The 230,878-nt window shown below is 42.3% G+C and overlaps 2 protein-coding genes across 4 annotated transcripts; both read right to left on the bottom strand.

The window, feature by feature from the left end:
- Window positions 1-13,589: 13,589 nt before the first annotated feature.
- Window positions 13,590-26,210, bottom strand: PARP11 (poly(ADP-ribose) polymerase family member 11). The gene is made up of 8 exons (XM_055808869.1): window positions 26,090-26,210; window positions 21,884-22,012; window positions 21,675-21,795; window positions 20,373-20,448; window positions 18,758-18,830; window positions 18,540-18,670; window positions 14,802-14,953; window positions 13,590-14,357 (listed from the first exon to the last, which is right to left on the bottom strand). The coding sequence occupies exons 1-8, from the start codon at window positions 26,123-26,125 to the stop codon at window positions 14,044-14,046; spliced, it is 1,032 nt and encodes a 343-aa protein (XP_055664844.1). The 5' UTR covers window positions 26,126-26,210; the 3' UTR covers window positions 13,590-14,043.
- A 10,282-nt stretch (window positions 26,211-36,492) lies between these two features.
- On the bottom strand, window positions 36,493-221,577 carry TSPAN9 (tetraspanin 9). 3 transcript variants are annotated; one of them, XM_055807604.1, is made up of 9 exons: window positions 221,429-221,548; window positions 220,424-220,507; window positions 138,239-138,318; window positions 45,661-45,852; window positions 43,949-44,023; window positions 42,292-42,393; window positions 41,569-41,700; window positions 41,365-41,448; window positions 36,493-40,564 (listed from the first exon to the last, which is right to left on the bottom strand). In XM_055807604.1, exons 3-9 carry the CDS (start codon window positions 138,299-138,301, stop codon window positions 40,493-40,495), a joined length of 720 nt encoding a protein of 239 aa, XP_055663579.1. In that variant the 5' UTR covers window positions 138,302-138,318; window positions 220,424-220,507; window positions 221,429-221,548; the 3' UTR covers window positions 36,493-40,492. The 3 variants fall into 3 exon arrangements, with proteins under 3 accessions (XP_055663579.1, XP_055663578.1, XP_005234456.4); XM_055807603.1 differs by lacking the exon at window positions 220,424-220,507 and having other exon boundaries at window positions 221,429-221,577; XM_005234399.4 differs by lacking the exons at window positions 220,424-220,507; window positions 221,429-221,548 and having other exon boundaries at window positions 138,239-138,690.
- Window positions 221,578-230,878: the final 9,301 nt, after the last annotated feature.

Below are 230,878 nucleotides of genomic sequence, written 5' to 3'. Positions count from 1 at the left end.
AAGACAGCAAATAGTTAATTTCTCAGCATGTTAAAAACTGCTGTAAAGGGTTTACAGCGGCATTACATACTATAACAATTCAGGGAAGACAGGATGAGAAACAACATCAAAGTATTTCCAAGAAACAGCCTGTATTCAGGATTTGCTAAGACTGAAGAACATTGTAGAACAGCCAAAAGAATTTATTGCATGCATGGAAAAAACCCCCTCACTGAAGTAGCATTTGCAGACTTAGAGGTAACATTTAACATATTAAAGCCCCAGAGAACGTATCTTAAATTTGTGGACTGCTTAAACACCTTGTTGCAATAAATCATTCTATTTTCTTCCTTATCCTTTACTATGATGCAGTTTAGACTTTTCAGTTTCTGTAAGAAAGTTTGGGGGTCTACTAAGATAGTAGAAGAGCTGGTCACTGAGGTTGTCTAGGTCTTGTCTAGTCAGCTAATGCTGCTTTTACACGTATCTGTGAATGCTTTGGAGTAAAGCCTTGCAGAGCCAGCTAGAAATGGGCTGTTGCTCTCTGTTTTCATTCTCTCTTACAGCAAAAAGTTATTAATTCTAGCTCTTCATTAGGAATAACAAACGGTAGAGTAAGAAGCAAGACATAAAATACTTGCCAATACTATATGGCAGTACCCATGCAGATACATGCCAACTAGAAGATAGGGCTTAGCAGTAACTATTCTAATTCACAATTTAAATTATTTAGTCTGGTATTGTTTGAAAATTTGGGTCAAATCTGCAGTTTGAATTAAACTGCCTTGTCTAGGTCTCCCAAAAAAATAAAGAAATCTTCACTTTTGCTTCTTGTGAGTAGTAGTCATAGGAGCTGCTGGATTTAATCAAATTAGCCAAAAGAAGAAAGTGAGTATTTGTTATTTCCAAACTACCTAAGTCAATATCCTGACTAAGTGAACATCACCTGATGGGTGAAACTGCACCGTAACACCTACCCATTTTATGCCCTCTGCTTTAAAATTAATCTTTTTTTCTTTTCTTTTTAGCAAAATTCAGAAGCGTGTTGGACTTGGATCAAAGTTCTGCAGACTGTAGGAGTAGCAAGAATATGTCTTTCAGAGGACTATCAACCACTCGCTGTAATCATCAAACACCAGAAAACCCACACAAGGAATGGACCGCTTTGACATGTAGCTAAAGGGTAAATTTATCACATTAGAATTTGGTGGGATTGGAACATCAGATTCCTATATACTACCACGGAAATTCAGCCTCCAAGGCCTTGAAGAAATATATTTCAGAACAGAATTATGCTTTCAAAATTGCACTTGCACTGCTGTGATTTCTTTCAGCAATTTCTGATCATATGCCTTCATATGCAGTCAGTTCCCTAGCTGATGATGACAGAGACAAAGACCCTGACAGGTTTTAGCAGCCACAAGTTTGTTCTTCATGAGAAGCCAGGATCACATCCATTTCTGTATCTCCCTCCTAGAGTAAGTGGAGTGAAAAGCAGTAAAATTCATATACTGTGATGTCAGAGACTATGATGCAACACTGCAAAGAGGAAAAAGCCCAAGAATAAAGATGCATACGCATGAATCTACTTTGTAGCACAGGCTCAATTTACAGTGGTAAATGGAATACTTTAAAGAATTCCACTCTTTTATATGGGTCAAAAATTGTCCTCTTTGAAGTCTAGGTACAAATTCACTTTATGTTCTTCAAGGACTAAAACCAAGAGATTCTGAAAAACAACAGGGTGCAAAAAATATTGTCCAGATCTGGGATCCTTCTGACTGCTATGTTTAACATAAAATGAGTTAGAAACTGGATGACAGTCTCTACCGCTGGGTTATACAAATGCCAGAACTACAAACAGAAACAGGTGGTAGGCAGAAGACAGCTTGCAGCTCTGAAATCAGGAAATGCCAAGTGCAATACAAAAATAAGAACCCAACCCTTTAAATAAAACAGGCTGTATTTCACAGCTTATTTATGGTGATGTGTGTTTATTTCAGTATGGAGAGCCATCATGCTGCTTGGATGCAAGGGGTCATTTTCCTCTACATTTAGGCTATTAGTAACAGACCTGTTTTGGCTTTCCACACTAATGCAGCTTTTAGTTGCCCGTGAAATTGCATCGCCCTGAGGGAACTTCATAGTAACATTCAAAATCATGTTTTCCTTTTTTATGCTCAGGGATCAGACAAAAAGTTACAGAAACTGGAATCATAAACATAGTGCAAGAAATTTACAGATTGGCTCTAAAATGGAAATTGCGTTAACTGACAACTTGGAAACTGGAGGTCTTCCAGCCTGACCTGCTCTGGGGTCCTCTCACTTGCCAGAGTAAAGGAAATCCGTTCGACTTCATGCTCAAGTCACCTGTAGCGGTATAAATTTGATCCTGCTACACGGCAAAAAAATATGTAAGACTTCTCTAAAAATCAAGTTCTAATCATGGAATTAATCTGGCTGTCATTGTTCCAACCCCTTGCCCACAGCAGGGTAGCTACAGCAGGTTGCCCAGGGCCTTGTCCAACTGGATTTTGAAAATCTTCAAAGATGGAGACTCCACAACCTCTCCGGGCAACCTGTTCGAGTGTTTGACTATGTGCACAGTAAAAAATTGTTTTTCTTCTCTTTCCTGTATTTCAATTTGTGTCTATTGCCGCTTGTCCCTTTCACTTTGCAGTACTGAATCTAGCTTTTTCTTCTTTATTCCTTCCAACCAAGTATTTATATACATTGATAAAATTACCCCCCAAGTCTTCTCTTCTTGAGGGTAAACAGTTCCAGCTCTCAGTCTCTCCCCAGGTGTTTCAATCCCTTAATCATTTTAGTGGCTGTTTGCTGGATTCGCTCCAGTATGTCCACACCTCATACTGGGAAACCCAGAACTGCGCACAACACTCCAGATGTGGTCCAAGTAGAGGGGAAGGATCACCTTCCTCAAACCTGCCAAACACACTGCTGCTTGTGAGTCCCCTTGCAATGACACTGGCCAGCTCCTTCACTTCTCAGGGATGCATCCCATCAGGTTCTGTAGACTTAGAAACATAGGATAATATCTCAAGTTGGAAGGAACCCATAAGGATCATCGAGTCCCACTCCCTGCTTCTCACAGGACTATGTAAAACTAAACCATACAAGTAAGAGCATCATCCAGATGCTCCTTGAACTCTGCCAGGCTTGGTGCCATGACTGCCTCCCTGGGGAGCCTGTTCCAGTGACTGACCACACTCCCGGTGAAGAACCTTTCCCCAACGTCCAAGCTGAACTTCCCCTGATGCAGCTTCACGCCGTTTCCTCGTGTCCTGTGGCTGGTCACCGGAGAGAGGAGATCAGCACCCCCTCTCCGCCGCCTGCCTTGAGGAAGCTGCAGACTGTCAGGAGGTCACCCTCAGCCTTCTCTTCTCCAAGATGAAGAAAACAAGTGGCCTCAGCCACTCCTTGTAACTCTTGCCCTCATGGCTTTTCACTGACTTGGTCACCCTCCTCTGGCCACACTCTAACGCTCTCATGTCCCTCTGGTACTGAGGCACCCAAATCTGCACACAGTACCCACGGTGGAGTGGGACAGTCACCTCCCTGGACTGGCTGCCTACGCTGTGCTTGATGCACCCCAGGACACGGTTGGCCCTTTTGGCTGCCAGGGCACACCGTTGGCTCATATTCAACTTGCCATCAGCCCAACCCCCCAGATTTCTTTCCATGAGGCTGCTTTCCAGCCTCTCATCCCCCACTTTGTATGTGAAGAATCCGGCGCTTGCTCTTGTTAAATTTCATACAGCTGGTGGCTGCCCAGCTCTCCAGTCTATCCAGATCCCTCTGTAAGGCCTCTCTTGCCTCCAGGGAGTTTACAGCTTCTCCTAGTTTAGTATTGTTGGCAAACTTACTTAAAGTACATTCAATTCCTGCATCCAGATCATTCATAAAAATATTAAAGAGCACTGGCCTGAAAACTGAGCCCTGGGAATCTCCACCGGTGACTGGTCACCAGCCTGGTGTAACAGTTCTGCCCCACTTGCTTGATTGCCCACTTTGGAGTTGCCTGGTCCTGCACTCTTAAGTGATGGCTCTTAAAAAGTGACCAGCATTCATGGACCCTGATACCTTCAAAAGCAGATTCCCAGGGAACCTTACTGACTCACTCCTTCAGCAACATGAAGTCCAGTCTCCCATATCCAGGGCCAAAGTTTTTCTGTCATTTGTTCTCCTGTCACCAATGATTTGAAACTCAACTATTTCATGGTCACTGTGACCAAGACAGCCACCAATCACCGCTTCACCCACCAGACAAACTCTCTGTTTACAAATAACAAATCTAGGAGGTCACCTATCATAGTCGGCTCCCTTAGTACCTGCACCAAGAAGCTATCTTCAACGTGCTTCAGCAATTTTCTGGACCTGTTTGTGTCCTCTGTGTGATATTCCCAGTTGACTCCTGGGAAGCTAAAATCACCCATAAGGACAAGGGTGGTGTATCTAAAGATATCCCTTAATTCCTTTTAGAAGAATTCATCGGTGTCATCTTCCTGGGGGGTGGTTGATAGTAGACTCCCACAACAACATCTGCTTTAATTGCTTTCCCCTTCATCCTTACCTAGACGCTCTCAACTGTGTCACTGCCAACCGCAAGCGCCGTACAATCCAACCCTTCCCTTACACAGAGCACCACTCGCCTGCTCCGCCTGCCCTGCCTGTCCCTCCTGCAGAGCCGGTAACTGTCCATCAGTAACTGTCCCTCACGGCACCCCAGCCACAGGACCCTACGCCAGCCACTGATCTGACTCTACGGAGGGGAAGTCTTTCTTCACTGTGCCAGGCTTTACCACTTGTCTCAGGGCCCTGGGGATCCTGATGGCACATCTTTCCATTGCAAGCATTGAGTATCTCAGCCTTTTCCCTGTCCTTTTGTCAGCAGGTCCCTTGTCCCATTCAGCAACAGGCTCATCATGTCCCTAATTGTTTTGGTATTGGTTTGGTTTTGTGTTGGTTTGGTTTTTCGGTTTTTTGTTTTGTTTTGTTTTTTTAAAATTTTTTGGTTTGTTGCTGATATACCTCTGGAAGTTCTTTTTGTTGACTTTGAAAACCCTCACCACGTTCAACTCCAAGTTAGTTTTGGCTTTCCTAACACTGTGGAGCACGCTCAAGACAGCGTTGCTGTATTTCTCCCAGGTCACCTCTGCGTGGTGCCACCTCTTGTGTACTTCCTTTTGACGTCTGAGTTCAGTCAGGAGCTCTTTGTTCATCCATGCAGGCATCTTGTCGCTTTTGCCTGACTTTCTGGATGCTGGGATGGACCGTTCTGGGGCATAATAAATAATAAACAAACAAACGAGAAAACCTAACAAGAAAAGTATCTCCTCCCGTACAACCTGCGTTAGAAATGTTTTCCTTAAACCATGGGTAGCTCAGCATTGCACATGATTAATTAGAGCTGTTGCATAAACTGGCACTTTTCCCAGTAAGGCAACATCAGCTCACAGTAATAAAGCATGAATTAACAGGTGTTATTTCTGTAAATCAAGAGTTTACAAAGCAAGAAGGCTTAAGATCTGCATTGCTTATTTGCCCTGTCCCTCAGAAGACAGTATCCATTCTTCCTCATTGGAGCTCAGCACTTCCTACCTCTTGTGGCTTTAAAGGAAACCAAATTAGTTACTTAATTTATAGTGACCTATTTCTTCCCCATTAATACTAACAGTAGTCTTTGTGCATGCTCATGTCTATCATGGTCTTCCAGTCCCTTTCCCTCAGGGCTAAGCAAACCCATTTCTGAAATATTAAAACTCACAACGTTCCCAGGGGAACATTCAAATCAGTTCATTATGTTGACTCCTTTTTCCTATCACATTTTACAGCCACACTCTTCTTATTTCTCAAACTGAAAAGTATTAGCATTTGATTTTTATTTTTAAAAAGTCCCCACCATTTTGGAAACTTTTGATGCGAGGATGTGGAGCCAGATGTACAGCAGATGGACTTCTCCCCTCTCAGCCTGTGCCATGATACAGTTCTAATCTTCTTCGGTACTCCACAGTTTGCTGAACCATACGCCAGTCTTAAAACATACTGCCATTAAAAATCTTGATCCGCTCTCCTAACGGAAAGGTGACCTGGATCAAATCCATCATTAATTATATACAAACTTACCAATTCCCCCTGCAGTTATGCTGAGGGGTCAAGCTGTGTATTTCTGTCCACAACCCAGCAATCTGTGATGAAGCGTTACACAGATTCCAGCCCAGAAACAGCTGAAGTGCGCCGATAGCTAAAAGCCCTGTTAGTCACATCTCTTCCACTCACGGCTTTTCAGTTCAAATAAACAGTCATTATAAAGAGAACTATATTGTCCTCCCTAATGCAATTCTCATAAAGAGCATGCTGAATACTGGGCAGTGAAGGATGCATCAAGGGAAAACTTTTAGAAATCCACCACCTTTATAAGCATGCTCGATATAAACCTGTTTTTAGAAAAAGTTCACATTGTGAAATTGGAAATCTGTCGTACTTACCACCATAGCAGGAAAAATTAAGATCTATTGTAATAACTAGTGTATGCATAAAACAGAAGACAGTTCCTGTCCAGAAATCAATTGCTTTGTAAAGCAGAAAGATTTAGAGCAGTAACAGTTTCCTCTGATTCATTAACATAAACCAGAAGATTTTTGCTGCTTTTGTCACAACAGAGTGATCAATTAAGTACAGTAAAATTGATATCCCACACTTGCCATGGAAGAGATGCAAAGACGAGATGTATGCAACATCACTGGTGTGGGGATATTCCAGGAAGCACGTTGGCCCCTCGAGAAGCCAGTTATGCTCACAGCAGACAGCAATACTTTGCTATCCCCACGCTCCCCACAACAGTGCTTAGAAGAGGTGCTGCAGGCTCTCTTCATCAGTTCTGTATCATTTATGTACCACTTCCCTAAGTGTGCCCTTATCACAAAGCGCCAAAAGAGATGAAATTTTGACTCTCCTGACTCTCCATCGGATTAGAGTCCCCTGACTCCCATCAGGAATACACAAGATTGCTGAACATTCAGGAAGATCATCAGCATGAAAAATTTTTTAAAATTTTAAAGGACAGATTTAAAGCAGTAACTTTTTTATGTTCTCTTCCCTTCTTACTTACACTCCCAAGCCTCAGTATACATGCATACACATGAACTATTACACTTACGTAGCCATTTTTCTTCCTTTTGTCTTTTTTTCCCAGGTTTTCCATCTCTTGTCCTTGTCTTATCCCATTGCTTTGGGTCATATTTCTTATACCAAAAAAAAAAAAAAAAAAAATCAACAAGGTCCAAAAAAAAAAATCAATCTGGAGCTGCTAGTCATTCTCATACATCCAGTAATTAGTTGAGAGTGCTTTGTCAGGCATACGGTTTTCTCAACAGCTGTGTTAACACAAAATCTACAATGAAAGTATTTGTGTCAGCCAGCCCTTTTATAGAAAAAAGTATTTTAAAAGTATCCCCCCAGTTAACACATTGATAATAACACAGTGAATCCAATATCCAATTACCCTTTGAAAGCCTAATTTGCACCAACTGTTCTCAGTCGTGATCACTTTCTTGGACCATCTTCACCGGCTCAAAGGTAAATATTGACTGGAAAAAAAATTTACATGTACTAGCTACTTGGTCATCACCAGTTCTGTAACCTGAACACATCACTTAATACAATAAACTGCCTTAGAGTATTACAAAGGGCACCTGGGGTGCTAGTCAAGCTCATCTGCAAGCTGCACACCATATGTGTTGTAAACGTAAAAGAAGAACAGAAATGAAATGGGAATTAAGTCATAAAAAGGTGAGTAAGTAGGCTGAAGGACAAGCACACTGTGTAACTGCTGCTCCAATTCCTGTGCCTCACGCCCTATACAAGGCTATTGCAGCTGATGGCATCTTTCTCTGTGTGTGTTTTAGGCAGTCAGGTGATCCTTCTCTTAAGGACTCCTTTAAGTTAAAAAACCCCACTGTGACTGCCAGAGTAGCCGTGGGCTCACAGATGAGCGAGTACCGCTGCTGCCCTTCAGGTCCCTTCTGCCTGCTTTCGCCTGATGGCCTTCTGACAAAGTTGGAGGTGGCAGATTTTCATTACAGCTGACGCTGTTTCATGCACAACACACTGTAAATTCGAGCTACTACCAAAGACACAGGTCTGTCATTCCTGTTACATCCTGTGACATTCCTCTCCCATTTTCCTTTGTGTCTTGTCAATGGTTGACGGCTATACTGAAGCCGTATGTTATTTATGCAGTAATGTTACAGACCAGAAAAGACAACTGAATGGCACTGTAACTGAGCTGAACCATCTTTCACATTCCAAATTACTTTTTAACAAAGATCCAGATCATTGCTCTGGTTCGCTTTATGACAACATGAATGGAAGCAGGAGTATGGGAACAGAAAGAGGCAGGTGAGCAGGCCAATGCCTTGTGTTGCCTTATATTGCTCATGAAACCAGGACACGAGTCAGATACCACCTGTTAATGGTTTACATATTACTTTGCCTTATTAGACGAAGGGAAGAAAACCATACCAGTGGAGAACCTGAGTGAAGAGAAGAAACATTTAGGGGTGTTCCTTTTGGTGTCAATATGATTGCACTCTCCGTCAGTAAAATTTGGCATTTATTGGCTAGCAAACTGAAACAGGAAATTGCTCTAACTGTTCTTGGGTTTAGATAGGAAACATAACATCATTTCCACTATCTGCCTTCCTGATAGGCACACAGCACATGAACCAAGCGGCTTCCCCAAACGCTGATACATTTATCCTTTCCTCTTACTCTTTCAGCCCTCGCTAATTGCAAAATACATTTTTCTAAGCCAGAAAATACTGAAAAAAAACCCCAACAACCTCAAAGGCATTCGAAGGCAATAGGAAGGTTAAATCTAAGTACAGAAATTAATGACATTTCTAGCTAACAAAGCAAATAGCTGAGGAGTGCATAGCTTAAAACTGTTGTTTCTAGCAGTGGAGTCACACTCTCTTTTGCAAAAAGCCTTTAAAAGTAGCAGCCGTAAATTAATCTTTAAAGGTCTGCAAATAAGTGTGCAAACAGCCAGGACCAGCTGGTTTGCCATGCTTAACATGACAGCAGTATCAAACTTGTGACAGTTCAAAGCACACAAGGAGAGACTTGTTTTATGGTATTCCGTGGAACTGATTCATGTCTGAATGGGCAGAGTCTATTTTCTGGTTCCTTTTCCCATACCGTACACCCCCTCATCATTACACTGCAATTTTTGTCTTGCTTATTCCATTATGCACCAAATACTCTGCTACTTCTGTAGATCCAAATGGGCCCTTTAAAATTAAAAGATCCACTCCAAAGAACTTGCAAGCTTCCAGTCTTTGTATTCACCTTGGGTGTCTTGTCTGCCCAGGTATCGGGATGAAAACTCAGTGCAAACGATCCTGCTCTGCGTTCATTCCCAGAGGAATGAAGTGTGACCTCTCCAACTAAACCCTCAGATTAGGACACATGTGGGACCAGAAGGGCAGGACATAATATGTGCACAGTTATCAGTAAAGGTATGTGGGATGAGCGTCACTCCTTTGAGGGTACCTGGTCACGGACCCTTTCCAGTGCAACAGGGACAGGAAAAGGAGGAAGCCGTGAACAAGACCACGCAGGGACACAACCTGCCTGGCACGGTGAGGGAGGCAGTGACGAGAACCAAACCTGGTCAGTCGCATCAGTTGATAAGAGCACGAGAAAGTTTACTCCAGGGAGGTTATCTGACTGGGGACCTGTCAGTTGGGAAACGAGGGGGAAAAAGGGGAAACCAGAAATAAAATACACCGAGACGCAGACCTGACAAAACAAACACGGAGGCAATGGCACAAAACAAACCTCGCCACCTCCACGGACTGATGGGCTGTCAGGAAACCCCAGGTGCCGCTTCCAGGAAGATCAGCCTGGACTTTGCAAGGGACAATCCTGCACGCTGGAGGGCTCCGGGCTGCCGGGGGGGGCAGGAGCCGGCCGAGCTGTACAGACCCCTGGGGTGGGGGATGCGCAGGGGGGAACAAAGGGGGCAGACAGAAAGGGGTGTAAGCGGGTCCAGTCAGCTGTAAAGCGGGGCTGAGCCCTGTGCCTGCTCACTGCAGGTGTCACCGCAGCTTCTTCTGCCTTCTCACAAACCTTTCCCTAAGCACCTCTGCGTACGCTCGCTCCGTCCCCTGGCACGTGGGCTCGGTGCCAGCTGCCGGCGAGACCCGCGTGTGTGTGTGAGGGGAACCTGGTGCAGCTCCTGGGGTCACACTGGGGGGTGGGAGCCCCTGGCCTGTCACACCAGCGACTGGAGCCAGTGGGGGTCTCCAACCCCCCGCCACTGGGGCGGGACCAGCGTCTGTTCCCAAAAGCAGCTGTCAGGGGGCCGCGTGCGCCAGGTGGGCACGGAGCTCAGCGCCACTGGAGCGGGACCCCGGGTCACGGCCCGGGTGCCTGGTGCCGGCTGCGGGGCAGTTTGCATCTTCCCCAGCTCTGGTGAGCCTGAGCTGTGTGTGCGCCTCCACCAGTGAACTCTAAGCTGGACTAGCCGGTGGCTGGGGGGGCCAGGGACCCCCAGTCCATTTGCTATGGAACTTATGGGGGTTTTTTTGCAAAATAAATTTGACCTCAAGCGTGGCTTGCTGATACAGGCTTTTCTACTCTGCAAATGACAGAAATTGAATCAGTGAATTCACCAGCAACGTGAGTGCATTTTGTCTCTGTTAAACAAAACAAAAAAAAAATTACTTATTTTGGCTGCTCTGATATTATGCCACTGAACTCCCTCACCAACTGCAGGGTTGAATCAGCAAAGAAAATAAAGAGAAACACAGGAGAAGCAAACACAAATTATTCTGTCAGACCCCACAATTTTTTGGTGACTGCTGAAGAGCAGATGGCTATTGGAGCAGACCCATGCTGTTCTGGGAGCCTGCTCTTTTGCACAGTGCCTAATAATAGTCATAGTTACAACACTGATGGACATGAAGGAATTTTAAAACTGACACGCACTCATCAGAGGTACAGTCTGTATAGGCCACTGAGAAACACACCAATTACTGATGAATCTTCTTCCTGAATATCCACCTATGTAGATTGTACAAACTCGCTTTAGTTTTCCTGCTATGATTTGTGCTGACAGATGTTTAAAAAGGATCAGAGTTGTCCTCAAACCACCAGCTGAACTGGCACCCAGTGTATTCCTGGAATTTAAGTCACTAACTCCAGCTGGTACATTATGTATCTCACATGGAGCTTGGATGTGAGAGTACTAGGACAAAGCTGTATCCTTGTGTTTCTGCAGATTTCAACTTTAAAAACAGAAGTTTGTGGAAACCGCACCTGTAAATGAACTGGAATGAAGACAGCCACTCTCCCAAACTGCTTTGGATGAAATGAGATCTGTTCAGCAATAATTGAGTACGCACCCATTCGAAAAAGCAAAGCTGGCACAGAAGACCATTACAATACAGAAATAGGATCAGCTCATACCGAAGCGTTGTGCCCATGAAAACGTTCTCTACAAGAATAATTTAGCAAGACAGCTTTACCTCAGTCAAGACACGTAAGAGAATGCCATGCTCCCTTGCACAGGTGAAAAAGAGCATAAAGTTTTGCTACATGAAATAGTAACAGAAAATAGGTTTCCTTCTCCAGAATCAGACCAAATCCTTCTCATTTCTGTAATGCTCTGTTATTATCTAGAAATTATTTTCCTCTCTCCCTCTCGCACTGTTCCTTCAAGTCCAACTGTTTCTTGTATTGGCTACTTGTAGAGCTCTGGACTTCGCCTGCAATACTACTCTCTCTCCCCTTGCCAGCAAAAGGATGACTACTTCACAGATAACCTTCAGTATCAAGACCCATCAGCACAAAAACAGACAGCAGGAAGCAGAACAGTACATTAAAAGAGCAGCTGAAACTACAATTGTGCACTGATTTGGCAAGATTAAGATTGTACCAGTCAATTTAAGTGAGATAAGTAATAAACAGGACACCACCACATCAACAGTTGGAAAAGGCACTAACATCAGTACAGATGATGGTATTTTGTGTCCATGAGACACACAAAAAAAAGGGAACTTAAGTTTTCTTAACTAAAAAGATCAGTTCAGACCTGAAAAGGTATAAAAGACCAGATCAAAGGAACAGCAACACATATGTTAGTTTCATAAAATGTACGTTCTGTAGAATACTGTATAGGAATAAAAAGGAGTCAGTAATACACAAATTCCCTGCACGCTTTGCTATTAAATATTTTGTGCAATGTGGGGAACAATGTGCCTTTTACACCGCTACCATAGTAGTGAATCAAACACAAATTATGCCTACAACAGTAGAACCTACAGTTCCCAACTGGGATCAAAGCACACACTTCCTGCTGCATTAAAACAGAGGAAAATGCATTTTGGCCTAAGTGGTTTAGGAACAGAAGCAAAAGGAAAACCTGCCATGAAATTACAAATACAAACAGACACCCAACTTGTGCAAGATCCATTGGCAGGCAAAGATAACAGCACTAAGGAGGAGATGTTTGCATCCTCAGTTATGATGCCAGATACACAGTCACATTCTCCTTCCAGTTCCATAGGTTTATATGATTTTGAGTGGATGTGATCATGCCGGCTGCAGTGCCTTTTAAAAACAATAGATTTTAAACATAGCCTTTGATCCAAAAAGTCCACTAACAATTCCAGGCCAGACCAACGCAGATCATTCTTTATCTACCACAGTTATATACAATTTCTATCATGATTTGTTACTGGTCATAGCCAAAGAAGCAGCTTGGAAAGGCTTCCACTTAGACCTTGTCCCTTGGTTCTTTTTAACAAAGAAAAGCACTAGGGACACAATTTCTTAGGGAATTATTTAACATTTTAGTGCATGTCACTGTAACAGCCCCTTCTTCAGCTCTTCATGTAATTAGGTACTCAAGTTTTTTACCCAATTATTGTCTCTTTTGCTCTTCCTACATGTGAAAAAATATTCTTCAGCTTTACAACCATACCAGTTATGAAAACCTGATCTATACAAGTGTTTCTGAAAGCTTTCTATTAAAGTGTTCAAAAATTAAAGGATGGCATCTTTTGAAATTTGCATTGTCAGTTTAACTGAATTATTTCCAATAAAATTAGTCTAAACATTGTCCTCTGCAACAGCAAGTAGATGAGCACTGAGTGCTTCTTAAACCCTGACCAGGCAAGAATCCCAGCAGCACAGATGCACGAATGCAAGTGCGTGCATATGTATACGATAGTAAGCGGGCAAAAATCCTACAGGACAAGAACTCGGGAAGGTGTATGGCACTGCTGATGCCCCAGCACTGAGCTCAACAGTTACACACCAAACAACTGACCACAAGAGCTTATGGGCATCGTTTCCATCAAATCAAAAGCTCAAGTCCCAGTGCAAGGATTTTGTAATCTTGCAAGTATATAATTGTAGGTACATTTACTGTAAGCTTAAGTTAAACATAATGGAGTCGGTAAAATTTATAGCTCCTTCATCAGTTTTCTCCAGATAGTTTGCATTCTAAACCTACTAAAAAAAAAATAAAATTAGGCCTCCAAACAAAGCAAAGTGTACTACAGAACACAGACATACATACATATGTAGCCAAGTCCCCTGGGGTTTTGTTGTTGATTTTGTGATTGTTATGTTCTACAGACAATCTTTATAAAAGATTAGTGTCATCATAGGCATATTATGTTACAGGTAAATTGCTACCACATGAATAAATACTTGTAATACATTAAAAAAAAATCAGAAAATAAACCTTGCCTTTGTAAACTTACCAATGCCCAATCTATTTAAGGCTCACTAAGCAATTTCAAATTTGTAATAGTTGCTACATTTGAAAAATGCATTAGTAAAGTTTACAGATTTTTTAAAAACAGCCCGACAACCTGCCTTGAATGTTTGATAGCTTCCTTCCTCCATGAACATATGCTAGCTTTTCTTTCACCTCTCTCACATTTCATGTTTTTATACTGTTATCTTTACAAAAGGAACAAAAGTATCAAAAAAAGACACAAACAATATTCTGTTCAGCTCCTTTCGAGCTTAACAAAATTCTATTAAGTACTCTGGGTAGATTTGGTTGGCATCAAAGATAACAAAGATCTTTGGGTTCCAGGTGTTATCCACACAGCTGTCATACAAGTTCACAAAACTTCCATCTTTTGAAGGAGGCCTCATGTATTTTGAATCACCACTGATATAGTCACCAGTTAGTACACGAGCAAGAAACATGACTTTATCTGGTCTATGCAGATGAGGCTTCAGATTCACACCATGAATTTGAAATGTATCTCCATGCTTCATGTCCTCTTTGCAGAAGCGACTGGAATAAGATGCATCTCTTGCAAAATAGGTCCCTTTCAAATAAAAAAAAAAAAGTCTGGTGACATTCTTATTGTGACAGTTTAACTACTAGAGCATGGACATAGGTATCAAGATGATGAAAGATGTCTGTTCTTTTATGTTCATTAGTAATTCAATTTTTCTTTCCTAAATTGTCAGATTATAGCAACATGACCAAATATTTTTAGTGGGAATGTTTTAGTAGAGAAATTGTCTTGTGATCAACACTGCTTTGTTGGGCATCCCTTCCCCATGCTTCATGGTCTTTTCAGCCAGCTGCAGCAATTTGAATTCCTTACTGCATCTTAACTGCCTTAATTACACTTGATGTAAAAGCAGAACTATAGTAAACAGCTCTGGGATGAACACAGGGAGTACATCACAAAGAACTTACTATAGGGAACACTTAATGTTGAACTGTTAAGATTACCAAACTGTTGTAAGTATTTTTGTCATACCTTTTCCATACACAGCAGCATGCATTCCATTTATTCTCCAGTCAAAGTTATGAATACATATTGCTTCCACAAATTCATTACTGGTGCCATGAAATAACATCTGCTCATTAATAGTTGGGACCCCTCTCTTCTTCTTTAGTTGAGCCTTTTTCCTACAGAGAACACACAACACAACGTTACACACATCTGTACGATCATATTACATTACTACTCTGAAAACACTGTAGAGGGAACAGACCTAAAACACACCACACACGCCACTTTTGCAAGCGTCTAGATGATTCTAGTTTTTAAACAGATCAGAATTCGTAAGGTACGTGTTCAGAAATCACACACTTCTAGATGCTGTGGACTATTTTCAGAAGCAAACAAAGATTAGGAATAAAGGTCTTTTATAGCAATTTTATCAACATTGTTCATTTGGCATTAGTTTCAGCATGGTCAATTTCTGCAGATACATTTTTAAATGAAAGGCATTTTTCCTCCCATTTTGTTTCCTCTACGTACTTAAATAGCATGGTGGGAGGAATAACATAGTGGATTATAAAGTGTAATTGCACAGGTAAACAAGCAAAAATACTAAAAATAAAACTGCCTAAATTTTTAGGTAAAGTTACTTTAATGTGATCATTTCATAATGTTTTTCTGAATTTATGGTTCACATACTTTCTAAAAGAGCGAAGTCGTACACTGGTCTAGAGTTCTGAAAAAACCCTTATACTACAGGTAAATCTATATTACAGTCTCATGGGCAGAAGTGCATAGCACATCTTCAATTACAGCACAGATATATTTTCCATCAATCTTTAAGTGACTGTCAGCTGGGTTTTCCTAAGATCCATGCAGAAGTTGACTCTGAAGCTGTGTCTAAATCACCAAGCTCATAGTTATGATCCCTTGACTATCCAGACAAAAGCAAGTCGGAGCGCATCATAGCTTTGTTCTTGTCTGTGCACCCAAATTTTCTTCCTATAAAAGCCACAGAGCATGTGGCACTGTGCCAAGTACTTTGATTCATCAAATTAAGCAACCTGCTTAGAACTGGAGTGCACACTTGAACTGGGGAAGCATTCTGAGGGCCTGCAGTTTAGATGTAGCCTGAGGAAGTCCTGTCAACCAGGTCCCAGGGAAAGAGACAGGCAGCAAAGAGTCCTTATCATATTAATGGCATTACATTGCAAATGTGCATGATTTATAAATAAGTACATTTCACAGAAGTTAAAATCTTGCAGTACTTAGCTTGAAAGATAGGTTTATTCTGGCTTATTGTCCAAAACATCTGTGTGTTTATACCGAGTCAAGGACTTGTCAGTTTCTCAGGCCCTGCCAGCAAGAGGGCTGGAGGGGCACAAGAAATTAGGAGGGGACACAGCCAGGACAGCTGACCCAAAGTGGCCAAAAGGATATTCCATAGCATATGACCTCATGCTCAGTATACAAACTGGGGGGGAGTTGGTGGGGAGGGGGAATCACTGCTCAGACACTGGCTGGGCATCGGTCAGTGGCTGGTGAGCAACTGTACTGTGCATCGCTTCTTTTTTCCCTTGAGTTTTATTTCTCTTTTTGTTATGTCCCTTTTCATCACAATAATTATTAGTAGTATTATATTTCACTTTATTTCAATTATTAAACTGTTCATACCTCAGCCCATGGGTTTAACCTTTTTCCAGTTCTCCCCCCCATCCCACCAGGGCTAGGGGGAAGAAAGTAACCAGCTGCGTGGTACTTAATTACTGGCTGGGGTTAAACCACGACACTTGGAAACTTAAATTTTTTTCTATGTGTCTTTCACCTACAATGGCTTTCCAAACCAGCACGTCACTAGAATCACAAGGGCATCTGGGAGGTTTCACTAATCTCATTTGTGACATTTTGTGTCAGAGGCAGGGAGGTTCCAGGCCCTCAAGTTCCATTAGCAATTCAACAAAACCCAGGAGCCAAGCATTTTGAGAAAACTACCTGTGTAAGGCAACACCTCTGAGCTACGGGCTAGTGGTGCTGAACACTCAAAATTTTATTAGCAGCCCTCTATTGATGGCTGCTGATCTCTGACAAAGTATGAAGGTAACCTAGAGGAACAGAACAGATTTATAGAAAAGATGAATAATCAATTGTTCAAAAATGTTCTGTAACAGTTCTTCACTATCTCTGACCAGCTGATTTCATAAAACCAGTTTAAAATAGTCATTAATAGGGGGAAATTAAGAGGTAAATGTGTATTGACCGCTACAACGATGCAAATAATCATTCAAGCAATGCTCAAATTCAGTCCCGAAACAAAACACTTCTCCAAAACCACAAAAGTTTAAGTAGCAATTGTTCCTCATAAGTAGTGGAATACGCTGAGCACGCTAGGAAAGTAGTTCTGCATAATGCAGATATGCCATGCATTTTTTGTTGATTTGGAACAAAAATTGAGGAGTCCATTCTAAAAAACATTGATTTAGCACTTTCCACCAGCAGCAATAAGCTAATCCGGTAAAACAAAATTAAGTTGATCCACCACTTGGAAGGATCTCATACAGCCAACTCACTCAATGGAGAATCTAAAGCAAAACTAAACACCCAGAGACAGGCTCTTTGTACACATGCAAGCACACAGGCTGTTTCTGAAGACGCTCAGCAACCTCACTGACAAACACTGCTTTCTGCTTCCTGTGCTCCTCTACAACTCCAAACTGCGATGCACAAACCTAAATATGCTAGACTACGATTCATTTTCTGTTACCTTCACTTTCCCACACAGGACACCAAAAGAACTTTAAGTGAATTTGAAATACTGGAATACCTACTTCTTTGTAATATACTACCAAGACAGTAATTTCTTTACTCATGTCCCTAAGCTCATCTACTCCAAGGCTTTATTTTACTCACAGCAGAAAGGCAGCTGAGCTCCAGTTGCACACACTCTAACAATTTTCATTGTTACTATATTGTAGAGGTTTTTTTGAGAAAGGAAAAAACTTCTAGAGCCAAAACAACTTTTCTCCATATACTTTTATACCATACACGTATTTAAAAATACCATAGTTTTTGATAGTTATATGGAGATACTGTAATGCTCCTAACATATGAAATTCTAATTCCCATTCTCAGTTTCATACTGTGAGAATATTCTAGCACAGCATCCATAGATTCAGAGTTCTTAAACCATGAATTCTACTCACTGACCAGTCAGGAAAACTAGTACACTCTCCAAATGACATCATTTGTTAGCTCCTAAACTAATCAAAAAAGGTCTTCCCCTGCCTCCCTCTGACATCTACACTGGAGACTCAAAAGACATTTGGTTTCAAGACTGCTTGCTATTCCTACCCTCAAAAATTAAAATTGGTATTAAGACGGTATAAATACACCTTTACAGAAACTTATTTATAGAAAGGTAGATGTTGAAACACAAGGCCAAGCAAATAAGCCTTAATACTTAAACAGCTAAATATAACCAAATTTACAATTAGATTCATAGAATTGTTTAGGTTGGAGAAGACCTTTAGGATCATCGAGTCCAACCACTAACCTAGCACTGCCACGTTTTAATGCATTTCTACAAGTATTACACTTCTGCACCTGTAGAAACTACAGAGTTTTGTAACCGGAATTTTGAATACAGATTAAAAAAAATTAAAGATTAACACATTTTCATTAATAATAAAAGCAATTAAACATATTTCTGCTGCATGCCTTCACGATTTTCTCTGTTAACAATCCTAAGACTGTTGGTTTTAGAAATAATCTCACCTGCAAAAAAACTCCCACAAGTCTAGATTTTGTATTCTCTTAATTCTTTTAATTCGGTGACTATCCATTGTTTTTCCAAAGAGACTAGAAACTTCATTATATTCATTTGTTTTCTTTTGCAATGGAATAAGCTGGAAAAAAAGAGGTTAGCACGATTTCAGTTCGGTGCATTACTTCATTATCAAATGTTTTTGACCAACAGGCATTCCAGCTCTCACCTGATATGGCTCCTCAGTATTTACATTCTCCCAGTGTGAAGGCATAGGGATAGCCTCATTTTCACAGATGAAACTTCAAAGGAAGGTAAAAACACATCACATGAAAGACATGAGGCATTTTCTTCCTGTCAAAATCCTGTTCCAAACAACACAGTACGCAAAAAACCCAACCACCAACACCCCACAGAACTTATACAAAACTACTTAGGGTTTTAATTCAAACAAAGGCTGTTGTCAGCAGGTAAGGTCAAAGGCAAGAGATCTTAATTTGTATTCAGATTCTGGCTTAGTTTATTATAAATAAACCACAGCAATGAACAGTTTTAATATAAAATGATATAAAACATAAAAAAAATTATACACCATCTACCCAACAAAAGGTAGGAAGATAAATCAGAAGAGATTGTCAGAAAGGTCCGCAACATCAGGAGAGTAACACTAATTTAGAAATGCAAGAGTGTACACACAGCCTGAACATTCCAAACTATCAGGAATTACAACTAGCCTAAGCCTCTGGAAACTGAGCCCTCATTTGAGGTATTTAAAAGCATCATGTTAGAAATACACACTCGAAAATTATAGTTTATTTCTTTTTTAAAAAAACAAAACCAAACGCTCAGAAAGGCGTTCTAAGCATATACACCATATACAAAGCAGCTCTTAAGCCTTAAAACCGGGACTAAAAGAAGGGATTTCCTGAAAGTAAAGAATGGTGTCATCACATGAAAAGAGAGTACTGAATGCAGTTATTGAAGAAACAAAAACCCAAAAGTGAATTGCCGTGTTGCTGCATGCACTCTTCAGCAAATATCCATTGAAAAAACACACCTTCCTGTAGTAGCAATCTTTTTACACTGACGTTCATTTTTTATTACAAATGCCAAGTTTCTTTTTGAAAGTAAAAACAGACTGCAATTCAGAACTATCATAATTTTTAAGAAACTATGGGGGAAAAAAAACCTACATATTCCATATAGTCAATTTTACCTGTGGTAGTATCACTGCATAGATCAGTTTATTGTTTACTGAGTATCAGATTTACAACAGCACAGCTTTACATCTAATGACTGATCAAATGGTAAGAAAAAAATCTAAAGCAACTAGGCTCATAAAACTATCTGGTTGTTATGATGCAATTTCTTGTAATTTCAAGTAACTTTAGAGAAAATGATCAAAACATAGAGGCAAGAAAATATAACACTTTTTTGCTGTTACAATAATACTTCTAAATGATTTATGAAGTCATTATTACGATGGAACAAACTTCATTTTTTGCTGCTGCTTCTCCACAGCAATTCTGATTCAACAGGTATTTACAGCAAGGAACTCCAATGACTAAAGTCAGGCACAGCTTTAAGAACCTTGCCAAAGGATGTCAGTATTCAGTATGCCTTGCCTCTCCCACTACAAGTTCCTTACTTTCTCAGAAAAAAAGATAAAAAAACCCTAAAAATTATTTTGCCACTCTTCTACTCTGAAATGTCTTCCTTCTTGACTTGCACTCCCACCTTGGTTCAATTGTTTGATGCAAAAAGTAAATAAATATATTTGTTTCATTTTACTTAGAAGAATCAGGAATAACATAAAATAAGGAGTCTTCCTTTTATTTCCTTACCTGAAAGCACTGATAGAAAAGGGAGCTCGCTTTATTGGACGTTGCTTAAGGGTTGTTAGGTTGGTTTGTTTCATAACTGAGAATAAAAGAAGAATTAGGGTGAATGTTTCTGGAATTCATCTACAGTATATGAAACATTTAAGTGTCATTTTTAAAATTAACATTACTACACTCACAGTTGCTTGACAGGAATTCCCATTTCAACAACTAACAAATCAGCATTTTCAATAAATGTTTCTAAATAGTTGCCTCAGAACCACTGTCATTTATACAAGTTGGCAAAATGTGCAAATATTACACAAACAAAATGCACGTTCAGCCCCACTAGATCCCTGGCAAAACCCCCACTGACTTTAATACAACTAGGATGACAAAGCATATTAACATTCTTAATGCAAGACACCATGACCTACAAACGATAACATAAATCAGTCTTTAGTATTTGCATTTAGTGGTTTTATTCCAGATGCAAAACAAAAAGTTTTTTTAAACAGACATTTCAACACGTGAAAACATAAACCTCCTTATACTGTTACATACAAATTTACTCCTAGTAAATCACTGTTTTACTCAGTCCCCACTTTCTGTATTTGAAATATTATTTTCTTTGATTGGAAAGAGGCTTCTATTTAAGCATATAGCCATTACATAATTTAATCAGAAAATAAACAATCTGTGAATGGAAGTGTTAAAGAAAAAAAAAAGATGTCATTAGAAGACACTTTTGAACAAAGGACAGATTAATTTATAGTTAGCTACTTACGTTGTAAATTACAGAATATTACAGGATTCTAATTATGCTATAAGTGAGGCCTTTACAATCTACCAGAAAATCTCTTTGCCTATCTCCCTGTTATTCTGACAACAAAATTGGCTTCAACCACCTGCTGAACTATTAAATCGCTCTGATGCCAGTATATTGCAGAAAACTTCCTTCACATCAATGTTTCTTATAAAGATTCTGAATGGAAGAGGTTTTTCAAGTTTACAAGCAGTTGAATGTTAAAGAAAAAAGGTTCAAACATCCCAGTCCCATAGATGTATGCTATATACCACTAGGCCTGAGGGAAGTGGCACTAACATGGAGTGCTACTAAAAAAGACATGCTACTTTTTATTAATAAACTATGCTAGAAAATGTAACACAGCAGCTGCTTCTAAAAACTCCTATCCAGTAAAGACAACCTCTGCCATCACAAGTTTTTGCATGGGATACGAGGACAATAATTTGCTGAACGAACAAGTGAACTGGTGTATCAAACACCTTCTATTATTTAAATTTACTTTATGAAAAGATACATACCTGAGAAGTCTAGCGTGTAGTTAAATTTTGATGTAGTAAAAGAAACAGAACCACGTGGGTTTGTTCGGAAGCTCCTTTCAATATCTTCACTGCTAACAGAGCAATGACTGTTTGAATCAGTCTTCAAAATATATGAAAAAGCACATTTAGACAAATTCAGCAATAGCTAATTTGATGTATTGAAATCATCACAGTTAATATGTATTTACCTGAAACATATGCCATTTACCACACTCAGCCAAATAAAACCAGCCCCACTGGGTATCAGAGGTATCCATCTCTTCAACTGAACTTTCCATCTTTGGCAAAAAATCTTCTGATGTTCTCTGAAGCATTTCCTGAAACATTCACAGACATACACAAAAAAAGTATTGATACTATTCACAAAAAATGCATTATTTGAGAAATTCATAAAAAAGAAAAATAAAGTGATTTTGCTATGCTTAAAAAAAAAAAAAAAAGCCTGGCAGGTGGAAGGCAAATTTATCTTCTCTTGTTCAGAGAAAAATTGTCAATTTGCTACTTATCCAGTATTATCCTTTAAGTATTTTCAAAACTCTCTCGAATGTCTGAAAGTGTGCCAGTAAAACACAAAGGCAAGAACTATAGGCTTTATCAGATCCAAGAAAGGTGCTAAATTTCATACTGATGGTCACATAAGCACAGCCATTCATATATACACAACAGGCTCAGAGTTTCATACCACTCAGGAATGAGGTGTTGAGGTTACACCTAATGTTTAATGAAAACATCTACTAGGTACTCATCAACAGTGAACAAATTAGACTGGATATCAGAAGTTGTTAGGAAAAGATTAAAAAACTAAGACAAAGAACATAATTATTTAACTGTGCAAGTCCGCAATGCATTATTCCTCAACCCTGCGTGAAGGTTTGTTTCCCCACTGATGCACCCACTTAAAAATGATACAGTGAAACTACTGATACTCTGTGTTTATAATTTCAGAGAAGGTTCTCACCAACAGCCAGAGTGGCTTCCACACAAGCAGTGACTACCATAGTTTGGGTACTGCAGGATGGAAGAAAAAGGTCTGAAGAAAGGATGCAGCAGAGGTCTACAAAATCATGACAAAACCCAATAAGGCATAATAAATCACATTTTCTTCCAACATAAGAAGGAGACTCCTATCACAGGTTGCATGTGTCAAGTTCATAACAAGTGAAAGAGAAACTTCTTCATAAAACAGGTGGCAGTCTGCAGAATTCAGCAGCTAGACAAGTTCAAGCCTACCAAGAGCTAGGCTGGAATACCGTTACAGTCCCTGACATATTTCAGCTGCTTCTTCATTCATCAATTAAATCCTGAAAACTCTGAAAACACTTGACTACTTGCATGTATCTCCTAATATGTCAACTCTTTCTGCCATCCCCAGCTCCCAACCCCCAGGCAAAAATTCGAAGTAGTTTGGGGGGAATCTTTCAGGGAGAGAAGCTTGCCCTACTCCCAGAAAAGGTCAGCAATTCATCCACTCTTAACTGCTTAACTAAGGCTGGCACTCTTCCCAACGATTTCCTCAACTTTTGCTTCCAAGAAGTAGAACAACACCCTTCAGCACGAGCAAATCAAACAATGTCCACTTAATATCCTGTATGCTTCAGTTGTTTCCTGGACGCATCAACCCAGAAAAAAAGTAGAGACCTGAAGAAGGCAAATACTGGAGACTAGTAGGCACCGGCTGGCCAATGCTACTGGGACAGGAGTTGGGAGCAGAAGACACTTCTTCTAGCGCTACCCTTCCCTCTTGTCTTTCCCAAGCTAGCCCCCTGTGGTTGTTTGAAGAGCAATTCCAGAAACCTCTTTGTGGTAATAGCTAGGGACTGTATTTTAATCATCAAAAGCTCCAAAGGGCTACAAAAATCCAGATGCTTCGAAAACAGAGGAATCAGACATGGAACTCCGCATCACCTCTAAACTGCGGAATCTGAGTGTAAATCTACTTTGGTACAAATGGAAGCCTACGCAAGGCTACATACATGGCTGCCTCAAGTTCAAGCGCAACTACACTGAAGATACAACAGCTGCACGAAAAAATACTTTGAAAGAGGTAAGAAAACTGTTCTCTATTTCAGAGGGCATCTGCCAAGATCCCTTCTGTTCCTCACAGCAATGCAGTCACAGAGCCTATAGTTGTTTGGTGTTAAAGCACTGTCGCAGCACAAGCAAGACTAGGTGGCTGCAACAAGGCTTTTACCATCCCATACCAGGTTAACTTCAATAAGTAGTTCCCGTGCCTTGCCCCAGCACAGCCACCAATCCCTCACAAAGTTTCAAAAGTTCATCTACTGTCTATGCTGTTTCTTCACCTTCTTCAGGCCAGTCCACCCTGCTTCTCGCCTCTGAGGCATCCAGATTCCTCCTTCTCCGGGCTCCTCTTCCAGTCAGCCACTCCTCATTCAGGCCCCCTGCTTCTTCCAGAGCCTCTCCTTATCTCGCCTACATCCAGCACACACTCTCTCCTTCCTCTGCTTCTTCCAGGTCTCTTTTCACGCAGTCTCATCTTCATACCCCCCAGAGCTAATTAACTACTTAGCAGGAACCAGCCACAGCTGCACACTATCCACGTCAGCCAGCCCTCCGCCCCTGAAGCCAGCCCACAGCTGTATGTTATCAATGTTAATTAACTGCCTTCATTCCTCTACAAACACAACTGGCCAGCATCTATTGATGATACTCTTTTGCCTTCAACTTGAGTACTTGGCTGTGTTCTCTAGTACAGAGAGAAGGCCGAGAGAGTTTACACTTTTTTTTAAAGCTAAGAGTAAAGCAGTTCAGGCTTTTTTGGTAACATTTAGTTTCCTCATATTCCCCCTGAAATGGCCAGACCTCGTCCATCCCAACATTAGTTCTAGATCCTGAATCTGACTAATCAAATCAGTAATGCCTTTCGAACAAGTTAAAACCAGAGAACCCATGTTTTCATACATGCCACATCAATACACTTGCACTCCTCTGGGTGCAACGCAGCCTCCAGAATAAACCATCTACTAAGGAGATGGTTTCACAAAAACTTTCAAAAATGTTACATTCAATCCACATGCATTACCCTAGTCACAAAGTCCAGGGTAAGAAGGTAGATTCCAAGATACTTAGAAGTATGGAAGAATGATTCAAAGACATGAACACACAAAGCCATAAAAACAAGAGAGCTTGTTCTCAAGGGTGATACAAATCCAAAATGCTTGAAGGAAATTGCTCAACTGATGAATTTAAAATGAAACCCACACCATTTATAAGGAACAGGTCGCTTTTTGTCCCAAGAATGCTGAATGCACGCACAGTGAGCGGGAAAAGCTCAGTGTTTTTTTCTGGATGACAGGATGTCAACTGTCAAAGATGCAACAATAAGAATGTAATTAGCAGTGCTATCCCTAACAGAAGGCCTCTCAACTCCCATTATTAGCATTGTTTTTACTAGTCCAGGAGTTACCAGAACAGCTCAAATTAACCACAATTACTCTGACAGCAAAAACATCCTTCTAAATAGAATGAATGCTCATTGTATGTTGTGCTGTGACTGAATGGCTTTACCACCACTGGTAATGCACGGCCTCATTTTTCGAGAGGTACAGTTTAAAGTTTGAATGATAAACACGCTTTACAGTGTGCAGAATCACAGAACGGTTTGGGCTGGAAGGGAAATTTAAAGATCACCTAGTTCAATCCCCCTGCCACGGGCAGCGACACCTTCTGCTAGCCAGGTCGCTCAAAGCTCCATCCAGCACCTGACTCTGAACACTTCCAGGGATGGGGCATCCACAACTTCTCGGGGCAACCTGCTCCAGCGCCTCAGCACCCGCATGGCAGCAAATCCAGAGGCACACCGCGGGGCCAGCCTGCCTGCTCCCACCGGGCAGATGGTGCTTGCTGCCAAAGCCCTACCAACAGCAACTGTTCACAGGCCGCTGCTGGGCCCACTGGCAGCGCCAAGGGACTCCCCGGCTCTTCCTCAGCGAAGGCTGCGCCTCAGCGGGGGCTCGGCCGAGGTCAGCGCCAGGGCCAGCGGGGCAGCCAGGCGCGGCCTGAGCGCCAGCGCGGGGCACCCGGCCAGCGGCCTCCGCTGTGCCGCCGCTCACCGCCCCGCGCTGCGGGGGCCCACCGCTCCGGCCCCCCCGAGCGCCGCAGCTGAGCCCGTCGGGGCTCAGGGACACGGCGGGGCGCTCGACCTCAGCGCAGCACCCGCACCCCTGCGGCTGGGCCGCAAGCCCCCGAAAGACGGAGGCCTCAGCCCCCCCCCCCAACCTGCCGGCCGGCGGGGGCGGGGCGGCAGGGCGGGGCAGCGGCCTGCGGGGCGCGCCGGCTGCGGAGACGGGCTGAGGAGAGGAGGAGAAAGCCGAAAGGAACGGCCGTTTGCCCCGTCCCTGTCCTGTCCCCGTCCCCCTCCCGCCCGCACTCACCGCATCGGCCGCCCCCCCGGGGCTCGCTCCCCACATACCGCTCAGGGGGCGGGGGGAAGGGGGGGAGGGGGGGGGGGGAAGCCTGTAGGGGGGCGGTGAGCGGGGCGCGTCACCGCTCGGCCTCCGGGCGCTTCCGTTATCGGTGGTAGAAAAAAGGGGCGGGGCAATAGCTTTTATAGGACGCGCGCGATAGGGCCATACGTAAAGGGGCGTGGCCTTGTAGGCAAATGAGAGACGGGGTGGGAGGGGCTGGAGCCTCTGGCGCGGCGCTGGCAGGGTGGGTACCGAGTACCGGGCAGAGCTGCGGGCCGCTCGTCCGCCGTAGCTGCCGCCTGCCAGCCGTGCGGGCTCCTGCAGCCTTTCCGATGCCGCGCGGTGTGGGTCGTTCCGGCGGCGCCGGGCTCCAGCGCATCATCCCTCGAGGCTCCGGACCCCGCCGCTTCGAGTTTTAGTGCTTCTGTTTGTCGGTTGTCCTCCTGGGCAGCAATGCGCCTCTGCTTTACCAAGGAACTTTTGACAGCTCGTAATTTTCTTGTGAGCTGGTATGCGTGTAATTCTGTACTGAGAGCGTTTTAAAGAGCTGGTCCCGTGTCAGCACCGGGCAGGGCAGCAGAAGTGACCGTTCACACCAGGCATGAGGTGCAATTCCCTGATGTGAAGAGGGAGTAAGAACTGCAGCCTGTTGCAGGTGTTTAATTGCACCTTCAGGGCCCCCGGGCAGCGTTGTGCGCAGCTGAGGTCCAGAGGCAGCTCCAGGGCTGCATAACATGAGAGGCCGTAGCGGTGGATGTGGCTCACCCCGGCCTTTCGGTGCAGGGGCTCGGGGATGGGAGCTGCCGCGTGGGAAAGCGGGCAGTGGTGCCTGCTAAAGCCGTCTGCAGCCAGACTGTGAGCTGGTCACTTAAAAAACCCAGGCAGTTCTCATAAAGGGGTGCAAAGCTGTGACAGCGCATCCTGCTGTGTGAAGGGTGTTTGCTGGGCAGCAATGCCAAAAACAGCCCCGGTGAACTGAAAGTTTCTTGGATTCTGAGGGTGTCCTGGTTTCAGCTGGGATAGAGTTAATTTTCTTCTTAGTAGCTAGTACAGTGCTGTGTTCTGGCTCTGACCTGAGAACAATGTTGACAGGACACTGATGTTCTTCGCTGTTGCTGGGTGATGATTATAATAAATCAAGGACTTTTCAGTTCCTTGGGCCCTGCCAGCAAGAGGGCTGGAGGGGCATGGGCAATTGGGAAGGGACACAGCTGGGACAGGTGACCCGAACTAGCCAAAGGGGTATTCCATACACATGGCATCATGCTGAGTATATAAACTGGGGGAAGAAGAAGGAAGGGGGGGACATCTGGCATTGTGGCGTTTATCTTCCCAAGTAACAGTTACGTGTGACGGAGCCTGGCTTTTCTGGGGATGGCTGAACACCTGCCTGCCCATGGGAAGTGGTGAATGAATTACTTACTTTGCTTGCGTGGCTTTTGCTTTACCTATTAAATTGTTCTTATCTCAACCCTGGAGTTTTACATTCCTTTCCAATCCTCTTTCCCATCCCTCTGGGTGGGGGGCAGTGAGCAAGCAGCTGTGTGGTGCTTGGTTGCCAGCCGGGGTTAAACCGTGACAGTGTGAGGCAGGATGCATGTCCAGATTCTGGCTGGGCTGACCTTGCCTACAAATGCAGAGTTAGGAAAGGGGTTTTTTTCTGAGTTAAAAAGTTAGGCGGCCTGTGGTGAATTACTGGGGGTATTTCACTGGTGTGAACGGGGTGCTTCTGGAATAAAGTGGTTTGCTGGAAGCAGGGACATTTTTCTCCAGCTGTGATACTTGTATGGGCATTGTTGGAAAGCACAGGAAGACTGTGGGGATGTATCCCGCCGGTGCTGCCTTGCTTTATGAACCTGTACGTGGGATAGGAGTAAGGGAGGACTCAGTTTCTGCCTTGGCTGTTGCAGAATGTCTGTTGAACATCTTTTTTTGCTTGAAAAGATGCTGGCAGTGCTTTATGCCTAATGTGGGCCTCTTTGAATCATCTATTGTTATTACTGCTTGTGTATTTTTTAAATAATGATGAGGCTTTTTGCAGAATTTCTAAGTGTATCTGAAGTTACGGAAGCCCAACATACAGCTGTCTAGCAGCCAAAAGTTTTAGAGGTTTCTGCTGCTATGCCTTGAAGTGTTGAGATCTATGTTGTGTTTCTTCCCTTTCTTTGTACGTTTAAACTGATAATAACAGAACATAAGCCTCTCTTTTGCGATAATACCTTAGTTCCAGTGAAAATATAGCTTGTTAGTATGACCATTCTCAGGAAGCTACATGCTAATGCCAGACTCTTCACAGCAACAAGAAGTTAAAAACCTTTTAAATACAAAGATTTCTGTAGCTATGTACTGTGTACAGCCTGTCTGGAGAAGACTTAATTGCATTTATTGATTATCATGAGTCTCTACTTCAAGCATCAAAAAGGCAGAAACTGGAGAGGTTTGGCCGCATGGCTTGAGTTGCAGACACATTTTTGCAGGGAATGGTCAAAGGGAAGTGAAAAAGAGAACTCCCTGGTACTGCCTGATGTATAAATCGTAGGATCACGGAAGGGTCTAGGTTTGAAAGGACTCTGGGGTTCTTTAATCCAGTCTCCTTACCAAAGGAAGCCTAAATTCAAATCTAGATTAGACTGCTCAGTTCCTCATCCAGCCATTTTTTTTTTCCCCCAGGCATATCTGTTGAATTGTTTTCAGGGGCACAAGGTCTTTTTTCCTTTTTTCCAGGCAGAATTTCCCATGCTGCAGCTAGTGCGCTTGCCTCTTGTCCTTTCACTGTAATCCTGTAAGGTGAGTGCCCTCCCTCTTCCTTCTGATGCCTTTCCCTGGATAGGGAAATAATGAGTACGGTGCCCCCAAGCCACTGAAAATTAGAGGGAGGGAAATGACAGTCAGTACCATAACATAATGCCTCTTTAATTGTATTGGTCAGGCGATTAAAAGAGGATTCAGGTTGGAATGCACCCTGGTCATCCAGCCCAACCTCCTGCTTAAAGCAGGATCAGCTATGAGATCAGGTCAGCTTGTTCACATCTCTGTCCAGTCAGGTCTTGAAACCTGCAAGGATCCAGACTGCACAGCCTCTCTGGCCAGCCTCTTCCAGTGCTTGATGCTTAGCTGTCATCATGGTGAAGAAGTTTTCCCTATACCTGTTTGTACCTCTCATTACAGCTTAAGCCTTCTGTCTCTTCTCCTACCACCATGCACCACTGTGAAAAGCCTGGCCTGGTCTTCTTGGTAACTTCTGTAGTAGGTACTGGAAGACTGCAGTTAGCTCGTCCCACCTGAGCCTTTTCTTCAGGCTAAATAAGACAAGTCCATCAGTTTCTCCTCACAGGGCAAGAGCTCCAGCCTCCTGACTGTCTTGGTGGTCCTCTGCTGAACTTGCTGCAGTTGATCAGTGCCATTCTTGTAATGGGCCCTAAACTGGATGCGCTATTCCAGCTGGATGTTTAACAAATGCTGGTAATCCTTTCCTTTGAACTACTGGGTAGGGTCCTGCTATTTTACAGCCAAGGATGCAGCTGGCTCACGCTGCTGCCAGGGCACACTGCTGGCTTACATCCAGCTTTCCATCCAGGATCATGAGTCTTGCAGAAAAGCTGCTCCCCATCTAGTCATTTCCTAACCTGTATTGTTGCCACGGGTTATTTCTTCCCAGGTGCATACAAAACTTTGGTTTTGTCCTTGTTCAGTTTCACAAGGTTCCTCTAAGCCCATTTCTCCAGCTTGTCTATGACCTTCTGAATAGCAGCTCTCTGCCCTTGAATGTATCCACTAGCACAAGGAAGGTAAATTGCCATTATACATTCTCCTACAGGGAAAAGTCGGTGAGTCTTTGGTATTTGCCATTTCACAGTAGATTAATTTTTAATATGCAATGTAACGATGCATTCATGCAATTGACTGATAATGTAAATGATAATGAAATATAATTCTGTCAGCATTAACTGGCAAAAAACCAAACAACCAAAAAAGGAACAAAATATAAATATTATGTGCCAAAAAATCATAACAATATGATAACTGTGCCATAGGGGGGAAAAATGAAGTGTTTTGCCATTTTGCAGAAAAAGAAGATTTTGTGACGGGCATATATATTGCAGCATAAAGGAAATTGTAGGATGCATGTGAAGCCTGTGGTATCCACAAACTTGTACATGTACAAATACAGTTGTCCAGAGGCAAGAGAGGAGAATGAGGAGATATTCCACCTATTACAGAGCATCACGTTTGGAGGCAATGGCTGTCCACCTCAAACATGGCATTGGTCTTGATATATAGAAGAAGCTGTAGAAGCAACAATTGTGTATTCTTTCCTTGAAAGCCTGCATCATCTTGATTTGTTGTTCAAGGAGCTGTTAGATGTGTTACGTGGTCTTTCTTAACCTGACTTTCCTGCATCCTTCTGTTTTCTAGAAGATACTCTTCTAGTCCTGTTCGTGCTGTGCTTTCCCCAGGTATGCCTATTCTGCAGTCTCTGAAGTGGAAAAGGTCTGGGAACATTCTTTGATGCTTTTTTTTGGTGATACTCACTGAAAGCTGTGGTCTGCTGCGTCTGTTCTATCCTTTAATCATGGAGAACAGAGGCCACAGCCAAGGGACTTCTTTGTCTCTTTCCACGTTTCTTTCCTATTCCTAGGTGTCCTTTATTCCACCACCACGCCACACACCCCCAAGTTGTCTCACGTTCATACCAAATACTTCGTCATTACTTGGTTGTTTGAAATTGTCAGTTGCCTTTCTCCTTTTATGTATAGACTGAGCTTCAGCATCTCAGCCTGTCTTCTTTTTTGAAGGGAAGATGAGTCCGGGAAGTTCCCAAACCTTCAGCTGACATTAAGAGAACTTAAATGCAAATAGATGCACTTGTAGCAGAGGCAGAAAGGCAGAGAGCTGGAAGGCTTTTTTTTTGTTTGTTTTTTCCTCTAGAGAAGGACATAGCAGAGCCCAGGGGAACCACAACACCTTGATATCTGGACTCATTTTGGACTCCAACCTTGTCTAGGCTAACACAGCCATGCATCGCTAACTGCAACATTGCATAATGACATTGAGGCCTGAGCCAAACAGCCAAAACACAGAGAACAAGATAACCTCAAAGCCAGTGAGTCTGCCAGCACCAGCATGGTTTCTCAGGTGTGACACAAACAGCTGAATGGGGCTGGTTCTCACTGACCCTGCAGCGCTGCTCCCTGTGTGTTTTTCTAATGACTAAACTTTGCTCATCACCATACTTCTCTTACAGTCTGTGTACTATATACATAGTTCTTCTGTGCTCCAGTGGTACGTGTCATGCCTGCACTGGACTCCATCAACCTGACATTTCAATATAAAGGTTAGTTCTATGCATAAAGAAAAAGAGGCTTTCCTATAACCTGATGCACTACTCTTCTACCATTCATTGCAACCTAGAAAAGGATGCAGGGATTACTTGCAACCTTGTTCAATGACTGGAGATAGCATTCCTGTCCACCCCACCTTTTAGTGAACAACACATAGGGAATGGCTTTTTTGTGCAGCCTCTCCATCTCTTTGCTCCCTGTGCTGGGCTAAGGTTATCTCTGAGGAGAGAAAAAAAAAAATTGTGGAACACTTTTGTTCCCAGTTACTTTGGGCAGCAGAAGCAGCTGTCAGTAGTTTCTTCTGTGTCTGGGGGATGTAGTGAGCAAGACTGAGATGACCAGAGAAAATCCCACATGGTGTGCTGTGGGATTGCGTTGTGGTTGTCTGGGAAATCTGGAGAGGATAGTCATCCCTAAAAAGAAGCAGCAAAATTACATCCTACATCTCTGTGTATCCTCATGTTGTCTCTTTCCACCAGCACTCAAATGATGTATAAGAATGTACTTGGTCTGACTGAGATAGAGTTTATTTTCTTTGTAGCAGCCTGTATGGTGCTGTGTTTTGAATTTGTTCCTAAACCAGCCTTGATAACGCAGCTCTGTGTTGGCTGTTGCCGAGCTGTACTTGCACAGCATCAAGACTTTCTCTTTTCCCCTTCAGCTTCCCCCAGCAAGCAAGGGGTACGCAAGAATTTGGAAAGGACACAAGCAGGATAGCTGACCCAAACTGGCACAAGTGCCATATAATATCATGCTCAGTGGAAAAAAATGAGATGAGAGGGATTTTGGGACCGTAGCCATTGCTCAGAGACTGGCTGGGCACCAGTCAACCCGAGAGCTTTCTTGCTTTTCCTTTCCTTATCCTGTTGGGGTGGGAGAGGGACTGAGTGAGATACTGTGTGATGCTTAGCTGCGAGTGGGGGTCAGCCCACCACCAAATGGGAAAAGGACACCTCCAGGATCTCTCTGCTGTACACACAGCCAGGCTTTCACACTGCTACAGCATGTTGCTGTACTCCAATGTGCGCGTGCATCCCAGCATTTGGTCTAATCAACTTGCTGCATCACCCCACTGTTTCCCCCTGGACAACACTGGTGCTATGAATTGTCAAGGGATGCATCATAGCTAGGTGAGCCTGAACCACCGCCAAGAGGAAACGGTGTGTGACACTGGCTGGAGGCTTCCTTCTACACGGCACAGAGGCACCCATCTACTGACCTTACTTGCTACCTCACACGGTCTGTTCCTTGCACAGAGGTTGGACTGAGATTGTTACAGAGAGCTCTAAGGTATGTCTGGACTTCGGCCTGCTCATCCGTATGTGCACCACTGATACTGTCAAGGGAGACCTTAACAAACCAAGTGCGGCTGCAGGGCGCTGGAGCCCAGGTGCTGTTCTCCTTGGTCATGCCAGTGGAGACGGAAGGCTTGGGCAGGAGGGCCCCCACCCTACGGGTTAAGGCCTGACCGCACAGCCAGTGTTGTGGGCAGAGCTTTGGCTTTTCTGACCACGGCCCCCCCGTGAGGAACAGGAGAGCTGTGGAGGCACAGGATGCCGCACAGGGGTGCAGCAGGCGCTTGCTTTCCAGCGGCCCTTCCAGCCTAATTGGGGGCGCTTGAGCCTGGGCTCGTCAGGGGATGGTGACCAAAGCCTGGAGAGAAGGGGAGGCACGGGGAGCAGGGGGGGAGCGCCGGGTGTCACGGGTGCCCACGCTTTAGTTGGGGAGCTGAAGGGGGGAGCCGGGGCTGGCCACGGCACAGGCAACGCCATCAGCGGCCAGGGTGCGCTCCCACTGCGGGGGGGGGTGGGGGGCAGAGCAGGTGCCCTCACAGCAGGGTCCACCGACTGTCCCGGCCAAGGCAGGGTAATGAATCACATCATGGTCCATCCAGAGAGCCCAGTCAGGACAAGTAGGAGATGGGATCACCATGTCAGGGCCTGAAGTGCATCCCTCTTCCAGGAGTTTAGTTGGCTAAGTTGGAGTTTAGGTGGCTGAGTCCAAGTCCACCTCCTTTGCTGGCAAGAGCTCTTGGGAAGAAAGCTCGGAGGAGCGTGGGCCTGTCCCTCCTTTCTCTTGGGAACTGTTTTTAAGCAGCGGCCTTGCCACAGGCTCCTGCCTGTGCTGTATCACAGCTGTGTAGCAGCACTGTCTATGGCTGATCTTGTACCTGCACAGCCTGGACCCTGACCCAGACCCACCAGTTCAGCTTCCTGGCTGACCCTGGGTCTGCCTCGTCACTATGGACTTGCTGGGGGATTGCTGGCTGCATGTGACCTGCTGTCTTTGGCACTCATCGTGACCTGGGCTTGCCATTCTGCATTCTGGCTCCTTCTTGGTGAGGACACTACTTGCGCATGCCTTGTTATTGTGTTCTGCTCCTGACTAGCCTTCCATGGTGCAGCAGATAGCCCTCGCTGCTCTCTGACATAGAGGCAGGACTGCCAACAAAGCTGCAGTGTAGGTCCAAGGTCCACCCAGCCGGGAGTGAGACATGTAGCAAGATCATAGCCCTGGACTTCAGGAAAGCAGGTTTTGGCTTCTTGAGGTAATCTGGTAGGCAGTATCCCGTATCAGTCACCCTGGACGGCAAACAAGTCCATGAGAGCTGGTCAGCCTTCAAGTACAACCTTCTCAAAGCGCAAGAAGTGTCCATCTGTTGTGTGGAAAGTCTACCAGGCCTGGCAGAATGTCAGCATGGAGGGACAGAGACCACCAGACTGAGGTTGATAGCACAGAGGAAATGCATGGAAGGCTGAAGTGGGGCTGGGCTGCTCTGGAGGAATGAAGCCATTGCCTGGGTGTGGTGGGGTGGAAGCTGGAAAGCCCAAAGCTCAGCTGGAGTTGAAACTAGTGAAAAACATGGAAAGCAACATGGAGGATTCCTATGACTACATTGGTGGTAGAAGGGAATCTAAGAAAAAGCCCAAATGGGGCAGGAGACCTGGTGACAAAGGACACACATGGTGCCTTCCTTGCCTTGGTGTTTACTTGCGTAAGGCCTGCTCTTAGGCCTCAGGGCCCTGGGCTTAATGGCAAAATCTGGCAATGATGTGGAGCGTTGCCTGCAGTGAAGCATGACTATGCTGGGACCAAAACGGCTATACAAAAGTCCATGGGTCCACCTGAAACGTGACCAAGGGTGCTGAGGGACCTGACCAAAGTCACTGATGCTGTCATCTTGGAGAGGTCATAGTGAGCAGGGGAGTTTCCTGATGATTTTTAAGAGGTACATAGCACACCCTTCTGCTGGACATCTCCCCCGAAAGGCAAGAAAGAGCCCCCAGAATTACAGGCTTGTCAGCCTAATCTCCACCCCTGGGAAGATCACAGAGCAAACCCTCACAAGAACTACCTCCAGCTGTTTGAAGGACAGCTGCTCCGCAGCCTCTCACTGGCTGAGGCTTCACTGCCCTAAGCATACACTGCATGCACTGGGGTTCCTCTAGGCTGTCTCCTGCTTTTTCATTGTCCTCCAGCGGTACGGTGTGTTCTCCTTGGACTCTTAACATCTCTGCTTCTTTCTTTGCCTGCCTGAGACTGCTCTCTGCTCTCTCAGCATTCTTCCAGTATTTTTGCTGTATTTTTTCACCTCTCCAAGGCTACATTATGCTCTCTGGGTCTCTTTCTTGCCTACTTTTTTCCACCTTTCTGAGGCTAGTCTTTTTTTATCCTTCATTTGCAGGCTTTATGCTATTTTCTTACCTTCTCTGAGACTACTCTGTCTTCTCCAAGTTCTTTCCGGCTTTCTACTGGTGTCCCAGGGTCTGCAAGGCTTCTCTGTCCTCTGGGACTCCTTCAACCTCTTCACTTCTTCATTAGCCTCTCCAAAGCTGCCTTTCAGGCTTTCAGTGTGTTCCTTCCTCTCACTGAGGACTTTGGAGCACTTTCAGTCTTTCTGCTGTGTCCTCCCGGCCTCCCATCCCTGTCCCTGCCACTTCTCTGAAGTTAAACTGGGTTTTCTGGGGCTGTTTCAGTCTCTCTTCAAGGTTCATAGCATCTCAGCAGCAACTTTTCTTTTTCCTGGAATGACATCAGCCTCCCTGTTTGTTTCTTCCCTTCTCCAAGGCTATTATGAGTTGCTCTTTTAGCCTCTCTTTCTTAGCAGCTGCAGGCATACTCTCCTAGTGCTCTTTCTGAATCTCTGCTACTTTCTTGTTATTGTCAAGGTCTCTGGTGTGTTCACCGTGGTTTTTTCAGGCCTTCTACTAGTTTCTTTGCCTCTGAGGCTACTCTGTATTCTCTGAGTCTTGTACAGAGTTTGGCTGATTTTCCCTTCTTTGACACTACTCTTTGGGGCACTTTCAAGCTTTCTGCCTTTTTCCCCCCCAGTCTTCTCCGATGCCACCCTTGGTACTACTGGGTATGCTGGAGCTCCTTTAATATCTCTGATACTTTCTTGTTATCACTGAGCCTCTTTGGTATTCTCTGGAAGAGTCCTTTGTCTTGTCTATTTTGTTCTTAGCCTCTTTGACACTGCTACATTTTGTTTCCTTGGGCACTTACAGGCTTTCTTGTCTTCCCTGAGGAAACTTTTTGTTTCCTGAATCTTTCAGACTGTTCGTTGCTTTGTTGGCTTCTGCTTGACTCCACTGTTTCATCTGAGGATCTTTCAGACCATCTGCTTTCCTGGCATTTGAAGGGCTGGTCTGTGTTCTTTCTCTAGGGTCAGTGTTTCCTTCTGAGAATTCTCAGTGTCCTCTCATCTTTCAAGCTCTCTACTACTTTGTCCTCTCTTTGACTAGTTCATATTCTCTGGGTCATTTGCAAACACTTTCCTATATTACCAGGCTCTCAAAAGCAGTTTGCTGTTCTTTCACACCTCTTTCTGTTTTAGTATTGTTTTGAAGGAGGATGGGAGAGAACCAGGGGGTGTGGATCTTTTCAGAGATGCAATAGCTTCAAGAGCTCTGGACTTTAACTGCATAGAAGTTGAAATAGATCTCTGCAAGTCACCTTTTGGAATGTTTTTGTCCCCTTTTGGTTTTGGTGGTAGTTGGGGTTAGGAGAGAAATGAGCTCAAAGAAGCACCTTTTAAAAAATCCTTTATTTTTGTATAATCCTAGTAAAAATCTTTTATATAAAGGCGAAAGTAGGTATTGCATAGAAGAAACAGTGGTGCAAACATCACCTGGTGGGAATGGCATGTTGTTTCTTAGTGTCTACTATCTACTGCACAACAGATGGGTAGCCCATAGGCAAAAATCTCCAGGTTTCCCCATGCCAGCTACAGAATGAAGCTGCTCAACTCTATGGAAAAAAGTTACATCAGAATTATGTGTGTCCTATTCCTCGCTGCTCCCAAGAACCATCTGCTGGGATAAGACCATTTTCCTCCTTGCCTTTTGCCCTTTCTATGTCTGGCCAATACATTGCTCAAGAAACATCATGAGAATCAGTTCGGCTGCCCTCTGCTTGCAGCCTTCCTGTGTGTGAGTTTGTATTTCATGCATACAAATGAGGGGTGAACACAGGACAGGAGAGTTGGCCTGACATGACCATAGCCCAGGAACTCAATGTATGACATATACAAGGCATCTTCTGTCATCTTGAGACATTTATGCCATTATTTTTATCATCTCATATGCTACTTGGCTATGGGCGCTTCTTTTGAGTGCCCTCCACATGGGCTTCTTGTAACTAACAGCCTTGGTACCATCAGGAGGGAACAGAACTCACTGCTATTACTTCAACAGCTTTCAAGTAGAGGTTCTTCTCCTGTTACGTCTCTGTTGAAGTTCTGCCGCAACTTCCAAGCATGAAGCACAGTGAGACAGCAGGTATGCTACAGTCTGAAGGAACACTCAGAGAAACAGCACGTTCACACACTTGAACTGTGCTTTCAGGAATTAAGAGATACAGAAAGGTATGCATTTATACAAATCAGTATTTGTGTATATTAAAGATACTTTTACTCAGTATCAGCTTTTATTTAAAAACATGCTAAAAACTTATAGTTAAATAATCAGAGTGACATTTGCGGAAAACATACAGACAGCCACCCACCAGCATAAGCAAAAAAAGTGCATACATACATGAGCCAAAGCTCCCTTTGACCAGTTTACAGGACAGTTAGTGCCTTCTCTGACAAACTGACTGATGCAGCTTCACACTTTCCAGGGCTGTTTTTTGTTGCCTGGAAAATGGCATTACTTTTCTGCTCCTTCCAGGATGTCTGTCATCACCTCCCACGTCAGAGAGTCAGCTAGAGACACAGATCAGCCCTGGTTTTGACTCCCTTCCTGTAGGTGGCCTCCCAGAGATGAATACATGAAGCTCGTGTAACTATCTTGCCTAATACTGTGCTTAAAATGCCAAAAGTAGTCATTAAAAAAAGATCTGAGGATCTATGCTGCTAGATCATGAAATGGAATGAAGCATTCTAGAAAAATAAGTTTGGATGGAAGGCAAAGTAGCTGAGTTTGCAACTACACATTTCATCTCTGAGTTATTCATAAACATTTTTTATTTCCTTATTACTTTCACTAATATATTTTACCTTTTTTTTTTTTTGTACAAAAACTGACTGCAGATTAAAATTTAAGATATGGCAGGTACCACTGTGCGACCCAAAAGGACAGCGATGATGCTCCTGCTCAGCCCTGCACCTTGCTCATTTGAACGCTAGAGAAAGCTCAGCACCTCTATGCAAAGGGAGAATGCAGTGGAGCCATCAGATGAAAATCGTCCTGTCTTTTCTTCCAAAAATGGGAACGCATCTTAGCAACTTTGGATACAGTCTTACATGTAGCAGCAAGTACACTGGGCATCAGAGCCCCTTCTTCAACATGGAACATCCATCTTTAGTGGGGCTCACATGCTCCTGGTCCCAATTTTTGTTAGAAATGGAAGTAAAACTGGATTCAGTTTCTGTGCTTTCCCTGTGCTTCTTCCCTGACTCTTTCAAAGTCAATCCAAGTGAAATAGCTGAACCCATATGGCATTGTCTGCTACAGTGGGAAACAAGAACCCTGTGAAACTTTGGGCATTGTGCTCATATGGGCAAGGCCATGCTCTGAGAATAGTAACCTCCTTCACTGCGACACCCAAATTCATCTCTCTTCCCCCACACATTCACACTCCTTCCTGTCACACTGATTTCATAGGAACTCAAAAAAGTGACACATTGGCCACACAAAACACTATTGCTGCCAGATGTACAGATGCATGCAGGACCTACTAGGAAGATAAACAAGGGACTAAAACCTCCCAGATATGAAATGGCTCAACAGCTATTTCAGCTCATAAGGAAAAGATAGGCTGAACGATACAATGAAAATGGTATCTTTTCAGAGTTTTAAAGTATAAATGTTCAGACTGGATATTAAGAGAAACTTGTTTACCACAGGAATAGTTTGGCATGGCATGGCTCTGAAAGGCACAAAGTCTCCATCCTCAATAGTTTCTGAAACTCAGCCCAATAATGTTACAGTAAACTCCTATTCTCTCATAGATGACAGTACCCCTTTGAGAGTGACATTGGATGAGGTAACTCTGAAGGTCACTTCTGACTGCTGCTAATACAAAAAACAGTATTTCTTTCAGAGCTAAGTCAAGCCCTGACTGGGGTTAAATTAGAACATCCTCCAATATCTGAGCCTTTCCTTCTTCCTTCACAAAACAACAAAAACCTGCAACTAGGTGTAAATGGGGGCTGCTTGCAATGAAGCAGCATTCAAAGTAGAGAAATTAATGTTCAAGTTTTCTAACAGGAATGTTGGCAAAAATATGCATTGCAGTGAACTCTGAACTACCCCACTGGATGGACTTGGCAATCTGTCAGCAAGAACCAATTCTGTACTGAAGGTGTGACAACACATACTGTCTCTGAGACCTGTTTTGGAAATTGCCCCTTTCCTGCATCATTTGGTCACCTTTGATCAAACCACCTTTCCCAGCTCAGGAGACAGCTGTCATCTGCCTGAGGAAACCCCTTCAATGAAGGGCATGGCATGACAACGTTGCCATCAAATTGCCATCCCCTTCCCGCATATCCAGCAGCATGCCATGCCTTGGGCAAACTTTTTGAAACAGACAGCACAATCTGTGAAGTCTGCTCCAGCTGGCCAGTAGGTCAGACTGCAATCTCTGTCCTTCGTGCCAGGGAGCAGTAACTTGCTTAGTCAGTTCTTTTAGCTTTTAAACTAGCATGACATCAAAGCAGCCAGACACTGCTTTGGGTGAGTAAAGGCATTGGAACTTTGCCTCACAGGAGTAGGAAGCTCACGACATGTTCCAATGGGAAGACATTGCATTCCATCTGAGGAAAGAGCCTCTGATTTGAAAGGAACCACCTTTGTTACAGTAAGGGCACAAAGGCCCTGATAAAGGTAGATGATGCCTCCCTGTGGACTTGAGAAATGTCCTTATTTGCCTGCACCAACCGTCAACTTTGAAAAACATGTCCTCTGGAGATCGCACAGTGGTTCCCAAATTAATGTACAATAAATGTGTAAAACCAAAACCAGTAAGAAGTTATAAGTCAGGCAACTAAATTCTAAGCTATATCCATCATAATAATCATCACCATTATCATAATAAAAAAGTATACACCATAAAGTACAAGAAGCTGCAAAGCAAAGCAGCTCCAATTCCTAGGACTGTCAGTTACAGTGGCTTTTCCGAGTCTCCCAGTAAATTGGACATGAGGGTTGAAAACTTAATGGAAGACTGAAGAATTCTCCCTTGAAGTTGAACACACATAACTTTTGCACATATAGCATGGATTAGTAGAGCAAAACATTTTCTTAAGTTCAGAAACATTCTCAGAGCAGATCTATGATTTCGTGTAGAAAATCCATTTGTTTGGTGGGGGTTTCCCCCTCTTTGGCAAATAAATGGCAAATGTGAACAGACAAAAAAATGAGTCAAATAACAAGTTGTGATAATAACTGAACAAGTAAAAACAAAGTAGATCGGTCAATGGGATGGATTCCCTCAGCAGGGCTAGGCTTGATACTCTTTGCGGTCATTCCTTTTGTTCATTTTTATGAGACAGAAAGGTTGGTGTGATAATGTTTCAGAGGCTTTAGGCATCATATTTTTTGCCAGTCCTGTGAATCTGCTGGAAGAGCGTCATGGAGAAGGCCATGCCAAGAATCTGAAGGGAAACAAAGAATAAGGGCTTCAGTACAGGGAGGCTGCCAAAACTGCACTGCTGACCTGTGTTCATAGTGCAGCAGTAGTTTTAAAAGTCATTCTACACTAGTCATATTTCTCAGCCTTCAACACTGATCATAAACTTGGATGTATGTTGTTCAGGCACACAGTGATGTCCGGAGATGTATCTGTAAAGAGCACAGATTGAGGAAAAAGCTCTCCAGGCTCTTAGTCATACATGCAACAATTTTTCAGAATCAATACATACAAGTCATTCTTTTACTCCACAACTTGCGCTTCTTTAGCCAGATAACTGGGAGTGAAAACATCAGATTGAAATACTCTCCCCCAGAAGTACAGCAGTGATACAGGAACTCCCAAACCTTAACAGATTATGATGCTACTTCCGCACTTCTTTTTTAAAACATGTTAACCTATTCAGTTCAGTGGCCATGATTTGACTCATTTTGGCATTTTCTAGAACTTGCTTCCAAAATCTACAATAACCAGTTCCCTACGGGACAGCATAACAAAATGGCTAAACATGGGAAGTCCAAGGTGGTGCTCTGAAGTCAAAATGCAGGTAAGCAAAACCCCATTATAGCATGTCTTCTTTGTGGGACTGACTACCGACCTGCTTCCTTTCTCAGTAGATGGCCTTAAATGAACTCATAAAGCAAATCTGATGTTTTTGAAATTGTGATCAAACTCAAAGCAGTTGGGCACCACTTTTCACACTGCAGAATCAAGAAAGCTGACAGCAAATCAAAGCCATTTTGACCAACATCATACCAGTATTACCTGCATTATGAGGATGCACATCCCAATCGAACCAAGGACATGCTTGTTCTCATCAAACCAGGTCATAACTCTCTCATAACATCCCTGAAATGATGAAAGATGAAAACTGAAATCCCACGGTCACGTTTTGTTTCATGTGCATTCCCTCTACTTTCTTCCTTCCCACCCCTCCCTAACCCCTGACCTGGGCAAAGCAAGCCTTACTGTTTTCCACACTAGTTCGGTAGAGTTCCGTCCACAGTCTTGGGAGTTTTCTGTACAACATCGGTCTGGGACAGTGTTTTCTCCCAGCACTGGGTACCAATCCGTGAAGTCATTCACACCACAGCATTTCATCTACAGCAAAAGTAAAGGATTAATAAATTAACTAGCACGATTTGTGAATCATGTACCACCACAAACTTTTACTTCCATTAAACCACTGTATATTTTCAAAAGGGTTGCCACAACACTTTTGTATTTTTTAAATGCTTTGTGCTCAGTGATCACTAAAAGCAAATACTTAACATGAAAAAAACCCCTCGAAATAAACAGTCCCATGCCCAAGATATGTTAGTCTTCTTGTCACAGAGACATGAGCCCAAACAGCAAAATATAAGGTAATCTGCCCGCAAATGCTGAACAGCAAAAGCCCATCTGCAAAAGCTTCAGTTCTGCCTATGCAGGTTTTGCTGCTTCTCCTCTGTTTCGAATCATCTCTGTGCCTATCACAGGCACAGAGAGCATCAGAAAGAGGTAAGCATCTTTAACCTTACAAAGCACACTGTAATCCTGGGTTTCACAGTACTCCCTGGATGTTCAGGAGTGCAAAATGAGAAATCAAAGGCTGCATCAGCCATCTTTCAGACTTAGCATGGATGCCACATTTAATAGACTGCACCAGCCCTTATGGCCAAACTTTTTTTTTTTCTATTGAGAAAATGTTACCTCTGCTTGAATGATATTCCATGCATTTTTCAGTCCAACATTATTTTCTGAATTGTACAGCTTCATACCTTCCTTCAAATCCTTCTTTGCACTCTCACTGACCTGTATCATGTGAAAAATACAGAAAGTCAATGCACTGCTGTTTAGGGGAAAGGACCAGATGGTACAGACTTGTATATAGAATGTATCTCTCTTACCCTTTCTCACCACAAATTTAACATGGGTAGAAAAGCTCCATCATAGCTTTAAGACTCTCAGAAGGCAGTGTGACCTTTCAGCACTTGCCAAAGTCTAGTCTCTCCCTCACGTTGCAAAATACTGTATTAATTCTGACGAGATACGAGACCAAACAGCTCCCCTCTACTAAGAGTCCATTATACAGTCATCGTCTGATCCCAACTGACTGAAGAGTGATCAGCAGAAATCTGCTGAGCTTACTTTAACTTTGCCAGAGATAGCTGTTGGCAGTACCCCACAGCAATGCCTCCTGCCTGTAACCTATGGCCTACTTTAATTTGCTAATATCATAAACCCAGAGTTCCAGCCTCCCAACCTTAATATAATTATCCCTTGCACGGGTTCAGGCAGGCTATAATAAATGGCCCATACAAAATCAACTGACAAAGAGCTTTGCTATTGTTCTTCTTATGGGGACAGGCTTGTAGAATTTATGATTTTCAAATGTGCTCTTCTTTCCTTAGAGGAAAAAGCTGGAATGTGTAATGAGATGTCCTATTTCTTGTATAAATTTCAGTCCAAGTCTGGAGTCCTGGACGCAGGTAGGAATGTACCTTTGTTCTGACAGCAGTGGGCTGGCAGCAGAGAAAGGATTATGGGTCTTGGCATAAAGGTCAAGTGTATTATAAGATCTGTTTCATCCCTCTTTGACATCTCATTCAAAATCAGAAGTTCACCTCAGCTCCCTGAAAGTGGCAGGCATCATAAAGACAGCCTGGGAAGAGACACGAATCTGGTAGAAGCTCAGTTCTAACATCAGACATGCTCACACTGTAAGGCTCTGTCCTGTATTTAGCAGAATCCTCCAGTTCCCCAGAGATTTCTGAGGTTTTTTACCTATCTGACAGGCCAGCCAGTTGTGCCTGCTTCATTTAGTCTCTACTAGACAGCAGATTCCAACAATGGGCTTTATGAGAAGCAGCCTCTTGATCTGCTCTGCACCCTTGTCAAAATTTCTGGGACTGCCCATTCAAGTGAGACAGCTGGTGACATTTGGATTAACCCGTGAACATCCCTGACCTCTCTCCTCCAGTCCTGTTCAAAGGTTGACTCTAAGAAGCTAACCAGGTCTTAAGCAGGATCTCCCACAGCCAAGATCCACAAGATGACCAGCTTCTTGCAGAGCCATCAAACAGCTATGCTGAAGGCTATCTTAGATTTTAGAAGACTAAAAGGGAGGCCCTAGGCTATGGTTTTATTTCAAGGGGGGAACTGTAAAGCTCAGCGGGTTCTTCTGTGTGTCCTCCTCATCACTTCCTCCTCCCCCTGCAGAAGCGGCTTACAGAAAGTCACGAAGATCTCAATGTAAAACCATCACCAAGTGATGAGCAAGGAGAACCCACATACCTCCACTATACAAAAACAAACTGAACCTGGTTTACACGACAGTACAATTAATCTATATGGCATATTTGCTTACCTTGTCCATATAAACAAAGAACAAAATGAGTAATATCAGCTCTGCCAGGAGAATTATCAGCAAAACGATGAAAAACTAGAACAAAGAAAAAACAGACAGTGTATACACACTTGCCAGCCAAAGAGCAAACCTGGGGCTGCTAGAAACTGAAGACTATAGGTCTTCTTGTCATCTAAACCCTTCCTCTACTGCCAAAACTATGCAAGTTTGGTTTCAAACTCCTCAGGCATGTTGATATACTGCCACTACAGCTCCTGTAGGTCTCACCATCAATGAGGAAGCTCAGTGTCCTGCATTCTCTAATCTTAGATTTTGCCCTACTACCAGTTCGCAGGTTTCAGCAATGCTTTTGTCTGGCTTTTGTGACTGCTGCCACAGCACGCAGTCCTGGTAGACTCTTTTCTTCATACAGATTACAGAACAGATGCTAAACCCATTACCACAAAGATCAGTGTGATGTGCTTCATGAGTGATTCCCTAGCAGATAAGCTTTAACCACATCTGACTGCCTGTTGGAATAGTCATTACATTACTCAGCACTTCCATTCCCAACTCTCTGTAGTGGAAATCTCTCTGCAGGGGCATCCCAAGTGTGAGCACCAGTAGTTTCTCACTAATTTTCATGCCCACTAATTGCCTTTATGTACTAGTGGACTGCCACATAGGCATGGCATCCCCGCCACAGACACTGGGGGAGATGTAGTATGCAATGCAGCAAGCTCTCCAATAGGAAACTCATGATAGTGTAGAAGGACTTTTGCAGAACCTTCCAATAATATAAACACTCTTAAAAAAACCCCCAAAATTCAGCTGGTGTTGCAGTTTGTGTAGATAAATGACATAGACCTCTTTACTATTCTCTCGTTTGCTTTCCCAGCTGTACAAAATACAAACCCAAGAAGCAGATAGCAAAAAACGAGAGCACATTTGTACTCCAGTTTAATTATCTGAGCTGGTTTAAGGAATGCTTCCCAGCTGTTCCCCAACACTATGTAAGGGAGACTTTTACACAAGGGAAACTCATGTGCTCCTTAATGTCACAGCACCTGTGACTAAATTGGAAGCTGTCTGCTCTGAAAGCCCTCCTCTCACCTTCTGCCACAATACCTCTCTCCTTGGGGTGGGGAGAAACATGATGAAGCCTGCTGCATTTATGCAAGAGGAAGGACCCGCACTCCATCTTCTGAGAGGTGTTCCCAACCTCTGTAAGACTGCCAAGGATCAGATTATTTTTTTATTTTTATTTGTAAGGCTTGGCAGAGACCTTGACTTCTTAACTTTGGGTCAAATGGTTTCCACCAACCTCTGACAAAGGCCTTAGATAAGGGCTAAGTAGAAAATAGCCACGAGAGGCTCTGAGCAGCATCCAAAACCAGCTGTGCTTAAGGTTTTTCAGTCAGTCAAACAGACATTTCCAGAAGAGCTATTCAGGTTGACCCTACAGTTCATGTTTAACCATTCAGAGGTAACTGACAGTAATTTGCTTTGCTATCTAATACATTGAGGTACACAGTAACAAGGATACGTTTGCTAATACACCAATGACATCAGTGACTAAAGCTGTGGGATGTCACACTGCAAGCATATAGAAGATTGAAAGCCAAGAACAATGTTACAGTGATGCACAAGACTACTTGGCACTGGTCGTTTAAATAAAGTAATAACAAAGCAACAGTCAATGGTCTTAGTAAAAAGAAGTATTGTTGTCTTACACTCAACAGGAGGCACTTGTTTTCCTTGATAGCACCTAGGCAGCCCAGAAAGCCGGTGACCATGACGACTGTGCCAATGGCGATGACTAGGTTGGCAGCTGAAAGTGATGGAAAGCTAGGAGAAAACGTGGCGAAGTTTCCTTGTGACACTGACAGCCAGATGCCCACGCCCAGCAGCCCACAGCCACATAACTGCAAAGAGATAAACAAAAGAAAAGGTTTCACCATTAAAATAAATGGCACTGGTTCCTTCCCCCAAACTCTGAAAGCAAAGAATTCTCAAGCACCTCCTCAGGTAACTGTCCTGCAGTAATGCTCTCACTGGCTTGCTGCTGAGACAAAGTGAAACTAAATGCTCTAACTAGACTTGGTCATGTAACCTATACTTATAAATCTATCCAAAAGCCACTGAATGAAGGAATTCTCTTTCTAAAGACATAGCACATGAAACCAGCTACCCACTGAGCTCCCAACAGAACAACCCAACGCAGTTTTTTTGTAGGAAGGTAAAAAACATTATTTGAAAGTATGTTCCACTGCACTTATTTCTGCTGTCATCTACAATGTCTCAGAGTATCCAGCCCCATATTTCTTCATCCTAGGGCAGGCAAGGAAGTCCTGGAGATAATTACAATTACTAGCACCATTTCAGTAAATATTTCTCATAAAATGCTCAGTCCCAGTAGCCAAGTATGAGTTCTCATAGCTTTACTGTTGTTTGCCAGTGTTCAATGTCACAAAAATCAGGTATATTTTCTAAGTTTATTATCTACAGGAAGCTCAACTTGTGCTACTCTCCGTCTGTGAGAGAACCTGAAGGAAATAGAAAGCTGCTAAAAAAACATAAAATTAACTTCACGTTGCTCCTCACTCTTAACAATATCATGGCTGGTTAAGGAAATAAGGTTTCCCACCCTAAGTCACAGGGCAGGTCTTCAGAACAACGGCCAAGTGTTGCGCTTGGGGGGCCTGAAAGCTGGCCATCTTTTAGTACTTGCTCAAAACTGGTATTATGCAATTTTGCATCTGATCTGTGATCACTGCAGCGAAACCAGAATTAGAAGTTAGTTGCACTTCCATTAAATCTGTAAGCTAGTAAATAGTACTATTAGTTTCCTGCCAGATACAGCCTTTGCCAAGTTCAGAGGTGAAATTCACATCACTTTCACTGGGAGGGGCATTGGACCACACCCCACCCCACCCCCTGCAACTCGGAATATTTTCTCCAATTTATTTGCATCACTGCGTGGGAAAAACAAAAAAGGACTTAATCATGACTCACAGTGATATGCCAAAGCTGCTGGTGCTCACCTGTCAGCAGTGAGGAAGAAAAGTTCTTGCTAACTAGCAGGTTTGCCACACCCAGCCCACCCCATTGTGCTTGCATAAAATTACAACTTTCACTCAAAGTGGAAACTCAAGGTCAGAGAATGGTACGTCCACCAAAATAGGGTTCAGACCTGCCTTGTGATGAGCGCTAACCTGGCATGATGAAGAGCTACAGACCTAACTTTGGGTAAATATCCCCACTTCTGTCTGAGGTGATTTTACCAGCAGGGCAGATAGTTCAGGGCACAACTGGGTCCTTTTGGGGTTTTGCTGCTTCACAGAACATGAAAGAAAAACTAGAGTAGTACCTTCTTGAATTCATGTCACTACCTTATAAGTCAGGCTTATGTCTTCATAATCACATACATGGTTATTTCCTTTTACTTAACCCTGTGACCCTTCTGTCCCCTCTGAGCCCCTTTCCTAGTTTGCTTGAAGCTTTTGAAACTGCTTTGCATCTAGGGAGATTCACCTGCTCAGTGAACAACTGTGACCTGGAGTAGGCCTTATGGAAAAGGTGCTCACAGGCATTCCCACGGGAGGCAGAGTAAAGCATCTCCCAGTGTACCAAGTCCCCAAGAGCTAACATCATGCGAAGCATAAAAATATAGGGTTGTGTAGACAGAGAAAGAGAATTAGAGAAGGAGATTAACTATACTGCACTGGTGGTTATTTCCAGTCCCCTTTGCACCTAAGTGCTGGTTTAGCAATCCAGAAAAAAACCCCACAACTGCCTGTATCTCACTGAGTATATGCATTGAGTTACACAGAGGAAATTTTCAGCATTCTTGTAAGGAGGCTGGGAAACATCTCTCCTTCCAAAACTCAACACAGAACAACTTCACAGGGTGATTTGGGAAGCTTTGTGTGACTGGGTGTGGATAAACATCACAACATCTGTTTCCTCTGACAGAGCTGGATGCAGCTGCTACATGAGTGTAGGTAGCAGGAAAAAGTCAAACAGCTACTATCCCTGTGGAAAGACTGGTACAAAACATCCACGCGTGCAGGAAAGGGCTACAGGACTTTCATCTCTTCCTCAAAATCTGTCCTCTCCAATTAATAATCAATTGAAGTGATTTCTCGTTGTCTTTCATGGTATGTCAGCAAGGTCAATGTGAACTTGGAGTTAGTAGAGTACGGGGGGAGCATGCAAAACAGAAGTCTCCTGATCACATCCTGCTGCAGGACCCAGTGGACATCACCACAGGTTTAAACTGTCTGCAGTTCATGGAATCAGTCACCCCACTGCTCCTGCTTTAAATTTCATCTACTCCGTCCTTGAATTGCTGCAGCTTTGGTGCCTCAAGCTCTCTCAGGCATCCACTCCGTGGCTCAGCTGCTCCATCCGTTAGATGAGAACTGCAGGCAGCAGCTCAGGCTGATGGTTCAGGAGGTTAGAAGCAGCTCTCACCACACAACGTTCATTTAAGGTTTTCAATGGCATTTCTAAGCTGCCAGGGCTGTACATTGCCAATAGCTGATGGCACTTCAATCGATGACTTTGGGACACTCCATGGATGAGACTGTAAATGCTTCCAAAGACGTTTCTACCAAAGACTGGAATTGTTCAGTGTAACTTTCCTTCAGAACATGAAGGAAATCAGAGCCCTAGCTCAAGTGTTTTGAAAGAGGGCGGTGAATTCTGGAATCATCAGGCCAAAAGCAATAGAACATTGCAGACAAACAAGGTGGTGGTAAGAGCAAGACCAGAGCAAAAGGCTTACAGAGGAATGGCAAGTGAAGGAAAAAAGGAGTACATGCAATCAATAGGAAGACCAGCCCACGAAGAGCTGCACCTCAGTAGCCAGCTGCAATTATAAGGACAGTAACAAGAGGCAGAAGCAGCAAGCCCTTATCAGCACCTTTTTACCATTTGAAAAAACCTCAGCAAAATCCTTGACAGAAACTGGGTCTAGAAGAGAAAGGTGGCTAGGAAATTACTCTAGAAGGCTTGTGTTTATGTTTATTTAGACAAAGTTAGAAGCAGCTAGTTGCTTAGATAAGGGATGGGAGAACTACCTTCAAGTGTAGGAAATCAGGAAAGTGACAGGCTCACTGGTGCTCCGTGGGATGGACATGAAGACAGAAAAGGACCAAGAAGAGAAGAAGGATCAAAGCTGGAGAACAGAAAAATGGACAGATGGCCTCTGTCCCTCTGACAGGGTCTCGGTTCAGGAGATCCTCTTTATACACTTCCATACAGGAGTGATCAATTCTTTACTTGTTTGTAGTAGCCACCCTAGTATTTTGGTAAACTCAGCGGCAAAACACTTGCTTTTTGGCAGAAGACTGGTCACCTACTGCACCTTTGCCTTTCCACAATGCCCCTAGGAGGGAATAAGCATTCAAGACAACGTGAAACATTTGTAACAGAGGACTTGTGGATTAGCAATACACCTGTGCTGTCCCTAGGCAGACCACTATGGAGATAAAACTTGAATGCCAGACACCCGAACATGTGGGAAGATGAGTCCTTCACAATGCAAAATGAAGTATTATGTCAGCTGAGGCAGCAGACATGTCCACATTTGCTCTTTCATCCTGTAATTCTAACGTCCCGCTGAAGAATACCATGGAAAAAACTCCTTTCCAGCTGCTGTAGTGATTGGGTTGACATGCCAAAGTGCACAATGCGATTGCAGTTCCCTTCAGAGCTTTCTGACAGCACACACTAGTGCAGTACCGCAATTACAGCACAGTACCTGCACTGACCACGCTCTCACCATGGCTGACTCCCACTGAGGCCCACTGGGCAAGCCAAGGAAAGTTCTCCTTTTCACAGACATTTTACCTCCCCAAAGTAAGATTCTCCATCCCTAAATTACACTGAAAGTTCATATTACATAAAAAATCAGGTGATGGAGGGGCTATTAAAGCCCAAGGCTGATCTATGCAAACAGTGACTGACGAGAGTAAACAGGAAGACTTGGAAGAGATTTGATAAAAGACATGACATCCTAAAAACCTCCACACGGTGGCATCCCATACCAAACAGCACTAGCAGTTTAAGTCAAATTTTTCTCCTCTCCACAGCTCCTCGACTTTTGTGCTTTCTTCTCTGTTTTATCTCTGTCATTCTACTGAGCAGCAGTATTGTTGATGCTAAAACTTATACTTTAAAGCCCAGGTCCCAGGACACTGCTTTCTTCACTCATGCTTAAAAAAATCCCAAATAATTCCACTGATGTGGGACTTAATTGCATACAACGATACCAACCAAAGCTAGCTAGACTTCTATCAATAAAATAGCTTTCCATAACACTTCATTCTCTACCAATCTCGGTTTTTTAACAACACAAACACTGTAAAAATGCTTTCACGACTATTTATACTCACAGGATCCACCTCTTTCTGTTTGGTACAACTGAATACTGGAGTGTGATAGCAGCAAAAATATATCAAGTCATCTTATTAATTCCTTTACCACCATATAATTAAATAATATACACTGCCTGGTATTTAATAGTGTGAGAGTGATGGCACTGACATTCCTTCCCCAGGGATATGGTTCAACAGCATAATAAATTTCACTGGATCTTTCTTCTCAAAAAATGTTGGCTCATTTCCCTCTCATGATTAGAAATCATCATCCTCCAGGCAACCATCAAATCTCACCATCCCCTGGCATTTATGTCATGAAGGTAACTGCAGAACACTATTATAGTCAGTCACATACACAGATATACACACACTCTTACTTATGGGGTAATTTAGTCAAGCTATGGCACACATATTTTGAGCTTGAAAGCAAACAAAAGGAACACCAACTGGCCTCACAGTTTCTCCCACACTTTGCTATTTCACTGTCAAAGTGTGGATCCCTCTCAGTACCTCAACATGTATCTGATGTCATCACTATGCCCAGAAAACATACAGCATTCTAGGAAACATTAAAAAAAGTTTCAAATGCTTCAAGGAAAATTAGGACTCCAGATAAACCCAGAGAGAGAAAAACCCCAAAGCAAGTCTTTCCCTGACAAGTGCCATCATCAGAGTGGGAAAGGGGCTTTTCTATTTTCTTCTGGATTTTTGAACACTGTGCGAACAATAAGAACTTTGACAATAGAGCATCATATCCAGGTTTAGTTGCTTTAACCTAAAGAAGATACAGTAAGAGTTTAGAAGACCTAGGGACAGACCACACAGATGGTCAGAGGTATGCCAAGACTGACATATTGTACAGAAGGAGATCGTGCACAGGATTATCTAGCCTGGGAGGATGTGAATGCAGTATTCACAACTCTAGAGGTCAGTATGAAAACCAAAGAGCTTGCCTCTTTCATTTTTTCCAATAATAGGAACAAGGGGAATATTAGTAAGCATTATGTAGTATATTTTGCTTTACATAACTGAGAAGTAAATTGATAAATTATGTCATAGGTGATTACAAGGATCAAGTATTGTGGCCACAACTGTCAGTGAAGGCTAGATAATTTTATTTATTGGTAACAGCACTTGTTGTTTGTCAGCATATACATGAATAATGACATTTCATGCTTCTCAGAGCAAGATAATGCATGCAGAATCCAGCAAAACTACCAAGCAGCAAACAAGTTGGCGTAAAGAAGTGGTAGGATATGCCACTCTGGTAAGGTTTATTAACAGAATAATATTGATAGACTTACCCTTGAAGTAAGTCACTGAACAGCATCAGAAAACAGGAAACTGATAGGGAAGGCTCTACCAAAAGGAAAAGGGACGAAGCCAACTCTTGCTGACTTTTGCCATTATTCCATCCCATGCACGCACAGTGTGATGGAAAAGCTGCACAACTAGGTGTGTGAGGAAGAATGAAGGGAAGATTTATTCTTTACATCAGAGTTTCTACTGCTGGTTAAATACCAGGGGAGCTCTTAACAGATTTGGAATAGAACAGAGACATATAGAAGCCAAACACTGAGAGATACCACTAGGGACAAAAGAAGCAGCAAGTGTCTCAGTTTGTACCTCCACTTTGAATAACATGCCCTGGGCCATCTGTGGCCCAGTTACGGAGAACAGAAATCTCCCCACCTTCCTCTGTGCTGTGTTAAAACAGGCGATCTTGCTTGAAGCAAAGATGATACAACAAAAAATACACGCAACAGCTTAAATACAGCCCCCACAGAACCAGCCAAAACCACAGGAGGTTTGTTACAAGGAATTACTAACAGTATGGCTGCGAAAATAAGTGTCAACGCTGCGAGCTCATTTCAGGACAACTACAGTGACAAAAGGACGCTTTGAATTAGGCTTTGACTGGCCTCTATTTAAACAATAAGTAAACATGGAGGCTTGACATTTATTACAATTATAGTTGGACTTTTATTACAAGAAGACACCAAAAAACAAAACATGGCCAAGATAAGAAAAGGTATACTTTTATATATGTATATATAAAAATATATAAATAAAAATACATATATATACATGCAATGCAAAAGGTAAACATCCTAATCAAGCCAAAGCAGTTTAGAATTCCTACTAGTTTTAGGGAAAGTTCTAGAATTCTATTTGCTTAGTTTAGTTTTGCATGTTTACCATCTGCAACAAAAAAAGTATACGGGAAAAAACACTATGTCATTTTTGCTTATGCCATATGCACATCAGTACATCGTAACTGCAGTCCAATATGCTATCGAAATACAAAAATGGAAACCAACACAACTTCACTGAGCCAAATGCTTACTCTTCTTTAAGTGTCCGTTGTCCTCTGTAAAATTCCTCCCTAGATAAGGGAGGCCAACAGCATCCTGGCTTGTTCAGAAATAGTGCAGCCAGCAGGACTAGGGAGCCAGCCTGTACTCAGCACTGGTGAGGCCGCACCTCAAACACTGTGTTCAGGTTTGGGCCCCTCACTACAAGAAAGACCTTGAGGTGTTGGAGCGTGTCCAGAGAAGGGCAACGAAGCTGGTGAAGGGTCTGGAGCACAAGTCCTATGAGGAGCGGCTGAGGGAACTAGGTTTATTTAGCCATAAGAAAAGGATGCTGAGGGGAGACCTCATTGCTCTCTACAACTACCTGAAATGAGATTGTAGCGAGGTGGGGGTCGGTCTCTTTTCCCAGGTAACAAGTAATAGGACGAGAGGAAAGGGCCTCAAGTTGTGCCAGGGGAGCTTTACATCAGATATTAGGAAAAATTTCTTTACTGAAAGGGTTGTCAAGCACTGGAACAGGCTGCCTAAGGAAGTGGTTGATTCACCATCCCTGGAGGTACTAAAAGAAATGTAGAGGTGGTACTTAGGGACCTGCTTTAATGGTGGACTTCATAGTTTTAGGTTAATGATTGGTCTTGATTATCTTAAAGGTCTTTTTCAGCCCAAATGATTCTATGATTCTATGACCTGCACCAACAGGACAAGCATGAAAAAGCCATGTGGACAAACAGAATGTACCACCAAAGGCTAGCACAGAAAGGTTTTTCAGTGTCCAGGTGGCTCTTAAAACCGTCCCTTCTCCTGGGGTCAGCAACACTTTGGAAAAGCTGTAATATTTTCCCTCTGTTTGGTAAGTCCTACAAGATAAAGGTTACGTATCTTAGCTCTTCTTTTCAAGATAGAGAGATTTTCCAGCATTTTTCCAACTGACTCTTACACCAGTCAGTGTGCAGAGGAGGAAGAGAATGTCCCTCATGAAGCAGTACAGTCTTCTAAATCTGTCCTTAGTTGGTTTATTATTTTCATTTTCCCCTGTCCTTGACTTATGGAATCTCAATGAGCTCACAGGTTTCCTACGGAATCAAGCAGCAGCACATATTGGAAAACATGTTTGAAAGGCTGTTCTTTCCCACCATGCAGGAAATTTTAAAGAAAAGTTCTATGAGATGATGACTTCTATGAGAAGATGGACATCATCTTCTTTAGCAGCTGGAAACCTGATTCAAAGACTCTTCAGATCAGCATGAAGAGTTCACATCTGTGCATTTTGGATCTGGTGCTTCATTTGGAAGCAGTCTGGTGTGGAGATTCAAAACAGTAAGAGTTACTGTTCAAAAAACCAACATCCTGTTTTCTTGTCTCAACAGACACAGTAGTCCCTGTTCTTGTTTCAATGTGCACTAAGTTTTGGAAGATACTAACTTGACTGTCCAGAAATATTATCATCACAAATAACAGGATTTTTCAAACTATCACAATGCATTAACTGCTTTGTTGAGAGCCCAACATTAATCAAAGCAGGGGGTGACTTAAAGGGGGAAGGGGACTCAAAGTTCAACAGTGGAGCCATTCCATTCATTTATTGTCAGAGGTGTTCATCTTTTGCTTTTGCAGTGTTCTTCCCTGAGCTACAGATCAGAACGGATGTTCTGGAAGGGAGCAGGTATGGGTAGTACATGGTTTCTACCACTTCAAAAAATGAGATATGCTTTCTGCAAATTAAGTTTTTGGATGCCAACTGCCATCTCTGGATTTGGGTGGTTCATCCATCTCTGGAAAGGGCTGGTGCTTAAAGGAGATTTTCAGGTAAGCCCAGATAAATTTTCCTGCTCTGTCTTGATAATCCACAGGATTAATCAAAACTGCAGATTAACAGCTGAAAATCTCAGAGAAAGTCTCTTGCAAAACAAGATCACCTTCTAAATATGATCCAAAATATAGCAAGGACACCTAAATCTGATAAGTTCTTCAGCCATAGACTAGAAAATGAGAATGGAGTATGGAAGTGGGTGAATATACTTAATAATACCTACTTAGTGCTACTGCCATAACAATATAGCAAAGACTTTAATTTCTCTACAATATTCCTGTGAACTGGACATTAAGGCAAGACAAAGGAATTATTCCAGTGTCTCCTTTGAGACTAGTGCAGTAACAGCTGTAATGACAGTCTGTGTGGAACAGAACGTACAGAACTGGAATTTGTGCAAATGCTGAACCTCCTCAATTCATCTGCCAGAGAAAGCAGTTATCCTCTTCCTTGAGTCAACCACCAGCAGTACTGCTGGGATGGTCTTGGAAAACTGAAATGAGGTATCAGAGACTGTGATCTTTGGGCCTCACAAAGAGAGAGATACCCTGAGGGGCACTAAGTTCTGAAACTTCTGCCAGTGTGTTTCTGGAATGTGTAAACAGGCAGCCAGAAGCCTTAAGCTTTGGCTTGGATGCTCCTACCTGGTCACATAGGAGTTTTCAATAAAGGACGTGTTTTGCAGAAGGAAGTTCTAACAACAACTGGGTTTCCTTGGTTTGTCAAGGACAGCTTAATCTCCTCTTTACTTAGTTGAAGGGCAGCTTGGGTAGTTTATGTTGCACATTATGAGAAACTTTAACTGAGAAATTAGCAGAGCACTGGATGAAGTTACCAAGGTGGTGTCAAAATCTGCAGTCTTTGAGGTTTTCAGTGCTTTGCTAGAGACACTCATGGCTGACCTGACCTACCGCTAGCAACAGTACTACTTCAGTATGACTTGCAGAGATTCCTGCCAAGCAACAATTCTGATTTTACCATTTCCTCAGCTACCATGTTCTTCCTAATTTGAGAAAAATCCAACCACCACGACATTTCTGATGAAGACAACAAATCTCTTACCTTTGGAAGCTTTATGGAGAAAGCCCTCATGCCCATTCTGGGGAATCAGCATAGCTGTGTATCTCTCTCCAATGCCTGTACACCAGCGCATGCAACACAGGGAACAGACAGGAGAAATCGTACATCTGGGTGCAGTTACAGGGCTATGACATGACTGCAATCACAGAGAGAGTGGGATAACTCACCTAACTGGTGTATTGTGATGGATGAGTACAGGCTCTTTAGGAAGATCAGGCTGGGAATTTGTACCTTATATGAGGAAGAAATGGGAATGCAGAGAGGTCTGCCTTTGGTTGGGTGAGGAGTCAGTCAAGAGTTATGGGTCATAGTAGTAGGCAGACCAGTACAGGTAACATTGGAGTAGCTATCAACTATAGACCTCCTGATGAGGAAGAAAAAGTAGATGAGGCCTCCTTCATACAACTGGAAGAAGTCTCATGTTCACAGGCCCTGACCCTCATGAAGGATTTCAGTCACCACAATGTCTGCTGAAAGGACAACATAGCAGGGCACAAGCAATCTAAGAGATTTCTGGAATGCACTGATAACAACTTCCTAACACAGGCGACTAATGAGTCAACAAGAGGAGGTGCTCTGTTGGACCTGCAGCCACTTGATGCCTTTGTAGCATTTTCAAACACGTCTAAAAAGAACAGGGCCTTGCCAGGATACATCTGCTTGGCTGGGGACACAACTTTGAGCTTAACTCAGGGATTCTGAAATAACACCATATGTTCTCTTTTGAAGCGTGGTGGTGTGGCTCTTTTTACTCTGGCAAAAAACATTCTGGACAACGTCCACGACCTAATGCTCCTGCGATTAGCTTTCTCAGGTTTTTTGCTCTCATAAGCAGAGTTCATCAAATCATCAATCACAACTATAGTTACCTCATTAGGGAGAAATAAATGGTTATCACTGAGAAGTTCAGGTAAGTCTTCCACAAATTTGATAAAATGATAGTTACAAAGCAGTTCCTGTTACAACAGTTGCCAACAACTGTAATACCACATAATATTCTCAGTCATAACAGAGAACAACATTCTTGTTTGCCATTTTTGGTTGGCATTCTTCAAAAGGCTTTTACAAAATAGCTTTTCCCATAGGTGCTAGGCCCTGCCGCAACGGCTGTCAGTCAATCACCGAGCAGTATGATGATTAACAAAGTGGCATCAAAATGGCATCACCCTGTCATAAAATGGCGGCCAAAACAAAATGGCGCCCCCCGTGTACATATGGGGGAGGGCCTTCCGGGTCAGAAATACTTCCAGGCAAACCAGTAGGGGGTGGCTGGGCCTGCCTGCCAGCCAATCACAACAGACGTGACTAGAAAAGGGGAGTGGCTTCTGCGGCAAATGGCCCTGGAGGCTTCTGCGGGGGCGGCGGGACTTCTGCCAGGGCCTGGGGCACGTGCCACTTCGTGTGTTGTGTATCAGTGGTACCCGTACTACCGATCTGCTCGGGAGACTCCCATGGGATACAACCCTGGAGAGCAGAGGAGGCCAAGAAAGCTGCCGATATTCAAGAATTGCCTTCTCCATACTTAAGAACGGACAAGCAGGGAATTGAGGAAAGACGGCAGGAGGTCTGTGTGGATGAACAAGCAACTCCTGACTAAACTAAAATGTAACAGGGAAGTGTATGAGAGAGAGAAGCAGGGGGACATGAGTCAGAAGGGATACGGAGACAGTTCAGTCACGCAGGAATGAAGTTAGAAAAGCAAAAGCCCATCTAGACTTGAATCTGGCAAGGGATGTGAAGGGCAACAAGAAAAGATTCTACAATACATAAAAAGCAAAAGGGAGCCTAGGGAAAATATGAGCTCATTGCTAAAAAATGTGACGGGGGCCCTCATGACAAAGGACACTGAAAAGGCTGAGGTGTCTGATGCCACCTTTGTCTCAGTCTTTACTGGTCAGACCAGGCCGCTGAGCCAGACAGGGAGCCTGAGAAGGATCAGGCTATGGAGCACTTAAATGAACTGGACATTCATAACTCCAGGGATGGGGCATCCACATCTTCTCTGGGCAAACTGCTCCAGTGTCTTACCACCCTCACAGTAAAGAATTTCTTCTTAATATCTAACCTACACCTGGTAATGGTTTAAAACCTATTGCTACAGGCCCTACTAAAATGTTGAATGATAGTTAAACTCAGAGGGCAGGGAGGAGAATGAGGGCGGAACATGGAAACAGTGCTAGGTCTACGGTCTACAAGAAAAAAAAAAAAGAAGATTAAGAATTACAGATAAACTACAGAGACTCCTAAAACCAGAAGGACTGATAGGACCCTAGTCATTCATCTGCTGGGTGGAAAAATACACAAAGACCAAACAGAGTTCAAAATAACCAATACAGAAAAGGAATTATGTAGTCGCTCCACAGAGGCAACCCGATCAGATGGGTATTTAACATACAAATCATAAAGGCTATGTAAATTGTAAAGGCTATATAATTCATAAAGGACTTGTGGCTCCTACAGAAATACTAACCTTATGCATATATTAGAATGTGCAGTTATGCTGTTCTTGATAACAAACTTGACAACAATAGTTCATTTAAAATACAGTAACTAAGCATTATACATAATCTTTGTATTAAACCATTTTCTCATTAGTAAGCAAGGGGAGATAGGAGCAGAACAATTCTCTAAGCAGTTCATCATAATGAATGAAAATCCCATCAGCCTAACAAAGCAGTTCTGAGCATTAAACCCTATTTCCTAAACACACATAACTGTAAAGATATCTTTCTGAAATGTAAAGTTGGGGGATTAAATTCAGTCTCTCTTTAATTCTTGCAAATGAGTCTGTCTACACAGACTTCAAACTGAAAACAGGAAACAAATTGCAATGCTGTCTTTTCATACACCACTTTCTGAAGCTACTTTTCAGAAGATGTAAGTTTAAGGCTTTTCACTATGTAATATCATTAATTAAAAAATGGAAATCTGCCATGATTTTAAAATTATTTTATTTTATTTTCCTAATTATTTCCATAAAGTTAATTTCACTTGAAATTAAAATCCAATCTGAAAAACAGCTGGACAGGAAGATCTCCTGAATTCAACTGCTTCATAGGAAACATTCAGATCTGAGTTTGATAGCAAAAGGAAATACATGTTGCTGCTTAATCCCATTAGACCTGCAGAAGAGAAAGAGAACTGAGTTTTGTTCTTCCAGTTCTTGGAATAATTACAAGAATATTTTACTGCAATCCCTAATCCCCGTGCAAGCATAGCAGAGTACAAGATTTGTACATGTTGGCAACCACAATTTGGCTAATAAAAATATTTTGCTCTATCTCATTATTATAACCGCTTTTCAAAAAGATTTGATTCGCAGACTCAAAACCAGCACTGAAAGCTTTGAAAGCTGGAAGGAGACCTCAACTACTTTCATAGATATCAGCAGGAAGAGACAATTTTACCCAGACAGTTTTCAGAGTAACAATGTATCTGCAAGAGCAAGCAGCATATCTAAATCACAGTCCAAAATCCAATATATAAAAGCCCCAAGAGAAATGCATTGGACAAGACAGGTAATCCTATTTTATTCCATTGATAGTAGAGAGAAAAACAAATAGAGTCATGATCTGTTGAGTTCCCCCAGCGCTCTAATTTTAGAGCAGCTGCATTAAAGCCTTTTGAAAACAGAACTGTATAGCTGTTTAAAACTATATGCCGAATTCAAATGTTATGTATTTGCACAAATGCAGGGACATGTACCTGCAGCACTTTCGTCTGAGACATATATCCCTACCTATTTATTTATGGACCCTTTCTACCCCACAAGGAGCACAGTCAGTTTGTGGTCAGCCCACTGTCAAACACACATTTAAAATGTTTAGGATTCACTGGCATAACTTCATGAAATCTAGGCACCTCTGTTGGTCATGTGTCATTAATCTCTTTTTTCTTGAACCAATTCTCCTGAAGTCTCTTTATCTTCTTTGTCCATTTTAGCTGCTTAATTCTGCTCTATCTCTTAATACCAAATAAAAGCAGTAGTAACACAAAAAAACCCCCTGAAACATCAGATGTTTCAAGGACTTGGGCAGGGGGGCCAACAGTCAGCGACCCTCATCAAAATTTGTCTAAAAGGACCGAGGACCTTTCCAGCCCCAAAGAAGTTCCCATATTTAAGATACTCTCTTGAAGATGTACTACTGAGCACAACCAAGAACACAGCATCTTAAACACTTGGTGATCTCCATCAGCTCAAAAGATGCTAAGAGAGGCTTAAACTACCTTCTGCAAATCCACTTGTACCCTTCCCTCTCAGCTGTTGGAGGTACTTCTGAGAAAAGGTGCAAAGAATCAGTGTGAAGCAACTACCTACAGGAGCTATTTGTAAACCAGTCACTGCGTATGTGATTCTTGTGCTGAACAGGTTGGAGCACCATGCACATGTTTCTCTTGGTGCATTTTTATGTTAAAACAGCACAAAATTCTAGGGGATGCATTCCTCTCTTTAATTCATGGCACCTTCTGGTACTACTGATATCCGACTAAGGAGTAAAACTGACTTCCAGTTTTACTTGTTTTACATCAGATAGTAGCATGGCTTCCAGTTCACATTTTTTAAGCTTTCAGTAGAACTAGCATGCCAATACTAAAATACAACAGGAACAAAGACAGGAAAACAAGTTGTTTGCCCTCAGCACTATCTGCTCTTCTTGGTATTGAAGTACAATTTTGTGATAAAAAATAACAACGGTAATAAAAGGATGGATGTTTTTGCTCAGCATTCATTAGAAAAAAAAATATTAAAAAACTCAGTAACTATGTTAGATCTACCAGAGCAAAAAGAAAGAAGTATTACAACTGACTAGTTCAGTACAGATTTAAATTGTCTTTGGTACTATTCAAAGTTATTCTACCTCTTTCTGTTAGTATGTTCTATTTTTAAGCTGCTACCTAGCAAATAACATCCCCCAGGGAACTGGGAACACCTCCTACATATTTTTGAATACTCTGGCAAGAGATCTTCAATTAAAAAGATGTTACATGTTATCCATCCATTGCCTGGATCATCTGTATCTCATTACTTTCAAAGGCTTAAAAAAAGCAAAGGCAAGTGAAACCTTCCACCTGCAGCTTGCTGAAAATACTACAAGGCTGAACCTGATTCTCTTCAGAGAGACTGCTAACAAAGACCGACATTATGAAGGGGCCACATAAATAGAAAGGGGTAGGAGAGCACCTGTGTGCTACAGTGAGGAGAGCTATAAGCATCATGGAATAGGCAGATGACTTGTCAATTAATGCACTCAGAATCTTGCATTTCCCTTCTGTCCAGAGATTTGTGTTAGGGAAATTAAAAATTTCTCCAGTTACAGGTAGACGAACACCTTTGCTATCCCAAAGCAAACACAGGACGGTGGCATTAGACCACTTAACAAATACAGATGCATGCTGCAAACTGTCTTTGAGTCCTGCATTCCTTCCAAGAAAAAACATTTTGAAAGCTTTCTTTGACTTATCTGAAAGGAGACTGAGGACTACTTATTGTGGAAGCACGAAAAAAAGAAAACACTCCAATTCTTATCTAGAATGCTTTAACAGTAGGTTCCTGCCAAACCCACTACAAGAATAACGAACCTGCAAAGAAACAGATGACAGACCGGTTTAGTTATGGGAGCACTGAGGTCAGATCTGGTCCTGCTCAGTGTTGATTAACTTCCATGGTCCAGCTACCATCAGAGCAAATCCAGCTTCCCATTGTATCTCCCTGTGTATTTAAAGATACTCCTTAGTATTCCCAAAGCTTTTATTCACAGAGCCTTCAAATAGCAGGAAGGATCAGCAAAGACCAATCTTAAAAGATTTAGGATTTAGCTCATAAAAGAGAACTGTGTCATGGGTCTTCTTCAGATTCCAGTTCTGCCACATAAAAATAGGCAGAACTGAAGTAAAGAGCAGAGTATTGCAACAAGGCTGAGAAAGACATGGGGCTGCTTCATCACCATTATGCCATTTTTTTCCATATACCATGATGAAACAACCTTCCTATCAGAAAAGCTAGGCAAGAAGTCACTGTTGCCAGATAAGAGCTGTGATGTTATCGTAGTATCTGAAACGTTGAACAAAAAGAGACTGGGACAAAAGAATGTCTAGCAACCAACTCCAAATCTCAGCAGTATGTACTGGGTTTGGCTGAGCCCCATCACAGCCCTCACAGCGCTGTGCTTGTATCGGTAGTAGAAAGGTGGTGATCACACCCCAGTGTTTTGGCTGCTGCTGAGCATCGCGCGCACAGCACGAAGGCTGTATCTCCAACCTCCCCCCGCCCCCCTCACCCGTGGGCTGGGGGTGGGCAAGTTGGCCAGGACAGCTGACCCAAAGTGCCCAATGGAATATTCCCTACCAGTTGACGTCTGCTCAGATACAAAAGCTAAGAGAAAGGGGGTGGGGGTGGGGGTATTCGTTATTTACAATGTTTGTCTTCCAGAGCAACCACTAAGCGTACTGAAGCCCTGATTCCCAGGAATGGTCAAACATCACCTGCTGGTGGGAAGTAAAGAATAACATCTTTTGTTTCCTTTCACTTCTGTACATGTGACTTCTGCTATTGCTTCATTAAACTGCCTTTAGCTTAACCCACAAGGGTTTTTTTCCATCTTATTTTCCCGCCCCCTCTTCTGCTGAGGAGAGGAATGATAGAGTGGCTAGGTGGGCACCTGGTGTCCAGCCAAGGTCAACCCACCACACAATGACTAACAGCTCTTGCAATTATTGTAACTAACAAATAAGTATTCGTTATGTGTATACATTTAGTCTTCAGACAGGCACTGCTAATAAAACAGATGGCAGTTTGTGATGCAGTGATTTTAGAAGAATAGGACGTAAACCTAAAAGGGGCAGCCCTAGAAAAGGTGACAGAAAGCCCCTAGAACAGGTGGACAAACAAGGCCATGAGAAGTGGAAGATAGGCTCATGTATCTTTTTTCCACAAGCCAGACTGAGGAGGAATTGAGTCAGCAAAGAACAATCCAAGCCTTAAGGATCCACAACTGGTAAAACACTACCGTGAAGGGACTCTGCAAGCAGTATGTATCACAGTGACACCTGATGTCCCTGATACCTAGGGAAAAGTGCAAGGAGTGGCTGGTTTATCTGTGGTTTAGACTGTCCTTTCACTACTACATGTTCAGTCTGCTAACACAACCAACGGATTTAATACTTCAGGTGACAGACATTCCATGCCTTCTGTGCCTTTAGCAATCTAACTGAAACTAGTACTAAGGAGAGAAAAGCGCTTCCCATTGGACTCCAGTTGCACTGTAGTCTTCCCAAAGACAAATGCAACGGATATAAACGTACAGGAAAACACTAGGCTAACAGAAACCTACAATCTCAAAAATATCTTAAATAAAAATAACTTGCTGTACAATCTGTAAGGTGAAGTTACAGGTCTTGATTCCTGCTGTAACACCAAAATCATTGGCTTTCTGCAAGTTCTCCACAGACTTCCCATATATTCTCATTTTTGGAGCTGTATTAGATTCACAGAAAATATTAGCAGAAGGACGACTAAGTGAGACTGGTGTTGGCTCATCCTTCCCTCTCCTTCAGTGAGCCTCTCTGGCCACCACACAAGCTCAGTGAAGACAAAAGCTGCTGTTTTGACAGCATTACATTTGAACACGCTCACAGGACTGCAGTGGTCACAGTTGGGAAGTACTGGGACTACAGAAGACTGTTCCATCCCACCATACGTTCTCTGACAGATTTCTTGGTATCCACTTTGCACAGATCAGAAGACTCACAGAGCTTTTACACCAGACAGACTGAGAGGAGTAAGTGTGGTTTATTTTGGAACTCAATAATTGTCAGAGGTGGTGATTGCTGCATGAGGGACAGTAGCATAAAACAATTTCCCATAACTCTTTTGTTGACAAGAGTTACAAAGTATTCCTAATGCTTTGTTGTTATCAGAAAGAGCAATAAATTAACTAGCGGTAACTGTGTTGAGGGAAATAGATCCTCCACAACTTACACTCACTTGACTATGGCTTTGCACTCAAAATTACTTGTATTTACTTTGTGCTTTTACCTAAAAACAGTTCCATAATGTGAGTGCAATTAAAAATGCCTTTCAACAATCAATCAAGATAACAAAGCAGACTTCATTATAAAATGTTCCAGAATAAGATAAAAAAAAAAGGTTTTGGCTACATCATGTAGGACATGTCCCAATCTCTTATTTCTGCTCTGCCACTTTCACACATGTGAAAGCCAAAATAAATGTACCACATACTGGAAATGAAAGGTAAAATGCAAAGCCCTGTCTCGTGGGCATATTTTACTGCTTAAAAGGCTCAACTACTTGTAACAATACACTGATACTAGCTGCAGCATCACTATTTGAGAAAATCACTACCTATCTACATCATATGCACACAGCAAAGAAAATCAGCATTCAAATTCTGTAAGGAACAAAAATCTGTGCCCACAGGATTCATCTGGGTATGATGCAGTGAAACTATTCTTAAGGACTCAAGTGTTCCATGCCAACAGCAAATCAATGTCATATTTCCTATGTATGATTCTTTCCACATGCAAATAAACCCAGCAGTTCTTCAGACTGATTTATTTATTTTGGCTTACAGGAGGAAAATATATCCTCAACAACTCCTACTCACTTGACTGTGGCTTAAAAAAAGCAAATCACTCTGCCACAGAAGACATAATGAAACCTGGATTTCTATAGATTTGTGGCTCGTGATCGGATTCTCAGCTTTTTGATCCATTATGAACTAATGTCTGTTACTGAGGGCATGTAGAACAACTTGCTTCTTGATTCTTTGGCATCTAATAAAGTTGGAGTTCATTCTGTAGGCTTCCTCTAAGGGAAGCAGGGTCTGTGGCCACTAGCCAGTGACATCTTCAGCTTTATTTCTGTCCCTGCAGCATTCATTAAAATGTAAATTATGTTCTACTGAAAAACCGCAAGACTGTTAACAGAATTTCATCCATTGCATTATGCAGATAGCCAAAACAGACAACCACTTTGAGCTAGTCACGATATACAGTGAAAGTTAGACTCAAAGGTCATCTCAACAAGTACACACTAGGTTTGATTTTTTTCTTACCCCAGGTGCTAATTGTTTGGTTTATGGACACATGCTTGACTAGGAAACTTCACAGATGGAAGGAATTAAATCCTTCAAATGCAGCCTAAAAATACCTCCCATTTCCCCACCTCTAATTCTTTACTTACAAGTTCACTGCCCCTTGAGGAGTTTTTTTCCTCCCATTTCTGCAGGTCACCTGTAAGTAATTTACCAAGAAATCAAACATCTTAGGTACAGAGTAGGCTGCTCTGGTAGTTAAGTCCAGACCACACTCTCCGGTAATTTCTTTAGCTTGCTTGTTACTAAGAACAAGCTACCTGATGCATTTATCCTGGTGTCAGAAATAGTTCATGGTTAACCACTGAGAAGAAAACCAACAAATTATGGTAATGGACAATCACTTATAAAGCCCTATTTTAAACATATTTATTCCAAACAAAGGATTCATTGCCCTTCTTAGTTATTTCATCCAACTTGGTTATGAAAAAAAAATTAACTGATAGGAACCTAACACAAGACTACCAAGTAGACCCTCTTTACATTTACAAGCATAACTGCAATGTTACATTACTTCAGTTTTTACCGAAGTCAACTGCCTTAGTTGTCAAGCTACGAAATATTCTGTAGCTATGGAATTGACTAGACTTACACCTGCTAATGGCAAATGTGACTTCATGAGACTCAAACGGAACTACTTGGTTACAAAAATTATATCCATGATGAAGAGAAATACACATGTTTTCAAGTTATTCCTAGGCAAAAAGCCTCACTACCTTGAAGCTAAACTTCTAAATTTAGGGCAGTATTGCATTCAAGAGGGAGCTGACTCCAGAACCAAAACCAAAGAAATAATCAAACCTCTTACACAAGTCTCACATCACTACATGGAAAGCTTCAGCAACTTATACAGGAGACCTCAACTGAAATCCATTCTGTTGGCAAAACAGTTAGAATTTCTCTGTCCTATAATGTTACGTATTTCTTAAGGCACTCTAGTTAAAAGTCTCATCATCCTGGACTGCCTGTACAGACAAACATGCACACCTTCAGAAGAAGACTTAAGCCACCTAGAAGTAGTGATGCAGATACGCATCTGCATATGGATATGCAGAAAGTGGATACCAGCATCCTACACAGCCTACAAGCAGTGACAAGAGATGATTCACACATACAAGTTTTGTTGTCTTTAAATTAAAATTGTGGCATAAAACTGCAAAGCTATATTGCACAATATTTATCAGGTGGAACCAGAATTGGAATGCACCCCGCTCCAGAATATGTGCTGATCTACACTGCTGCAGATAATCTGTTTTCCAATTCTACAAGCAACACAACTCGTGCAGATAGATAGATATAAACCAATATAGGACAGTTCTAATGGGATAAGACTCTGTGTAAAACAAACTGGTATGAATTGTGTTTGGACTCACCCAGCCATCTTCTGATTTTTTGCATCAGTTTGGATACTACATACAAATGAGCCATTAATGGGAGCAAAACTATTGTACTTCAGTACTGTGTCTTAAGGGAGTCACAAGCCTTCTGTTATTTCTAAAATACAAGATTCCCCCATCTAGAAGATTAAATAATAATGCTTCTTTACCCTGCAGAGGTATTTGCTTTCTCTAAGTACAATATCCTTAAGAGGAAAACCAAACAACTAAAGCACCAGAACAAACCAGGGAAAAGCTTAGAAACAAAACCAGAATACACAGAGTATGAAATGAGAAAACCCCCTCCGTCTTATCATCCCACACATTACACTTTTTTGTGTGCAGTTTTTGTGATTTTTTTCTACTCGTATGACACTTTTGTAGTGTCTACAAACTCTGAGCACAGAATCCCTCAAGAGGTAAGCATATCTCTTTTCAGTTATGCTAGTTACCTTCACAAGCCTTACACTGGGAATCACCTCAAAGGACTGCTCCTCACCGAGTCCAATTTCTGAGTGGCAGTCTTTCACTCCCTGGATTTTCTTGATGCTTCTCTTCAAAATATCATTTTGTGTTTCTGTATTTTGGCCCATTGTTTCCATGGCTTAAGCTGATGTTCAACACTACCTATCAAGAGCAATTCTAGCAAGGTAGTTCTTTGATACCAATGATGGTTTCACTGGCTTTACACAAGGACAGATACATGCAAGCCATGGGCATGGCTGAGGCCTACAGAGCCATAAAAAGTCTCTAAAATAAAGTAAAACATAACTGTAGGCTCCTAAATCCAGATTTGGCTATCTTTGTGAGTCTAAAAGCCAAAGGAATGAACACTTAATCAAAATGAAATTTGTCAGTTTTCTTGAGAAAAACCCAAATCACTCCAGGCTAAACTCACTCTAAGCCTGGATCCACCCAGAACATCTTTTCTCTGATGTGTATTTTCACCCAGAATGATTTTTCTTCCTTATGAAGCCAGTGGGAACGCACAGCCGTACACACGTCTCCAAAAACAGGTAGACTTTCATGAAAAATAGCAAAGTTTACTGCTGTGAGGGAAGCATGCTTACTTGTCTTTATTGGCTGCCACCAGATACCTCAGTGTGCATGTAACAGGACTAATGGATTCTCTGGAAGGTGACAACTCATAACACCCACTATGTGGAAATGTGTTTACACAACTCTACATGACAACAGACGAAGGAGCTGTCAACATCAGGTTTTGAACCTCAGTGTCTTACGGTATATATGCCTCTATGCTTTTAGTGATCGACTTGCATAGCACAAATTCAGCTATCCAGAAATGGCAATTTCCAGAGTCAGAAGTTTGTTATCTTCAGCTTCTCACAATTTCGTCTCTGGGTTTCCTTTCTAGTCTTCCTTCCAAGCCTGGTATACCTGGAATGTCCTTTCCCACATGGGTTTGCCAACTCACCAGCCTTTATGCATTACAGCCCGTCTGGAGGGACCTTGGGTTGTGCTGAGACTGCTCATTTACTATATATAGGCCTGAGAATTATCTATGATTATGCACAGACAACATACTCAACAAGACACAAAGATGAATCGCAGAATCACAGAACAGCTGAGGTTGGAAGGGACCTCTGGAGGCAATCTGGTCCAACCCCACTGCTCCAGCAGGGCCAGCTAGAGTCAGTTGCCCAGGACCATATCCAGGCAGCTTTTAAATATCTGCAAGGATGGAGACTCCACAACCTCTCTGGGCAACTTGTTCCAGTGCTTGGCCACCCTCACCATAAAAAAGTGTTTCCTGATACTCAGGTTTTGCCCATTGCCTCTTCTGTCACAGGGCACCACTAAAAAAAGCTTGGCTAAGTCTGCTTCCCACCCTCCCTTTAGTGGGCTAGGACTATATCTCTGAGCCTTCTCTTCTCCAAGCTAAACAGCCTTAGCTCTCTCAGCCTTTCCTCACACGAGAGATGCTTCATCATCTTAGTCGCCCTTCATTTGACTCTCTCCACTATGTCCATGTCTCTCTTACTGGGAAGCCCAGAACTCCAGGTGCAGCCTCAAGGGCGCTGAAGAAAGGGGAAGGGTCACCTTCCCTTGACCTGTTGGCAACACTCCTAATGCAGCCCAGGATACTGTTAGCCTTCTTTGAGGCAAGCACACATTGCTGGCTCCTGTTCAACCTGGTGTCCACCAGGATTCTGAGGTCCTTTTCTGCCAAGCTGCTTTCCAGCTGGGTGGCCCTCAGCATGTACTGGTGCATGGGGTTGTTCCTCCCTACATGCAGGACTTGACATTTCCCCTTGTTGAACTTCACGAGGTTCATATCAGCCCATGACAACCATCTCCACATCAAGATTATATTTTGGTTGAAGCGGGAGGAGCTCACCTGAAAGTAAACTGGGGCCCTCTGTAGCTAAAAGCACAAGCTGATATGTTATGAGCTAAACAGTAAGGGCCACCAAATGGGCTGCAAGCAACTTGCTCTTCCCACAAGGGCACACAAGAGACAGGTCTGCCACTCAAATACAATCATTCTTACGGCTTACACAGCCCATGAAGAGTTCATCATCTGGCAAGCAAAAGAAGGCAGAAGACAGAACGAAGAGCTGCCAGCAGCCACATCTGAAAGCTTAAGCAACACAGAAACAAAATCTCCATATCTGTAAGAATGGCAGTGTTCAAACAAACTCAGAACAGCAGTTCTACCCATATCAGAGGGATCTGTCGTCCAAACCACGTGCTGGGCTTGGTTACCTTCTTGTACAGTCAGGATAGCCTGTTATCACATGTGAATCTTGAGTTTCCTTTACTAATTTTGTAGAATTCATCATAAAGCTCCAGTTGCTGACTGTAAATCTGTACAGTGTAATCTGCCTGCATTAGACTGCTTGTCATGATAAAATCATTTTGGGGACATTTTCTTACATGACATCTCGGTACTGACTAGCCTCACACAAGATATCTCACTGGAAAATACAGTTAATCCTAAACTGCAAACTGTGCTATAGATTGTAATACAAACATCGATTACATGAACACATTGACTAAAATAATCTTCCAGCAGAGAGGTAGCCATGGGATTTTGACCTTTCCAGTGTCTATCCAGAAAGCTTTCCAAAAGTTCTTCCTGTTCCAAAAGTTAAAATAGCTTTTGCTTCAGCTGGAAGACCCAAAAGCACAGCCCTTGCTCACCTACCTTCCTATAGACTTCCATCGCTTTTGCCACATACTCCTAAGAGAAGCTACAGTGGGCTCCAGTTATTGCTGCCAAGCATGAAATCCACCCAGCAAGAAAAAAAGTCAGGAAAGATTTCTCTAATTCCCAATTTGATTTTATATATGCTGACATGTTTCTCCCATCATCCTCTGACTTCATACACATTACAAAAATATAGAAACTTAAGCAGTGAGTGCTTTGCCATTCGCAGCGCGTGTCTGACTGGGGCTTGAGCCCAGTGCCTTGCTAGCACGAACCTCCTAGCTCATGCTTTACTATACAAATTAGAATCCAACTGAAGACACCTCTTGGCTATAAGATGGAGGGCAATACAAAAAATGAAGCTGGTGCTCGGTTGTGAATAGCCCTCTACTCCTGTGTAGAGTCTGAGTGTTTAGCTCAAACCACCTGTTACTTCAGTTTACTGTTTGCATTTGCAGCAGGCCTGATCTGATGAAAAGCCAGTAAACTCTGCGACAGTAACTAACATCATCACCTCCCACGGACTGGCAGATGGTATTCTTGTATGGCTCCATATCTACTTTGTGTTTAAAAGGCAGTTCAGCTGTCTCCAAGACGCACAAGTTTTGTCTGTTCACCTGCTTTAGGAGAGAGGGGAATGAGGACGAGAGTGCTCTACAGTTTGAATGAGTCTGTAAACTGAGGATCAAATAAAAACAAGGGCCCAAAACAGTACCTGTTAAAAAGACTTGCGTATCTCCACTCTGGAGACAAAGTCTAGCTTTGCTTACTCCAAATATAAGACTATGAACAGCATGTGGATTGTAGCCATGACAGCTGGAGAGAGATCTCACCACTCTCCCCAGATGTGGAAAAGGAACGCTTCTGCTATTTCTACGAGGAACCTTTTAAAGCAACCTCTGCTCTCAAAAATGCTTTTCTGGTGGGCCAGAGTCAGTGCAGATCGATTTAAATCACAGCTATTTAGACCACCAACTTCAACCATAATTTAAATCAAAAGCAAGAAACTTTGAGTAAGTCAGGGATTTTAATTCTGTGTTGCTTTTGTATCCTTCACCCTGGTTCCTTCCGTAGGTATTTTTTAATGCCTTGTTTTGTCAGGCCAGAAGAGAATCGATGTTTATGCACTTAGTCATCTTTTTTTGTTGTTACTATGTTAGAGAGTGAACTATATCTTTTCATGTGGTTTTTTTTTTCCTTTGTTGTTTTGGTGTTTGTTTTTTTGTTGTTGGGGTTTTTTTTATTCATGGTAACTGAAATTTGGTAGAAATCAGAATTTAATAGAAAGACACAATACAACATTTCAAAAATATACACTATTAGTTACACCGTACTATGTCTAGTGTGTTGTATGGAGAAGAAACCAGGAAAATTGCCAAACCATAGTTTTGATTTAAAATGGATTTATTTAACAGTGGCAGTATTACCTGCAGTTAATGAACTGAACATTTCTGATGACCAAACTCCTTAAACACGGAGAAAGAGTAGCTCTTATACGCTAGTACCTCATTCTCTTTATGTGTTCAAAAATGGAATGCAAGCTTGTCTGCTTTTTCACCTACCAAATTTTCAGCACTGAATGAACTAATGTTGAGAAGAACTAAATTAATAATCTGAAATGAAAGCTACTGCTGTCAAAAACTGGCTTAGGCTTTCAGTCAGCTTTGCTTCCAGCTGCTGAGACTTCTACCTGGCTTTTCGCTTGCCTTCTTTGTAGAAATTGTCAGCAAGTATCAAGTCCTTGAATATTTTTATTTCACTTTCGTGTTCAGAGATTCTAGTCATAAAATGGGTTGTCAAGATTTCAAATAGGCTTAGTTTTTTCAAAAGCACTTAAGTGGAGTTAAAGGTCCCTCTTTTTTTTCGCCTCCACCTTAGAAAGCATACTGTTAACTAGCAAGAATCTGAGAACTATCTTGCCAAAGTATGAAGGAATTCTAGTAATTCTTTATGTTGTCCTTAATCTTTCGAGTTCTCCTCCTTTTCAAAAAAAAATAAATTATTTTCACTTCTTTATTTTAAAAAAGCCCATCTCCAGTAGTAGTTGTGCTGGAAGGGCAAAAAATAACCGATCAGACGCTATAAGGATTCATGCTGCAGTAGGAATGGAATAATCTCTCTTCAAACCATAGTCAAAAGAGCAGCATGAAATTAATATCATATGCAAATTCCCTCAGCTATAACAAACAAGGAAAAATATTTCCATAAAAAGCAGCAACCTGGGTATAAGAGTACAGACGTTAGCCCATGTCTATTAGCCTCCTGCCTCACTGTTAGAACAGCACTGTTTCCGTTTGCTTATGGGGTTTTGTCCCAGATATAACTACGATGATTTTGCAGTCCTACCTCAAAAGTTACAGCGTCCCTTAAAAAAAGCAGCCAAACCAAACGCTCTAGAAACACCATAGCATTTCCACAAGTGAAAGTCGTTCCTTCTTCCCTACGCCGCAAACATTCTTGCTATTTCCATTTTTCATTTTGTTTTTTCTTAATACACCCATTCCAGATCCTGCATTAACCAGAGAGAGTTGCTCTCCATATGTAAATAAAGAAAAGCATGAAACACTGTATTTTATGTGCAAAGACATGACTCATTTTGATCTGAACCCGGAAAACCTAGTAGTACGGACTACGTGGGTGAGACTTCATACAGGACTACAAAGCTTGTACTGCATAGTAAGAACAAAAATAATGAAATAAATTATTTTTTGCTTTTGTAGAATTCTTGCATTATTATACATAAAATTTTACTAGCTAAGGTATCTCTTCACTTGCTTCATTTATATGTCTGATATTAAATAATTGGTTCTCGCCATAGGAAATAGTACAAAAGATGTGATTACAGGTATGGTCAGGGACAGAAAGGGAAGAAAATGGAAAACTCCAACTGATGATTCCATTATGCCATTATTAACCATGAGAACACAATAGATTACACTGGCTCAGTATGCATGAGAAGAAAAAAGGGGCACATAGATGAAAGACCTTGTGGGGTGTGTTTTTTTTTTTTCAAATAATAATAAAAATAAATATGAAATTTGCATAAATAAATCTTCAATACCTAGCTTATAAAAGTAGCAGTACATAATTGAAAATGATACCGATTTGTTTCACAGCATTAAAGGAAGGTGTAAAATGAAAATTCCTACAGTTTATCATTGTGAAGTGATAATTTTACTTGACAAATATTTGTGGAATGTTTCCTGGAGACATACATTATTTGATCCTGAGATCCACCAATCCTTTCCCCACGAAAAAGACCGTCAGAATCACTCTGGCATATGTCCGGTACATTTTAGACACTAAATTAAACCTCTGTGATGACCTCTAATACTTTTCTTCCACTTGTCTATTTCTCTAAAAGTAGGTAGGGTAAGGCTTGCACCATCCTTAGCACTGAGAGAATGAAAGCAATTTCCCTTTACACAGTTTAAAATAGAAATACAAACCTTGCCAGAATGATTTGAAAGCATTGGCAGATGGATGAAATATTTCTGAATCTGCATCGTGTAACATTTGGCAGCTAACATAACTACTGAACAGCTGACTTTTATGCAATGACATTATTAATTATATCTTCCTTGCCAAACGAGCACTGTAACTGAGCCTTTGCAGTATTCTTTCATTAAGCAGTTCATGCATGTCTGCTAAACTGATCATATGGTAAGTAATGTAGCTGTCCTGTCCCATGCCTACTAAAAACATCAGTCTGAGCCAGCCAAACTACCATCTGACTGCAAGAGCTACTATATATGGGCCAAAGACAGTGTGGTAACCAGAAGGTGGTATGTTCCACCCATCTCATCAGACACGGGACAAAAGCCATTCTCAACATTATTCCTGGCTTGCCAAGACCACCAACAATGCAAGACAGTCATTCATGCCTACCGACTAATTTGCATAAAACTTGCCTGCAGGCTGAAATGTCTTTAGTTTGGACGTTTTCCATTTCAGGATTTTTTTTTAAAAAAAATTGGAATCGGCAGAAGCATCTCAAAAGTCCATGTATGCCTGCAGACATATATTAACTGAGCTTAGAATTGCAGTGTGCAAAATTAACTCAATAAAAAGCCGGCAATTGTTTCAGGAAATAGAAAAGCTGAGGGAAGCCATCGTGTCCCTAACCCTTACTGCCTTGAGGCTCAATATTGTGCAAAGATGGCGAGCCTTCTCACTTCAGGCCAACATAAGAAATATTAGATAGATGTGCAAGTGTCTGCAATACTAAATTCCACCAAAGTACTCAAACATTCTCTGTCTCAAAACCCAGCAGCCACGCACACACAGGGGTCACGTTAACCTATGCCTTTGACTTCCCTGTTTCACTTACCCAAGAGTCAGCAGTTCTGCTGGCTTCTGCAACCCAGTTCCTGGTGTTTGACACTATTTGCTTCACACAGAAATTCCTGAGGGCTTCTCCTTCTCCAATACTTTCACTTGAAACTGATGGTCACCCTTCACTTCCATGCTAATTCCCTCCTAGGCAGTCAAAAAACAGATGACAGGGAGCACAGACCTGATTTTTCCTCAGGCAGCAGAAGCTTTTAGCCAGCCACGTGCCCTTGAGCTACCCTGGGTGATACATAACCAGGGTGGGACTTCTGCTGTCCTCCAACAGACCTCCTAGTGGTACAAGATGCAGCGCATTCAACTACATGTCAAACTTTGCGAGCGGCTCCACACTCCATAAACTTGACTAATTCTAACAGCAGCTTACTGGAACGGGGAAGTTAATAGAATTGGATTGATGCAATGTTCACAGGTTCCTGAAGTCATCAAAAAAAAGCACTGCATCAGTTCAATTTGCTTTTGAGTAGACCATAAACAAGCACATTTAGATGAATGATAACGTATGGGTACGAAGAATGCCACGAAGCATCATTGCTGCCATCATTTCTATACTTAAACATGGAAAACACACAGTACGGTTCTAACTTTCCAAAGCTACAGAAGAACCTGTTTTGAATATCCAGCAAAGTGCTGACTGCCACCATGGGGTCACTCATCTTCCTCGCACTCTGAAAATTTCTCCTGCTTTATCACTGGATTTCTTTATTTGGTTACAATTATATTCAAGTATACAATACTACATTTGAGTTCACAAGCTCTCCATCCTATGTGTTTCATGGGTCATTCCCAGTGCTATACAGTAGGTTTAGCTGTATCATCATAATGTTAAAAATTAAAACTGTACAAAGGAGCCAATATCAAACAGAAAATCAGAGCAGTGCCTTGCACAATAGGAGGGCACAGCAGACAGATTTCTGCCACTGATAAGCCCGTTGTTATTGGTCTTGTATCTTCACAAAGAGACACTACTTACCACAACGAAGGGTCTACCTTCTGTTTCCAGAGAAGGAGGAACACTAAGAAGCACAGATACAAAGGCATGACTCAGGGGATGCCAGTTCCTTGCCAAAACATTGGCATTGACCAAAACAGCAAGAAATGACCATCATACGTTGTGATCAAGGCTTCAGAGCCACCTCATAGATAAGGTTTGCATGCATCTCTGAATAAAACCACCATCCGCATAGCAGAAAGCACCAGGAAAATGGTGGAAAGAATCCACAGTGACTTCAGTGACTTCTTACTCAATTTTATTTTTTTTTTTTTTTTTTAATGTAAAAGGTGGAAAACTGGAAATTCTGCAATACTCCAAAGTGACAATGCAGACCAAAGGAGCAGGCAGGAGTGCTAAAGGAACTCTCGCTTTATGGAGTTTGTCTAATAAACCCTCACTTCTGAAACCAAAATCTCCCTGCAGGTATGTTAAAGGCATAAATAATGGATCATATGGATGCTGTTAAACTCTTCCGTTTCTGGGAAGAAGCCTCTGTGAAAAGGACAACACACTTTAAGAGGCTGAACTGACAGAACTTACACTGAATTAAGGCACTACATGGATGGTTAATTATGTCCCTTAACTCCACTGTAGTTCAGCATGCTCTTGACTTCCCATGCTCAAAGGATTTGCCTAGGAAAGTTATATTGCCCTAGTCATAGAAACTATTTACTTTATTATCATGATGATAAACTTTATCACCAAGATTCCTCTTTTTATGGGGCTGAGAAGAACTAGTCTCTGACAATGGTTTTGCTCTGTTATCATAATGGTTTTGTTTTCCTATTTGGAGATTATATTCACCTGCTGTTGTAAATACCTTTGAAAAAAGCTGAAGAAAAGCAGCAGGACTGTCCTAAAGAGCATTCTTATTTCCTGGGTCCTTGCAAATGCATGGTTTCACTTCTGGAATTACTAACCCACAGCTCCAGTTTAGAAACGTGGAACGCAGCAACCCCAGAAAGATTGAAATGAATGAATGAAAACACTATGTTGCTGTTAAACTTCCCCTCCAGTTGCAAAAAAGCAGCTATTTAGTCTTAGCTAAAGCAGTCCCCCATTTTATTTTCCTCTGGGAATATTTTAGAAACCAAACCTAAAAGAACTCTGATTCCAGTTGTGTGGGGAAACAGAAGAGGCAGACAATATTCAATCCTGCCAATGTCATAGTGTTTTTATACAACACAAAATAATCCTAAAATAGGAAGGCTGTACCAAACCTACATAACTCTTATGGGGTGAGGGGGGGAAGGAGGAGGAAGCATTAACACAAACTAGCTATTAATCATTAAAGTATAGTATAGAAGTCTCTGCTTTCCATCCTGAAAAAAAAAAAAAAAGGTTACTAAACAAGGCCTTGAATACATCTGAAGACAGCACGTTAATGACTACTTTAGCAGCCTCTTTTCATTATCCAAATGAAAATTTAAGAGTCAGAAATAAAACCAGCATGGTCTGTGCTGCAGTTCCTTTCCTTACTCACATCAAAAGTGAGAAAGACAAGATCATGTGTTTCTTCCTGGAAGAAAAATCTGTTAGCACAGCCTGCTGGTTTTCATCAAAACTGCAAATACAAACATTAAAATTTTCTTTCTGAAATATTTTTTCTTCTGAGGGTCTCTCTTCTTGAATATTCCTGACTGATAAAGTCATACTACATGTGACCAAGTAATCCTAATTTTTAACTTACTCATCTTGAAGACAAGGCTGCACTCAACATTGGAAACTACTGTGGTAGACATAGTATTCACACTATTCTGGATTCAAAGTTTACTTCAGAAATAAATTTTGGTGACATTTGGATTCATCTCCTGCTCAAAAGAAAGCCAGCATAAACCAAGTAACTCTTGGCCTTGTCAGGTTACAAATACATCCAAGGATGGAGAGTCAAGCATCTGTACGCACCCATTTGAAAGTTTAACTTCCCACAAACTAAAAACCCTTTTCCTAGTAACAACTCACGATTTCCCTCGTTCCACCTGGCACCTGTTGCCTCTTGCACTATCACTGCACACCTCCAAGAAGAGACTGGCTCCGTCTTGTTTACGTCCACACATGAAGTAGCTGCAGAGAGCAGTAACTGGGCTCTCTGGATGGACCATGATGTGATTCATTACCCTGCCTTGGCCGGGACAGTCGGTGGACCCTGCTGTGAGGGCACCTGCTCTGCCCCCCACCCCCCCCGCCGTGGGAGCGCACCCTGGCCGCTGATGGCGTTGCCTGTGCCGTGGCCAGCCCCGGCTCCCCCCTTCAGCTCCCCAACTAAAGCGTGGGCACCCGTGACACCCGGCGCTCCCCCCCTGCTCCCCGTGCCTCCCCTTCTCTCCAGGCTTTGGTCACCATCCCCTGACGAGCCCAGGCTCAAGCGCCCCCAATTAGGCTGGAACGGCCGCTGGAAAGCAAGTGCCTGCTGCACCCCTGTGCGGCATCCTGTGCCTCCACAGCTCTCCTGTTCCTCACGGGGGGGCCGTGGTCAGAAAAGCCAAAGCTCTGCCCACAACACTGGCTGTGCGGTCAGGCCTTAACCCGTAGGGTGGGGGCCCTCCTGCCCAAGCCTTCCGTCTCCACTGGCATGACCAAGGAGAACAGCACCTGGGCTCCAGCGCCCTGCAGCCGCACTTGGTTTGTTAAGGTCTCCCTTGACAGTACCAGTGGTGCACATACGGATGACAGGCTTGGTGCCTTGACTGCTTCCCTGGGGAGCCTGTTCCAGTGGCTGACCACACTCCCGGTGAAGAACCTTTCCCCAACGTCCAAGCTGAACTTCCCCTGATGCAGCTTCACGCCGTTTCCTCGTGTCCTGTGGCTGGTCACCGGAGAGAGGAGATCAGCACCCCCTCTCCGCCGCCTGCCTTGAGGAAGCTGCAGACTGTCAGGAGGTCACCCTCAGCCTTCTCTTCTCCAAGATGAAGAAAACAAGTGGCCTCAGCCACTCCTTGTAACTCTTGCCCTCATGGCTTTTCACTGCCTTGGTCACCCTCCTCTGGCCACACTCTAACGCTCTCATGTCCCTCTGGTACTGAGGCACCCAAATCTGCACACAGTACCCACGGTGGAGTGGGACAGTCACCACCTGGACTGGCTGCCTACGCTGTGCTTGATGCACCCCAGGACACGGTTGGCCCTTTTGGCTGCCAGGGCACACCGTTGGCTCATATTCAACTTGCCATCAGCCCAAACCTGAGGTTTTCCTTAGTCATGGTGTCATTCTTGCTCTGGCCATTTTTAAGCATCACAAAATGAACAACATAACTGCTGCAAAGAAATGCAACCCAAATGTCATGGTAGAAGCTATGTAGCAATTACGTCAGGCACATGGCATTCTTAGACTCAACTTGTAATTTGTCTCCTGATATGTCATATGACCCCAGACTAGTCAGTTCACAATCTGAGCTACATGTATTGCCTTCTTTGACCTGTAAAACTAGATCTCTGAACTAGCAAAGCAACTTCATTATCACTCTGTAAGCATGTTAACTTCCTCAAACATTTTATCCATTGGCCCAAAGTTGTATGAAACCAAAGTACAGATCTGGATAGGCACACAGGTGGCAGACAATTCAGTCAAGTACAGTCACCTTGAGTTTACACATCGTTCCCCTCCCCTCACCCCATGCAAGAAGAAAATTCAAGATTCTTTTCAGTACACTGTACAGGGACAGCACAGTCTAGGCAAGCTAATTCTGACACTGGGTGCATGGGGCACCTCTACCAGATTCGGAAGAGGCAGTGGAGAAGCCAGACTGACTCCAGACACGAGCCAGGAGGGCTGGGCTGTGTTGTAAGTGGACTTACTGGCTCAAACCAACACCAACTCAGAGGTCTTTTGGTTCTGCCTTTACTGACCAGCATAGCCAGCCTGCTGTTGGAAAACCCTTAAGAAGGACAACTTGCTAAAGGCAAAGTGACATTTTTGTGCAGTAATAATGTTTTTTCTGCCTTGCCACTCTGAACCAAATATCTTCTATGCTGTTTTCCCAAGCTATTTTCAAGATTTCTCCATTCATCCTGAGCCCATGCAGATTTTTTGGGGACACATACTAAACCACTCGCCAGTAGATGTACAGCCAAGTTGAAACTGAACCACCAGAAACAGCTCTCCCGTTTTTTCTGTAACCTCTGCAATAATGGTAGAAACTAAAAACGGCCACTAAGAATTCAAACTGAACAGCTGAAACTACATAAAACACTGAAGGAACACGGAGGTCAGAAATGAGGCAGGCCTAGCAGCCATAAATGAAATGTGCTGGGATTCTTTGTTTATGCATCACTTGCTTTATGCCTGACAAGAATTAGATCTGTCCAAGTACATTTATAAGGAGTCAGCTCAGGATGAATTTCTGGCTAAATGAATCCTTTCTTGGTGACAAGCAGTACACGGTGATTCCTCTGCTGCAGCAAAAAAAGTCAAAGGCTATTTCCTCCATAAATTCCAGAGAAGTTTCTAGGGCAGGATGGTTTCTGATTTCATTTTCTAGCAGTCCTTGTAAGAAGGTGAAATGTTCAAAGAAGCTTAAATATTTCTTTGATAAAGGTGGCAATGGCTCCCACGTAACATTAATGCAGTCATTTCACTTATTTTCAGAATGACAAAAAGCCTTAAGGAGCACTTTTGTAAGGAAAAGACCAGTGTCCTTAATAAATACAGATTGTAAATAACTTTCCAAACAGTTTTTAGGTTAAACTTTCAGATTAAATTAAGGCTTGGCTCACCTAATCCAGAGATCAGATGTGTTTTGTGCAGGGGGAAGCTGGCAGAAGTTCATTTGAGGAAGGCACTACACTGAAATCCACTGTTGTAAACTTACTTCTGAACCAGTCTTTTTGAGCTCATTGTCACTGCCATATATGCATGTGTGTGAAAATCTGTCACATGTATCTGAAATGTCTAGGCCTGGAAAATAACCTACACAGATGACAAAGACTTCAAAACATTCCATTCATATCTATCTTAATTTCCTCATAAAGAAAAAGAAACTGATCCATCGTTTCCTGAATGGCCACAAACTACAGGTAGAATACTTAGCTGCGACTATAATGGGAAAAGTAAGTGGTAGAAGAGGCTGAGCACAAACTGTTTTCGTAAACAGAAAGGATAAAGTTCTGGCTGCAGTGAAATCAATAGCATAGCTTCTGATGACTTCAACAGGGTCACAGAAAGGAGAGATGGAGGCCAGCCTTCCTGATCCTCTTCATGCTGAGTTTTTCATAATGCAAAGATACAAAACACAAACGTCAAAGAAATCAAGAGAAGAAGAAGGAGATGATAAGAGGGGCAGGGCCCCTAGCTTACCACTGGCAGCAGTATCCGAGCAATCCCACTGCCCCATTTCTGCACACACAGAATTCCACTTCTCAGCACATTAGCTGAATTGGTATTTTTCAAGAAGAAATAGATTAACTGCAGCTCACCACTTTCAGGAAAAAAAAGATTTCGGGAGCTATATAAAAAGATATAGAAAATCACTCTCAAGCAACCAGCTTCAAAAATGTAGTTATCTATTTTCTTCACATTTTAGAGACTAGTGAATTGAAGGACCTTGCACCTTGGAGGATTTTTTGGCGAGAAAGACCAAGTTGGAAATGGAATCATTAGACCAAGATATTGGTCTAATTGCTACTTAGCATGTTCCTGACACCTACCAAAAGGGAAAAATTACACATGACCTTTTTAGTACAACAATTAACAGCTGAACGAAAGAAAAAGCAGCTAAACCCAACTATTTCACATACAGAGACACAGCCGAAGGAGCACAAAATTGCTGATTTACATAACATGGGTTTGCTGTAATACGGGTGCATAGCAGCACTCAGAGAATTTCAAGCACTTTTGAAGTATGAAGCATTGCCAAGTGCTAGCTCAGATGTGTTAAATACATTGTCAGGTGGCTGTATCCTGGTTACATGCAATAGAAAATGACCACATATTCTACAGCTTGTAGCTTTCCAATGATGTAGAAAGAATGAACTTTATGGTATGCAACTAACAGAGCAGGGCACCAACTGTTCCACTTAGAAAGGTAAGTGAAAGCACAAAACCACGTACCTGATCGAAATTCCTTCCTTTTAGGCCTTGCAACTGAAATAAAAGCTACTGTAAAGTAACGCAGAAAACTATTCTGCTATACACAAGGATAATTCTCTAACTGCTGTCCATACATCTTAGTTTCTTCACCCCAGCCCGTCAAGCTCCTCCCCACCCCCACCCCCCAAAAAAAACCAGATAAAAAAGAAGTCTTTTTACTTGTTAACTTCTCCCTCTCTCAGGGCAGTGGATACCTTTCCAATCCCAACGTGGCTGTTTAGAATATTCAGGGAATCAAATTAAAATAGACACTCACATCAATAGTTTGGATTTTCTCGCCCTAAATGCTAGTCCCTGCCTAGAGGCGCTAAGATTGGTACAAGATTTAAGAGGACCTTATTTGCAGTTTCCTAATTTTAGATCTTCCCTGTGGACTATACACGCAGCCAAGAGAGAGGTAGACGGTCTTTGGCCATGCCCTAGGTGGGCTGAATTTTCAAGTGACCCAAGCCTATGGCTCTTTCATGTGGGCGAATTTGTGCAAAGCAGCCCCAGAAAGACCTTAAAAGCAAATTATCTTTTTTTTTTTTTCCCACCAGCCAGCTAGAGAATGAAGATGTTCTACACAGCTATTCATAAAAATTTCCCAAACTGTTTCTAGTCCTGAATGAATTTGTAATAACAACCTAATATCTACATGAAGAATCAATGAATGAATGGAAACCAGAAACAACAGCCTCTTGTTCACTTAGTAAGCATTACAGATTGCTTCCAGACAAATTACATTAACCTTTTTCTCACTTTATGAATGACTTTTATATCTGCAACAAGAAAACAGAGGGAATGTATCATCAGAGATTTCCATGTTATCAACACCCATAAATCACAACTTAGACATAATTCTCATGCCATATCTATTACAATATTCAGTTTCACAGTATCGATTTGATGAGAACTAAGTCACCTCATTTCTGGACAAGGGGTCCAGACTGATCTTCACCACTTCTTACAATGCCTTTCTAATCTTTACAATAGGCATTACAGCACATGCCTATAAATTCAGTCTACCTGTGGTGTGAACACTTTCAATATTCAACTGTGTACAGAAAAAAACACAACAGCTTCACCAAGGGACCACAGCCTTCCATGTCAAAATACAGGCAGCTGGGGGCATTCTTGCTAAGCTGGGCTTCGGTTTTTCAAATACTGGGCATTCAAAACGCTGGTCGAAACCAAAAGAGACTGAAGGTAATCAGCTCCTCGTTAAATTAGTCCTGATGGGTTAGCGGATGCATGAACAAGGGAAGAGTGTGACTCTCAAGCCCCAGATTCTATCCTCAACATGTTGCTGGCCTGCTGGAGGGCTGGCAAGGAGGGATTTCACTGCCTCTGACTTGATTTCTCCATTAATAAAACTAGCCTAAGGGTATTCAGCTCTTTGAAAAAGCACTTTTTGATCTGCTGCTGAAAACCGTTACAAAAATCAGTCCTGCTCAATTCCTGACTCTGTATTTGTACAATAAGAACCTAACTAGGGCTCAAGGGTAATGTACCAATGAAAACCAAAGTAAGTATGATGACAGTAATCACCAGGAGGAAATTTAATCAGGTCATTCAAAAACCAAACCCCAACCATCTGAAATGTAGTAGTCCCTGTGCAGGTTTACCTTATGCTACGGAACTAAAACTGAAACATGCTCTTACAGAATCAACCCAAGCCCTTATAGCGGCAAAGCTCTTCTAGGTGGTCTGTCATTCACAGAGCCATCGTGCCCAAACCTGCTTAGTTGCTCCATACAATGAAAGTGAAGTTGTCAGCATCCTGCTTTTCAATGGGTGTTGGGCTGGCTCCTCACCAAGTTTTTATACAAAGAGGCAGGTATAAATGAGATGGTGACAGATCTGTTGCTAACAGCCTGGGCTGGATTTGAAACTGCCCTGCTGCAGAATGCTTTATATCTGTCAGATGAGCAGTTCCCTTCTCCCTCTGTATCATATGTAAAAGAAAATATTATGGTGGTACGCTTTCATAATTTTTTTTTCCTTGAATCTCACCTCATTACATAGACATACATTGCCCTTTGCTACCATACCCTCAGCCAGACGGCTGTCTCTGAAAATGCTCTGGAGACAGCAGCTAGCCAAGATACGTGTTGATAATGGACAATTTGTATGTCCTTAATCAGATCATTAAAGAAAAAAATTCCACAAGTAAGCAGCACATGGATACTTTTAAGTCTCTAAATACTAGTAGAGGACTAGCAAACTGCCCTGTTGGCTTATTACTGGTCTTAATTTTGCATTACTGGATGAACAGCCCTTAGAATGCACTGTACACAGATGCTGCACTCCCTTAATCCAGTACAGCTCTTGCACTCTTATCTCAAGAATCCTTGCAGACCCACAGATTACTTTTTTTGGAGTAGAAAACCCCCACAAATTTCATACATGCTATATAACAATCAACATATAAGTATAAATGAATCCTCGTGCCTTACACAGGACCACAAACAAAAAAGCAGTCAACAAGTCATGACCCCCACACCAAAACACAGATCCCCTCGGGACAACTTGGGCTGTCTCCTCAAAAATGCAAGAAGGTGGTTCTGGTGCATTTTCGGAAATGAAAAATGAAAATTCAGGACCAAATCTACTTGATTTTCAATGAACTTTAGTGTTACACACACCTTCTGGAAAATGTGGTAAGCAGTGAGACTAAGGGAGATTCTTCAGCGTAGACTTAGACTAAGTAACATATGGACCGGATGAAATCATGTAATTTACTAACTTTCTCAGTTCTAAACCTGGCCAAGCACTGCATCTCAATGAAGCTGATATGCAGTCTTACTTTTAAGAGTCTTTATTTCATTCACCAGCTACTCCTGTATAATAGTAAGGAAAGCTTGTGGTTTTTTTCAATCTTCTTGCAATGACAGATGATCGAAGTATACACTCGCGATCTTCTCCATAAAATTTAGGAAAGTACAGAAATGTCTGTGGGTTAGAACAGAAACCTTATTGCAACAGGGAAGTCCAAACATAGGACAAAAAACCCCAACCAGCTGGTGTCCTTTTTCCGTCTCCTCTTTTGCTACTCTGTCCACTTAGGCATATGCATACATAATGAGTAAGCCATATGCTTTGTCAAAAACAACAACAAAAAATTAATCTATCCCTGCGTCTGTTCTGTGCAATGCGTGTGCACATAATTAAGATGTGAGATTACACTTTGTATTTCAGTAGATTCACACAGATGACAGGAGATTGCCATTACAAAGGTCAATGAAATCCTTAGCCATAGAGCTAAGAACATTTCAATATCTAAACATTATTTCCTTTTGTTAACATCTGCTTAACTAATTCATTTTAAATGGGCTGAGGAAAAGTTCCCCTTTCTAAATAGCTCCACATTTGCTCCTCAGCCAAGGAGAAAGTCAGAAGATTCCAGCATCTTCAAATACAATAAACAACAGCAAGCAACATCAGTCATCAGACTTCATTTGACAGAAGTTGATCACGACATTTGTTTTCATGAAGGAAAAATAATCCTGACTTTTTGCTTTCTGCCTATACAATAAAGAATGGAAGACAAAAGCAGAAAAATTGTTTTTAACTTTGTCAGTCTCCCTGAATTCTTACAGCTAATGTTGCTTTTACTACATCCCATACATACACTTACTGATTGAAAGTCAGTTACACAATGGAAGTGATGCCCACTAGCTTTTAAGAGCCCACAAAACTGAAGGCTCCAGTGTAAGAATGCAAGGATTATTTTTTTTTTCCTGGTCACCTTAAAGTAATTTTTCCTTTTATGAAATGTTTCATTGCTGGCTCTTCTGTGAAGTTAGAATCCTTACAATCCCAAGTGTGTTCACCATGGTTTCACTACCCATATCTACAGCTCACTTGATGCTTTGCTAGTATGTTGTTAGTTCTGTCTTTCAAATGGTTGGGTTGGTTTGTGCTAGTCCTGCCGCTAAGATTAAAGCCGCTAGCTCCCCTCCCCTTGTGGAGCAACACATTCTTAGGGCTCCTGACACGCCTAAGTCCCACAAGAGAGTCCAGTAAGAGAGACAAAGGCTCCAAATTATTTACAGTGAAACCTGGCCGCCCAAGTTCTGTACACTAACTACTCTCGCAATTATGAAGAAAGATATTTTTGAAGACTGCAACTATTATTTGCAGCTTTCTTAGGGTTCTGTGTACCTAGTAGCATTCAGGTCAGAGCAAAGTGACTATATAAGAACCTAAAAAAGCTAGACATGATGAAGATAAACAGAAATGAATATTTTTTCCCATATTTAATAAAGAAAATGTAGCGCATAAAAAATGACAAAAGAAATTACAAGCAAGAACAAAAAGGATCATTAAGCTTGTACTCTGCATTTCAATAGATAGAAGAACAAGAGAGATCCTCAAAGCAACCATGTTTTATTCAGTATCCTTTTCCACTGCACTTTAGTAGTAAAACTTCTGGGCCATGCTTTCTCACAAAGGTATTCAAATGATATTTATTCCCTCATATTCTATTAAGATCCCTCTTAATCAGTGTTATTTTAAAACATACACACAGGACCATTTTATAAATGCAAGAGGACATCATGAGGCAAGCGCAGGATACTGTGAAAGTACTGCTTCATAGCTGGTATGAGAATGCTGCTCCAAGTGTCACCTTCATTTCTCCCTGCTTAAAGACCAGCAATGCTGTAGCATGACAGTACCTTAGTCAGCCACGGCATTCCTCCTGTGTTAGCTAATTCTATGCCACTGAAGCTGCACTACCGCTACTTGTAAGGTTAATGGATATTAATTTAGATTGCCCCTAACAGCAATTGCTGATGCCTAAGAAAGCAAGAGCCTTTCTCCTATTAATATCAACAGCGCAAGACATAGGGAGGATCAACAACTCAAGTACTTTGAAACTACCCCACAGAGGCTGGGCAAATCCAAGTAGGATCAGAAGCTACCAGGACATGAACTGATGCCATACGGCAACAGGAAAGCACAGGGTAAATCATCAATCACATTTCTTATGCCAAGTTCAGTACCATAATTTCTAGGATTCTGCTACAGAAGAACTGCCATACTAGATCAAATGTTAAGTCCCCGTCACTGCAGTTGCTTGCCTTCGACAACGTGTGAAAACCAGACACATCCAAAGGAAGTCCAACAAGCAAAACGCACCTGTAAAAGTTAATCTGGCAACTGACATCCTAGAAACAAAGATCAGATTAAGTCAGAGAGCAAGATTTTCTTTTCTTCTGCTATTTGGCCAGTCTCATCATAGATAAGCCCAAATTGTCTTTGAATCCTTTGGTATTGATATCATCTTAAGCAGTAAGTTCCACAGCCAAAGCATGCACCATGAGAGCAGCATTTGGGAACTTTTGGGTTTTCAAGTGTGTTGCATATTGATTTGCCACATGCTGTGGAACAAGATCAAGCAGAACTACAGATTCCCTTCTCTATCAAGTTTCATTATTTTGCATTCTGTTACAGTGTTATTTATTCAACTCATGTCATTTCATTACTCAACTCATTTCTGAGACAGCAGCAGTCTTCTCAGGCTCTCCATACTTGTTCCATCTCTTTGAAGCAAAGAACAGAGTAAGCTTTCTCCTTCAATGCCAAAAGTATCTTTGAAAAGAAGCAGGATCGTCCCTTCATCTAGGAAGGGAGACTTTTAGCCATCCTGTCCCCAGCACAGATAAAGCTCGAGCATTCAGCGGGCACAGCCCAAAAACCAACTACCATCTCACTACAACACACTGGCGCGTTCTGGGTCAACCATAAGCAGTTACAACTGCAATGCCAATAACCTCTGCAATTCACCACTCCAAAAGTCTCCAAGACAAATACATTTGTTTTGAGCACAGACAAGCGATCGCTATCAGTTTTTAAAGGCCAGCAGCTCAAAAACAAACCAGAAAGCCAATTATTAGGTTAATCCATTTCAAAATGGTATCACAGATTATTTCCTGGTCTTTTCACAAAGTAAAGCTGCTCCACCTCATTTGCTGTCGCTCACCGAAAATGCAGAGAACTTTTACCAGGAATTGGACCGTTTTATATCAAGGTCATGTGACTGCCTCCCTCTGAAGCCCATCTATCAAAGCAGGCAGCTGCTAGCCTGAGAGTGGAGCGCAGCATCTATTTTCACATAGGAATTACTGTGTCACTTGGCAGAATTCTGTTCTATATTCAGTGGGTGACATAAACCAGAGCAATGAACCCTGGAAGCTGAGTCGCTCTCGCTCCCCCCTGCACTGCACTGAGAGGTGAAATGCCAGCAAAACGAAACCTGTCCTGTGCCAGGGAAGCGTATGCTGAACAAGCATTCTCTCTGTCTTTCTTGGTTCTTTACGTCAATAAGGAGAGGTTGGGCTCAGCTTCATTAAGAATTAAAATTAGATATGCATAAATTATGTTCATGGCAACTATGGACAGGTTAAGCCAACCAAAGTGAGAAATAATCCTCTAGCAATACATATTTCAAAATCCCGTACTCAAAACCACTACTCTGTGCTAACAGACTGCATGCTACCGATTAAGAATTCTGTCTCAGCTACAAACTTTAAAAAAGATTAGAACAAATTTCTTTCTCAATTCTAAACTGACATGAACCAGACAGGAAAAAAAAAAAAAAAAGAATCAGAAAAATTATGCTGCAGAAAGAGTAAGACAAAGCTCCCTAGCAGGAGCAGTGTACACTTAATCTTAGAGCAGATTTCCCGCCCCACCCACCCCCCCCCCCCCCCCCCCAGAGAAAAGAGAGTTTTGGGGTTTTCTCATAATTTATTTTTAAAATTACACCCATCTCATAAAATGTAGCTTTAAAATTGGGATATTGCCAATGATTTTAGGCTTAACATTCAATCTAGTAATAAAACTGACAGATTGAAGAAAAGGACAGAAATGAATTGAACTACTATAAAGACAAATGGGAAGCAATTCACAGTGATTATTCCTTTCTAATGCACAAAAACAGAACAGGGGTTAACTGGCTTGGCAGATGTTCCACATGGACAGATCTCGTTGATCAGATTGGGCAGTAAATTGAATACTCAATCTGAATGCCAAGATTATAATCTTCCTAAAATGGAAAATGGCACTGTGGCACAGCAATCTCAGCTGATGACATATGCACAGGAGAGTTTATTTATTGAAACATAAATCAATGTATCAGGCTGGGCTGTGTTTTTAAAGCTTAAGGCAAATGCATGGCAAATGGGTTTTCAGTTCCTCTTTAACCCCCAAAAGACAGAGGGCTTCATGTTCTGATGGGACTACTCACTAGGTAATACAAGCTGGGGCTGCAGGCTACCACCTTGGCTTCCCAAATCCTGGAGCCGAGGTGCCTCACCAGGCACCCATGCCTGGAAATCTCAGCCAATATTTTATTGGAAAAATCCCTAGACATGAAAATCAACTCAGCAGTGCAACTAAACTTACACTTATTTATTATACGAGTCTCTTTATATTGCTTTTCCCCTGACCTTTCATAACTATTTACGTATTATTCACTTTCTAGTCTTCATGTTTCACCTGTCATAACGAAATGTGGCAAAAGCCCTGCATTAAGAAATGAGTATTTTTATTTCTTTTTCCTTAAACAAGCCTCTCTTTCTTTAAATTAATCTAACTCTATGCTTTGCGATGAATAATGCCAGTGAATGTGGGGCTATAATAACAAACAAGTTTAGAAAGGAGAGATGATATATGCACAGCTGAGTGGTCTACTCAGAACGTGGAAGGCTTACTGAAAAAGAGAAAGGAAAATCTCATTTACCTGTTAGTCAATAGAAACAGAATTAGGAATCCAGTTTGATCAGGCTGCTGCAGAGGGGTTAAATTTAAGATGTATTTTGTCCTATGGAGGTGAAGAAAATGGAAATAACAGCAATTTCTATCAAAGAAGGGTAGACAATGAGTGCTAGGAAACTGTAGAGCCATGATGACCTTGGTGACCCGAGGGTGAAGGAATTCGGTCATTCTGCAAAATGGGGGGAGGAACGGAGGATCATCAGTTAACAACTGAGCTTGAATGCTGGGCACATTTTGAGACATCTGGTTTTTCTTAGAATGATAGTGTATTTTTTTTTCATAGATGACAGACGAAAAAAGCTCAACCAAACAAACTCTAAGCTAAGAATCCAAGGCGCAAAAAACTCCAAAGTTTTAGGAGAAGGACTTGGGAGTGTGTGGTCCTTGGTCATACTCTGTCTTCCTTGGACACCCTGTGCTTCACAGCACACAGTTACACATCAGCCAAGAGTCAAGCGCTCACCCAACACATCTGCCCAAGGAAGCAGCCAAACTCTTCAATAATCCCACCACCTGCCCTGGTCACCAAGCAGGAGAGAGAGGGAGAAAGACACAACGGCAGAGGACTCCGTACCAGACTGTCTCTTATCTCCTTGCCCCACGGGTGTCTCACCCCTATCTCAGCACGGTAGGCACTGTTAGTTCAAAAAGGGAGGGAGGCTAGAGAAAAAAAAGCAGCTTTCAACCTTTCTATAAACAGCCTGTACAAGCCACTCCTTTCAACTTTGTCACAGGATTGTCTTTCACTTCCCAACGCCCATTTCTGATGGTCCTGAGGTTAGCGCTGATGTTTTACTGGATTTGTGGCTGCACTGTCACATGTGAAAAGCTACCAGCTGACTCTCACATTTCAGCTTCTGCTCTGTCTCCACCGTTGGAACCAGGCCACCTGCACGGCTGCCCCATTTAACAGTCACAGCAGAAAACACTGTGCTGAAGCACTCCCTCACCTGAACTTTCCTGTCTTTCCAGGGGTTTAATGCTGCCCAACAACCAGAGACCACGCTCCATCTTTTGCAGAGGCTCTGACTGTTCACCAGCAGTGTAGGTATCTATACCAACAACTGCAGTTAAACCTTCTTAACGGCTGTAAAAGCCATAACATTAGCATCCACTTTGTAAAAATTCAGTCCAATTTCTTTCTTTTCACACCACCAAACAGCTGCCTTTCAGCACAGATGCTTTAGAAGTGCTTAACTATGGGGTTTAAATTACATACAAATTATTCACAACGAGCAGAAATGAGCTAAGAAAGCACACAAGTCTCTGGCAGACCCTTTTTCTTCCATGAAGTGAGTAAAAGGGACATGCTTTAATAAAGAGAGCTTCCCCAGTTAAATTCCTGTGAATTATTAATGCTCATCTCAGATGTTTTGGTACACGTCCAACCATTAGATTATACATGTGGTTTATCAGCAAGAAATGGAGAATCACTCCTGCAGGGAACTGGAATTACAGCAGAGTCTAGCCAAGAAGAAAACGTAAGCGAGACAACAACTGCTCTCCCCTCCTGAAGTGTTCACATGTTCCGAGTTTGCCTGCAATACAGAATACAGTTTGCACATAAACCAGAATTTATGCATACAATTGCATTCATAATTCTGCACTTAAGATCACACTAAACATAGGAAACCATCCTCTCTGTGCACAAAGCCCTTTCCTTTATGCAAACAACCTGCCTTCTTAAAAAAAAAATAATAGTGAGTTATACATGTGATTTTTCTAGCTGGTCCTTTTTCCACTCATTTTGAGTAAGAAGGTGGTACTAACGATACGATAAGCAATACATTTCTGTGCCACTTTGAAAGAGAAGTAAATGTTGGTATACTGTCTTTCTATCTGTGCATCTGACTTGGACCAAGGCAGAAATGCTGCCTTCTTCTACATATATCCATTAACAGCATTGGCACAGCAATTATACATAACAGCGTTCACCCATTATACCAAAACACCACCTAATTTGTATCAAACCCTACCAGTGAACACTGGCTGATAGGACTGTAAAAGGAAACAGCATGAGCAGGCAGTTAAATGTGAAGAGGGAAGGAGGGAGACAGCAGCTAAAGGAAAGTCTGGGAATGGGCCAAGCTCTTCTCTCAGGCTGCAACGTGCTCGACACAAGAAAAGAAAACCCAAGTTTGGCCACTTCATGGCAGTAAGCCTACTGAGTGGTGAACAAAACGGTTAACTACAGATGAGAGCGCCCAGATATGGGCACAGGGAAACAGATCACTGAAAAACACACGGCTTTCGGAAGTGCCGGAGCTCAGCACCTGAAAGGGAGAATAGGGTGACAAAATGGTGAAGGAGTCTGGGGGCTTGGAGCAGAGTTGTGAAGACACCGGAGCTGTGAAGCAAACCTCGGTCACAACCCAGCAACCACTCCTCATTTCCCGGCTTTTCAAGTGAAAAGACAACCAAAGGCTGAAATGAGAACAGTGTCTTTAAACCATCAAAACCATGAACCTGGCAGTGAGGATGCTGGATGCAGTTACAGTGCACAGTGGGGCTTGTTTTCTTGTTAAGCTTTATAAGAAGGGCAAAAAAAAAAAAGATGTGTTTGATGTTTCCAGTTAGAAAATGTAACCTAAAGGCATGCCAGCTAAATGCAAGCTAGAGGTCTGGCAACTGAATTATTTCCTGGAGAAGCAAACTCAAGAAAACAATGGGGAAAAGGAAGATGTTGACCCCCTTCCCTTCACCTTCCATGTTCTCAGCCTCTTCCTAACCCTCCTTCCTCATATTTTTCCTCCTCATTTCTTTGAAACCACCCAGATCATCTGCTTCTTCCCTGCAGTCCTCCTACCACCTCATCATTCTGTTTTTTACTGCTCTGTGGCAGTCAGCTTTTCTCATTTCCCTTCTTGAAAACTACACCACAAGCATGTTGCCTCACTCCTCTGTTCCCTCAACACGTATGATGTGACTGGTTTGCATAAGAGAGAACAAAACTGCCTGTCTTTTACTAAAGCAATTAGCTAGTACACAGAAACATGAGCTTTCAACAACTCTCAGATGGGGCAGAGGAGATCCCAAGTGCCAGGTCAAGGAGAGGGAATGGAATTGCCATTAGGGAGTTAACTACCTTGGACAGAAAGGCAGGCTGTGGTGTCAGCATCCCTCCCTTGTGCCCCTGTCAAAGACCTGGAGTTCCTTCTGAGATCTACTGAACACATCCGTGCTCTTGCCATAGTTACGGCGAGCGCTCTTCAGCTGCATTTATGCCGGGGAGTTATAGGCAAACGTGTCACAACAGCTGCACTGGTAGAATAACCAGAACATAAATATTGTCACTGTTTAGCAAGGCTGAAATTAAACCACCTTGGACTACCAGAACGGAAGAGTTCTACACACATACTGAATCATGAAAATTATTGAATTCTGAAGCGTGACATACCACAGAGGGGTATTTTCTCTTTATGTTTTACATTCTCTGTAGGGCAAATCAGTAATGGAAGTTTTGAACAGGAGCCAAAGCAGACCTGAGCTATACTGTTCCTGCCGCAACCCTCTTGCTTCCCCCCTATCCACTGTCATTCCCTTAATCAGAATCCTATGCTTATTTTGGAAGGAACTAGATAATTTTTCACGTTATCTTTCATGGAAACATTCTGAGATACTGAAGTTAAAACATACTGCAACCACGAAGTCAAGAGATAACCACTGTAAGGCAAAGCAGAGTGATACTTTCTGTATTTGCTAGAGGAAGAATTAAAAATGTTTAATTCCACTCCACAAATTAATAAATACTACCATTTTTTAAAGGTATCGTAAAGTGGGTGACTAAAATACAAGACTTTTTTCAGACACGCAAGATGGATTTGTTTCTACCCCAGCACTTTAATTTCATTTTGTCATAAAAAGCTAACTATTAATACAGAAAGCAAGCTTCACTTATATCATATAATGCTGATTTTTTTTATGGTACCCTCTTCTGCAATAGGCGCTTGGCAATGCTACTGAAAAGCAAAGCAGGAACACCCCCAGCGCAGCTGCACCTGTCCGAAGGACCCACTTCAGCTACTTCAGAGTCACTGGAAATCAACCACAGCTACACTAGTGAGTTCCTACATAAATTCTTTGTGCTATGACAAGCTTATTATGTAACTGTAATCACACAAATTTGTGGAATGGGAAGCTCTATCTAATTTCTTCAGTTATATTTAATGTAAGGTCCTTTTGCCAAAATCTACTAAAATACTCTGCATTTTCCATATGTGTATACACAGAAGTAATTTCTGTAGAGGCAGAAGGTTCTGTGTTGTTTTCTTATATTGAAATTTCATTGGAAACTTTACATTAACTAGCAAAAAACCCCAGCATCCACAAAGGCGTAGTCTGAAACCTTACGGCTATGAACAGGCTTTTACACACAGATGATGTTAAATGGAACCTCCCATACCAGTAGGAGGAAAGGGGCGAAACACCTAGAAAGCAATTGCATACTGTCATGAGTCACTTAAAAACAACTGCCAAAAATACAAAAAATAAGATGCTATATAAATACATTTGATAGCCTTCTTTCTCCTCAGTCTTCTCTATTGCCATTCTATGGCACCAAAAGGCACAGAAAAATGAAGCTGGAAAAAAAGCCCAAGATGACAACCCAGTGAGAGTTATTAAAAAGGAATAAGCGGTTTGCATGGAACCTTGAATTTTTATAGCTAATTATTTTCTCAGGTTTGGAATTCCAACCTGCAAAGAGTACATCTACAGTCCATAAACACTAAAAAGAATTTTGCAAAATTCATAGCTGTCACAGATGGCAATGGTTGTACCTTTCAGCACAACTGCAACGGCTGGCTGTGTGAACTACAACCACCTGGATAAAATCCACTTTCAAGACAAGCAGTAAAAACTACAGACAATCGTACTACCTCTACTACTTTCATGTCTGAGAATCAAAAAGAATGTGGAGGAAAACATGAAACAGAACGAAACCAGACTGAACTAGTTCAACATCTTCTGAAGAGCTTCACTCTATCATATCAAAAATATACCATAAAACAGTATTTACAGAGAAGACAGAAACACACTTGTGCTGAACATTCAGTGCCAGTGCATTCAGTTATGTATCTGGGAGAAAGATCCATCAGAATAAACTGCATCTTCGTCTGTCACACTCGGCAAGAGTTACAGACCTCTACAAGACTTCATCTTATCATAAGAAGGTATATTTGCTATAATGAATTATGTTATTTTAATGTATTTGGCTCCTGTCCTAGCTTCTAACAAATTAGGTCTCAAAATAAAATTAGTTCTAACATCGGTTCAACTTGGGTACTAATATTCCTTTAGCCATTAAAGCTAATAACTCATTACTCCACACAACAGAAGCATGCTCACCAGGTTATTTGTCATACAACTCATATGACCACATCCTATGTAAGTACTGCAATAACAAGGTAAAAAAGCTGACTTGAAATTCATCCAAGTACCTTCTCTGACACTCGTACTTTCTTCATTATTTCCTAAGCATTGAATTTAAATGAATACATAAATAACTAACCACTGAAAATGCAATGTACCTGGCTTTTGTGCACTGGAATAAGTGTGCGTGCATTTCTTACACTCCTCTGCTTTCACTATAAGCAGGATTTGTCCCAAGTTATCAGATCATTTTACAGCCATCAAATTCAGTTGCCTCCGGCAATGGTCAACCATATCTAGTTGAATACGAATAAATCCCTTACTATGCAAAAATACACCTAGCTGAAAACAGAGCAGTTAGAAAGCATGCATTTAACAAGACTCCAAACTCTTTTCTCTTTAAAGGATGTTCACTAATAAACTTCAATCATCTAATAAACTAATAAAAATTCCTCTTATCAAAGAAAACTTCTGACATGTCTGAGCCCAAAAGAAGGAATCTTATCACGTACATCCTTACTTATGATAACAATGCCTTTGGTTTCAGTGGGACCGCATCTGCAGACAGACTCCTCAGGAATAAGCCCCACTCTCAGAACTCATGTGTTTTCTTACCTACTCATATGAGTCAAACAAGAAGGTCGCACAAAATCCATCCTATGCCTACAGATAGGTGGATTTCCAGAATGCTGGGGCTACACCAGCTGTTAACGCTGGACAACATTACTGCAACGCCAACTGTTACGTGAATGCCTACTTCCTGATTAAAAAGAGACAGTACTTTGTCTCCCTTGCAAGGCAGACTGCTTTCACAGTTGTTAGACCCCAACCCTTTGTCCAAAAAGGATTTCTAGGCTACTAGCCTATTTCCAGATGTTGAACCACAGCAGGACATAGTGCACTGTACTTAAAAAATGCTTGACGCTTCCTACATGACAGGGACAAGGGCCATTTACAAGGACAAGTAAAGAGCAAAACATACATAGTACAGGGGACTGAGACCCTTCCATTCTAGCGGTAGAATAAATTATGATAACAATCACCAAACACCACTTCTTTGAAAGCTTCCATAAACCATTACAATTTTATTTAGCTTTAATTAGAAGAATTATGTCTGTTGGAGTAACTGTGGGTTTTCTCTAACCTGCAGCTGAAATAAAGAGCAAGACTTCTAAAAGACAGATTTCACGCTCTGTCAACTCATCAGTCAGCCAACTCTACAGGTAAGAAAAGTTTTTAAAGTTTTTTTAAGTACAGTAATAGCAAGAGGAAGTCTAAGGAAAATATTGGACTCATACTTGTTGAAGATGGTCACCTAACAACTAGGGATGAAGAAAAAGCAGAGGCATTCAATGTTATTTTGCGTCAGTCTTTAATAATCCCAATAGACCTTGGGCTGCCTGGTCCTCTGAGTTGGAGAACCATGACTGTGGGAACAGTGACCTTCCATTTGTGGACACCAAAATTGTAAGGGACCAGCTGTATCAGCTGAATGTATGAAAGTCCATGAGGCCTGATGGGAATCATCCCACAGTACTGAAAGCGCTAGCGGGCGTTACAGCAGGACCCATCCTGATCACCTACCAAAGGTCTTGGGAGTCTGAGGAGGTGCTCACTGACTGGAAGCTACCCAACGTTATTCCAATCTACAAGAAGGGCATGAGGCTTCGAAGACTCAAGAAACTACAGGGAGGGTGGGTGGTCAGACACTGCAACAGCTTCCTAGAGGGGTGGTCGATGCCCCACGCCTGTCGGTGTTTCAGAGGCATTTGGACAAGGCCCTTACTAACATGCTTTGACTTTTGGTCAGCCCTGAGGTGGTCAGGCAGTTGGACTAATGATCTTTGCAGGCCCCTTCCAACTGCAGCCACTCTATTCTGTTCCAAAATTGTACCCTTACATGAAGCACATTCAGTAGGGCTTTACAAGTAGACTATATTCTGGTCTTCTGTTTGAAATCTCTGCTGAAATGGAAATCCTCAGGATTCCTCACGTGCTAGGCCAAATAAAGCACCCTCTGTAGGGCCTGGCATCGCCTCTTCCACGGACAGCAAAGTCTTCATCCTGCAGCGGAGGTTCTCCATGTCGTTGAGTGGGTAGCACCGTTAGATTTTCATCAGACTCTCACGTTCACCTCTGCCACCGAAGTTTTGTATTTGTGCATCTGTCCTTTGACAGTTAGGTCCAACGCGCTGTCCCGTTTTGGATCATGTTCTGACTATGCACCTCTCAGACACTGATTACCTTTCTGATATTTACCTTTCATTTGCCATCTTTCTCCTGTTCTTTTAAGGATATTTGAAATTACATTCCAAATAATTTTTAGCATTTATTCTCCCAGTTCAAGCCTCGTGTTTCAATGCTGTTCAAGTCGCTCGAGTTCCCTGTACACCCTCCGCTTGCCAAAATCTCCTTTAGTGCTATCCGCAGATGAATTTACCTTGCTGCTTTCTCCCTCCTTCAGACCACTGGTGAGGTTAGAAGAGAATGGGTCCATACTCATCTTTCTCAGTACACACCCTTGCCTCATTTGTCATCTTTGCTAAAGGTCATCTTAGTCACTTGCCAACGAAGTAACTACCCTTTGGAAACAAAGGATATAGCACTTTTAGTGAAATGTATCATCCTCCTGTCCAGCACCCACACATGTGAAGTTCATTTTGATCCCTAGCACGACCGGTGGAACTAGGCTTGACCTGACTGCCTGGTGAGAAGGAGGAAGGGCAGATCCGTGCTTTCATGCATCCAGGAGAACAGCCAGGACACAGGGAGGTGCTAATGGAGGCACTCTGCCCACAGCAATCACACCTTTGCAGAACTTCACAGATAGGAATGATAGTATCAGTGTATGTTTGTACCATTACTGTTACCTTGGGATCACTGAATTCTGCATCAACATTAACAGCTGCCTTAGCCCTACTCTTTTTACAGGTTTGGTCTCACATGACAGAAGCCATCTGTTCTCAACTCAGGACAAGCAGAGCTGCAGTTGATGCCCTGACTGGAGTCCTAAGCCTGCTTCTTTTCCTATTTGTATCCATCAGTGGCACCCCGTTTCTCATTTTGAAGGCACCCCTGAGAAGCAGACACAGTAATGCATCTGAAAGAGGTGTAATGGAAGGCGCGCTGCTCCTCCAAAGGGCTGCTAACAGGCCTGCTGTCCCTGCACCCAGGCTACCATGCCTCAGGTCCAGGCAGCTCCGTGTTTCCTGAGTGCACCTGAGGTGTGCAATAACCAGGAACATGGGAAATCTCCAAATACAGAAAAGCACTCAAAGGACTCGTAGCTTCAAAGCGATGGAGCTCAGGCCCAAGTCTCACATGCCTTTCCGGCGTTCCTTTCTGTTTCACAACAGGGAATTTAACTTCACATTTTACAAGCTTGTCAGGCATAGGATTAAAACCTCCTTTTCCCAGATGATGCTTCAGAACAGTAAAGCTAGGCTATAAACTAAATATGTAAGCTAGAAGTAATGTACAGTATGAAAGGTGTCAAATAAAATGGCCATTCCAAATAGATCACTTCAGAATCCACATGCAAGATACCCTGCATGCTGAGTAACACAAGTCTCGCTGAGCATAAATTAATGCCACACTCCTCTCACCCAAATCAGAAGCGCTACCATTTAAGCCATTTATTTTCAGCCCATTAGCTTGCCTTTAATTAATATGGGTATGCTCATCATTTTACAAGTGATTATTTTACATTGATTATACAATCAATGGAAGTTTTCCTTGTGATTCAGATTAATAAATATAACCCCCAAATCTGCAGCCTATACACATAAGGAAAAGCCAGAAACTCAAAGGAGATTGATACACAGATAAAAGGACTACACACAGATAAAGATGTACCTCAGCGGATTTGACACACAAATCACAATCAGGTCTGATGAACAGAAATACCGAAATTGATTTTGTGTGCAGAAGTAACAATTCAGTAGGTCTTGAAATGCACACGTCAAGCAAAAAATTAGCACTACTTATTACAACACACTAAAAGGTATTAGCAAATTACCCAAGGAGTGTTTGTATGTCATTACAATCACTGTATTTCAGGAAGAATATTGCTGCAGAAGAAAGCAATCTAGATTACTTCATTTTGTGGGTCTAAGATGAGAAAAAGTTGATTGTTCAGACATGGCAGTTAGAGGTCTGACAAACAGAAACCAGCAAAACGTTGGAGATTAAACAGACTCAGAAAAGAAAGGAACAATAATAATATTTTTAATTATTATTTTAATGAGATAAATAATAAATTTTAGATGGTACCTAACTAAATGATACGCTGAAATACAGTCAGTATTTCTGAACTTCAGAATTAAATACACCTGTAAACTTGACCTGCTTTTGCCCAAAATCCTTTCTCTTCCCCATCAAAAAAAAAACTTCCTTTTTAATAAGGTTTCATGTTGTAAAACTGAATGAGTAACAGGTACAACAATAACAAAAAACCATGGGGATGATCCTGTCTTGGGGAGACACCAGCATTGACTCTGGATATAGCTTCCTTGTTTCACCTTCTCAACTGTTAACCATTTAACATTGCTAAGGCTTTTAATTTCAAATTCCTGCACCAGGAATTCAAGCAGAAATCATTTTAGTTTTGCAACCTTGACAGTCCTGCAGCAATAGTGTGTTTAAACAATGAAGTCTCAGTACCTCCATGACATGGGTACCACTGCATCTTTCCGCAAAGAAATCAGAGCAGGCTTTACAGTCCAGCTAAAATGTCACAGCAAGTCAACAGCAGCCCCTAAAACACAGGCCTTGCGATTCACTTCTCTGTCCTCTGTCCTCGTAAAGAATAAATGGTATGCAATTTATTTTAAAATCTATTTTCAAAGGCACAAACATGAGCAAGGCACCCGACTTCCACTGAAAGACAGCTAGAACTGGTATGTGCAGGAGAGGGAACCCAGGTCTCACTTAGGTCTTCTAAAATCCCTCTCCTTAAAGTACCGCAGCCAAAACTACGCTGGGCAAAAGATGAGTCAAAAAGTAATTAAAGCTGCAAGAAATTTTGGAAGGAAGTGAAATTAAGCTACGAATTGTTGGGAGCTTAGTGAAACCCTTAATGGGTAACAAATCCCATATAAACTAACCCTTAATTAATTTTATCCAGTGGTGGGATGCTCCTCACAGTTGAGGAGGGAGCAGGGATCTGCACTGAACCCATCGGGGTGGGCATGCAGCCGGCACATGGCCGCAGAGGGGACACAGAAGGGACACAGAGGGGACACAGAGGGGAGGCAGGGCAGCAGGCTGCTGCGTTACGCGCGATAATCCTCCTCATCTCGCAGGACCCGAGGCAGTAAGTTTTTGCAAAACTCAGCGGTTAAACTGGCAGGTCACAATGAACTCCTCCAACATATAACTTAAGTAATTACCGTTTTTCAGGAAGAGGCAAAAAAGTAAGAACACCAACATAAAACTAGCTTTTTAAATAAGTAATGAGGAAGAGATACAGTGCTGCAGATTTCTGGGCAGTCTGCTCTCCTAAGAAGGTGCACAACCTAAGTCTGTTTTTTTCAAATTTATTGCATGTAATTCCACACAATATATTACCCTGATTAACGACCCTAATGTTAACTAACCTAATCTGCACGTTGCAAGCCTGGTGCACTCAGCTGTAATTCCTTTCTCATCCTCTGCAGTGCTTCAGGTCTCAGGCTAGTTGAACAAAAATAACAGAGGGCGGGAAGATAGAAGATATTAAGAGTAAATGAAGGACTTAAGTATAGAGGTGGTGTCAGCCCTGGCCATCTGAGGAACAGGTGGGTCTTTCAAGCCCCCGCTCACAGTGACACCAGATGGAAGCACCCAAGAACATCAAACAAGCCTGATGGCATCTTTCAAAGAGAGTAAATAAAAAAGTTCCTGATGCATTCCCTATTTAGAGTTCTTTCAAAGTTGTTGGTTTTTTTAATAATAAAAATTATAATTAAAAAGCAGGAATCCTTTTGCTGATTCACAGGTCTTTCAATCATTCCCCAACAGCTGCCTGAAGTACACCAGGATGAAATGAAGCCATCTTCCATTCAGAACACCTGCATTCAGACCATCTTTTCACACAATTCTTATCTCACTCCCAGGGGTTTTTTAAGGTCCCCACACAACCTGCCACTTTGAAGTGTGTTTACTACTAGTCACTTCTTATTCTTAGTTCAGAAGTTTTGCTGAGGCAACGTTTCAGTTGATAATTTAACAGTAAGAAATCTCTGGGCCAAGAGCATGCCGTTATTTACGCAGAAAGATGCACATTCCCCTCAAAAATATTACTAATTTTCCATAGCAAATCAACATCCCTTCCTCCCACACCTATCAAAAGCATCAATGACTTATTCCTAGACATGTTAACTCTATTAGAAATATCAATAAACTCTCCCTTCTTACTTTCCTTTTTCTCCTTTGAACTAACACAGGAGCACAAAGTGGAGATTACACCTTTGAAAGGAAAAGCAATCATTATTGACCAGCACACTTCGGATTCCGCTGTGTGTTTCCCTGCTTAATATTAGAGACGGGAAGCTGGAAGGTAAGGCTTAATGGTTCTCTAGGCAAAATTCAGTCCATGGGCTGTATGCTAGACACTCCACAACTGGATAGGCAAGACAATGAAAACAAAGGAAAATAAAGTTTTCTCCGTTCTGCAGAAAGGGAAGCAAGAAAAAAAGAGACAAAAATATCTCCCATAACATCACCCCAGAGGCCTGCAGCAGAATCAAGAACTCAGTAAAGGTATTTCCAAGCCCCACCCAAATTATTCTTGACCTCGTCCAACACAATTCAAACCTGAAACAGAATTCAGTACTAGAGAAAGAGATTGCACATCAGCTGTGAGGATCATGTTGAAATTTCAGTTTATTTGGGGAACAAGAGGCAGCTGATTCCATGGCAGAAGTTGCATACTTGTCAAGTAAGTTGTGACTGTTTTTTATCTCTACATTTGCAACACTAGTCAAGACTTCCCAAACTTCACTCCTTCTAGAAATTGTGACATCCCATGGAAAGGACTGGGATATCAGATGATGTCCTAGAAGCAAAAGCAGATGGAACAGCAAAGCAATAAATGTACTTTCACAGATATGGTTCACACAGTCAGAGAGGAACAAACTGCACAGATACTGGGAACATATAACCAGCTGATGAAAAGCATTTTCTCCAAACAGGCTGCTTTCCGAAATTTTCCAAGGAAACAGGTATCTTCAGCTGTTTAGGGTCACCGAGCAGGCTGTCACTGCAACTATGTAATGTACAACAAGTACAACATATTAAGAGAATGTGATATTTTATAGCATAAGAGCAATATTGCTACTGCTGATCTGGGATGCAAAACCTCCTTTCTATAACCTTCAGTACCAACATACCCAGCTGCATACCTAGAGAGATAAAGTAGCAGTGGCTTTAGGACAGATTTAGCATTTTTGAATAATCCTATTCTTTCAATTTTACAGTCCCATTTAGCTGGCAGAATGCCACCAGAGTATGCAATTTAATACAGTCATAGCTGTCACAAGACATACTAGATTGCTCTATCTATGGACTGTCTTCTATATATAACTGATAAGAGCTTGCATAATTAAGGTTGCATTTAGAAGTCTCAGCTATGTAACTAACAGCTCTTTGCAGTGAGCTTGCATTATATATGGAACACAAGCTTTCCTCACAACAGTCATTTTTCTTCTCCAAAAATTCCTCAAATGTTTTGATGTTGTATTTACAATAATCTTCAATGTTAAAAAGGGCCCTAATTTTAAATCCCGGTGGAATTCTTTTGAACTCTCAATAGTAAACCACCAACTTTTTCTTCATATAGAACAGAAACAATTCCATATGAGTGTTAAACAAGGAAAAGTCTGTATATAGTTATTACACGCTGGATTGTACAACTGGAGACTCCTTTTCCTGAGGCTCATCAAGGACTCCATCTCACTTCACACACAGCACACAAAGAACCTGTCGAAGGCAGGAATACCTGAAAAGCTGACAGTAAAAAGTAGATTTTGTGCAGAGTTGTGGTACTGTTACTCCCAAAGGAAACCAAACACATCTAAACATGACACAAGACTTTCCCTTCCCAGGCAGTAAGCAACATGTCACAGGAACAAAATTTGAGATGACCAATATAAGAGGTATGACACTGCAAAACAGCTCATGGGAATAGTTATTGCTGCATCTTTTGCTTATAATTTAAAGGGCTTTCTCTATCAAAGGAACTCTAGTTTGTGTGTACCCACTATGCATGTGGGTACTAATCCACAGAATAAACAGAAAGCTGTTTTGCACCGTGGAAGCTAGGCAGACTAAATTCATTTTGTAACAGTAACTTTAGAACAGTCCAATCCTTTTCTTGCTTGGCACAGGACAATGAAAATAAGTTAGATGTTAAACACGGTACATATTTTACAATCAGTGGAATCTCACCACCTTTGCAGCAGAAATAGGCCACTTCTTTGGTGGTCAAGCAATCCCCCAAAGACATCTGTTTTCTTGGAAACAGCAGCTGCAGGATCTGAGCTATGCCACATCCTTACCATTACCCAAGATTCTTTTCAATTTCCTTTCAGCATTATTTGTTCCTCTGCTATTTCTAGGAAGTTGGCAATAAGCACCCAAAATCCCATGAAAGTAAGTGGTGGGTCTTCTAACAAACTTCTACAGCTACTGGAACAAAATTCAGTTCACCAGTTCTGCTTTCCAGAGTTACATTCATGCCAAAGCTTTGGTTACTTTCAGGTTTTCAGGACAATTTTTGGACAGGCTCTACTCTGTTCGTTTTTAAATAATGTTAAGAGTAGTCTATTAACCTCAGACGAGTATGGGCCATTTTGCCCCTATTGAAACGTATTCAAAGCAGTCAGAAATCAAGTGAACTGAATTCTCCCTTATGCAACTCTATTTTACTGTCCAAGAACCAATAAGCCAAAGCCTCACCTTCCTTCGCTTCCTCTCCCTGCCCCCAGGGGTAAACATGCAGTTGGAGTCTACAGTAATAATCCCTATATGGAATTGTGACTGTTGTCCAAACCCTTTAATTTCACGTGTTATGGCATAAACAGCTACCATCACATAAAGTAAAATACTCGATCCTTAGGATAATATTAGAAACGCACACAACGTACTCGGTACTTTATAGGTCACTTGAGACCAACACCTGCGCCTGCTGAGCCTTTAAAAAGATGTTACAATGAGACGTCTGTTGTGAGCACCCAGGTAACCTCACCTTCAGGTAGTACCATTTGCATTTATTTATCTATCTAGATACTTACGTGGCTCCCTTACTGTATTACTAAGGCATTTCACAGGCACGAATGAACTTCTCCAGGAAATACCCTTGCAAAAGAAGCACCGTTACCTCCAACTGAGGGGTGAAGAACTGACACAGGAACAGAGCGTACTCCTGAAGGTCACACTGAAAGTCTATACGACCACCATAATCAGACCAGAAGTCTCCCAAAATCACAGGTTGGCCATGACTCCTCCCATGCTGTCCTGGCCGAACAGGTCCAAAGGAAGCAGGAACGTGACCTTTTGCTTCTCAAGTTTGAGACAAAATTATTACCTCTAACTGAAATAATCTTAAAACCTTAAGAAAGCTAAGATTTTCTGGATCATGCCACGCAAATACCTTAGTATGAATTTATCCCCAATATTCTTAATCAAAGTGCTTCTACCATAATTGCGCCACCAATCACTGCTGCTGCTAGTGGCAGATGTGCCAGAGCTGAGTAACAGTGGCTATTTTCATGATGCAGAAATAATTCTGCAGCAGCTCATATTGAGTTTATAGCATTCAGGAGCAGAGATGACATCAGCCTACCATTCAGGAGCTTTTTAGAGTCCTCGTCCTGAATGACCAGTTTTTATTAGCTTTAAATCCGAGACGGGTGTATGTCAAACCTGGCTGTTTTCTAGTAAAATCTACAGAGGTGATTTGAAGAAACGTAGGGATGGGAGGAATTCAAGTCTAACAAAGAAGTTGTATGCCTGAAATCATCCCCTTGTTGGGGAGGTATCAACTGGTATAAGGAAATAAATACGTTTCCCTGCGAAGTATCGCCTGCTTATAGCCTCTGACCTACACAGGACCATCCTAGACCACTAGAAAAAACCTCAAATGTTCATGTTAGAAATCCCCCACTGCAAACACCCTGAGAACACTTGGAACGACACTGCTAAGCAGGAGTATTTATAGCTTGGCTTTGATGGCCATTCTGTTTCTTTGGGAATATAAAACAGACTATGGTTTTGCAGTGCTCCTAGCACCGAGAAACTACCAGAAAGCTTGCTGGTGCAACTTGACTATGAAAGCAAAGTTAACAGAATCACAGATTTAGGCTTAGAAAGGAGTTTTCCTGAAGCAGGAATTCTAGGATCCATGGGGGTAATTTTCGTACTCTCTAATACGGTCCACTCGCAAAGATCACACAGTCATTTCTGCTTAACTGTGCACCACCGTACAGACCTAGAATTCTAGTACTTTCCTGCAGGTTGTGATAGCTTTTTCATATTTTTCATCTTTTGTATATAAGAGGTTTAGTTTGTTTAATCTACAGAAGTGTTTTATGACTTACACATGCGGAGAGCAGGTCTGTATAGGTGTTCAACAAGCCCTTCTGCACCATGCACATATCCCAAGCTGTCTGCCTGAACAAATCCAATGAACTTTTTTCTGTCCTAAGTTCTTGTCCCATTAGCAAGCCTGAGAAAGTGCCTGAAGCAGGTTCATCCTCTGCATACCAAATCTGTTATCTGGACTGCAGATACTGCAGACAGCACCCAACAAATGTCTGATATACCTTGGATGATTAAGAAATCAGCATGTGATTTAAAAATCTGTAAGCTTTCAACATCATGTACAAAGGCCAGCTGCAAAGAGTGCTTCTCAGGTGCACCACTTCTCTTAAGTAGCTTATTAACGATCAAGGCACACTTAATGAGTTTGAAGCAGCACAGGTTGGGCATGACGTGGCTCAGGCCATCACAAGGAAGACAGATTCAACCAGTAGCTGAATGTCTCCCCCCTTCCCCATCAGACAGACCATCTTGCAAAAAAAGCTAATTTATAATGGCCAAAAACCATTTCACACCAAACAGAAATCAGCTGATGCAGGAACTACCTCAGAGTACAGGCAATGTGTGATACTTTCACACCCTGTACAGGAATGTAACCAGCCATCCAGTCAACCAGCCAACCCTTCCCGATGCATCATAAATCAGCATCACAGTTCAAACACCTATCGTTGGAGACAGCACATGTAACAAATGGTAGCACTGAGATTAGAACCTACTACTGTTCTCTGGGTCCTCCCTGTGCCAGAGAAGGCTTTTAAAGGCCAGGTAAATACATAAACCCCCTGAATGAAAACTACACAGGTCAAAAAAGGATGTCATCTTAAAGAGATGACAATAAAACTTTAGCCTGAAACTATGACAGCTGTAAGCAAAACCAACTCATCATCTCAGCAAACTTCTCATCATAAGCTTGTGTCTCCCTGTAGTACAGCATATTTAGCTATTTCTGAATGGGAACACAGAGCACCATCTGCTGATTCCCAACACCAAATCCTGCAGCAAACAGCCTCCCTCTAGGATCACCCAGTCTAGTCCTCATCTTGCCTAACTCCAGCATAGACTGCAAGATCAGCTCAGCCCACCACGGTGTGATATAAGACTGTCAGATTCCACCATCTGGTGTGACAGAAAATTGTTTTTCATTAAAATTATAGAAATTTATTGAGTGCATTTTCTTCAGTACCTATTTTCCCGCAGAAGGTTTCTGGATTGTTTAAGCATCCCAAGGGTCCCTGAATCGTTTATTCTAACCATCTACTTCCCCCGGAACTCCTCATCCTCACCTTCCCCTTTGTTAAGCATCTAGAACAGATGCCAGCATAAAGGATCTTCTTTTATCTTCCTCTTGACACTTTCCTACATGTTTAGGGTAAGATGAGAGTTTTTACCAGTACTGATCAATCCAGTGTCACCTTCAGCCTCTGCCCCTGCAATGGGTGGATCACTCACTGCATTCCTCAGGAGAACTGGGAATGCTGGACCCATCCCCTTCTTCCCATCATCAGCTGTGGAGAAACGTTCATGAGCAGTAGACGTTTCAGCTTTTTTAAATGTTCATAAATTTACTACATTTGGGCATAACAAGAGCGATGGCACCGGAAAGAGACCTGTCTTAGCATCCCTTTTTTGCCTCCTTTATCCTACATGAACTCAGGTAAAAGATAAAAGTGCTTTCTTTCCCCTACGTGCATCCTTTAAAGAATGTGCATCGTCCTTTAATTTCTTAGGGTACTCCACACATCCTTTTGATGCCCTGGTGGATCTCTACTACCATTTTACTAGCACTCCCCAGCAAACCTTAAGAGGCCGCAAAACAGAATGCCGCCATACTTTTGATGTAGATGGAATGTTACGGTTCCTTCCTTCACAAAGGTGGCTGCCGGCACGCACTGCATACTCACACGAACTTATTTCCTTCATCTTTCCCTTCCACAACGACAGGCTCATTGTGTTTATTAAAGCCCTTCAGCTTTCTCAAGTGTAAAATATATTAAATGTACGATAACTTTAGCACAATAATGTAAGACCTACAGCACGTTAGCTTCAAGTCAGCACTTCCACTGTCAGCTTCTGGCTTTGGTTCTGAGGTCTATCACTAACTGTTAGCACTTGCACCCAGCTCTCGTGTGGTTATTCAATGGTTAGCAACTTGCTGTGTGACCCTGGCCACATGATTTCAATGACGCTTCCCATCTTCCTTACTTGTAAAGAGCCTGTAATTCTTGGATAGAGGAAGCCACTCATTCCAGATGCCAAATATTCCTACAGTAGAGCATGTCGAAGTCCAATGATGAAAGGCTCTACAGAGGTGTAAAGTGATAGTGAAATGTCGTTATTATTGTGCATATGAAGATACTATCACCTGAACTTCCAAGCAGCTTTTCACCACTGGGAAGGACATCAGAACCAAGAAGCAGTGCTGCAAGAAAGCTAGCAATTACATGAAGGTTACAATAGCAATAATGGAATTTTTTTTCTCAGACCAAGACAGAACCTTTTCATTTTTTCAAGTGTTAACATACAACATTAATGACATTTTTACAGTTCCTGGCATGAATCAATACTAGAAGAAACAAGCAAGGTGGTTTTCCTCCAATAAAATGCAACCAAAGAGAGAAAGAAATTCTAGCTGTGAAAAAACAGTAGTAAAATGCTGACATCCTGATTTAGCTCTGTTGACACTCATATTCTTAACTTCCTACTCACCTACAGAGAAAATTATCTTTATAATAAAATAATTTGAGTTGCTGTGCAGCATAACTTCAATCTAACATTAAAGCCATAATACACACACGTGCACACTCTCCTGTACAGCCAAACCAAGCAATTCACTCACGGAGTGATAAAGTAACTTCCAATTTTTAACAATTTTGCAAAGTGGAGGTGCGTAGATACATAGCTGGGTAACCCAAAGATGGAATCAGGTCAAACCTGAAATTAAATGCTTTGTGACAGCTGTCACTATTTGTCTGTCATGCATCACAGAACATCAGACCATACTATGATACCAGCTGAAGAACATACATCCTTTTGCCTAAGCCACTGTCTAGTTCAGCGCTTTCATGACAATTCTTGTGCCCGTTTCTTATACCTTTAATTGATACCTGGCAGGAGATCACAAATGAAATTCCACTCGCACCTCTCCCCTGCACCTTTCCTAGTAGAAGTATAAATACTCATCGGGACACAGTCAACTTCAAGCCTTGCCAGGTAAAATGCAACAGCACAATTCTAAAGCAATCTCCCATCAGCCAGCACCTACGCCAGAGGCCTTTCACTGTCTCTGTGGATTTGCAGTTACTGCTGTTTACTGCTCTCCTCTACCTACACAAGATCCACAAGCATCGTCAGAGAAAGGGAGACGTAACAGCACATTCTCATTGCTTGTACCCTAAACTCTCTGATACGCAAACAAGGTGACTGAAAAAAAAAAACCACTTTCGTGGAAAATACTTCAAGTACATATAGCAAATTAATTTATAGAATCACTGCTGACAGTCACAGAAACCAAACAATTGCATCTTCTTTGTTTATTACAGGAGGAGCAGACACTCTCCACTACACCAAGCAGCTTGCTTTGTTAGCAGCAACGTGCCAATTGCCAGGAGAGCTTGGGAATGTGTTAATGTAGGTACACCAAACACAACCGGTCATATTTGTGCACAATGGAGTTGAAAAAAATGGTAAATAAGAGGAAGACAGGCCAAACTGTAAAGTTACAACAGAATACAAATCATAACATCTGAAGATGACCGAAGACTTTATAACAAATGAGGCAGCAGATACGTGGAGGCAGACATCTGAAAAACTGCATCTGGAGGACAGACCAGCAGTATACCTGTTTTAAACAGAATGCTGTTGCAAGATGGTTAATCAAGATAGCTCAGCCTGATGTTTTTCATCCCTCTTTCCATAGTAACCAACTTGCAAAGTCTAAGAACCTATACTGTAAAAATTTGTTCACATTAGTTTGGAAATGGACATGGAATTTAGCTGTAATTGCTTGTGTTTGTGCCAAGTATTGCTGCTATAGCACATTCCTCTTGTTAATGTCTTTAAACTATGAGCACACTGCAATTACTCTGCATCGATTTTAAACGCAGACTTAGCACAATAACGTCTCCAATTTGTAAGCAAAGCAGCAGCACTATAAATCAAACTGTTAAAGTCACTATTTGAGCCAAATATGAGCAAAACAATAAAGAACAAGCATGGAGATGTGTCTTTAGATTTCCATATATTAAAACTGTGGACTTTAGCACCCGTTACACTGTGCTTTATGTCATTCACATTGCATAGGAAGAGAACTGCTGAGTGATGGTAGGTTTCTTGCTGTGTCCCTCACTGTGACTCAGTACACACAGAACTGAAGATGACTTGCAGGTTCTTCCTTCTGCAATGTTAAGAAGTGCAGATGCAGGAAAGCCATTTGCTTATGTTACAAGCCTTTCACATAGGGCCTTACAGTGGGAATGCTATTAAAATGTCCAACCATGTGCCATGAAAGTATGACAGAAAAGCAGGATGCTGAACAAGCAAGTGATAATTTCTTTATGTAAGACTTAATCAGATTAATCTCTCTGTGTAATGTAACAAAGCACTTCATAAGAGCACAAATCAAGCCTCCAGCACACTGCCAGCCCAACAAGACTAGATAAATACATTGTATTTAGTAATTTATGGCTCAGAAGACCAGAGATATTTTATGGCTAAACTTGTGATGCTTGCAATACCATACATCTGAGAAAAAAGGAACAACCAAAAAAAAAGACTCCCATTAAAATAAGGCTCTGACACCTTGTCATCCAGAGCAAATGTGTCAACACACAAACAAAAAGCTTATTTTTAATCCTGCTAGCTTCCAAAATGACACCATGGTTCTAAGAGATGTGCTAGACCTCCTGATTTTTGCCTTATCCGTAACAGAGGTGTCAATAATTCCCTTGTCCGTGAGATACACAGCTGAACAGAGCCCCAGCACTGCACGGGGTGCTCCCCAGGCACCGACAGGTCGCAGAGGTGCTCTGGACAGCCAGGGCTGTGGCTAACACACAGCCATGGCTGGAGTCGGAGGTACCCCCCAGCCAAACCCCTGCTCCGAGGGAAGAACAGATAGAGCTGCTTCCTGATTCCCAAAAAGGGAATCTTGAAGTGTATCAGGTATGCTGGAGAAGGACGGAATGCCTTCTCCAATGGTCCTAGCAGATGGACACAGAGAAAGTTGTCCTCCAGAAAAGCAGGAGGCAGGATCCCACCAAAACAAAACAAAAAAAAGCCAAAAACCACCACCAAAAAAACCCAAAAGATCCAAACAACCCCCCCCAAAAAAAACCCAAACAAAAAAACCCCCCAACAACAAAAGAAGAAAGAAAAAACAATAAAAGTGCGTTTCCTTTGACTGCCATTTTAGTACCAGAATAAGAAGCTGCGGTTGCTGCACTTTAACCAGGCAATGACTGCAAGGCACTTAATTTTCCAATTAATTAGATCCTAACTCTAAATGTAGAAGTAATTGATGTGTCAACATAGGCAAATGAAACAACTCTCAACATAAAAGCAATAGAGTTGCTTTTACCACTCAGCACTGGATGATGGATGCTATTTTTTCGTAAAGAATTGTTTCTGTGAGAAGCAATGCCACTGCCGCTCAGCAGCCGTGCAGTGGCACATTTCTTATGTAAGGTACCTTCACATCATTCCACACTTTCGCTGGGAAAACACCCCTACAAAACTGACCACCTCTCTACTACAGCTGTAAAAATTCCTTTATCATGTTTTGAACATGTATGGTTCACCTAAGAATTCACTGACACTTTTATCTTCCAAACACTATTTGCTTTCTTCTTTGCCGAATACACTGCACGGGATCAATTCAACCCTTCAAAACGTGAAGATAGATGCCTGGTCTTCCTTTAAAAACTCGCAAAAATAGCAGCCAAGTGCTCCCAGCATAGATCGACTGTCACAAACCAAGACTTAAAGCACTAAGAACCTAACACACAACAGCGAACTTACTCCTTGCCCTTAATTTCACTTTTTGGCTGGGTATCAACTATCGCATTCAGTCAAATTTCTTAACTACAGTCTTCAAGGGCCAAGGGCTGTCTCCTTTGCTTTTACTTGTAGGGACTGCTACAATGGGGGACTTAACTGGGTTCTACCAAACCTCACTGAAGTAATAACCCTGGCAGTGAGGGCTACAGGCAAGCCAAAGCAGGAGTTACTCGGGAAGCTTATATAACATCAGAGCGATTCTTTCCTGGATTTTCTTTTTTGTTCTGTAAACACACATACACACACGTACACAAACATACACAGAGCGAGCACTATCAAGAATTGCTGTAAGTTTTTTTTGTAATACTAGTCTCATTTTTTTTTTTAATCTATCTAAATTCCTACCTCTGGGTAGGAAACTTTGACTACTCCTAAAATGCTTGCTGGAAAGCTGGAAACTCACCTGCAGTTGAGGTATTACAAACAAAAATAGTCACAAACCCTTCACTTGAGCCGTGCAGCTACTATAACATGCACTGTCAACGTGCAGTACGATGCTTCAGTTTGGAATACCTGAGTTCCTTCAATTCTACTACCTGGCTCACGTATCACTCCTCATCTTCCTTTAAAAGAAAAACGTATTAACAGGATAACGGAAATTCAGTTGTAACTGGGGGAGACAGGTTTCAGTAAGTTGAAATGAGGTTCTTAAGAAAGTTACTTGATAAATGTTTTTTGCTTTATCCATTTAGTGCATGCAGCCATGAAATACAAGGCACCATCCAGTCTTTCAGCATTTGAACTATAAATGCAAACGTGCAGGGCGGGGAAGGAGCCAGATGGCTCCAGGGAAGACAAGCTGGTCAAAGGATATTCTGTCTTTTACCTTATCTAGGTCAACAGTTTGAAACAGACTGAAAAAATTACCGGCTGACAGGGAATGACCTGCCGGCCCATCCCAGTCCCCACGTTGCCCAAAGCAACTGGCAGCTTTTCTAACATCTGATCAGCAATATCAGGGATGAACAAACACACGGATGACCTCATCCAGTTCCCTCTGGAACACCATCAGGGTAAGATGTACAGGTGTAGGAGGTTTGCTTGACAGAACCCAAACTCTGTTCTGCAACCAAAAACCTGCTTATGTTAGGCAAGCAGACAGTTAACTTTTCACTGATGCTGAAGGCTTCAACAGAGGAGAACAGAAGGGAATTGCCATTTCAAGGAGTTAGTAAAAATAGCTCAGTCCCTTCCCCTGGCAAGACCGCCTTACTCAAATGTTTTCCAAACTCTAGCACACAGCACCCAAAAGAGAGGAAAGACTGATTCAAGCCAACTTTTATTTCAACTCTTTCTGAAATTGCCTAAACAATTGCCCTCCTGTAAAGCTGTTTAAATACCAGGAAACACTGAAGTAGTTTAAATACCAGGAAACATTACTTTAGCCCTGTGAAACGCTGGCTGAAGGACCACCACACATCCGAATTCTGGCATACACGTGGCTTTGACTCCTCTCTGTGCACACATCAGATACAGGAGGGGTTACACAATGGTTCTTCCAAGCCCATCTGATTAGCAAGCCCTTTTCTAGGCATGTATCACAACAGTCGTAAATAAGTATAAATGAGAGCAAATTCCTTAAGAATCCATTCCTACAAAACTTGGGGGGAGGGCGGGGGGGGGGAGTTCACTCCTCCTCTGAATTACTACCAGTTCTGAGACACTCCTTGCTGCAGAACAGCCAGTGACCAGGTTTCACAACCCTACAAGCAGCAAAACTGCAGCTCCTGACTGTGGCGGAGCACTGCAGACACCCAGCATAGAGCTGCGGGGGTGGGCACGGGAGCAGGGGAAACAGGCTGGGATCCTCTCGCAGGTGGGAGAGCAGAAAACAGCAGGACAGCAGCAGCTTTCCAGAGCTCGCTGGTCTAACACACAATGTGCTTGGCTTGGAGGTGTACCCCTTAACTTCAAGGTGTCAGGTGCAGAAGCCCCCCAAAGACACTAGTTTGCTCCCTTCCATGGCTGGGGACTGGATCACCCAGCAGCCTGCTCCTGCCCCCGCAATTAAATCCCACGCAGTGGCTGATCTCAAAGCATTTCAGAGCTATAAAGAAGCTATCCTGAACTATATGCTTTAGATACTGGGCCACCGAGTTGTTGCCTAATAACAGAAAGTCTGCCAGAGAAAGCAGTAACAGACACATCTTACTTAATAAAGTAAGTAATACAGTGAGCAACTGTGGCTTGCAACAAATCTCATCTCCCTGTTAATTCAGGTATATTCAAAGATGCATACAATCAGAGACAGCAGTTAAAGCAGCTTATGATATGGCTGAACATAAAACCCTATGAAAATATTCAGAAATGTATTTAAAATTTAATCTTTGTTTAGAGGCATTCATTCCAAGATGCTACTAATGTGTACGACAGACAAGCACCACATCTGGTATTCTCCAGTATTCTCTAAACATCTGTATTCTCTATACATCTATACATATTCTCTATTCATCTGTCTCTATACATTATCTATTCTATGCGTCTCTAGTATTCTCTGTTCTATACATCACTGTTCTCTGGTATCCTCTTAGTCAGCACGGAAGGTGCTGATGAAGCATTTGCTCTTTTTGTGGAACAGATTTCAGAAGTAACACAGCACAGGTGATGGCTTGTTTGAAGACGGAAACCAGCCTATGCCAGGCTTCTGTAAGAAATGTTGCCGTGTGGGGAGAAGGACAAAAAAGATCTTCAACTTTACCAGCATTACTATTTGTTTGCGTGTACTAGCACCCACGACAGGCAAAGCACTGCTGCAAAGCACAAGGAGGCAGAACTGCTGCCCCCAAAACCTCCATGTAAACCAGCACTGCAATCTCAAATCACAGAAACACCAATAAGTATTAGGAACTATTTCAAGAGAGCGCTGCTGTTAGGTGATAAAATCTGCTTTGGAGTATATTGCTTTGCTGTCTCCTTCACAGCTAAAAGTTGCTCCTCACCATTACAAGTGGGAAAAGTTTTACTGTCCTCTGGAGTTCTTAATTCACCCCTTTCAGCTCTCTCAAAAAACAGATCGATGCGAACATGACAGCAAAGTGCTGAGTCATCACTCAACTCCCACTGAAAATACAAGGAGCTGAGCATCATCAGTCAATGGAAGGACTTACTCTTAAAAGTCTTTTAGTTGTAAGTTACTACAAGAGAAGCCTCTCTCACTTCCAACTTCATGGCAGTTCCTGCTATTACAATAGCCCGATTACTCGCTTTCCAAATGCACACCTTCTCTTCTCCTCTTTACTCCCTTTGTTTACAGTAAAAACTAACAGTCAGGCCTCTCTAAAATTCATGTTTAAGAGGGTTTAAAAAACAAAACAAAACCAAAAAACATTGGCTTTTTATTAATTAATATCTTCTGGGTTCTTTTTTTGTCTCTATTTTTCCCCCTATACGTTTTGACTCGTGTTTTCAAGCTTTTCTTCAAAACTGCGAGGGTTAATGCTTTGTCTAGGTTTTTTTGTTTGGTTTCTTTTCAGCTAGTATTCTGAATATTCATCTGGCTCTGAGATCCAGGCCTTGAGATAACTCTTGAATGACTGGAGACTGAAAGCCACAATATCTGACAATAATGAAACCTCTGAAGTTCCAACTGCGGCATCACCATCTTATCGTTTGCTGGTGAAGTCATCCCAACAGTCTTACCGGTGTCAAATGGAGCTCTAATTCACTCAAGAGAGGTAACATCATTAGATGTCTTGCACCTACCCATACAGCGTTAGTACACACTTCGTAATAAAAATGAGCTACTACACAAAGAGAAGGAATTTATTTTGGATCAAGAAGGCAGAACAGCAAAACCAGATCAGGCTAACACTGATGAAGCAAACAGCTCAAAATAAGCATGCATTACTGCAAGCATTTAATAAATTTGATTTTTCCCCCCATAACTTTGAGAGACTCTTCATTGCTTAATTTAGTCAGAACACTGTAAGCAGGCTCAAACACCAACCAACCAACCCCCACGATTTGTAAGAACTTATCTCTTCTCTTTTTCCATGCTCTGCATCTCTGCTCACTGAGATAAGATACACTATAAGCATTACTAGACAATACATGTTTCTAAAAGTTTAAAACTTAACATTTGCACAACACAAACAAGTGGAAAGCTGTTCTCTTGGGTGGTCATGTTCTGCTGTTCAGCAATGGAGTAACTAAGGAATCTGAAACGAGGACAAGATTCAGAAAAAAACCCAAAAACAGAGTCTGAGTAGCTGAAGTAGTGAAAATACACTGGTTTGCCTCTCATCCAAAGGAAATAAACACATCATCTGCTAGGATGGCTCCTCTCCGTAAAGAGAACATGGTTAGATAAAACATAAAACTCAGCAGTCCAAAAATAAATCTAGACCTGTGCATTTTGTCAGGGGTTTGGTTTCTGACAATAAAAAGAGCTCCAAGAAAAATGTGCTGAGCTCTCCTAATTGAGCACAAGTACTGCAACGAGTGAAGAACTGTTCTGTCCCTCAGGACAGGCTACTTGAAATGTCACTTGTGCTCACGTAGGTACGGGGGCCATGAGAAGCCAGTGGGGGAGAGATCTTACACCTAGGTTGGGCCACATCCAGGCCAGCTGCTGTGGTTTGCACAAAATGACTTGCCAAAACACTTAGCTTTTTATATTTGGTTGCTAAAAGACAAGTAATCAGCAAGTTCTATGGGGAATGACTGAATGAAAAAGCCACTTTTTCAGGGTTAATTTTTACATAAACTAGCGTCATAAAAAGTAACTATACTCTAGGACACTAACAAAAACAGCAGACGTGTTTAAGGCAAGAGTTCCCCAGTATCGCAAACAAATAGCAAGATCTTCCACAGCAGCTGGAAGAGAGCCACTTTGCGAGCAGGTGGTCCGGGGAACAGTCCAGGGTTCTCTTCTCAGGACTTTTCCAATCGGAGGATATTCCTCTCAAAGTAGCAACACTAATCTGAAGCTAAGAGCCCTTTTCTCCTTGCTTTCAAAGGCAGAGGATAAAGCACAGAAAGCTGGCCCACCTAAGCTGCTTCAAAAGCTCTGCACCATTTTCATCAGTGGCACAGGAGCTGCGCTAACCAGAGCGGTCTCCAGTTAGGTGAGATGCTCCATCCCAGCACCTTTCTGCACCATGTGCTCATGCAACGTTCAGTGGAAAATGAACAAAAAGGACAAGGTGGGACTATCTGTATTCCCCAAAGCTCTGGAACAAGGTGCTCTTCCCCCTTTTACGTCCACAGACACGCAACAGCCTTCCACAGTCGCCCCAAGCCATGCAGAGCTGTGCACAAGGAACCCAGACCCAGAGGCCAAGCAGAGAGAACGGGCCCCAGCCTGTTCCACCGCAGGCGACACAGGTACTGGCGATCACAGAGTTTCACTTGGAAAGTTTCTTCCATTGTTCCGATCAGCCACTTGCTTGAACACCAGCTTTCACAACCTGCTAATCTCTGCTCTACACAGTTTCCCCGTCATCTTTTCCTAGAGGGCCAAGAAGTCCCGTCTCTCCTCCACTTCTTCTCCCTCCCTATATCTTGTGAATTAACTCACCACCTCCAGAAGTAATTCCACTCCTGTTTCACCACCAAAAGTTCTACCTGCCACCCCATCATTCACTCTTACTGCACACACTGGTCCTTTCACCTGCCTCATCTTCCAAGTGTGTAAGAACTCAAAACACACCCTGCCTATAACTCTGCATTTACACAACACCTTGCGCAACCAAGCTCGGGTCTCTACTAGTCATTGTTCTGACACTTACATTAAGACTTTTTTCTCCAACTGTGTTATTTGGTCAAATAAAGATGTCATCTCTTCCTACAAACCTCAATACAATGATAACAGGAGAACAGTAACGGTGGTAAACGCAACAGTGGTAAGCACTGTGTAAGATCTACATAATCAGCACAAGGCAGATCAGGGAAAACATCTAACTGTGATACCACGATTGGGATGTGAATTGAAGAATAGTCAGCCCACTCAGACACGATGTGGAATTTAAGAAGACGGCACATAATTACCCGAGCTGGTCTTGGCTATGATGCCAGGATTAGCACTCCAGCACTTCTGAAAAGTGGCCAGGAAGGCTGTTTTGCCTCTCACCCAAAGGAAATAATCCCATCATCTGCTAGATGGCCCCCAAACACTATGTGAGGCGTCATTTTTACACAGATGTGAGAAAAGTGCCTTTACTGATCCACCTGAGTGACTTGCAGCATCAGTGCATCCCTTAGCAGTGCACTTGACCAGTGTCAACCCAGAAAACCAAGTGCTCTTCCCTGGTTCATCAAAAACACACTCTTTGCTACCTCAATTTTTTCTGTAGATTTCTCAGCCAGTTACACAGAGACATTAAAGGAAACAGTGACCCAATTCTGACACTGTGGTTTCATAACATAAAGATAACCTAATTCTTCAGTAGTCCCAAACCCCCGCTTCATGATAAATGACCTTCTCTCTAGAGCATTTAATATTACTCTTGGCAATAAGAAGACTGAACAGAATATGCATACTGGAATTCAAAAAGCCTTGCTTTTCCTTGAGATCAATTAGGATGACATGCACAAACACGGAAAGAGAGAATGAAATGCACTAATTTTCAGCTCTGCATCCTAAGATATGGGCAATCAAATCTCTTGCTTCAGTAAACACTGAGGTCAGAGGTCACGAAGGAAAGTTGTGTTGTGTGTCGCCCCTTGCTACAAACACTGCTTAACTGCTTAGATGCATAGAATTTTTCTTTCATTTTCTTCATCAACAACAGGTATTGGCCCTATATAGGATCAAGAAAGGTTCCGGTACAACAGTTCCAACTAGAGTTAGCAAGTGCATATAGGCAAAGACATTTAGATAGATTCCTAACATATTATAAATCTGATCCAAAAGGGTTTACATTATTAATTAAAAAAATCTTGGCCACCAAGAAATAATTTAAACAGAAAACTGCACTGAAAAGCAAAAATTAGACAAACCAACCAGACTGCAGATCACCTTAGCATGACTTACACTCATGCGTGGCTTGAAAAAGTGGAGGAGAGCAAAGTAGGGAATGGTCATGGACTTTTCAAGGAAAAGGCTAACTGCATGGGCTAGTTAACCCATCCATCAACCACAGCTAGTAAAGCGGAGAAGAGCTTCTATAGAGCATGGTGCTGGGCATGAAGAATCAGCATTTTCAGAGGAATGCTGTTACTTCAGCAAGTGCAACAGATGAAGGGAAGTTTTACCTTCCACCACTCCTGCATTACTATGAGTGCAAGTAAAAAGGGGCTAACTTCTCTCAGAGCAACATCTTGTAACTATTACACCACCGTACGCAGAATCTTCACACATCCCCACACACCCCCCCACATACCTATTTGCAGCCATCATTAAAATAATTGGATTATTTAATTTGATTTCATAAAAACACTAAAAATAATGCTAACAAATACTTCTATTAAAATGATGGCTACCTTATTGGATTGCCTTCTAGCCAGAATGCTTGCTCAGGATTCACTCTTCATTCCGCAATCTTCATCCCTTTAGAAGGCCACATGTGTGCATGACAGCCTCATGTTACCTTATCTGTGAATTTCATTGCACAAAGCTCAGTGCACTTTCTTTGAGAAGTACTGTTCATGAGTTCCCAAGATTTCTTTCCAATGGCATCAATGGCGTACGCACTCATGCAGTGTAAAAGCAGCAAAGTAAGTCTTCCACCCTGGCCTAAGAACCTCAAATAAAATGTTTTTTGAAGTGGTAAGAAAAAATGCCACACTTTACCACAAAGACTTTGGTCATCTTGGACAACCCCCACTACTGGAAAGCATGAAAGGAAGTTTCCATTTGCTTAAGGACAACTCAGCTACTAAGAGCAATAGGATGAAACTTCCAGAATCCTCCTGGCTAACACCTATTATTGTCGTATCAGTGAGCAGCATCCTCACTGAAAGGTACACACTGTATCTTTTCTCTCTCCTTCACAAGTACTCTCCTCTAACAGATGGTCAGTTTACATGTGGTAAAGATCCACTGTAATTAAAAACTCTGTTCTCATTAGCCATCCTCCAAGAATATGACAGCTCTGGCTCACTTTTTCGAATAAGTATGTGCTTCATTTCATGGTAAACAGCAGCCAGGAAAACAAAACATACAGTCAATATCTACCCTGGCGTTGTGTGGAGGGGCTGGATTGCAGATCCCCAGGAGACAGTCAAAGGGACCATTCACTAAGGCTGGGAACCCCAGCCTGGGGGTCAGGACAGACCCTAGCCATCACATGTGAAGTTCATCTGTCTTCTGGAAGGATTCACAGCGTGTGATTCATATTCCCTTCACTGTTCAATTACTTTTCTCATTTCAACAGCTTTCACCACATTTACAATCAACTGCTCCACAATTATTTTTGGAACACAACAATCACAAACTAGAGAGAAATTAGCAGGACTCTGGCTTCATAAAGGCACAGATTGGCTGCTTCCCTCTTCCTGCAATTCCTCTCCTCCTCTCCAGTTGCAAAAGCCAGAGATAAATCGTGTTTTTCAAGAGTCATTTACCCTCCACAAAGTCCACAGGCTATTCTGGATTCAGCATCACTTCAGAAAGGAGACATTGTAGACTATTGTAAGTGCCTGCAGAATTACAGACTTCATAAAACCTCTAACATCCTAGAAAGTTCATCGTCATCTAGAGGTCCTAAGGGGAGGAAGAACAGTATCGCAGCCAAGACCTTTAACCACATCTCTGGAAACACGGGTTCAATTCTCAGTGCTCTCATAAATCATTTTCTATAACTTTATATTCCAGCTCACTGTATGTAAATATGTATGGAGAAGTACTTCCCATTTCAGATCACAAACTCCCAGCTGCCGGGAGCACCTTCTACGGTCTTTTCATTCAGAATATCATCAAGCAGAACCTCAGCTGCTGAGTGGTATCCTGAGACGGTTCTTTCTGCACATGACAACACAGGCAGAACCGCACTGTGCCCCACTCTAGGTTACCTGCAGGGTGCCACCAGGAGTAGTAGACTCAGACAAAATCACAGAAGTTAAAGTTTCTGCCCAGGATAAATTGCTTGGCTGGCAGGTACATACTACGTACCAGGGCTCAAGTTAGTTTTAGGCTTCTCTTTGCAGCTCACCAATCAATTTCTCACTTGCTTCAATTTTTGAATGAGCCTAGCAAAAACCTGACTGCAACAACCTGTCTCAGAACATTTTGAACCGAGTATTTGTGACCCATATGCAACATTATTTTAAGTGCCAGTGATCACACACAATCCCTCTCGCAGGGAACTCTATCTTCCATTTCAAGCAAATAGATTTTTCTGTCCTGAGCATCAAAAATTTAAACCACTCCTATTCCCCAGTGTCTTGCAACGACCATGGCTCTCTTCCACGAGGCAGTGTCAAGAAGCAGTAGGGAGGTCCACTATTACATTTACATGTCTTTTTTTGGTTTGGGTTGGGTTTTTTTCCCATCAGTTGTGCTTGCTTTGCAGTTATCAAATAGAGTTTTGTGGGGGCTTTTTTCTGCTGATTCTGAACCCTGAAATATCAGCCTTGGGTTTTAGAGACTAGCTGAGCTATTTTCTTCTGTCACACTTTCACCGATAGCCATGCTTTCACATGCAAGTTCTGTTCTTCAAGAAGCTGGTGCAGTTCTGCTTGCAGGGTCTCATTGCCTCAACAAAGCCACTGTTTCTGTGAAACGTGCAGGTCTGCTCCTGGGCTAAAGAAGCACTAAAAGGCCAAGAAGTGAAAAGCTCTCCAAGTTACCTCAGTCACCAAAGTCAATAGACATGACGACCTACATCACAGATGGCCAATTTACAGCATTTGAGCCATGTGTGGCTTGAACACTTCAGAATGCAGATGACACTCATGGCTCAGCCCTGTCCGACAACATACCCAGGTGAGCCTCACGCAGGAACAAAGCAAAAAGGGACCTAAAAGATATTGCTGTCACCTCACACTCCTGAAGTACTTATAGAAACCTTCCCCAGATCTCTCCCCTAACCATGAGGTATGTACCCTGTGTCATTCCACTGCTGAGAAGTTTAATTCAAGTCTCAGGAAGAGCTGGACACCTAAAAGACACAAATGGCTGCATTAAGTGTCACTTTTATACAGCCCTCAGACCACAAGCAATGTTGCTAATAAAATGCCACCTCATCCGCTTGCTAGTCCAGAGGTCACTATAACTACAGGGAAAAAACAAAGGGGGGAAAAAAGCACAGGGACGATCTGTAGGAGCCAGGGACCTGACTAGAAGGGAAGTACCCAGTGCTGCTCTCAGGTCTGTCGTGCCCTCCTGCATGGCCCTGGCTGAGACAGTCAAGCCCTCTGTACCACACGTGCCTACCTTTGAAAAGTACTATTTGTGACTTCCCAAGACTTCTCTCCAATGACATCAATTGTAATTCTTAATAAACGGCTTTGAAGTTTGAAGAAGAAAGGTGTCTTAACACTCCTCCCTATCTTCATCTTGGATTTTTTGTTAGTTTTCCTTTCAGGAGGGTTAGCAGAGGAAAAGTATTAGTATTAGGCTTCTCCTGAGTCTTCACTTTATTTACTTATTTCACTTATGTTCACGAAAGGCAGCAGTAGAAAGCAACTTGCACTTAACCACAAAGCAAACCCAGTATCACCCAAGTCCTTGGGTTCTTCCCACTTCTGACCCCTAGTTTTTCCTTAGGAAATGAAAAAACTGTAAAGCCTTTCATCTACAGCACAGATTAACACAAAGTAAGACACTCTCACGTGTCCCTCTGCCAGCGTATCCCAAACCTATTTGGAAGGCATCATCACCAGGCACCTTTTTGTAAGCAAATCTACTAAAGAAAAACTCTGTAAAGAAATTGCCTGAAGGTTACAGCTCAGTGGTAGCTATGGCAGCGTTCCTGTGCTCCTGGCTTGCACTCACTGTGGAAAGTCCCCATGAAGTCATGAATAAATGGAGCTCTTTATGCTTTTGCCATGGGATCACATGGGCGTATCAGTCCAGAACGAGCAGGAATCTCTTTTACAAAACCACACTATTCTGAAGACAGAAGAATGGATTCATTTAAGCAGGTCTTCCCAATTCAGTACCTTTGAATAAGAACTGTTAAATAAAAGCTCATGTCACTTGTCAGCTGAAATGTATTTTCTATCCCTGTTGCTATATTTGAATGACTAGGCTCTGAAAAAAACTTTTAAAAGTCTCCTCCTAATTAGTAACTTAAACAGAGATAACTTGGAGTCATCTGACTTAACAGCAACTAAATCAAGGTGAGAGTTTTTGCTTAAAGGCAAAGACATTTTAAATGGTCTCCCACTAAATGACAGGCAACTATGTATCAAAAAGAAAAACAACAAAAAAACAGTTTAAAAGGCTAGAACAACTGCATGCGCCCTGGGAGTCTGCAAATGGAAATATCCTCGTCATTTATCACTCAGCATCACACATGCCTATCTGAATATTCAAGCTAAGATCCATCTCACTTTGCTTTAGCCATCTACAAAGTACCAAAGCAGAAGCTCTGGTAATCATGTTTACCTGTCTCATCTGAATCATCTACATTAGAACAAGTTTAGCCATAGCCTCTCAGTCATCTATGAAGGAAGCTTTTGGGGAATCTCTCAGATACAGCATCTATAGCACAGATCTCCATAGCAGACATCTGTTGGCAAACATAGATAATTAAGGCAAGATGACTCCTGTCCACGGAGCTGGAAAGACAAACAACGGAGTTTTCAAGACACAAAGAACCCTGTCACAAGCTGTTGGGAACAAGCTTAACAAATCCTCAGGCACTAGCATCTGGCCAGTCACTGAATGGGCTACCAGGCATACAGCAGTTTGAAACTGGCCGTCAATCCGTTCTTCTTTCAGACAGCTGACTCCAGCAGCAGCAAAGCCCAGTCAGTGATGAAAGCTTTCAAAAATCCTACTTTTGATTATGGATGTTTGAGGTCAGGACTTCCCTTGAAGTTGTTGGTTTGGTGGTGGCTTTGGTTGTCCGTTTTATTGGGTGGTTTTTTTTTCAATTGATGGCTCAGGTCTAATTTTCTAAAAATGAGTCTCAGGTAGGACTGGAGTACAAGGCTTGATTTTCCAAGTACTTGCACAAGTGTTACAAAATAACAACTTTACTGAAAACAACAAAGTCTATCAAAAAGGCATATTTTAATGGGCTCAACTAGTGTCAAGTACTCAAGAGCAATTTAAATTAAGCATATTCATGACTAAGACTATTGGGCACAGTCTTTCTCCAGTGCCCACTGTTTTACCCTGGAGAACTAAAAATATTTGCATCCTCTTCTTGCTCCTTCTTCCTGGAACGCTAGGCAAAAGGCTGCCTCTGCTCAGCCTCAAGAAGCTGAGCTGTGCCTTATCGTTAAAACAATCTCACTCAATCACGTGTAATGTCATGCTCTCTGCGCTTTTAAACTATTTTTATATGAAAATAATGGGGCACCTAACTTATGCAAAACAGGCACCACAAATACTACCTAATCCTTTGGAGGAAAAATAATTCAGGTCCATCCAGCACAGTGATGACACTGCGATGTCTCTGTGGTCCCAAGGTTTTTCCTTTCAAGCGTATGTTCCTGATTCTGTACACTGCCTTTTGTTTCAGCACTGCCGTGCTCATGCCAGCCCTAAGACACATCTTAAGTCTATATAGTCTATATAATCCTAAGCAGCCATAACGCAATAAGCCTGTTTTTCCTCTTCACGCTATTGGGTTTGAACATTTTCTTTGCTAAACCTGCCCACAACACGTAACACAGATAACCTTGAGCTGACTACCTAGAAAATACATTGCATCAATGCCCAGACATAAATCTGCACTGATACTGCAGCAAAAAGAGCCACTGCTGAAATGAATGTCACATCAGGTTGCAGTCTTGGAAGGACAGAGAGAAGCAGGAGACACTACAGGACAGAAAGAATGAAGGAAGAAGTTTCCCTCTCCCCCCCAAGGTGCAATGAAGCAAAAAATTATGCCAGAGACTGTCATTAAAGTGGTATTGTAACTACCGCTTCTAGAACCTTTTACCAAGAAGTTGAGGACAGAAAGAAGGTTCTTTAGAAGGTGTTGAGTTTCTTTCAACAGCAACAGAAAAAAAAAATCTACCAATTATCCACTCAAAACCCTGAAGTCATGTCAGAGAACCGTGTGCATGCAGGCACAGCGCTATCGGATTTATAAAAGCAATGCCTCACACAAGTGCAAACGAACCCTCTCAGCTTTCTCTGATGGAGGCTGGGAAAGCAAGCAAATAAGCCAGCAGCTGTTATTCCTCAGAAACCTGATCATAACCTCATCAGGATCTTTCCTTCCCTCGCTCAGTTACTCAAATTTTGAATCACAAAAGGGCAGGTACGACTTTAGCACCAGCAAGGCTGGGTGTGGAGAACAGCTAGGTAGGTGTACAGCTAAACTTGGGGCAGCAACACATTGTGTGCTGGGGGTTCTGACAAAAGAAAGGAGGAGGAAGAAACCAGAAGGGACAGAGGGGAAGAAACTATGGATGTTTTTACTTCCCCCATTTTCTTTCATGTTTCTTTATGATGCACACAGTAAAGCTTTAAAAGATAAAAATACTTCTACGTATATGCTCCACAAGCAAGAGCCCATATAGAATTACAATAGTGTTGTTTTCCTCTTTTTATATTAGTTTTATGCACACCCTTCTTGATTGTGTTTGCTGGAGAACTCTTTGTAGATCCAGAATCAGGATCACCTAATTGCAGTTTTAAGAGTTCTTGAATAATAAGGAAACAGAAACCATCCGGATTCAAACAAGAAATTCTTTCTCCTTTCCATTGCTCTGGCTCCACTCCCCTATCTTCCTGCTGTGCCATAATGCTCCCTGTTCTTTCGTGCTCCTGAGAGTCTCCCAAGACACAGAAACTAGAACATCCAATACCTATGTATACACAGAACCCCAAAACAAGGTGGGACACCACCAAAAAATACCAGCATCAGGGATACACGTGACAATGACAGCCTGGAGGAAGAATAAATTTCCTCCCACCTTTTGCATGGCTCCTTTTGAGATAAAAATTAGTGGATGCTGCAAAGAAATAGTAGTTTCATGAGAAACACATTCCAGGGTGGGAAGCACAGAGAGGGAAAAAAAAATATCAGTGCTTAAGAACCAGAAAAATTGGAAGTAACTAACAATTTAAATGTAGGTGAAATTTCTGGTAATGTGTCTTAATGGTACAGCACGGAAGAAAATTCATTTTTAATGTTCTAATTTGGATTTATGGGAGACACATGTAATTCAGTGGATCTTCAGCATGTAACATACAGCAAGTATTTAAGCTTTCCAAAAGCATGCGCTGCTCCAGTCAGGATACGCCATTTGGAATAGGTTTTGGGGAACTCATTAAATCACTTGTTTATTATTCACACTACAGGAATGTGAATTCTATTGGCGAAATGAATCAATCAGACAGCAAAGAGCTATTCTCTGGAGTCTACATTAATCAGCCCGACAAGCTGTCACTAAGGATTGGGTCAGGCTCATAACATAGCATCCAACCGGTGGGGAAAAAAATCCCCGCGACTGCTGAAATAGGGAACAGTTCACCCATTTAAAGTTGTCCCCAGAGGCTTCTGTCAACCATTTATTACTGCTCACACACAGCTGCAGAAGCTTTTAAGTGAGAAACCTGCAGCCTTGGACGTTCCAGAACTGTGTGTGTTGTGGAAACGTGCTTGATCCCAGCTATTTCTATGAGGACAAGCAAGATGAAGTATCCTGAAAGAAATACTGTTGGGCTCTAATACAGCCCTCTAAAGAAAATACATTCAAGAACTTGAAAAAGGATTAAAACTAGGACACATGTCAGAACAGATACGCTGTTAGGAAACACACAGAGTTGTCATGCAGTCTGCACTTCGATAAAACATGTAAAAAACCCACCACCTCTGTTTCTACAGGCTGTTTTTCAGACAGACACATTGTTTTCAAGCTTTAGCTGTTCCCCAACCGCCCTCAACATAAGCCTAAAATAGAAAGTATCATTTTAAAAAACGCCACTCATGAGAATACACAAATATATTTAGCTTTTTATTTAAAAAAAAAAAACAAACCATACACCCCCACAACCATTAATCTGTTCCAAACCCAGTCCTGTTAAAAATAATGAACTCCTAAAATCTCATGATTCTGAGATACACCTTCTTAATGAGTCTAAACAGAACAGAGAAAACAAGCACTAGCTGGACTGCAGGAGCCCTGACCAGACCAGAAAAATAAAAGTACTGTGGAAGAAAAAAAGCAGTCAGCAGTTCCGATAAATACCATGAAGCAGTGTAACACATAGCAATGTATAAAATCAATATACCGTACTAGAGAACACAATCGTACACTGCGGCTGCTTGGAGAGGGGGTGGTAAGATCAGTGTTTTTGTTCTTGTCAGCACTTGCGCCAACTGTACATTCAAGCTGGATGGAGTTTAAAACTAAGTATGACTTACAGTGACACAGCTGCAGGATGGGCTACAGAAACTGCTGAATGGCTCGAAGAAGCAGGAATGTTTTAGCTGAAGTGTACTGCAGGAGAGGCTGCAAGGGAAGGCAGTCAGATCTGCTCCCGGAGGGAAAAACAATAAAAGGATTAAAATGTTTAATTGCAGCAATGTAATATGAGTGTAAATGCTCAAAAGTGAGGAAGAAAACATTTCTGTCCTCACAGTAAAGCTGCTTCATCTCTATATGAATGCTATAGGGAGTGCTGTGCATGCTGATGCTCCAGACGTGATGTTAAAAGCCACACCACAGTCTACCGGGGCAGTATAAATATTAGTATAAACATTTAAATCCAGCCCCAGTCTGCACTGGCAAGACTATATCCATCAGCTCAAGCAAGCAAGGGATGTGGTTATTGCACTCAGCACTTGCAGACCATACCTGGACTATTGTGTCCAGGTTTGAACGTCCCAGCTCAAGAAACTGGAGATCATCCAGCAGTGCCACCAAGGCAAACAACAGACACACGTTGCTTCAGGGAAAATTTTGGTGCCACTATAAGAAAAACTGAGAACAAAGTGAATGAATGGAGAACAATTAAAGACTGGAATAAATTATCATGAGAAATAGTGAAATCTCTCTTGCTATAAATACTCAAGGCTGAGCTTGACAGCGCCTTGGGTCAGATAATTTAAGGCCTTGCTTTCAGTAGAAGGTTGGACCAAATGTTCTGTAGAGGCTCCTACCAACCCAGAGTTTTTCTATGATTCTATGATCTACACATATGCTATGCTAAGCACTGCTAAATATTACTTGTTCCGTAACATTTTAAGTCAGAATTTCTCTGATTTTTCTTCCTATTCCAGTAATGAATTAATTAAATAAACAACAACAATAATGACAGGCGGAAAGGAGGACAGTTCACTGCTTTCAGAGTATCTTTATGGAAATTATCCAGCAGTAGGTTTAAGAGGAAGTTCCCTTTCACAGAATAAATAATTAAACAAGCAAGCTTACTGCCAGTGAATTTAGGAAAGCCATAGGATAAACGACTCAAAGGAGTTCCATGAATGTGCTCAATTCCTTTGGTGTCTGCTAAGCATTCTTTATCGTCAGCTTTCAAAGACAGGATATACAAACCTTTGGTCTGATCCGATAGATCCAGTTTTACATTTGAGCCTCATGAACGGGAGATAAATCGGTACACTAGAAGTCAAACATAGTCCTAACTGTCTTAACTTGTAACTCCACTACAGTTTATTTGGATCATCAGTTTAAATGCTCACAGCAGAATGATAGAAGTTACCACTAACATCTAATAAATCGTAAAGCGCAAGATTTATTCCAATTGAGTTGTACACGGAAGAACAGGCTAAGAAGCAAAACAAGGAGAAGATCCAATAATAGCGCCAGCTTCCATTTCTACTTAAAGGCAGAAAGAAAGAGTTAAAATCCCCAAGAAAATGGGATTCCAGCCTGCCAAAGTAACAGATAGCTCTATCACACCAAGGTCATACATCATAGCCACCTCCACAGGTCACTTCTATGAGCAGAGTCGATAACACCTAAAAAAAGCCTAAACAAACACAAAAATAACAGAACAGGATCAAAGATAACACTAGCCATCTGCATTTTAAAGGGCATCCCGTAAGACACAAAACCAACGTTGCACTGAAAGACATAAACCCAACATCCTCCCAAACGCTGACTGTGGAAAAAAAGATCCCACCAGAGAGTTCTTTTTACATTCCAGACACTGAAAAAGCCATTAGAGCAAACACTGCTCTGACAGTAGAAGACAAACATATGGCTTGAGGGGCTATGGAAAGTAGGATTTTTACTGCCAGGCATGCAACAGGAAACTTCTTTGTCTTCTTATCTCTACCTTCTGTAAGTGTTAAACACAATGTTGTTTATTTTTTATTTATCACTTACGGAATTATTTTATTAGTTGGTTTGGAGTCATAAAAAAAAAAATTACAATGGATGCCATAGAGAGACATCCTACAGTCTTCACCTTGACAGTCATCTATTGGATGACAACCTCAAGAAGATAATTTCAGTTTTCTTAGTGACACTTTGCAGGTGACGGGGAGGTTTAGGATATGTGTTACATGTCATGAGAAAACTTTCACTCTTCTAGGTACCTCTGAAGTCAGTGAGATAGATGCCAGACCTCTGGAGTACGCAGCCAGATAAAAGGATCCTCTACAGGTCCTAAATGTGGAAGGAGCTTTGTGCCTGTGGAGCATGCTGCACAAGCATGAGGAGTTCAGAGGTGGCTTGCCTGCATCAAGTCTCTCAAAAGGCATGGCATGGCATGTAACAGATGGTGCATTACTTAAGACACTTACCAAGGACTTTAGAGATCCAGATTCAATTTCAGTTTAACTTTGTACAAGTCTCTTAGTAGGACACATCTACACCATGGATATAGACAGATTTAAGCTGTCTCTGCCCAAGCTAATCTGGAAATGAAAGTGCAGGGAAGACCGCTGCAAAGACACCCAAGCTCCAAATAGGTGATGGGCAGGATTTCGGAGCTCATGGGCAATGCCACGCAGAACTCAACACCAGCCTACCCCTGCTGAACTGCCCTGCACGTGGACTTGCTAGTTTTGGTCTCTGATAGCTCTCAGCCCTCTACCCTGTGTTCCACTACAGATATTCCCTTTGTTTTGGTAGCTCAGCTTTCCATCTGTATCAGGAGGATAAAAGCACAGCCCATATTTCCAAGGTGTCAAGAGGATAAATATATTAAGTGGTCCTAAGGTACTCTGAGATTATGGCCACAGATGTAATGTAAGTTTCTTAAGGCAATGACAATGGAGATGACAGGGCAATCAAAACTCTAAGGAAAGAGCAACTGAGCACATAAAGTTTATTTTTTTCTAATTTAACTGTGTCTTTGCATCCAGAGGACACTGCAGAAGAAAAGGCACTGTCTGGGACACAGCAATAGCTAGACGAAGCAGGAAAAGGTGCTGGGGGCACAGAAGTACAGGATAATCAGATTCTTAACCACCAATTTAGTTTAAAACTACTATGAAATAAGACAAAATGAGATGTTTACATTTCTGAATTACAATCCATTGACAGACAGCTCTTTTACCTGCTTAAGATGATAATTGGTTGGAAACTCTCCAAGACAATATAGAGGAAGAAATGACTCTTGGGAAGAACCCACACTACTCAGCAGTGACACAGTGACTAACAAAATGTAAGTATTCAGCAGCATCATTTAAAGAAAAGTGTGCCTAATATATAAATCAAGAAGCTTAAAAGAACAAACCTCTGATTCAGAAGCAGCTCTTCTAGTAACTTCCAGTTCTCTAACATAGCAAATTAAGTGAGACAATTTGACTGAATAGTACAGCGCCAGTTCTTTTCCCTCCGTTTCATTTCTGCATCATTTCAGACCCAGTGATTGTATGTTGTGGTATTCGGAGATGATTATATATGACAGAATTACCCCAAGATAACTGCTCCCACTATTAACCATTACACAAATTACTTGCAGAGTAAACTGCTTGGTTTAGGTTAACATGCTTTGCATCACATGTGCAGCACGGTAAAGTGTGCACAGAAGCAACTAATGCATCTCTGCTAATGACTAGTAATTCGTTAAGCTGATGAAGCCCTACAGCTTATAGTCATCTGTTCATAATCTTATCTCCATCCATAGCTCATGATTGTCTTGCTTCAATCTTCTTCACCATAAAAAAATTAAAAACCATTAAAACCCATTTATTTTGGGAAAAAAAAACAACCACAAAAAAACAAAACACCACAAAAAAACACTTCTCAATCACAAAACCTTAAAGTGTTAGAAATTAATAATTCTGCAAGTAAGAAACGTAGCATACCAGTTTCTGCTGGTTTTAATTCCTTGCAGCAACTCTCAATACCCATCATACACTTTTAAGAACCAACAGTACTGTGATCTGTTCCTACTGCAGACCTATAATTTGTACCTACAACAGCAGAAATTGTACCAGAATGCACATAAAACAGAAGACATATAAAAGAGATAAATTCAATCTCTGATATCTCATGACTTGCCAGTGTTATATGGGAAGAGGCCAAGAGACACTAGTTTAATGTATTTTCAAAACTACGTATCCCTGGTACGTTGATTAGAAACAGGAAAAGGAATTTTCATTCAAGAGAGTCAGAAGACAGGTGAAGCGATAGGAGCACCAAATGCAGCTTGCAATGAGGACCAATACATTCAACAAGAATCCATGGGTAAAGAATTCCTTCCCCACTAAAGCAGAAGCAGTATTTGCAAACATTATTAATTGTTTTGACGCTGAAAAGTTAATTCTCATTTACTGCATTTAACAACAAAAACGTAGCAAAAACAAAGAGGCCAAGAAAGAAATAAAAGAAATCACACGCTCATCATTCCATGCTTCAGCTTGCATCCCATTTCCAGGGATGCAAGGGGTAACAACCAGCAGCAGACAGCTGTGTCCCAGACAGCACAGAGGCTCTGGGCGAGAGACAAGAGAGCCAGCACGTTAACTGTGACACTGAACACTTAAAGATGGGTTCACATTGGCTACTGAGATTGTGGGGACGTGACAACCACAAACATTGCCTGGATGTATTGTAACCCTGTGGAAAACCTGGCCCTACTTGCATTACCTGAGCAGTGATCAAGCTATCGGCCACAGTGCCAAGTTTTGCAAGATATTATTGAAGATGAGCTGCAGATGACACTTACAATTCAAACAGGCTGCAGGTCCCATGAATATTCACAATCCCTGCTACGCTGGATGGAGTAGTTCAATGGACAGCCATGTGAACTTTGGCCCAGCTCAAGAAAAGCAGGAGGAAAGAACAATCATCCCAGTCAAGTTTTCGAACACTTGGAAGTTCAATTATCTCTGCTGAATAAATTCAGCAATTTAAATTGCTCTTAAACAGCAAGGGACTGAGCGGAATGGAGATCTGAGTCGATTTAAAGCTAATTTGTTTCAGAAAGTTGTGAAATAGCTTTGAGTTCAGTGCCTGCAGCCATTTCTGTAAAGGGATATTAAAACGATTAAGTTCCATGCGACAAGTCCCCAGTAAGTTCAGCAAACATCCACCGTTTAATAACACACCTTCAGCCATGTTAGGTTCCTTTACTTTGTTTGGAAGGTGTGGTTTATTTATTTCTGCAAGGTATTTAAAGCAAAACCCAAGGAATCAAGCAAAGTTCCTCCTTTGAGTCACAGTTTCCATGAGTTGTTGAAAGGTTGGGTAACTCTACAAATTACATGGGATAAACATAGAGGAGCTACTAAGTATAGTATACTATACTACCTGTGTCAACTTGGCTGCCCATTAGGAACATCCTAACCTTACGTACAGCAAAACCCCAATCAACTGAACTTTACTTTCCACAAATTGGACTGCATCCTTCCATCTTTTCTACCTAGGTCTCATTCTGTGGCATCAGCATTTAAATAAGCAAATTAGATGCCTCCTCAGACAGCCAGATAATGGAGTTACAAGCTCATCCTCTACTCACATGTGGAAGACTATACCCCTTTGGATCAACCTCTTGCAGACTTACTTGGAAGGGAGCAGGAACGACCAAAAGGGAGCATGCTAACCAAGGTCAAATCAAGTAGCTCACTGAAATGTTCTGCACGGGTCTAGGAGTCCAGAGCTAAGTAAGAAATACTACGGATATTAAGCTTATTCAAAATTAACAATAACTGCACCCCATGATTAGAACCATCGCTTTATAACAGCTGATACCATCATTGTTTTTAAAGGTTAGGGGAAATGTGGTACAGAAGGCTGAAGAAATTTGCTTGAGGTCATGCAGCTGGAGGATACAAGGAATAGAACTTGAGTCATATATTTAAAGACAGATTTAACTCTGGGAGTACAGGGGGGCAGGGATGGCTGGAAGGGAGTAATTTGTTTTCCAATTTGAAATTCTTATTCCGCTTCTCACTTTCAATGACTATAAACCTCCTCATATACAAATGATTAAACTATGTCCAGCAGGCTACATCATAACAGATGCATACAACAAATCCGCCTTTGAGTCATGAATCAAACCATCATTTATCCAAAATAACAGACACAAACGACTCTCACACCTACCTACAGCTACAGTAAAAACACTTTCACATTGAAGAAAAACAAAAATTATTTTAAAAAAAAAACCACAAAGACCAAATAAAAAGAAACAACCTGAACAGAATATGGTGTTAGCAAAGAGCAGTTACTGAGAGGAACGCTGGGAAAAATGCCGTATCAGGTGGCCTCCCTGTGAAGTTAAAACAGCTTAGACCCTAAAAACAGTTATGGGGGCCCTCACCACCCGGACTAAGCGGGCTAACTCAGCTGTGAGGCAAACTTTGCTACTGGAAATTAAAACTAGTCTCAGGACTCAAGTAATGTCCGAGTATTAGTCCGTCATGTCACCATACAGGTGTTTTAATAGACTTCATTTACATCACATTCATGAACTAAATATTACCTTTCCTTCTCCTCCCAGCCAAAACACTGACATGGTAAAACATGTAGCTAATTGTTCTCCCTCGCTGAGGTCCATGGTCGCACAGGCACACCAACCGAGCCATACCATTTGCAGGAGAAACTAAAACTAAAGCTGGAATCTTTTCACAGCTTATTGAATCCCTACTAAAAACCGAATTCTTCCTGCTAACACGATTGAAAACATCAGGTTTTTTCCAGATTTCACTGTCTTGCTTGTTTCATTTGGTTTTGTTTGGTTGGCTGGTTTGAGTTTTTTTGTTTAGTTGCGGGGTTTTTTTGTTTGGTTGGTTTGGGGTTTTTTGTTTAGTTGGGGTTTTTTGTTTTGTTGCTTTTGAGTAGTCTTACTTTCACTGGACTGTACAGCAACTGCTACTGCACTGCTGACTTACAGCATTAAAGTCAGAATACGACAGAAGTAAATACTGCTATTATGTCAAGAGAGAAGCATCCCAGGGTCACTCACTGTCTCTCCCTGTGTCAGAAAATGGGCAATATCAGATAACGCAGCCAGGGGAGGACAATTAAAAAAAAAAAAAAAAAAAAAAAAGAGAGAGAGAATTTGAATGTTTCCTGTTCTAAGCTGTACTTAGCTATTTTGTTCTCATTTCAGGGACAAACTTTCCGCCCCTCTTAAACCTCAGAGGTAACTCTGTTACGCGTAGGGACACAGTCTCTTCACAAGATTTAACTGTCTGTCCAACAGGTTCAGCTCAGCATTAGAGCTTTGGACCTCAAACTAACCAGTACCCTACAGCATGTGCTCCCGTTTGATATAAACAAGTACGGATTAACTTATATAAACCATTCTAAAATTCTGAGCTGCTTCCTCAGTACCAAGAGCTGTGCCAGCAGCCAGACCCAGGGCATGGAGACGCTGCCTTTCTCTTAGTGTGACCTGAGACTCTGGTAAAAGTCACCTGCATGGCTGCGGTACTGCTGTCTTGATGCTCACTGCTAAACACACAACATCATTTTAATCTACAGAAAAAGAGTATTAATTACTTCCACTATAAGATTAAACAAATAATTAATGTAGAAAAAATGCTCTCCAGGAGCATTATCCTGTATCCATTATTTTAATAACAGTGTATCGATGAAAAATTTGCTGTATTTGACTTTTTGCTGCTACTTCTGGACCAGCAAGTTTCCAGCCCATATTTTCCTCTTCTAGTCTTATTTTTTAGTGACAAGAAAATGCCCCCAACCTATTACAAAATTTGCTTTGAAACTGAATATTATATATCTGACTTTGTAAATTTGACTCCATTTAATTTAGATAAGTTATAACTTCTGCTTATAATTACACCATTAACTATAGGTATTATTCCCGTTGGATTTTTTGGGGGGCAGTTTAAATATAAACAATTTAACAAAGAAACCACATTAAGGATCTTCTTGACTATGCTTAGCTTTTCCTTAGCTCTTCCCAAAACACAGAAGATCACAGATTTAATAATCTTGCCATAAAATCACCCTAATAAAATGCATTTTATAGGGACTTATGAATGAATTAATTAAATTAATAGAACAACCCAAAATTTAACCATGGCCACCATCTACTTGCAAAGTTCTCTAGTGATGTTTTGACAACTTATCCCTGTGAGTTAAAAATTTCCCATTGAGGATGCTATGAAATTCTCATTTCACAAGTGAAATTTCTTTTAAAAATTATGTTTTACAGAAATTCCATTTTATAGCCACTAAGATTTGCTGATACATTTTGTGAAAATAATTACTGTAATTCTTTTATCCAATAAAACAATGATGCAAAATCTACCCTAGAAAGTCATGCATCTTAAATGTTTGTATTTGGCGATTACCTTTCTTGACAATTAAGCTGCGATCTGTAGAAGCAAAAATCGGTATTTTATTTCTTCTGCAGAGCTATATTGGCTACTTTGCAATCTCCATATGTTTGCACATAAATATTTTCGAAGAAAAACTAAATCAACCAACATTTGCAGTTGCCCAGTCCCCTTGCAAAACATATTATGCACTTAGGATGAATTCAGTGTAAATCATCATCCTAGCCGCACAATTAAATACTCTAAGCTTCCTTAACCCTCAGCTCAGACTTTCCTAATCTCTAAAAGAAAGCAATGCCAGATGGCCAAGAACAACTGTTAAGAATCAGAGGGCCACAGAGAAATACCTGAAGCTCTTAGTGATATGTTGGAGAAACACCTTCTGTTTCAGCTTAATGCTGGGTCCCACTTAGACCCATTTGCTTTGCAGAACTCATATGCGACCCTTCCACGTTAAATAATACACATGCTACTAATTTTCAAAAACTGTATTTTGTTGTCATAAATATGATTCGCAAATGCTGAATTCTTGCTTGCAAGAAGCAGCCACCACCTCTTTATCACAGCAACACTGTCTGCTACAAAATGACAGATAGGATCCACCAATTGCTGTTCTCCTCCATTACCTTCAAACATATACATGTGCAGACATATATATGCATATAATAAAATATTTTAAAATATATTTATTATATATTCTATCTGGTGGATCAAGGTTTTGTTGTAAACTACTCTGAAAAGTACCTGACACCTTGCATTTAGCATTTTTCTACCATCTCTCAGATACACCATCCCAGAGTATCATTTTCATTCTCCATAGCCTGGTTCATACCAAAAACACGTATAATAGATAACATGCATATATAACTGGTCTTCAAGTATCTATGAGCTGGCTGCCAGGCTGAAGGAGTAGTACAGCTCACTGCCCCATGAGGAACAGAATCGGTCCCAACCTCTTCCTTTGTGTCAGGAAGCAAATAACGGGAAAAGATTCCTCTTTTTTAGAGAAGAACATCCTTCTTTGGGCCAACATTGAGTACCATTCAAAACAATAATGCCCAGCATTCTGGGACACCAAAGGATACCACCAGTCTTCATTTTCAGAGGAAGCACCCCAGAAACACCATTCTACCATGGTGGAACAACACTTCCCATGAGACGGCCTTTCTGCTACCGCAGGCTCAAAAACCATGTAGCTTTGTGGCAAGCAAGCTGGTCAGCTGGATTGCCTATTGCAGCTGTACAGCTGTGAGGCTAGCATCTGTTTAAAGACTCCCTGGAACACCGTTTTCCCACCTGTTTCCAGTTGCCTACATAGGTTCCTGTTATAATAACCCCCAAACACTGCTTGCCTTTGTCAGAAGATAACAGTGTCGAAGTGGTCCCCTTGCCTCTGAAGACCAGGAGTCACATTCTGCTTGGAATTAAGGTTCAGAAAATTTCATGCTTAAAAATGAATCTTCTCTTTTTAGAAATAAATAGCTTGCATCGCAAAAGGTGACAGTCACTGCTCAAGAGCAGATCACAGCTTCATGGTTTTAGATTTGGGTTTCTTAACAGAAATTCAGAAGGAAGCAATGAGAACACGCAATCCTGGGAATGGAAAAAATGGGTTAAGAAGAAAGACAGGGCTGAAATAGCAGAGAATGCTTCAGGACAGGCTGGGAGCAGAGGGTACTGGCAGAGCTGTGTGGAGAGCCCAGGGCTGGGCTGGCAGGAGCGTTCAGGGCAGGAGTGAGAAGTACCTCAAGTACACGGTGTCAGCAAGGAGCACATACGGAGCCAAACATCCAAAACCTGTCAGCCAGCCATAGAAGAATTAACGTAGACTCCAGGTACAAAGCCAGAGGCGGCAAACCACAGAACACCTGCCTGCAGTATGCTTCATTCTAGCTCGCATTTCCATGAGTAAAAAGAGGTGATAATGTTGTTCATTTGAATGGCTCAAGACAATAAAATAGCTAGGTAAAAAAACCCCAATGAATCTAGCAAGACTGCAGTCCTCTGGAAGGATGCACAGGAACATCAAGACTGGCTTGCAAAATTGAGTATAAGCTAGCTAAAGCGAAGAAAGGAGGGCTTCCGAATAATTGAAAACAGGCTGGTGGATCAACTTTTTGTTGTAAACTACTCTGAAAAGTACCTGACATCTTGCATTTAGCGTTTTTCTACCATCTCTCAGATACACCATTCCAGAGTATCATTTTCATTCTCCATAGGCTGGTTCATACCAAAAGCATTTCTAGAATCTTATACAGAGACGTGGTGACAAAGTTTAGAAATAGAAAGAAAAGTGGTGTAAGCCTCACAGCAGAAGACATGGTGGGAAGTGGGCAAAGGGAATTAAGAGGTAAGAGTAAGAGCTGAAGCAGCACAGGGCACTAGAGAACTGTTCCAGACCGTCGGCTAGCTTTAACCTAAGCAGCAATAGCTTTGTCCAGTGGGAGCTGAGCAGAGATGAGCATGCAGATGAGGTCTGAAATATTTTTGCAAGTTCAAGGAATGGAAAAAAATGGACTCTTGACAGTCTGATGCAGAGTCAAGAACATTGCTGCTTGGGAAAGAAAGATACTGCATCTGAGGAGGTGAGGGGTAAGAGATACTTAATGACTGATCACAGAGGACATGAGTAACAATACCAGAAAAAAGCTGTTCCAAAATTAAACACAGCATATAGCACATGAAAAAAATACTTCCAAGGTGTCAAAGTAATGCAGCATTGGGTCAAATAGCCAGTTTGCTATAAATATGGTGTGTTCAAAGTGATTTATTCCAGAAATACTTAAGACAACTTTCTGGTAGGATTGCTGTACAGAAAAGAGAAAAAATAAAAAATCACAAGTGAACTTTGATCAGGTGTTCTTCAGTGACCAGTTCTACCCTTCTGTTTACGCAGGATGCCCACAAGTTCAGTGATTGTAGCATTTTCAGATAGAAGCTCACTGTTACTTGAGTGGTTCAACACTGTACCAAATCTCCCATTAACTCTTGCTCTTAAAGGTTATTTCAGTAAGTGGGTCAAGATAAACAGAGAAGCTGCTAGTAAGACTCCTAATTTCAGCAGTGATCTCTCTACGCCAGAGGCATCTATCTGAACTAGACTGTTGATGTCCCTTTTTCTAAAATAAAGCCAGGGGTGGTGTTTTTATTTATTTATGAAGCTTACTGTATACTTCTGGAGCAGAACCACGAATGACTTTGTTCACGTGCCCAAGCTTTGCAACCACCAGGACCATTTCATGTTGGGCTATATTTATGCACACTCAGTATTTCACTTAGCCTGTGATTTCCTCAACAATATTGTTCACTCGAGGCTGCCTAGCTGCCAGATGACTTAACTTTTCCTCCTTCTCTTGTACGTGACAATACTTTGCTCAAAGTAGCCATTACGCTTTTAACTTGCTTGCTGAGGCTTTGTTACAACTCCTCATGCCTCTTGGCTGATGGAGGAAAATCAGTTTTGATCCCTCAGAAGCAAGTGCAAGTCTCCGACTTCACACACCAACGTGGACAACTGCAGCTGAAACTGCATCCAGATTAATTCACTGTTCCAGTCATGTCACATTTATGCTGATACCTTAAAAGGTTAGAATATACATTATTTATTGTTTTAAATTGGAGAAATGGTACAGAACTTCCTTCAAATGGAAAAGCAGTTTGTCAAATGAAGTTTGCAATAAGCAAATGAGATGTATGGTGACAACAAGAATGTACGTCAAATTTAAATTAACCTGCAGTTTAATGCAACATGAGGTATTACAACAGAATGCAAAAATCCTGCCACTGAAGGATTTTAATGCTACAATAATTCTGCTTTCTGCTCTTCCTTAAAGGGCAACATTTCTGTCCTTTCTTAGATAACCCGGTTCAAAATACATATTAGACCAGCAAGTTTGAGGAGTTGGTAGCCAAACTACAGTAACCAGGTAGTAATAAAGATACAGAAAACATGTACGTTTTCCCAGTAGACACAAGTTTAACACTGAAAATATTCTAAGCAGGTATGAGAGGGAGGGAGGGAGGGGAGGGGGGAACTTACTGTACTGCTTCAAAGATGCACTATACACATAATGCAGCAGTACAGGGTACACTAACATATGAAGGCAACTGAAAAGGCAGTACTCACCCAAAATATTAAATTGAAAAGGAACATCATGTATTTCAAACAACACAGGCAGCCTCTTGCCATGTTGCACTTCTTAAATTCTAAAAGGAAAACAAAGGATAGATCCAGGTAAAAGACCACGTATTTGCTGCCTTTGGGTGCACTGTATTTGTCACTTTTTACGCCAGTCCCAGTCCCAACGCCGGTCCCGGTTCCGACCCCAGTGTGGCTCTGTGTGCGTGATCCAGTTGTACCATAGAAAGCTCCAGCCGTAAAACCTCGACCAAATTGCCTCCCTGAGGTAGAAGGTTTAGCAAAATCTGAGTCTTTGCTATCCAAAGATGGACTCCGATGAATTGAAGAATCCTCACTACTTGACTTCTCCATGATCTCTCTTTTCACAGTTGTCAGATTTAATGTATAGCATCTCTCAGCATTAAATGCAGTGCCTTGCAAATGCCACAGTGCGATAAGAGCTGCCTGTGTTTTGCTTCTCTTTTTCTTCGTACATAAATCAGATAATCACTGCAGAATTTATTCATTGCATTGTTGGTGGTTTTATTTTTTATAGCAATGTAGGCTGTACTCTATCTGTAGCATGGATTTATACATTAATATCCCATGCAAGAGCATACTCATGATTTAGCTTGATGAATCAGTTATGCAGAACTTCGATTTTTATTCAAGAGAGCCATAAGCTCTTTCTCTCCACTCCTAGTCTATAGGCAGCCCTCTAATCTATAGGCAGCAGATGGTCCTTGCATCCATTTCCAAAAAGCTTCTGCAGTACACCTGGGAGACTCTCCTTGAGCCGGAGCACTTTCCTTGCTCTCAGCTTCCCTCTCTGTGTCTCTCTGACTCTCTCTCACAAGCTGTCTTTTTTCCTTCCACCCATTTGCAGTATCTCATTCAGTAACCAGCTACCGGAGCGCACTCTGTGTTTCACTGCTGTTGCCGTGAAATCATCAGCAACTGCAACCACTGGGCATTTCCCACAGAAAACCCTGACCTAACTATCGAGTAATAAATCCACCCTCCTGCTCGCTCCTCCCCTCTGCTTTCCATCGGGCCAGTTAGCAGAAGCCTTCTCCCCCAGAGCACGCCTCCATGACATAATATCTTTAATAGGATTAGAATTACTCTTGACTATACAAGTGCACAACAGAAAATCTCTTTAAATGTCAAGTACTGTTTAGCTGTTTATGAGCTAGAACTACGAGGCAGTGATACTCCTGTAACGCAATAAAATACTGGAAAAGTATGAATTAGATAGACAGGTGCTAACCTCTCCCTGCTCATTAAATTAACAGCGATTTACATTTCTTTTCTGGCTGGAACGAATGCCACGGGACAAGGAACTGGAATAGAGTAGCACCCAGCATACACTGAATAGGCACATGCCTCAGTGATACATGCACATAATGTGACGCCATCACCTCTGATATAATTAACCATAACCAGAAAAGCAGAGCTGCTGGCTCTTACAGGGTCATCAATCAATTCTTCAAACTCTTGAAATGTAAGGGTTTCTGCACCTGCAGCTATTTACACGCTGTTTAACTAGTATGTCAGAGATTGTTCTTGTGTATGGCAATAAGCCATCCTACATTGCAGGTAGTCTGTGAGCTAGAAACACTGACCCAAATGCCACATGTCCTTTCCAGATAGTAGCACAACGTGCCTGCTAGGACTCCTGAAACAGAGAGGACATGACTGTGCACATGTGTATGTGTGCAGGAAGAGAAATATTTCAGGTCATGCCTGGTGCTTCCAAATTCGTCACTTTGTCATAAGCATAAAAGCAGCACACTGATGGTGCAAAGTGATACAGCAGATTTCAAATGCAGGTTATTCTTTTCTCTTGGTAAAGAAACCATATTAGGAGGGCGCTATGAATGAAAAACAGCCACCAGGAAAAGCAAAAATTATGCACAACTTTCGACTGACCCTTCCATATCCACATTATAATGCACTGTTAATTATTTTATCAGGTGTATCTTTGCGAAAAGATAATTTAACATGGATTCAATCTTAGACAGCTATGCCCAAAAGCCCCTTAAAATTCTGTAATGTTTACGTAACAACATCAGAATCAACACCCTAAAGCAATGCTGTACCTTTCTTGACAGGCTTTTTCTGAGAAAAGTTCCCTCCACCATCAAGTACTTCACATCACAAAAATACCCAGTGTCTGTATGTGTCACATCTTTCTCTCACCTCTTCCGCTCTAGAATAACACGTTAACAACAGACAGGCCCGAGCCTGTATCAACAGTGTTTATTCACTTTGCTTTTCAACCGTCATTTCAGAACTACCTGCATCAAATGTGCCCATCAGGAAGACAACTGCAAGATGACCACTCAGTAGCGCGCACCATAGCAGAAAGGCTACATGCAGAACACCCAAGATGATAAATAAAAAACTTTAGCTGTGACCAAAGCCAGGCATTTCTATCCGCACCTACGGCGCGCATACAAACGTCCACGTTAGCAGTCATCAAGAACTAACTTTCTTAGAAAAAAACATGGAAGAGATTTGTAGACCACGGCCAGGTACCCGCCTCACACACTGCAGCCTGCAGGGTAAGTCGCATCCGAACACAGGGCAAACAGATGTCTTGAGTATGGTTTTAGAAGTCTGAAAAACCTATTCTGTTTGAAATTCACTTACTGCACTGTGAAGTTGTGCCTTTGCAATCCTGTGCTGAAGCAGCTACTTTCAGGCTTTTTACTTGCCACATGAAATCAAGCTCTCAACCAAAAAATTATGAGAAGGTACAAGTATTTTAAGGCATTTTTTCCTGTTGCACCCATTGGTTTGCCACTGATGTAGACTAGCTACAGCAAAAAAAAAAAAATAAACAGTGCTGTGCACTTCTGAAAACTAATGCAATATAAATATTTGCCTTAGCTTCCCATATGAAGATACATAACAATAATAATAAATCCACAGTCCTCAAGGTTAAAAAACTGAAAGAATGTTTTGTAATAAGCAAAAATCTCCACAAATCCATTCAGAGTTTGTAAATAGTGTAAACATTTCTATTAGTGGTTAAAAATAATAATAAAAATTCGTAATAAATAAAAAGGCAACATAACTGTCCCTCCAAGCTTAATTTTTTCAGGTTTTCGTTATTAGACTTTATCGAGGCTTTCCAGTTTTCTGTTTCTGCCTTCCAAGGCTACAAAAGATTAGTTTTCTTTACATTACCTGTAACGCACCTTCCATTACGTGTTCTCTATGACCGGTCTGCATCACAGTCTATACTTCAGAGCCGAGAACCGAAGACAGGTAGAGCCGGCAGCCAGCTTCAAACCCAAGCCTGGGCGAGGAGCACAAGGGCAACCGCAGCTCCAGATCTGCCTGCCCTCCCGCTGTGCACCAAGGAAACATACCACCCTCTTAGGGTTCTGCTCTTCCTACCAGGAAGACTTTACAAGCTTTAGTAACCTTCTGCCACTGGAATTCGTGGCCACGGAGCAGCTTTACAGATTAGATGCCACTTCCTCCTGCTGGAACTCTTAACTCCGTTTAGCTGTAGCTCAGTTAATAAATCACACAGAACTGCTGATTTGCTGAAAAAATAAACGGTGCAAAACCTGTCAGCAATTCATCCAGCTGTGTTTTGACTAGCCAGCGCACTTCACTCTGCCTCCGACTGAGACTTCGGTGGTAGGTGTTGCGGCGAGTCCATTCAACACCACCTTACGGTGGTCCCACTCGACAGCGTAACCTCAGCACAGGAACAAACACGTTTTGCTTCACTACGGATCTCGTCTCTGTTAAGTAATTAGGGCATGAAAAACGTTCAAAATCTCACCCTGTACTTCATTAATCTTTGATTAGTGAATCACAGAATTTTCTTGCTGATAGATGTTTCCACATCAAGAAAATAATTTCAGACCCATACACAAATGCCTGGGACAAGGCAATGAACATCAATGAGTCCATCGCACCTAAATGGCTCAGACAAGTAGTAAGGGTAAGAATTTAGGCCACTTTCAGATACTGGGTAGGAAAACAGATGTCACAATGGCTGTTAGCAGAAAAATGGAAAGGAGGGGTATTACTAATAAGACCCAAACAACATTGGCTGGTTCTCCTGCGGAATCTGATTTACTTGGTGCCCTCCCAGGAACAGTCCACCATAGCCCTCAAAATACAGATCCCAGCAACTTCAGTTTTTATTGGAAGTCACAAAATTATTTAGTGCTTTTTCTCAGCTCTTGGTTTTATCTCATCAGAACTTCAGTGCCAATTATGCCAGCTACGCTGGTTCTGAACCCTTCTGTTACTCTTCGCCCTCTTCAGCTGTTTTTGCACAACTGGCTTGTGGAACCATACTGCAAAACAGAGCACAAGCTGACCAAGTTTATGCACATATTTATAACCATGTATTTATAAAGACATATTACAGACATAAAATGTATTTCAGCCACATATAAAAGTGTTGTTTATTTTTCCCCTTGTAAAAGTTCAAAATCCATTTTACAAGACACTCCCCTTAAATGATCTTGCTGATCCAGGGAGAGGGACAAGGCAACAATAGGCAAGAACAGGAACAAACACAGAAGCCTGAGCAAAAATATCTCAAGCTTTTGTTATAGTCCCTCATGATTTCTGACTATGAAATTTGAAACACTAGGAGTTTTTTAAAAAGGAAAATAAAAATTCCGGTCACCACAACATACAAACCATTTTACAACTTATTATATATTTTACCTTGCAATTTCTATTATGTAGGATAGTGCTACTGTCACCATTTTAAATATGGGGAACTTGAGGACCAAGACACTTGCTGAGGATGAATAGGAAATTGCTGTCGGATAAGCAAACTAAATCTGTGCCTCACATGGCCTCGGCTAGCACACTGACCATTGCATCATTCTCAAATTAATTATTTTTAGAAATTGTGAGCTTGAGTAACTCTACCGCATAACTTCAGAACAGTACCGAGCCCTGAAGAGAGACAAACGCATGCGTACATGATCAGGTCTTCGAGGGATACAGTTCTTAAATTCATTCTTTTCTTCTGAATGATATTAACCAAGAAGTCAATTACACAAGCCTTCCTCAGAGTACACTAGGTAGACAAAGAACCAAGATCTCTGAGTATAAATTCAGTGACTAGATCTTTCCAGCCACTTCTCCAAATCCTGAAAAGCCATGAGGAGATATGGAACAGGAGCTGGAAAGAATAGCTTATCAGTCTGGCATACAGCTGTATACAGATGAAACCTCAGATTAAAAAAACCACACAACCGATTTTGGAATAAGCTTACAGGGAAAAGAACGTCTAAAAAAATCAAATTGAAATTAGTATCACATGAGAGGCAAACCCATGAAGTTCTCAGGACTTCTATGCTCCTGGTTCCACAACAAAGAGCTTAGTCTCCAGCAAGCCAAAATACCCGGAGTTCCAGGGCTCCCAAGGCTGCAGGATTTAACCAAAAACCTGGATGGGTTGGATCCCACATCCTGAGGCCTTCCAGGTTCCCCGCCTGCATGTTGTAAATCCAAAGCATTTTGCCCACCGTGGGACTGGACAGAAGCAAGGTAGGTTTCAAGGACAACTTTGTATGGTAGACAAGTTTTGAAACCTGCCTTTGTTTTTCAGCACTAAATATCCCAAGCCATATTTTGCCCTTCAAATGCTTTCATTTTCCAACAGGAAAATTCTTCCATCGGAAACAGACAGAAATACTGTAACATCAGTTTTGGAGTCTCCAATACCCGATCACAGCTTCCCACATTATTCAGAGCAGATATGAACAGCTTGTTTGTTATCAATGCTAGAAAGAATCACTACCAAGTGTTTGGAGAAGAGTGAAACACACGGTTTCCCTACCAGCTTGAACAGCAGCCATTTCTAATACCCTCAGAAAACCCTCAGTTCCTTGGGGACTTGATGGACAGGCCAATGACGGAGGGGCAGGCTGGATTCATCAGGAAACTGTCTTCCTCACAGCTGGTGCCTGCGATCTGACCAGTAAATAATTCTCCTCTAATGTTTTGTGAGAGAGGACAGAGACAAGCTCGTGCCCTTCTCTCTTCACTCAGCGCATTCGACAGGCACCTCTGACCCTCAGTTCCACCTGCAGAAGAAAGGCACCTCCAGAGGCCAGGTAAAAGGATCTGGGACAGGTCAACGTGCACACGGTGTAACTTGGAAGGAAAACAGAGACACCCAGATGGGTTTTTAGAGGCTGGGCTCCATATTCTGTGACTCCACCTAGCATTGGCATGGCTGAAGGAGAAAGGAGGCCTAGCAGGGATACAGGAGTGGGACGGCGCTCCAGGCTGCAGGAACAGCGTGAGGGAGCACCCCTGAGAAGGCACTGAGCTTGAGACCTGTGGGGAAAGGATTTGTTCTTACGGACATAGGGACTGAGTGCCTAGCCACCTCAATCCAAATCCACCTTCATCAGTCCTGACTTCACCCCAAAGAAATTACCTTTGTTGATATTGTTACTGGAAAAGAAATTAATTAATCTGTTTCCTCTGACACAACAGCATTACAGCTTGCAGTTGCCTCTGATGAGTAATTCTCCTTGTCCTCCCAAGACAAAGAGGTAAAATATCTTTGAATGGCCTAAATCGCTACTTACTAGTTTACACTTACATATACCAATAAGAACAGTTTATCCTTCCACCGTGAGGTCCTCACTGGATGGATGATCAAGAAAATAAGACCCTATTATAAGACTTCCCACTGTGTCAAACATTCTGTGTCATTTGGTCCCTGGGATTTCCATTAAAAACCATTTACTGCTAACAGTGTGTATGTGGCTGAGACTTCTCATTTAGGATTTCGCAACAGAGACAGAATGAGGTTCTGTCTCAAAACTGTACAAAGAAATTAGTTGTAAACTATGTCAGGGACCTTAACCCACTGTGATAAGATGCAGGAGATGACTTGATAAACTAACGCACAGGAGACATGCGAGGTAAGGGTCAAAGTGCAACACGGGGTCCAGAAGCTTAGAAATTGTGAATGTCACCTTCATACCAGTTGTCCCCTCAGCAGCCCTCAGACTGAGCAGAAAGCATGCCTGAGTTTCCAAAGCGACAGAAAAACATAACTTCATAAACCCCAGAAATCCTGCTACCCACGTTTAAGCTTTTAAATCAAAACATTTGCACTAGCACAAGGGTCTTTTTAGGGGTTTTGTTTTCACTTTACAAACGACATCATGAAACATGCTAAATCTGCAAGAAGTCCTCTAAAGATTATGTCAGAATGCAATTTACCATTGATATTTTCACCTTTAAGATTGTTGTTTGATTCTGAGAAGCCCTGGAAGTCAGAGTCTTCTTGGGCTTGGCAGCATACATAGGGAGATCAAATCAACCCGTACAACAGCATACGGTCCAGACAGAAAACAAGATATTAATAGCTGGCTCGGAATTCAATAACTAAATTGGACATTCTTTTTGAAGTCCCAAAACTACCTTAAAAATTCACCCACCAGCAGGTGGGACAACATAAAAAATATGAAGGGCAAGAAAAGAGCATGTGCCCAAGCAGACAGGCCTATCCTGCTGGACAGCAGAGTGCCAGATGCTTTAGAACAGTCTGTTTATGACTTTCACCAGAAGAATCTGTACCCCTGTTAATTACAGGGTGTTTATCTCATCTTCTGTGGTGGTGAATACATGGTTCCATCAACAGCTAATCCTTCTTAAATTCTGCTGAGAACTCAGCCTCAGTATCTTACAGCAGTGAGTTCTGCAGGTATGTGTTATGTTAAAAATTTCAGCATCTTCCTCTTATTTGCTATTGTTAAGCCTTCTAGCTCTGTCCTCTGTTCTGGCATTAATCCTCATCCCATATTTCATTATTTTGTAATCCTGTATTACAGCTCATGTAATTTGTCCTTCATTAAACTAAGCACTTATCTTTCCAGTGCCTCCTGTTATTGAAAACTCTCCAACTCCCTCATAATTTCAGCTATCTTAGTGCTTCTTTCTCTGTTATGTTTATACCACAGTCTTTTCCAATCTGCTGATGAAAAGATCGCCTTTTTAAAGGATAAGAGTTAATATTCAAATTCAAAATTAATTTAACCAAATCTGTTTCTATCAACACCTTACCTTTACAAAAGTGAAGTCACCCAGATGCAACTGACCTTTCCTCATCATTCCTATTCTGTTTTTTCATTTCAAAATCAAAATTTAGACTCTGAGAAGTTCAGCATTTCACAGCCTAACAGGAAAACCCTTGTAGTTTAAATTTGTATCTCACCTGTAGGAGGAAGGGGAGTTTTCTCACTCAACAATGTTAGTATAATACTAGTCACTTGTAAAATCATCAATAAGCCCATCTTCAAGTCAGAGACTCCTTGTAAAGAAGCTAACACAAGCCAATCCAAGCCTTGGCCATCAATGATGCAAATAAATGTGTGGTACCAGCTGCTGTCCCCTCCCAATACACAGAAAAGCATATGCAGAGAAGCGCTTTTTACTGCACGCACAAAGAAAGCAAGATGAAAGCTGCGAACCATGGACAGGAAGGCAGCAACATCATAACCCTGATATCCCCAGCGGTTAAACTTCACAAATCAGATCTCCAAAACCATGCTTTAAAAATTAAAGACAAAAAAAAAGAAAGCAGGGATGAGGAAGTGAGAGAGGTTCTTCTTATTTACCACCTATTTTTTGCAGAGGTAAAGTACATGATCTGAGCGCCTCTCTTCTCCCACTTCAAATGACAGTTTCGATTTTTACATCTTCCATATTGACTCCAGGTTAAAAAAGGCTAGCAACTAGCAGAAGACTTTTGCCTCTCATGCGAGATGGCACCCCTTCTTCCTCTTGGACAGTGTAGGGAGACTTAATTAATACAAGAACTCTTCTAACCGCATCCAACATGTACAAGTCCCTTGAACAAAATCAGGTGGATATTCTGTAACCTGTGTTCTAAAGAGGCTGTATGTCACCAGCAGTCTGCTATTCTGAATTAACTGACAGCTGGTGTCTATGTATCAGCAGAACTATGTAACTTAAACGTAAAAAAAAAATTTACAAACCTCTCATATAAATGCCTCCACATGAAGCAAGACCAAGAGAATGATGTGAGCATTCAGTTTTAAAAGGCAGCACACATCTCTGAAACACGCTCAGTTACGCCATGAAGGAACGTTCACAATTGAGTGAATTCCTTCATTGCTAAAATATTCATTTTTTGGCACTTAAGCATAAACAGGTGTGATTCCATGAATGGGAACATTTAAAACCACTGTGTCAGGGCTGGCAGAGACCCAGATGTCTACAATGGGCAGCAAACTTACACCACTGTGTTGGGCTCCCTTCCCCATTGCCTCATCACCAGCCCCAGCCTCCAATTTAAGACATCACGGAAAGTGCCAGACTTGGACTCACTGGAGAGCCATCACCTCAGCGATGTGTGAGTTATCAAAAGGCTGTTTACCAGCAGCACTTCCAAGCAAAAGCTGATCCCAGGTTCCACCTTCAGGTCAAAGAGATGCACAGCTTTCATAAAGGAGTCAAACCGGCAAATGAATTTAAGTACCTGCCCAGAGCGAGGAGCCTCACAGCTGAAAGTTAGCAGCAGATTAGGCTGAGTTCAACCCACGGTACCAGGTTCCCCTCTGCTGGGCCCCCAGCATGACCCACGGCAGAAACATCTGGAAGCAAGGGTGGGATCTAGCCTCTACAGCCACGCGGCCCCCAGGCTACTCTGGGCCCTCCCTGAGGTCCACCAACTGTAGTAAGAAGCTACATTGCCTAATGATTCCCTGCAAATACCTCCTTCTGTCCTCCAAAGGAGACATTCCCGAAGTCATGAGAAACAGTTTTTGCATAATTCAAGATAACTCGAACATACCTGAAGCGCCAGTAACAGCACTCCTCAAGATCTGATCAAACCACGGCACAACGGCCACGCTTCATCCTGCTGGTTTGCACTGGGCTCTGTGCTATGGCTTCCAACAAGCTTCTACAACGTACAGCTAGAGCAAAGCCCACGGACTCCGTCCTGTCTTGAAGCTCTTTAGGTTTATAAACACAATCCTCTCTGAGCATCTGCATCTGCCCTTGCAATAAAGCTTAGCTCCCCTCACAATAAAGCTTCTTGCACTTTGTGTGGTGATGCTGTGGGATATGGTCATTTAAAATAGCATGTGCCTGTAACATAACAGTCATGCAATTAATGCATTTTGCTTTGCCGAGAACAACAAAGTCAGATTTAAATCCCAAGAGGACGCAGATACTTTAGCCACCTTACTCATCTCACAAGAATGAGGCTAAATGGTTCTCATCTATTCTGCATGAGATACAAGAAAAGCGTAAAAATGAAACCAAGGTAAACCTCTCACTACAATCCAGCAGGTTTATGTATATGGTGCTGCTATTCATGAGCTTTCTGATCGGTGTCACCTCTTACTACAAGGGTTGGGTGATTTAAAATGACAAAGGAGGAAATGAAAGGGAAAAAAAAATAGAGTACAGTTTGACGTGACCCTGCCTGTCAAGCCGCAAAAAACTACGCAGCAGTTCAGTCAGCTGATTTACAGTAGGAGCTACTTACCTTTTTACAGCTTTTTAATTAATGATCTTTTGTAAAGGCAGAAATATAATGGCAAAAAAGAGTTTTATGACCTTATCTGCATTAAGGGGGACTCATTTACACTTGGTGAGAATGCTGTGTGCTAGCTGCAATACCAGGCGTTCAGAGCCAGACATGGGGTGTAAAGAATGGATGCAAGCATGTTTGACTCTTTCCCAAACGCCAAGCCCACATGCACTCGAGTTTTGACAAAGTTTATTTGTACTGTCAGTGTCTCTCAGAGGTGATAAAACCACGATGCCCTTGATCAGCTGCCAGAAACTAAGCACCTTGCAAAAAATCCTCATAGTGGCATCTGAAAGACAAAAACGTGGGTTTTGGAGGGGAAAACTCCTTGTGTCATTCAATCTGCCCTGATCTGTTTGAGCATGTAACAAGTATGCGGTAGTTACAGCATGAAATATCAATTGGCCTTTAGAAGCAGCACTTCGTTAATTTATCACAGGCAGATATTTTCCATTTACAAATTAATTGGGACACTGGCATTTTGTTTCAGAAGCAACCAACATAATGCTTCATGCTATGCTCTTCACACTGGTTCAGAGGAGTCTATAAAATACATGGCCATTAATGTTTAGTAAATGGTGTGCATCCAGACAGGTTTTTAAAAAACATGAACTAAACTAAAGGCTTCCAAAATGCAATGCCACATAAGGGTAGACAGTGCTAGTCTGGGTCCAAATATGCCTTCCAGGAGTCAAATCTGACGCCCACAGTAATGGTATCTACATGCTGTTTCTCTCTTCTCTCCTACCTGTCCAAGTCTAGACTTATTTCAAACCTAATCTAATTTACTGAAAAGCCTTTCCAGCCTTCTTCCCTTCAGAATAACAAGCTAATAGTAAATCTGCCAGAATATAATCCATGTGGTAATGTTTTGTTGGCTTCTGTTGTTGTTTTAACCCTGTAATCTCAGTGTCTGTAAAACAGAGCTATACAGGTTTGGACATCGATGCCCCTGACATAAAAGATACTTTGTCCCCTGGATTTTATCCAGCCTGTGGGTTCTCCTTTTGTGTTATTTTTCTCATATGCTCATTTCTTAAGTCACAGTAGTCCCTTTCCTGCCAAGCATCTGGCCAGAAGAAACATAAAATCCTTTCAGGCCACCCAGACATTTTCCAGAGAGTTTTAAGAACTCATCACCCTATTCCGTATCTGAACTCAACTTCTCTAAACTGATCACATCTCAGTCTTCTCCTCCCCCACCTCTCTCTGTGCCACTGGTTTTATGACAGGACACTCCTGTATAGTACTTAAGTGTTTCTATTCCAATTGCACGGCAACTGTTATATTAAATATTTATCGGTAATGTGGTTACTCTCTTCTGCTGCAAGCTGAAGCAAGATAGTTTGGCAGACACGATCATTAAAAGATTCTGTATGTTTGTCTCTTTTTGAAGAAATACTATACTCAAAATACACAGCTTTAAACATGATTCCAACCAAAACCTGATCACATACACTGCGCTCTGAAATCCGATGTTTCTTCAATTACAAGGATTGCTAAATTAAGTCAGCTCAGTTCCCACTGTGGTTTTTTCTTTTAAATCAACTTGAATGCTTTCTGCCCCATACACCGAAAACAAAGGTTCAGAAATTGGCACTATGGTAAGTAATTTGGCCTGAGATTGAAAACAAAGAAGAAAAAAAACCCTCTTCTCACTCCCTGACAGCTGTACCACTGGAACTCTGTAGGTTAAAGGTACCAAAAAGCAATAAAAGCTTAATCAATAGAATCAGGAGTTATGGATCTCTGAACATACAAAGGGAACAGAGCTGAGGAATTGGAAGGTGCAGTTTCTTTTTCCAAACGGAATGATGCTTTGCACCTGTCTTGTAATTCAATGCCAGGTTTATGTGTTATGCTGCAAAAAAAGACGCAGCAAGTGCCTTAATCATTTCAAAGAAACCTTATTCCAGTTCAGTGCCTCCCGAAGAGTGCCTATTGCTGTTCTGCAGCTCTTTTAGCTCCATTTATACAGATGCCTCAGTTTTGTCCCTACTTAATACATCTGTTATGTTTATATAGTCTCTCTCAAATATCGATGATCTCTGACTGAGTCTAAAAGACTACATCAATACCAAGCTGTAGGCGGGGAGGAGGGAGTAATGAATTCTTCCCTATGTATTGTTCCCAGGCACCAGAGCCTTCAAAATGTCTATCACAGAACTATCTTCATACATTTGAAACATCCCTCATATTTAAGATCCGGTTATTTTTGTTTTAATATAAAGCACAAATACTTGAAAGCCAAAAAATACAAAACAGATTTCTACACAGTATCCTGTGTTCTCAAGCAGTGAAAAAAACCCCAGACCACTCAAGACCTGACACAGTACACTGCTACGTTATTGCTGCGAAGTTCTGTGAACCAGATTCCCTCTCAGATTTCACAGGCTGGTCACCAGTAGCTCTTATGCACAATCTGTAAATCACATTTTTAAAGCAACCAGGGGCCCTTTGAAATTAAAAGCCAGATACACGTCATTGATGCACAGTACTCAGTACTGGGAAATCTTAAAGCGCTGACTTCTGTTATAGAAAAGATACATGCTTAGGAACAGAATTCCACGTGAAGATACCCTCAAGAGATGCTATATGCTAGTTTGAAATAAAACTTTCAGCTCATAAAATGCTAATATCAGGTCTTTATCCAGGCACTAAGGTCAGGACAGATGTGCTGCCTAACACCTAAAAGACTCTCCCTTTCCAGAAGGCTAATCAATGTCTTCCAATAGCTAAAAGGCAGTTACAGAAGACGGTGGTACTTCGTTCACAGGGATGAACATTGGCAGGACAAGCAACAGAAATAAGTTGCTCAGGGGACAATTTGGTCTGGATATAAGGGATAAAATACCTTCAGTGGTAGAACAATTAAACATTGGAATACATTGCTTAGAGAGGTGGTAGAATCTCCTCATTGGAAATATTCTCAGTTTGACAAAAAGTCTCAGTTTGACAGAGGCCTGGATAACCTAAACTGGGACCCTTCTTTCAACAGAAGGTTGGCTCACATGCTCCCCAGCGTCTCCTTCCATCCTAGACTTTGCTGCGATTCTAACATTTTGTCCTAATGTCTAAAACCTGAGTCAGCCACTGAGCCCAAAGGTGGGCTGTGCGATTCCCCATCACTGCATAACACCTCCCTGGAGTACAAAGACTGACACTGAACTCCAAGGCGCAGAGTTCTCGAAGGACAAAGTAGTACTGACTTGGTCACAATTTAAGTACAATTGCAGGGACTATAAAACCTGGCAAATTGAAATTGCTATCAATCTGATGAGGAGGGGGAAAAAAAGATGTGTTTCTTATCGGTACCTAGATTTGACAAATTAGGAACATCCTCATCCTATCAATTGAATATCGACATATCATAAAGCCTGTCTGATCTGTGTGAATTAATTTGGTAGTTATCCTTTCTAATCTGTTAACTACAGTCTTCTTGAAAAACATGTTTAACAGAAGAAAGGACACAACAAATTGCAGTCTTTCCCATCACCATGTTCTGCATTTTTTTTCCCCCTACTGGGCTGTGAATCCTATACAAAGGTGTATTTGTCAGAAGGCAGGACCTTCCCCAAGGCAAGGAATGCAACTTACTTGCAAAAAACAGGGATTAGTAATTATTTAAAGGCAATCCATCTGCCCCTCGAGATGTACCGGCTGCACAGATGAAGGGCTGTTTTAATCTCCTCAAGAGTAAATTTTCTGAAAGATCCCAAATGAAACTTATTTATATGGGAGAAGAAACCTTGATCCTTGAGCACAGATACGGTGGAATTGCTTTTGGTGTTACCACTATGTCATGACAGTGGAAAGCTATTTAAGGACTTTGATCTGACAAGCTGATACAGTTTTAGATGCACCCATCTCCTTAACTGGGCATTATCAACAAAATAATGTTAGTTTTTACAGTGTACAACTTTGTTTCAGATACATCTTGTGTTGCAAGTCTCTCCCTACAGCTTTCCTACCATACTGTTCTCTTCGTACAGCCCCAGTGAGGAAGAGAGGACAGTCCATGAAACTTTGCACAAAAACAATCAACGAAGAGGGGAGGGAGAATACAGGATGGGTAAAAAAGAACAGAGAAAAATTCTTTAGCTCACTCAAACACCTTCATTCAGGGTATCTCAGATGATACTGTAATAAGAGTGAATAAAACTTTTTGGACAGGAGTCTGACTTCAGCAGCTGTTGTTCCTTTAAGTGCTAGAAAAGCTATCAGATTTGAGTATATGAATAATGTATACTAGTCTGATTACTAAAGCTTTTTCATCAAAATACTGAGTAAAGGACTAGTCTTTCAAAGGAAAAAGGCAATTTACCAAGCAAAATGGTGCTATCTCTGGCCACATCCCCAAATAATTGCTTTATTGTTAGAGCCTTTAGCGGTTACAGGCAGTCTTGTCACTGGGCTGAGCCCACCGAGATGTTTCGTTCTGCAGCAGACAGGCATGGTGTGTTATTTTCCTTGGGATTTTGAAGGATTATCAGTCACCTCTAAGTTTTCTAACCAGTTTTTTAACCTCTTTGCCATGAGCTCTTCTAATGGCAGGCATTAGCATATGGAAACACCTCCTCTGCAGTGTTTTGCGGTCTTTACTGTGCTACATTACAAGGGGCATAAAATATGAAGAAAACAAACAAACATGGATTTATTCCTTGGGTGCTAATAACACTAAAAAGCTATTTTAAAGGGAACGGCTACAAGAATTGAAATCTTTCTAACTTCCCAGCTTTCGGTACTCATGTGACTATAAAACAATTAATTTTGAAGATCAGGTTAATGAATCCTTTGCACATACCTTCAAAGTGCTGTACATTCCTTTCATTCTTACAGAATCAAATGGATTTTCATACCCTGACATGATTTATCTTTTCAAGGCTAATCAGGGTGGCTATGCAGGTTGACAACTGCGTTTCTTCCCATAGCAAGTGACCATTTTCGATGTTAAACTAGCAGTGCCTGCTGTAACTCAGAGGAAAAGTAACTCGCTACAGTCCAAAATAAAAACCCATGGCATAGTTCCTATAGATTTAAAAAAAAATATGCATTTCTTCTGTCCCTAACAAAATCAGGCCTCTTTTTAAGTCTCATTTCAGCATGTCAATACAGATAACACTTAAAGCTGTTACAGGAGTCAAAGAAGGGGATGAACACACAGAAGATTAGCTGAACTTCCTTTTTAAGCTCTAAAACAAACACAGCCAGCAATAAACCTAAGTCATTTTGTGGTCAATTCTAGCTTACCCTGGTGGCCTCTTTGCCTCCACACTTCCCGAACAAACAAACAAAAGAAAACCAAAACCCCAAACCAAACAAACAAACAAACAAGCAAATCCACCTCTTCGCTATAAATGAAGTTGCAACACAGCAACAGATTCTCTCCACTCTTCCCACCCCAAATCACCATTAATTTTCACTCCAGATTTCTAAAGGAATAAGATTTATGCAACCAGATTGCCTATCAGCCTCAGTGAAACCTGAGGGAAGGGCGCAGGAGTCCTGGAAACCCAACCCAACACACAGCAGCATGTGTTCGGGGTATCCATAGCAGTAAGGCGCAACAGTCCGCACATGGCTCCAGGCTTGCACGCTGCGCACCGAGCTTCTACCCTGCAGAGCCCTACCAGAGGGACACGGGGGAGATCTGGCAGTCTGGGGGGGCGGGGTGCAAGGTAGGGAAGGAGGAGAGAAGTCTACAATCCGGTCACCCATAAAAGTCTGCAAGAAAAATCAGACAGAACTCATTCGTTCTGCTTTTGGCAGAAGTTGAAATGGTGAAAGAACGGGAGCTGGGCAGTCACATCGTCACCTCCAGCACTGCGCAGAGGAGCCCCAAGTACACGTAGCAACAGCAGCAGAAAGCGCGTATCCATAAGTCGGGTCATGGTCGTTTGACAGCTGTACTCACAAAAGTTAGGCACGTGCAGAATGACCCAGGCTCTCCCTTTCAGGGCAGGGCATTCTGCAAAGAAATTTACGGACTCCCACCATAAAGGGGCCATGACTCGACTGGATGGCAGAACCTTCATGCATTAATGAACATTTTTATTTCTATGTGTATCAGGATTAAGCAAATATTTTTTTCTTTTTTTTGCAAATAAGTGAACCTGATTCTTATGACCAGGGACAGGTATCCCTGGAATCCTAACAGCAAGCAGGAGCTAAAAGAAATTACATGCCTTATATGAGAGCCAGACCTCTGAAGCTGAGACAGTGTTTCACTAAAGACATTAGAAGGAGTTTGATTGAAGTTGTCAGCTGAGCAGCAGTCAACATGAACGCAATGATCAAAGCAGCATGGCTAGGAAGAGATGAGGCAGAAGCTCACTTTAAAGGCTGCCCTCATGTAATAATTGAAAAAACAATCCCAAAAGACCCAAATATTGTAGTCATTCCACACACAGCTCTTGCAGTTCTCAGGCAATACTCAAATAGACCACTCTCAACAACATAGAGAGCAATTTTTTATACTTTTTTTTTACCACAACTATTATTTGCTACAATGCACGCAAAACCAGGTAAGAAAACAAAGCAATACACTCTACCCTAACTGCACTGCATCATCCAGAAAACAAGAGAAATGCTAAGATGAAACTGAACACGGAAAGTACTAGTTACAGTTGAAGCTATTAAGCTTATATACAAAAATAAAGTCACGCTAATATCAGCTGTGTATCCTTATTTCTCTATTTCAACTAGGTAACGTCTTTAAGAGGCCAGCACAGGCTTGCAACTGGGATCCAGTTCTCATTCAATACATTCCCCATATAAGCATCTCTCTCTGGGCTTATGTTCCGATTGAAATTTACCTCCCCCAAAGCCCTGTGACCCCTAATTTAGCTGACATGTTAGCCCCAAAATTCTTCCTCCAAGCATAAAACCCACCCTTACCTAAATCTTAGCCATCCTAATGCTCCTCTGGGTAGGCAGAGAAGTAAAAAAAAAAAAAAAACAAACCAAAAACAAACCCAAAAAACCAAAACCAAAACAAAACCCAAACCTGGCTATGGATTGTCCCAATCCTTATTTACCTTGAAACAAATAATTAAGCCAATTTGTGGTTAAAAATTCTTTTCAGGTTAGGAAGGTGAGGCACACTCACTATCAATTTTTTTTTTTTTTCGTCCAAACCATGATCTTTCATGCAATCAGATCAAACATACATACTACATCCTTTCATGTAAATGAGAATAATTCGTGCAGCTCTCAACTTGCGCCTGGCATGGTGGAACTGAACCCCTCTGCATGTTAGAGGGCCAAGGGCAGCTGTGACCAGTCATAAAGAATTTGTGGGGTATCGCAACAGTTATAATAAACTCTGAGACAAGGATCATTTTCTGCTTTGTGTCTTACAGCTCTTAAGTCCAGTTTCTCACTGCAATTTCCAAGGCAAGGCTCAAGCACAAAAAATAATCGGTTAAGCTCTGGCATCGTACAGACCTGTTTTTAGCAGGTACACACAACACATATTGAGAACAGTGAGCTCTTGCCACTGTGGTGGAGTCACGGGGTTGAACAGGTTGCACAGTGCTTTCTGAGAATGCACCGTAACAAAAGACATATGCCAAGAACATCACTTAAAAAGCGGCGTTCAGAAGACCTACCACCAAAACACACTTTCAGCTGTGTATGCTTTTCCTCGCATACCTCTCATCAGAAGCTGTGACATTAAGCCCCCTATTCCCATTAAAAAGCGGAAAAAGTGGGGAAGTTCATTCAGTCCGTTACCTGAACAGCTCTGGGTGCCATCATTTCCGATCAGTCATTTTCAAGCCGATCTCATTCTATCAAGACAGGCACTTCGAGACAACAAATCACAGGTCATCCTAGTACCTTCAGAATGCTCTTAGAGGGTATACTGATGCATGCAGACAGGGCAGAGTTTATTCTAAGTGATTTCTGCAAACAACGTACTCTCTTGTTCAAGCCTGGAGGCATGGGCAAGGGGAGTAAGGTGACCCTGCCCAGTGACGGGGCAAGACCACGTTTTCTGCTCAAAAGGGGTTCTAGGATGCTAGCTACCATTTTCAGCACCACAAATTCGTATGTCTCTTTCGAACACCTCTTTCCCCACATCCATTTAGGATATATGCTCCAGATAGCATATATGCCCCCGATTTAACAGTTCTCCAAGTTTAATCCCATTTTATTTTCTCTTCATGTAACTAAAACCCCTGCTCCCCTGCTTTTCTGCTCTAAGGCTCACAATTCCCAGTTTATTTTCAAAGATCATCAAGAGTATTTTCTCTCTCCTTCTGTCATATACCGTTAACAGAAATGTTACACGCCACCAGTCTAACTTCCAGCCTATATAACCATCACACTGCTGTTGATAATCAGCTTTCTTTACTTTCACCCAACTTTCAATCCACCCGATAGTCTTCCTACCCAAACCAATTTCAATTAATCTTCACGTTAGAAAGTAAACATACTTACTCCTCTCTTCATTCCCTAAAATCATTAATTTTGCAATTCTATCAAAAAAGGCAATTACATTGTCTGGCAAGATTTACTTTTTATGAACTCATGTTGTTATTGCTGACAATTCTGTCACCCTGCAGACTCTTAGCTTTGCATCCTCTTTTAATATCAGTCCCATTATTTCACCAGTGGTTACACTGTCAGGACAGTAATAGCTAAAAAAACCTTGCCACTCTTTTGAAGGTCAACACTATAGCTGCCACTCTTTATTCACACTGACACTTCATTTTTGCTACCTTCTCACAAAAACAATAATCACACAACAGTGGCACTGCCAGAAGGTTTGATAAACACAAACTATTTAAACTGAGGCGTAAGGAAGAGGAAAAAAATCAACCTCTTTTTCACACACTCCCTTAATCAACTCTTTACCATTAGAAGAAATGTTAATTTAATGTTAACATTCTGCTGCAAGCAAGCACTCGGTAATACTGTCTGGACTCACAGAATAATTCAGGTTGGAAGGGACCTCTTGAGATCACCTAGTCCAGCCCCACGGCCAAAGCAGGACTAACTACAAAACTGTATCATATTACTTAAGACCTTGTCCAGCTGAATTTGGAAACTTCCAAGGTTGGTGGTTCCACAGCTCCTTAGACAAACCTCCTCCCACAGCAGCTCTCCCAAGGAATTTTTTCCTCACCTCCATCTGGGACTTAGGCACCAAGTGTGACCACTGCCTCTCATCCCTCCTGTGAACCTCTGAGAAGAGTCTGACTGCATCTTCCCTCTCACCCCCTCTAGGTAAAGTAAGAGTACCTAAATCACCCTGGTTTTCAGGCTAAATAAATCCTGCTGCCTAAGCCTTGTATACAGTGTGTGCTCCAGACCCTTAGAAATCTCCGTGTGGCCCTTCACTGGATGTGCTTGTCAGCATCCCCCTTGTACTGGGAGCCCTAGCACTGGGCACAGCACTCCCCATGTGGCCTCACAAATACCGAGCCGCAAGAAACAGAAATAATTGCTTCCCCATTGCTGTTATAAGGCATCTAACTATAGATTCTCAATCTTACTTCTCCAGGTTTTCTCATAGTGGTAAATTTTAATATTGACTGTCCTTGCACCGTATGCAAAGGGTTTCTAATCACAGCCAAAACTCAATCTTTGAACTGATACATTTGGTGAAGCTGGCATTTCATAAAACAAATTACAAAATCTGCACTTGAATATAAGCCTCTGTATGCTTTCAAGTAGTTTTCCTCAGTCGATCAAGCAACAACGGAGCAAAGTGAACAGCAGTTTTTGAAGTGGCTAATGTACAGAGAAGAAGACATTTGACCAAGGTCCCCTATTTGTACCCTAAGTGTTGGAGAAATGGAAGACAGGGAAGTTGCAGCCAGGATCACCAGGATCACGCAGCGAGGGAAAGCTGAACAGGTGGAAACAGACACCAGGCAGAGCGACAGGGAAGACCTGCAACAAAACAGGCCAGGTAAGCGATGGGAATTCAGACAGAGAATTTCCTAGAAATGCAAATACATACAACAGAAGAAAAAGCAAAGGTGCAGGGTACAAACCCTGTTGTTATGCCTGAGGGAGAGCAGCACAAAAGGGAGGAAAGGGCAGGGCAGCCGCGAGCAAGCAGCTGCAGCAGTTTAGTCAGTTCTGAAGGTTCAGATTTTAATAAGCCAGGAAGGGGTGAATACATGAAAAAAAAAAAAAAAAAAAAAAAAAAAGGAAGACTTTCTCATATGTATATTTAGAGCCCAGCAATATAAAGCTCTACCTTGGCTGCGCTTTTAAACACTTTCTGTCTCTGCTGTTTATGTTAGATCGGGAAAGCGATTTCTCAGTACTGGACATACTGCAGGGAACATGGAAGGTGGAGAAGAGGAATGAGTGAAGATGGTCTGCTTTTCCACATTCACACTCTCACAACCCAAGAAAAACCGAGGTTAATGCTCTTCTGTTACATGGCACAGACCAATGGCTCCAGTGACAACAGAAAATAACAAATAAAGGGGTGATGCTGGCCACTGTTCATAAAGGGACCTATGCGCTGTACAGTGTCTTTGGTTTTGAATGTCACTTCATTTATCTTTGTTGGGATGTGTACATCAGCCACCGCTTTCCTTTCTGCATTAATAGCAACGCCCTGATGAACACAGAATAGTTCTGTTATTGTTTAGGAGTAACAAAGACTAATTTTACTCTCAGGATATTTATTGCATTCATATGGCGGCTTTAACAGAGAAGCTGAAAAAAGCAAAACAAACAGTAAGAAAATAGAATGGCTTAAAAAAAAATGTTCCTTTGCAAGCATCTGAGGGCTATTATAAGACAAAGGCCTATATGCTACACAAATTACAACTTCAAGTTCCCTCTCTCACAAGAGGCCAGCTGTTTGGGGCAGCTGTTTGGGGAGCCAGGCATAATGTTGGGTTCTGGCTACAGGAGAAACAGAAATACACAACTCTCACAGGGTCTCACAACTGAGAGGGGAGCTCTCTGAAACCAAGAAGCAAACCAAGTAATACCTAGCCCAGTAACTATCTCACAAAAAAAGTATAACCTATTGCCATTTTGATTGTCTTCATTGCTAGTACTTTCAAAGTTCTTGGAAAAAGGCTCAGGCACTAAGTAACACCTGCAAATGCTTCAAAAACATTTCCAGCATAGTTACAGAATACAACAAGTGCAGTTCTATGTTTGGTGACATACAGAGTTTTTATTTTGTAAAAACCTGTGCAAGAAAAATTTCTGAGCCAAACTCCTGGTGCTTCATCCATTATTCTATGTTCCAGCTTCACAGTCTGGGATCACCAGATGAGTCACACATGTTAAGTGGACAACACAAAATCCACTAGAAGTTATTTTTAAATAAATACACTTTTATCACTTTTCAGCATTTAGAGCAGCATTCTGTACTGTCAATAGAACCAGCTGTGCACTTCTGTGCAGCCTGCCTTCATAATTAGATTTGCCAAGCCACTTTATTCAGGATGCCCTAGGGTTCAGGCATCCTGTGTCCTGGAAAAGTTTAGTGGGGACAGACTAATGCTGTTATTCAACAGCAAGATGTCAGAGATGGACACAGGCCAATTGGAAGTGCCAGAAGGAGGTACAGCATCTGAGACACGTCAGTGCAAGCCTAGTTCCAGTTGTTAACACAGGCAAACCTCTAAGAGTACTGTGTGACAGCTCATTTGTGTAAAAGACAGAGAATTCTTTATGAAATACTTTGTTCTCAAAAGTTCAACACAAAAAAGAATAACCTACATACCAAACCAACCACCTTTTCACCGCTATTCCCATCCTCAATATTTAAACGTCAGATTTCCAGCTATCCAGTTAGAAAGGGTAACTAGAACCTGCTAAGAGCTGCCAAATCTGATAGCCCCATAGAGTCAAGGCTGCTGCAGGCTCATGTCCCCACATCCAGCCAGTAGCAAGGCCAGGCATATATTCCCAATGCACATGCACACACACACATATATATATATCTATAAATGGCCAGTCACATAGATACAGACAATAGGAATAGCCTGATTCTGTGCCTCTCACTGGCTGATTGGGAAGAAAGCTCATTAGAGTGAAAACTGTACTATCTGCACACATACACAATATGGATCCCTCCAGCTGCAGCCCTTAGATGCTTAGTCTGTCTAGCATCAGGTCCCTGGTCTCCACTGTGGCTGATATCTGGGTCTATCACCCCTAAGGCCAGCAACACCTCTCCAGTAGTTTGCACTCAGCCCCCCTCATCACAAATGCACATACATGTGCACATACTATGGATCCCTCCGTTAGCTGGCCTTACACACACACACAGACACACACACGCGTGTATCTCTCCAGTAACCGGTTCAGACCCATGGCTTCCCCAGTAGCTGATTCCCCCTGGTCTCTTACAGTAGCTGTCTTGGACCTCCCAGTTCCTCCAGCAGCTGACACTAAACCCTCTGGTCTCTTCAGCATCCAGTCCAGACTTACAGTATCCCCAGCGCCTCAGATCTTTTCTCTCACTGCCCAGCTACTTTGCCTTAATGGCCAATAGCAGTTACAATAGCAAGCTGACATGCACCCACACACAATATGCACAAACTGCAGTCTCTCTACACGCTGGCACCATGGATGTATTGGACCTTACGAACCCTGGCCCCTTCCCTACTTGCTGGCACTCAGACTTCATGCATACACAGAGACAAGCGAGCCCCTCACCCATGGAAACAGTCAGAAACAGAATTCCAGGAAGACGATAAGATAAACTGCAGCGATTAGGAACAGGGCATGGCCATACGGGTAGAGTAGTTCCAGTTGGAAGGGACCTACAAGGATCATCTAGTCCAACTGCCTGACCACTTCAGGGCTCACCAAAAGCTAAAGCATGTTCTTGTTAAATTTCACGCCACGGATGATTGCAAACATACTGACCAGCCTCTCGTGCCCACTCATCTTGACAGGTCTCGCACCCGGACCACAGGCTGATCCCTCTCCGGTGACAGCCCGAGGTGGAGCCAGACCAGGGCGCTCCCTTTGCACTACGGTTAGTGGGGTTCCCTCACCTTCTGCTCCTTTGCGGTTATAAGCCTTTTATCGCATAACCTAACAGATCTTCTGAACGAGCAATGATGAGTGCACTGTGTTTCACCACTGCACTTACTCCTCCCACAGAACTAATCAAGGGAAGCAAACCAGGGGCCAAGTGCACAGGTTATCGCGAACGTGCTGCCAGTTTATAAAAACAACCCAAGACCCCTGTTAAACAATGACTTTAAAATTTAGCACTTGATCTGAAGAATTCATACACCCCCTACACTGAAGTTATAGTGTGTGTTTATATATACATATATTACAGTATATATGAATGACAGTAGCTATGAATTAAAGTATTTTAATATCTGCTGCCAGCAGGGACACTACAGAAATAAATGTACAGCCCCAGACATACTTTTCCCAGAGATTTGTTCTTATGAACTATTTACTCTTCAGTGAAATGCTGCATTTACCAGCACACTTCCCCACGCCTTTAGAAGGACTTGCTACAAAGTCCCCTGCCCTGCATGCTGGAGACCGTGTCAAATCAAATATGTTATTTTCAGTTCCTCCCCACCTTTTGCTTTTTTGGTTTGGGGGCGAGGGGGGAGGGGGTGTGGGCACTTGTAGCACCTTGGAAAAGAGCAAGACAGGGAAAGCAACGACCTACACAGTCAAGGTCTATAGAAATACAGATCTATACAGAAATACAGAAAGACCAAGTCATAGAAAAGGACTACAGCAAAGGAAGAATAACCGCTTTGGAGTTCAGAGGCAAATGCTATGAGCTGCACAGCAGAGCGATAGGAGGAGACTCAGCACAGGGAGGTACATTCAAGAACAAGAAACACTGGGACTGGGTGGAATATACATTGTGGGTGGAGGATGAAAATTTCTCAACATACTTAGAGTGAGATGGAGAAAACTAAGAATTTTACTTTAAGACACTATTCTGTACCAGCTTTCGAGCCAGGAGGACCTGCACATGATATCTGTGAAGAACAAGGTGTCTTTGTACTGGTCTGTACATGACTGTTTATTCAACATCACTATTTCATCACTAACACTGCAATCTGCTTCTGGGTTGCAGGGTTTGGGCAATTTAAAGACATTGCAAATCCAAGCTCCTGAGTTCCTCTGGTCTCCTCACTTCCCCTGCAGCACCCCATCCTGCCCAGGCACTGGCATCCGTATCTATTCAGTGAGACACGTCAAAAAGCAGAGCTGACCACAAACTATCCCTATGAAAAAAGCACCGCCAGTCTGGCCAGGGCAACTCCACAAGGCACTAGAACACAGAGGAAAACTCGCTCAGGGGAAAAGGAGGGCAGGGCTGGATCCCAGCAATCCCATTTTAAGGTTAGTTTCAAAAGCTGTGCAACCACAGCCTAGATGTGTCCATTCTTGAAGATATACCCTCTGGATATTCTTGTGCAGCAGGGCATGCCTATTATCCTATTTCATGGATAGCAAAGAGGTGTCAAGTAAACTGCCAAAGCTCCCACAGGAAACCTCTGGCAAGAGTGGGAAGCTGAATTTAGGCTTGTCACGATTCAAGAAGCACCACCTCCAACAACTGGACCCTGTCACTTGAGGCTGTCTCTGCAGCAGAGAGCTGGAACCCCAAGAGACAAAGGAAGTGCTATTTTAAAGATGGGAAGCAGATACCCATGTCAGAAAAGTGACTTTCCCAAAGTCAGTTGCAGTTGTTCTGAACCACAGGCAAAAGCCACAGCTGACAGAACCACAGGCAAAAATTAACTTGGAACTACAGAAATCTGTGTTTACCAAGACAGTACTTCCCTAATATTATAGGATCCTAAAATGAAAAGTAATTTTATTTTTTTTTAACACCTTAAAGTTCATTTTTTCTGATGGGGAAGAAAACAACAGCTAAACAGTCAGCTAATGATCAGAATGTATTCTGAGCAATGTTTCAGTTCCGTTGCTTGGTTCTTGAGAAGACATCTTTTGGTAAAAGCAAAAGCAGCACATGCCAAATAATTTCCTGTTAAGGGCAGAGAGGAGAATGAAGAGACTAAAAATCCTTGTGTATCATCATTCTAAGCCTCGTAAGGTATTTGGGGGGGTTCCTACGTCTATATGTACTAAGAAAAAGACAGGTTCTTTCCTCTAGCTTAAAGAAAATTAACAGTACAGTGACGGTACCTCAGAACCAAAGACGCCTTGAACTTCCATCTCTTACAAAACTGGCAAGTTTTTTACGTTCTCCCTGTCACCTTTCTCAGCTTTTGATGATTCCCATGCTGCGCTATCTATGGTAGTGGAGACAGTTTTACCAGAGGCTTTAGATGCTAAAAGGGTATAAGGAAGCAGGTTATGCAGAAAGCATCTATTTCCAGCACAGGAATGCAGCCTGTAACTATCCCATGACAGGCAGCTCAGCTCAAATAGAAAGTGTAAGCCCAAGCACATCAAAGCACCAGGAGGACTGTATCCTGAGATACCAGTGGGAAACTGTGGGGGTGGGGTGGGGGAATGAACACAAAACTGGTCTAAAACATAGGAAACAGTAAGGTAGATCCTGAAGTTTCATAAGAGAGACTGAAAAGCACCTCAGTACACAGTATATACAATACCAGAAAAGAAGTCACAGAGAAAATGCAAAAAAAAAAAAAAAAAAAAAACCTACAGTGGAAAAGTTCATTAATTTTTCAAGGCGCATTAGCATTAAAGCTCTTGTTTTAGCCTCAGACACTTAAGACAGCTCAAAGCCAACAGCCTTCCTTTCAGTATCCAAAGACACTCAGCACTCCACAGCTCTTCCACATGGAGGACTTAGTGTCTCAATAAATATTGACAGGGATTATGGATTTTGAGGTGACCACGTGAGAACTAACTCATTTTACAAAATCTATGCCTACGTGTAGCCCTCCCCCATAACTAAAATGAAGCAAAACAAACCTTGCAGACTCCGCGCTGAACCCAAGTATTACATAACTGTTTTGAAGGTCACATCTTGAACGAGTTACAAACATTCAGGCTATGCATACATTTTAGGAATACTGATAGATCTTCATTTCAGCTCTCCCACCCTACTGACAACAGAACTGCAGCTTTCCATTTACGCAGAGAAAATGGGAATCACGCTGCTGCTCACAGCCCGTTCAGGATCTGTCGTTCTCATCAGCTGCAATGATCTTTCACACTGAAGCCTACAGAGCTCAACTCTGATCACAGAATTTTCACTTGCTCACGTGTGTGCTAGAACACAAGTCCAGGTGAACACCTCTATGAAAAACGGTAAATATTTAAGGAAATAATTCATAATTATAGGTTGCCTCCTTTATGGAGGGAGCGAGTAAGTATCCTGAAATTACTCTGCGACAGAAGCACTCAACAGGTTGGTCTTAGATTCTAAAAGAAAGTAGGGAGGAACACGTGTCATTATTAGGGAATTAAATGAATCAACCTTATGAACAAGGGAGGGACATTCAAAACAACACTTTATCCTAATGCACAGTGACATTTTGGGCAAAATATTCTCCCAAAAAAAAGGAAAAAAAAAAAAGGAAAGAAAGAAAAAAGTAGTGTTTATGGTCAGATTTAATGAGAAAACATGACAAGTGAAGAAAAGACAACCATTTCATAATTATCAGAATCAATCCAACAAAAGGCTGTATTTGCAGCGATGAAAATAGCAATACACTTATTTATAAACTTTGTCTTGTCTTCAAATGGGACTAAATACCAGGGACATGTTTCTGCATGTCTACTTTCCACATAAGATGTTGGTTTGTCAAACACCTAGAGGAGGAGTTCTAAACCTCACCAGACTGGTGTGGAAAACCCAGCTGCTTACCCCAAAAGCCCACAGTGGCACAAATCAGCAACAAACAAAAACACCGATCGAAAACACTGTGCAGCACAGAGACATGAAAAGGCCAGAGGAGAAGGCGGCGACTAAAATAAAACCACAGCTACACAAGTCACCACTGCAACTTGATAGTAGAGACAAACTTATATTTGAGGGAAGGGGAACTTCCTCCAAGAAAGAACTCGCTCCTTACCAGAGTGCGGGGTGAGACCCAGCTGCCTTTTCAAATATCCCACTACACAGCTCAGAGCTGCAAAGCCTAAAGGCAAAGCGGCCGACAGAGGACAACCGCCTGGCAAACGCTGATGGAACAGACACCATCAGCAAAAGCGGCCGAGAGGAGCGCTGCGAACCTACAACTGCCTGCCTACCATCCCTGTTAGCAGCACAACACATATGGAAGGCTTGAGGGGGATTAATGTTTGCTTTTTGAAAACCTGGGAAATAATACGCTGAGATCCACATTAAAAGGACATTGCAACTGCAAATTCACCCACTAAATACTGGGGACCATCATCATCAGCCCACTGCAGGTTCGCTCATGCAATCACAGGTTTATTTTCTCTATGAAAATAAAGTGGCTTCCACACTCAGCGAGCACAAGCAGCTTGCTCCAGGGAGAAAGCAGTACCGTGTACAACCTACTCAAGCAACACCTGAGGACACAGGTCCTGTGATGGTGAAGGCCAGGTCTGCACAAACAGGAACCGTACTCTGACAGTCAAGGCAGTCAACTCCTGTCATTGAAATCCAGCATGATCCTTGCATTTACCATTTGCAAAGCGTAGCAAAATTCCTCACATAGTCCTGTCTTTACTAATCACGTTCCTTGTTTCTTAGTTGTGTTACTTGAGACCAAGGTTGCTCTGCAGGCAGAATGGCCAAGCACTTCCAGTTACAGTGGGACCTGCACTGTGAACACAGGCCGTTATTTAACACCAGCTGTTCTGAAAAAAAACACAGGATCTAAAACTGGGCAGCCAGGAAAAAAAACCTCCACTAACCTCATTGTGTCCAATTCCCATGCATTACAATGGAGAAAAGGCAACCCTCCACTTTCCCTCAAATGAGTACTCTGAAAAATTAAGTTCCAAAACTGTATAAAGCACTTCAGTTTTATCACAATAAGTTCACTGCAGGCTGTCTTCAAAGCAGAGTTACAACAGCACATAATTACTACCGAACACTGAGTAAACAGCAAAACGGGTGCTCCTTGGCTGTACGGTGTCGCACGCTCCCCTTGAAGACAATGAAATGGGATCTCAGGAACTGAAAAGTGGCACGACACTGAATCCACACAAGGCAACTGAACAGAAGCCATGTACCTGAATCCCTTGGTACCCGTAGCTTTCACAGAACCAGACTCAAGGCCAGGTAAGGCTCAACAACTCACGTAGTACACCCTTCTCTCCAACAGCAGTATCAACAGAGACATGCTCAGCGGGAAGCTGTGTCCCAGTTCCAGCTCTGTGAGATGCTGCATGCCACACTCACAGTGGGGAAACAGCAGAGATGTCCTGTAACTGCTCCCCCAGAGACCAGAGGAGGAAATAAAACACGGCTTCTCACAGCTCTGTGGGAAATCGTTCGGGTCTGCCAGACCTCACTAAAATTGCAGAAGTGTCTGCTCGCTGTCCAGGGCCGTACTCAATATGTGTTCCTAAAAGCCTCCAAGGCTGGAGGCTCTGTACCTTCTTCAATCGATCTATGCCAAGGCTGTTTTCTCCCTGCTGTTAAAACAGCCACCACAAGCTCCCTTTGCTTTTTACTTCTTATCAGTGCTTAACTTCTGCGGCCTCAGTAATGTTCTTCCAGTTTCCTCCTTAGTATGTAAAACCAGTACAGTTTATTCCTATCACTGATTTTACTGTATTTGCTTTTAACACCTTGTTATGTGAAAGCTATATTGCTGTGTTTGTACAAAGCCTATTTGCGGTCCAGCCCTCCCTTACAGTCTGTTCTGAAGCACGTGCAGTTATTTTTCGTCAACATAAATCCAAAGGAATTCAGTCTCCTGGGTCTCTTTCTGCCTCAGCACCTCTGCCGATGCTCCAAGATGCAGCGAAACTGCATTTCTCTACCAGAAACAACTACTCCCGACAGCCTGGATGGTAGCTCATTTCTCACAGCCCACCAAAAAGCTATCAGCTGTCAACAGCTTTCAGACCTTACCACCTGGGCTGGATGCAAACCAGTGATACGGATACGGAGAGACTATTATAGATCATTATGTACATGTCATCCATCCTTCTGGCATTTTTTCCCTTAAACGCAGTGGAAGGATGGATTTATGGGTGAGGTCAAAAGGAAGATGGCTAGCAAGAAAAGGCAAGCTGCGGTGCTCTACAACTTGAAGGGTTTAAGAGCAGTTCAGAGACTTATCCTCAGGTTTCCGCATGTAGAATCTCCTCTCAGGCAGGGGTGACCCAGAGAGGCTCTTTCAACCACCAAGATATACGATTATTCATAATTAGCATTACTTCCAGAACTACTTCACCACAGCAGTTTTTTACTTCAGTACTTGGCCACCATGACTACATGGGAAACTGCTGAAGCAAGCTTTAAACACAGCGATCTCACCACAACATATATTAAAATGGAAAGTTGTCTTATCCCTTAGGACCTCATCTAAGTGCTCACCAGCCTCCTCACATCAGCAAGGCTTTTGTTAGAGAGATCCCCTGATGGAGAGACCACCCATCAGGTATTCCCTTTAACAGCTGCTCTTGTGCAGAGGTCCCTAAGGTTTATTTCATGATGAAAAATTTTTGTTTTTATTTCAGTTTTTCCAGAAGACAGAGAGATGGTATTTATGTTGTTAGGTACAGCTTCTCACCAAACAAGGTAATAAAAATCCCCCCAACCATCATTTATAACATCTAACAATGGAAATTAAGTTCCACATTCAGAAACTGTACCAACTGTTGCTGAAAAAACTCCACAACGACTCCGAGGATGGGATATTATGGCAATTGTAACTGAGACGGATCAAAGCTGCTTCTCTTTTATGGTCTTCCTTTGCAAAGGACCGAATATAACTGGATTACGGATAATGCAGTACAGCTCAGAATAAAAGGCCATTAATTTTCTTTGTCTGAAAAAGGCTCTTAGCTTTTTTTCTTGCAACGACACCAAAGTGCAAGCCAGCTCTAGGGCTACAAGGGACCAAACGTGAGGAGACCAACAGGAACAAACCTTCAGTGGGACTTGAACTTGGGAAAATAATCCCGGCATGTTCAGAATGAGCAACACTGCTTTCACCTCCTCTGATGAAAGTTCACACAGCTCAGATCTACGAAAGCATTTGAAACAGGAGGGAGGAAGGGAATCACAGCAGGATTGAGAGGGAATGTGCACTGCCTCTGATGAATGGCACAGTGCCCAGGCAGCTGTTGCGCGAATGCCAAAAGTGGGACCTTCGCTGCTTCAGCTGGATCCCTCTTGAGGTTTTGAATTACAGACAGATACCTCGCTTTATGGGATTCTGCTGCAACATGGCAATGCAGAGACTGCCTGCTACACGTGTCTTTTTCATTCTGAAATTGAAACCCTGATGGGAAACTAGCCTCTCCAACAGTCTCGCACAGCAGCTAAAAATATATATTTCAGCACTTTTATACCAGATCTTGCAGGAATTAACATTATCCCAGATCTTTGCTCATCCTTCCAATGCGAAAAGCTACATCAGTACCATAGTCGGCTTCAGACAGCCATGTCTTAAAAACAGAACCTGAAGAAGCCAAGCTGTGCAGAGTAACTGAAAGAAAATGAGTTATTTAAAATACTGTGAACAACTTGGAAGGTGGTTGCTGCATTTTAAATAACAGCCATGTAATTTTCCACATAGCAAATACCGTAGGTAAAAGAATGAATCACAGAATCATAGAATACCTCCAGTTGGAAGGGAACCATAAGGATTATTGAGTCCAACTCCCGGCTCCCCACAGGACCATCTAAAATGGAACCATATGACTAAGAGCATCATCCAGATGCTCCTTGAACCCTGCCAGGCTTGGTGCTGTGACCACTTTCCTGGGGGGACTGTTCCAGCGACTGACCACCCTCTCAGTGAAGAACTTCTTCCTAATGTCCAAGTTGAACTTCCCCTGATGCAGCTTCATTCCATTTCCTCCTGTCCTATTGCTGGTCACCAGAGAGAGGAGATCAGCATCGGAATTACCCTGTCGCAGGTGGAGAATCCGGCGCTTGCTCTTGTTAAATTTCATGCAGCTGGTGACTGCCCAGCTCTCCAGTCTATCCAGATCCCTCTGTAAGGCCTCTCTTGCCTCCAGGGGGTCCGCAGCTCCTCCTGGTTCAGCATCCTCGTCAAACTTAATGTACATTTGATTACTATGTCCAGATTATTTATAAAAATATCAAAGAGAACTGGTCCTAAAATTGAGCCCTGGGGAACCCCACTGGTGGCTGGTCCCCAGCCAGATGCAACCCCATTTATTTTAACTCTTTGAGCCTGACTCATCAGCCACTTGCTCACCCAACATACTACAGACTTGCCGGACAGTTTATCCAGAAGGATACTGTGAGAGACTGCATCAAAAGCTTTGCTAAAAAAAAATAAAATTAAAAAATTGGCTTCCCTCGGTCAACTAGATTGGTGACTTTGTTATAAAAGACAATTAAATTGGTTAAGCAGGACCCTCCCTTTATGAACCCATGCTGGCTACGACCAATGGCTGCATTGTCTCTCAATGCTTTCAGTTAATCACATACCTGCAAGTATAAGGCATATTTTCATCTAAATGAAATTATTAAAAACTCCAAGTTATGACAGCTTCTAAGATCTAAAAATTGCCAAGCTATTAAAATATTTTCAATTAGATAAACATATTCAAGTATTCCAGGTTTGATGTGAAATAAAAATGTAGAATAGAATGGGGGGATGTTACTTTTGACAGCAGCAGTATTTTCTGAGAAGCTACTCTTCTCATGCCAGCCTCATCAGCTAGTTCTGTTTCATCACAACCTGTGATGGTTTGGGCTGGGATGGAGTTAATTTTCTTCAGAGTCGCTAGTATGGGGCTGTGGTTTGGATCTGTGCTGACAACAGGGTTGATGACGCAGGGGTGTCGTGGGCATTGCTGAGCCGTGCTTACCCAGAGCCGAGGGCTCTTCTGCTTCCCACACACCCCAGCAGCGAGCAGGCTGGGGGACAACGAGGAGTTGGGAGGGGACACGGCTGGGACAGCTGACCCCAACTGCCCAAAGGGATCTCCCACACCATACGGCGTCATGCTCAGCGTATAAAGCTGGGGGAAGAAGCCAGAAGGGCAAGATGTTCAGAGCAATGGCGTTTGTCTTCCCGAGTAACCCTTACGCGTATGGAGCCCGGCTTTCCTGGGGATGGCCGAACGCCTGCCTGCCCATGGGAACTGGTGAATGAATTCCTTGTCTTGCTTTGCTTGCGTGCGTTATCTCAACCCACGAGTTTTCTCACTTTTACCTTTCCGATTCTCTCCCCCATCCCTCTGGAGGGAAGCGAGCGAGTGGCTGCTGGGTGGTGCTTCGTTGCCAGCTGGGGCTAAACCACGGCACCACCTCACATGAAGCTGCAAGCTAACAGAACAAAAAAATAAGAGGGTACAGGGGTGGGAAGCTTGGTTTCTTCCCATCTAAAAAAAAACCCTTGATACACAGGGATAGGTTCCATGTTTATACTTTAACACAGTGACTAACAAATACAGCTCAACATACCACAGATACTTTGCCCCAATACTAACTTTAAATAGAAAGCATGTTTTTAAAAGCTTTTTTCTTTAAGCCTCCAGCATAATTAACGTAGCCTTATGTAACATTATAACAAATTTTTATAGTTTCAACTCATTTCCAGATTTCAAGCCACATCCAATTTTACATAATCCTAAATCAAATATTACACCAGCAAGCAAGCAATTTTTGAGGTTTAAACATAATGCAAACCACATGAAAATTGCAATTCTTAATCAATGGACCATTCATTACATTATGAGAAGCAGTAAAACCCATTTTCCTATTTCCCCCACTTCCAGCCAAAATGAACACTAAGGTTAACACCAAATCTGTTTTCCCCCAGAGAAAAACAACTAAATTAATAATGCAAAACAACATTAAACCAGATCATTTCCATTATATCCAGATTATCATAAAACTGGCAATTTAGAAGCGCACTACAGAAAGAAAAAAATTTTGCTTAATGTGTTTTGGATTTCTGGACCTCTTTAATATAGCAAAACAATAAAGTTTATTTTTCACTCTTTTCTGAATTTTTCACTGTTTTCTGAAAACAGACAATTCTGTTGTGGATCTGTGGTTCTTCCATCCTTGAATTTCTCACTGAATTCAGAAACTGCTAGAACTACATTTTAAAGATATTTAAAGATAGAGATACTTTAAGTCCCTATTTCCAAATTCATTTGAAAGATGTGATGCCACTGCTCTCCAATTACTGAAAAGGTCTTTTGATGTTGGGTCAGATCTGAGTTCCTATTGTTATGAGTAGGGAAAACATGGAAATTATATCCCAGGTTTTCTTTAAGCAGCACAGACAAGAGAAAAAAATCTGAAGCAGCTCGGTTTTCCTTCTTTATAGGTCACCCTGCTATAGGTCACTCTATTGCAATTGTCAAGCATTTTACAGTTCCTTCACTTGCTTTAACAAAGTTTGAATAAAATTTATCTTAGAAGAGTCCAGCACAGTCCCACAAAAGCCTTTAAGTTCACACATCTTGCTTAAATCACCTGAAGACAAGTAAATTTATATCTTTCACTGTAACTATTGCTGACTAGTAGCCTTCTGGAAGGCTGGGATACCAGAGCACCAATATAAGTTTTTACATCAGCATGCCTCTGTTCTGGCAACTGCTACAGATAAATAATTTATATTTATTTTTACCTAGAAGCTTAGAATCCTCAAAATTAGAAATACATAAATAAAAATGAAGGTCTGATATAAAAAAAAATATTCATTCAGATACACCTATTACAAATTAAACTGGAAGGTTCACCTTAAATATTATGTTTGAAGCTCCTATCAAAAATTTCTGGAACGACTGGGAGCTGGTCCACCAGTGTCATGCTCACCTGGAAAGAGCTGCTAGTAAATAGCATCAGCCCTTCGTTACTCCTCCCCCACTGCACTTTTTTCCATTTCTCTTTCAACATAGATGGTGAGTGAGAAACCGAAGGGGCAACTCCTTGTGATGCATTGTAGACATCTCTCGTTAACACCATACTTGCACTCAGGGTCCTTATGTAAGGGCGCCACGGAACAGTAGCGCAAAACGTCTGTAACACCAAGTGAGCATCCAACCTGCCCTCCACTTCCCCCTCTCCTCTCCAGTTCCATTGCTTCTGCTTGGGCTAACACCAAACCCAGCCTTATACAAGTGCAGGCTACTAATAGGTAAGGAAAGCTGATTACGAGCTAACGAGGCACAGCGCTGCACAAGGAAGGACTCCTGAGTGATGGGTGCTGCTGCTCCATTTGGCACAGGCTTGACACATGGCTTGAAACGGGCCATCTCCCAGCATCGTTTCTTTGCTCTGATGACTGACTGTCCAAGCTCTTTGGTTCAAGTTTACCCCTTCAGGCTGTTCTTCACAGCAGATGTAACTGAGTGGGGGATTTATATTTCTTTTAAGCCTTTTTTCATGGTTTACTAGTATTTTTCATCTAGACTGTCATATAAAGTCAAGTACTTTGCTGGTAAACCCAACCTGTTTGCAAGGGTGAGGACAACACAACGGATTGCTTCTATGCCCATAGCCTGTCCATGGTTCCCCAAGTTCTTCTTGCCCCTGCAGACCTCTCAAACCCCACACCTCAGCGGGCGGACAAGCTCTCCTAGAGTCAACCAGAAGAGAGTCTGGATTCCTACAGCACAAACATGCCCCCACAGAGACTCATACAAGAAGCTGGTTCCCTGAAATGAACAGTCCAGCAGTCTTGGGTTCAAACTCAAGGTGTAGGTACTCATGCCCAAGTGCTAACCATCAGGTGTACCACTATGGAACCATGTGTATACACAAGACCTAGTAATTTTGTACTTCCGAGCATCACTGTACCCGAAATAATCCCCGCCCCCTGCAATCATTGACAATTATTATAATTATAGCAAGTTTACTGGTGAGTCAGTTCAGATCAGACTACTGCCCATACTCTTAGTCAATATGAAAATTTAACAGCAACAGAGACATTGCCAAATTTCAACATCTGTATGAACTGTTTCATCGTGTGAGGACACTTTAAAAAAAAGAAGGTAAAAACAATGTAATTTCTCCACAGAGAGCAACTCCCAATTCCAGTGTTATGATCTATGACTTGACAGCACTTCATCTTCTTGTGTGGGGTTTTTCTTTTCGATTTTTTTATACAGTAGCATAGTTTCATCTTAAACAATAGACTTAAGTAAAATTCAGTCATTCATTTTCTTAAATGGTGATGCATCATCAGCACCGTATAATTATTTTCCTGTATGAATGCAGTAGTTCAAAATAAAAGTCTTAAATTTATGCAGTCTTACAGCACCTTTGACATAAATCATATGCTCCTAGGTATTTTGCATGATAATTCAGCCTGTACAAAACCTGCCAGCTCTTGAAAATGCCTTGCATTATACACTACCCAGCAACAGATTTGTTACATTTATACCATTCCTATCAGCCAGTACTATGCAATTAAATTAAATATAAATTATCACAATAAAAAATAAGATCTAATTAAGTTCAAACTGCCAGCCAACGAGAGTAAAAGGACCTTACTAGAATCTTACAAGAGCTAGCACTTCTAGTTTTTATTATTGTGTCACATTTCTTGCATATACTTGCCTACCTGTTGTAGACTCACTTGTAAAAAGTATACAATTACAACACATTCCTCTCTACGTATAGGTGTTTAACCTTCAGGGTTGAAATATTGAGACTAGAAAAACCTGAAAATCCTGAAATTCCCAAGGTGGTTTTTGTAAGAAGCCCACGACTTTCCACGCTCAGGACTTCTATCAGCTATAAGCATCCCATCCTTTCAAGGAAGAAAGTTCCAGTCTCAACAGCTGAGGCATGCAAGAAGGCTTTCATCCAGCTCAGGCACTCAACCATGGAGAAAGAGAAGAATCCTCGAATGCTCAGGAGTGCAGATAATGCACAACTTTCAACACTTATGCTCCGAGACATGCCATCATGCTGTTACACTGCAGCTAAAAGTGGGGGCATCAACAGAACTCCCTCGAACCCAGCCATCACCCAGTTTGTTCTCACCCCAGCACGGTGCTGCAGAAGGTCCTGACCAGCCTGCTGACTCACACAGCAATCCTTAAGACGATTAAAAAGTCACAAAAAGATATCAGAGATTCAAGGTAAAATCCCTGATGAATGTGAACTACTTAACACTTCTCAGGTGTTCTAGCAAGATTTTGAAACTGGAGAACAAAGAGATGATTTGGGGGGTTTGAGAGAAATTAACCAGTAAAAATGTCGAACAGGAACTCCTCAGATAAACCTAGAAACCTCACATCCCGAGCGTAATGAGGATTGGTATGGTCCAAACTAAGAATACTGACTAACTTTTGAAATTTGTCTGTTTAAAGTTCTGTAATTTATATTTACGGTCTATTTGTAAAATGGTCAATTCTCCATAATCTTAAAAAATATATATTTTAAGGAAAAAATGGCAATATATTCAAGTCTGTATTTTTTAAGTGCAAAAGTTTAAAAATGTTGGCCTAAACATAGCTCTATCGACAGAGTATGTTATCTCGTCTGTTTTGAATCAAAAGAAACTATGAGGACTAACTTTGGGAATGAGACAAAAACGTAGAAGTGAGACTAAATACATTTGTCCAATTTTCTTGAAGGGGAAGACAGTTTCAAATTCAATTAGCTTATATATTCAGTTATAGTTTTGCATTTTTTTGTCTAGTTAAACTGGACTCCGCTCTTAATAGATGAAATGTAACAGTTTTTGATGCTGATTTTTGTGGATGAAAACTTTTGAATTGGAAAAAAAAAAAAAAAGCTTTCAGGTGAGATTCAGACACTAAACTTTAACAGAACCAATGACACTTGCAGGAAATAAAGAAACTAGAGCTGCAATAATCCTATTTTAAGATTAAAATCTTGAAATAAAAAGTTCCTTGAACACATGCAATGATAAAGTGGCACTAGGTACCTTTAAAACAAGGTGGGAAAGACATATTTCACCATATGGTCCTTTACCCAAATGGCACTGATCCGTCATCATACCCTCAGTTGGTTATTCTTAGAGGTATACTAACACTTGGAACACAGAAGGCACTAAAGTTCCTGATGGTGACAGGAAACCCAGCAGAGTAAGAAACTTTAGACAAGAGTTATTTACAGATATTTTCCTGTGAGAAAAGAATGGTAAGAATGTAGCTTGAACATTAACAAATCCACTAAAATATTGGCCTGCCTGGCATAGTCAGCAGGTTCGGAAGGGGATTTAGAGGGGCTGGAAATTCAAACTTTAGCTTGTAATCAGAAAAATCCTACTTTAGAAATTTGAACCAGCAGCTAGAAACATGTAATATAATATAGAACTCTCCCAAAAAGGTACCCAGCTAGAGGGATCTTATCCTGTGCATGTGAAGTCTATGACTATTTAGCTATAAAAAAAAGCCAGTGACACTGAAGCTTTTTATTATTCTGCAGGGACCTATTCATAAGTGAGTGACATGGACAAAATCTGCATTTCCTTCCTTTTTCTTTCCTTGGGAATGGTGCTGTAGATCCTGTCTGCAGTTTCCTCTATTAGGATGTTGACCGAGCAAAAATCAAACTGAAATAAATTTCCAACTGAAATAGTCTAGTCTATTCTATTCTAAAGATATGCTCATGGAAAATAAATTAGAACAACTGAATTTTAAAAGCAAATTATTCAAAATGTTTACTTACGAAACAATTACTCGGAACGCTTAGGTGACAGTTTAAATGAACTGGTTACTAGTTACTAATGTTTTACTGTCAAGTCAGAAGGAACAGGCAGTGGGATTCTACGGGAGACCCCGTTCACATCCTGCAAACAGCCAAGAATTTCACTGTCGGCTTCAGAAATCAGAAGTTCAGTACAACGCAGGAAGCCCAGAATTAACCACTTCCCTGTTGCTTTAGCTCAGCAGAGACATGCAAGACCTATTTCATATTATTCTCCCACGACACCTCCACACCCCTCAGCAGCATCACTATGTAGCACTGATTTTCTGGAGTACCAGTGGCTCTTCAAAGAACACTGCCAAATACGCCACACAGTACAGAAGCTGCTATGAGGTTCAGCCAAGGAGCAGCTCACGTGTAAGTCTTTTCAGGCTTCTTGGAGAAAAAAAAGAAAAAAACCTGTTTGTTTATTAAACAAGTGAATAAACAATGAAAATGAAGGAACAGATTTGGGGATTATTAGGAAACATTTATTTAGCAGGAGAAAGGCGACAGGACTTTATGAGACTTTTAAGAGGTAAATCCATTAAAAAAAATCGTTCACAGATCGAGCCAGTTAAATCCACATCCCCAAAGCAAGCTGGTAATCAGTTTCCAACACCTGTTTTCAGACCAGTAGCTGCAGTTTCAATGCATTGTTTAAAGTGATCTCCCCACAACCTCTAGGTCAAGAAACACAAGGTAAAAATGCACGCTCAGGATTGCTCGCTGTGAACATTAGCCACAGCAGATGCAATTTTCAGCCGACAGCATTTGACACCAGGTGGAGGAGGGCTGAGCTTCCTGTCCTGAATGGAACATACCAGAATCACATGGCCAACAAGTTGCAGACCACTGAAGCAAGCAGGTCCCTCCTGATTAGTAAAATTAAGAAACAGAAAGGTCCATCCAGGATAGTCACAAAGCTATGTTTATTTGCAAAAAACTCACATTTCCCTGAACTCAAAATGTGCTGAGCATTACTCGGGTACTGGGAGGCAACGCCTGCAGCCCTTGGGGCTTCCTAGAGTCTCACAAGGATTTCCATCTAGGATCTTTTTGACTTACAGGATCAGAGGTAAACATCAAAAGTAGTCATCTGAATTTCAGCCTATCGGCAAACACTCTGTAGGGTAGGACATCCTTCCTGAATAATTAAAACACAGAAAGGACACATACAGCCTTCATCAGCGGGGAGTTCCAAGGGCCCCGAAGTGGAGGACACTCTCTTAAGCTTCTTACTGCATCCAACAAACACTTTTTCACCCTAGGTCACATGGCAAGATCCTGCTTCCACTCTGAGCTCACTCCGAGCTCCCGAAGCAAACACGAATTTCAGGAACCTGTGTCTGGTGCTACCACTTTCTCCCCTTGAGAAGTTTGCAGATGATACAAAATTAAGAAGAGTGGCTGATCGCCAGATGGTTGTGGCACCATTCACAGCAACCTTGGCAGGTTGGAGAAACAGGCTGACAGGAACCTCATGAAAATTGACGCAGGGAAATGCAAAGTCTCGCACCTGAAGAAGAACAACCCCATGCACCACTACGTGCTGGGAGCAGACTGACTGGAAAGCAGTTGTGCAGAAGCAAACCTGCAGGTCTTGGTGGACGAATGGGTTGAACATGACCTGGCAATGCTTTGCAATTCCTGCCCTCAGGAATATGTCCTAAGCCCATGCATTATACAGAGAACTAACACTGCGAAAGGAGCTGCATCCTCTGTCTCTTTGCAAAGGATTTAATGGAATGAACATGTTAGAAGAGAGAAAAATATCTGGTGTTGTCAGTGTTGTACAAATACCCTTGCTACTTCTTGAGAGGAAAGAATAGAAGATGACAAGCACTGCCAGAAGTATTTTGCTTTACACTTCAGACTGCACAAGGTACGGTTGTATTTGCACAACAGAATTCACAATTATGCATCCAGTATAGAAATGAGCCAATACACAATGGCATGTAACGCTGAACACAGATGCATTCAGTGCTTAGGTGCAAAGAGGGCAGAGCTTGCATCAGTGATCACAGATGACCCATGACTTCATTTTATACGTTCAAGGTCACAGTTTCATTTGGCACATATATACACACGTGGGCTACACATGCAGGTATATATTATCAATGTGCCTCCTACCAATTATGACTGAAAGGCCTATTCTGTTCCCTGGAATGAGGTTCTCCTCCCCAGTGGTCTAGTAAGTTAAATCTACAGGCACGGTCCTAGGACTTTCGATTTATGTTCCAGACACTCTCTCCACCCAGGTATTATACACTTTAAAAAGATCTAAACACCATGTCTGAGGAAATAAGGAAAGAGAACCTGAGGGAACTAGTCATGTGGATCACAAATGTGGCAAAGGCACACTATAATCAACTTTATTTTAGGGCATTTTTATGGTACCTGCAATGCCTACTGCACATGTGAAAAACCTAAGGCTTGCCCAAGGTCTCTTCCATCCACAAATGATGCAGTAAGAACTGTGTAGAAATGAAGAACAAGACTGCGAGATGGAATCAACGTTCAAATAATTTAGAACTCCAAGCTGACCCTTGAGTCCAAATTAAGTTGCTCTGCCAAGTTTGCAGAAAGAGTCTAGCAGAGACTCTGTAATCACAGGAGACTATAAGGAAAGAGCAAGGGCACTGCCAGAGATTTTTTGGGAAGCCAAGATAAGTGCAAAATGAGTATGAGGCAGAAATGAAGACACCAGGCAGAAAGAACTTCACAAAAGCAGTTGATTCAAAACACACACATCTACACAAACCTAAATATCAGCTGAAAAAAAAAAAACCCTCAACAGATAGACAGACGTATAGATAAAGAATATTAAAATGGGCAGTGGTTTCATACCTGCAAATCATTTTTTAGGAGAAGCCATCTAATATATGACACAACTGTGACAGTCCATGAGTGACACGGCACTAAAACTGCCAAAAGGAATAAATATGCTGGCATTCAGTGTTAAATCTGATACTGATAAGGCTAAATACGTGCAAAGGCATTTGAAAAGCAGAGCACGGGGGAAAAAAAGCCTTAACCATTTTCTGCCAGCAAGTCTGCGAATCTCACCCTTCAGTATTTCTGCATCTTATGTGTGACTCTTACCAAGGAACTCAGCCTTCCAGCAGTCAAAGGTGTAAGTACCGCTTTGGCTGCACATCACCTAACAATAATACACATGCAAAGCACACAAATGGCATTTCCCTTAGCACAGAAGGGGCTGTGGTGCTAACGGGAAATGTGGTATTTGGAGACAATGATGAAATTCTAACAGCTGTGGCAATTGGAGGGTGAAGAGAGAAAAAAAAGAGAGAGAGAGAGAGAAAGGGGATAGGGAGGGGGGATACTGGAGAACTGGAGCCGAACTAACAGCTGGATCAAAACAGCTTAAGACGAGAGGTATCTCTAGAGTTCCCACACCCTTTTCATCATCCTTATATTTTACCAGTTACAGTGAAAAAAGTAGTAGTATGTAAATAAATTACTACTATTGTTCTCATCACCCCTGTCAGGTTGTCATTCATCACATCATGGATCTTCTTTCTATAAGCATGTAAACACACTGTCTATGACCACTACAGAAAACCCTTTAACAAAAAAGTAAATGCAAAGATGAACAGAAAGCCAAGCATTGATCACTGTTATGTCCTACATAAAAAGGTTTTGCAGCTACCCAGCAGTTAGGAGTTGTTGCATAAGAGTCATACAAAAAGAGAAATGAGGGAGGAAAAAATTAGATTTCTTCCCTCTGTGTGAGAACGATCGGTAGCCAAAGGCTGGTGCCTATTCATGTTCCTGTAGATGGAGCACAGAGAGGCAATGGCAGGTGGGGGAACCCCAGAAACACCCAGGGCCATCACAGGAGAATGACCATCCCCTCCAAGGCCTTTACGTACACATACACATATATGAGCACAAAAGCACAGTGACTCCCAAAAACTCAGTCAGGAAAACAGAGCCCCTGCTAGGGCTACCCCAGGAGAGCCACCAGCCCTACTGCCCAGGTGTGACACCCACCAGATGGGTCAAGTGGAGAAGCCCTCAGGGTCACCTTAGAGACTACAGGGGGGGTACTGCCCAGAAGTACGGGACATGTTATGGGATGCAAAGGAAGACCATTTTGGAATTGCATAAGGATTGTTAGGGCAGGAAACAAGCACAGGAAAAGGGTGGGATCAATGTGATTCAGGGGGAACAAGCATAGGAAATAGAGGGACAAGAGGATCAAATGGGCTGGTCATACGTAAATAGGCGTGCTGCTTGGAGTGGGACTACAGGTCTGAGAGCCCACGTATCTGTGGTGCCTGCAACTACAGCGAGTGTGTAATTGCTAGTTAACAAGTCACAGCATCCAGCAACTACTTGCTGGCTAAGCAAGTAGTTAACCCAAGTGGCTTGGTAGACAGGTACGTGTGTGTCTTTAGGAGTAAAGCAACTGGTGGAACTGGCTTCTGGAGAGATCGATGTGGTCCTGGACAACTTTTGGAGAGACTCGGCTCTGGAGGTCAACTGGTAGAGCTTCTTCTGGATGGACTCTGTGTCCAAGACTAACTACTGGGGGATCCACAATGCAGGGTGCGCTGGGGTGGGGGGCTGTCTGTGTGTGTCTGTGAGTGAGAGGGTCTATAAAAAAACCCAGGAGTGGGGCTGCAGCCTTGGGGACTTCAGCAGCTGGGAAAACTGGGATCCGGGGGCCAGCTACTGAGCAGGCAGTGTCTAAACCCAGGTACTGGAGGGAGCGACACTTCACGTATGTATATATTTTCCACTAACAAACCCACCCTGCTTAGTGAGAGAGGGGAAAACAGGATGAGGCCATTGGTGCTGTTTGCATTTGTGCGCCTGCTGTTTCTATGTTGATCTGTGTGGCCAACCATGTGTATGCGTCATACACGTCTGTGTGTGTGTGCCCCTACTGGGAATACGTGTCCGGCCTCGCTAGCGGTTGCACCTGGAGACACAGAGCTGCAGCAGCTGCAACTCTGCCATGTTACCAGATGTGTCATTCCCCTAATAACGACCAGGCTGCCCAGATTTCCACACAGAAAGCAGCAGAAAGAAGTCCAAATACGTGCACCGTGCAGAAAGCAGCAACCATCAAGAAATCAATGGCAAATGGCAAGTTTCTCTTTTTCTGCCTTGAGAAAACGAAAGCCAAAAACCAGCTCTTACTTTGACAGGGAGACAATTCAAATGCTCATGTCACCTACAAATCCCAGTGTGTTTCTAGTATGCCAGTTTGACAACATATTTAAATAAGAACAGAGGAAACCAACAGCTACTGGTGGGAGGGAAAGAATGGGTGGAAGATGGGAGAGTCAACTTCACAGCCACCTTCCGTAAGATGAGGTGTGCAATACTAGGCAGCACCAGCGAATGACCACAGTTCCTTATGCACTAGTACATACGTCCAGTGTTACCTCCTGCTGGCAACTTCACAGTTGTACTGTATGTTCTGAAACTACATATACTTTTTAAAATTCTAGTTTACACTAGCAAAAGTAGGTGGGTGGGAAGGGAGTGGAGATTCTGGTTCTGGTCTCCAGGGCTGTGAAAAATAAGCTCAAAAGAGTGAACTTTAATGGAAAATACAACAAACGCAAAATAGCTTTAAAATAAAAAAGGACGAGTGGCAGAAAGAACAGACAAAGCTGTAATGTGCCCCCTACTCCCTTATTTCCCATCTCTATTTCCCTCACTTCATACTAATGCCAATCTTGCTTCCTGCTGGTGCATCTGAATTTCTAGTGTAGAGGGACAATTAACCTAAGTAAAAAGAATATATAAAAGAAACTAACCCCTTTAAAGGCATTCACACGGTACTAAAGCAAAAAAGAGACCGGTTTGGGTTTTTTCCTCTATCCTTTATTTTCACATTATAATTATTATACGAGCTTTAGAGCAGACAAAGAAAGAGCAAAGAAAGCAAGCTTACAGGAGATCATCCTTAAATACATTACCGGTAATTATTTTGTGATTTTACACTTACCTTCTATTGAACCGATTCTTCTCACGCATGCTTACAGACTTAAAAAACCAGGCTGCAACTAGAGTAGCAGCAGCCACATTTAGCCTTTGTTCTGAAAGGACCAGGATTACAGTAATGCATGCATGTTTTTCATCACACTCTTTTTTTTATTATTTATTTATTGCATTTAACTACATTTTCGGACTATGCTGTCCTGTCCTATATATATACTTATGCTACATGAACAGACACAACATCCCTTTGTGTTGCTCTGTATCTTGGACACTTGCACGCTCCTGTTCAAACAATGAGCTGTCGGGAAAGGGAGCTGATCTTAACTCACTGAAGAAAGAGTTCAGTGAGACATGAAGATGCACAGTGGGATTTTTTTTCCCAATCTAAGGTTGTCAAAACAAGGCTCCAAATGAGCCACTGTCTCACACAATACAGTTTTGTTCAGCGCTTGTTTGATTTTTTGTGGGGCAATTTTTGTTTTCATCTTATTAATGCAAACTGTACACCAAAATGCTTTACGTCATTAGATAACAGGAGACAAAAGCAAGAGGCACAGGCAGAGGGTACGGCTCTGCTGAGCCTGGATGTGAGAGGGGAATTCACTGAAACGGACAAACACAAAGATTTCAGCGGTGCAGAGGCAGCAGCTGTTGCTGTTGTACTGACAATAATTAGACTGGGCTGAGGACCTGAGGAAGGGAAATGACAGAGAAGGAAAAAACAAAAGGCAAAGGGTGACGGGGTTCTTTCTGAATCGGCAGGCTCCTACAAGTTCTGAAGGTGGAGGAAATAAAGCAGAGTAATTCTCCCAAGAATGTCAGCATCTTCTTTGTAGAGACAAAAGCTTGTTCAAAAGCAGTTAAACATGTAGTAGTGATCATGCATTATAGGAAACAACAGCAGAAAAAGTTTAGGTTACTCCTTTGTTTCATGTGGACACCCTTTTTCTGCATACTGGCTACACAGACTACAATCCCTAGTAACTGGCTGCATGACAGTGAATTTCACTTTGCCAAGTTCAACACATCTTACAAACAGGATCCTATCTAGCAGACGGGAATACTGAAGCAGAGGCCAACAAAACTACTGTACCAACATCACCAAGTGGTTTAAAGAACCAGGAACAGAGTTTCCCCATTCCCTCAGATTATATCCTTTTGCACTGGGTCATGGCTGCCTTATACAGCCACGCACTCCTCATCAGCCCAGGCTCTTAGTAAAATGCTTTTTGATGATGCTGACAATTCTTCTCCTTCTTCCTACACTCCCAGTTCCTGGAGTTTTCTGATATAGCGGGCGCTTTCAAGACACCCAACTGAGAATCAGTTGACCACCATCTGGAAGGCAATCAGAAGCTCGCTCTAGCAAATGAATATGAACCAGAACATGAATCCCACTCCTGTTCTGCAGCGGGATAGGAATGCACAGCTGTTACTACATCTCATTGCAGAGAGGCATCAGAAACTTGACATTCATGACCACCACAAGCACATTCTGAAACTCTGCCCTACTCAGGTCCTCACTGGCAATCAGCCAGGCCCTTGGTGGTTGGGACCACTGCATGAAACATATCAGATGGCATATTGCCTTTTGTCATTTCTGGGAACTGGATTAAGTATGAGAACTGCTGCAACACTTCATCTCGGTCCCACTGCCCTCCTACCTCAAATGGAGATGGAGCATTAGCCTATAGTCTTACGGAGATGTAGCCAACAGATAAAACACATCCCAGCCTGCACTGCATCCCTCTGATTTTAGTGACTCTGAGTTGTGGAATAGGTGATGACAATCCACAGCAGACAAATAAACATAATGCAGCATTTTCACTAAAAATAAATACCCCTAAACAATAATTCCTTGCTGCCTCATCTTTCAAATCAAGGAGGTTCTGTTTAGCACTTGTGTGTTAGCGAAGTTCTTTGCAGAAGCTGCAATAGCCTAGACCTTGCACACATTTTATTATTATAAAAAAACAGGAAGACAAGCAGTAGCTAAGTGAACAGTGAGTAAACTTTTCATTAGAAGACATACTTTCAAAGGAAGGCATGTAGTTTAACGGTTCAAGTAAGAAACAACAGCACAGCAGGTACAGATTTTCAGCTTCTCAGTTACAACAGAGTTCACAGGTAGCTACATAGGTTACTTGGTGCTACCAGTGCTTTGGGATCCCACATCAAGAAAGGGAACGGTAATAAACACCCTTCTTTATAACAGACTTTGGGATCTTCAGTTCTATGCACCAACAAAGCTTCTGTCCTTCTGCTGGCTACAAGTCAAAGCTCAGTTAGTCTACAGAGAAGAGGAAAAAAGATTAGGAAATAGCGGGGGGGAATGAAAGGTTTAAGTGGTTTTGCCTCTCGGCTGTTTGACCACCACATTGCATTGCCTTTTTTTTCTTTCAAGAATGTTTTGGCACTTCCCTGTTCCAGCTGTAGTGAGGAAGAAGCTGATGCAGCATCTTTGCTGCTGACAAACAGTTGGAAGTTTTGAGCCAATGAAAACAGCAATGCACGCCTAAACTGAAGGTTGGAGAAGGAGCCACACAGCAATTATGGAAATGAGCCCTTTGGCCAGAGGGCAGGATTTACATACGGAAAAGAAACAGTACAGTTTAAATCAAGAGCTCAACAGTATCCCCAGCAGATTGTTGCGATACTATTTTCACTATAGACTTTCTCCTCTTCTGCAGCTCCCCCTGAAGTCATCTCATCACCACTGAGCCCAAGTTCAGTTCTGGTTTCAGTTCAATAGAAAATTCATTTATGAAGCATATCTTGGACCCCTTGGTGTCAACAATTTAATTCTTTCTTTTTTAAATGAGCCAAGTCTCACACTCTTTGTGCAAAGGTATCTCCTGAAGCTCTGTGCATTTTACCACAGGGTTGAGATGCTACACTGTAGCTGGCACACAGGACTGAGATGCGGAGGGTAGCTGACACTCATCAAAGCAACTATGACTGCATCAAGCCACATCACATCACGTAGTCTGAACAGCTACAGCCTCTACTACTACCTCAAGGATCTCCACTTCGAGCTGTACTCTGCAGAGCAGATCCAGCCTCCCACACACCAACAGTCCTCAAGCCACAGCCTTAAACAGTGCTTACAGAAACGGGAAAATGCAAGAAGCTGAAAGTAAGGCTAGATAAGAGCTCTAAGGGGCAGTACTGACTGAAGAGGCCGAGTACAACACCGACCACCAAGCACTACTTTAGCAAGTACTGCCACCAATAGGCCAGCGAAGGCTTGGGGTCATCCCTCTGCGCTTCAGTTTTGCCAGTAGAGACATGCTGTCAGCCTCACTCCCACCCTTACATCGACATAGATTGGAAATTTATACTGTCTGATCACATCAGCAAAATTCAAGTCGCCACTGTGCATCCTTCCACTTAAAGAACTGATTTATTTAAACTGCAGCTCCGACAGGAAGCTTCCTGATACACCTCTACAAAGGAAAATGTACACTGTAATAAATAAGCTGCAATACTCAGCTCCCATACGGCTATTACTGCTTATCCACAATGCATTTACAGCATTATCCTTTTTTTTCCTCCCAACTCTTAACGTTCCAATCTGTTTTCTGTGATACTGAATGGCTACTACTCCCGAATCTGAAAGCTCCCTTCTTGCATACCAGTTCCTGAAACATAATTCACTTGGTTGGCACAGACATTGCACCCGATTACAGATTTTTCAGTCTGCACAAACCTCCTGTTTTTCCTGTTTACCTGTAGAAACCTCAAGCTCTTCTACCACAAAAAGATTCCTTTCTTTCCAATCTCCTGTCTTCCGAGAAGTTCTGGTTTTGAATTTTCTCTTAGGCTGCCTTAAACAGTTGAATAATTAGCACCCCCCAGCTTCTTTTATCATCCACACAACCCTGAATGTTACTTACCTGTTCTGGAGTTACTTTATCTGCCCCGGGAACTTTAAAAATGTGAACTTTAAACATTTAAGAAAGCAAATGATGAAGAATGGCAAGACTGCAATCTAAATACAAAGAACATCTGAAGAAAGTACTATGCGTGACATGTGACGCCTGTAATTACCTGGGCCATCCACAGAAAAACCTGCTAAACGCTCAGCCACCTCTTCCCCCTGACCCAGACATGACAGTACTGGGAAGAAGCTGATGTACTGATTTTTTATTTATTACTAAGAAAGCTGGTGCCCAGTCAGCACAGAACCACTCTAAATAAAACCACTGGCAAAACCCCCAGCACTGGGCAGAACAGCTGGCAATCAGCAGACCCAGTGACCAAAAAACGCACCTTTCCAGCAAAAGTGATGTCTTTTCATGCCACTGTTAAAAGGGTTAACGACATCCCCAGACGTTCCTCTTTCCCCACATAGCTGATGGAGCTTAGAAGTATCAGCCGCAGCTCACTGGTCCATCTTCAAATCCACCTTGTTCTTGATGAGGTAACTGTAGTTACTATGTGTTTTATATTGCTAAAGGTAACTGTCATTAATACAGTATAGGCAGAAGTAAGGTAGCAACTACCACACTATCATACTCTGCAAGGCCCTCTTGTTCATTAATTACTGCAGCAAATTACACAAATACAAAATTGAAAAAAAAAGTCTTGATAGCTTTAAAAACACCCCATAACTACCTTAACAGAACACTTCTCCTTTGCAACTCTTGGATGGTCCTGTTCTCTCCAGCTATGCAGAATATACTGAATGAAAGAGAGTAGGTACCTGCCATTTTAACCAAAACCAGCACTCCTGCTAATTTCTAACCTTCCCCTGTCAATCTAGTCTTTGGAAGGTCTGTGCATCTTTCCATGCAATACCAGAAACAGCTAAAATAAAGTTGCCCATCTGGACCAGCCATTAAGGAAAGTATTGTTTTGCTATTACCTACCAGAGGGTATGCTCTAATGGATGTGCATGATTAAAAAAACATGAAGAGCAACTTGAAACTGGAATTAATCATATAAACTGCATGATAACTGTGTTCTGACAGACAGAACTCTAAATCCACCCTAAATTATCAATCAGATAAAATTGACAAATGTTCTTCACAATGGAAAAAGCATTATCAAGCAAGAAAATTTTGCCTCCCAAGCTACGACTTGCTCCCAACAAGTACTGAGGAGGTTTGATACAATATATATGAGGTGGGACAAACACTCACATTATGGGGGAATTCCTATGCAGTTCATCAGAAACAAAACACACAGAGAGGTCATGAGCCTTCACAAAAATGTACTGAAGACACCCGTTACTTAAATGTACTACAGAAAGTAAACATTCTACATATTTTTTAGAAGGACTGACTGTGCAAAATGCCTGATTAAATACTGCAGGTGATTTTGTAGTCATTATCAAGATTTTATTTTATTTTTTGAAACAAATTTCAAGGAAAGTTTCAAGATACTGGGCATATTGAGTAAGTAAGCCAATTTAATTAATTTTATAAAAGGCTGATTCAATTAACCTGTTCCGAGGCCTCCTCTTCCCACAAACTGGTCCTGGTGTTTGTATTCGCTCTCTAATCCAGCTGAGCTTGTATTCTGTGACTCCAAGATGTTTTTATCTGCTTAGCATTTCCCTCAACCTTTTGTTAAACCTAAAGGGGAAAAAAGCTTTCACAGCCTTCCAATCTTATTTACACAAGCTACTACATCCCTAACTACAGACAACAAAACCATTTTCTTGCATACTGCATTATGATGCAATTAGAAAGGGTCCTGATAGATCAATAGATAGGAAATAAAAGGCTGAGAATTAATTAATGGGCTCATTCCAGGAAATGTCAAGACACTGACCAAATAGAAGTAGTAAAGGTGGGCATCTTCTTACTTTTTGGGAAGCTTACTAAACGTAATGGCTGCAGGTTTAACATCTCTCGTGCAGACGTCTGTTACTGCTGGTTCTGAAGAGCACATTAGCAGCAGTAATTAAATGCAGGGCTTTAAAATAGGGAACACATCCACCTTATGCCTGTGATAAAGGAACACAACAGAATTTTCCCTCATCTGCTTTTCCCAGCTTTCCATTCACAATAAACAGAAAGTCAAGGCTCCGCAAAGCTGTTGTCCTTTAACCTCGAAGTTTATCTTCTATCTATAATTAAAAATCAAGCTCTTACAGCTTGCCTGGCTGGGTAAGAGACCCCTAAATGAGCTAGCTATCCGATTTGAAGCGCAAGACTTCTGGACTCTCTCCTTCTAATGTTGGAGTGATAGAGGATTTAGAACTGTACAAATCAGAGCGCCACAGTTCTGCATACTTAATTAAAGAGATGCTCAGCAGGGAGGGGAGGGGAAAAAACAGGGACAATGCGAGGTATGCTTTGGGTTCAGTTTACATCCACTCCAGCTGAATCATGTACACATCACTGGAAAGCAGAGGAAAAAATGTCTACACTGAACCAGCTACTCCTCTACAGGCTCTTTACTCTTGATAACCAGGCACCCAAAAATTTAAAAAATCCCACTTAAAGTTAGATAATTAGTTTCTTCCTTATCAAAAGTCAGAATCATCATGCTTCCAAGAACACGCCTTTTTGTTAAGATGGAAGTTTTGTTTTCAATAAATCTACCCATCCACAGAGAGTAACTACTTGAGATTTGAGGAATTTCTATATTGCCAGTCTTCATGACTGTATTGAAATCTCACACTTTCTCTCCTAAAGTCTCAGCTTACGCAGTCCTGCAACGGCACAGGTTCAGATATGTTTTTTCAAGTGTTTCAGATTCCAGAAATCATTGTTTCAAAACACTCTGTTGAGCTCAAAACCAACAGAAAATAACCGCTATTTATCTCACCACAGAAACAAAAAGAATCTCTAACTTTAAGCTGTTGCATCGCATCAGGGAGGGTTGACTTACACTTTAAAAAATAAGTAGCATGAAGTATTCAAAAATCTTTCCATCTCCAAAGGAAAAACATGTTTTACATGAGAAAATCCATCCTCTAGAATGCACATTGAAAAGTAAAGCGTGTCTAAACTCTTGTAGAGATAAAACCTATTTCCTGACCAACACTTCCAACCCGTATCTCAAATACCTGCAGCCACACGCTGTGGTCAGGGGACAGACTGATGATGCTGTGTATCCCAGGTCAACAGAATTACCACGGCTAAAAGCTGCATTGGATTCCTTAATGAGCTGAACTCAGACTGTTAAAGAATTATAGCTGAAGCCACGGATGCTCTGTTACGCTCTCACTGCCAGTACTCTGTCTGTAGAGACTATTTAAAAAATGTTGGAACTTGATGGCAATTTCTTCTATTAGCTTCAGTGCCTCTGATCTCTACCGCCCTCCAAACACGCTATGAAGCTGCAACGTATACAAATTATAGATACCACCACTTACTGCTACTCATCTCATCCCAGTAAAAAGCCAGATGGAGGACCAGGCAAAAACCAAACAAAAGATAACAACAGCTGAGAGTGAGATTATTCCCAGCAATATGCAATTTAGGTGAAGCCTTAAGAGTTCTTGGCACACTGCCCATGAGAATGTTGCTTAAGCCAACTTGAATACTTCCAATGTATGGATGTTTACAGACAGACTTAAATTACGGAGTGCTACAGGGTCAAATTAATGACAGTAAAAAAATTAAATGCAGAAAAAAAAAGCCAGCACTGGACTTAACTCTGTCAGCTCTCCTAGCTATGGCTGAGTTATCCATGATGTTGAAAATAGTTTGCACTCTTAAGTATTTACTGATTCCTGAGACAATCATTCATTCAGCCTAATTCTTGTTTAAAATAAATAAATATATCAGAAAATTTAAAATTGAGGAAATTAAGCAGTTTCGATTTCTTTTTGATAGCTTCAGACATACATACTAATAACAGATTACACAGACTTGCTGAAATGCCCACCAATCTTACATGTTCCACATATTAATTCTAAAGCAGGTGGTCAGTTCTACAGAAGGGGTGGGGGGAAGGGGGGGGAGGGGAAACCCTACAGCTACAAGACTGCACCTATTGCGTTTATAAAAGTTAATTGACATTTTCTTTTTTTGTTTTCTTTCTTCCCACCCACCCCTCCCACCTCCATTTCTTTTTCCCCTTCCTCTCCAACCGCCACTTCGCTGAGAGGCTTAGAGAACCTACAGTCTCTATGCAAAGACAGAAAGAAAAAAAAAGTATGTACAGCTTGTGCGACACTGCCTAGATCTGAGCATAGTTCAGTTTCAATAGTTTCTGCAGGAACACTGTAGGGTACGAATCTAATCTTTACTAGGTTTTTCTGGATTTTAGCAAGGCTTTTGATATGGTCCCTCACAGCATCCTTCTGGACAAGTTCTCCAGCTGTGAGATGAGCAGGTCCACAGTGCGCTGGGTGAAGGACTGGCTGAAGGGCAGGGCGCAGAGGGTTGTAGTGAATGGGGACCTCTGGCTGGTGAGCAGCCACCAGAAGTGGAGAGGGCAGTGATGGTCTCTTCTCCCTGGGATCCAGTGACAGGATGCGTGGGAATGGTCCAAAGCTGTGTCAGGGGAGGTTCAGACTGGACATCAGGAAGCATTTCTTTACCGAGAGGGTGGTCAGACACTGCAACAGCTTCCTAGAGGGGTGGTCGATGCCCCACGCCTGTCGGTGTTTCAGAGGCATTTGGACAAGGCCCTTAATATGCTTTAGCTTTCGGTGAGCCCTGAAGTGGTCCAACAAGTAGTTGGACTAGATGATCCTTGTAGGTCCCTTCCAACTACACTATTCAATTCTATGGGTTTTTTTTTAACTTTTGCCTGTTAAATTTCTTCCAAAACTTCTGAAATTCTGGCCATTTATAATTAATATAGCATAAAGCTATACTATCTTCCTTTTTAAGATCCTTACCACCATTAGCTAGAACTCCTTAGAAGCTGTTAGCTCCAGACTCATATTCAGATCAACCAGTCCTGTAAGAATGTTATTCAAACAATATATTGGGTACTATATGGGGTACTTAATCAAAACCAAAGTATGAATTTGCCAGGAACATGTGCCAACTAAAGGCTATAGTGAACACAACTATTTTTCACTTGCATCTCATTGTATTATATGGCTCATCATGCTGGCCCAAATCACACCTTGCCACAGTGATGTATGAACTTGTCACCTCAATATTAAGACTGCTGTGACCTACAGGGTGTGATGCCATTCAGGCCCTGCAGCTGGCAAGGAATGCTGATCCTTATTTATGAGGTGGCATGGTGCCACTTGAGCTCACCAGGCTCATGTTTCAAGGATCTGTCCTTGTAAGTTTAAAAATTCAAGGTTTTGATTTTAATCATTACAGCCAAATCGCTTGAGAAAGAATTATCCAAGAGACTGATCCCTGCCAACAACTGCTGATGTAACAAATTGGTCTTGGAGGTAAACAAAAAGAAACTACCAAAGGGGATTCTCAAAGACAGATTCTTGATTTGGTTTGTTCACATCCACTGAAAGTTCAGCACAATTTAAATTCATTTGGATACACAAGGGCATCCTCTCCCACTCCTCCCAACCTTTCCCAAACTAGCAATAGGATTGGTTGGAGATTAGGGGTGACTGACTTATAAACAGTTCTTCTAGCTGCATTTCATTTGTCAATAAAGGACCTATACCACAAAATATGCTCTTACAGACTTTCAATAAATACAACCTTGCTGTTGGGAAAAAAAAACAAACAAAACCCCCCCCAAAAAACAACCACAAAACCAAACAAAACCTTTTCAACAAAAACTCTTTACCCACACAGGTGTTCTGACCACCTCACCTGACCACTGAAGCAACTGAGAGCACAGGATTTCACTTAGTAGTTCCTCTCTGTAGTAGTTCAGTTTTTTGGGAAAGTGTTTTGAAAAGACTTCCCAATTTTGCTTTAGTTACTTCCAGTTAAGGATGTTCAAATCCATTTTGAACCAATACAACCACCAGAAATTAGTGAAATCACTAAAGGAATCATTAGCACATAAATCACACACTACCCATCCCTACAGTCATGTAACTGTCTATGTATCTCTTGGTTTATACGTAAGAACATGATGGCCCCTTTCAGTATAAAACATAGTTCACAGATCCAGTCAAAAACAGAGGTACCACTGCCAATCCTGTTCTGTTCCTCTAAAAACATGTAATTAAAGTGTATTATCAAAATGCAATAACCTGCCTCTTGAAATATCTTCAAATGCTTCTACACGCAAAGCTTCTGATACCGTATTTTTAGAAAGCACTGAAAACAATTTCCATTATATAAAAAACTTATTTTCTTCTTATTCAAAACATTTCCCACTGTTTCCCTTCATTTTTACAGCCTGCAGTTAAAAAACTATCCTAGATATTTCTTAAAGTCCAAGGTATTTCCTACAAGTAAGAAGACATATAGGTCAGATTTTAAGCAACTGAATAGATACATTACAAGCAGATTTAGCTTCATACAGAAGGAAGTAGCTATAGGGTTACTTTAGGGACAGAGTCACAAAGTGCAGATGTGCTGATTCACAGCATCCCATGTCACTGAGAAGCAGGTACTACCGGAGTGGTTTAGATACCAGCATTACTACTAATGATTTCCCACATAGATACATATGGGAAATACACTAAGCAACCATAGCAGAGTTCATCTGCGAGAAGTTCATGCACTGTATGACTCGTGTCATAAAAAAGTCTTCTTGCAAACACATTTCTTTTGGGGGTTTTTTGGGGTTTTTTAATGTGGTTTACAACCATTGTATATGACTCAGAATAAAAATTACTATGACAGGGTTGGTTGTGGGAAGCTGTAACTAATCACAAGTCAAAGCTGATCAAAAATAACATGCTTGTAGTTTTGCCTTATTCTTAGAGAATGACCTTATCTTGCAACAAATAAACCTATTGTGCACTGCTCCCTTTCCTCAAAAAATCCTCTATAAAAATGAAATGTAATATTATGCCACTTGGCAATGTATCAGGATTTACTGCTTATAAAAGCACAGCTGAAGTCTGTACCAGATGCTTCTTCATTAGAAAACTAAGAGAAACTGGATCAAGACAGAGGAGGCTTTTGTTATTGCTAACGCTTCCACGTTTGTTCTCAGGAGCTTGACCTCCTTAGGGAGGAAGAGACCAGCACATTAGTTCCTCACAGACTTAACTAACTTACAAGGAGAATTTAAGCTGTTCAGATCACCAGCCAAACCAACGCAGCGGTGCTGTCACAGACAGCAGTCCAATTCACTTCACACTGAAAGAAGCACAGGAGCAAACAAGCAGTACCTAGTTGTTGCTGCACAACTCTTCCACTGGGAGAGCTTTTCACAACTCCTGATCTTCCAGAGATAGCCGGATTATGGAGGAAAGTTCACAGGTTTCACTCCCACGACTTGCTCACACACAGCCACACCACGCTGTACAACAGGGGGAAAATGGCTATAGCTCCGCTGCCCCAATTCCACCCAGTCTGCAGTGGAGTACAGGAAGATATCCCACACCTTCCTCACACTGCACAGCGAAGAGAATCGAGGTGGAAGAGAACAAGACTCATGGACTATCACAGGACTTTTTCATCAGCTTGATTTATTTCACTCGCTCTGACTGCCCCAGTCCAGCCTGCTTTACGCCATGTGGCACGGTAGTGTGCCAGCAAGCAAAGCTCAAACAAGATCAAAATAACAGCCGATGGTGGAGGAGAGGTAGATGGTCATGAAGGGTAGCACAATTTTCTATGTCAAAAACATCAAAGCTTTATATTTCTGGAAAAGGACTGTTCCCTTTACATTCTCACACACTAGAGGAAGCTATAATGGACTATCAAAATTTAAACTTCTGCAAGAACTTGTCTCCTGAGAGCACAAAGTAACTGCTGCCAGGACACTGTATAACCAGGCAAAAAATTAAGCAAGCTACCAAAAGAGGCCAGTCTTCCAAGTGCTCGTATTTTAAATAGGAAAGGACCAAGGGGAAAATATCAAAGCAAAGCTTATTTATCTACTAGGACCTTTAAATATGAAACATTAAAATATAGAAAGCGCCTACTCCAAAGTGTTTTCTTTTACAAGAGCCACATCTGAAGAAGGATGGCCTACTAAGCAGCCAAGCTCAAATGCAATCTACTCTCAAACATCATCAAAATAGCAATGCCTGTCCACCAGGTCTATTCCCTACACACAGCCACAGTATCATCTACTAAATATAACAATAAAAATAGCCAATGAAGGTTTATAACTCCTTTTTGTCCTATGAAGGCAATGCAGTTCAAAGAGAGGGAGCAGAAGTTTACCCCTGACATCAAAATAATTTACAGCTGGTTTAATTTCTGCACATCTGCAATGAGATTGCATTGTGGCAGTTCAGGGCGTAATCACAACCCAACAATTAAGCCCCACAGGAAGAAAATTTGGCCCTCAGCAACTTCTCTTTTATTGTTATAAATAAAGCCCACTATAATGTCTCAATTTGCAAAGCTGGCAGCTAGGAACAAAATAAAAATGCAATGGTTTTGTTCATTTTTAATTGGTTCCTTCTTGTGATCCAGAACCAGTAAGAGAAAGAAAAGTGCTCTATTACTGCATTTTTTTTAGAATCACTTCTACGGAAATCCAGCTCTTACTAAAGTAGTACTAGGGCACTGTCCAAAAGCCAAGCATCCCTGCACTTCATAGAAGCGCATATGAAAAAATATAGCACGCATCAACCATTTTCAAAATCTGTCCTATCAATCAGCACAGGCTGGTGAGAACACTTACGTTCTGACCAAAACTGCCAAGAAAGCATCAGAGAGAACATTCTCTGCAACATAAAAAGGAAATGATGGTAGAAACCAAGCAAAGGTACAAAAACTGCAGCACTTTCAGGATTCCACACAAAAAAAAAAAGAAAAGCACCAACCAAGAAATAAAGCCATTCCATTCTCATTGACTCCAGCTCAGGCCTTTCTCTCCACAAGCCTGGGAAAACTGCAATCCCATAGTTTTGTATCAGTGTCAGCATCACAAGCCAAACCATGCAGTTCACTATGAAACCATTCTTTTTTTTTTCTTATTTTCTTTCTCCAAAATAGTAAATTATACATCTTTTTTCTCTTATTGCTTTTGTTTATAGCTTAGGTATTTTAATTCTTCTCTCCACCTCTTAAAGCTAAGGAAAAGCTTTTGATAAAAACAGACACAATTTTCTTATAACTACACAATTCAAGAGCTTGGCTTGAAAGAGAAAACACTATGTCCTTACTGTCACTACAAAATTGCTACGGTGCAAGATGTCCCTAAGAGAAGCACAGGTTACTTTTCAGATCACATAATTTGCAGAGAAGGAAACAAATCATCTGACACCAAGCCAAGCAAAAATCAGATTAATCTCTTACACTAAGCATAAGACACAAAGAGTTCCTTTCTTACAGGCTTACTGATACTGTTTTGCTACTGTTCCAATTCAAAGTTTAAGTGCAAATAAACATTTGATCACTCAGCTGCTGAAAACTATTTTTCAGTACTTGCAGTAAGTGTAGTGGATTCAAAACAGGAAGAAAGGAAATAAAAACCCCAAAGATACATTAGCAACAAACTCATAAGACAGAATAGATTCTTACTTTACAGCCAGAATAGGTATCGTATCCCATCAATATCCCCTTGAAGCAACTTACAAAGAGTACCATGTTTCGCTATGTGTTTCACCACACTTCCTTAATAAAAAAATGTAATGTTTCCAATTTCAGGTTTAAGCCAAGAAGAACTCCTGTGGCAATTTCACGCGAGCTCTGAAAAGAATCTGTTTTAACTGGTTTGTTCTCTCCTTTCTAAAGTCTTCATATTGGATTACGTTTTCCGATTGCTGAGAGGGTGGAATAACATCTGGAAGGATAGGAGTTGCCATTTTGAAGCTCTGCTAGGGAAAAAAGATGACTTTAAAGCAAAGCATAGAACAAGGAAAGACCCACTGAAGTGTTTTGGAGTTTGATTTAAAATTACATACCAACAAAAACTGCAAAAAAAATCGGAAGTGCTATAAAAATAAACTTTACTTTCTTGTGAAAAATTAACAGAAGAAACCTTAATCATTCCCTTCTCTGGCATCTCTCACCTTGTTTCTGCAACAAGGTGGTTCAAAACACCCATCTAACCACACAGGCAACACAAGCAGTATGTCTTCATAGCTACTGGAACGTGAAACTCTTCACCCCCCAAACGGCTGATCAAGCTGCACGATAGAGCTATAAAGGCACAAAGCAAGCTAGGAAGTTAATAGCTGGATTTTTCGGGTTTTTTAAAAGGACCGAAAGAAATAAAGCAAATTAATTGCTCAAAATAAACATCATATAATAGGCGGCTAACAAAACTCCTTTCTTCTGATCATGAAAAATGAAAGCTGCTCTCCTAAAGTCGGTGTCCTGAAAGAACCCAAGTGTTCCAGCTGCCCTCTAGTGTTACAATTAACGCAAAGGTTAGCCGAGAGGGAGGCGCAAGGATAACTCGAGTTAAGAAATTCATTATTATGTGTCCTGTTAGCCACTGTAAAGCTAAAAATTAAAAAGCAGATTTTTAAAAGAGCAGCGGGCCAATTCTGGCTTTAAAATGAAGGGGTTTAAACCTTCTTTCCAACGTGCAATTCAGCCCCACAGGAGCTGGCTACGTGAAATTGTGGGACTTTTTTTACTCAAATTCAGCCCCGGATTTCTAGGAAAACAGTGCCCAAGCAGAAGTTCTGCTTGATACTAAACTAGGAATCCGAGTTTTAAAAGAGAAACGAATCAATCATCTGTTTCCACAGACCAAGCTCTAAGATAAGCAAACATGAAAACTAGAAGAGAACTGGCTTTTATAATTCACTTTAAATAAAGCAAGCTGTTTACAGATAAGCACAGTTGATAAACTCTCCTTTTCCTCCTTAGGCCGCACATACAAATTTTAACCTGCGTTTAACTAGTAAGCAGAATAAGGAAAGCTCAGAGGGAAACCTTCTCTGAAGGGCATAAAGTCCTTTACCAGCACATTAAATGAAAGCCTGAGCACCAATAAAGAAATAAAGAATAAGGTTAATATGCCGAAAAGCGAGACTCCTAAGAATATTAAGTACTGATGGAAGAAAAAGAAATGTTCTAACAGATATGCTATATAATGGGCTAAAATAGGAAAATACAGATCAAGGATTTAACAACTAGGAAAAGAAAATCACCACCGCATTTGGATTGCTACATGAAAACCAGCCAGGGTTACTACCGAAGGAGTCAGGGCCCAGTCTAAAGCTGGATACATAATGCATATATTCCATAGTTCAGTGGAAATCAGCAGATCCATTATTCATGGGCGGGTTTATTGTATGCAATATGGAGCTTTTACTCAGAGCTAGTACTGACCAAGTTTGCTGCAGTACCAGTGACAGTGTAGTCATACCGGGACAGTGCTGTTCCTGATCTAATTAATCCTGCTGAGAGAGATAAGGGTGATTACCTGAGTTGTAACAGTGTAATAACACATCTACTCCTCTTTCAGGACTTAAGATAATACCTCCACGTGATACCATAGGTGTACTACTTCAGTCAGCAATAACCAAGGATTTTCTGGACACAGTGTCTGATACTACATGTGTACTACTGTCTTCGCAAGATCAGGAATTCCGTTGACTTCCCGATCTTTACTTCCAGCAGGCCTGCCCCATCATTAACACCTGTATCACATCTAGTGTAATACAGACCTCCAGTGTCAGGAAAGTCCGTAGACTGGTTTGGAATAAACAACCTCCTAGCTCTTAAGCCAGGGAAGGAGAGGCTGGCAGGTCTTTGATGGCAACCTTCTCGAAGCACAGGAACAGTCTGTTCTACTACTCAGCAAAGTAAGTATACATACATGAGACTGGCTTGGCTAAACAAGGAAAGCAGGACTGAGCTCTAATGCAAACAGGACACTCACAAAAGACAGGAATGAGGGCAGGTTACAGAGGAGGAATACAGAAACCCTGCCTGGCGTGTAGAGTGCTGCTCGGAAAGCCAAAGCTCACCTAAATTTAAAATTGGCCATGGACATCAAGGGCAACAAGAAAAGCAGCAGAAGAGTAAATAAGGAAAACATAGGCCTGCTGGGGGGCAGATGACAGAGTATCAGCAGCGACAGATAAGGCTGAGGTTCTTCATGTCTGCCTTGCCTTCACAAGGAAGGTCTCGCCTCTGCGTGTAGAAAGGGGGTTCAAGGAGGATAAAGGCTATCAGTAGCAGAAGAGAATCGAGTCAGGGATGCCTTAAAAAACCTCAACCCACAGAAGTCCCTGAGACAAGACAGGATGCATTCTAGGATGCTGAAAGAATCAGTCAATGTAATAGCGAGACTGCTCAGTATCACGTTTGAAAGCTTGCAGAGATCATGCTTGGTCTCCCACAACAGAAGAAAGGGAAATGTTTAACCTGTCCTCAAAAAGGGAAAAATGACAATCCAGGCAACTACAGGCTGGTCAGCCTTACTTTGTTACCTGGGAAAATCACAGAAACACAGAATCATGGAGGGTGGAATGGGGTTCTTGAAATCATATTGTCCAGGCCCTTGCTCATGCAGGGTCAGCTACAGCAGGTTGCCCATGATTTTGTCCAGTTTGGTTTTGAGTATCTCCCAAAATGGAGACATGCAACCTCTCTGGGCAACCTGTTCTAGTGCTTGACCATGCTCAAATTTTTTTAAAAAAAACATATTATTGTGTTCCAATGGAATTTTATGTTTCAATTTGTGCCCACTGCCTCTTGTGCCATCCGTGAGAAGTACTGAGAAGAGTCTGGCTCCCTCTTCTTCATCTCCCACCCACCACCATCACCACCTCCTCCCCACACACACACTCCGCGCCCTCCATGGGATATTATACACATTGAAAAGATTTTTCCTCCTTGAGCCTTCTCTTCTTCAGGCTGAACAGTCCCCCAGCTCTCACAGCCTCTCCTCACATGAAAGATGCTCCACTCCCTTACTAATTTTTGTTGACTTTCGCTGGATTAGTTCCAATACGTCCATACCTTTCTTTTGCTGAGGAGCCCACAACTGGCCACAGTACTCCAGATGTGGCTTTCCCATGCTGAGCAGAGAGGAAGGACCACCTTCCTCAGCCTGCTGGAAATGCTCTTCCTAATGCAGTCCTGCATGCTGTCGGCTGCCTTTGCCACGAGGGTGCATTGCTGGCTCATGGTCAGCCAGCTCAGTCATCAACCAGGACCTCAAGGTCTTTCTCTTCAGAGCTGCTTTGCAGACAGTCAGCCCACAGAGTGTCCCGGTGCGTGAAGCAGGTATTCCTGGAAGACATTTCCGGGCATATGCAGATGTTGTCGGTGAGTGGGAATACTTAACAGATTTACCAGTGACAAATCATGCCTGACCAACTCGATTGCTTTAAATGATAAAACACCTGGATTTGTGGACAATGGGAGAGCACTGGATGTCATTTACCTCAGCAAGTCTTTGAAGTCTCTCGCAGTGCTCTTGTTATCCCAGTTATGACATTACAGTCTGGATGGGTTGACAACTAGATAGGTAAAAAACCGGTGGGAAGGTTGGGCTCAAAGAATAGTAGTTGAAGTGTCATACTCTACACTGGAGAGCAGCAATGAGTAGAGTACTGCTTGGGTCTGTCTTGAGGCTTGTCCTGTTTATCATCTTTATCAATGACCTGGAGAAGGTGGCACAGTAATCTCTCAAGTCTGCAGATGACAGCAAACTAGGGGATGCAGTCAACATGCTCCAGGGCAGAGCTACCATTTTGAGGAACCTAGACGGGGCAGAGGAACAGGCCATCAGGAAAGGAATTCTGCTGAAAGGGATTTGTGGGATCAGACACTAGGCTAAACAGGAGTCACAATTACGCTGTGATAGCAATGAAGGCTAAAAGCTTACAGGACTGTATCCACAGGAGTACTAAATCTGGTTTTGGGCCTCCAGTACAAGAAAGATGTTGATAAACTTGAGCAAGTCCCACCAACGGCCACCAAGATGCTTAGGGAGGTGGAACACTGGACCTGTGAGGAAAGGCTGAGGAAACTCAGCTTGTTTAGCTTGTGAAGGCTTTGGGGGAACAAAACAACAAACTTTTAACACTTAAGAGAAGGCTACCAAGAACACAGAGCCAGGCTCTTCACCAAGGTATATGGCAGAAGAACAAGAGACAATAAACTGAAGATACCACAGGACATTTTTTTAAAAAATCACTACCCTGAAGTACTGAAACAGGTCTCCGAGAGGCAGCGGAATCCATGGCCCTGTAGATTTTCAAGAACCACCTGGACAAAGTCTGAGCAACCTAGCCTGAAGTCAGCACTGAACTTGCTTTGAGTAGGAGCTGGGCGAGATAGTCCCTGGAGGTCCCTTCCAACTGGAATGATTCTGCAAGTGACTTCACCTTATCACCCTAACCACAAGGGAGTCAGGGGTATCAGATTCAATGTTCTTTCTGACAGTAACATCACAAGCAACAATATTTATTTATTTTTGGGTGCTCACCACTCTGAAGCAACTGCATTTATAAATGCTTTTAAAACGGTATTTGAAATGGCATTAACATCTGGCATATGGATATACCAGGGTTTCCTGTTCTGCATTCACAAGCAGTGCTGGCGTATGTTTGCAGCGCTGCGGAATGTTTGGGTTGCTCATCCACAGCTTATGTGCTTAGTTAGCAGCATTTGCTTCAAGAAAATTTAAATCTGTCCACACTCCTTCTGTATGCTTCCTTCAGTGCAAACATACTGATATGGGTACCAAGATGCATAAGGTCATATAGACACAAGCTTTTAATCCAGCTGGAAGCAAGTCTTTGGAAAATTTCCATGACACAGATGGTCGCCTTGGCCTGTGTATCACCTCTGTAGTGTCATTATCCTTACTGTATCTGCTCCGTAACAGCCATCATTAGCATGAAGGCTGCCAGTTGTAGAATACTGTCAAGTATCTGACCACAAAAGTCAATGACAAGACCCACATTTAATGTCATTAATCTAGATTAAAACTTCATGCCAATCATGAGTAAACTTGCTGACACAACCTCTGAAAGCAGCAATAAGCCAGCAGGGCCAAACCAAATCACTGCCTGGAATGCAGAGCCTGATGTAATACTTGGCTTCCAGTTGCTCCCATGACTCTCAGTTACACATTCAGGAACAGTCACCCACATTACACAGTTACTTTTGTTCAGCAGTTTTGTGAAATCTGTCAAAAAATTCAGTGGTGTTCACACCAGTATCAGCAGTAGGCATTACATCACAGTAAGCATCCCTGGATCTCTGAAGCACAGTTAAATATTTAGGGCAAAAGATAAATACAGTTTTAAACCAGAGAATTATGTTTATAAATATTTCATGGGAATGTCGAAGTCTCTACAGTAGAGGAGACCAGAGTTCATAGAGTACAGAAGTTTCAAAACCACTTTGCTCAGCTACATACTTCCATGGCAGTGCTGCTGCTTTAATGCACATTCTCAGCATAATATAATTCTGCTGCATGGGCATGTTCAGCACATGTACCAGCCTTTGGGAATCTCTGAGTCAGTACAGCATCTGGTCTGGTATCCATCCACTTTTACAAATCAACTCATCTAACCCAAAGGCCATTTCCCAGCATCTTTGTTGACCATCCCACAGCTGTGGGCAAATTAATTCCCCAGGGGCTGGAGGCCTGTTTCCTTTCTCTTTTTCCTGACACTCCCATAAGCACACTCCCATCGCATGGCAGAAGTTACTGAAATGGGAGGAAAATGCCTCCCTTTTTGCTGAATAATAAACATGCATCCAGTCACATGCAACAACCTCCCTGTCACATGGTGGCACAAGCGTGTGCCGTGTTTGTACAGTACCAGAAGTTCCCGGTCCCTTCACAGGGAGCTTGTTGGCACCGTGGTCAGATTCGAGCTGATACACCATGAATCACAGCCTGCCAGTGCTTCACTTAAAATATTAGATCATGTGCAGTTTTGAAATGCCGAGTGCTATACTCTCACAGGGACAAGAAACTCAGCAGTCAGTAAAGAGTGAAATTGCTCCCACTTGAAAATCCCCAGCTGAACTTAATAGGTGGAGAACAGACTGAAGAACTGATGTCAACCAGTTAATAAGAAATCCTACTTGGAGAGGGATGTATTGCACACGTATTCATTACCTAACTATACCCCCAAACTGCTTTAAATGCACTAAATTCACAGCCCTACCCTAAACCTTGATGATGACTTTTACAATCTATAATGATGATATCGTGTGTGAAAAGAAAAACGCGGTTTTCTTTCGTTGTTTTTCCCATCTTTGAGTCTCAGTGAGCCTCCCCTTCTTGTACAGGACAGAAAGCAATCTTTTAAAAGCTTTCTTTAAGAATCCTGGAAGACTACCAATTAAAAGATAGGCCAGCATGTGTAATAATGATATATAGTTTCAATTTTAAGTACTTAATATGTTTGTTCTGATTGGGTACCTGTGGAATTACAATAATGCCAATAAAAGTGCATAAGATGAATCAACAGATGTTATCTTGACACAAGGGTACACAAATATATCTACAACTGTCAGTAAATTTAGCATAGAGAACAAAAAGTAGACAAAGTCACTAAACAGTTTCAGTATTTTAACCTATAAAAATGTTGAAGATTAGTCTTCCCTTCTCTCTCTACACACCCTCCCTTAAAGGAGAAAATATCCATGCCCCTACCACTATACTTCTTTCCACATACTGCTACTATCTTCTCATTCATCTAAGGTTCATCAGCCTCATTTAATAACATTTCAAATTGGGTAGCTCTGGATGTTTTAACAAATAGGAATTTGTTTGAGCTTGGCTGGATTCTCTCAATTGCACCCTCATTCACCAGCTGTAGATGACTGGTACTAGCCAACTGTAAACCACTGTTCCTGAACAAGCAATAATTGTTAAAAAGAAAGAAAAAAAAAACAATGTAGAGTTTAGTCTATGTATTGTTCTGTGCTGCTATCAAAGGAAGCACTCACATGAAAATACAAAAGCAGGAAACAGTGAAAAGGTACATTCCTTGGCACCAGCTCTCTGCCAGCTTAAGTCTTCATTGCATAGTACATCATACCAATAAATGAAAGATGCACTGGGGGCAGCTTTAAAGCAAAAACAAACAAAACAAGAATCAAAATCAAACCAACCAACCAACCTCCGCCATCCCCCGAAAAACTCACACTAAACAAGCACACTGAAGACTAAAGCAGCAAACACTTGACTTGTAAAAAATCTTAACAAAGGTCAACGTTGCCCCCTAAATTTTTATTTCAGCCATTAGCATCAAAAGCCAGACATATACAAATATCTGTAAATGCCAAAGGTAAAAAAATAGTACTCTTGTACAGCCACACTCACTGGCATCTACAAATTCTCTCTTTTTTTAATTAAGTAACAAGGTTATAATAATAAATCACAAGGCAGGATACCAGTTTTGCCAGTATACTAATTTTTTTTATTCAAAACCGCAAAATCTCAGTATTCAATTCACTCCTGGAGTCCTCTTCCCATCTTGCATATCTCTGGAATGATCCAAACACCCCCAAGTATCAGTTGCGACTGGACAAAGAGCACACTCGATAGCTTTTCCATGTGAGGTCTCCCATACAAAAACCAGCCCTTAGCACATCATCACTTTCTCGTAGGTGAACAGAACTTATAATCGCAAGCCACAAGAAAAAAAACAGGTTTAATAATGCACGTTTTAAGCAACATCACTCACAATGCTTTAAGTTTAAAATGTACAGCAACCACTAAAAAATTAACATCAATATAGTGAATAAAGCATAGACGTCACAACATGCAGCCTTCACTAACTTCTTCCCAAGTGTTTCTATATTCTTTTTAATATGTACAAGGCATGTAAGAAAAAAGTAGGAAATGCTGTCAGAGAAGCATGTAACACTTAAACATAAATCAGATACATAAACACCATTTAGGCTAAAAATAGATCCCTTGAGGTAATATAAACTAATTGTTAGACATTATCTTTTTAAAAACATGCTCATAGAAAAGCAAATACATTCTAGAATCAAAACCACTTTGAAAAAAAAAAAGACATCTGAAACTACTTAGCTTTCTGTTTTCACTTTAAACTGTACACTTTAAAAAGATTACTAAAATTAATATGACAAAAAGATACGCATCCTGATATGGGTTTTGCTCAGTAACTGGTAATGGTATTAACATCCTCAGTATTTTCAGCAGCGCTGTGTGACAAGTCCATCAGCCTTCAGCATGTTTAGGCTGAGAACAATCCAAAATAACTAGTGTCAACACTCTGTGTGAATGCTCATATCACAGACGGATCCCTGCAAATTCCCACTGTGCTTTAAGCTTGCTTTCTACCTAAATTCAAACTAACTTTTCTGTAAGGACAAGTTCGTGCTTTTGCAACTGCTCCCCACAAATCTGTGTCATCTGTCCTGCTCAGATTCACAGGCACCAAATTCCATTTCTGTTCATTCTCCATGCCCACAGCATCTCCCATCAGTCTTACTACTGCTAGCAATGTACAGTCAGGTCTGACTTAATGCTCATCCCTGGAGCAGAAGGTAAAAATAAACAAAGGCAAATCAAATACCAGCAACCTTGGGTTCAAATTTTATCCATTTTGCATAGCATCAAATAGGCCAGCTCAACATGATCGCTCTTAACCTCCTCCTGGTCCACGTGACCGGCTTTTGTCAGCTGGTATGTCTTTCAGTTTCCATCTGACTTTATTGCCTGGCTTTGTTACTGAAAACCTTATAAAAATCCAAATAGATCTTATCAGCTCTCCCCTCAATCAAATGATTGAATCAGATCAGGTTTGGGGGTTTGCTTGATGCGGCCCATCTAGAAAAAGAAGTTTCCTGGTGAGTTACTTTGGGGAATCTCTCCATCAGCCTCTGAAACCCACTGCTGAGGGCAGATTAGAGGAAATACAACAGGTTTTCCATCCCCCACATCCTGAGCTTTATATAGCAATAGTGTATATATGTCATACTTTTCCCATCAATAATACTGCTTCGTGTTATCTGTCCTCGGATGTTGCACACCAAATCCTAGCTGATTTTTTTTTTTCTTATTCCCCCATTTTCCTTCTTAAACACTCCTGGAGTTAGGACTTTAAGACAGGAAAAATTCCATAACACTAGGTCAATTAATCTCCATGTTAGCCTGAGGGCAATACAGAGACAGACAGTGAAGGAACTAGCAGGATGAAAAGATAGAACAGCTGAGTAGCATAGTTTAGTCAAGAACAGCACAGGGATGAGAACAAACTAATAGCCTCTCAGCACTGCAGTGGCAGGAACACAAAGGGGAGGAGTGATTAATTAGCTTGATAGAAGGGAAAGAACTAGGGTTAATGGCTATTCCTGTTACCTACATATATCCGCAGCTTTTTTTTCAAAAGCACTGAACTGTCAGCCCAAACAAATGGGCTTGGCAAAAACCTTGGCAAAGACCTCTACAATCCATAATGACATACTCTATATGCTATAGTGTATCAGGAACAGACTTCTGTGCCTCTGCTTGGGGGAAACCTAGCTGCCTAGGGGCAGGCAGATGCTGAAAATCTGCAGCACCCAAGTGCCAGGAAACACATTCATGGGAAGCAATTTGATGTTGGCTCTACAGAGGGCTGGAAAGTTTGATGTTTTCCCCTCATGGCCATCTCTAACCTCTGTGATACTATAAATACTCCTGCTGAGTGACAGAGGTATCCCTTTGAAATTGATGGGGAGGAGATCGGGGCTACTAGCAAGGAAAGTAGTGCAGCTCCTGAATTTCCCACCTACATCCATGTGGAGCTACAGATACGTGACCTAATTTCTCTCCTACACTGAAGGAAATCGTTCAGGGATTATAAGGGCAATAATTTTATGCAAGAGAATAAAAAGAAAGAAAGAATCCACTGATAATGGAGGCTTCGGTACTCTAACAAGTTCATTTTCTTGGTTCCTTAAGACAAATACTCCTAACCATACATAGCCTCTCTGGAGCTGAGCAGCATGAGTGTGATGTACAGAGCAGACACGAACAGCTGGGTCAGGAATTTAAATATAGCAGCTGAAAAATCAAAGTGGGTTTGAACTGACTTGTACATAAAGCCTCCAGCAGAAAATACTTAAGGTCTGATAAAAGAAAGACTGAAAACTGCTGATTTAAGAAACTGAATTTAGTTCACAGCTGTCCAATAGGCTACCATGTGAACATATACACATCGCTATTAAAAATGAGGCTGTTCCCTTTCATCACAGAGAACAGACAATACATTGCATGCAACAAAACAGGTACCATGGACAAGCTCAGACCAGAGAGAAGCACCCCCCAGTTGCTTTCAGAGGCAACAGAGGCTCAAGAACTGCGATACAGAAGACAGCTGGGGACCACAGCTCTGCAGGAGCTCGGTGACAAGCAATAGGGACAACAAGTAAGGAAGAGCAGAAAACGGTGCTCCATCAGTGATCACATTCCTCCATGCCTTCTCTCACATGGCAAACAATGAAGAAACTGCTTCATCTTACCATTTGTAAGGAGATTTGGTCATACATGTCACTAAAGACTCAACGGAAAATTTGTCTCCATTTTAAAAAACTTAAATAAAAATCCACCTGTGGAAAAGGGCCACAAATCTGATATTCCAAGGGAGCAAAAGTAATAAGAAAACAAGTTTTCCTGGTAACAGTGGTAGCACCAAAGAGAACCTCTCAATTAATGATGGGGCAAATATTCCAGGTTCAAGCAACCTGAGACAGGGATTAACTCTTAACAGTATCTCTGGGACAAATCATTTTCCTTTCCCCGTAACTAATTTATCTTTTGCCAGTGGGGTGCTCTCATACACGGAGATTTAAGTTTATGGTACATTAAAGCTTAGCTGTATCATATTGCTTAGTAATTTACAGGACACGATCATTTACAAGCCTGTCCCGAGGCCTCAGAATCCAGTTTAAAAAAGACCCCTGTAAACAAAAATACCCGGACCTGGGCAAACCCCAAGGCTCCTGGCCAGAGGAACTTTCTCTTCCTCGCGCTGCCTTAGCAGGACTTCTAATACTGTTCCTGAAGACCTGATCTAACATCACCCATTTAACCGGACAAGCTCTTCGTATGACAAAGAACAGAGACCAATGCCAAGATGTCACTCAGATCAGACACAAATTAGGTGTTGGTCCAGCTGTGGAGCACTCCAGCACATTACACACATTTTATAAATATGTGCCTTTGGCACAACCAGGTCATCCAGTTATTTCTGTAAGACAGCCAAATAAGTTAGCTAAATCTATTCTAATACTTCTCTTTCTCACCTTGCTTGTCTGATCTCATTTTGGATTAAACTTCACAGCCTGTATTTGTACAGTACTTCCCAGGCCCTCCTCCCTGTCCTTCACTCTGCTGGGCGCAGTACGAAGAATTTGGGAGCAATAACCCTGCTCACAGTCCAAAACAAACCAGACAAAGAAAAACAGATCTGCCCCAATGAGGTATCCAGGGTCACCTAGAAGATCCCACAGTCCACCACACGGGTAAGGCATAGTGCCAACTTGCCCGCATACAATAGCGCTTCAAATATTTTAAACATTATTCAACACATTCTATACGTTAAAATGTCCATCTCCTTTAAAAAGGCTGCCTGCCAAAGGCACACCATCACAAAGCATCTCACACGCTCTTTTTGATTCCATTACACAACAGTGACAACAATCACGGCTCACAGTGGTTTACGGACATTTAAAAAAAAAAAAAATCACAGTGTGGTTTAAGTTACAACTGAAGACCGTCTCCACTAATTAGTCTAGGTCTGACTTTTCTACTAAGCAGTTTCCTACAATAGCTTTTGCAATACACTGCATTTAATTTTGGGTGATGAGTAGGAATATTTCAGTGAACTTCAACACCACACACTATCAAGGCATTCATTTTATTTTAACAACAAATTTATTGTTCAGATACTAGAAATTCAACTCTGGCAAGCTTTTTAATATGCATAAGTATGAGTATGTTTCATAGAAATAAAAACATTTCCCATTCTGCTCAGCATGAAAAAGTGTTATCTTCTCAGCAGAAATGGACACCTTTGAAAAGAAAATCCTTGAATTACAGTAAAAAGTATCTGAAATCCCATAGCTAACACTGATCAGCAAGGTAAAGAAAGTGAGGTAATTTCCAGACCCCCATTAGAGATGGGATACTAATTTTTCAATCTGCTGTGAAACTGATTTCAGTAACATAATGGAAAGGGGAGAAAATTGCATATTACCATATTACCATGCATGCAAGAAAAATGTTTGAAATGTCCTATTTATCATCTTTCTCTGAGGAATGTGGATTCTTCTATACTCCTTGATGATGTGATTCACAGATCAGCACTCTGGGAATCAAGCCTATGCCCGTTTATCAGTGTAATATGATCATTTAGCATAATTAGCATATGTTATTTCAACACTACCATGGACTTGGACCAGAGCTGAAATCTAAATATTTGCCATACATTACATCCTAGTGCCCAGTGCTCCATAAGGGTGTAATTTAAGACACTCACTTGACATGCTTTCTCTTCTAGGGGCAGAGTTAAGGCTGCTGTGGGAATTCTCACTTTCATAACATAAGGCAGTTTAAACATTATAGGTAATGTTACATTAATTTCTGCAGTATCAAGTTTTAAAGGAGTGGAAACAAGATGAAAAAGCTCACAATACAGCAATCATTTCAGGTGGCATAAAGATGAACAGAAAGAAAACTCCTGGAACAAATAACAACCATTTCAAGCTTCCCCATCTATCTTTTCCCTAGTATACGCCATCACCCAAGAACACAGCCTGGCTTTCCTAGGACACAGGAATCAACCGAGCACCACTCAGTATGATTCAGAGCGTGGCACACGTGCAAAAAGCAATTAAAAAAATCACTGCAAGATGTAAACACACGGCAGCCTTGCAGGAGAGCCATTTTATGCCTAAGCCAAGGCTTTTTATAACTTTCTTAAATTCTACAGCATGAAATGTCATAGGTTCTTTATCTTACATACTGTGACATTTTGTCTCATCCACCACAATACAGATGTTACCTATATCAATGCCTAACACCCCTCAACTATCTCTTCTTTGTCTTGCAACAGAACTACCCAGAAGCTATTTGTGTCCAATAGCAAATGTACAGATTCTGAGCTAGCCGTACACTTCTTATTAATAATACATCTTATTACTAATTTTTTCTCTCAGAGACATACAGGTTCTACAAGTAACGCTTTCCACAGCCATTGGACAACAGAACTAAAATCCCTCTCGGTGTATTTCCCAGTTCTCCTTTATATAAACAGCACCCCAAGGTCAGTTTATCTTTGCCATATCCCCAAGACCAAGTCACTGTGTGGCATCACCTGTAACGATGATTTACACAAGAGTGAAGGAAAGCTTCAGCATTTCTTTTTCTTAGACCCACCTAACATGTTCTTTGCCTTTTCCAATTACAGGGACATTATTTTCCTTTGCAGACTATAATCTCTCACCACTTATTTCAAAATGTACAACAGTAGGTGTTCTTTGCCTGCAGCTGTCTTTACAAGTTTTACACCAGCGGCACAGAAGTCCCTAACAGTCCTTAGCAAGCGATGGGCAAGAGTGGACTATTACGTCTCTGCTGCTCCCATTGCTGGGACCTACCAGCCTGCGCTCCTCGCTGCCTTTGGCATTCAGCAGAAAGGTGGCTCTCACCTCTCCTTTCCCTTTCCAGAAGTTTCTCCCTCTACTATGTCAGAAACACAATGAAAGACAGGCAACACCACATTTTCCACTCACTTCTTAGTCAAGTCTAAAACCCTGAAAAATGCAGGGAATGTAAAAACTCAAAGCAACATGCCCGCAGCCGCACTAGAACACCAAATGTGAGAGTAACAGTGCGTCCATCCTCCAAGATGAGTTTATTTTTCCAAGCCTATTTATAAAATTATGCTTGCACAAAAGGACAAAACTCATATGGACTAATGAAAGTGCTACCAGTAGGAACCCTGTTGGGCTCTTCCCTGCCTCCATTCCCTTCAAGTGTCAGAGGCTGGTAAGGAAACAGAGGAAGAAGAGTATTTGCATATAATGAAGCGAATTACTGTCCTTTTCTGTTATATTTCCTTGGGAATCTACAGGAGCACTTGGAGACGTCACCAACAACCACATTACTCTGGACTCTCTCCACATGTGTCACCAGAAAATAGGAAATTACAAGGTCTCAGTGTTGGCCCAGCTCATCTCCCCTTAACGTCAATGTGAGCAGCATTAAAGGTCACATTGACTAACCCCAATTATCCTTCCCAGAGATCTTACTTATTTGAGGTAACTGAACGTATGCCAATGGCAAAATCACAGACCCGACATGGAAAGATGAAGAAGACCAAAGTGAACTTTGCTGCCTATTGGACCCACCTCCCATCACAAACATAATCACCTCAAGAGGACAAAAAGGAGAGATTGCGGAGAGGAACAGGAAAAGTTATGTCACATCCCACCTGCTTCTGAACAAAAGGAATAAGTCTAAATGCTGGTCTCAAGGGCATAATACACTGATTTCATCTGGACTCAAATTTAAATAATGGCAACAGGGAAAACAGAGATTAAGGGGAAAAGCAAAACTTGTGTCAATTAAATCATAAATACTAGTCAGAAAAATCCCGTGCTTCTTCCCCTTTGCAATTAGGTCCCCTAAGACCCTAAAACCAAGACACCCGATGACCTGTTCACAGCAGCAAGAACAGAAATTAAGCAGGACCTTCCCTGCTGAACTCTCCTGCACTAGTCCCACTTTCTGACTGGTCTCATCTTTGCTTCTAGTACAACAAACCGCTGCTGAAGTGAAAATCACAAAAACAAACAGCATAAAGCACCCCACTTTCTCCAGTTCACACTGGTACTTTGAGGGCTGTAAGAGCATCACCCCAGTGTTAGAAGAGTGCTACAAAAATTGGAAACCAACAAGAGTGAGACCAGGATTTCCTCCAACCATGTGGAGGAGAGACACAGAACAGTAATATCTGCAACGTTTAAAAGCCCATCAGAATTATTGCAGCTGCATACAAAAAAGTACAGGCTGATTATTGTAAAAAATGTGATTATTCACCAAACTTGGCCAAAAGAAATGTTTCCATTATTCCATTGTTGGTGGTGGTTTTTAAACAAATGCTTTCCCTCCACCTGCCTCACTGTATCAAGATTCTGAAACACTGATTTCAAAGTCACAAAAGGTACTCAAGCATATCCATAAGGAAATAATTATTTTTTACATGTTTTCAGATTTCCAATATAAGGCATTTTTTAAAGGTGGATAAGAAAACCCAATTTTAAGAATGGTGTTTTCAAAACTAACTACTGCTCCTTCCAGAACAGTAAATGTGGAACTAATTAGTTGTCTTCACTTTCAAGCTTTTCACACCCAGTTTTAAGAATTAATTTACCTTTTTAATTAATAGTTATTTTAATACAATTTTAATTAATAGTTAATTAACTATTGCCGCTGTTGCCAAGAGAAAGTCATGTTGATTTCACAGTTCATACAGTCTATTTACTATACCTACTGGAGCACACGGACACCTCAACACATCATACACATCAGCTCTATACATCTTCCACAAAGTGAAGTAATACTATATGAACACTACGTTCACAGCTGACGTTAGGCTTTGTGTCAAGCACACGTAGGCAATCAACCAACCAAACCAGCTCCCTAGAGACAGAAGAGACAACAATTTCAGCAACTGAATTAATTGAAGTAAAATATAGCTTAGCAAAAAATAAAACCAAAAGTATTTTTAAAATTCAAGAATTAAACAATCCAGGTTTCCCACAGTTCCACTGCACAGATGATGGCTAGTTAGTCGAACTGATGCCACACACTGCATGATGTCAACTTCCTATAAAGATGAACTTCATTCACCATTGATGTTATGAACACAGCATGATTTGCAGCAAAGGCAGAAATGGTCCGAGACTAGTCCTTCAAATCATAAAATCCAGCAACAGGTAGTGGTCCTAGCCACACCAGAGGTACATTGCTTACCTTGATGTAAACCAGGTCTATACAGTAAAATTAAGAAAGGAAAATCAAGTGCTTGCAAGAAAACTGTTAGAGGAAAGAGGTCTTGCTGTTGACCAAGGCAAATGTTGGCAACAAACTCAAAGAAGCAAGAATCTTCCGACAGACCAGAACTGGTGACACAAAAACCACAGGCAGATGCAGCTGAAGAGCTCGGTTCATGCCCTCCATGATTCACTAGAGGACTCAGGTAGGCACGAGGTTGCTACAGCAAATGATGCAAGGAACAGCTATTCTGCAAATTCTTCAGAAACTTGGATCTTTCACCATGTTGTCTACATGAGTGGGGAACTGTAGTCAACAGCCAGGCAATCTGTTCAATCTACTGTTCAACAGCAGAAGGAGGTCAGGAGACGGGGCTACCTTCCAAATCAGAAGTCCTATATAACATGAGGGCTAGCAAAACCTGGAAGAAAATTCAGATCTTTTCTCTTCTAGAAAGCTCAGTGACTGCTAGGCACTTATCTCCTGATAACCATTAAGTACATCACTACACTCGGTCCTCTAAGATAAAGCATACTTGTCTTTCACTTCCTCGAATTACGTCCCAAGGGCAAGCAAAGTCTGTTTGCTTTTGCAAATGGATGCTCTGGACTAATGCCATCAGCACCAGGTAAATACCTACTTTGGCTGTCACTTGACAATTTCGAGTTTGCTGTGGGGATATTTTGTACCCAAAGCATGGGATGAGTGCATTTAGTAATAAAATTAAAAGATACATCTGTAACCACTTTCAGATCTTTGAAACATGGCTGTCTAGCGATCCAAATAGAAACAGCCTGATAGCTATCTTCTGTTGACTTCAGAAAAACATGGACCAATAGAGCATAACCTCTCATTGCCCCTTAAGAGTAAAGGAGAGGGATGCCTTAGGACCTTCAGAAAAGACAGGTGCCTTAAGCAGATTTGAGAAGTGACTTTCAAGTTTTACAAAAAGAGGAATGAAATACTCATTGCTAAATCAGGAAGAAAGGTGGAGATTCCTGCACAAAGCAACACTCGTCTCTACAGCCCTTTAAAAAGCAGTTCAGAAAAAAAAGCTGCATATCTAAATGACTTGAACTAGTTTTGTTTGCCTTGTTGTGGTTTCATGTAAAAACAGTGAGGAAGAAATGGATTACAGACAGCCAAACAGAACATGTGGCGCTCTTACCATACAGTGAGCTTCCTCAGCTCCCCAAAGAGGAATTGATGGAGAACAGAATGAGAAAGAAGAGTTGAAGATGGAGAATACACAGCTAGGAAAGCCAAGCTATGATGACACACAAGCAGGAATTTTTCAGGGAAAACTGACAGCTTTAAAAAAAGACATCTTGAGAAATGATTTTAAGAAAAACAGAATGAAAAGGAGAAAGATTCTTATAAAAGTGTTGGGAGATATTTTATGGTGACCATTCACCAGGAAAGGGTGGAACATGGAACTTGGAAAAGTGAAATCCATGCAGATGAATTTACATTGGTGAGGGAGCTTAAGTCTCCGTCTGTTCTCATTTCCTCCTCCTGGTTCTCCCTAGAAGATCCCTTCTCTACTTCACAGTCCTTTCCACTTTGCCTTGTATAGTTGGAATAGAGAACACTTCCATAAAGCTTCTGTTCACAATGAAGTCTCTTCCCCTCTTTCATATCCCTCTACGGATAACTGGTCCCAGCAACCACTTTTACCATGACCTTCTTAACCTAATCTACAACCACATTCACCTGAAATACTGTCCTGGAACCTCCCTGTTACCCACCTGAAACAGAAACTTTACATAGGATCCAGCCCATCTTCCATCCTGAGTGGTTGTAATGGGAATAAGTTGAAAATTTTTCCAGAGTTGCAGTTCTTCCCCCTTGCTCTTCATCTTTACGGCACTGAATAGCGCAGCAATAGGTGTCTAAACAATTTACATCCTCCCCATAGCTGCCTCTGCTGCTATCGATAGTGTCCCAGGTGCTATGAAATGCAAAATGTCTTGGCTGTCCTGCCGCTTTCTCCATTGCTGGGAAACAGATTAGCAAAAGTCTTTGTAACACTCAGAGCCACTGTTACTTGGCAGAACTTCATGAGACAGGACAGTAGCACTGAAGAGATCCAAATGCTCTGCTCTATGAAAAAGAATAACTTTATTTATATTTGGAAGGTTTCCTTTACAGGCTTTTAAGCCAGCCTTCTACTTTTTTTGTTTTACAAGGAGACAATCTCCTGTCTGCTTGTTAGTACAGGTCTCTTCTATTGCCAGAGCCATTATCCTAGTCCCCTGATGGTACTTTGTCCACATGTATATAAACACATATAAACAATACTCTGCACGCTGTCCTGCAGTGCAAACAACATAGCACACATTCTTAGAATGTTGCTTTCAGTCCTTCACAACTTCAGACACACTTTCTTCAACAAAGCAAAGTAACAACCTTCGTTCACATAAGGTTACAGTCCTAACATAAAATGCAATGCAAAATTGATTTTGGGATAAGAACGTATCTGAGAAATCAAAAAAACTGTTTAAAATAAAGCTAGTTGAACATCCTGGGCAGAACCACTTTACACTGAACTGTATGCAGAGTTATAGGTAAAGAACAGCAAAAGACACACAGAAAGTAAAATATGCTTTCAAAAGCATTCTTGAATTATTTAACCTTTAAAAATTAGTAAATACAAACCAAAAGTCTAAATGCCTCAGCATGAGTTCTGGGTATGGCTGCAATCACCATGAAAACAGTGTTTTGTCAACATATCACCATAAGGCACTTGAGGAGACAGCATTCACCACCAAATTGCAAAAAACTAGGAACTTGGGTTAGTAACACTAGATAGAGTATGCAGCGCTGTCTCTCAGCCTTTGCCCCTCTATAGCCATATTCATTTTGAAATTAGCAATGATTATCTAGAGGTTATAGAGAACAAGTAAAACTACCGATCAGAAAGTACCACTCATCTAGCTTTGTCACAACCTTTTTTTTCTTATGAGTCTCCCCGCAGTGTCCTAAACGCAGGATTCCTTCAACTTCAAGCCCTGCCTTCCACAATTCTTCGAGCCAAATGACTTCAGGAGTGAACTTGAAGGACACCAAATACAGGACAGTTCACAGAGCCCTCTGCTCTCTAGGATTTGAGTTGATCCCTGTTGCCCAGGCCAGTCACAAGATTTAAGTCTCCTTCAGACTTGCTGGGTGTGACATTTCAGCTCTCTGTTCATGTACCACCTCATCCTTCCTCTTCAGTCCTTCCTCCCAAGGGAGGGCTGCAGACTTCCTCTCCCTTAGCCTAACTGCCTTCTCAAGACTCCTGCATTTTCACTTACTCCCCCCATGAGCTCCTTCTCCAGTCTAGCCCTGCCTCCTCCCCAGACATGCCACATAAAGATAATACAGCCCTTGTGGTCCTCTGCCCACATGAGGTTGATATACTCCATCATATCCTTATTATGAGTACACACAGACCACTCCAAGCAACTATAAATCAGTGAAGACTGCCCACAGCGAAGGCAGCTGTACTTTCACACCATCAGTGTAGAAACTAAAGCTCAGTTAACACAGGTCAACTGATTCTAGAGACACACAGTGACTTGGCCTGAGAAATATAATCGGCTATTCACTAGTTAATGCATAAAGAGGTTCTGCATTTGTAACAGGGATCATGGAAATAAACACCCTAGCTATTAGTCACTTCCACCTTCAGAAATATCAGGCGTTAGAACAGCATGACAGAGTTTGCATTAGAAAGGAGAACTCCAACAGCAAAAGAAAAAAGTGCTTTCAAAATAATCAAGAAAAATTTTCCTGTTATACCATTTGAAACAAAGATTAATGCAATCTTCAAATCTTTTAAACTGATGTTACTACTTCAGCGTCATAATATTACAACATCATATTCACATCACTGCAAAGGAAAGCTAGGCTTAATTAATACCTTTGTCCACTTAAAGGCTTATTGGAGCATATGCTTATGATTTAGTCTGCCTCATCTCCCTGAACCTATTCCCAGAACATGCCTATCTGTTTTATACTCTTGATTTTAAAAGCTTTTCAACAATAGGATTTTTTTACCTCTCCTCAACAGGCAGCTTAACAGCTTAATACATATCACCGCCATCAAAATGCAGTTTGTTACCTACTGGGGACCCCGTATTTCCTATCTGTCCTTTCTTCTGTGTGAAGCACTGAGGTCAGATGCTTCCTGTTTTACTGTGCTTGCAGACAAGGCAAACCCAGCAGGGCTCTGCCCCAGAATTGTGCCCTATTCTACAAGCTCTAGCCCTCAAAGTTTATTCTTGACAGCAGTGAATGCAAGTGCTTGGAATATCAGAAGAAACAGTTTAATAGAGCCTGAAAGGGAAGTGCTTTCAAAAGCAGGCAGAGAAGCAACGGTGAGGTTGGGGTTGAAAGGCAGTTTCGGCACAGTGCTGTCTAACTGCGGCAATAGACACAGAGACACATAACCTTCCCAGGAACACCTGAGCAATGAGGAAAGCATTTGGTATCTCAGTGGAGAACGACATCCTGCCTCATTACAAACACACCACAGAAAGTATGCCACTGAACACTGAACCAGAGAAAGTGACCCACAAAACCAATTTCATGGGGTTGGTTTCTTTATTTTTCCCCAGGAAACATCGCATTGACATTCAGCAATGCAAGTTTCATCTGAGGCAGGCTACAAGGAGCAGCAGAAACAGTGTCTGGAAGTCAGCTTTAGAAGGCCAGGAGAGAAAATGAGGAAGGACAGAGCGAACTAGTGATAGCTCTTTTGTCTCCAACAGACCATCTTGTTACATGTGAGCAAAATACACAAAAGTTTGTAACATCCCAATAGGCACTTCTCCTCAAAATTAAATCCTAGCATGCATTGTACTGAGTGAAGGCAGCTCCTCAGCACATCCCTACTTTACCACAATTTCACTGCCATGTAGAGAAGAAAAGACAAAGACTTATTTGTATCCGCTCACATTCTCTGGGTATTGCTAAGCTGGTCCTACCAGTATTGACTCAATCCTCAGGTCCATTAACAAATGGGGAAATGCTCTGCTGATCCTGACATGTCCATTCTATTTTCTACAAAGAAAATAACCCTCGGGTAAGAACTCTTCCTCGATCATATAATGTCCTTCCGCAGGCTGAGCATCCTGGTTTAATGTCATCACACTTTCTACAAGAATTCTTAAAGAACGCAGCTTGACCTATCCCAGAAAGCGTCTTTACGTGATGTTACACTAAAAAGGCATTTTGTACATTGAGAATCGCTAAAGGAAAGCAAGTTTTCAGATAGAAAGTATCTTCAGCCTACCGGCCAACACACACACACCTTCCAGCACAAGACCTTAACACAGTGAAGAAAATTTTTAAATTTTTAAAAAATTCCTCAACCAAGTATCTCAGAAACACATCAGCATCCTTAAACCTTTCTCCATTTCTTCGCTGGTGATGCTTACAAGTACTGCCATAGTTTTACACACCTCCTTCCTTCTCAGACCAAATGGTTGCTTGATCTTAGGATCAGAGAATTCATGTTGGAGCAGGCCTGAGGTTCTACTCCTGCTTTGCTCTACATAGGGTCAGCTATGGGGTCATAACAGGACTTTACCCACTTTGGTCTTGAAAACCTGTGAGGACAGTCATTGCACAGCCCCACTGGGCACCTGTTCCAACACTTCACTGTCCTCACAACAGAAAAGGTTTTCATTACACCTGGCTTGAACCTCTTGTTTCAACTTGTATTCGTTGTCTCTCATGCAACTACTACGTACCAATGCGAAGAGCCCAGCTGTTTCCTTGATAACATTCTCGCAAGTACTGGAAATTTTACTACAGGTCCCCTGAAAGCCTTCTCCAGGCTGAACAAGCCCTGTTCCCCCAACGTATGCTTCTCATACTGCACAAAGGCCCTGAGTGCACTGAAAGACCTTTTCAAGGCCCTGATCAGCCTCACCTCCACCCCCACTCTCTGCCCATGGCCCTGGGGGCTCCATTTAACTGTCTTTGGCCTTCAGTCCCTGCCCACGCTGTATCATAGGTGCGGGTCTCCAGCCATGCCTGTGTATGGTCACGGACCCTCTTGATCCAGACCCTGACTGACCCATGATATAACTTCCTCACTTGACCTCGGACCTACCTGTATCACCATGGACCAGCTCAGTGATAACCAAACTGTGCCTGTCCCTAATTAACGTCACTGGGCCTGATCCCGACCTGCTTACTCATGTCTCAACTTCATCTTGGACCTGCCTTATCACCACAAACCTGCCTGGTGATTTAGACTCTAGTTTGGCACTGGATGCCTAACTCGGTACCATGGGACGGTGCCCTGGCTGGTGGGGCATCTTCCTTGCCAGCTGGGTTACCCCTCAGCTGCCAACCCCCCCCCCCATCCCTTACCAAGGGCCAGCTGTTCCACAATTCATGCTCCAGCCCCCAGTGGTCCCAGTGGCCTTCCACTGGACTTGCTCCAGTTCACCCATACCCTTCTTGTCTCTGAGGGCAGAAAACTGGATGCAGTATTCTAGGTTCTGTCTAAAAAATGCTAAATGCAGGGAGATGATCACCTCCCTGCATTTATGGGCTGTAGTCTTATGAATATATAACCCTGTGTACTGTCAGCTGCCTTTGCTTGCAGGGCACACTGCTGGCTCATGCCCAGCTTCTTTAAAGCGTTTTATGCATCAATAAATGCAGTGACATTCTTGCAATGTAGAAAACTAATGGGGCACCAGTTACTCGCAAACAGCATGATTCTGGAACATGGCAACAGTGAAAAACTGAGATGGGTTTTCAATTGTAAAACACGAATGCAACAGGAATCTTAACATACTGCTTCTAAACAAGCAGCCTCTTCCGACTGAGGCCAAATCAACTCCATACCAGCTCTCACAGAGTAATACTGAGACCACATCTTGCATTTTCTAGTGCAAACGTGCTCGTTTCACATGCTACAAATGTGAAAGTAACTCTTCCAACCAGTGCTGCAGCCTCAGTGTTGTTTTCCTATTTTATTTTGTGTTGCTGCCATATTTCACTCTTTTAATTGCAGTTTTTTAGTTTGTGTATTTGGGGAGGGAAGGGTTAAACACTAAAAATACACAGTTGTGTTGGAAATACCCTCATGGACAGGCTGAGGTTTGGCATGCTTTGGAGGAAAATAACTTAAAATAGCAAGGAAAGCAAAAACTGTGGGATATGCATCTCTGATGGCTATTTTCCGTTAAAATAACGACAATAACTAAGATAACACTGACGTTCCCAGTTAACCCTCTACCCTCCTCAAGACAGATGAACAGGATCATTCTAACCTTAGAGTTTTGTCTGAAAAATGCAAATGATACTGCAATATTCGTATTCTGACCCCAAGGCTTCCTCATGCAGCTTTATTCTGAAGGAATTTTTTTTAAAAGTGTGGATGCCCAAAACTGTTAAGTCTTACAGCCCCACTATAGAAAAGGCCTTGTCTGTAGCATTTGCAATTTGAATATCACAGGTCTAAAAATACAGAAGGGAAAGTTCTGGTGGCAGAAGCTACATTAGCTCCGTCAGTTTTCATTCTCGGAGCTCAGAAAAAATGCAAAATGGAAGCAAAGGGTATAGAACTATGAGGACTGATTTTTTTTTTTCCTTTGTGTTATCAACCACATGCACATCGCATTGATAACTTATCTTTTGTAATTTTTAAAATTATTAAGTGTTAACTTTGGCCCCATAGTCTATACCAATATAACTTAGATTAATGCATTTCTTCAGGGGCTATTATCCTTTACCATTATACACCCTAGCTATAAAGACCTTAATCTATCAACAACTAAACCATTAAAACTACCTGTAGCACCTGCTACAAGAACTTCACTGCGATAATATGTTAATTTTTGGCATCCACAGGTCAAGTTTAGGCCCATCTAGGAGTAACAGCAAAAACAGTGTGATTTGACTCTCATGGCTCTTCTGAAGAATATCCAACTTTTTCCCAGAGAAATCCCAGGTGACTTACCCCCAAGTCTTATAGTAAGTTCAGTGCAGTCAGGTAGGAAAATCAGATGCCCCCGTTCCTAGCGCTGCGGCTCAAACCACAAAACTACGCAGAGTAAAAGCACAGAACGCAAAAGTTGGTAAAAGGACTACGAAGCGCAGCTTTATTCACCCTCGTAACCTAGTTTCCCCCCCTCCAACACGGCACCCCCGTGCCACAGGCCCTGCTCTCTGCCCCTCAGACACTCCGGAGCTGAAGGCCCGTCGGAGGGAGGCAGCGCTCAGCGCCCCCCGGGGAGCAGGGTGCCGGGCGGGCGGACATCCAGCCTTCAGCAAGAAGTTTCCAAAAGCTCCAACAGGAAAAGGCAGCGCTGGAGCCCGGGTTTACATAAGGGGCAAGGAGGAACTGCTGGCACCGCGGCTGCCGAGGGGAGCTGTCAGCCCACCGGCCAGCCCGGGGGTCGCCCCCATGGCCCCCCGGGCCGCGGTCCCGCTCCCGCCCGCCGCCGGGGCTCCCCCGCCCACCCGAGCCGCGGCCCGGCGCCCTCACACCCCGCTGCAGCCCCGGGGGTGTCAGGGGGGTGGACGGGAGCCCCCCGCTGCCAGCAGCGCTGTGGCAGCGTGTCCCCCCCGGTGGCGGGGGCAATGCCCAGGCGAAGCCGTTCGCTCCCGTGAGGGATGGGCAGCGCGGGCTCTTCGAGGGAGCAGCACCGCGGACCCAGATGCCGCCGGGCTCAGCTCGCCCCTCGGAACTAACTTTCCTGTTTCCGCACGAAATCGCACACGCTGAGGGCGCGGGGCGTTGCTGTATTACACCACACACTCCTGGCCCCTACGGACCACCCGCACCCCTACCCCGGCCCGCCCGCCGGGACCCCGCCGCCCCTCACAGACCCCGACCGCCGGGCCGGCGCCCCCCGGCCCCTGCGAGCGGCACCGGCTGCCCCCCGCCGCCCCGCTCCCGCCGCCTCCCCAGGCCGAGAAGCGCCCGCAAGTCTCCGCCGCCCCCCGCAGCGCCGGGTCTCACCCGCGGGTCCCTGGGCCGGGCCGGGCCGGGCCGGATGGGGCCGAGTGCTGGGGGAGCTGCGGCGGCACGGCAGGACACGGCTCCGGCCTCTGCCAGCGGAAACGGGAGGAGGGGCTGGGACCGGCACTACCGAGCGGGGAGGAGCTGGGGGCGCTGCCCAGGGGAGGCTCCGGCCCCGCGGAGGAGGGGAGGCAGACCCGCCGGCCCGGGCCTCCAGCGCGCCTCACGACGCCCGGAGCCGGCCCGGCCGAGTGTGGAGCGAGAGGCCGCCGCCGTCCTGCGCCGGATCGCCTTGGCGAGAGCTCTGCCCGGAGCCGCTCGGCCGGGGCCCGCCGCGCTCCCTCCGCCGCCCGTGCGCCCCTCGGGTGGCGGCCAGCGGCACCCCCCGCCTGCCCCTCCCGGAGCGGGGGGACGCTACCGCCTCCCCGCCCGCGGCTGCCCCCCTGCCCCCCTGCCCCGCGGCGGGGCGGCCCCTCCGGGTGCCTGCGCGCAGCCGCCGCGCCGCGAGCCGGCGAGCTGGGATGGGCGCAGCCCACGGCAAACGGCACAGCCGTGGCGAAGGGGCTCGGTGGTGCCCAGCCCGCGGCTGCCGGTGCACGGCGGTGGCTGCCAGCGCCGCGGGTGAGCTGGGAGCGTGCGGCTGAGCAGTGCTCTGGCAGCGGGAGCCCGCAGCCTGCGCCGCTCCCTGCGGTGGCGGTGCTGTGCGAGGGGAGGCCATGCCGGAGGGGCGCCGAGGGCCTGCGGAGTCCCCGCCTGCCTTCCCCAGGGTGCCGGTGGAAGTGCCACAAAAAGTTAGTGGAGCCAGCTTCAAGCGGGGGCCCCGTAGAGGTGTCCCTCCAGCCTTAACGCGGCCGGGAAGGGCCCTGGCACGGGCTGCCGAGCCCGGTGTGTGCGAGGCGGACGTGCCTGGCATCGGGGCAGACACCTAGAGATAAACCAGTGCCGGTTTGCTCATGGGCCTCCTGGGGGGAACTGTGTTTTACAACGTATTGAGTTGAGCAGCTCAAGGCTCTTCTGTAAATATCTCTGCAGAAGGAAGACCTGTTTCATGTTCTTATGTCCCCAGTGTATTCCCGTTTCCTTCTCCGGTGTTGCTGTTCTTGTCACACTTCTCAATTCAAGGGCATGTTCACATGAAATATATTCTCTCGTACCTTCCATCCCACCCTATGTGGATTTTTACAGACCGCTTGGTTCAATGGACAAGATCTCGAGCATCCTGGTGCTCCTGCTGCCAGCAACATGTGCCAGTGCCACCTGCTGCATGTTTGCTCCCCTCTCCCCCAGAAGAGAAGCATGTGCAGCAGCTTTCGGTTCTTCATTTATGTACAAAAGTACAGAAATGTTGCTATGTATTCACCTTAAAGCAAGCAATGAAGGAAATCTGTTTTGCAATGCAGCAGGAGATACAGAGATCTGTGGAGAGAATTTTGGCACTTTGGTTCTAGGCTCAAAAAAATGTCCATCTCCTGGATGCTGTAGCTCTAATGCAGTAACATCCAAGTGGGCAATGATTAAGTAATCTCTTCTGAGTTTTGCTTCAGCTTCAGCCAGCTGCCTTCCGCAGGTGACCAAATCTAACATGGGAACGCTCTGACGTGGGCCGTACAATGAGGTACAGAAAGTTGCACCTCAGCAGCAGTATACTTGAATCTACGGCATCTGACCAGCAAACCTAATACATACATATGTAAACCAGCTTTGAGCAACTGCATTTGAGGCATCTAGAAATGGACACACAGCTTTCCAGGGAGATTCACTGAGTATACCCCCTCTGCTGTAACAAACAGATTGCTTTGGTTCCCAGCCACCAATTTCAGGTGAAATAGTAGCGTGGCAACTGTAGTGAGTGCTGTGGGGAAGTTAGGGAGGTTAAAAATGAAAGTTGGTGCTTCTCTTTTTGGCGGAAAGAGATCATTCATCTACAGTCTCTAGCTTTGCTATATTCAGGTTCTTCCCATGATTATTGGTGTATTGTCCATTTGAAGGAGGTGAGTGAGGTGCTTTTATTTAATGAGGCATTGCCCATTTTCCTCAGAATGAGCACCAGTACTTTGTGAGGTATTCATGAATACATTTATGAGGCCAAAAATGGTATGGATCACAGATCTGGTGTCTTGACTAGTTGCTGAATCAGCACGTTATATTACCCAAATGCCGGCAAAACATGGCTGCCAGCATAGCGGATCTGGATCTGGCGTCCAAGGGGATTATCCAAAAAAGCAGACTTTACAAGGTGTGGGACACACCATGATGGGAGGAGAAGCTGCTCTTGGGGCCTTGAATGTACTAATAGGCCTCAGGTACCCTGACTAGCTTTACCTGGGGCACTTATGGCTCGTTAGCCTTTATCTATGCCCAGGTCTGGACATTCCAGACTAAACTACGTTGTAGGTCTGTCCATATCTAGTCATGGATTGACTTCAGCCCTGACTTGTTATGTGGTCTTTGTCTGACACTGACTGGACTGTTAGTGGAACCTTTGGCAACCCTTGCTCCAGTTAGATGCTATGGGACTCTATCCCAGTCTGAGGCTACTGACAGAGTTGTAGTCAGCCTAAGCTTCTGGTGAGCCTTCTGCTGTAGAGTAGCCCTGCTCTTGCTGTTCTGTTACAAGCACGCCAGTTGTCTGCTGCCTTGCTACTTGGTTTTGATCTACACAGTGCTTGCACGATTGATGAAGCAGCATGACTCCCTGACACCTTCTTGGAGGCTCAGCATGTGCTCTCTCTGACTCTGATGCAGCTTTAGAGCAAGTTTGAAGGTGTTCTCACCTGTCTGAATTAGTTCTTATTCTTTGCTGTCACCACTCAAGTTCTTCAGCTCCTTCATCTGGTCCAAGATGTCAAAAATCAGCTGAATAATGGGGACAAAAAAAATCACAGGGAAACCATTGCACCAGAGGCTAAAGTGTGTATGTAATACTCAAGGAAATAATGATCCTTGGGTCTAGATGTTGAAGTAGAGATTTAAATTCAATCTCTGCCTCCAGGCCTATCTACATGTTTTCTTTGTTGGCAACATCAGCTTAAGACATTCCCACCCCCTCATCACAGATAAATGAATTAATTCAAATGAACTTGTCTTACCTGAAGTGTTTCTTTTGGCTTTGAAGTGAAGATGAAGGGAAGGCTCCTGTCTTACCTAATTCTGTGTTGCTCAGACCCATGGTCTGTTGTGTCTTATCTCAGAAGACTATCTTGAAGTGGAATAATTTTGGTAATCGAGTTTGACATGATTGCACAAGCAGATGTAGCTGCACAATTGATGGCTGATAAACTGAACTGTGTGGGTTAGAAAAGAAAGGAGCCACAGCTGAATGGAAACTTCTGAGCTGCTTTCTTGTAAAGAAAGTATGTATATTTAGAACCCTGTTTTGTCACTTTATCTTCTAATGCCTCAGTGTTGCAGCTGCAAAGTGATCAAGGGAATCAGCTTTTGCTGTTTTGTCCTTTGATTTTACAGCAAGTTTTTATAGGCTAAAGGTTAATATTTCTAATATTACTGCCCCAACAGAAATTACACATGTAAGACACTCTGGTATCTTCATTTATTGTTGGTTGTGTACAGTTGAATTTAGCCTTTCCTCTTGAAACTAAGCTAGCTCTTTTTTACCATAAGCTCCTTTTTACTGTTTGCTTTCCTTTATTTTCAGCAAAATTGCAGCTGGCTCTTAGTTCTGATGTACTGTCTGGTTCCTTCTGGTGAAATTCCAAGAAAGGAAGCCTTGGGGACAGAGATCTGTAGTCCTGTCAGTCTTTGAGGTATTTTTGCATGGATCTCACCCAGTCTGCAAGGGGACAGAAGCCTTCTAGTCCAAATCAAAATTTCCAGTACTCCTTTTGACTCACAGCTTTATTAAATCCTCTTCATCTGATAGCCTCCATAAAAGTGAACTCTCCCAGTCACACAAATTTTCTGTTGGTTTCTCCAAGTTTGAAAGGTAGGTAAATGTCTCTTTCTGACCCTGGTTATTGACCAAGGAGCTGTGAACTCCAAGAACAAGAGCAGAAAGGGACAGAGCAAAGGCTTTCATTGCTACAAAGTGAAAACCAGACCTGCATGAGTGTCCCTAAATCAACTGTCCTAGGATTTAATCTGTTCTTCAGCCTGTTGGCTTGTATTCATTGCTTCAATAACATCTTAAAACTGTGCTAATGTGGTTTTATTCATCATCAGCTGATGGACTAAATAGATTTCTAGGGCTCATCTCCTTTAGAGACTACTCTGTGGGGTCTGCTGTACCAGTGTAAACCTGCAGTGAAGGCATGCATGGCACCAGGCTCATGTTTGCAGAAGAGTACCAACATACATCACAAGCAATTTTCCATAGCTCAGGACTAAACACTGCCCTTGCTTGTCTGGGCTTCCATTTCAAATGTCTGTGTTGGCCAAAAATACTATTCCCAACAGTCAGTCTTTTTTCTCATTGGTGAGATTTTATTTGATTTGTCCACACGTGGCTCAGAGATCAGGAAGGAAATTGCATAGGGCTGAAATAGGTGGGTGCATGCACTGGTAAGGGGCTGTAGCCAGCTGGTCCTGTTCATACCTACACGGCCAACTGTGGGGGCTGGCTGGTTTACAGAGAAGTAGCTAATTCTGTCCCAGGTGTTTCGGTCACCTTGCTGTGGCTAGCAATGACACCCGATGGGCAAGTGCGGGACTGCACCTGCATGGATTTTTCATACGCGGGTACAGAACCGCAGGCATTTCAAGATGTTCTGCTTTCTGCGTGTTTAAAGTACTTGGCTTGTCTTTCCCCAGGCTTGACTGATTCTGGTTACCAGCCATGCAGATCTCACGGAAAGCTGTTGGCAGCTCTGCCTCTATGTTGCTGTTGTCAGTTCCTGAAGGCATTTATTTGACTTGGAGAGAGTAGCCACAACAGAACTTCGTGAATGAAGGTGTAAATTTTGCTTAATAATAGTGCAAAGGGTGCTTCTGTCCTTTACTTGCCACTTCCAGCTCCTGCACAGTGAAGGTTAACAGCCCTAGCCCTGCACACTTCTTCAAAGCAACCTCTGAGAGTGACAGGTCTGCAAGACTGCAGGGAAAAATACTTCACTACACATAAAAAATAAATGGAGCCCTTTTCCCATGTTAAGAACCAAACCATCTTTCTCCAGCTTTGACTTCATGGCATCATCTTTGCTATCCTGCTTCCCAGCATCCTTTCCTTCCCATGCTTCAAAGCACAGGTTATGACCTAGACACAGGCCATGAGCAGCAACGTACAGTGTGCATGGCAGAGACAGCGGCATGTCAGCTGCTGCACAGTAATGTCTGGTGAAGACTCATCCCTGTGGGGGACCACCTACGTGCAAATAGAAACCTGCACTTGGACAGTTAGAACAGATCAACTGACGTGCAATAGCTTACCAAGCAAGTCATTCACTTAGATCCTCTTCTGCATCAAATTGGTTGTCCAGACCCACTGGGACTCCAACAGTGCAGGGCCTGATGCTGTAAGGCTAGTCCTGGTGCAGCGTGTCCTCACCTGAGCACAAAAATTGGAGGTCCCCACTGACTGGAAGCTAGCCAGTGTTATTCCAATCTACAAGAAGGGCGTGAGGCTTCGAAGACTCAGGAAACTACAGACCTGTTAGTCTAACCTCAGTACCTGGAAAAATTACAGAGATCGTATTGGGCGCTATTGAAAGGCATTTAAAGAGCAATACAATCATCAGGCACAGTGAACAAATTCACAAAGGGCAACTCCTGTCTAACTTAATTGATATCCTTCTACAATAAAGTCACCCACCTAGTGGATGAAGGGAAGGCGGTGGCTGTAGTTTTTCTAGTAAGGCTTTTGATACTGCAACATGAGCAGGTCCACAGTGCGCTGGGTGAAGAACTGGCTCAAGGGTAGAGCTCAGAGGGTTGTGCTGAATGGGGCTACCTCTGGCTGGTGGCCAGTCACTAGCCAAGTCCTTCAGGGGTCCATTCTAGAGCCAATTCTCCTCCATATTTTCATCAGTGATCTGGTTGCAGGAGTTGACATTAGCCAGTTTGCTGAAGATGCTAAACTGGGAGGTGCTGTTGACTCTCTGGAGGGACAAGAAGCCTTGCAGAGGGATCTGGATACATTGCAGCATTGGGCGATCATCCATGGCATGAAATTTAACAAGAAAAAATTCTGGATTCTGCACCTGGGATGAAGTAACGCTGAGCACAAGGATAAGGTGGGAGAGGAGTGGCTGGAGCGCAGCCCTGCAGAAGGACCTGGGGGTGCTGGCCGGCAGCAGGCTCAGCGTGAGGCAGCAGGGTGCCCTGGCAGCCAGGGGGGCAAACAGCACCCTGGGGTGCATCAAACAGCATCACCAGCCGGGCAAGAGAGGTGACTGTCCCGCTGTGTTCAGCGTTGGTGCGGCCTCACCTCAAGTGGTGTGTGCAGTCCGGGGCCCCACAATTTAAGAAGGATGTGCAGGTCCTGGACTGCATCCAGAGGAGGGCAACGAAGCTGGTGGAAGGGCTGGAAAGAATGTCCTGTGAGGAGCGGCCAAGGACTCTGGGTTTGTCTAGTTTGGAGAAAAGGAGGCTGAGGGGTGAGCTCCTTGCTCTCTACGGCTTCCTGAGGAGGGGAAGTGGAGAGGGCAGTGATGGTCTCTTCTCCTTGGGATCCAGTGACAGGATGCATGGGAATGGTCCAAAGCTGTGTCAGGGGAGGTTCAGACTGGACGTCAGGAAGCATTTCTTTACCGAGAGGGTGGTCAGACACTGCAACAGCTTCCTAGAGGGGTGGTCGATGCCCCACACCTGTCGGTGTTTCAGAGGCATTTGGACAAGGCCCTTACTAACATGCTTTGACTTTTGGTCAGCCCTGAGGTGGTCAGGCAGTTGGACTAATGATCTTTGCAGGCCCCTTCCAACTGCAGCCACTCTATTCTGTTCCAAAATTGTACCCTTACATGAAGCACATTCAGTAGGGCTTTACAAGTAGACTATATTCTGGTCTTCTGTTTGAAATCTCTGCTGAAATGGAAATCCTCAGGATTCCTCACGTGCTAGGCCAAATAAAGCACCCTCTGTAGGGCCTGGCATCGCCTCTTCCACGGACAGCAAAGTCTTCATCCTGCAGCGGAGGTCTCCATGTCGTTGAGTGGGTAGCACCGTTAGATTTTCATCAGACTCTCACGTTCACCTCTGCCACTGAAGTTTTGTATTTGTGCATCTGTCCTTTGACAGTTAGGTCCAACGCGCTGTCCCGTTTTGGATCATGTTCTGACTATGCACCTCTCAGACACTGATTATTTTTCTGATATTTACCTTTCATTTGCCATCTTTCTCCTGTTCTTTTAAGGATATTTGAAATTACATTTCAAATAATTTTTAGCATTTATTCTCCCAGTTCAAGCCTCGTGTTTCAATGCTGTTCAAGTCGCTCGAGTTCCCTGTACACCCTCCGCTTGCCAAAATCTCCTTTAGTGCTATCCGCAGATGAATTTACCTTGCTGCTTTCTCCCTCCTTCAGACCACTGGTGAGGTTAGAAGAGAATGGGTCCATACTCATCTTTCTCAGTACACACCCTTGCCTCAGTTAACACAGTCATGTGTCATCTTTGTTAAAAGGTCATCTTAGTCATTTGCTTTTCATCTAACTGCTGACAGCCACACCAATGCGAACTCACGCTTCAGACAAACATTTTTAGGGAGTGCCATGTCAAAATTTTACCATAATAAACTTGTCTAACTCACTCAATTTATAAGTTAAATTTTAATAATTCATTCTTTATTGTTTCGTGAATATTAATTCCTTGTGAGGGAACAACTCACCCAGCTGCATCACAGTCAGAAAAGATTATATTGAATCCTAAAGTCATAAACTATTACAAACCTAGTGGCAGCATTCTAGGCTTGAATAAGTTTTACACTGACTCTGGAAAGCAGTTTAAAGAAAGAAACTCAATACTATCAGCTCACAACAAGCCAGTGGAATACTAAGGATTTAAGTCATCGAGGAAAATGCTGCATGTTTCTCTACACTTACCAGCTAGCAAAGAACAACTGTTCTCAATAGCAGCTTCAAAGTAAAATAACGATGAATCCAAGCCATCAGCAGACTCTTCCTCAGAAGTACTGCACGGAGTGGTTGAAGCTACCATTATCTAGCTAAGTTCAGTGTTTACCAGGATTTGTTTAAAGCTGGATAAGAGAAAGCACAGCTAATGAAACACACAAGGAAGACCGTGAATGCAGTCAAGAAGAAGAGCTAGTGAAAAACTAGATGGTTGAAACACGCATCTAAAGCAGCAGATTGCCCAGAGCATCTTGTGGGGAAAAGCTAAGGAACCTGAGAACCCCATGGAAGTTAAAGAGCTACGAGTTGATTCGAAAGATGCCGGTGCTTTCTCCCAGTATAATGGAAGAGTTTGGAGCAGATACTTGAGTACAAGATTATATTTTTAAAAGAAAATGTTCCAGTAAGGGAATCTTTCCTCCTCCCCACTCCCCCCACCCACCCCCACCCCCGTCTAATATACCAACTGGAAGTGATGATGATGGTATGCTGGAAGGTGACTGGCTGAGCATTTTTCATGAATTTCAGTGAGAAGATGGGGAATATTAAACAATACTTGTAAAAAAGCCATGGAAACTTAAGACATTCAAGTACTCAAAGAATTAATCCAAGTCCATAAAACATGGCAAGAACATTTCCTAGGTGTGGAAGATTTAAACTTTGAAGGGAACTGAGATTTAAATGTGCAGGAAACAAAATCATCAATCTGTGAGAAGACTCCTGGAATACCTTGTTAATGAGTACAACTTGCAACTTCAAATACAGAAACTAAAGTTTTTAAAGGACAGGAAGATCGTTAGGAAGCTGGAGGAGATATGTAAGTCTGCAGGCTTCTACATATGCTGTGTGAACAGTTGTACAGTATCTTCATAGAATCCAGAGCCCTTTAACCAGCAGAAGGCTATGGAAGGGAGTACCAATAAGCTCATAAGTTCTTTAAAGAAGTCAGATTTCATCTGTGTGTGGCTGATGCCCTTACCTTCTGCCATTCTAATAAACCCTTGATTTCTGATGGTATCTCAGATTACTCAACTACCCATGAATACCTTTCTCTATGCCAAATATGCAGGGATGGAAAAGTCTGAAATACGTGTGAGGAGTGTTTCCTAAGCTGTTGTGTTGCATTGCGGAAAGAGATGTAACACCATATACCCAGATCTCTGCCATGGGACTGTGCCTGGCCACCCAACGAATTGCCTGTACGGTAGCTGCCAGGGAGCATCATGGAATCCACCTCTTCCCTCAGAGTAACATGAATAGCTAGATCTTCCCCCACATCAGCGGCATTGTGGGGACCAAGATTATTGCCTCTCAGTGACTCTCGAGTAAACAACCTCAGTTTACAAGCAAAGCAGAGGGACTGCGTTTGATTACCTTGGAAACATGGAAAGCTAACCTCTTTTCACTATTCTCTCTCATCCTTTTCCTGC

This window comes from Falco peregrinus, chromosome 6, assembly GCF_023634155.1.
Source record: "Falco peregrinus isolate bFalPer1 chromosome 6, bFalPer1.pri, whole genome shotgun sequence".
Classification (NCBI taxonomy): Eukaryota; Metazoa; Chordata; class Aves; order Falconiformes; family Falconidae; genus Falco; species Falco peregrinus.
This window is presented reverse-complemented; position numbering and strand designations above follow the sequence as displayed.

Excerpts from the sequence above, each read along its gene's own strand:
- PARP11 (XM_055808869.1), bottom strand. The coding sequence starts at position 26,125 with ATGTGGGGAGCGAGCCCCGGGGGGGCGGCCGATGCG. Across the intron at positions 14,954-18,539 it reads TTGTGGGAGTTTTTTTGCAG|GAAAAAGGCTCAACTAAAGA; the intron begins GTGAGATTATTT and ends TGTTCTCTGTAG. Across the intron at positions 14,358-14,801 it reads TGCTGCTGTGTATGGAAAAG|GGACCTATTTTGCAAGAGAT; the intron begins GTATGACAAAAA and ends TTTATTTGAAAG.
- TSPAN9 (XM_005234399.4), bottom strand. The coding sequence starts at position 138,604 with ATGGAGAAGTCAAGTAGTGAGGATTCTTCAATTCATCGGAGTCCATCT. Across the intron at positions 42,394-43,948 it reads TCTTTGTTTATATGGACAAG|GTCAGTGAGAGTGCAAAGAA; the intron begins GTAAGCAAATAT and ends CACATGATACAG. Across the intron at positions 40,565-41,364 it reads TGTGCATCCTCATAATGCAG|ATTCTTGGCATGGCCTTCTC; the intron begins GTAATACTGGTA and ends GTTTCCCTTCAG.